General features: G+C 37.4%; 4 protein-coding genes, 3 long non-coding RNA genes, 4 other non-coding genes and 1 pseudogene across 21 annotated transcripts; 8 read left to right on the forward strand and 4 right to left on the reverse strand.

The window, feature by feature from the left end:
- The first annotated feature begins 12,225 nt into the window (after positions 1 to 12,225).
- LOC148801775 (uncharacterized) lies at positions 12,226 to 17,114 on the forward strand. 5 transcript variants are annotated; one of them, XR_733623.3, is made up of 3 exons: positions 12,717 to 13,053; positions 13,141 to 13,281; positions 16,573 to 17,114. It is a non-coding gene; the product is annotated as an uncharacterized LOC148801775 (long non-coding RNA). The 5 variants fall into 5 exon arrangements; XR_016083452.1 differs by having other exon boundaries at positions 12,226 to 13,327; XR_016083451.1 differs by having other exon boundaries at positions 12,226 to 13,281.
- LOC104587581 (signal recognition particle RNA) lies at positions 12,771 to 13,074 on the forward strand. Its single transcript, XR_016084832.1, has one exon.
- Positions 17,115 to 27,384: 10,270 nt separating the features above from the next.
- On the forward strand, positions 27,385 to 27,677 carry LOC148801776 (signal recognition particle RNA). The gene has a single exon (XR_016084833.1).
- On the forward strand, positions 27,593 to 38,697 carry LOC104587582 (E3 ubiquitin-protein ligase). Of its 2 annotated transcripts, XM_088902324.1 has the most exons (6): positions 27,593 to 27,655; positions 27,753 to 27,867; positions 30,776 to 30,930; positions 37,934 to 37,992; positions 38,093 to 38,188; positions 38,277 to 38,697. In XM_088902324.1, the coding sequence occupies exons 2-6, from the start codon at positions 27,761 to 27,763 to the stop codon at positions 38,334 to 38,336; spliced, it is 477 nt and encodes a 158-aa protein (XP_088758450.1). In that variant the 5' UTR covers positions 27,593 to 27,655; positions 27,753 to 27,760; the 3' UTR covers positions 38,337 to 38,697. The 2 variants fall into 2 exon arrangements, with proteins under 2 accessions (XP_088758450.1, XP_010243550.1); XM_010245248.3 differs by having other exon boundaries at positions 27,641 to 27,867.
- Positions 38,698 to 46,557: 7,860 nt separating this feature from the next.
- Positions 46,558 to 46,753, forward strand: LOC148801777 (U2 spliceosomal RNA). Its single transcript, XR_016084839.1, has one exon. It is a non-coding gene; the product is annotated as a U2 spliceosomal RNA (small nuclear RNA).
- Positions 46,754 to 47,365: 612 nt separating this feature from the next.
- On the forward strand, positions 47,366 to 47,525 carry LOC148801778 (U1 spliceosomal RNA). The gene has a single exon (XR_016084783.1). It is a non-coding gene; the product is annotated as a U1 spliceosomal RNA (small nuclear RNA).
- A 667-nt stretch (positions 47,526 to 48,192) lies between these two features.
- On the forward strand, positions 48,193 to 48,369 carry LOC148801779 (U2 spliceosomal RNA; annotated as a pseudogene).
- A 102-nt stretch (positions 48,370 to 48,471) lies between these two features.
- On the reverse strand, positions 48,472 to 164,279 carry LOC104587580 (protein ALWAYS EARLY 3-like). Of its 6 annotated transcripts, XM_088900288.1 has the most exons (21): positions 164,065 to 164,279; positions 162,322 to 162,451; positions 155,409 to 155,506; positions 147,806 to 147,904; positions 147,420 to 147,482; positions 137,001 to 137,078; positions 135,605 to 135,797; positions 99,159 to 99,421; positions 98,697 to 99,072; positions 81,108 to 81,185; positions 79,120 to 79,355; positions 78,946 to 79,008; positions 76,886 to 77,212; positions 76,608 to 76,786; positions 70,067 to 70,349; positions 62,469 to 62,705; positions 61,871 to 62,032; positions 60,348 to 60,491; positions 60,022 to 60,237; positions 53,674 to 53,955; positions 48,472 to 48,709 (listed from the first exon to the last, which is right to left on the reverse strand). In XM_088900288.1, exons 4-21 carry the CDS (start codon positions 147,884 to 147,886, stop codon positions 48,545 to 48,547), a joined length of 3,426 nt encoding a protein of 1,141 aa, XP_088756414.1. In that variant the 5' UTR covers positions 147,887 to 147,904; positions 155,409 to 155,506; positions 162,322 to 162,451; positions 164,065 to 164,279; the 3' UTR covers positions 48,472 to 48,544. The 6 variants fall into 6 exon arrangements, with proteins under 6 accessions (XP_088756414.1, XP_010243547.1, XP_010243545.1 ...); XM_010245245.3 differs by lacking the exon at positions 155,409 to 155,506 and having other exon boundaries at positions 78,946 to 79,002; positions 164,065 to 164,276; XM_010245243.3 differs by lacking the exon at positions 155,409 to 155,506 and having other exon boundaries at positions 164,065 to 164,276.
- An 11,337-nt stretch (positions 164,280 to 175,616) lies between these two features.
- On the reverse strand, positions 175,617 to 176,493 carry LOC148801780 (uncharacterized). Its single transcript, XR_016083385.1, has 2 exons — positions 175,997 to 176,493; positions 175,617 to 175,898 (listed from the first exon to the last, which is right to left on the reverse strand). It is a non-coding gene; the product is annotated as an uncharacterized LOC148801780 (long non-coding RNA).
- A 6,736-nt stretch (positions 176,494 to 183,229) lies between these two features.
- On the reverse strand, positions 183,230 to 197,379 carry LOC104587579 (catalytics). Its single transcript, XM_010245240.3, has 15 exons — positions 197,033 to 197,379; positions 196,857 to 196,929; positions 196,706 to 196,727; positions 196,504 to 196,582; positions 196,346 to 196,378; positions 195,308 to 195,456; positions 194,961 to 195,117; positions 194,070 to 194,310; positions 186,815 to 187,056; positions 186,034 to 186,297; positions 185,806 to 185,916; positions 184,581 to 184,805; positions 184,309 to 184,512; positions 184,034 to 184,210; positions 183,230 to 183,695 (listed from the first exon to the last, which is right to left on the reverse strand). Exons 1-15 carry the CDS (start codon positions 197,306 to 197,308, stop codon positions 183,513 to 183,515), a joined length of 2,436 nt encoding a protein of 811 aa, XP_010243542.2. The 5' UTR covers positions 197,309 to 197,379; the 3' UTR covers positions 183,230 to 183,512.
- A 1,106-nt stretch (positions 197,380 to 198,485) lies between these two features.
- Positions 198,486 to 203,956, forward strand: LOC104587617 (uncharacterized). Its single transcript, XR_016083721.1, has 2 exons — positions 198,486 to 200,812; positions 200,911 to 203,956. It is a non-coding gene; the product is annotated as an uncharacterized LOC104587617 (long non-coding RNA).
- A 12,669-nt stretch (positions 203,957 to 216,625) lies between these two features.
- Positions 216,626 to 239,996, reverse strand: APG3 (Peptide chain release factor 1). The gene is made up of 15 exons (XM_010245238.2): positions 239,756 to 239,996; positions 239,559 to 239,615; positions 238,487 to 238,567; positions 238,289 to 238,346; positions 238,075 to 238,178; positions 235,304 to 235,355; positions 234,638 to 234,687; positions 224,777 to 224,842; positions 224,533 to 224,697; positions 223,822 to 223,894; positions 222,021 to 222,153; positions 220,963 to 221,020; positions 217,912 to 217,959; positions 217,347 to 217,430; positions 216,626 to 216,944 (listed from the first exon to the last, which is right to left on the reverse strand). Exons 1-15 carry the CDS (start codon positions 239,903 to 239,905, stop codon positions 216,873 to 216,875), a joined length of 1,251 nt encoding a protein of 416 aa, XP_010243540.1. The 5' UTR covers positions 239,906 to 239,996; the 3' UTR covers positions 216,626 to 216,872.
- Between the last annotated feature and the right edge of the window lie 12,979 nt (positions 239,997 to 252,975).

Here is a 252,975-nt window from a genome sequence, read left to right on the forward strand (position 1 = left end):
CTGATTTTCGATCTATTCCCGTTTGGTTAATGGAAGATCTAGCCGCCAAAAGCCAAAGTGTCAAAAAGATGCGAGAAGCCCATTTTGGGCTGATTTCGGGAAGCTCCAAATGAAGCTTTGCGTCTTTCACATTTTATTCTCATACGGAAAGATGCACGGAAAGACGTGTATTTACCTAACTAGCTTCAAGCTATTCGGATCTTCATACAAAAGCTCAATGCATCTTTTAACTTTCAAAACTACTAGAAAATCTTCCCAAAAAGACTTGTCAAATGGGCCTATTATTATCTTAAAATAGTAATTATTATCTCTCTACGAGTTTTGAATCTTTTGACTTTCACTCTACTATTTTCTTGGGAATGAGGATTAAATGGCTCGGAAGGCCTTAAGAGCCTGTAGGGCCTTTATCTTAAGGGCCATAATTTCAGTTTCAACTCCTGAAAGACCAAGTAGAAAGATGCTTGTTTTTAGTCAAGTAGTTGAACTTGGCATATTTGTTCATAGTTAGCATGTTTTGAGTTCATGTTTATTATTTCCCAAATAGTTGTTCATTTCTCTTATTATACTTTAATTTGTTTCAAATGATTATCACTGTTGTTTTAGAGAAATAGGTTATTTTGCCCAATAGAGTTAAGGGCATAAAAATGGGAGTAAGTTCAGCATCACTCCCAAAACAAGCCAATAGATGCTTATTTCAGTTGAGCTATGAAGCTTAGCATATTTTCATTTTGAGTTGGCATGGTTAATTTAGTATATATTGCTTATTTTCCAACTAATCTATTATATATCCTCTCACCATCTGATTTTCATAATTATTTTATATATACTGATGTATTTTGATGAGTTGGAACAAGAAAAGGGTGTAATATTCTAAGAAAGGCATCTATGAAAGGGGGAGATTAAGTTTCTAAACCCTAGAGCATTCCAATGCTTAAACCAGCAAATCAATTAGAATGGTTTATGAATGTATGTTTTATTTTCCCAATTAATATATTATGTGAATGGTTTCTCATTTGGACTTACCTGTTTCTTTTTCCTTTTCTTTTTTTTTTTTGGCAAAAAGGAATTAATCATTAAAGGGGCGTTCTTTATTTTGGATTTTGAGAGGGGGAAAATTGGTTAATGGGATTTTGATTTCCATAAACCAAGAAATCCATGTTCATTTTTCAAATTTATGTGGAGACCAGTGATAGTTTAGTTTCCTAGGTACCACTTACCTAGGTAAGTAATACCCATCTCCTAGGTGGGTAAATTAACTTTCCCATTTAGGCAGCGTTCCTTTTATGAATTTTGAGAGGGGGGAAGTTGGTCAATGGGATTCAAAATCCCATTGACCAAGAATCCCATGTTTTTTTTTCAGATTTATGTGGGGACCAGGGAAAGTCTATTTTCCTGGGTATCACTTAGGTAAGTGATACCCATCTCCTAGGTGGGTAAATAACTTTCCCACCTTACTTGGGACAAAAATTCCCCTTGTAATAATGGGTTTTTATGGCTAAAATGGTCATTGTCTTGTTTGCATGGGAAATAAAAGAACATGGGTAAATGCACTTACCCGGGTAAGTCTTTCCTGGGAAACACTTGCCTGGGTAAGTGTATTTACTCGGGTAAAAAGTGAACGGGGCCTTAGGGGAAGTTGCCAATACTTGGATGGAACAAAAATGCCCCTTTTAATAATAGAATTTTTATGGGTAAGATGGTCATTGCCTTATTTACATGGGAAATAAAAGAACATAGGTAAATGCACTTACCCGGGTAAGTTTTTCTTGGGAAACACTTACCCAGGTAAATGCATTTACCTAGGTAAGTGACTTATCGAAAAGTGAACGGGGCATAAGAAACATCAAGGATGCATAATTACACCCCTCCTACAAGATGGTAGCAGATTTAACAGAAATGGAGGGGGTTTGCAAAAGAATCAAAAGATTTAGAGTTCTTGAATTTTTAGCCATTACTTGAGCTATACTAACATCTGCTCTATGTACATAAACTAACTTAATATTAACAAAAAAAAAGCCAAATTCTTGATATGTTTAACCAATGGCCACATTCGCCAATTGATGTTTCCTGGGATTCCCTTCAACATTGATAAAACTTGCATTGCATCTGAAAAGAGGATGGCATTTTGATGCCCAAAAGATAGAAGCTTTCTTAGACCCCTGTTGATTGCCCAGGCTTCAGATTCAGCATTCAGCTACTGTTGCGGCCTTGCAAAGCTCTCCTTCTGCAGTTATATTGGAAGCTGGATGCGAAGAAAGTAAAAGGCCCATAGGCTGCATTTGGAAACAATGCAAATAGAGTGTAAATCCCGGTTCATGGTAAATTTGCACTCTGTTTCACTTTTGTCTGCGTTTGGCAACATTACATTTATGCATTAACAAATGACAGACCAATGCATATTTACATTGATAATAAGTTGTAAAAGTACATCAGTAAAAAAAGAAGTAAATTTGCATTCAAGTGGGCTTTGATAAAAAAGAAAACATATGCTTTATTGAAATTCATGTTTGTATACATTACAGATCTGTGGAGCATACCAGTTGTGGATCCAGACCAGCTCTTCTTAAGAGCACTTTGTTTCTGATGTCCGTAAGCTTCTTAGGATATCCAATATTCTACACATAATATTTTCTTTTTAAATGGTTGGGGCAATTTTTGTTTTGGTTAGTCCACCATTGGAGTGGGTCTGGGGAATATGTCTCAAGTGCAGAATTGCAGAAGGTATAAAGAATCTCTTTCTCCCTTCTTGATTGCCAAATGTTCATCTTTGTTTCGATTGCCCTATGAAGAAGTTTCCAAATCAGAAGCTGGCATCTTAGGCTGTGTTTTGTTTGAAGAAAAAAGTAGGGAAAGGTGGAAATCTATACAACACAGTTGGTACTCATCTATAATCTTCGGCTATGATTGTTTCCAACTATTAAGCCATACTCTTGAAATTACCTTCTCATAATCTGTCATTTAATAAAACTAATAATTGTTTGATTATTTTGTATTAGTTTTATATTTGTTTTATATTAATTTTAAATTGATATTAGGTTTTCATTTATCTTATTCCTTTTATTAATTAAATTCTTTTTTAATATACTAAAAAATATTTTTATCAATAACAATAATTAAAAATGGAATATAAATAGATTATAATTTTAAATGGAAGTAGATTATTTAGTGCAATCATATATCATTGAATATCTCAATTTTAATATAATTAATCTTTACTAATATATATATATATATATAATATAATATTATAGTTAAATTAAAATATATATATATATAGAAAAAGTTTGTCTTTTATGCAATTTAATGGAGTAATGGTGATGAGGGAGAATTAGTGGCATGAGTTTTTGAATGAGAGAGTTAATGGCATAATTAATAAGGAGATATTATTAAAGGAGTTAATGGAAAAGAGAAGAGAGAGAGAGAGAGTTAATGGTGTATTAATGCATTAAAGTCTTAAAGGTGATTGATCACTTAAGTTGTTTTGTTTAATTTTAAAATTAGAAAATTAAAAAAAAAAAGAAAAAAATAGATACTTTTAAAAAGAAACGAGAAAAAAGACAAATGACTTTACAAATAAACCACAAAACAAGTACAATTTTAAAATATAGATATCATATAGATGACATGTTTTTTCCCAATTAAAACTTTCCTCAATTTGGGCAATGAGTCAATGACACCATATCCCACATCGTTAACACGATAGACATCTAGCTTCCTTATTAGTCTTAGGAATACAAGATAGTTCGCTGAGCTCGGTAGCGTGAGCTTCTAACCCGAGCGGGGGCATCAAGATGGTCGGACATTAACTCCATCCAACGGGTAGGCTTTATAGAGGCTTGACCCGGTTCGCCCGGTTCCAAGTAAGGAGTTGGGCCACGCGACTCGGGCGAAGGCTCGGGTTTTATTGTTCCTAGAGAGGAGGGCACCGCGTCAGGCTGGTTTCACAGAGCCAGCGATAACGAATCGGTGCCTTGCTGTCCCACTGATATGCCTTAGGATCCGAGTTCAATCGGACGGCCACCTTTTTTCTTTTTCTTCCGTTCTATATTTTTAGGGGTGGAAGAAGGTCTTACAGACGAGGATCGACGGGCGCTGAGGGGAAGAAAATTTGCGCCTTGTCATTACCACCACCCTCCCTCACGAACTCAGCCCAGGTTCGTTTTTTTTTTATTAGGGTTTTCTGTGCTCTTATAATTTCGTCCATTAGGGTTTCTGCGGAGGAACATAAAACTGTACGTATTACATGTGAAATTGTTGTCCGATCTCGTTCTTCGTTTCCGTATGGTCTTCACTGCTACGCGGAACTACATTATATTCTGTGCCAAAGCCCCTTCTAGGCTGATACAATTTTTGACTGTACTAAGATTGTTATTACTTGTCAAATAGATAAACAAAGGTATTAATGGAAATAAAAATTGACTATAATTTGTTATTTAATTGGAAGAAAGGGTGAAGCAAATAACCCAGATGATGATTGTTGTGAAACACTAACTTTGACACTTGTTCCAATTTATTTTTATTGGAAGTAATAACTTCAAAGAAACTCAAAGGAGGATTAGGACTGCCCGAGCTAACAACGCCTGTAATCTGATCTCCAACAACATAAATATCCATACTCTTTCTTTGACAAGTGAATATTTTATTAGAATCATAATTGATAAAAACAGTACAAGGAACCATTACAAAAAGCAAGCATATTTCAATTGAGTCCGATGCAATTGATTCCTATTTACCGTTTGCTTTAATCTGCCATTACATTAGCCTCTCCACCCACCCATTATATTCTTACTTATTTGGTTCATGTTTCTTGTTAAAATGTTATTCTTGCACTTCAAAATGGAAAGAATTCTGATCAATGGAAACCCATCCATGAATTTTGATAAATAACACTTGATTCATTATCAAGTTTATGATTCTAGTTGATTGGTCATATGTTTTTTGGATATCTTATCTTTTTCATACCATCCTCAAACCCAATATTCTTTCATTCTTGGGTATAGTCAAAGTTAAAAATTTTGTATCGGTTGTATCGTATTATATCGGTGGCTTTATAATACCCCTTTTTAAAGGCGTTTTGGGAACTATTCTTTTTTTTAATAAAAAATATGATTAAAAATGTCTAAAAACCAAATTTAAAAAGAACTTAAAAAAATATAAAAATGCATTAATTTAAGTACCAATACATTGAGGCATATCGATATTTTGAACCTTGGGTATAGTCATGTGTAGGAAGCATATTTTTTGTTAAAGTGGGTGATCTTCCACTGAATTAACCACTCAAAAAGAGTCTCACGCTCAAAGTAGTACCCATGGTTCATGTTTGCTCCCTCAGTGTCCTACTCTTTACTTTTGCTGATATAAAGCACCTTATTTTCCCCATATTTTTCTTTATTTTAGTAGACATGGTTCCCTATTATGGGACAGAAAAAAAAATGTCTTACAGTTGTACATTTCAAAAAAGTCAACTTGTAAAAGTTGTTTGATTCCTTCCATCAAATCCAATAGAGATTCAAGTACACAATGCCTACTTAAGATCAATGTTTTAAAACGCATAGGTGTTCCACTACCTAGAGCCGTGAGGTGTAGTTCAGAACACAAGAGGCATAAGCCTCCCGAACACAAAGAGGCGTAAGTCTCCTTAAGAGGAGGGGGGTTAGGAGGAAGAAGGAAGGGGAGGAGGACGAAGAGGAAGGGGGAGATCTCATTTTTTCTTTATTTTTAATAAGAATCTTTTATATTAAAAAGAATAAAGATGCATAACATTAGTTGAAAGAGAAGCAAACCACTTTCTTTCCTCTTGTCTTTTCTTTCCTTTCCTTTCCTTTTTTTTCTTTCTTTTTCTTTCCCATCCCTTTGTTTTTCTTTTCTTTCCTTTCCTTTCTTTCTTTTTTTTTATTTCTTTTTCTTTCTCATCCCTTTGTTTTTCTTTCCTTTCCTTTTTTTTTCTTTTTTTTTTCTTTTTTTTTTGTCCTTTTATATAAGATGTGCATGAGGCATACACTTTTAGCACGCCTCATGAAAAAAGCGCATGAGGCATACACCTCAGAGGTGTCAACGCCTCAGGGCATTTTGGAAGCACCTCGCATGGAGGTGCACCTCCAGGCATACACCTCCCACGCCTTTTAAAGCATTGCTTAAGATACAAACAAGAGAGAACCTTGTGTTAAACATTTATAACATTTTACAAGGATCATTGTTTAATCTTGTAGAGTTTTAGTGGAAAGAATCAATTATTATCCAATCCTAAAGACAATGTACAAATATAAATCAAATCAAATTGAAGTTAAGGGTTGAGATTGTGCTATTTTGTTGTTAGACATGGACTATAAAACTATTTTGTCTACAGGTCAAATGATCCAATTGCCCAGTTTGATTGCAACATACCACTTGAATCTCTCAAATAAAAAAAATGTGAAAAATAAAAATTAGAAAAAAAGCAAATGGTTCTAGACTGAAGCTACTAAAAATGGCTTAAAACAACATAAGCTTTAAACAATAAACATTCTAGGATGTAGTACCTTTTTTTTTTTGGTGTAGAGGTTGTAAACTTGTAATACCTAGTTATCTACTAGAACATTTATTTTAGAGTAACTTGTACAAAGTCAACATTTCTAAGGGGGTGTTCTTTTTTTGGATTTTGAGAGGGAGGAAAGTTGGTCAATGGGATTTTGATTCCCATTGACCAAGATACTCATATTCATTTTTCATATTTATGTGGGGACCAGTAAAATTTATTTCCCGAAGTATCACTTACCCGGGTAAGTGATACCCATCTCATAGGTAGGTAAATTAATTTTCCTATCTTGGGGAAAGTTGCCAATACTTGGATGGAACAAAAATGCCCCTTCTAATAATGGAACTTTTATGGCTAACATGGTCATTGCCTTATTTACATGGGAAATAAAAGAACATGGGTAAATGTACTTATCTGGATAATTCTTTCTTGGGAAACACTTACCCGGGTAAATGCATTTACCCAGATAAAAAACTTACCGAAAAGCAAACGGGACATAAGAACTATGCAAGTGTGCATCACAAAAACTACTTTGGCTGCTGGTCTGGTTTTCTTGCAGGTTGTTAGTTTCAAAAAATACAAAATTTGAAACTTTAAACTGGTGCATCTTTAACCAACATAGCTATTGCTTGATGTCTTCATTACTGCTTTGAAAATTTAAATTCACACCTTCTCTTACTAGTTTTGATCTACTTATGCTTTTTGTTTTAGGTTGGCTCATCTTGGTGACCCCTTTCTCTCGGAAATACCTTCACTGACATCTCAACCTGAAGCCCCCATTGAATTCATAGTTCAACACCTCAATACCATGGCCAACTACATGATTCAAATGTTTTTTGTACATTCCCAATGTACAGGCTCTCGTTGGGCTGGTGTTATTTGTCTTCTCTCGTATTTTAATACATTACAATACTTGTTAAAAAAAACGTGATTCAAATGTAGTAGATGATTGCTAGCTTAAATGAGAAGAAATCTGTTGAAGATAAAGATGTTCTCTCCCAGATGATGGATGCTCGCATGCAAAAGATGCATGAGAGAGAGAGAGAACTTCGAATGGCTTACACCATCAACGGTTGCAATCAAGAATTGCATATCTCAACATTCTGCATCATAAGCTAGTTCGTCTCTTGGTCAATCTTGTAGATCTGGTTATTGATTATGTGGATCATGCGGGAAAGAAACTAGAAATTGAAAGGGAAGAAATTGAATTGTTTCAAAAGAAGATAGGGTTCAACTTGGGCCTAGTCTAAGCCCACATTGACCCAGTCTGAAATTTTACACGGGCTGGGTTTGGATTTTTGGTCCTCGGGCTCAAGAAGTTGAGCTTTTTATTTTTCGGGTTGGGCCCAGGCCTAGCCCCTTAAGTAGTCAAACCTGGCTCGAGCCCGACCCAACTATACATATATATATATATATATATATGCATACATATTTACCTATATACATACATAGTTGCAATTTCCAAATAACCTAAATAATCCATTTTCCTAAAATTTCTCCTAAATTACCTCCCCCATTATCCCCCACTTTCTCTAAAATTATCTTTAATTCCTATTTATCTCCAAAATTATCTCTAATTTAGTAGATTCTCTCCTAAATCATCCATAATTCCTATTTATCCTCTCCCCTACTTTTTATCTATATCTATCTAAAGAAAGTTTGGATTAAAAAATTTAAGAATTATTTAAATACTCTAACAAAATTATATAATAACTTTAAAATATTTATTAAAAACACAAAAAATAATTTTATATTTTTACAAAATTTATCACAAAATTATTTACTAACAATTTAAATTATGTTTTTTTGAATTATAAATTTAAATGTTTTTCAAATATTTAATAATATGTAATAGCTTTAAATAAATAAAATTCAAATAACAAAAAAATTAAATATTTTATAGATTATTTAAATATTTAAATAACTAAATATTTATCATAACTAGATTTTAAATAGTTAAAATAACAAAATTATGTAATAAATTTAAAAAATTTCTTCAAAGTAGAAAAATAGTTCTAACATAATATTGAAATTTATAATAATTTAATATATTACATAATTAATAATGAAATTATGTAATAATAGTATAAAATATGATTTTATGGATAATTAAATTCAATAAATAATTAATATTTTTAAATTTAAATATTTTACATACTATTAAGTATTTGAATAACTAAATATTTTAAATGCAAAAATATTTAACATAACTAGATTTTAAATAGTTAAAATAAAGAAATTATGTAATAAATTTAAAAAAAAATATGAAAAGTAGAAAAATAACATAATATTGAAATTAATAATAATTTAATATTTTTACATAATATTGTAAATAATTAATTTCACTTATATCAAGTAATAATTCGAGAAAATAACTTTCAAAAAAATTAATATTTATTAATAATAATTTTAAATTCTTAATATGTATTTATTATATAATTATATATACTAAAATTAATATTTATTGTATTTCAGTAATTATTTATTGTTTTTGTGATAAATTTATTTTCAAAGATTATGTATAAATTTATTTTATTTTGTTATTTAACATAAAAGTTTCAATAATTATTGGAGACTAAATTACTATTATTGAAATTTTTAATTTTAATTTATTGTACTTATTGTATTTATTGTATTTTTGTTATAAGTCATTGATTAATATTTATTAGAGATTAAACTATTATTTGAGATTATACTATTTATTGAATAAGTTAATATATTTTTTAGTACTTATTGTATTTTTGTAATTTTTGTATTTTTCATTATCAATATATTTTCAATAATTGTGTATTTTCACTATAAATTTTCAATAATTATTGGAGATTAAAGTATTGTTATTTATCAAATATGAGACTATTAATTTAGTTGAAATTATGAGTGTTCTTGAGTTGGTTCGGTTTGGTCATATGCTATTTGGCTAACCAAATTGACTTGGTCAAGTTAGGAAGTTAGTTAATTGAAACCGACTAACATTTTGTAAAAATCGACCCACTCAAATTGTATCAGTTTGGATTAATTTTGTAGTTTGGTTAGTCAGTTCAAAAGATTTAAAATTAAAGATTAAATTTAATTTTAAAAATTATAGTGCAATTATTAAAAAATAAATTTAAAATTAGATTTATGATATAAAACATTTTAGACTAAGAAATATGGGAAATTCCCCACTTTTCCATATTAAAAATTATATTTAAAATATAAATATTAATATATATCCATGGTTAAGTCATTTGATTTTGGTCAGTTTACAAATGGCCAAAGTGAAACTGATCCAACTTGGTTGAATTGGGAAATTTTTAAACCAAAGCCAACCTAAAATACTAGAAAACCGACCAACTTGGGTCGACTTAATCAGGTTGGTTGGTTTCATCAGTTTGATAAATAAACCTAACTAAAATTAATTATTGTTATTTTTGTTTTATGAAAAAATTATTAAAAGTAATATATAAAATATGAATAATTGTTAATTATTTAAAAAGTTGAAAATATAAAACAATTGTATACTCTTATGTGTTTCTATTAGGGTCATTTACTAGAACACACCTTTAGGGATGGAAATTTTGCCCATCCCCGACGGGGACCTGACTTCCCTGACCCGATGGGGCCGGGGGATGGGATTGTTTTGGCGGGGCGGGGCGGGGTGGGGATGGGGATTAATAGGAATCCCCGGTTGGGGTCGGGGATGGGGGTCCCTGCCCCGACCCCGATTATATATATATATCAAAACATATTTAAAACATTATTTATAATTTAAAATTTTTATTTATTTAAAAAAATAATATTATCTGAAAACATTTTGGGGATTTGGATCCCCACGGGGAACCCATCCCCATCAGGGATCAGGGATGGGGATTAATTTTAGAATCAGGGTCGGGGACGGGGAATATGATCCCCACCCCATTGCCATTCCTACACACCTTATAGTTTTACAATTTTACTTAGACCTACCTTATAGTTTTCATTTTACTAAAACATCTCATATATTTTACAACTTATTTACTTAATTAACATTTCATTAAGGAGTGTTTGTTTTGCCATTAGGTCCATAATTTTTTTATTTCAAAAATACCCTTAACACATTTTTTGTATAGAAAACAAAATTGACCAAATATAGCCAATAGAGTGGTTGCACACATCTTATTTTCTTTTGATTAAATTTATTTAAATGAACATTAGGGTCAATAGTATCATTTTTCACTATCATCCCGTGTTATATATATATATATATATATATATATATATATATATATATTAAAACAAGGAAGTCTAGAAATTTTCTCCTTTTTTTGAATTCAAAGGTTAATTTTTTTAAAGCTTTACCTAATTCACCCCTCTTAATAGAAAATGACTAGGCCTGAGCCCAAGCTTGGCCTAACCATGGGGCCTAAATCTTGAGCCCGAGCCCAACCCTATATAAAACTCAAAGCCCAAGCCTAAGCCCAAAGCCTGATTTTGATAGGTATTTTATAATATATTAATTATATATTAGTACTAATATATTATGTATATTATAATGTATAGAATATTTTTTTGTTATTAATTTTATTATCATGTAATATATATTATATATAATTAATATAATATACTTTTCTTATATATAATATTACTGGGCCAGGTTTGGGTTCAAACTAGGCTTATTTGGGAAAGCTCGACGTTGAGTCAATGGGCTTAAAACTTTGTCTAAGCTCGATTTAGAATGGGCCAGGCCAGGTTCGCCCATCTCATCAAGCTACCTAGCCCATGAACAGGTATAGTCCCAACAATGTTAAGGTGAGGGGTAAAATTACAAGATTGACAATGTTGACTTTCTTTTTTTCACCTATTCATCATCTTCTTCTATGTTTAGACTTTGGATGCAAATCAACAATGACAAAGTAAGATAACCTCGATCTATTCATAGGGGTAGTCTCACTTTGGAAGGCTTACTTTGTCGCTGCTGGTTTGCATCTTGAAGCCCAAAGGTAGAAAAAGATGAAAATGAAAAAAAGAGAGTTCGAACATGAGCATTTTTGTAATTTTACCTGTTATCATAATGTTAGTTTAACGGAATTGGACTTAAATGTATATTTCTGAAAGTTTAAGTACTAAAGTGGCATAGTTGAAAGTTCAGGCTCTAAGGTGGGATTACCCCAATCTCACCTTAGAGCCTGAACTTATGAAAAAAAGGTCAGACTACCCTTGAACTTATAAAAAAAAGTGAGATTACCCTGAAGTACAGAGTAACTATTTGCAACATACCTATTTTTTTGCAACAACAAAAATCCAATTTTGTAATAGATCCCTGGCTATGTTTGGTTTGAAGGAAAATGTAGGGGAAGGTAAGGAAACCTTTACAAACCTTGTATTGGTTATCCCGTCTTTCCCTACCTTTTCCTTCAAACCAAACATAGCCTTAAAAAAAATAATAATAAACACAGCTAAGAAGAAACATCGTAGACCAACTCTATCACCATTTATTGGATATTCTAAACTTCTAGTGTTGTTTGAAGAAGCAATGAATAAATGGAGTTTTTGCACACACTCTATGAAGCTAAACCCAAAAGCACATTGGTTAAGTGCTAGGTTTGATGAAAAGCTTTCCATTTGGGAAGAGTGTAAATACAAATATATATATTCAACACAAACAAGGTTTAGAATTACAAAATCATTCAACAATATATAAGGTAACACATTTATATTTACAGAGCCAAAAGTGCCAAAACGCTTACATTGAATTGAGAAGACAATTTTCTAGTAAAACTTGGGGCCGTTTGGCAAGTCTTTTTGGGAAGATCTTCCGATAGCTCTAACAGTCAAAAGACGCATTAGACTTTTGCATGAAAATTTGAGCAGCCTAGAACTAGTTTGGCAGATGCATGTCTTTCTGTGTCTTTCCATGTGAGAATAAGATGCGAAAGACGTGAAAAGCTTTATTTCGAGCTTCCCAAAATTAGTCTAAAATAGGCTTCTTGTGTCTTTTTAACTCTCTGGCTTTTGGCAACTAGATCTTTCTTGAACCATACGGGAATAGACCAACAATCGGTTTGTCCGACTTGTAAACAGCCGAAAAAACCACATGAAAAGACGCACCAAACGGGGTAATAGCTCTTGCCTTCTTTGAAGTGGCTCAATTAGTGCTAAAGCCCTCCAAACGGGCCTTAGACATGCTTTTTTCCCAAAGTATAGCTTTGCTCGATTTGGGCAATGACATCCATATCCCACATCGGAAAGACGAAAGAGATCTATCTTTCTTATTAATCCTAGGAATGCAAAACTGATCGCTGAGCTCGGTAGTGTGAGCTTGTAACCCAAGCGGGGGCATCAAGGCGGTCGGACATTGTTTCGGTTCTTAACAGGTAGGGTCTGTTAAGGTTTGATCTGCATCGTCCGGTCCAAGTAGGGAGTTGGGCCACGCGACTCGGGCGTAGGCTCGGGTTTCATGGTCCTTGGAGTTGGGCACCGCGTCAGGCTGGTTTCACAGAGCAGCGACAACCTCCCGCTCCCGTCGGTGGAAGGATAACGAATCGGTGCCTCGCTGTCCCACTGAAGCCTTAGGATCCGAGGTCAATCGGACGGTCACCTTTTCCTTCTTCCGTGCTAATTTTTTAGGGTTTTTTTTTTTTTTTCTCAGGTTTACAAGTCTTGATCAGGTCGAATTCGCGTTTTTCGGTTCAGAAAGGGAAATGGTAAAAGGGTTGGAAGGTCTTACAGACGAGGATCTACGGGCGCTGAGGGGAAGCAAATTTTACGCCTTTTCCATTACCACCGCCTCCCTCAAGAACTCAGCCCAGGTTCGTAATTTCGTCGACTAGGGTTTCTGCGGAGGAAAATGAAACTGTACGTATTACTGATACTGAATCTATGTGAAATTGTCGTCCGATCTCGTTCTTCGTTTCCGTATGGTCTTCACTGCTACGCAGAACTCCGTTTGGAACAGTCGTAAAATATTATATTCTGTGTCAAAGCCCCATTTAAGCTGATACAATTTTGACTCTACTAAGATTGTTATTACTTATCAAATAGATAAACGAAGGTATAAATGGAAAGAAAAAATTGACTATTATTTGTTAGTTAATGGGGCAAATAGTGAAGCAAATAACGTAGATGCCGATAGTTATGAAACACTAATCTTAGTTCCCACAGTTCCTGCATCGGTGAAACTATGGACTATCTTCAATGCCTCACTCTGAGAGTCTGAGGGGGATATATTGGTTACAAAAATATGGAGATTATGGACAGTCGAGAGGTTTTTACTTAGACACTTAACTCTGTTTTTACATATTTAACACAATATTCATTCTTAATAACCAAATTAACTCAAGGGAGGATCAGGACTGCCCGAGCTAACAATGCCTTTAATTTGATCCCCAACAACTTAAGTATTCTGGGCACTTTTTTGTTTTTTTGATAAGTGAATAATTTATTAAAGTCAATATAAAAAACAGAGCAAGCATCCCTTGGAGAGGCATGAGGTGCAGCTGCGGCCTTTCCGAAAAATAGAATTAAAACAATACAGCAAGCACATTACAATTGAGCCCAGTACCATTGATCCCTATTTACCTTCTCCCCCATCTGTATTCTTAGGTTCATACTTGTTAAAAAGTTCAAGTATTCTGGGGACTTAAAATATTCTTTCATCCTTGGGTATAGTCATGTGTAGGACTGTAGACTGCTTCAAAGTATTTTGACAGTTTAGCATATTTCTTCTTAAAGTTGGATGATCTTCCACTGAGGAAGGGAAAATAATAGCCTTGTTCTCAGGTCCAGTTGGAGTAGGTGACTCCCTTAGAGCTGAGATCTCGAAGACTTTAGAAGGTGTTCAAAGAGCTAAGGAGTTAAATATATAAGGAAGCTGATTATAGAACGAGACTCCAAACTGGTGGTGCGCTGGTTGAAAGATGACAAGAATGGACTGTGGGCTTTACAGCAATGAAAAGAAAAACTTTAAGTGGCTGACAAAGGACACAGAAGTGAAAGTCACTTGGGTTAAGAGAAGTGCCAACTCTTTTGCTGATGGCTTAGCTAAACAAGGGGTGAACAGGGGGAGTTCAAATCAGCCCCCCACAAGATTGCCCCTACAACGTCCCACAGCACATCCCCGCCATGTATTGGGAACATCTTTCAATGATGACATCACCATTTCTGGTATCATCACCAGGAGATGTTCGTAATACATGGCGAGAATGTGCTGCAGAACGTTGTGGGGGCTGATTTGATCTCGAACAGGGGTGCTTTGTTTTGGTCTCTATTGTAAATTCTTTTCTGGTTTGTTTGTATCCTGTTAGGAGAGATAAGAGAGTTTGTCTCTTCCCCTTGTATCCTTTATCTTTATTGATGGAAATCTTCTGCTATGATAAAAACTTATGCTCAAACTAGTACCCATGGTTCATGTTTGCTTCCTCAAAATTATCCTACCCTTCACTTTTTCTGATCTGAAACACCTTATTCTCCCCACATTTTTCTTTGTTTCAGTAGACATGGTTCCCTGTTTTGGGACTGAAAGAAAGGAGTCTTTTACATTTGTACATTTCAAAAAGGTCACTTGTAAAAGTTGTTTGATTTCTTCCACCCAATCCCACAGAGATTCAAATACATAGTGGCTGCTTAGGATACAAACAGGAGATAACCCTGTCTAATAATCAGACTTTATAATCCAGACCATATTTCAAGGATCTTTTCTGTTTTGAGCAGACACAGGATAGGAAGATCGTATTATCTAAAATGTCATAAGGTGAAAATGATTTCGAACCTCAGACCAGCCTCTTATCCTTCCTAACTTGGATGAGCAGACATTTTCATTTTTCAACATTTGTAACATTTTTTTTTTAATCTTTAACACAACAACGTCTTTACTAATTTGTACAAGAACATGTAAATACATGCCGGACAACTAGTGCAGACACCTCACAATGCAGTTTAGGCTAGATCAGCTACCTAATCCATTAGAACCCCTTTCCTTGGGCTATATGTATCATTCAGCTTCCCAATGAGTGACCGACCCCCAAATACAATTGCTCCCTATTAACATCCTGTTGCTTTCGAATATCTGCCATACCATTTGCTGATCTTTGTATCCAAATGAAAGTGGTTCTCAGTTCCCTTGCTAGTTGTCTCACTTCTCTCAAGACATGTCTATACTTCCATGGCCCTGGACTGTTATACTTGAGCTACTTGATGATAACCCGTGTCAACATTTGTAACAGAGTGGAAAGAATCTTGTAACAGTGCAAGGACCATCGTTTAATCTTGTATAGGTTTAGTGGAAAGAATCAATTATATCTAATCCAAAAGACAGAGTGGAAATATTGATCAAATCAAATTGTAGTTAAGGATTGAGATTGTACTGTTTTTGTTGTTAGACATGGAGCGGATATAAAACTCTTTTGGCCAGTATGTCACAGGTCGAATGGTCCAGCTGTGCAGGTTGACTGCAACACCCCACTTGAACCCTCAAATAAAAGATGTGAGAAATAAAAATTAGAAAAAAAGCAAATGGTTCCAGATTGAAGCTTCTAAAAATGGCTTAAAACAGCATATGCATTAAATAATAAACACTCTAGGTTGTAATCAAGGTTCTAAATATCGATATGCCTGATAGCCGGTAGGGGTGTATTGGGCGGTATTGGTACTGTCTTTTTACTTTTTTTTTATTTATTTTTCTCAAAACCAGTTCAAGGGGGGCGTTTTGAGGCTCCTCCATCCCCTGAACCGGTCAGAACCCCGATACACCCTCTGTAGGGGCAATATCGGGGTGCTCCCAATACAATATGTATCGGCCAATACGTGCCAATACTTTGAACCTTGGTTGTAATACCTAATTACCTACTAAAACATTTATTTGGAGTAAGTTTTACAAAGTCAACATTTTTAAGAACTGTGCAAGTGTGCATCACAAAAATTATTTTGGCTATTGTCCTGGTTTTCTAGCAGGTTGTTAGTTTCAAAGAATACAAAATTTAAAACTTTAAACCGGTGAATCTTTAACCAGCATAGCTATTGTTTGATGTCTTCATTACTACTTTGAAAATTTAAGTTCATACCCTCTCCTACAAGTTTTGATCTAATTGTACCATTTGTTTTAGGTTGTCTCATCCTAGTGAATCCTTTCTCTCAGAAATTCCCTCACCAACATCTCAACCTGAAACCCCCATAGAATCCACAGTCCAATGCCTCAAATACCATTGGCCAACAACATGATTCAAATGCAGTAGATGATTGCTAGCTTAAATGAGAAGATATCTGTTAAAGATGAAGATGTTCTCTCCCGGATGAAGGAAATGGAAATTTGCATGCAAAAGATGCGTGAGAGATCCTTAAATGCCTCACGCCATCAGATGGTTGTGATCAAGAATTGAAGATCTCAACACTATGCATTAGAAGTTGTTTCCTCTTTCAGTAAACCTTGCAGATTTGGTGATTGATTGCATGGATCATGCGGGAAAGGAACTGGAAATTGAAAGGGAAGAAATCCAATCATTTCAGAAGAGTTGCCTGAAGGTGTTCAGATGGTTTTCTTTTATTCAAGGATTGTATTTTTAAAACTGGAAAGCTGTGAACTATTTGCTTGACTATTCTAATTAATCGGCACTGTTAGCTCAAAATAGTAATCATTATTTCCCTATAAGTTTTGATTCTTCACTCTACTATTTTCTTGGGAAACGAGGATTAAATGGCTCAGAAGGAGCCTAAAGGGCACTTATCTCAAGGGGCATAATCTCAGCTTTAGTTCCCCAAAGAACAACCAAAAAGATGCTTGTTCAGCCAATAATTTTTACTTGCGTATTTGTTCACAGTTGGCATGTTATGAATTTGTGTTTATTATTTCCTATTTGTTGTGATAGTTGTTTATTTCTCTCATTATGCTTTAATTGTTTCGAATGATTATTACTGGTGTTAGATAGAAATAGGAAATTTTGCCCAAAAGGGTATTTTGATGAGATGGAACAAGTGAAGGATGTTATATTCAGAGAGGCATCCATGAAAGTGGGAGTTTAGGTTTCTAAACTTCTGGAGCATTCTAATGCTCAAACCAGTTGGCACATCCTCTTACAAAATCAATTGGAGTGGTTTATGAATGTAGGTTTTTTTTTTTTTTTTGATAAATGAATGATTTATGAATGAATATTTCTTTTTTCCAATTAAGGTATTATGTGAATGGTTTTTCATTTGAACTTAACTGGGGTTGTCAATGGATTGGGTCTACCCAACAGAACCAAATCGACTTAACCAATTATATCGGTTTTGGAGTCATGTATTGTCCTGTCTGGCCGGTTTTGGTTTCAGGTTCCATGTCTCGATTATTATTTGGTCAGGATTGGTTTTGGTTGTCCCGAACCGATATAATAGTATAATGTCTTTGGTTTTACATGTATTAATACTAAGGTGCCGTTTGATTGCATTATTCAGACGTCTGAAGTCTGAAATAGTTGTTTTTTAGATGCCACAACCGTTTGGGTGTGCCTCTTAATATTAGATCTGAAATGCATTTTCAGATCTTAAAATGAAAGTAGTTGGACAAGTGCTTAACGTGCTCAGAGGCTATTCAGATGCGGGTAAATGACATATTATCCTCATAAAAAATTAAAAATGACAATAATTTGTCCTTCAAATAAAACCCAAAAAATTAGGTCATTCACCCTCATTTTCGAACTGAGAAAAAGCTCATCACCATCCTGTCTGCGAGCAATCTCCACCGCCATTTCTCTGTGAACCTTCTCTTCGAACCGAATCTGCTCTCTGAGAGGTATGTTTCTTGCTTCGAATTGAAGAACCTTCTCTTTGATCTTTCTCTTCAAACTGAATATGAAGCTCCCTCAAAAACCCTCACAATCTTCAGTTTTTTTTTTTTTTCTTTTTTATTGCCATGTTTGTTGGATAAACGGGAATGATTTATGCTATTCAACCATTCGGGTTCATTTTCTTTGTGGTATATGGATAAACAGGAATGATTTTCGTCTGATTTGCTTTACCCAGATTCTTTGTAAGATCTATCATTAATAAAATGTATGTTGGGGAGAAGAACTGACCCAAATTCGTTTTCTTTGGAGTTTTTTTTTTCTTTTAATTTTGTAGTTTTCTTCAATTTATTGGATATGGGGAACAACCCATCTTTAGATTCCTTGAAGTATGTTGGCATAAGACAATTGGGCATCTTCAAAATCATCTCGTTGAAACTAGTTTAATACCGGAATTGCATATTTTTTTAGGGAAAGAACTCCCTTTTTTGTGGTCAGAGCTTGTATTATCGGGTTACTTTACTCATTGTACAGGGAGGGAATAGGGCCTTTTCAAAGAACTTATTAATTGTGTTATACCACCACTTTTGGCCCATTCCATTAAAGTAGTATTGCTTTTTACTTTGTCTTGTTGAGTGTCCCAAGCTCTCCGGGGATGAGTAAATGAATAGTGTTAGTTTGGGGAACCAGTTGTTGGCATATCAGAATCAAAGATAACGTGTATGTTATTTATTAATGATACGATTTTTGGTAAATTTTGGAGTAAATATAAGATTTGCCAGAAGAATTGAATGAACCTATCAACTAATGTAGATGATGACAATCACTTTATTATGTGTAAACCTATGTTTTGTAGTAAATGTTCTGTAATTTTTAAATTTTTTATTATCTTTTATTTGTATTTGTTGTTGAATAATTTTTTCAATTAATTATAATAATATATTTTTATATTGTTATAGGTTATTATGTATTTAATTATTTTTATTTGATTATTTTAACTTTTATTATATTTTAATTTCTATTTGTTGTTGAAAATATTTTTAATCAATATTATTAAATTTTAATCATTTTATTATTTTTATAGTGAGTAATTATTTTTTATTATTTTAATCACATTATTTATTATTTATTAATTATTTTTCGAAATTATTATGCATTTAATTATTTTTTACTTGCGTTAGTTCAATATTATTATAACTATTAAATTTTAATCATTTTATTATTTTTAATAGTGAGTAAATATTTTTTTATTAATTTAATTATGTTATTTATTAATTATTAATTATTTTTCGTAGTTATTATGTATTTAATTATTTTTATTCGTGTTTGTTCAATATTATTATAACTATTAATTGCACTATTAAATTTTAATCATTTTCTTATTTTTTAACAGTGAGTAATTATTTTTTATTATTTTAATCACGTTATTTATTAATTATTAATTATTTTTCGTAATTATTATGTATTCAATTATTTTTTATTTGCATTAATTCAATATTATTATAACTATTAATTGCACTATTAAATTTTAATTATAGTATTGTTTTTTAATAGTGAGTAATTATTTTTTATTAATTTAATTATGTTATTTATTAATTATTTTTTATAGTTATTATATATTTTATTAATTTTTTTGTATGATTTTTAATATTATTTTGAATTTAATAAATTATTTTATATGAAATAGTACAAATTGAGCTCAAATTTACCAAATAGTTTATTCTAGGGGTAAAATAGTAAAAACAAGACATTTCAGATGTTAAAAGTTTGGTCCAACAGAAACAAGGCAAAGTATTCAGAGCCTCTGAAAAGTAGAAAAGTATTAATGCCTCTTTTCAGATTTTAAACAATTTTAATATCTTTTTAACTTTTTAGACTTCAGATTTATCAAACGCCACCCGAGAAATTACCAAAATAGTAATTTTGGAACATGTTAAGTTAAAAACATCTTACAAAACCCTACCCATTTGTCCTTTTTCTTTCTAGCCTTTCAAGTTTTTTGTTTCTCTATTCACACTATCATTTTTATTGGAAGTGGTGGAGGCACATTCGTCTTCTTTGGTAGTGACAATGGCTCTGGAAAACAACAGAAGTTGCCTTCTTTGGTAGTGGTAATCAATGTTCAATGAACCAGACCGGGCATAGAACTAGAGAAGGGAGAGGTTCATGGGTCAATGGTTCAACCAAAGTCAAACTCTGATGACATGGCATATACATATATATTACAAGCCATATAAATACTATATATAATATATTTTACAATTTTTAATATACTTAAATATGGTGTATCGATAACAAGTTACTTAATTTTAAAACAAAAAACCATGGTTTAAGTATCTTAATTTACATATTTTTTAAATATATGTGAAACAAAGAAATATGTATAATAAATAGTCATTAATTAACATAGGTTAAGAGGTAAACTAATGGTAATTAAGTAATATATGAAAATAAGAAATCATGGGTTCAAATCTTGTTAAAAACATTTTAAATTTTCAATTGGTTAAAGACTTGTGCGGTTTCATGAAACTGAGACCAATTCACTGATTTTTTGGTTAAACCGATCAGTTAACCAGTTTTCATAAGTTTTTTTAACAAAAGCGGTTATTATGGTAAGACCAAACTAGCCAAGGTCCAGGGTTAAGGTTTAATCGGTCCAACTGGCTAGTTTGGTTCGATTTTCTAAAAACTGGTGGTAACAACACCCACTCAGTCTTGCCTCTTTTTAGAAATAGCAACAGCACAACAGTAGTGACACTAACACCTATTCTATCTTCTTCTCTCTTCCCTTTCTAACACCCATTCTATCTTCTTCTCTCTTCCCTGTCATCACTTTGTCTTTTTCTTTTGCAACTTTCTTGACTATTTTCCAAAGCTATTTTTTCTCCAAATGGCAAAAGACAATGACCTAAAAGTTTTTGCATTCACGGATGTTCTGTTCAAACATATTTGATAATTCTCCTCTTAATGGCATTGTTCTAACCTTCTAGTTTTTATTATCGGTTCTTATCAGGTTAGACCCAATTGTTTCGATTAATAGCCAATCCGGTTTGGGGTTTGGAATTATAGGCCCTATAGGGTCTAGTTAATTTGAGATGGTTCTACCCTGTCTCGAACCAAACTTGACCCATTGATAGCCTAAAACTTAAATGCTTATATTTGTATTATTTGATGAGAATATTTTACTTATAGTTGGTATGGGTTCAACAATTTCACAAATGTTGATAAGTTGTTATCTATGTTTTCTCTCTTATACTCTGAAATAGTTATATATATATATATATATATATATATATATATATATATATATATATATATATATATATATATTATGAGAGAATAACACATGCTTATAGTTGGCACTAATTTATTACAATCTTCAACTACGATTGTTTCAAATTGTTAAGCCATACTCTTCAGACTCCCTTCTCGTTATCTGCTCTTTATTCTTATTATTCCCTTTGCTCTCTTTCTTTTTTTGATGACAAAAGGTGGAGAAATTATGGATTGAATGAAAAATAATTATTACAAGGAATATGGGAAAATATGCCAATGAAGTATATGCATCTTCCCAAATAGAAAGGACAGGGGGAGATAAAATAGACATGATTCAAGGGGAGTTTTGATCCAAATGTAGATTCAAAACAAGGGAATTGAATGAGAAAATGGAATATTCCCAATATTCCCTAAATGGAGAATATATTTAGGGGGAGCTAAAGGTTTTTATGTGCCAAAATTGTAATATGCTATATAATTGAAAACCATTTAGGTATTTGAGCTTTAATTGTCATGACCATTTCTATCCTAATTGTGCACTTATCAGTTATTATCAAATCATTAAAGCCATATCCATTTATCTTGTTGATTGAACAAATAATTCTTGTGTATCATTGAGTTGTAATGCTTATGTAGCATGATCCGAGAGAGTGATACTCTCTAGTTGCGCTTAATTGATTTTATTATCTTTCACCAATGGTTTGTTATCATAAAAAATGGGGAGGTTGTGTAACCTTATGTGCTTCGATGATAACAAACTCATTGAGAGTATTAATAATGTAACTAAGTGAGCAACAAATCTTTAATAAGCTTCTTGGGTCAAAAGAGTATTAAAGCTATAATGTTGTCAAAAATGAAGCGGAAGCTCTATTGAGATGGCTGCATATGCTTTAAAGATTTTAGTACCATTATCATCTTTTCAAGGTGAAGAAACACCAAGCAATTCAAGCATCAAGGCTATTGAAGGACTTAGTGGCTTTGGAGCTTCTCAAAGAATACCTGATACAACATCTCACCAAGGAGAAGACTACATCAAGTAATGCTTAAATTGTATTTATTTGTTAAGGACCTTGATGTAATCAATTGTATGATGGATTTTATAGATACTCAACAAGACTAAATTTAGTACAATCAACCTTAGAAACTACAAATTTTAATGGGTTTGGTTCCTAGGCTTTCTTGACCTTAAACAAGAGACAAAAATCAGGAAAATACTTGTTGAAAGCTAATGGAACAATTTCCAAACCTTTTGATTAAAATCTCCAAGGTTTTTAAGTATTGGGATGTCTATCAAGCAAGTTTATTCTAACTGTAAGACATAGTCAACTACCCTAAGTAGCATAGCCGATTAACTATAACAACCGATGCATGAAATGCCAAGATTGTGATGAATAGTCAATTACCCTAAAAAGTATAGTTGACGAACTGTAACAACTGAAGCATACATGCCCTATATGAGAAGATTATTCGACTTCCTAAAAAATCATAGTTGACTTAACTCAAATAGATTGTGCTTAGGTATTACTAGTCGATTAATATAAAGGAATCACATAACTAGGAGATAAAAAAAGATTTCTCCCTTAATCAAGTGGTCAACTAACAAAATTAATAGTTAACTATTCTAAAGAAAAATTGTATCATTTGAAAGTTGTAACAGCTATTAACATCTTTGAAAAGTCTTTTAACATGTTGGGAGAAATTTGAATCATTACTAAAGAAGGAAAGATGCTTCCAATGACTAAAAAGTGATCATTTGCTTTCAAGTTCTCTATAATTAAGTAGAATAGTTTAAGTTGGTTCAAAGCGCAAAAGAAAAGGCAAGATATTTGAATCAAGGATTGTGAAAAACAACATGTACATTCTTTGTATATATTGTATATAATTGTTATTTTTTTTTTTTTTGAGAGAGCAAGTTGAACTAGTGTCATTTTGTTCAAAAGATCCTAGAGGTTTAACAGTGTTAGTGGTGAGTAAAGTTAAGAAACCATTTGTGCCTGTATTGTTTCATATCTACCTACAGAGAGGCTTATCTCAAGGTTCAAAGTATTGGAAATACAAAATTATTAATAAAGCAATTTTAAGAGACATATCGAGATATGCTTTAAATATACATGGATACAAACGAAAAATCAAGATATGCATGGATACACTAGTAAACTCAAGTAAATCTAAAAATATATATATTAATAACAATAGATATAAGTTTTATATAATTATTAATGAGTTATTTAAACATGAAAAATTATACTTCAAGGATTTATATAGATTGTGAGATATCAAGACAATGGACACAATTGGTAACCATTGAAGAATGCTGGAAAAACTAAAATTTACATTTATATATCATAACTTTCCTAAATCAATATGATTTGTACTAGTATTTTTTAGAATATAAATTTTAATAATCAATTTTAGCATTTATTGCAAAAATATCTCTTAAGAATAAAAGAATTACTTAAGAACTAAAATGTTTATGTTTATGACAAGTAACTATAGCATGGCTTAATGATGCATTTGTGGTTGTTACATGTTAATAACAAGGGTTCAAATCCTTCTATTAACTAGTAATTAAGCATGTGCGTTGCACATGAGAATTTTTTCTTCATATTAATTACTTGAATTTTAGATACATCATAGTTAAGATAGAAATTGAAAATTAACAAAAGTAACAATATGATTAAAACTAAACTTAAATGTTTGTTGTAAATGTGCACGTGCATTGTATGTGGGAATTTTAAATTATAATAACACTTATTGTTATTATTATTATTATTATTAACTTTTTGTATTCTATTTCTATCATAAATAAAAATATTTTTTATTTTAACAATTATGCTTATTTAATATGATGAGTATAGAACATTATAAATGTTCCCAAATGTTTTTGACAAAATTCTACACTTTTTCAATTTTTGTGTTTTATCTTTTTTTAAATATTTATTATTCAATTATGACATCATGATTTTTTTTTGAAAAGTTGGCCATTGACCCACCATCTAAATAAGAAAAAAAAGCTTTGCTTTCAAATTAATTTTAAGTAATATATTTCATCTACATTATATAAATAATTTCTAGTACTTATCATACTTAATTTTTGTTTGACATAATTAATATATAATTTTTTTATATATTTTTTTGATTACTTGTACCTTTTTATTTTTTAAAGATTTACTATTTACCTATCATATAATTGACTAATCCATTTGATTCAAACCACTAACCCACCACCAAAAAAGAAAAATAGTTTGATTTCTATGTTGACATTAAATTTTGTATTACATTTCCATCAATGATAAAAATATTTTTTATGTATAATACTTATTTTTTGTTCAATATAATGAATGTATAATATTAGATATGTACCCATACTTTATTTTTTTTTATAAATATGTAACATTAGATTTGTGTCCAAATGTTTCTTTATTTTTTTTGTGATTCTTTGCATTTTTTATTTTTAGAAATTTTATTATTTGACTATGGCATCATTTTCATTTCTAGGTTGATTTTAAATTTGGCGTTCCATTTTCAACAGTGTTATTTGAAGAAATAATGAATAAATAGTATTTTTGCATACACTCCAAGAAGCTAAACTCAAAAGGCACATTGGCAAAGTGAACGAGTGAAGCTATATTTGATGAAAAACTTAAAAGGTTCCATTTGAGAAAAGTGCAAATACAATTATGTTCAACACAAATACAAGGTTAAAAATTCAAAATCGACCATATACAAGGTAATATATTATACTTACACTCTTCTCAAACAAATCAAGTGCAAAAACACTTACATTGAATTAAGAAGCCAAACTATATCTATATATTAAAATAAAATGTGCCAAGCTGGCAAATTCTTGTTCTATGGTTTATTCTCAAAGCCACTTAGCTTTTTTCTAGTTTCTTTTCAAAAGCACCTATCTTTTTCTAGTTTTTTGAACTTTTTAATTTTAAAATTGAACAAAATAACTCAACTGACTAATCGCCTTTAAGACTTTTAACACTCCTCATTAAAACACCATTAACTCTCTCTCTCTCTCTCTATATATATATATCCATTTAAATTTAACTATAATTATATATATTAGATATATTTGCATTAAATTGTAATTATAATCCATTTATATTACATTTGAAAATAATAAATATTAATTAACCATAATAAAAAAATTTTAAGTTACTTAAATAAAATAAAAATAATTATTAATTATTGTTTTTGATAAAAATATTTTTATTAATATAATAAAAACAATTTAATTAATAAAAGAAGATAAACTAAAAATGGATATCAATTTAAAATTCATATAAAACCAATACAAATTATCTAACAATTATTGGTTTTATAATTAAAATTTATTAATTTAAAACCAACTTAAGTTCCACTAAAAAATAAAAATTTATATATATCCATTTAAATTTATCTATAATTATATATATTAGATATATTTGCATTAAACTATAATTATCAGTAGAGATTAATTAAAATCCATTAATATTCCATTTGAAAATAATAAATATTAATTGACCATAATAAAAATAATTTTTTAAGTTACTTAAAGAAAAATAAAAATAATTATTAATTATTGTTTTGATAAAAATATTTTTATTAATATAATAAAAACAATTTAATTAATATAATAAAAACAATTTAATTAATAAAAGAAGATAAACTAAAAATGGGTATCAATTTAAAATTCATATAAAACCAATACAAATTATCTAACAATTATTGGTTTTATAATTAAATTTTATTAATTTAAACCAACTTAAGTTCCACTAAAAAATAAAAATTTATATAGTTAATTAAATTTCATAAGGAATTTAAATTTAATAAAAAATAATATACTTAAATAAATTCAATTTTTACTAATTCCAAAAATTAATAAAAAATATTAGTTTTAAACATAGCTTAATTATTTTAAAGTCAATTTAAATTCCATTTAAATTATAAAAACCTCCTTGGGTTTTCTAACAATCCTACTAAACTCCCTAGTATTTTGACCCTTACAAAAATCTCCCCTATTATTTTGAAAAAAGGTGCAAATACCTTCCTTTAGTCAACATTCCAAATAAAAACTTTTGATGTAATGCATTAATTTTAATTTACTTTAGCCTTTTCACATTTGTCTAAGAAGGGTAAAGAATTATTCTTTGAAAGTTGTCTAGCAAAATAAATTAGTGGAGAGTAAAGTAGAAACTTTAAATTTTGTATGATAATGCATTAACAATGATAAGGGTATTTTGGTAACTTCAATATCTTTGTTACTAAAGAGCCAAGGGAAAGGAAGTATTTGCATTTTTCTTCTCAAAGCTACAGAAGATTGTCGGGGGGCCTTTGTTAGGGTCAAAACACAAAGGTGGTTTATTGAATTGTTATAAGAGATTTTTTTTTTATAATTTTACTTAACAATAATACAAAAATAATAATAAACCAATAAAAATTACTCAACAAATTTTTTTAAAAAAACTAATAAGAATTAGCATTATGATACGAAAAACAAAACAAACTTATCTAGAGAATAGGAAATTGGCCACTCTCACTAAAGTGCAACTTAGATTGTGATCAAATAAACTAGACATAACCCCACAAAATAGTATTTGAATTGAATTTAAATGGACACTATTTAATTGAAAATGTCATAGAACTCAATATTTAATTCTGTTTATAAATAAAGTCCGTGCATCGCATGAGTCCTGACTAATTTTCTAGTAAAACTAATTTTAGTAGCTGTGGCTCAATTAAGGCTGAAGCCCTTCTACCGGGCCTTATTATAACGACATGTTTTTTCTCAAGTAAAAGTTCGCTCGATTTGGAAAATGACACCCATATCCCACATCGGAAAGACCAAAGAGATATAGCTTTCTTGTTAATCCTAGGGATGCAATACTGACCACTGAGCTCGGTAGCGTGAGCTTATAACCCAAGCAGGGGCAAGGAGGCGGTCGAACATTGATTCGGTTCTAACGGGTAGGGTTTGTTGAGGCTTGATCTGGTTCGCCCAGTCTAAGTAGGGAGTTGGACCACGCGACTCGGGCGAAGTCTCGGGTTTCAAGGTCCTTAGAGTGGAGGGCCCCGCGTCAGGCTGGTTTCGCAGAGCAACGACAACCCTCTTCTCGTCGGTGGAAGGATAACGAATCGGTGCCTCGCTGTCCCACTGAACAGAGTTCAATCAGACGGCCACCTTTTTCTTTTTCTTTTTTTTTAGGTTTTTTTTCTTTTTCATGTCTTGATCAGGGTCTAATTGGCGTCTTTCGGTTCAGAAAGGAAAATGGGAAAAGGGTTGGAAGGTCTTACAGACGAGGATCGACGGGCGTTGAGGGGAAGCAAATTTGCGCCTTTGCCATTACCACCGCCTCCCTCACGAATTCAACCCAGGTTCGTTTTTTTTTTTTATTAGGGTTTTCTGTGCTCTTATAATTTGGTCGATTAGGGTTTCTGCTGAGGAACATAAAACAGTACGTATTACTAAGACTGAATCTATGTAAAATTGTCGTCCGATCTCGCTCTTCGTATCCGTATGGTCTTCACTGCTACTCAGAACTCCGTTTGGAACAGTCGTAAATATTATATTCTGTGCCAAAGCCCCATTTAAGCTGATACAATTTTGACTCTACTAAGATTGTTATTACTTATCAAATAGATAAACGAAGGTATAAATGGAAAGAAAAATTGACTATTATTTGTTAGTTAATACGGGCAAAGGGTGAAGCAAATAACGTAGATGACTATTGTTGTGAAACACTAATCTTAGTTCCCACACTGCCTGCATCGGTGAAACTATGGACTGCTTCAATGCCTCACTCTGAGGGGGATGTATTGGTTCCACAAATACGGAGAGTCGAGAGGGTTTTACTTAGACACTTGGTCCATTTTTACATATTTAACACAATATTTCATTCTTAATATTCAAATTAACTCAAAGGAGGATCAGGACTGCCGGAGTTTACAGTGCCTTTAATTTGATCCCCAACAACTTAAACATTCTGGGCACTTTTTATTGGTAAGTGAATAATTTCTTAAAGTCAATTTAAAAAAAAAACAGTACAAGCATCCTTTGCAGAGGCATGAGGTGCGGCTGCTGCCTTTTCCTAAATATAGAATTAAAACATTACAGCAAGCACATTACAATTGAGCCCAGTGCCATCGGTCCCTATTTACCCTTTTCTTTGCTAAACAATCAGTCATTACATTAGCCTCTCTCTCCCCATCTGTATTCTTAGGTTCGTACTTGTTAAAAAGTTCAAATATTCTGGGGAATTAAAATATTCTTTCATCCTTGGGTAGTCATGTGTGGGACTGTAGACTGCTTCAGAATATTTTGACAGCTAGCATATTTATTGTTAAAGTTGGATGATCTTCCACTGTGGAAGGGAAAATAATAGCCTTGTTCTCAGGTCCAGTTGGAGTAGGTGACTCACTTAGAGATGAGATCTTGAAGGCTTTGGAAGGTGTACAAAGAGCTAAGGAGTTAAATATAAGGAAGCTGATTATAAAACGAAACTCCAAACTGGTGGTGGACTGGTTGAAAGAAGACAAGAATGGACTGTGGACTTACAGCAATGAAAAGAAAAACTTTAAGTGGTTGACAAAGGACATGGAAGTGAAAGTGACTTGGGTTAAGAGAAGTGCCAACTCTTTTGCTGATGGCTTAGCTAAACAAGAGGTGAATAGGGGTGCTTTCTTTTGGTCTCTATTGTAAATCCTTTTCTGGTTTGTTTGTATTCCTGTTAGAAGAGATAAGAGAGCTTGTCTCTTCCCCTTGTATCCTTTATTTTTATTAATGAAAATCTTCTGTTATGATAAAAAAAAGTCTTATGCTAAAACTAGTTCCCATGGTTCATGTTAGCTTCCTCAAAATTATCCTACCCTTCACTTTTTCTGATCTGAAGCACCTTATTCTCCCCACGTTTTTCTTTGTTTCAGTAGACATGGTTCCCTGTTGTGGGACTGAAAGAAAGAAGTGTTTTGCATTTGTACATTTCAAAAAGGTCAACTTGTAAAAGTTGTTTGATTTCTTCGACCCGATCCCACAGAGATTCAAATACATAGTGGCTGCTTAAGATACACACAGGAGATAACCCTGTCTAATAATCAGACTTTATAATCCAGACCATATTTCAAGGATCTTTTCTGTTTTGAGCAGACACATAGGATAGCAAGATTGTATTATCTAAAAGGTCATAAGGTGCAAATGATTTTGAACCTCAAACCAGCCTCTTATCCTTCCTAACTTGGATGAGCAGGCATTTTTCATTCTTCAACATTTGTAACATTTTTCTTTAATCTTTAATCTTATTATAAAAAAAAAAACATTTTTCTTTAATCTTAACACAGCAACATCTTTATTAATTTGTAAAAGAAGAGGTAATATATGCCGGACAACTTATGCAACACCTCACAGTTCAGTTTACGCTAGCTCAGCTACCTAATCCATTAGAACCCCTTTCCTTGGACTATGTGTATCATTCAGCTTCTCAATGAGTAGCCCCCTAATACAATTGATCCCTATTAACATCCTGTTGCCTTAGGGTATCTGCCATACCATTTGCTGATCTTTGTATCCAAATGAAAATGGTTCTCAGTTTCCTTGCTAGTTGTTTCACTTCTCTCAAGACGTGTCTATACCTCCATGGCCCTGGACTGCTATACTTGAGCTACTTGATGATAACCTGTGTCAACATTTGTAACATTTTGCAAGGACTATTGTTTAATCTTGTATAGTTTACTGGAAAGAATCAATTATATCCAATCCAAAAGACAGTGGAAATATTGATCAAATCAAATTGTAGTTAAGGATTGAGATTGTACTGTTTTTGTTGTTAGACATGGAGCGGATATAAAACTCTTTTGGCCATTATGTCATAGGTCGAATGGTCCAGCTGTCCGGGTTGACTGCAACATACCACTTGAATCCCTCAAATAAAAGATGTGAAAAATAAAATTTAGAAAAAAAGCAAATGGTTCCAGATTGAAGCTTCTAAAAACAGCTTAAAACAACATATGCATTAAACAATAAACATTCTAGGTTGTAATGCCTACTGAAACATTTATCTGGGATAAGTTTTACAAAGTCAACCTTTCTAAGAACTGTGCACCACAAAAACTGATTTAGCTGCTGGTCTGGTTTTTTAGCAGGTTGTTAGTTTCAGAGAATACAAAATTTGAAACTTTAAACTGGTGCATCTTTAAGCAGCATGGCTATTATTTGATGTCTTCATTACTGCTTTGAAACAATTCACTCTCTCTCCTACTAGTTTTGATCTTATTGTGCTTTTCGTTTTAGGTTGGCTCATCCTGGTGGACCGCTGAAAACGAACAAAGCTGCTGCTTTGGCAAAGTTTCTTGAAAGAAAACTCCAGGAGCCTGGTGGATTGGCTTCTATAAATCCCGATCTTCTTGAGTTGGCTGTTAAAAATGCTAAAGACACAATAAATGCTAGTAATAATCTCGTGCTTTATCTATTTCACAGTTGACTTTTCATTTCTTTGGTATTAAAAATTTTTACAAGGACTTTTGTATTGAGGTTACATGTCAACTTTTTGGGACCTGGCTGATTCGTTCTTCCGCATGATTTTTTTTCTCTTCCCTATAATTTAGTGCTTAGTCAGAGGTTTAGAGTTGGTCATTAGTTTTATATAAGATATCCATGATCTTTCCCTTGTCTTTGTTAACTTTATTTTTTTATTTATATTAACCTATATGTATGTATTTGTTATTATTACTGTTCTTCATGTTCAAAGATCATAAACAAGGCCAATGTCATATAGTTGGCCAAGGCTTTGTTGAATTGATAATCCCAAACATATTGGTGACTCTTAACTTTAGTCTATTTCTCATTCAACTAACCTTAGGTGGAGATTTTCTTAAGCAGAAGAATAACTTGCAAATGAACAAGGCATGAAAATAAAGTAATTGGGATTTCTATTTTCATCAATGAAATTTCTTTTTATTGATAAAAAAAAGTAATTGGGAACAGGGTGGGATATATGAATAGACACTAGGAATACCAGAGCAAGGATATTTGACCAAATGAGTAATATGACCTTAAAGAAATTTAACTGGGTTTTTATCTATTTGGTGCAAGATGTGGAACAGAAAGCCTATAAACTCATATTCAACGTGAGCTCTTATAGGGAATTATTTTTCTTCTGATTTGTAACTAGAAAAGTTTATTACAATAGAGAGCAATTGCTGATGGGTTAGCTAAATCATGAGAGTGGAAGAGTGGGGTAGGGTTTCAGTTTTGGGAGGACATTTGGATTGGTAACTCTACCCTTAAGGGCCTTTTTCCTTCCTTGTGCCCTGTCTTTGTTTAAAAATGAACCCATCCAAAGTTTTGTTTCTTCTTCATTTATCAAAAAAAAAATAGTTTTGTTTCTTCTTCTTCTTCTTCTTTTTTTTTTTTTTTGATCAATAAGAGGTCTTTCATTAAAACAATAAGATTTAAGTATAGAAAAGGGAGGATATAAGCTCTCCTAAGTCTTAACCAGAAAACAAAGTTACATTGAGCCCAAAACAAAGAACCCATATATTTGTTTTTGATAGGAAATGGAACAAAGAACCCATATTCACTCCTTGTTTAGCTAACCCATCATCAGCAAAGGAGTTGGCACTTCTTTTTACCCAATTTAGTTTTACTTCAGTATCCTTTTCCAGCCACTTAAGTTTCCTCTTTTCATTACTGTAGTTACAGAAACTAGTTATTTCTTCTTTCCATCAGCCCACCACCAACTTGGGATCTCTTTCTATTACCAGTTTTATAATGTTCAACTCCTTAGCTCTTTGTACTCCTTCCAAGGCCCCCATAATATTAGGCCAAAGTTTTGCTTCTTTCTCTGAGTCAACAAGTATTAGTTGGAATCTTGGGTTGAGAAGAGACTTGCGAGATCATGAGTTTGATCAGGTCGCCTTGCTTTTAAAAACTCTTGATAATTCGTTTTTGGATCCTTCAAAACCAGACTGTTGGGTTAGGACTCACACTAAAGTCTAAAGGTTTGTTTTCCTGTTCTTTATTTTTTTGATAAATCCTGTTCTTCTTTATTTTCTCACATGCTCTGTCCCGACCTCTCAGCCTTTTCCATTTAAAGAAATTTGGTCCAAATCCATCCCTCTCAAGGTTGGAGCCCTTTGCTGGGAAGTTTTTCTAGAGAAATTAAATACTTTGGACAATCTACAAAAAAGAAGACCTTCTTTCTACATTTCCCCGAACTGGTGTTCCCCCTGTAACACTCATGGGGAAAGTTGTTAATCTCTTATTTATCTCATGTCCCTTTGTTGTAGGCCTTTGGGAAAGGATGTTTATTCTGTTTGGTTTTATGGCTTTTACCTCGTAGGTGTGTAGCCTATTTGACCTAGCAACCTTTAGATTGCCTTCAAGGAGGGGTAAGGCTCTGTGTGTGAGGGCTGCATTGGTTTGGACAGTTTGGGAGGAGAGGAATGCTGGAATTTTCAATGACAAGAGGGGAGGATGTTGTATGGAAGTGCCTAATAAATATAGCTATATATTGGGCTAGAGCTTTGGATATCTTCCCAAACTGTTCTTTTGACAACATTAGGTGGAATTCGGAGCTGGTAGCTAAAGTTCTAACGCTAAGGAAAGGCCTAATGTAGTTTGGATGCCTCCTGGAGAAGGATTCATAAAACTAAACTTCGATGGCAACAGCTTAGGCAATCCAGGGTCTTCAGGAATTGGGGGAGTGTTCAAGAATGCCAAGAGCCGCGTTCTTGCTTTGTTCTCAGGTCTGGATGGAGCAGGGGATTCAGTTCATGCTGATTTTCAGGCAGTTCTGCAAGGAGCACAGTTAGCTAGAGAACTGAATTATGACAAGCTACTAATTGAAGGGGACTCTAAACTGATAGTTAGCTGGGAGATTGGCAAATTGAATGGCTGACTTGTTAGCTAAGCAAGGGGTGTATAGAAACCTGTCATGGTGGGCTAAATTGTAATTCAACCTTTGTAACTGAGGCTGCACTGTTATGGACACACCACCCGGCAGCGCACTGCGGCGCAGTCATAGGCAGCAGCACGCACAGCGGGCCGTCCAGCAGCACGCACCACCCAGCAGCGCCGCATAGCAGCCCGGCAGCGCACCGCACGCACCGCCCAGCAGCGCCGCATAGCAGCCCGGCAGCGCACCGCACGCACCGCCTGGCAGCGCGCAGCACGCACCGCACGGCGGCGCGCACAGCAGCATGCACCGCACGGCGGCGCGCACAGCAGCACTGCGAGACGCGGGCACCGCCCGGCAGCAGCACTGCGAGACGCGCGCACCGCCCGGCAGCAGTAGTAGGGCGGGGCCCACATGACAGCTCATCAGGGTGGGCCCACACTTATCTTGCCACATCAGCTCTGGCTGCCAACTCGCCGCCAGCTACACCATTCCTCATCCCTTATCCTTGTCCCTTATCTTATCTTATCCCTTATCCTTATCTTATTTTATCTTCTTAAGTAAGAGTTGTGTTACCATTAGGAGTAGGTAATTAGGAGTTTTAGTTTAAGTTGGATTACCCTAGCCTAGCCGAATCCAACAAGGAATTTCCCCTGTAATCTCCTATTTAAGGAGCCACGAATTGAAATAAAGCATTCAGTTTTCCAGTCAAGAAAAGAGTGAGGAGAGTTCGGGTGGTCTCTTGGACAAATCACCCATTAGGAGAGTTCGGGTGATCTCTTGGACAAATCACCCACGCGATTGCCACAATAGGGTTTGTACGCAAGGGCAAGGGCAAGGGAAGATAGGAGTCTCTTCCGGTGGACCGACCCGTGACGAGATCCTACGCGCGGGCCCATAACATTTTGGGTATCAGAGCCTATCGTCATGGGGGAACAAGAGCTGTTGTCTTCCAAGGTCCACGAACTGGAACACAAACTTGCAGAGACCAGCATGGAGGTACGTGAGGTCAAGGATGATGTCTGGGAGCTTCGACGCTTGCTGGAGACATTCTTAGCCAATAGGGAAAGAAACTCAAAAGGAATCGCCACCAGCAACAGCCGCAGACCGGACTGGGCAGAAACGCCTGGCGAACATCAGACGGCCACCCTGACTGCCGCTGTTATCCCCAAATACAATCGGCTAGAATTTCCGTCCTACAACGGCGCTGGATACCCACTGGGATGGTTGCACCGCTGCGAACAGTTCTTCCGCAACCAGCGCACCGATGACAGGGACAAGGTCAGCCTGGTCGCGTTCCACTTGACCGAAGAAGTGCAGCTCTGGTTCTACCGAGTGGAGCAGGAGGAACCAGGTCTTAGTTGGGATCAGTTCAAGTCATACTGCCTTCTTCGGTTCGGACCCCCATTAACAAGCAACCCCTTGGGGGAACTCATTAACCTCAAGCAGACCGGGACCGTAGCAAAGTATCAGCGGCAGTTCCAGACCCTTCTCGCCAGGGCCTCTTCAGTACGCCTAGACCAGCAGGTGGATATGTTCACAGCTGGTCTAACCAAACCCCTGAGAGTTGATGTAGAGATGCAGAGCCCGCCTAACTTGGTCACGACAATGAATTTAGCCCGAGCCTTTGAGTGCAAACTGTAGATTAGCCGAGGGCCGTTCAGCATGGGATGCCCAGCAGCAGCTTGGACAAACCCGAAGCCTACTAGAGGAGGGTCTTCGCTGGCAGCCAACAGGGAACCACTCGGAATGGCTCCATATCCAACAGCCAGCCCCAAACGGAAGCCACAGACGAGTACCAATTCCAGATCAGCATCCAGTGTGGGGAGTGGCAGCGGTACACCCCCTATTAAGCACTTGTCCAGGGCTGAGATGGCAGAACGCAGGGCGAGGGGACAATGTTTTAATTGCGATGAACTCTACTTAGCAGGGCACAGGTGCAAGAGACTTTTCTGCCTCTTGGTGAAACAAGAGGAAGATGAGGATGAACCCCCTCCATGGGAACCCGATCCAGGAGGGCAAAGCCATCCAGGATTCCTTTGAGGGTGTTTTCGATACCCAATTCGAGCTTGAGGACAAGCTCGTAGTCCGGGAGGGGTGTGATGTTATGGACACACCACCCGGCAGCGCAGTCATAGGCAGCAGCACGCACAGCGAGCCGCCCAGCAGCGCGCCGCACGCACCGCCCAGCAGCACGCAGCACGCAGCACGCAACGCACGACAATAGCACTAGGTAGCAGCACGCACCGCACGGCAGAAGCACTACGAGACGCGCGCACCTCCCAGCAACAGCAGTAGGGCGGGGCTCACATGACAACTCATCAGGGTGGGCCCACACTTATCTTGCCACATCAGCTCTGCCCGCCAACTCGCCACCAGCTACACCATTCCTCATCCCTTATCCTTATCCCTTATCTTATCTTATCCCTTATCCTTATCTTATTTTATCTTCTTAAGTAAGAGTTGTGTTACCATTAAGAGTAGGTAATTAGGAGTTTTAGTTTAAGTTGGATTACCCTAGCCTAGCCGAATCCAACAAGGAATTTCCCCTGTAATCTCCTATTTAAGGAGCCACGAATTGAAATAAAGCATTCAGTTTTCCAGTCAAGAAAAGAGTGAGGAGAGTTCGGGTGGTCTCTTGGACAAATCACCCATTAGGAGAGTTCGGGTGATCTCTTGGACAAATCACCCACGCGATTGCCACAATAGGGTCTGTACACAAGGGCAAGGGCAAGGGAAGACAGGAGTCTCTTCCGGTGGACCGACCCGTGACGAGATCCTATGCACGGGCCCATAACATGCACCTCATGCCTCTGTTTGGGAAGCCTTCACTGTATAACTCTTATTTTGTTTCTAATAATTCAATTTCCATTTATCAAAAAAAAAAAGAGTTAGGTGGGATGGGGCATGGGTTGAGATTTTTGCTATTTTGGATGGCAGCAAATCATTGTGACATTAGCATTTTGTAAAAACAGTAATGTTTCATGCACACTTCCTGTATACCCTTGTACACTTCCTATTGTACATCTTACTTTGTCATTATATAATACATCATAACTGATTTTTAATTTTTAAAGGAAAACAAATATGTAAGTGTAGACTTTTGAGGTGACAATTGCCAATATACAGGTGGTGCTTGGCAGCATTTAGGCAATTAGACAACTTATTAGGGAGAATCAGAATTATGAACCTATGCTTCCATAGGTGTGCCAAGACTGTGCTTGCAAGCTATGATGGATGCATCCATACCCTTATAATATAGCACTGAAGTGCAATTATGAAAGTTTATATATTGAAATCCTTGGCCAGCCTTCAAAGAGATTCATCTCAGCCATGTGGATTGAAGATACTTTCTTCTTGTTTCAATTTCGTAGTTACATAGGGACTTTCCTACTGCACCAAAGAGGGCCAGGCAATCTGTTGGTAGAAATTGGATTTGATGAGCAATTGGGTTGAACATATTGGCTATAAAAATAATTCTTTGCAGAAAACGAAGGCTACCTTTAGGTTGATGTTTAATTCCAGTGATTGTAAGGTAGTTCTTTTGAGATGCAAGTCATTTAATTCCAGTGATTGTAAGGTAGTTCTTCCCATTTGGTCGCATTATGCTTTTATTCTTTCTTTTCATTGGAGCTGGCAACATTATGTCCTTGACAGAGCTTAGACATCGTTTCTTCTATTTCTTCCTTGCATCCCTTAATAATTCATTTCCTATTATTAATGAAAAAAGTTGAGATATACCTCTATTGACTGTCATGCGCTGAAATGTGTTATTGCATTTACACAAGCTTAAGAGTTTACTCCCCTCACCTCTTTTCCTCTCGTAGATGATCTTTTAGTTTATCTTTTTCCCTTATTCCTGTGTAGTCACTCCTAACAGGATAAGGTATCAATTTTGGGATGTCAATTCCTTCTTCTATCTACTTTATCTTTTGGCATTATATTCTCCCTTTTTTCTTACACTACTTCCTTCTTTTTCCTCCTAAATTGAAGAGCCTGATGAGAGAATGACTGATGGTTGTGGAAATGCTCATTACACTGTTATCTGATAGGTTTACTTATTGGTTTTTCTGTTGATTCTTGTTGACGTCCGAGACTCCAAGGGGGTGTTCTTTTTTTGGATTTGGAGAGGGGGGAAAGTTGGTCAATGGGATTTTGGTTCCCATTGATCAAGAATCCCATGTTCTTTTTTCAGTTTTATGTGGGGACTAGGGGAAATTTATTTTTCTGGGTATCACTTACCCAGGAAAGTGATACCTATCTCCTAGGTGGGTAAATAACTTTTCCACATAGGGGGGAAAGTTGCTAACACTTGAATGGGACAAAAAATGCCCCTTTTAATAATGGATTTCTATGGCTAAAATGGTCATTGCCTTATTTACCTGAGAAATAAAAGAACATAAGTAAATGCACTTACCTGGGTAAGTGTTTCTCAGGAAAAACTTGCCCAAGTAATTGCATTTACTCAGAAATTGCCAATGTATAAAACATGGTATGGCGTCACTAAGGTGTCAATCGTTGGAAGTTATATCATCTGATTATTTTCATTTCAGGTGGGACTTCAAATTCAGGAAGAACAATTAGGCATGTTACTTCCTTCGCTGAATCTGAGGTAACATTGAAAATTCATCTGGATATTACCAATTTTTTTTTCCTTTCATTTCTTCATTCTTTTGATCTTTTGTTATTTTTTTTTCATTAAATGCTTGTAGGATTTTGATCAAGATAAAGACATAAAACGAGGTAAGGAAGAAGGAACTAAGCTAAAGAAACATAAAAGAAAGAGAAAGAAAAACAAGAAGCAGAAGGTAATCTTTGTGGTTGTTCTCTGCTTTATTATTTACTTTATTTTATTTATGTATATAACTTTATCTAATTCAGTCTCTTGTAATGTAGATGGTAGAAAGCCATGAAATAACTAAACCAGGAAAGCGCAAAAAGAAGTCAAAAACATAATTTTGACTTTTGAGGCCAAAAAACTTTCCTAATTTATAACCTGGGACTTGTACTGGTCACCAAAAAGCGGAAATGGAACTTTATATTTTTTGGTGGTTGGGGGGGAGGAATGGAGTTCTGCAGGAATGCTTTTGCGGTGGGGGAGAAGTTCTGCAGGAAACCATACCAGCCATTCTTTTGGTTGAATACTGAAAGACATACCTGTTGTTCAGCTCATTATCCACTCGAAACCTGAGAGGAGTGTCTCACAACTGTCAATAGATCAATTGATGTGATTTTTTTTTCTTCACAATCAAATTCTAGTTGAACAACATGTTCTGGCAGTAATGAAATCATTTCCAGTGGATGAGAGTTTTATCGATCGCCGTTGAAAAGGCGAAACCTCATATGTAATTATTTTCTTATATATAATCCAAAAATAAGTGGATAAAGAACAATTTTCTGGAACCATTAATCAAGGTTCAAACGTATCGTGCCGGTGGCTTCTCGATACGCCCCTACAGGGGGTGTATCGGGGTTCTGACCGGTTCAGGGGTTGAGCCTTTACACCTCTTAATGTGATTTAATGTTGGATGACATGTTAGGGCCTATTACCCATTGCTTCTGCAAAATCATTAACAATTGTTCTTCTGAATCAACCATTACAAGATGGATGTTGCTTTGCTGCCCTGTTTTCCTGAGCAAATATTTCCAGACGTTTAACCCCTAAAAATAACCATCATGCAAAGGTTAAATATCAATATTTTGTAACTTGAATGGTGCTCAGGTGGAATAGCCTTGTTTCACTGCCATTCCACCAGGGGGATAGCTGGTAACAATGAGTACTGGTCATGAACAGGGAGAAAACCTTGCTGTTCTCACCGATACCAAAAAACTAGGGCTCCAAACGGTATCTGTTTGTTTAAATTCGAAATCAATCTAATCATGGGTGATCCAAATTCGATCCATTTATCATTGAATCAAATAAGGATCTACCCTTATCGGATCTGACCAATTTGATGAAAATGCATGATATTGTATTTTTATTAGTCATAGATTCAAGTTTCGTAAGTCATTTTTAGTGTTATATATATATATATATAACTCCCCACACATTGCCCCCCACAGCACATCCCTGTCGTGTATTGGGAACATCTCTTGATGATAGCATCATCATTTTTTATATTATCATCGGGAGATGTTCCCAATACACGACGGGGATGTACTGTGGGATGTTGTGAGGGGCAATCTTGTGGGGGGCTGATTTGATCTCTCTCTCTCTCTCTATACAATATCAAAGTCATTTTTAGTTCAATTTATTAATAATGTATAATATCCTGATCATTAGTCTAATTTATTAATGCTATTCAATGACTGGTTACAATATAAATTCAATTCAAATTCAAATATATTTTTGATAAATAATTCAAATTCAAATATTAATAAATCAAATTTGGATCTTGGTATATCCAATTTGATCTCGATTTGTTTGCAGTCCAACAAAAAACCCTTGATTTAAACATATAGACTCCTATTGGTCTAAAACTTGGTAGTAAAGTTTTTAATTGCGAAATGACTTTGGAATCTATCATTCTTTTGAGGGGGGGAAAATCTATTGAAACCATTTTTTTAAACTGAGGATCTGGACACTGATTTTTGCAAATAGGGAAAAGTTGTGTCTTTCTGCAATTTTTCGTTCAATCCTAAGTTCCAATAGATTTACAAGTTCAGTGTTTGAAATGCACAGATGTGCATGCTGATCTATTGTCTAAACTACTAGTGGGGACCGTGTGATGCACAAAATTTTTTAAGCAAAAGCTAAACAATAGAAACACATAAGAGTATACAATTGTTTTATATTTTTAACGTTTAAATAATCAATAATTATTTATATTTAGGGTTTGATTATGATATGGAAAAGATATGATATATGGAATTTTTTTACCAATCAACTGGTATCATAAACGGGGTAGTGAATCAAGTGTTATTTATCAAAATTCATCGGTGGATTTTGATTGGTCAAAACTCTTCCTATACCATATCTTTCATGAATCGTAGATTTTTCCTTATATTTTATATACTACTTTTAATGATTTTTTTACAATACAAAAATAACAAAAATTAATTTCAGCTAAGGTTGTTCATCAAACTGATGAAGCCGACCAACCCCCAAGTTGGTCAGATTTCTAATATTTCAGGTTAGTTTTGGTTCTACAATTTCCCAACTCGACCAGGTTGGATCGGTTTCACTTTGACCATTTGTAAATCGACCAAAATCAAAACAACCTAGCAATAGATATATTTTAACATTTTATATTTTTAATATAATTTTTAATAGGGAAAAGTGGGAAAATTCCCATATTTCTTTTGAACTGACGGACCAAACTGAAAATTGACCCAAATCGATACAACCCGAATTGGCAAGTTTTCACTAATGGTTAGTGGGTTTCAAGCGACCAACTCCCCAACCTGACCAAGTCGATTCGGTTGGCCAAATCGCCTAGAGCCAAACCGAACCAACCCATGGACATTCCTAATTTCAACTAAATTAATAGTCTAATCTCTAATAAATAACAATAGTTTAATCTTTCATTAATATTGAAAATTTATACAAAAAATGCATAATTATTGAAAATATATTGATAATGAAGATACAATAAATGACTAATAAAAATACAATAATTACAAAGATGCATACTAAAAAATATATTGAATTAGTTAATAAATAGTGTAATCTCAAATAATAGTTTAATCTTTAATAATATTAATCAATAACTTATAAAAAATACAATAAATTAAATTAAAAAAGTTAAATAACAACATTTTAATCTCCAATAATTATTAAAAATTTTCTATTAAATAAAAGAACAAAAATAGATTTATACATAATTATTAAAAATATATTTATCACAAAAAATCAATAATTAATGAAAATACAATAAATATTAATTTTAGTATATATAAATATATAATACATATAGAATAGGGTTTTAAAATTATTATTAATAAATATTAATTTTTTGAAAGTTATTTTCTAGAATTATTAATTGATATAAGTGAAATTAGTTACTTACAATATTATTAAGTTATTTAAAAATATCAATATGTAAATTTTAAGATATTAATCATTTATTGAATTTAATAATCTGTAAAATTATATTGTATACTATTATTACATAATTTCATTATTTTAAGTATTTAAAATCTAGTTATGTTGAATATTTAAATAATATATAAAATTTTCCGTTATTTGAATTTTATTTATTTTAAAGTTATTACATAATATTAAGTATTGTTTTATATAATCATTTGACTATTTTGAATATTTTATTATTTAAAATATTTAGTTATTAAAATATTTAAATAATCTTTTTATTTTTTAATGTTAAATTTTTATTATTTAAATAACATTTAAGTTGAATAAACCAGAAAACCATAATTTATATTGTTAGTACATAATTTCGTGATGAATTTTATAAAAATATAAAATTATTAGTAATATGAATATTATTAAATCTATTATATTTTTTATGTTTTTAATAAATATTTTAAAGTTGTTATATAGTTTCGTTAGAATATTTAAATAATTTTTTATTTTTTAATTCAAACTTTAGATAGGTATAGATAAAAAGTGGGGGAGAGGACAAATAGGAATTAGAGATAATTTAGGAGAAAGTGGGGGATAGTGGGGGAGGTAATTTAGGAGTTCTGTTTTTCTTTTTTGGGGAAAAGGGTAAGGTATATATTGTTAAAAGAAAAAACAAAAATAAATGTACAAGAAACAAACAAATGCAACACAACGAGCAGATCCCATAGGAAACCACTTACAACCGGAGCACAACACTCTAGGGCCAAACAACATCACAAGAGACCTAACAAAGGTTCAAAATATCGATACGCCCGATACACCAATAGGGGCATAGGCGTATTGGGCAAATCAATACATTTTTTTTTATTTTTTTATTTTTTTTCAAAACCGGTTCAAGGGGGTTTGGTTTAGAGCTCATCTACCCTTTGAACCGGTCAAACCCCCAATACACCCATTGTAGGGGCGTATCGGAGGGGTCGATACTTTGAACCTTGGACCTAACCACCTAAGGCCTAGAAACTAACAAACCCAAAAACAGGCCCGCACGTTAATGGGGTGAACTGTTTCTTCCTCTGCCTCTTCTACCCCTTCCCCTGGTGTTGCGGGTGCCTCGAAGCGTAGGGGTAGCAACCGGTGAATCGTAACAATCCCTCAACAGCTTGGATTTTCTGTTCCCAAGCGGTAGCACCGAAGGTGTAAGAGAGACGTCTGACAAGGAGCTTTCTGTTTCCGTATCTGAGTCCAGTTCTGAGCAACTGTTTTCCAGAGAGCAGCAACGAGATTTCACTTCATTGGCAAGTTGAGAACTAAAGCAGTCTCGTAATTGGGGCTCTTGCTCCGTTGTGTAAAAAAACCCAAAAAGCTTCCCAAAATCCATCAACTGCTCAACCTGAGTTGCAACGACAGTCCCATGAGCATAACAACCCTCTTTCTCTTGTGAGACAAACTTGACAGAACTGGGTGAGGGGTCTTGGCCGGCAGGGAAATCTCCAGCTTCACACGGAGATATCTTTAATACTCTCCCGACAAGGGCTTCTTCAATGGGTCTACCAAGCCCAGCCCAGCCCATTATCTTGCATGATGGGCGGGCTCATAGAATTCATTTGTACGCCTAATGTATTAAGATATAACTAGGTGCCGTGGTGAGCTTGGTTCTATTTCAGTTTGCTTGAAAAACCGATCGATTGGTTTTATTTCAGTCACGCTGGGCTCCGGCGATGAAAGATGTCGTGGTGAGCTTGGCTATGTTCTGGCCTCCGAGCACTGGGGCCGAGGTATCGCTACTCAAGCTGTCAAGATGGTTGTCTCCTCTGTGTTCCATGATTTCCCAGATTTAGAGAGACTCGAAGCTCTAATTGACTCAGAGAATTTGAGGTCACAGAGGGTCCTAGAGAAAGTCGGATTCACCAGGGAGGGTATTTTGAGAAAGTATCTGATTGTAAAGGGGAGCACTCGAGATGTAGTGGTGTATAGTCTTCTCTCTACTGATCTCAAAAGCTGTTCACTTGTTTGATTCACTGAAAGTTGTAAATTGAAATTTGGGGTTTTCACTTTTTCTATTTCTAAGTGTATATTTAGGGATGGCAATTTTTCCCATTTCTCCGATTCCCATGGGGATCCACCCCGAATGGGGTGGGGATGGGGATAATTTTCCCCTGTAGGGATGGGGATGGGGAAATTTTCATCCCCGTTAATGGGGATGGGGCGAGGATAGGGAGAGAACTCCCCGCTGCGTGGGATCCCCACTAATATATATACATATATATATACACATACATCTATATATATTAAAATTTCTAAAAATATGATTAAATATGTTTGAATCTTTTCTAATAGGATTGCAAATTTTAATTATTTTATTTTTATTCTTTTAAATAAAATGAAAAACAAAAACAAAATGATTAACATTATAAAAAATCACGGAGAATGAGAATCCCCGTGGGGATGGGGATGGGGATAACCTCGTCCCCATTAGCGGGAATGGGAACGGGGATGGAGATGAGGATTTTCACGGTGACAGGGATGGGGAGAGGCTGCCCGTCCCCACCCCGCCCCGTTACCATTCCTATGTATATCATAAATCAGAATTTTGTTTGTTTTTTAGGTGATGGTTATTTCATTTTATATGACAGTTGGGCTTCTATAGTTTGTATTATTTTCAGGCAAAAAATACAAGAGCCAGTGTTTTTAAAACCAACACATAAATAGAAACCACTTTTTCATCTAAGTAGCTGGTCTGTGGTTCATTTATTTGGGTTAAAATATCAACAATTAAATAATAATTATTTAAATAAAATATACAAAAAATGGATATATATAATATTATACATTTATCATATTAAATAAAAATAAATGTGATAAATAATAATTATTTTTATTAATTAAAAAAATAAAAATATATATGATTAAATTCTGACCGCTGACCCACTAACCATGTCAAATTGTTTAGCAGTTAAACAATTCGGGTTGTCGGGCCATTGACTAAATCAACGGATTTTGTAACCAAACATTTTTAATCTAGTGAAATGGACATGAAACTAATGGGCCGGCTCAACCACAAAATTGAAAACACTTAAAACAGCCTAAGTGTGATTTTAGATAATTAATTTTGGTACAAATTTATGTAGACCATTATAAAGTGGATACTTAATTGGTTTCATGCTAATAAAAAAAATGTTGAATTTGATTGTATAATATTCCTTTGGGGAGACATTCAATAAAATTTAATTATATAATGTCAATTTATATCTTTATCATTTACTTACACACACACGTGCACAACATGTGTCCTTACACCAATTGTTAAAAAATGAAAAAACATAATTGACAATGCAACATCAATGACTAATAAGACTTTAGAGTCGCATTAACATTGAAACATCTAGCCACCCTGTTGCTTAGACAATTCCATATCCTCAAACTTTTCATTTGTAATCAAGGTTCAAAATATCAATACACCCGATATGCATAGAGGCATATCAGAGTGTATTGGTAGTTGTTTTTTTTTTTTTTAAATCTGGTTTAGATGGGTCGGTTTAAGGTCTATCCACTCCCTGAATCAGTCAAGACCCCGGAACACCCCCTGTAGGGGCATATCGGGAAGCTCCGATATGATATATATCAATATTTTGAACCTTGTTTGTTACTACAACAAATACACACTATAATAGGGTTATATTGGTCATTTACAAACTATAGTTCAGTATTCATTTCTTGCAACAGAGATATTAGAAGCAAAAGTATAGGGTGGGAAGAAGAAAAGAAAACAAAAATGATTGCTCTCAGATTGAAACTCATTCTCCTATTTGTCAACTTGAGATTTTACCATTACACCAAACAATAGAAACACAGGGGATAGAGTAACTCAAGATTGCTACTTGAGAAAGGGAAAATATGAGCCCATTTTGAGCTGTCATAACAGTTACTATGGGCCTGTTTGGGAGGGCGGAAGCATTGATTGGGAAGTCACTATAAGAAGCTTTAGCGGAAAAAACATTTTTTCCTTTTCGCATAGTCATTTTGAGCTCTCTAAGGTTTCCACCAAACACGGCTTATGGGCTTAGCATTTAGAAATTAAAGCCCATAGCACAAGTTTAATCTATTAAAGTTTTACCAAAAAATATAAATATATTAAAGATCACTCTTGTCTAATAATTAAAAAAATACATTAATAGTTTTACACATTAAGAGTTTGTTTGGTTCACAGTTGGAATTGGAATCGAAAGCGAAATCCTTTCGAATCAGAATTAGAATGATATATTCCTAATAGTCTGTTTGGTTCAGACAGAAATGAGAATGAGATTTCATTCCCAAGAGAGGAGCATGAAATGGCCATTCCCTCAAATCGGAATAGCTCATTCCGATTCCGATTCCAAACCACCCTATTCTTGCAAGCCAAACGGGGCCTAAATATATGTTATAGCTATATGCATATAATAATAATTGTTAGATAGTCCCACCATGGTTTAAATAAGAAATGAGAGATAACCTGGACCGGTCAATGGATGGCTTGTTCCCCAAAAACCGGATTTTCCCCGAAAACCGTTGATTTTGGCCAGAGAACTATTGAACCGGGCAATTAACCATTCAAACCATTTTAATCATTTTTTATTTTTTTATTTTCTTGTCAGAACGGGTCGAGCATTCGGTCAAATGGTCGGACCGTTCGACTCGATAACCGGACCCCTGACCGGTTTGATCACCGGGTCGGTTTAAAAAACCATGCTCATACTTGATCTTAAGGCTTGGACTTTGGTAGAAAACAAGTGGGCAAAATCATAATTAGCTGAACTCAATAGTTGTGTTGTCGAGTTTACTTTAATTATTTTTTTTTTGAAGGCTTAGTTGAGTTTTGCTGACTGAGGTGCTTTTAACAAAATTCAATATTTGTTTTTGATAATTTAATCACGGGACACTTAACTATTTGATTGAGGTATCATGTGTACAATTTTGACTTTAAGAGTTTGTGTACAAGCTGGTTCTTAGCCCAATGGAATTGATTATCTGTAGGACCGTGATGGATTTCAAAGATCCAAACAGGGAACAGTGACGAGTGACGACAGGCTATTGGATATATAATCCCACATCGGATGGTGAAAAGAATCGAGGAGGTAGCGCGGACTATAAATAGTGATGGAAGACACTAAACAAATCATACCTTTCTCGGCCTTTTGGCTAAGATCAAGTGTAGTATCTGTTCTTATCAGTTTAATATCTGATACGTGGGCCATCGGTCCACATGATATTAAATTAATCTTTTTAGGGGGAGAACCCACTACGGTAGCTTGCTACTGGGGATCTCGCGCGTCGCCCATGCGTTGCACTACTGTACGGGCCTGGCGCACCCCACCAAATCAATGTAGAAGATTTGTTTCTATGTTCTGTTCTTTATATGGTTTTCTTTTCTATTTGGATATGTGAAGTTATTCCACTGACGGAACGTACGAATGGTAGTTTCGACTCTCTAGTCTAAAGAAACTGTCTAGTGAATCAATTGATTCGGTAACCCATTCAAATCTCAGTCGTTCCTGACTTCCTGGGGAGAATGGTAATGGAGTTATCCTGGGAGCGGGCTGTGTTAAGCTTCAAGCTTTCCGATACATGAATCGACGAAACAGACTGTTGAACTCAAGCCGAGCTTGTTCTGAGGTTGGGGAGGAATGGTTTTCCTGTCTGTTGTCTGTGTCAAATTCTGTATGTTAGTTCTTAATCTATTAATTTATTTTCACCCAAAAACAAAAGCTAGAAGAGAAACTCGGGTAAAAAGCATGACGCGGGGGATTAAATAACCAGCTGAGAGGCTCTAAATCTAATAGAACTTTGCCATCTGCAGACTGCAAAAGCGGCCTTTACATGCTTAAACAGTCTAATTGGAGTTAGTATAATGTCCCACATCGGCTAAGGAAGTTAATAGCGGAGGAAGCGAAGCATTATAAATAGAGTGGAAGATTGGGAATGAAACATACTTACCTGGACGGGGTGAATGGGTGATCAAGAAGGCCCATAGCCTAGGTTGGTGACCTCCATTGCACACAGGATGGGTGCCCGCCTAACATCTCCCCAAGTGGGAGAGTGTACGTCATAATTTGTGGCAGCGGGGGTACGCGTTCGCGCGGCCCCTACCCAGTTCGTTTATTCAAAATCTTCATTTTCTCTATCTATTATTGTTAGTTAATAGACATTCTCTCTTTTTTACATGCAAAATAGGAAACTGAATAAGACGAGTAGCCTGGTCTCTCAGAGGTTTCTCCATCCTGCTACACTTCTTGATGAGAATAGTCTTCGCATATTTATGTCCTGTAATTGTAAAGCCATGATAACCGTTCTGCTTTTGTCGCTCCAGAAGCCCTGCGGCATTGATGTCCTGCTGCATGTATGATGTTACTCAATTCATTGAAGATAGCTGCTGCATTTCCAGTGCCCGGATCATAGGATCCGTCTACAAGAACTGTGTTTGTGCACTTAGTTGAAAATTTACTTTGAAACAGCTATCAATGATCATGGCTTTACAATTAATCAGGCCTCAGGGCATGTTGTTTCGGTCCTGGAAAGATCTGGCGAGGTCTTTTCAACAGGCAAGAGAGAGTGCCGACTGCCTACCCAGAAAAAAAACGCAAGAGGAAAGAGGGTGGTCGATCAGGCCTCAGGGAGGTTTATTCACAAATGAGTTTAGTGTTGATTGATCAGGCTCAGGCCATGTTGTCTTGGCTTTAGTCCCACATTGGCTAGTGAAAAGAGTCGAAGAGGTAGCATGGACTATAAAAAGTGATCGAAGATCCAGATCAAGCCATACCTTTCTCGGCCTTTTGGCTAAGATCAAGTGTAGTATCTGTTCTTATCAGTTTAACATCTGATTGTTTCATGGTTTGGGGTGTTTAATTTATAATAGTTTTTTAGGGAGTCTTATTGAATTTCAGAAAATTGAAGGTTGAGAGATTAAGGCATCTGGCATATCTTCTAACTTTCTAAGAAGGTATCTGACATGACTTCCCAAATACCCCAAGAAAGGATTGTTGGATTGATCCCTACAATTGGAGCTTTTTTTGGGAGGTAGGCAAAAGAAAAGAATTTAGACGACAAAATTTTTTCACTTAGCATGATTGTAATATACACAGTAGACACTACTGTACGGTGGTTGAGTCTATGTTGGTACAAGTGCCAATATCTGGTTTCTTACAATTGACATGCACTTCCGAATTTCTCCATAAATGGGAAGATTCTGAGAACAACATGGCTGCAAGCTTTTAACAGCATAATCTATTATCTGGGCCACTTCAGCTGGTGGATACTGCCGCTCTGTGCATGCCTGCATATTTTGAGGAAATAATACTAAGCATCAGAAGGAATAAAAAAATCCAAGTGTCCAGAATATTAGCCAGAAAAAAATTTCCAGAATATAGATTATTTTCACCAATTAAAAGTGAGAATTATCAAAATAAGACAGTCAATGTACCAGGGTTGATAAAAAAACACAAAGCATAAAGGAAATTTCAAACAGGATTCATGTAGCCAACCCCATATAGTTGGGTTAAGGCTTAGAGGAGGATGATGATGGATGATTCTTAAAGTAGGTTATTAGGTCTAAATGGTTGATGGTCTTAACGTGGAGAAACTAGGGTTTGAAAACAATATTTTGAAATAGAGAAATTCAGGGTATAGTGTGATTCTCAAATGATAATTGGGTGGATGCAGTCAGGTTGTTTGGGAGCGTGACCACATAGACAATTAGTTTAACAAGGGTGCTTGTTTTAAATGGGCAAGAAGATCAGCTAATGGTTTAGCGGAACAAGGGACTGCAAGGGAGAGTTTGTACTTGGCAGTAGGGGTGTCCACGGTTCGGTTTACCAAACCATGGACATATTTTGCAAACCGAACCGGTGGTACCGGTTTTTCCATTTCTCCAAACCGAAACCGAACCGGTACCACCGTTCGGTTTTTTATATTTATAATATATATTATATAAATATATGTATAATATTATATTATAAATAATAAATGATATATAATATATTATAAATATTTTAAAAATATATAATATATTTCTTAATAGATTATTATAAATATAATATAAGTATATATTTATATATATATATATATAATGAATATATATTTATATATAATATATAGAAAATGTGACATTAAAAAAATATATAAAATATACATATAAATATATATACCGGTCGGTTCAGTTAACCGCCAGTTTTTTGTAGGTAAACCGAAACCAAACCGATCGGTTCGGTTAACCGCATTTTGCGGTTTGGTTCGGTTTTTCGGTTTTTCATGGACACCCCTACTGGGCAGTGCTGTAATGTATTTTGTTTGTTGTTCAACTCCTACTAGGGATTGACTTCTGTACTTTAAATGCTCCTTAATGAAATTATCGTTTCCAATAAAAAAAATTAGGGTATAGGATTTACACAATGACAGATCTAACATTGATTTTGGCAATATGAAAATCAGTGTAGAAAAATCCAAGAATTAAATTGGTTGTGAACTACCAATAATTCTGAAAGTATAAATTAGTAGATGGGTAAAAAAACTGAAATACTTAGACCTAGAAAGTATGAATCCCAAATATGAAGACATACAAAATAGAATTAGTTACAAATAGTTTATCTCCAGTCTAGCAAAGAATCATAAACAAGGTTTTGATGTTAGTACCAATAAAAGATCTTGAAAGCCAAGTCAGAAACACACAAAGGAAGGAACCAGCTTCAAAATAAATTTGTTAACTTCAGTACATTTGCCCCTAGCACAAAGTTTAGCCCTACATTAGACAAATGAGATGCTTGGCCAACCATATTCCCAGCCATAACTATTTCCTTTAAATATAGAAACCAACTAGGACTGGACTTCAATCTAACTTTACATAACCAAACTTAATGTAAAACTAACTATATCAGAGGAAACATTTGAACAAATCTGAAACTAGGACATTATAAAAAGTTCAATAACTCAAATGACTAGAAGTAAACGCTGGACTGATAAAGAACATTTTTTTTTCTTTTTCTGCATGACAGACTTGAGAAATAACAACTATGATTACTGTGTAGAGAAGATGGAGGATAGTTGTGTAATTTTATCTTTCTTTCTTGTATTTTAATAGGCGTGTACATTAGTGTACATCTTTAATTCTTTTGTAAGGACAAACTTGTCCATTCATATTTCTTTAATATAAATACTATCCTTTTGGGTTGGTTCGATCAGATTGATCAACCCTAACAGATCTGGACTATTGGCTTTCCTCTTGTCTCTTCACTTTCTCACGAACTATCACGGTATCAGAGCAGGCTGTTCTCTGATCCATTATTTTTTTTTCAATCTGTTTGAGAACTATCCTCATCGTCGATTGGTTCTGGACTGTTCCGATCAAGGTTCAAAGTATCGATATGATATGCCCCGTATCGGGCGTATCGTATCGTATCTTTTGGTCTCGATACACCTATTTACAGGTGTTTCGGGACCCCCATTAATTTCAATAAAAAAAGACTTAAAACATTTCCAAAAATCAAGTTTTGAAAAAAAAACATTAAGCGGTTGTTTGTCTGTACCGATACGCCCCTGCCGATACACAGGGGCATATCGATACTTTGAACATTGGTTCTGATCATTCCAGGAACCATTTTTCTGTGTTCTGCGCATCCAGCAAGAGAGATTTTATTGGATCTCTCTTTGAAGACATCCGTTTGCAGTGAAAATTGAAAGGAAGTGTCTTGGTCTTCTTCTTCATCCTCTGAAAGTTTCATCAATATCAGAGAAGTATTGAGAGAGATCTATACATCTCTTCTGGGTGGCAGCAACAAGTCTTTCCTCTTTTGGACTGTGTTCTCAGATTTCAACTATTGCTGAATCTTGGACACTCTTTTTCGACTATAAGAGGTTTCTTCTCTTAGTTTTTTACTCTCTTGGATTGGTTTTCTACTTATATTGCTTGCTTCGATTGGGTCTGGGAAAGAACGAAATTATTTCTGTTAAGTTCGATGGAAGCAACTATGCTCTCTGGAAGTTTCACTTTTAGTATTTTGTTGAAGGGAAAGGCATGTGGGGTTATATTGATGGTTCCACATCCATACCCGATGCTGATGATATCAAAGGGCTGAAACAGTGGAAATTTGAGAATGAACAGGTTGTTTCATGGATTCTTGGTTCTGTTACTATGGATGTTAGTATCCCAATGAGGGGACTCAAATCTTCCCATGACATGTTCGAATACCTTGAAAAGGTGTATCAGCAATCGAATATGTCTAGGCAATATCATATTGAAGTTGATATTTTCTCTTATGTTCAAGGGGAGAAGCGGATTTAGGAATACTATGCTGGGTTTGTGAACCTTTGGACTGAATATGAATTGGCTCATTTTGTGGATCTCTCTACGGACTATTGTGTGAAAACTATGAAGAACCATCTCAGTAAGAGAAAGACTGCATTTTTTTATGCATCTCAGATCTGATTATGAAACTCTACACTCTGCTATATTGGCTCACTTTGGGGATCTCTCTACGGACTGTTGTGTGAAAACTATGAAGAACCATCTTAGTAAGAGAAAGACTGCATTTTTTTATGCATCTCAGATCTGATTATGAAACTCTACACTCTAGTATATTCAGCAAAGTGCTTCAGATTACTCTCTTTTCACTCTCAAGTGAGCACAAGGGTTGACTCTTCTCTTGGTATATGTTGATGATATACTTATCACTGGAGATGATGTGGATGGCATTAACAATTTGAAGCTCCTTCTCAGCAACTCCTTCAAAATGAATGATTTTGGGCCTGTCACATATTTTCTTGGGCTTGAAATTCAGCGATGTTCTCAAGGTTATTTTGTTAACAAACAGAAATATATCTCTGATTTGGTGGCACTTGTTCGCTTGACTGATTCTAAACAAGTGGATACACCTCTGGAGCTTAACCATAAGCTAAGAAAGGATGAAGGTGAGCTTCTCCCTGATGCTACTTTATATCGGAAGCTTGTAGGTAGTCTTATCTACCTAACTATGACTAGACTAGACATTTCCTATGTGATCCAGCTTGTGAGTCAGTTTGTATATGCTCCACGCCAGCCCCACTTCTCTATGGTTCTCCGAATCATCTGTTATGTTAAGGGCACTCTATCTCATGGCTTGTTTTTCTCATCTTCATCCTCCACCCAGCTTCGAGCTTATGCAAATGCAGATTGGGCAGGTTGTCCTAACACTCGTCGTTCCACTACTGGCTAGTGTATATTTCTTGGTGATTCTTCGGTTTCTTGGAAATGCAAGAAACAACAAACCGTTTCCAAGTCATCTACAAAAGCAAAGTATAGAGCAATGTCCTCAGTATGCAGTGAAATAGTTTGGCTCAAAACTCTACTTCATGACTTGGACATTGATCACTCATCTGTCATCCCCTTGTTTGCTGACAACATGAATGCGATCAAAATTGCATCCAACCCGGTATTTCATGAGCCCACTAAAAATATTGAAGTGGATTGCCACTTCATTCGTGATCTTCTTCTTGCGGATCACATCTCTCTCCCACATGTCTCCTTGGGCCTACAACTTGCAGACCTCTTCACCAAAGCTATGACCAAAGCCCGACATAATTTTCTTATAGACAAACTGATGCTTATCCCCCAACATTAGTTTGAGGGGAAGTGTAGAGAAGATGGAGGGTAGTTATGTAATTTTATCTTTCTTTCTTGTATTTTAGTAGGTGTGTACATTAGTGTACATCTTCTTTAATTCTTTTGTAAAGACAAACTTGTCCATTCATATTTCTTTAATATAAAAACTATCTTTTTGGGTTGGTTCGATCAGATTGATCAACCCTAACAGATTTGGACTATTGGCTTTCCTCTTGTCTCTTCACTTTCTCATGAACTAACATACTGCACCATATAGAGAGGCATCTGCTCGCTCCTATGACCTATATATCATTGATTTAGCTGTTTGGCCTGTGGGCCCCCATAAGTAAAGGATCCAGGAGCAGGCATATTGAAGATAATTAACTTATCAAAGAAAACGTGTACTCAAAATCAAAATAAGACACCACATCAGAGGTTCTGCTATCACAAAGAATGGGAAATTTCTATAATCAGGTTTTCGGATAAACAACAAGCATATTTCAACAATCCCAAGGGGAAAACAATAACAATAGTATATAAGCCACTGAAAAAATAACGGAACAATCAGAGCAACTTGGAAACCTGTCATATCATGTCATCTTACTAGACATTTGTTCAGTTTTCTATTTAGAAATTAGAGCAAAGAACTATGACAACATTCAATTTACCTGAATCATGAGCAATGTAGAAACACAAGATGAGATCAACTCCAAAGGTATTTGTGCTTCACTTGGGTCAGTAGTGTTTGACTTCTGACCAGATACAGGAACTCTTGTTGTTGGCTCTAATGTGCTGGAATTTGACTGATCCTCACAAGCCAAACTCCCATTTACAGGATCTCTAACAGTTGATGCAACAGAATCAGTTCCAAAATACCGATTACTTGCAGCATCTAAAGCCTCTCCAATCCTTGCAAAAGCATCTTCCCCTTCCTTCAATGAGGACATAACCTGAATTTTTTTAAAAATGTAATTAGATTACCTATGAAGTATTTGAGAAAAGTACTGCAGGTGGCCACCATAACAAATGATTTTACTGAAATAACCCATTAACCTAACACCATCTAGCAAATATATTAACATCTTGGACAAGTCACAGCTCAAAAACTGTCCAGTCAGATGATCTTAACAGGGCATCTGCTCTTTTCTTTATGAGTGGACAACAGAAATACATGGCACAATTCATGAAAATGTCCAATGATCAGATGGTTGTGACCACCTGGTAATGAAAATTTCAAACAAAAAGGTAGCCCATCAATTGCACAAGGCGAATCAATGTGCAAAGGGTAAAATGAAGCATAGAAGTGCATGAATCCATATGTTAAGATGTGTCGAATAGGGGTAGTTTAGTCTTCTTCTGTTTATTAAGTAACTTGCTTATGTGGCTGTGTTATTAGAGTTACTCTGCCCCACACTTAAGTAAGGGCATTTCTGTCTTTGTAAACATGATTAGAAGCTAATATAGATTAAGGGGGTCGACTGAATGGGTTAACCATCAGATTTTCGACTGACCCCTCTTCTTCTCTTCCTCTTCTTCTTCTTCTTCTTCTTCTTCTTCTTCTTCTTCTCCTCTTCCTGTTCGGACTACTGTAGCAGCAGTCGAAATATGGTATCAGAGCAAGGTTCCTGATCTAAGTCAGTTGGTAAAGCACCTCAGTGTTGTTCGTGATTCTTCACTTTCGTTTCTGGTCAGTCGATGGAGAGGACTGGTTCGCCCTAGGTCAGAAACATTACAGCTTGTCTCTCTGCTGCGCATAACTCTCTTCAACAAGGAAAGTAACTTCAGCAGTGAATGGTTGATTGATATTCTCAAAGGAAGGTCGGTTCTCTCTTCTTCTAGTGTTACTTATATTTCTGGGTAGAAACCCTACAAGAAGCTGTTAGTATTGAGTAGAACCTAGAGAACTAGGTTCATTGTTGCCCTAGGTAGGGCTGTGTGTGCAGTAGCCGAATGGTGTAGGGCTGCTGTGAGTTGTTGAGTGGCTGTGTGTGCAGTAGCCGAATGGTGTAGGGCTGCTGTAAGTTGTTGAATAGCTGTGTGTGCAGTAGCCGAATGGTGTTAGGGCTGCTGTAAGTGGCTGAGTGGTGTAAGGTAGAATGCAGTGAACTTGCCGAACTCCTTGTGGTTGTGTAATGCCCTCTTAAGTGTGTTGAACAAGTCTGAACTGGGTGCAGCAGATTTGGCTGTGTTGTGGTGCTTGAGTGGTTGTAAGAGGGCCTCTACTTGTGATTAATGAATGGTAAACTGATTCTTATGTGGGACGTAAGTGTGTGAAGTCAGCAGTAGTGTGAATAAGAACAAGTGTGTGCTTCCACTGTGGTGTTTAGAGACTGCAATAGGTGCTGAAATATCAAACTGTGAACAACATCAATCAGCTTGTAGCTGAGAAGTAAAGTTAGAGACAACTGTGAAAGAGTACAATGGCAGCAATAGGAGATGGCTACAATGATCAGAAACCTAGTGTAGTAATTTCCTCTGACTACCTAGGGGTACAAATGACCTCAATTAAGCTAAATGGAGAGAACTATGTTCCATGGGCTAAATCAGTGGAAGTTTTTCTCAAGGCAAAGAAGAAAGTAAAGCATGTAAGAGATGAGAAGCCACCGATTGACTCTCCAGGGTTTGATGATTGGGAACAAGAAGATGCTCAAATCATGCCTTGGCTGTGGAATAGTATGGAACCCAAAATCAGTGCCAACTTCATGTTCCTTGATACGGCTAAGGATATATGGGAGCATGCTAAGAAGCTATATTCTGGACAAGACAACACAACAAGAGTATATCAGCTGTATCAGGAGTACTTTGATCTACAACAAGGAACCAAAACACTAGAAGAGTACTATGCTTGCATGAAGAATATAAGGAATGAACTCAATGTCTATCATCCCCTTACTTCAGATATTCAAGTTCAGCAACAGCAAAAGGAGCAACTTGATGTTACAAGATTTTTAGTGGGGCTGAAGTCAGAATATGAACCAATTAGAGCTCAAATATTGGGGGGCTCTAGTCTTCCATCACTTAAGGAAGTATTCTCAAGACTTCGTAGAATTTCTTTGGGCCAGACAGAGAACCCCACACAGTATGATAGATCAGCACTTGTGACAGCTAGAGGTGGTGGACATAGTACAAGAGGGGGAGGTCATTCCAGAGGGGGCCGTGGCAATTCCATGATTGGTCGGGGTGGCCGTGATTCAGGGGGAGGCCGTGGTAGAGGAAAAAATAATTCTACAAGGAAATGTACTCATTGTGGTAGGGATGGACACACAGTGAATTTCTGTTATGACCTACATGGCCCTCCCTCTAAATGGGCTAATCATGCTGTAGCAGGCGAGGTTGCTATTAGTGACAGTAAACTGGCAGACCGAACACCTCCCACATCTACATCTACTTCTGGGAGGGAGATGGTGAGTGTTCCGCGTGATGAGTATGAACGGTTCCTTCAAACTACTTCACAGCATACCACTGCCACATATGCCCAATCAGGTATTGCTTGCATGTCATCTAAAACTCCTTCCTGGATTATTGACTCTGGAGCCTCAGATCATATGACCGGGACTCCAGGTGTGTTCTCTTCTCTTTCTGAAACCTCCACATCACAAACTGTTACACTTGCCAATGGGTCCTCATCTCCCATTTGTGGTGTTGGTAATGTTGACTTGGTTTCTGTCCCCTTATCATCTGTTTTATATGTACCTAAGTTTCCATTCAATCTTATGTCTATTAGTAAAATAACCAAAGCTCTTAACTGTTCTGTTACCTTCTTTCCTTCCACTTGTGTTTTTTAGGATCTCAAGACGGGGAAGAAGATTGGTGGGGGGCATGAAGCTGGTGGATTGTATTACCTTGACGGCGGTGGATCTTCAATTGCACTTCAGACCTCCCTTACTCCTCTACAATGGCATTGTCGACTGGGACATCCATCTCTCAAGGTTCTCAAGATGTTGGTTCCATCATTGAGTCAGTTGTCAGTTTTACAATGTGAGTCATGTCAGTTTGGTAAACACCGTCGTGTGTCCTTTAGTCCGAGAGTTGAGAGTCGCATGTTGAGTCCTTTTTCTTTGGTTCATTCAGATGTTTGGGGTCCAATCAAAATTGAGTCTTACAATGGGTACAAGTATTTTGTCTCCTTTATTGATGATTGTTCAAGAATGACATGGATTTACTTAATGAAAGAAAGAAGTGAATTATTTTCCATTTTTCAAAAATTTCATGCTGAAATACGTACACAATTTGGTGTTCCAATCAAAGTTCTCCGTTCAGATAATGGTCGTGAATATTTTCTTACTGCATTTCAACAGTATTTAGAACAGCATGGCATTATTCATTAGACATCATGTGCTTTCACCCCTCAACAAAATGGGGTGGCTGAACGGAAGAATCGTCATCTTCTTGAAATTGCTCGGTCTATGCTTCACCACATGAATGTTCCTAAACGGTTTTGGAGTGATGCTGTACTCACTGCATGTTTTCTCATTAATCGGATACCCTCTTTTATTCTTCATGGTCGGTCACCCTTCTCCATCTTGTTTCCCACTTTATCTCCGTTTCCATTAACTCCTCGTGTCTTTGGTTGTGTGTGCTTTGTTCATAATCTGAGTCCTGGAATAGACAAGCTAGATGCACGCTTAATTAAATGTTCCTTTCTTCTCCCGTCCTGAAGCACCCTTGTCCTCACCCTTACCTCCTCTTCCTCTTCCTGTCAGTGATTCAGTTCCAGAGGCTGTTGTTGGAGTAGACTCATCTCCTCATCCAGTGCAGGTCACCACTGAACGACCACCGATCCGACAAGTGTATACATGTCGAACGACACCGGCCCCTCCTCCTACTTCTACCTCGTCTGCGGATCCTCTCATGGCTCCTATTGCTGAACCTTCAGATCTTGACCTACCCATTGCCTTACGGAAAGGTAAACGTAGTTCTACACTCCATCCAATTTCCAATTTTGTTTCATTATCTCGTCTTTCTACCTCACATCGCCAGTTTGTTTCACTTTTGTCTTCTATTTCCATACCTAACAATGTTCAAGAAGCTCTTAGTTCACCTGGATGGCGGCGGGCAATGGAGGAGGAACTTTTTGCTCTTCAACATACTCAAACGTGGGAACTCACTATTCTCCCACTTGGGAAGCATGCTGTGGGCTGTAAATGGGTGTATACTGTGAAATACTTGCCAGATGGTAGTGTGGAGCGTCTGAAGGCCAGACTTGTTGCTAAAGGTTACTCACAGTCGTATGGTGTGGACTATATGGAGACATTCTCTCCGGTGGCTAAAATTGGTTCCGTTCGTGTTCTAATTTCTTTGGCAGTTATGTTTGATTGGCCTCTCCTTCAACTTGACATAAAGAATGCCTTCCTTCATGGTGATCTAGAGGAGGAGGTATATATGGAGCAACCACCTGGGTTTGTTGCTCAGGGGGAGGGTGGTAAGGTGTGCAAGCTGAAGAAAGCAATTTATGGGTTGAAGCAATCTCCACGTGCTTGGTTTGGGAAGTTCAGTGAAGTGGTGAAGAGTTTTGGAATGAAGCAATGCCAGGTTGATCACTCCGTGTTCAGCTATGACTCAGAAGCTGGGAAGATTTTATTAGTGGTCTATGTGGATGATATTGTCATCACTGGTAGTGATAAATTGGGGATTGGCAAACTAAAGGCATTTCTGCAAAATCATTTTCAAACAAAGGACCTTGGAACATTAAAGTATTTCTTGGGAATTGAGGTTGCCAGGTCAAAACAAGGTGTGAATCTGTGTCAAAGGAAATATGTCCTTGATCTATTGGAAGAAACAGGACTGTTAGGTGCAAAACCGGCTGAGACCCCTATGGAACCAAATGTTAAGTTGAGCAGTGATACAGGAGAAGTATTTGAAGATCCTGGAAGGTATAGACGACTAGTGGGAAAGCTGAACTATCTGACTATCACGAGACCCGACATCTCCTTTGCAGTCAGTGTGGTGAGCCAATTCATGCAGAACCCTCGTATACCTCACTGGGATGCAGTCCTTAGAATTGTGAGGTATCTGAAAGGAGCTCCAGGCCGTGGGCTATTGTATAAACCAGGAGGAAAACTTGAAGTAGTTGGGTATACAGATGCAGACTGGGCAGGCTCAGTGAGTGACAGAAGATCTACTACAGGCTATTGCACATTTCTGGGAGGAAACCTTGTGACATGGAAGAGTAAAAAGCAGACGGTTGTAGCCAGAAGCAGTGCTGAAGCCGAATATAGGGCCATGGCTCACACTACCTGTGAATTAGTGTGGCTGAGGAATCTTCTACAAGAAATTGGGTTTCACATGGATAAACCTATGAAATTGTACTGTGACAACCAAGCTGCACTCCATATCTCTTCCAATCCTGTCTTTCATGAGAGAACAAAGCACATAGAGGTTGATTGCCACTTTGTGAGAGAGAAGGTTCTTGCCGGAGAGATAAATACAGAACATGTGAGCTCCAATGACCAGTGGGCAGACTTGTTTACAAAAGCTCTAAGCTCAGGGAAAGTGAACTATCTATGTAACAAGCTGGGATTATATGACATATATTCTCCAGCTTGAGGGGGAGTGTTAAGATGTGTCGAATAGGGGTAGTTTAGTCTTCTTCTGTTTATTAAGTAACTTGCTTATGTGGCTGTGTTATTAGAGTTACTCTGCCCCACACTTAAGTAAGGGCATTTCTGTCTTTGTAAACATGATTAGAAGCTAATATAGATTAAGGGGGTCGACTGAATGGGTTAACCATCAGATTTTCGACTGACCCCTCTTCTTCTCTTCCTCTTCTTCTTCTTCTTCTTCTTCTCCTCTTCCTGTTCGGACTACTGTAGCAGCAGTCGAAATGAAGCTCAATATTTAAATTCAAGATGCACAGCTCCATATTTCATCAGTTGGATGATCAAAACCTACGAAAACCAGATGTACAAAATGAAGTTCAAGTTCTATAGTTAATCTTCATAATTCTAGGAATCAAAGAGAGCTTGGGATGGGAAACTATCTGCTTTAGATTTTTAAGTTTGAAGGAATTTTCCTACCTGCATAGCTGCATGCACCATTGCCTCTGCTTTCAACCTTGAACTCTCAATAATTTTGGCTACATGAGATCCAGATTCTTGAACAAAAAAAGCAGTGTGTTCAAAGGAGCTTGATCCAGAAGGGCCACTTGAATTGGGTATTATCTTATTCCATGCTGGTGGAGAATTTCCTTGGTGGGTATTCCGTTGCCTCAAATAAAGCAGAGCAGAAGAAACCTGCATTTGGAATAGTAAGATCAAGGTTGCAAAGTGTAATTTAGGTGGAAGAAAAAGAGTATGAACTGAAGTAAGATGCAAGGTTGACCAAGTTCATAAAAGCCACATGCCTGATCATTGGCTTCCTGTAGCTGTACAAGAACTGTGGCATATTGCTTCTTGAAAGGCTCAGAATCTTTGAGAGAGTTCTCTCCATCTTTCTGGTTTTCCAATACTTCATCATTCATGTGTGTCAGCTCCAACAACAGTGCTTCCTACCAATTATAAGAAAGTTTTTTAGTGAACTTCCAGACTATTGATCTGATGAGAAAAACAGTCAGTGAAGTACGAAAAGTTTGAAAACACAAACTACTGGACCACAACAAAAGACGAAACTGAAGGATGAAATGAAACACAGGCATAAAATGACATCAAGATCCTGGACAGCCATTTTGCCTCATTAACTCCAGAATTTGCAGCTTTTTCTTATCTGGTGGTGTGGTGTGGAGTGGGTGGGGGATTTGTTGTGGATACAAAAGAATCATATCAAGGAAAGCCTAACCTTGCACCCACTAATGTAGGAGCTCTTTCATGTAAGTGGAGGAATGAATCAGATGCAGCCCATGTTATTTGGGTGGCAATTTATGGGTTTTTTCTATTGCTACTGGTGCCATAGTTGGGGTTACATGCAATCTTGTCTCTTGATATAGCCTTCACCTGTGACCAGAGCTGCTTATTCATTTCACTTGTTTTGTTTGGGCAGTTTCTTGGATAAAGATCTCTTGTTTTTGTAGTTTTTGTTGCATGAAGCCACAGAATTAAGATATCCCCTCCTATACTTCTAATGCATTTCATTTTAAGCTTATTTTATCTATGTTGCCTATGAAAGAGAAAAGTAAAATTCATAGCCTGTTTTCATGGCATTAAGATAACTTAGAAAAGCACAAGATCTATGGAATACAAGAGTGAGAATATGAGGAGAGTTCTCCAGTGGTTTCATTCCATCTATGCAAGGTCTCTTCTAGGACCATAGTTAAAGAGTTTTCCCCTCTCAAACCTTTACAGTTTCTAATAGGGTTTCTAATTTTGATAAATATCAAATTCAATAGATGCTTATTGATATTGGTTGATTATTTTAGGAAAAATGAGATGATGGCTTTTCATTTTATCATCTGGTAACAGCTAAGTAGGTGTCAAGAACAGCTAACACTTTAGCCGATTCACTTGCACAATATTCTTTTTTTTCTGAATTAATAAAGTTCCACTGTTGAATGTTGACTATCAAAAAAAAAGCATATATATGGATATGAAGAAGGGTGCTTATCTATTTCTAATGCAGAACCTAGATTTCGCATATTCACAAATCCAATGTGGAAAAAAAGCATTATGAACACCAAAACAGACAATGACTTGATTAACTGAGTAATTATTCATGTCATAACAGTGTAAAAAAGTTAAAATTTACTACTTTGACAGAGCAAGCAAGTTATGGACATAACATGTATGACCAGGGTCACTTCAAATAATGATATTTCTGGAGGACTTGATAAACAAATAAACTTCCACATGATCATTTCAATGAAGGAAATTTTAGTAACAGAAACAACTAAAAAATTATTACTTATGCATATATAGTGAAATCAAGTGGAATAACCTTTTTATCAAGAGCACGAGTTAGCTCAGAAAGAGCCCGTATATCAGCCTCCTTTGCTTGTATTTGTGCCAGAGTACATGGTTGTGTGTATGTGGCTTGTTGTGAATTGACAATTTCACTGGTTGCTGCTTTAGCTAGCAAAATGGAATTGATTGTGTCCCCCTGAACAAAATAGTGTTTAAATGGTTTTTAACAAGTACAACTCTAAGTTCTAATTATTCTTATTCTAAAACTTCATTCTGAGCTTGCAAATGAAGGAAACGAGATGAACCATACTTATGTGTCAAAAAATAATATTGGAATGGATATTTGACATAATCATCATGGTTTCTAAATAAACTTTGTGTTTTTTATCGACTATATTCAACAGTTGCATACATTCATCCAGTCCAAATTTGGAAAAGCTAAAAATGAGGCAATGTTCACAAATCAACACCAGTTATTTATTCAAGATCTTTACCAAAGAAAAAAGTTATTTATTTGACATATATTTACTCTAAAGGGTTCAAAAAAGTGGATTGCTTTAACATTTTTTATTTTGTAATTGTTGCTGGTATGCCTTTAGATAATGACATGTGAAATGCAGAGAACTACAAACCTTTTCCTGTGTTAACAATGTGTTCAGGGGACAAGTTGAAGAAATCTGAGAAGATCCATCTGCCATCTCTAGATTCTCACTTGGAGTAAACTTCATGCAACCTCCACTTTTCCAATCTTTGGGTAGATTCACCTTGGGCTCGTTAATATTCTCACAGAGTTTATCAACTCCTGCATTCTGTCTTTGGAGAACTTTGGGCATGTTTTCCATTGGGTTTAAAGGCATGCAGTCAATATCCTGGGTTGGAAGTTCATGTCATTGATCTCAAACGAAAACATATTTATCAGAAAACTGTACCTCAATCTATTAACTTGGAGGGAGGGGGGATACACTCATTCAACTCATAAATTTAAACCTACCATTCTCTTCAAGCAGAAGCAAAGAGATTAACAAACAAAATGTAGGAAAGACTTGTCAGTAACTTCTATTCATAACACAATAAGTTCTTTTTCCCACTTAAAATAACATATAATAAGTTATTTCACAAAATTGTTGTTATCATAACCAAGGAATATTGGAAAACAAAGATTGTTGCAGTGACCTGTAAGATTCACATAAGCAAAAAAGTATTTGCGGGGAAAAAAAAACAACAAAGCTCCTACGCAGGTTAGTGGCCTTTTCAACGCTTCTTTCTTCAGCTGGTCTAAGCAGTGGGGTAGAATATTGTGGAGGTGTGCAAGGGCTGCATACCTAGAGGATCTATGGGACTGCATCAAAACAAGGGCTATACATTGGGTCAAAACCTTAAAGCTATTCCCCCCTTTCTCCTTCGATGATATATGGAGGAATTGGAAGAGGTAGCAATCTCCTCAGACAATTCCAGAATGGGTTCCACTGGAGGAAGGTTTCCAAAAACTTAACTTTAATGTAATGTTTTAAAAGCGCAAGGGGCGCAAGGTGAAATGTGAGGCGCACTTTTTTGAAGCAAGGCACAAAAATACAAAAAAAAAATAATAATAATTAAAAAATATTAAATAGAATATTAATAAAAATATAAACTTCAAATTTAAAATAAATGTTTTAAAAAACCTATTATCTAGAATTAAAATGCATAAACATAACATGTAAAGCATATTCAAATGAAAATTAAAAAATAAAATCAAACATAAAAACAATTTTCTTGACAGTGTAGCCGGCCAGAGATAAGTGGAAGAGGAGAGAAGAGAAGAGGAGAGAAGAAGAGAAGAGAAGAGAGGAGAGAAGAGAGAAGGTTTGCAATGTAACAGTACTGGCGGCGCCAGTGTTTATTTTACTATATATAGGGCGACAGAAATAACAAGGGAAAAGACCCTTGTGCCCCTGAGTACAATAACAGACATAACAGAAATAAAAAACACTTTAATTTGCCAAACAGGCCCTAACATCTGCAACTAAGTTATTTTAACATTATTCCAACACTCCCCCTCAAGTTGGAGCATAGATGTCAATCATGCCCAACTTGTCACACAAATCTTTGTGCCGCACATGATGAAGACCTTTGGTGAAGATATATGCAAGTTGCTCTTCCGAGCTGACATATGGTGTGCACACTTCTCCACTTTCAAGTTTCTCTCTGATAAAATGCTTGTCCACTTCAATGTGTTTCGTCCTATCATGCAGAACTGGATTAGCAACAATATTGATGGTAGCTTTATTGTCACAGTAGAGTGACGTAGGATTGCTTACTGCAAAACCCAGTTCACCTAACAGATTTCTTATCCACATGATTTCCGCAACCCCATGAGCCATCGCTCTATACTCTGCTTCAGCATTGGATCTAGCCACCACACTTTGTTTTTTGCTTCTCCATGTGACAAGGTTTCCTCCTACAAAGGCACAATAACCACTGGTAGACTTTCGGTCATTGACTGCTCCTGCCCAATTTGCATCAGTATATACTTCCACTTTTAAGTGATTGTGTTTCTGGAACAACAAACCAGCTCCAGGAAACTTCTTGAGATATCTCAAGATCCTCTCTGCAGCCTCAAAGTGAGTTGTCCTCGGGCTGTGCATGAATTGACTAAGGACACCCACTGCATAGGCAATATTAGGCCTGGTCATGGACAAATACATAAGTCTCCCCACGAGTCTCTAGAACATCTTTACATCTTTCAAAAACTCTCCCTGACTGTCTCCCAGATGGTGATTAGGTTCAATAGGTGAATCAGATGGTTTTACCCCCAACTTGCCTATATCTTCTAGTAGATCTAGTACATACTTCCGTTGGGAAATAAAGATGCCCTTGTGAGAGCGGGCAACTTCAATTCCAATAAAGTATCGTAAGGGGCCTAGATCCTTCACCTCAAATTTAGTGGCTAAGAATTTTTTTAGCCTCTGGATTTCAGCCTCCCAATCTCCTGTGATCACTATGTCATCCACATATACAATAAGAGCTGCAATTTTATCTTCACCTTTTTTTACAAACAGGGTATGATCTGACTGGCATTGTTTGAATCCCATCTGTTGGACTGCTAAATGGAACTTACTAAACCAAGCCCGAGGTGATTGTTTCAACCCATATAGGGACTTTTTTAACCTGCACACCTTTTGTTCACTGCCTTTGGCACAGAACCCTGGGGGTTGGGTCATGTACACCTCCTCTTCCAAGTCACCATTCAAGAAGGCATTCTTGATGTCCAATTGGTGAAGATCCCAGTCAAGATTTGCTGCCAAGGAAAGGAGAATCCGGATGGAGATCATCTTCGTTACTGGAGCAAAAGTCTTTGCATAGTCCACTCCATATACCTGCGAGAAGCCTCTTGCTACCAGTCTAGCCTTGTACCTTTCAACAGTTCCATCAGCTTTGTGTTTCACTGTGAACACCCACTTGCACCCCACTGGTTCCTTCCCCTCAGGAAGATTTACCAACTCCCACGTACCATTTTTGTGTAAGGCATCAATTTCTTCCTGCATTGCATCTGTCCATTCAGGTTTTGACAAAGCTTCTGCCACGGTCTTAGGGATGGGAACACTATCCACAGAAGAGAGAAAGGCACAGTACGAAGGTGAAACATGCTCATAGGACACAAAGTTAGAGATAGGATGATTAGTGGTACAAGATCTAACACCCTTTCTCTTAGCAATAGGAATATTAAGATCATTGGGGACAGGTGAATCAACATTTAAAGGAGCAATGGGAGCAAGTGTACCTGGCTGATGAGACGGATCTACTTCGGGTGAATCCGATGATGTTGGTTGCATAGTGTCCGGCTCCACGGCTCTTGAACTCTGCTGGCTCTTATGGCGACAATGAAAAACCCAGAACGGAGGAGGATCGGGTAAAGGAGGTAGTTGAATCTGAGTCGTCGCCTGTTTCTCCTCAACCCTACTCTCCCCCTGAGGAGAAACCGAGAAGAACGGTTGACTCTCAAAGAATGAGACATCAATGGAAACATAGTACTTGCGGGCAATGGGATCATAGCAACGATACCCCTTTTGAGATGAAGGGTAACCAAGAAAAACACAAGGAATAGCCCGAGGGTCAAGTTTACCACGAGTAAGTGACAGGTTGTGGACAAAACAACGACACCCAAAAACACGCGTCGGAATGGTGGACAACGGGGCTGTAGGGAACAAGAGCTGATGTGGGGCCTTATACTCTAGTAGCCGAGAGGGCATGCGATTGATGATATATGTCGCACACAATACTGCATCCATCCAGAACTGTTTTGGCACATTCATATGAATCAGCAATCCACGAGCAACTTCGAGAAGGTGACGGTTTTTTCGTTCAGCCACACCATTTTGTTGGGGTGTCCTGGCACAAGAGCTTCGCTGAAGTGACCCACTCGAAGCAAAGAACTTCGTGAGATCACTATGGAAATATTCCTTTGCATTGTCCGACTGGAAAATATGAATTTCCGTTTGGAACTGAGTGAACACCATGCGTTGAAAATCTTTCACAATTTGTGGCACTTCATCTCGAGATCGCATAGGGTAAACCCAAGTGTATCGAGAATAATCATCAATCAAAGTAACAAAATACTTATAGCCAGCCGCAGTAGGTAGAGTAACAGGGCCCCAAACATCAGAATAAACAATATGAAATGGAAATTCAGATCTTTTATTTCTTAAAGGTAAAGAACTTCTACAATGCTTACTCAACTGACAAGTTTGACACTGTAACTGACTCAATGACAAGGACTCAAACAACTTTGGGAACATAACTTTTAATGACTCAAAAGAAAGATGACCTAAACGACTATGCCATAAATAGGCCTGACTCTCACTCGACGAACTTGTGGACTCAGTCGCCACTAGACCAGCATTATTCTCCAACACGTAGAGACCATCCACCATGCTTCCTCTACCAATCGTCTTCCCCGAGGTCAAATCCTGAAACACACATGAAGATGGAAAAAAGGTGACTGAGCAGTTCAAAGAGTGAGTAATACTACTAATGGACAGCAAATTAATAGGTAATTTCGGAACATGCAGGACATTAGGAAGAGTAAGGCCAAGTGGGAGAGATATGGTGCCTCGGCCAGCTATGGTAGAAAAAGAACCATCAGCCAGTCTTACCTTATCTCTCCCAGAAAGAAGGTTATATGTCTGGAACAAATCTGACTTACCGGTCATGTGATTTGAGGCTCCGAAGTCAATAATCCAAGGTGAATCAATAGTATGAGATGACACATGGAAGGCTGTGGCATTACCTGATGTAGACGCAAATGAGGTAGAAGGAGTAGGCCCAGAATCCACCTGGCGGAGAGTCCTACCGTACAATTCCGAATGTTCACGGAAGGAGTTGATAATATCTTCCTTAGGGTCAGAACCGGGATGTCTCTCTTGAGTTACGGAAGGACTAGTCTCTGTCGATGCCATATTAGTTGAGTTATACCTTTCTTGATTCTGCTGGCCTGGTTTCTTGCCCTGATCTGGTGCTGACTTCTTACCCAAATCCTGTGCCCATTTAGGTTTTCCATGGAGATCCCAACATGTATCTTTAGTGAGTGCACCAAAGCTTGCTTTTATCTTCTGATTCTTTCTGAGTGTCACCCCTTTTAAAGCCACCTCCGACATTTGTATCTGAATTTCCCTGGACCGCTAGGGCAACTGACTCCCCTTCTACACCATTCATCACACTTCTTCTGCTTTCTTCTGACTGCACCAAAGCATACACCTCCTGGACTTGGTAAGTCTTTACTACCCAAGATCTGTACTCTGATGGACTCATATGACGGATTCAACCCTAGGAGGAAGGCAAACACGCGTTGCTGTGATACAAGTGACTTATAGGCCTTTGCATCTTCATCACACTTCCAATTCACATTCTGATAGTGATCAAGTTCTTTCCATATTGATGTCAAATCAGAATAGTACATCGAGAGACTCCTCTCCCCCTGCTTGCAAGTAGAAGATTCAGCTTGTAGTTGATATATCTTAGCATAGTGTCTTTGTTCTGAATAAGTGGACTTCGCTTGTTCCCATATCTCACAAGCAGTTTCAGCCCACATAAAAGTTTTCCTTACTTGTGGCAGCATTGAAACCAAGAGCCAAGACATCACCATACTGTTCTCTTGGTTCCACCTATCATGCTCAGCACTTCCATACTTCGGTTCCTTTACTCTCCCATTGATGTATCCTATTCGCCCCCTAGCAGTGATGTAGAGTTTTATCCCCCTAGACCACTCAAGGTAATTCAGACCATCAAAGGGAATGACAGCCATGGGAAAGCTCATATCCATTCCCCCACTCACTCCATTGTGGCTCCCTGAAATCTCTGAAGTAGCAGAATTCTCAGTCGACATGGTCAAGCAGTTAATCAGTCCCACACACCGGACTTAGGACCCCTCCTTACTCCACAAAACAATGCTCCACTCAGTTCACACCCACACACTCGGGTTTACCAACCAGATTGAGCACAAACAGTACCAAATTCCAGACAAAACTGAGGTAATATTCGGCGGATTTCAGACCTGTATAGTTTTAAAAGTCCCCACCTACCAGAATTCCAGAATGTCTAACAGCCACTAATCAGCAGGAGAGATCCTTCTTACTTATAGTCAACTCAAACCATTGAGAAGACAGGTCAGCATTGACCTACAGTTGTCTTAACACACACGATCCAAGAAAACTAGGGTTACACAGGTTCGATAGCATTCAGCCGCCCCAGATTGGTAGGGTTTTCACTCGGCACATGACCAAGGAGAGTAAAGAAGAGAAAAAATAGGGAGAACTGTACCAGCATCAGATTTCCTTTCTGCTAGTCTGTTCGATCTGTTCTTTGGGTTGATCGATCTTCTCTTGACCGTAGGGTTGATCGATCTGCTCTCTTTTAATCAGCATTCCCGCTCTGATACCATCTTGACAGTGTAGCCGGCCAGAGATAAGTGGAAGAGGAGAGAAGAGAATAGGAGAGAAGAAGAGAAGAGAAGAGAGGAGAGAAGAGAGAAGGTTTGCAATGTAACAGTACTGGCGGCGCCAGTGTTTATTTTACTATATATAGGGCGACAGAAATAACAAGGGAAAAGACCCTTGTGCCCCTGAGTACAATAACAGACATAACAGAAATAAAAAACGAAATAAAAAACACTTTAATTTGCCAAACAGGCCCTAACATCTGCAACTAAGTTATTTTAACATTATTCCAACAATTTTCAAGCATGTAAAACCCACAATCTCTTTATTTCCTCAATTGCATTACTTCAAATAACTGAAGTGATGTAAAACATCTTGCATTCCTAATTCTACGAGCCATGTTTGTACCAAGCCCCTCAGGGCAAGCCCAAACAAGTCCATGTTAGGGTCTTAAATTCTTAATCCCTACACAAAAATAAATGATTTTATAATTTTAACTACCTTTTAAGAAAATATTTTATTAGGATGAATGAATGAACAACATTAGCAAATAGGGGGGTGGTTCTTGGAGGGGCTTGGCCACCCCAGGCCCAACTACTAGGTTCAAAAAGTAACAAAAAGCACAAAAAATAAAAAAGGCACACACCTGGTCTGAGCGCAAGGTGCACCAGGCACACGCCTAGGCGCACCAGGCGCGTGCCTTTTGAAAGTGCTGTGCCTAGGGCCTAATGCACCTCGCCTGAGCACCTAGGCACGCCTTTTAAATCACTGCTTTGATGGTAGCAGTCGTGGCAATCCAGGGACATCAGGTATAGGGGGTGTCATAAGGGATGAAGACGGGAATACAATTGCCTTGTTTTCAGCCAGTTGGTCTAAGGAGCTCCATTTTTGCTGAGTTCCAAGCAGTTCTGCTGGGTGTGCAACTTGCAAAACAGTTAAATGTGGACAGATTGATAGTTGAGGGTGATTCCAAGCTGGTAGTTGGGTGACTGATCCAGACTTTGTTATTTGGACCTACAAGGAAGCTGCGAAGAAGTTCAAATGGTTAACCTTTAATATGCTTGTAAGAATTCAGTGGCAAAGAAGGTCAGCTAATGGGTTAGCAGATTCCTTAGCTAAGCAAGTGTTTTTAGGGAATCTATCTTTTGGGCTGAATTGTAAGTTGATTTGTACATGAGGCTGCATCTTGCATCTCCTTTTGGGATGCCTGTCTGTACACTTTTTGGTTAATTCTTAATAAAATTTTCGCTTCCTATAAAAAAAAAAGACGAGTTGGGTTAAGTTTTATCTTTTCCTTGGGATAAAAGAAGAAACATTACCATAACAAACTCAACCCCTAGTTCAGGCCGATCAAATTGAACTCTGCATCTATTGCGGTCAACTGTCAGTACACTACCATCATGAATCTCACATGTCTTGGGATGAGATGAAATGACACGCTGTCCAACTGATAAAGGCCGTGCTAGATCTGTAGGCAAGCCTTCCCTAGTACCAGCACGGAGTTCTGCATAATGTTTCCAAACAGATTCACGATATTGTTCTAGTTTCTCCTTTTCTTCCCTTAAAAATTGTTCAGATAACCTCCGAGGTTTTCCAAGGGAACTGCATGACCAAATAAGAGAAATCTTAAGTAATAATCTTGCCAACATTTCTTGATGAGCTTGAAAGAACAATAAAAAGAACAAAAAAAGCTTCATATAGATAAAAAAGTATTTTTTATGAAAAACATTTATTTTTATTGATTAAAAAACAAGAAGTATATACTTAACCGCATATAAAAGTTTCAAGGTATTTTTGTGGAAAGTTCCATCACAAATGCTATACCCACTGATCATTAGATAAACCAAAGGATGTCCAAATAGATATATATCTTCTATGGATAAAAGATTGCAAGGACCATATTGCTTCATGCAATGATAAAGTATCAGGCTGAAAGGTTTCATAACTTTAGTGCCTAGGTCACCTGAATCAATCCAAGTTAGTAACCTCAGACCAATCAAGCTTATAAAGGCATAGGAAAAGTCCCTTGTCTGCACTTAAAAGTACTTCCCTCCATAATGACCATCCAGATTCTAATCGCCAATGAATGTTTTGAAGACTTGAAGAAATCTGGTAAGAAAGATTGGATGAACAAATTGGACTTGGAAAAGGCCTATGACAAGGTACTTGATCATTTTTGGAGGAAGTGTTGACTAGGTTTCGGTGAAAGATTGAGAATGCAGATTATGGGTTGTTTGAAGTTTTGTCACTATTCAATGTTGATGAATGGGTAGTGAAGGATTTCTTCCCATCCAAGAGAAGGTTAACACAGGGAGACCGCTTTTCTCCCCTTCTATGCACAGTTATTATGGATGTGTTTAATTGACTAATCATGAAGGAAGAAAGTATTGGGTTGACAAGAGGGTGGAGGGTGGAGGAGGGGCACAAGTGCAACAACAATCTGACCAACTATTTATAGATGACATAATTCCTTCTTTGTGAATTGTGACTACAGTAGGGAGGAATAAGCAAGGCACTTACAACTCTTTCTAAACTCTCAACTTGACTCTGACATGGTACCAAAGCAGGTCATGACCTGATCCACACATAACATCTCAGTTACCACTGGTTCAAGAACTCTCTAACAGTATTTGAGAAGTTCTTGAGTGTCCTTTAATCTTCTTCCTAGATCGGCTACAGATCTGAACTTTACAGATCTTTTTCTTGGACTGCTGCGCCATCAGATTCACCTTTCTTCTTAGATCTCCTTGTAGAGACATCGGATCAGCCTGAAATCTTAGATCTAGTGTTGCCCAAAGCAGATCTACTGACTCCCTTTGGTTTGGTTTGGATCGGTTTGATTTTGAGGGGTTTTAATCCACTCTTCAGTTCGGCAGAACTTTACAGTTGCCTTTTTTGGACATCAGCTGAAAGTGTGTGTTTTGATCAACTCTTCCTTTGGTTCAAATCTTATTGTTTTCTGGAAGTGTGTGTTGTTGCCTTTTTTTCTTCCAATGGCATCAGAAAGGATGGAGGTTCTTCCTATTAAGTTCAATGGTACGAACTACGCATTATGGAAGTTTAACTTTCAATTCCATGTCGATGCTAAGGGTCTTTGGGGATATCTGGATGGATTTGTATCTAAACCTGATGACTCACATTAAGGGACTTAATCAGTGGAACATTGACAACGCAAAAATTGCGTCGTGGATTCTAGGTTCAGTCGAAACTGATATTGCTATATGAGAGGGTATAGGACAGCCTATGAGATGTACCGGTATCTCGAGAAAGTTTATCAGCAATCGAACACCTCTAGACAGCATCAGATAGAGGTTGACATCTTCTCATACTATCAGGGAGACAGAAAGGTCCAGGAATATTATGCCGGATTCATCAACATTTGGACAAAATGTGAGTTAGTTCACATGAGAAAGATCCTTCAGACTTACATGAAGGAACACTTTGACAGGAGGAAAATTATGCATTTCCTAATGCATCTAAGGCCTGAGTTTGAAATTGTCAAGTCTAATATCCTAAGCCGAGGAACACTTCCTGACTTAGATACTATCCTTGGAGAGATTTTGAGAGTGGAAACCAGATTGACTACACAGATTGCACTGGATGAAAGGAAAGATTCCAACATTGATGTTGTCTTCCTGGAAACTAAATCAAAAGGGAAGAAGGATTTCTCTAAGGTACAATATTATGAATGTAAGGAGTATGGGCACGTTGTCTCCCATTGTAAGAAGAGCACATGCACATATTGCAAGTGGGTCAGCCACATTATTATTGAATGTCCTACCTGGCCTCAAAAAGGTAGTTGATCAAATGAGAAGAAAGGAAACTACAAGGCCTATCAGACTGTTGTAGATGGTTCAAATGCCTCCTCCTCTATTATTTCTATAGCTGGCCAAAACGACACCTCCGGCAGCAAGTCTGAAGAACGGATTCGACAGCCCATGTCCTCGGTCATCTCTTCAACCTTCTCTGCTATTGGTTTGTCTGGTAAGTCACCGGCCTATTGCCCTTCACCGAACCACCTCTGGTATATTGACTCAGGAGCCTCTAACCATATGACAGGGGCCACTCTCGGTCAGTATCCCAAACCCCATCTTCCTAATAGACATTATCACTGCAAACGGTGAAAAGCTGGACACACTTGGCTGTGATGATTTATATTTATCTACCTCTAAGTCATCTTTGTTTCACTTATCCAAAACTTTATTTGTACCTAAGCTTACCACCAATTTGATTTCTGTTGGCCAACTTGTAGAGGAAGGTAACAATGTCTCATTCACTTCTGATGGTTATTTGATATAGGACTGGCAAACTGGGGAGGTGAAGGGGAACGGGCGTAGACTGGGAAGACTATTTGCTTTGGAATTTGAGGAGAATAAGACTGCTCCTGCTTCTACTTCGTGTTTGCTTTCTACTACTTCTAGCTCTGAATCTTTTAACTGTAATAATGATTGGCATTTGTGGCATAAACGCCTTGGCCATCCATTTTCTAAGAAACTTGATCAGTTACTTGCTTCTGGTAGTTTACCTGTTTCTACTGTTTCCTTTAAGAATGTGAATAAAGATTGCATCACTTGTGGTTTATGTAAGAGTCATATTTTACCTTTTCCTTTTCATTCTGAGCATGTAACAGTTCCTTTTTATTTAATACATAGTGATGCTTGGTCGTCTCCAGTTGTCTCATGGCTGGGATATAAGTACTTTGTAACCTTTATTGATGACTATACTCGTTTCACTTGGGCTTATTTTCTTCGAAAGAAATCTGAAGTGTACACTGTATTTAAACACTTTCACACCTATGTTACTACCCAATTTGATGTTCGAATTTGTGTGCTACAATCGAATTCAGGGAGAGAGTATATTGATGGGGATTTCCAAAATTATTTAAAACAACATGGAATTCAACCCCAAAAATCTTGTCTAGGCACCCCACAACAAAACGGGTTGGCAAAAGAATAAGCATATCTTGAGTGTAGCCAGAACACTTCTACAGGATTCCCATGTACCCTCTTGGTTTTGGGTGGAGGTGGCCAGCAGTACTGTGTATCTCATAAATCGTCTACGCCATCTGTTTTGAATAACTCTTCTCCTTTTCAATCTCTCTTTCACAAACCCTCAGACCTATCCATGCTCAAGGTTTTTGGTTGTGCTTGTTTTGTCCACCTTCCACCTCATGAATGTACAAAGTTAACTACACAAGCAACTTTGTGTGCTTTTATGGGGTACAGTTCTGAATATAAAGGGTTCCTTTGCTATGATCCTTCGGTTTGTCGTCTTAGAATCTCTCGTAATGTAGTTTTTCTTGAAAGTGTCCTTTTTTAAACATAATTCAAAAATCCCAGCTCCTATTTCCTTGTTGCACAGTTTTGATTCTATAGGCACCTCAGATATTCCATTATCACATACGCAACAACTTCAGACCTACTCCAAAAAGCAACGACCTCCTTCAGTCTCAATGCCCCCCTTTTCTCCACCACCAGTTGCTGATCCAGTCACTCCAACTGCCTCAGTAAGTGTACTTGGCCTTCCTCCTGAACCCACTACTCCCACTTTACGCTGTTCCTCTAGAATTTCTCGCCCACCTAACTGTTATGGTTTTTCACCAAACCATAGCTCCTTTTCCGCTGTTTTATCTACCATAGACATTCCCAGATCTTACCAGCAGGCTATAGCAAAACCATGGATTCTGAGATTCAAGCCCTTCTTGAGAATGACACCTGGGACCTGGTCAAAACTCCACCTGAGACATCTCTCATAGGAAGTCGATGGGTCTACTCTGTGAAACTAAAATCTGATGGAAGCCTAGACAAATACAAAACTAGGCGGGTTACATAAGGCTACAAACAGGAAAATGGGATAAACTATGAGGAGACCTTTGCTCTTGTAGCTAAAATGACCACTATACGACTTCCGATGGCTGTATCTGCAGCCAAACAGTGGACAATCCATCAGATGGATGTCAAGAATGTTTTTCTCCATGGGGAGTTGAAAGAGACAGTCTATATGAAGCCCCCTCCGAATATTGTATAGATCCACAACTTGTTTGTTGTTTGGAGAAGTCACTTTATGGCTCGAAGCAAGCTCCTAGAGCCTGGTTTGAGAAGTTCAGATCTGTCATCACTGATGTTGGCTTTATCTAGAGTTCTTCTAATTATTCTTTATTCATCTTAAGGCCAAAGCAGGGAGTAACGATATTAGTCCTCTATGTCGATGATATACTCATTACAAGGGATGATACAAAAGGAATTGCTAGGCTACAATAATTATTTAGTGAGTCCTTTAAGGTGAAGGACTTGGGGCCTTTGACATATTTCTTGGGACTTGAAGTGAGCAGAAACTCCCAGGGCTACTTTGTTAACCAACAAAAGTATGTGGTTGATCTTGTTAAACTGGCAAATCTTAGTGACTCTAAGATTGTGGACACCCCCACTAGAACTGAATTTGAAACTCAACAAAGATGATGGTTCTCTTCTTGAAGATCCTACCCTTTATTGTCAACTAGTGGGCAGTTTAATCTTTCTCACCATGACTCGGCCAGATATATCTTATGCAGTTCAGATAGTAAACCAGCCCGTGTCTTCCCCAAGACAATCACATTTATCTACAGTTCATCGGATCATTAGATATGTGGGAGAAACCCTATCACACGGGATATTCTTATCTTACTCATCCCCTATTAATCTTATGGCTTATGCAGATGCTGATCGGGCTGGATGCCCTGACACCTGACGATCCACTACTGGCTGGTGTGTATTCTTAGGCAACTCTCTTATCTCATGGAAGTGCAAGAAACAAGCTATTGTGTCCAAATCTTCCACTGAAACTGAATACAGGGTTATGTCTTCCGTATGTAGTGAGATGATATGGCTTCAGGCTCTTTTATTTGAAATACTTAATGAGCCATCATCGTTTGTTCCTCTCTATGTAAACAATGTCAGTGCGATTAAAATTACTTTCAACCTCGTCTTCCATGAGCGCACCAAACACAGAAGTTGATTGCCACTTCATCCATGATCTCCTTCTTGAGAGTACCATATCGCTTCCTCATGTCTCCTCCGGGCTCCAACTAGCAAACCTGTTGACTAAAGCGATGACTCGGGCTCGACATCTATTTCTCATGGACAAACTGATGCTTATTCCTAGGCATCAGTTTGAGGGGGAGTGTAGAGATTATGAGATCTAGCCGCAGGGCTATTTTTGTACTTTCACTCTTCTTTGTACTCTCTTTCTTTTGTACACTAAGGGCAGATTTGTCCTTTTACCTTTTTATTATAAATATATCTTTTAGGGAGTCAACTGGTCACACCCACAAAATCTCGTCTCTTTCTTTCTCTCTTTCTAAACTCTCGACTTGACTCTGACACACTAAACAAGGATCCACTAAAACAAGGGCTCCACTCTTCTTCCATCACGGATTTGTATGTCTTCTATGTATTTGGATTATGGTGTTTTATAGATTTTGAATTATCAATTTGTTTTTATGAAATATGGTTATGGATTATCACACCATGCTACTATTAAGGTTTATGTGCTTTTTATTTGTATATTTAATCCAGATTGCATAATTTCATATTCTGGTTATTATTTACTTTTTAAAGTTGAGCTTTGTGTCACTTGGGCATTCACCCCAGGCATCTAGAAGCCCTTGCACTATTGTTGCACCTCTTGATTTGGAAGCATGGCCTATTTTGTAGGTCACCCTACCACATCCCACATCAAGATGGGCAACTATTTTCTAACATACACCAATGGACACAAAAGATTGCATATACTTTTTGCTGAGAAACTTCCATATATAATGCATGTTATCTTTATACTTTAATCACATCATAACTGATAGAAGAAAAAATAAACAGTAAATACCTCCTTATGACACCCCACTCAACACGAGTTAGCCTTGGAATGTGGCCTAAGCCAACATGATTCAAGTATTCAACAAACTCCCGTTTAGCAAACCATGGGTAATCGATTGCACTATAGAACCACTCAAAAGCACACCACCTACGCAGCATTGGAGATGACAGACAATGAGAAAGTGTTTCCTGCAATTGAAGGAAAAGGAAAAAATAAAAGTAAAAAAACTGGCAGTTAGGACTTCAAAAATAAGTTTTAACAAACAATTAGTGTGGAATATTTTTTACCTTCAGATCAAGTGCCTTGTCATGGAGTGAGGAAGCGTATCTATTCAATTGGTCATTTCCAGAACTCTCAGAAGATCTCAACTCCTTTGGGATCAATGCCTTTGGTATACATATCTTACGCCTACTCCTGAGCTTGGTGGGTAAACTAACTTGGTTTACAGGAGCAACCTCTATAGTTGATACAGCTGAATCATTCCCTCCTTGCTGATTGGTACTTGAAGAAGAACGTTCTAAAGTTTTAACTGATTTCCTTTGTTTTGGCAACATATTAACTTGATTAGTACGTTTACCTTTTGTCATGGGTTTCTTCTCTTCTTCAGCTGAGACCTATAAATCAGGGGCATCCAGAGTGGCATGGGTTAGATACTTGAAAAAGCTAAAAGAAATAGGATTATGGAGTACAATTCCTGTATCTATATCTTGGTGCATTTGGAATTAGAGAAATCAGACAGTATTCCAGAATCAAAGCTGCTCAATTGAAGATTTTGCCAAGAAATTTTTGGGAATTATTCATTCTTGAATAGCTGCAACAGATCATTTCATCAATACATCTCACTGCATCCTGCTACTATGTTTTTGTAATGTCTGGTAGGATTGATGCAGCATAATATACTTTTGTATAGTGGCTCACTGTACATGGTGATACTTGTGTATGCTTTCACAAGCTGAATGAATATAATACTTTACCTTTTGCTCAAAAAAAAAGGATAAAAGGTAACACCAAATTAAAAAGAAGAAACATAGAACTCAGAAGAGAAATGAGAAGATGCACTAATATTTGATGCTACAGAAGAATAATCTGATGACAAAATATTATCTTAAAAGCTCAAGACTACATTAAGCATGTAATCTCATATTAATTGATGCCCCCCTTGTCTAGAATAAAAAGATAGATCATATAGTATATAGGGGGTAATCACCAAGGGATTGAGATCCTGAAATATGTATGGTGGTCACTGCCTTGATGCAGAAACAGGTGAGAGGGAACTAGATAACAGGGTGACTAACGAACAACAGAACTCTTAGGTGACAGAGGTTCAAAGAACGGGAGCAGACATGTTTGTCAAGGGGCTCTGAAAGAAGAACTAGGGTTCCTTCAGGCTATGGAGCTTTTATTATTGTAGTACGTACATCAATGGGGGACATCAAGAACTCCAGAAGACCACAAGTTTGAGGCCAAACAAGGTTTTGGTGGTGGCTGAAACAAGGTGTGAAGTTACAGCTTTAATAATTTGTAGTCAAGAGACTCAAGTGGAGATTACAGAATCTGGAAGAGCAGAAACTTTTAATGTAACTCCCTTGGCTTTCATGACTACAGAGGACAATGGAATGCTAGAGAAATATGTAGGTATAAAGTGGAGCTACCAAGCAACTAACCAGTAAGGAAGTCCACGGAATAGAAACATAGATGAACACCATTTGCTTCTGAATCAAACGAGTAGTCTCTAACAAAGCCAAAAACTACAGCATTAATAAATCATTCAAAGCTCAACCAAGTTGAAAAAATTATTCACGATTTATGGATAACACCAGATGGAGTCCATGATAGTTAAGTCCTCAACCATATCGAATTGAACAAATGAGTCATATGAGAAGATTCAGTGATTGTTCTAGTAGGAATGTTCTATGTACTGTAAAGTTATATAGAAATAGGAGTTCTAAACATTCAAAATGAAATCACCCTGGATCCCAGGGACATGGTAACTTCCCTAACTTTCACTAATAGAAATCTTCATCATGTTCCCAATCGAAAGAAAATTGTGCTTCCCCAATAAGCCTGGCCTAGGGTGAGGTGCATCTCCAAGAAAACTCATCACCCAGCTTTCAAAATGGACCTGGCTGCCCAGGTTCCTAGAATAGCATCTATAACAATACCAACTATTACATAGTCTGAACTGAAGACAAGAAAATCAAAGTTGTATAGACAACAATATATAAGTTCCTTGAACATGTAAAGGACTACATTCCTTCCCCACAATCACACCAGAAATATCTGTAATCTGACAAAATCATATAATAATAACACCAAAAAGGTAAAGATTAGAAAAGGATTTCCATACCTCAGTTTTATGAGCTTCACTGAGATAAGGATCATTGTGAGTTTCAGATTTTGCAACCTGCAACTAGTGAACAAATTGGGTGGTCATTAGCATCACCCAGCTAACTAGATGATAAACTTCAGAATATGTGCAACTGCATGAGGAAAGGAATTTTCCAACAAGAATATGTCTTACTTTTGATGCCAATAACTTTCTTTGTCTACTTTTCATCTTAGGGGTAGATTGCTGCTTTGCTTCGGAAAGTGTACTAACATCAACAGCTGAATCTCTTCCCAGTTTGGCACCTTTTAGACCGGCATCTTCAACACAAGCCATTGACTGATGAGCTTTCTCCTCAGCTGTTGAAATTTTAGGTCTGGAATCACCAATGTCAGAAGTTCTCTTTTCTTCCTTAAATTGCACAGATGACTCTGGAATCACCAACAAAGCAACAAACTAAATTATTATCTCTGAAATTTCATAACAGAAAAAATTCCTTGTACTCTGATGCATAATTTCCTTCTGAATAGGAGGGAGAAATAATGTTAGTTCAAAGCTGGGTGGATCACTATACCCTTGAAAATTTTATTATTTAATCATATTTAAAGAAAATTCATCATCTTCACCTCCGGACTAGTTTATTTTGGATACCACCAATTGAGGGGTACATAAAATTGAACGTTAATGGCAGTAGTAGAGGAAATCCAGGCCCCTCAGGTGTAGGAGGATTGTTTAGAAATGAGTTAGGCCAGGTGGTGACACTCTTCCCACGACCAATTAGTTCTTGGGGATTCATTGGCGGCTGAAGCAATGGCAGTTGTAGAAGGGGTGGTTAAATCATAGGAGTTAGATGTGCACAAGCTGATGTTTTTTTTCTTTCTGTCATCATCAGTTGGTGGTTAAGTGGCTACAAAACAAAGGAAATGATTTATGGATGTACAAAAATGAGCTAAAGCAGATTAAATGGATAACAAGGGATATGGATATTAGAATTCAATAGGTTCAAAAGACAGCTAACAGAATGGCTGATGCTTTGGCAAAACAAGGGGTTGGGAGAAATCAAACATTTTGGGCTAGATTGCAAATTTTCGGTATTGGAGATAAGCTGTTTTATCTCCAATTGTACTTGTAGTTGTGCACTCTTATCTCTTCACTAATTAATGAAAGTTACAGTTATTGATAAAAAAATTATTATTTAATTATTTTATCAACTAAAAGACAAAGCAGTAAGTGTTTCAGTTCAGCAAATTCAGCCATTATCAAACGGCCTCTTAACCATCAAAAAATTCTAATTTGAATTTTTGGGGCATTTTTCTTCCTTCCAATATTTCTACCCAGCCCTGTTCTTCAATATTTGGACTGTAATACGGCCCAATTGATGTATAGCAGTGTTCGGAAGGGTTTGAAAATGTTTTTTGGCAATAAGGTGATGCTTTGTTAGTCAAAGTGCATGGTATATCTCTTATTGTTCCTATTTCCAAATTGCATTCCCAAAACCCTGTAGGATTTGATTGTGAGGAAATTGGCAGTGTGGAATATTGGGATTTAATTTGACCAAGAAGTTGGCAGATAACCAAGATTCCAAGAAGGTTGCAAGGGCTGGTATGATATCTATCAGCTGTCCAGACATTCAAATAACAAATGTAAAATCAGATGGGACAAATTTCTTAGAATGGGTGCAATCTGCCAAGCTCCATGTTGGTGGTAGGAGAAATTGGGTTACCTTACTGGTAAAGAAAAGGAACTCAACCTTGAAGATCTTGCACATGGAAAGACGGAACAGGAAAATTTAATGGTTATGTCATGGCTGGTGAGTTCCGTGCATCTTAACATTGTCAAAACTATGTGTGTCAACTGAGAAGAGAGAATAATGATCTTCAGCAGCGGCAGGGGGTGCATTTGCTTCTATGTACTTTTCAGCCTTGCAGTCATTGTGGAAGGAAACAGATCTGGAGGTAGAAGAATGACATTGTCCAAAGGATGCCAAAAGATAATAAGAAGTTAGAGGAATCTTTGAATTTAGTGAGACCATCACATTTGGGCACACCACATTTTTGATGCCCTAGTGAAATGGTTAATAAACCAATGTTTGTAATGATCATAGAAGTCAAAACATGAGGTGCTATTGTGGAAAATGGGATATGTCCAAATCCCTCCCTTTAACAATAGAAAAAACTGCTTACCAGATTCCATTGTAGATGATGGCATCATCAAAGATAAATCTGCCAGAGTTTGCAGTGCATCCAAGGCTGAGTTTTCATCTAACAAAAATATGATAAATAATAAGAGAACTAAGAATGGAATTTATAACAAACATTCAAAAGACAAGAGTGAACAAAATGAAGGTTAAAAGTGAGGTTAGTTTTTCTGTTCAACAAAATGATGCTCAAGAACTCTTCAATATGAAACAGAAATACAGATAAGCTTTCAGATAAAAATATTGCATCTTGTCAAAGAATAAAAAATTGATCAAGCATGCATTTTTTCAGTATAAAGAAAGAATGACAATTTATTAAAAGAGGGAAAATCTAGTCGAATAAAAGGGAGGAGTTTAAGCACAAGATGCAATAAGAACTATCAATATTGCATTTCATAATAAGAATATTGCAACCATAAAATTAATCACTTCTAAGAATGCCCTTGCTTCAATATTTGTCCATCTATAGTTGGGCTAATCTGTCACTAAAGAGAACAAGGCTCTAAAACTTCAAAATCACTACCAATTTGAGAATCACTAAAATGAACGAAAGACCCTCCAAGCTCCTCTCCTTCTTCCTTCTTAGAAGCAGAACAATCATATTGGTAGAAACAGTAAGACTATGACACCAAGGAGAGAAGTCTTAAAATACCTTAGGTTTGGCATACTATGGATTCCCCAACCAAATCTACCTACTCAAGCCACCAATTCCTTGAGTAATAGGTAGGCTAATGTAAAGAATATGCTCAGCATATCTAGTATATCAAACAAATCCAAGAGTAAAAAAGAAAACAACAGTAAGCCATATCAAGCAAGATTAGAAGTAGAAAAGCAAAAGAATGGAGAAAATCCTATCACTGTTAAATGAACAAAACAAGAGAAGCAAGAGCCATAAAAAAACTAAGAAATAAGATGTCTACTCAAGAGTCTGCCTTCAATTGCATCTGGAACTTTATGTGATAGGCGAATACAACTTAGATTAAAAGGAAAATTCTATAAATAGTTGTAAGGCCAGCTATGCTGTATGGAACAAAGTGTTGGGCAATCAAGAAACATGTCTAAAAAATGAGTGTGGCAGAAATGTGTATGCTGAGATGGATGAGTGGAAAACTAGAAAGGACAGGACTGGAAATGAAGTCGTTCAAAGCAATAGACTAAGATGGTTTGGTCACATGCATGGAATACCATCAACAACACCAGTAAGAAGTGATTTGTTCCAAATCCAAGGGGCTAGATAGGGGTAGACCAAAAAGGACATGGTAGATGTAGTATGAAATGATTTAAGCACCAATTATTTAACATTTGGATATAGCATTAAAAGAATAGATTGAAGAAATACAAATCATGTAGCAAAGCCATATGGTTGGGATAAGGCTTGAATGATGATGAATTTCTTCACATAATCGCATTTGAATTAAAAAAAATGCAATTTTATCAGCTTCTCAGTTTCCTAGCCCTTGCCTTCAATGTTTTGCAATAAATTTTTTTGGGCAGTTTTTTGCGCCTCCCTTGGATTAAGCACATCTCAACATATCTCTCCTTGTTCTCTTTCAAATTTATTCATTTTCTCCTTTGAATTTTTTTGATCAGTAACAGAAAAAGATTTTATTAATTAAGAAGAATAGAACAAGTACAAGTCATGGGTAGCCTTGGCTACCCCGCTATGTAATTTCAACCTTCACAAACCAAGAAACTTTGGTTTCTTTATCTTTACAACTGAGCCTAAAAACACTGTTCCCTATTAACCCCTTGCTTTGCTAACTAATCTGCTAGACTATTGACCATTCTTGGAATCCACTGAATTGACAAAAGCATGTCCCTTGAGAGTCTTCTAAACTTTTTGATCTCATTTCTGAAGTACCAGGGAGTTTTTTCATTCTCCTTCAACCAGCTTATGACTACTTTGGAATCTCCTTCAACTACCAGCTTCCTTACCCCCATTTCCACTGCTTTTTGCACCCCAAACATAATTGCACTCAATTCCGCTGTTGTGGAATCTCCTGTTCCAATAGGGCCTGAATACAATCCCACAATTCTCCCATGTTCATTTCTAATCACCCTTCCTATTCCAGAAGAACCCAAATTACCAAAGCTACTGCCATCAAAGTTTAGCTTAAGGAAACCTAACTCAGGAGGACAAGGATCCCAATCCCTTAATATTCTCTTTCTAGCTATAGGAACCTCAAACATAGCTAGAAGATGCAGAATTCAGAAGAACAGAAAAAGTCAACAGCAGATAGCAGTGTCAAAGGTGTTTGCTAGGATAAAAGGAGCTCCATTTGGCATTGGGCCCAAGAAGATAGTAAGAAAACACAAAAATGTAGTCAGAAGACAACAAGAAGATTGCAATAAAAAATCAAACCAGAAGACTGATTGAGTCGGTCTTCTTGTTGGGTAGCGGTTGTGGGTGCTTGGGGTCTTGTAAGGGCATCAGTATTGTTTGTTTTGATGATCGGGGTTGTATTCGGTCAATGTTTTGTATCGTTTATGTGTATTTTTGCAAGGGGTTTGGTTTTTGAGGGGCTGGCCATGTTGGGATGGTTTGGGCTTACTGGGTTTTGTTTTATCTTTGTTGGGTGTTCCTTGGATTGTTCTTTTCCCTCAGGTGATTGCTTATCACCTTTCCTTGTATCTTCATCAAAAATATTCTCTTTTTGGAGGAAGATGAGGCTGCAACTGTTCCCTAATTCCTGATTACATCACCGAAGGTAAAGTCAGAGAACACACTCAAAGATTTTATCCAGTCTGCCACTTTTACCATAATCCCTTCTATCAAAGCTTCCTTGCTTCTTTTCTTCTCCTCAAAGATTCACAGATATCTTTCCTCCCATAGTGCCCATACCACTGCTACCCTCGTGCATCTCCATTGTATTCTCCCCCTTCTTTTTCGCCACCTGAAAGTAGAAGCATCAAACAACCAGTCCAGCCAGTCAAGGGTGTTCCACCTACAACCAAAGAGTTAAAAAACCAATCCCAAATACAGCAAGCAAAGGGAAAAGAAATGGGCAAATGATAAGCAGTTTCATTGATAGACTCACACAAATAGCACCAATTTGGGGAAAGGCATCAACCGGGTCTCTTCCTCTACAGCAAATCACATATATTAATTGCACCATGGAAAACCCAACAAAAAGCACCTGCTTTTGGAGGAATAGGCCAACAACAAAATTCTTTAATCGGGAAAGACACGGCAGATGTTCTGTGAGAGCCCATGAATGCCAACCACAACCTTGTGCCACATTCTTTTTTTTCTTTTTTTTCAATCTTCCTAATCCCAATCTGCCAAGATCCTTCCTTCTACCCACTACTTCCCACTTGATCAAATGACCTTTCCTTTCCTCGCCTGGTTCCCACAAAAAAATCTCTCATTATTTTCTCTAACTTTTTAATTATGGCTTAAGGCTTGCAAAGCACTGAGAGGTAATAAACTGGGAAGTTTGCTAAAATCAACTTAATAAGAGTTATCCTACCCCTAGAGAGATATAATTTCTCTTCCACATTGCCAACTTCTTTTCAAACCTCTCCATTAAATAATTCAATGGCTAATCGCTTGACAAGCACCCTAACTCTCCCGCCCACACGTCTAACATTCTTAGATTCCTAGCCCCTACCTCATCCTCATTCTCACAAAAGATGATGCCATCCACAAATTGCATGTGGGATATCACCAATCTATCTCTTCCTATTCGCCACCCCTTTATTAATCTCATCTCATTAGCTTTCAAAATCAATCTGCTAAACACTTCCATTATGACAATGAAAAGAAAGGAGGAGAGGGGTCCCCTTGTCTCAAACCTCTTAATGCACAAAAAAAAAGTCCTTTACCACCCCACTTACCAAGACTAGAAAATGGCAAGTTTGCAAAAACCCTCTAATCCATTTGCACCATCTTGCACCAAAACCACAACTCCTCAAGGCTTCAACTAAAAAATTGCAATCCATAAAATCGTGGGCTTTCTCCAAATCTAGCTTACAAACAACAGCCTTCCTCCCGAATTTCTTAAACTCCTCCACACATTCATCGGTAATAAGCAATTGGTCCAAGACTTGTCTCTCTTCAATGAAAGCCCCTGAAATTGAGAGATAATTGACAAGAGAGCCTTTTTTAACCAAAGGGAAAGGACCTTGGCTAGAATTTTGTACTAATTCATTACCAAGCTGATTGGTCTAAAAATCGTTGGGATGGCGAGCCCAGATTTCTTAGGGATCAAAACAATGAAAGTAGCACCAACATCCCTACTAATAATCCCTCTATGAAAAAATTCCTCAAAGACTTTCGTTAAGTCCCCTTTAATCTACTCCCAACAATCTCAGTAGAAATCCATGGTAAAACCATCAGGTCCAAGTACCTTAAAACAATCCATAGAAAAAATTGCATCATTGCATCCTTTACCTCTTCCAAATCAAATTTTTTCTCCAAATCTCTACTCAAAGTACATCTAGGGATGGCCACTCCAAACCCTCCAACTTCAATCTCTCTAAAACTAGCCTTCTATAAATTGATTTAAAATGATCCACAAAGGCCTTTGCAATATCTTTCTATTGTTGTACCATCCTCCAGTTTCAACATATATATGAAATTTTCCCTCCTCTCATTTGCAACCATATGGAAGAAATGTTCATTCTTATCTCCTTCATTGATCTATCTCACCCTTGATTTCTGCTTCCAATTTATGTCATGTTTCAACAAGGTGGCTTCCAACTATTTTTTCAAATTTAATCTCTCCTCCTTTTCTCATTCTACCATTTGTCCCTACTCTTCCTTTCTATCAATCTCTTCAATTCGACTAATCAAGCTTGATTTTCTCTCTTCAACTCTCCCAAAATTATTAATATTCCATTCCTTAATTATTTTCTTTCAGATTTTGAAGCTTCCTATGAAATTTAATCCCTTCACCCTTCCTTAATTATTTTCTTTCAGATTTTGAAGATTCCTATGAAATTTAATCCCTTCACCCTCAGCTTGGAGATTGTCCTGTTCCCACCAGTCCCTAACCTTCTATACAAATCCAGGGCAGTAAGCCACATATTTTCAAAACTAAAGGGCCTCAATCCTCCATTAAAATATTAACAAAGGCTATAGGCCAATGATCTGAAGTGAGTCTAGGCAGAGTTCTACCTATCAAGTTATCCCAATGCACCTCCCAACCTTGGGAAACAAGAAATCTATCCAATTTTGAACAAACAAGGTTCTCCTAACTATTGGACCAAGTGAATCTAAGTTGTCCAGTCACAATTTCCTTAAGCACAAAGGTTTCTACAAAACTATTAAACCTTCTCCTACTGGTGGTTACCCTCTATCTTGGATTGTTAGACTCTTCAGTACGTATAATCACGTTAAAATCACTTCCCACACACCAAGGACCTTGCCAAAAACCTCTAATGTCTACCCATTCTTCCACATTTCATCCCTTTCCCTATATGAATTAGGCCCATAAATATTCATCATAACCCAAACAAAATTGTCATTCACACTTCACAATTTTACAAATACAAAGAGTCTACCTATCGATTCCTCTAAGCATTCCACCAAATCCTCACTCCAAAGGGTAACTATCCCCCTGGAAGCACCCCAAAGGAGCCTGAGCCCACCCAATGCCCCTACCTCCCTAGATACCCCTCACCCATTTTCTGTCAAATTCCTATCTTTTGATTCTTGTAGCAACAACACCTCTGACTTTCCTCTCCTGATTACTTCCATAATAATCCTTCTTTTGTTTGTGTTTTCCAGCCCTCTAAAATTCCAACTCAAAACCTTCATTTCAACACAACTACTAGAGCCCTTCTTCTGATCCTTTCAACCTACTACCTTTCCTCCTCCCACTTCTCTCCCCTGACTCCACACTCTTGCCCCAATCAACTTTGAATTTTTCCACTTTTTCCACCAGCATCAATTTCCTTCTTCTGAACCTTTTCTAAAGCTAGAATAGTGATTTTCAGCCCTATCCTCTCTACTCATTGCTTCAAAGGATTTATCCTTATCAGATCCACACTCTTTGGCCCAAACCACTCCTTGAGTTCTACCTTCTACCTCTTTCTTCCCAATAATCTCTCCCTCTTTTCCCCTTTTTCCCAGCCCGCTCATACACTCCATCATCTTCGCTTCTAACGCTTCTCCATTCTTTTCTTGTAGGTGAACTCCACAATACCTTTCCAGCCTCTTTGATTTTGACTTTCTAAGACAGCCAAAGAAAGGGGGAAGAATTATATAGAAGCCACTAGAGCAGTTGTGATTTGAACAATTTGGGAAGAAGGGAATAATAGAATTTTCCAGGTGAAGGTGAAAACCAGGGAGGCAATCATAGGGAATATAATTGTGAAGGTAGCACATTAGGTGAAAAAATTGGCACTTTTCAAAGATTACTCAGTGGACAACATTATTAGAGGACGGATAGTGGTGGAGGCTTCCACTACATGAAGGCACATAAGACATGAGAAATGAACTCCAAAATGTAATAAAATCAAACTGAATTTTGATGGTAACCCTAGTAGCAACCCCAGACCATCCAAAGTGGGTGAAGTTTCCAAAAACCATGAAGGCAGAATTATGGCTTTATACTTGGGGCCACTTCATTATGGAGATTCTCTGAGGCCAAAAATATTAGCATAAAGAATTAAAGACAAGGGTTGAGGATTACAAAATAGTTAGGCAAACAGAATTTGAGGTGGAAGGTGATTCTACACTAGTAGGAGGCTAGGTGAGAATGGATAGTTTCGGAGTTTGGAACCACAGAATAGCTATGCGAAAGGTGTGGCACCTAGCAAAAAAATGAGGGAGATTCAAATGGGCTAGAAGAATAGAAAATGCTAGGCTGATGCACTCACCAAGCAAGGAACAAACAGGGCTGAGCTGTTTTGGGCTTCTTCATAAATTAATAATATCATTGCAGGGTGGTAATGCATTATGTATAGTTAAACTACATTCATATGCTATTGAATAAAATTTACAGTTTCCAACAGAAAAAGGCATCACAAGGTCCTTAGGTAGCCTCAACTACAACCCCTAAGTATTATGTACAAAAGCTATAAGCTAGATCCCTATTAGTTACTCCCCAAAACAATTGATCCATATTCGCCCCTTGTTTGGCTAGAGTACCTGATATATTATTTGCTTCACATCTCCTTTTTCTTACAAGTAATATGCATTTTATTAATCGAAAAAGGTATCCAGCACAAGGAACCCTAGGAGAGGCGTGAGATGCAACCTCTCCCATCATAAAATTAACATTACCAGCTTACAACTGAACCCGATACAATAGATCTCTGTTCACCTGTTGCTTAGCCAAAGTATCCACAAAAGCATTAGCAGTCCTCCTCACCCAATGTATACTCAGTGTCAGTGCCACATTTCTTGCTAACCACAGATTCCAGATCTTTCAACCACCCCACTACCAGCACAGAATCACCTTCAATCATCAAGTTTTCTACATTCAGCTAGTTTGCAATATGAACTCCTAGCATAACTATAAACAATCCAGCTCTAGTAGAGTCCCCCATTCCCACTGGTCCTGAGAAAAGTGCAAGGGCATGTCCTTCCTTATCCCTAATAATCCCCTCCCAACTCCTAAAAGGCCTGTGATGCCTGGCTACTCCCATCAAAACTCCGTTTTACAAACCCTTATGGAGGGGGGACTGGTTTACACCAGACTTCAGTAGAATGGAAAACCTGTGGGGAACCTGACTAGCAAAAGAGACTAAAAAAGGATGCACAAGAAGACACCCTTAGGGTGTGGGATCCAAATTCTTCTATCCTGTTCATTAAGAGTGAGCTCTTAATTCCTGTGCTAGAAAGGAGACAAGAGAACTCTTGAACTCACAAAGAGCAAAAGATCCCACAAGAAAAAGTGATGATTCACTGACTATTTTATCACTAAGCTTAGTTATTTGTCATAAAGCTGTGAGACTGCAATGAGCATTGCAAAGGATAATATATTTGAAATTGTCAGTGCTAAGTTATACTTGAGCAGAGTTGAGAGGATGATATGGGTGGTAGGAGGGAATCAATAATGGCTTCCTCTTCTATTAGATACTATTAGAGTCCACTCCCTGTATCATGCAAAGTATCAAGATGTTGTAGCTAATCAGAAGCTTTTAATGGATACCCTGGAGAACCTTCATGCTACTATGGGAACCAAGTCCATGATCCTATTATAGGAGGAAAGGAGCTAGACTTGCATCAGCTCTTTGTAGTGACCTCAAGAGGTGGGATTGGGCAGTTCATTAGAGAGAGATGGAAATATATAACTGTAGAGATAAAGAGAGTTAGCCGAGGAGGCTATTTTTTGTATTTTTACCTCCTGCTGTATTTTATTTTATCTTGTACACTAAGGACAATTTGGTCCTTTACAGTTTAATATAAATATCTTTCTTAGGGTGTTGATCTCTCCATTGGACACACCCACAAATCTGTTGCTGTCTCTCCTTTTTCCTGGGTTTACAGACTTAGATCAGACTCCGACATGGTATCAAAGCAAGTCACGATCTGATCTACTGAGTTTACTTCTCTGTTCTTTGAATCTTTTGGCATCTAGGGGTCTTCCTAACAATACTTGGGAACCCTTTAGTGCCCTAGAATATTCTCTCCCAAGGCTGTTACAATCAGATCTTGTCTGAAATCTAGAAGTCTGCACCACCAGATTTACTTCTTTTCTTTGACCTGCACTTGGAGACATCAGATCTGCTTGAAACTCAAGATCTACTGTCGCCCAGAGGAGTTCTTGTGATCCTGTTCAGCCTGGTTGAAATCGATTTGGTTTAAGAAGGGTTTTATTCTTCTCTTGGTTCAGCATACTGTGACGGTTTCCTTTTCTGGACATCTGAGTGAAAGGTACCTTCCCACATCATCTCTTCTTCGATTTCTGATATCAGTCTTGGAAATCAGCAATTTTTTATGCTAATGGCTTCGGAAAGAATGGATGTCCTTCCTGTTAAATTTAATGGATCAAACTATGCATTGTGGAAGTTTAACTTCCAGTTTCATATTAGATGTCATTCAAACCAATAAAATTAGCAGAATATTTCAGATTAAAGCAAAAGAAAGTAAGGAAGAAGAAGAAGACAGCAAGAAGAAGAAGGAAGATTGGAGAAGAAAGCAGGAATAGATGACTCGACTGGAGGAGACTCTATAGAAGATTCAATGGGAATTGGAAGAGGAACAGATGGTGACAATGCAAACAACTCCTCTGAATGCTCCCCCTAAAGAGAAGTACCAAAGAAAGGAACATACTCTGCAAATGTGACATCTCTAGAAACAAAGCGAGTGCCATGAACCGGATCAAAACAGCAGTACCCCTTCTGTGTGGAAGCATATCCCAAAAAGAGACACTTGTATGCACTCAAACTTATGTCTTTGATGACTGTGAACATGAACATAGCAAGTGCACCCAAACACCCTGAGAGGAAGAGAGAAGAGATCCTCATTTGGGAAAAGCAAGCTAAAGGGAGTTTTAAACCCCAGAACCCAAGAAGGCACTCGGTTTATCAAGTATGTAGCTATAAGGACAGCATCACCCCAAAACTTAACAGGAACATGGGAAGCAAAAAGGAGGAAAGACTCTTGAATGAAAGCCACTCCATTTTGTTGGGGAGTGTAGGAACAGGAACTCTGATGAATAACTCTGAAGGTATCAAAATAGGAGGAAAGACTCTTCTCAAAATATTCCTTTGCATTATCAAATTGGAATATTTTGATCCGAGTGTTAAACTAGGTAAGTATAAGTTCATGAAAATTTTGTACAATATTTGGTACTTCATCTCGGGATTTCATAAGGTAAATCCAGGTGTAACGAGAGAAATATCAATGAAAATAATGAAATATTTGTAACCCCCCATAGCAAGTAAATGATATGGCCCCCACACATCAGAGTGCACAATATGGATAGGAGAAGCAGATCTTTTATTACTCACTAAAAAAGATTGTCTACAATGTTTTGCAAGTTCACATGACTCACAATGAAGAATCGATAGGGATATTCCCTTAAACACTTCTGGAAACAAATGACTCAAAGCTGAAAAAGACAAATGACCAAATCTGAAATGACATATCATGACTCTATTAACTGACTCTGATAAAACAAACTCCAAAGCTACTCCACTAGCTACTCCAGGACTTTGATCAAAGACATCCAACAAGTATATCCCATTCGCCTCATGGCTACTCCCAATCGTCCTCTGAGACTTCAGGTCCTAAAAAACACAATAAGTAGGAAAGAAGGTTATGTTGCAGTTCATTGATTTTGTTAAACTACTAACAGATAAAAGGTTAGTGCTAAGTTTGGGAACATGAAGGACAGAGGATAATACAAGTGAGTCAGAGGCTTTAATATTCCCCTTGCCAGAGATGGGAGCAAGAGACCCATCGGCAAGATAAATCTTCTCTCTACCCGAGAGGAGCTGGTATGAACAAAAAAGGTTTGGTATGCTAGTCATATTGGTCTGATGCACCAGAATCTATGATCCAAGGAATTCTATGATTACCTAAGGCTGTAGCATGATTTGCAGAAGCACGAATACCTAAATGGGCAAAAGCAGATGTAGAGGGGATGCCTGAGGAGGAAGATGCAACAATAGACTCCAAGTGGTTTATCAACTTCCCATATTTCTCAAATTTTGCCTTCACTGCTGCCAGCTGTTCAACAACAGATTTTTCTTCACATTCAGATATTGTAGCAACATTTGCATTCTTGGGCTTTCCAGACTGACCACCCTTAAAGTTGTTGTTCCGAAACCTCTCAAGAAGAAGATCTGGATGAAGCTTCCAACAAGAATCCTTAGTATGTTTCGGCTTCTTGTAGTATTCACATATCATCTCCTTCTTTTCATTTAGCCCCTTTGGTTTTAATCCAGCATGTGCAAAATGTTATGGAGGAGGTGGGATTTGTACTTGTACCTGTCGCCTACTCTCTTCACTGCTCACCATAGAGTATGCCTGAGCAAGTGACACTTCATCCTTGGCCAGGATATTCTACCTTGTAATATCAAATTCAGGATTGAGTCCTATAAGGAACTCAAACACCCTGTTCCTTTCCAAAAATTTCCTGAAAGTTTCTGCATCTTTGGTGCTTTCCCATACAAATGCTTCCATAACATCTATCTCCTGCCATAGTGACTTCAACATCGAATAGTAGACAGCCGCACTCTTCTCCCCCTGATTTTAATTTTTCACATTATTCTTCAGTTTGTAGGCCCTTGCAACATTTAATTTCTGAGAGTATGTCTCTGTCACACTATCCCAAATCTCCTTGGCTGAAGTCATCCACAGATAGTGTTGACTTATGTGGGATCAGTCTCATCCGACATCACCTTACTACCCGTTAGAAACCCTAGTTTACCTCGACTACAAAATGGAATCAATGGGACCAACCCCCGACACTGGGATTTGCTTCGCCTCACTTCCAGATTGCTCCATCAATCAAACGAAAATCAAAAGTCAATGTTTTCAACCTTTATAGACCCAACTAAGGTCAATCAAGCACTCAAGAGACCCAAAACTAGGGTTTCAACGTACCTGGCCTTCGGTGAGAAAGAAAGAAGAGGTAACCGCTCAAACCAAAGCTATCTAAACCACTTCCATCTACAGCCGCCCACTTTTGGAGATAAAAAGGAACCCTCCAAGCCTTGAGTGCCACACCCAAACAGACTCTCCAACCCATAACTGGAAATTCTCTAGTCGGCTAGGGTCATCCTTTTAGTTGTAATAATGACTAGAACTTGTGTCATAGACGCCTTAGTCATCCTTTTTTCTAAGAAACTTGATTATCTGTTTGCTTCTGGTAGTTTACTGAGTTCTACTGCTTCCTTTAAGAATGTTGATAAATCTTGCATTACTTGTTGTTTGAGCAGAAGTCATATTTTACCCTTTCCTTCTCATGTTAAGCATGCAACAGTTCCTTTTTATTTAATACACAGTGATGTTTGATCGTCTCCAATTACTTCTAGACTAGGATTCAAATATTTTGTTACTTACATTGATGACTGCACTCGTTTCACTTGGATTTATTTTCTCCGCAAGAAATCTGAAGATTATCATACATTCAAACTATTTCAAGCTTATGTTGATATCCAATTTAAAAGAAAAATATGTCCTATGATCTGATTCAGGGGGAGAGTACTCTGATGGGGATTTTCAGGCTTATTTGAAACAACAGGGAATCCAATCCCAAAAATCCTGTCCAGGTACTCCTCAACAAAATGGAGTAGCAAAAAGAAAGAATAGATGCATCTTGAGTGTAGTTCGGACCCTTTTACAAGATTCTCATGTTCCTTCTTGGTTTTGGGTGGAAGCAGCCAGCACTGTTGTGTATCTAATAAATCTTCTTCCATCATCTGTTCCAAATAACACTTCTCCCTTCCAGTCCCTTTTTCACAAACCTCCAAACCTATTCTTGCTCAAAGTTTTTGGTTGTGTTTGCTTCGTTTATCTTCCACCCCATGAACGCACCAAGTTGATTGCACAAGCAACTTTATGTGCCTTTGTGGGGTACAGTCTTGACCACAAGGGATTCCTTTGTTATGATCCCGAAGCCCGTCGTATTAGGATTTCTCGCTATGTCATCTTTCTTGAGCACATATCTTTCTTTGAGCATATTGTTAAATTTCCTACTCCTCTAGTTTCTTTGTTGCACAACTTTGATTCGACAGATCTTCCAAATGCTTCGCCATCACCCGTGCAACAACTTCAAACCTACTTCAGAAGACAAGTCTACATCAGCTCCTATGTCCCTTTCGTCTTCTCCAACATCAGTTGTTGATCCAGTTACACCATCCATTCCTGTAAGTTCTCCTAATCCACCACTTGAACCCACTGCACCCACTTTGCGTCGTTCTTCTAGAATTTCCCGCCCTCCTGACCGCTATGGTTATTCCCCAAACCATAGTTCCTTTTCTATTGATTTATCCACCAAAGATATTCCCAAGACTTATCCACAGGCTATAGCAATTCCACATTGGAAAGATGCCATGGACTCTAAGATCCAAGCCCTTCTTGAGAATGACACCCAGGATTTGGTTAAAGCTCCTTCTGAAGCCTCTCTCGTTGGGAACCGCTAGGTTTACTACTAAGTTGAAGTCATATGGAAGTCTAGATAGGTATAAGGCTAGACTTGTTGCTCAAGGCTATAAACAGGAATATGGGAGAGACTACGAGGAAACCTTTGCTCCTGTGCCAAGATGACTACGACCAGACTTCTTTTAGCCATCTCTGCAGTTAAAAACTGGACAATTCATCAGATGGATGTGAAGAATGCATTCCTACATGGTGAATTGAAGAAAATTATTTACATGAAACCACCCCCTGGATATGGTACAGATCCTCAGCTTGTTTGTCGTCTCAAGAAGTCTTTGTATGGCCTGAAACAAGCATCCAGGGCCTGGTTTGAGAGATTCAGATCTGTGATAACTAATGCTGGATTTATCCAAAGTTATTCTGATCATTCAATTTTCACCTTACATCGGAATCAGGGTGTGACTCTTCTTCTCCTATATGTTGATGATATAATCACTATAGTGTATGATGTGGGCCCTTTAACTTACTTCTTGGGACTTGAGGTCAGTCATAATTCCCATGGCTATTTTGTTAGTCAGCATAAGTATGCAATGGATCTTGTCAAAATGACTAATCTCAGTGACTCCAAGACTGTTGATATTCCTTGGAGGTTAATTTGAAACTAAGCAACGATGATGGCTCTCCTCTTGAAGATCCTACTCTTTACCGACAGTTGGTAGGCAGCTTAATATATCTCACGATGACTCGGGCAGATATTATCATATGCAGTCCAGATAGTAAGCCAGTTTGTGTCATCTCCGCAACAACTCCACATGTCTGTAGTCCATCAAATTATTAGGTATCTGAGGGGAACCTTATCACATGGCTTACACTTCTCCTCCTCTTCATCCACCAGCCTTACTGCCTATGCCGATGCTGATTGGGCCGGTTGTCCAAACACTCAACGATCCACTACAGACTAGTGTGTCTTTATTGGTAACTCTCTCATTTCCTAGAAGTGTAAGAAACAATCTAGTTTCAAAATCTTCCACTAAAGCTGAATATAAAGCCACGTCCTTAGTATGTAGTGAAATTATATGGCTCAGAGCTCTTCTACATGACACACTACAGGAGTCACCACCATCAATTACCCTCTTTGCAAACAATGTCAGTGCAATCAAAATTGCTTCCGATCCTGTTTTTCATGAGCGCACAAAGCATAATGAAGTTGATTGCCACTTCATTCACGATCTTCTTCAAGCTAGTACTATTTCTCTTCCCCACATGCCCTCTGGGCTCCAACTTGTTGATCTCCTGACAAAGGCTATGACGCGGGCACAACACTTATTCCTTATGGACAAACTGGTGTTGATTCCTAAGCATCAATTTGAGGGGGAGTGTAGAGATAAGAGAATTATCCGAGGAGGCTATTTTTGTATTTTTACCTCCTACTCAGTGTTTTAAAAGTCGTGCCTCAGGCGCGCCTAGGCGCAGAGGAAAGGCACATTCCAGGCCATGCGCCTCGCCCAAACAAAGGCACATGCACCTCAGGAAAGCGCTCACCTTGGCGCCTAGGTGTGTGCCTTAGGCCAAGCACCAGGCGGCCCAGGCGAGCGCCTTATCAACGTTTTTGAAATTTTGGACTGAGTGTATATTTTTATTTAACAGATAATTGTTAGCATCTATAAAAAGTGTTTTCCTTTTATTTTTTTACACCTATTGCATATCATATAGTAAAGAGGGAGACCGGAGACGAACAGTTTTCTTAGAAAGGCTGGAAGAGGAAGGAAGACAGCAATTGCATGTTCGAACTCCAGGAGGAACAGTTTACACCGAGGAACTGTTTTTCTTCTTCTTCCGGTTCGTTTCTGTTTTTATTTTCCTCTGGTTTGCACCGAAAACAGGGGCACCGCCCCTTCGTCTTCTTCACCGTTTATTTTTTTTTTCCTTTTGTGCTCTCTAGTTTGCGCCAAAAACAGGGGCTCCGCCCCTTCTTCACTATGTTTGCACCAAAAAACAGGGGCTCCGCCCCTTCTTCTTTTTCACTATGTTTGCACCAAAAGACAGGGCTCCGCCCCTTCTTTTTCACTGTGTTTGTACCAAAAAACAGGGATCCGCCCCTTCTTCTTCTTCACTATGTTTACACCAAAAAACAGGGGCTCCGCCCCTTCTTCTTCTTCACTATGTTTGCACCAAAAAACAGGGGCTCCGCCCCTTCTTCTTCTTCACTGTGTTTGTACCAAAAAACAGGGGCTCTGCCCCCTTCTTCTTTTTCACTGTGTTTGCACCAAAAACAGGGGCTCTGCCCCTCCTCCTCCTCCTCCTCCTCCTCCTCCTCTTCCTTCTTCCTTATTGTTCATTGTTTTTTTTTTCCATCACTGTTTTAAACCAAAAACAGGGGCTCCGCCCCCTTCATATTCACTGTGTTTGCACCAAAAACAGGGGCTACGCCCCTTCATCTTCTTCACTGTGTTTGCAGTTTTGCACGAAAAACAGGGCATATTTTTGCAATCATTATGAACAGCAAATATGTCCTAATCTTTTGGAACTAAAATACTAAAATTCTGAATTTTTTTATCAGTAACATTGATTTTTCTAAAAAAGAATAAACAGCAAACAACCTTTTCATAGAACTTTTTATCAGTATTATTCATCAAAAGCAGCAAAGTTAGAGTAATTGATTTCCTATTTCACAAAGCACTGTGGGCTTCACAAGAACATGATTCTTCTTTTAAATAACTTGTTCAGGTGAACAAACATTGAAGTCAGTTAATGGCATTGTTGACTCTTCCAGGTCTTTTTTGTTTGGTTTGGGGAGGGGATGGGGAGGACTATGTACATCTGCAATAACTTGATTTTGCATTTTGCATTAAATAAAAAAAAAAATTAACACAATACTATGTACATCTGCAATAAATTGGGAATATGGGATACAAGAACAAAAAATAAGTATTGTTTTTGTATTTTTTCTGATTTTTTTTTAATTTTTATGTATTTTTTCAATTTTTTTACATTTCCTGAAAATTTTGTGCGCCTTTTTGTAAAAGGTGCGCGCTTCGCCTTGCGCCTCAGGCCCAAATTGGCCCCTGCGCCTTTTTTGCACCTTGCGCTTTTAAAACACTGCTCCTACTATATTTTATTTTATCTTGTACACTATTTCTTCTCTTGTACACTAAGGACAATTTGGTCCTTTTACAGTTTAATATAAATATCTTTCTTAGGGTGTCAATCTCTCCATTAGACACACCCACAAATCTGTTGCTAACAATATCTTTCCTGGGTTTATAGACTTAGATCAACTCTGACAATAACTGTTGTTTTCAGCTTTCCGCCTACAGCCTGGGGTGGATTCGAGCCAAGTAGAATATCTGGCTATTTGAGCTCCCCTCGCCTAAAACTATGAGGCTTGAGCTCGAATTTGACTCGACTCAAAAGCTTCTAAGTTTGAGCTCAGCTCGGCTCAAGCTCGACTATGAGCCAAACTCCCTATAAAAATAAAAAATATACATATAAAATAGTAATTATTATAAAAACAAGTTATTATTATATACAATATTTTTATTATATATATATATATTATTTTTATATGTATAATATTTTTCCATTTATTATATTTTATATGTATAATAAATATATGTGTGTGTAAAAGCTCAATTAGGCTCGCGAGCCTCACGAACCAAGCTTTATCAAGTTCGAGCTCATCTCGATTAGCAAACGAGCCTATATATTGGGTTCGAGTTCAGCTTGAAACTCAATTTAGACCGAGCCGAATCGAGCTTTTCACGAGCCGAGCTCGAATAGCTCGTGAAAATCTCGATTCGTGTCCACCCCTACCTACAGCTATAAATGTTCTTTTGTCCTAGCAAGTACCATGTTTCCTTCATCACTATCAGCAGACCTACTTATTTCAAGCCAAGGGCTGGATTCCTCCTGCTGCTGCTGTGCAGAGTTCATCTCCCTTACCAGTTCCAGCTCAAAGGTTGGTTGAACTGGTAGTGCCATCATCAAAATCAAAGACAAAAGAATCACACAAGCAGAGGAAAAGTACTTGGGAATTATTGCCTGCAACAGGTCCACCAAACTCCATGGGTTGTCCCATAGCTGGGGTGATAGATGGGAAATTCAAGCATTACTATCTTGTTATTGTTACAACTGGCACGCAGAAGTTAAAAGGTGTTCTATACTACTGACCACCCAGATGGCCAAATGCCTCAATACTCCAAATTTTTTGGGAACAATACTGGCAAAGTGGCAAGGAAACTACAGATCCATACCATCAGCATAGGCAGAAAAAATCTGAGTTGAGAAAGTAAGATCCTGCCCACCCTAAGCCTAACCGAAGTGGTTACAATTTCTTCTTTGCTGAGCAGCACGCCAGATTCAAACCACTCCACCCAAGGAAGAGAAATCAGGGGAAAAATAGTCAATGACAAACCAATCAATCAAGATGTTAAAGATAGAAGAATGATGTGATATTATTTGTTAGTACTAAACAGGAACAAAATGAAATAAAAAATGAAAAGAAGACATTTTCAACATATAGAAGCATTATATAATATTAGTTGCATAAAGAATGCAGAAATACTAATATACCACCAAAAAAAAGTTGTCTGCTTCTTTTCCTTGGACCCTGAGGAGAGAATCTCCCAATTTTAGCATCTGTAACTTCATTTTCGACTTTTCCTTTGGCAGTACTCAAGGTAAGCCCTTCTTCAGTGCCACTACATGCTTCCCTAACATCATCAAAATGGTTGGTCTCAACTTCTTCAAATTTCGGTTTCTTTCCATGAAACCTCTTCCTCTTCCGTTGAATTTCTACTGTACCAACACCTTCTGTGTCCATCAAATAACCTGAATCTTTGGCAAAGTCTCTGTTTTCAGCTTCCCTGCTTCCTAAACTACCTTCCAAACCATCTTCATCCATTGCAGCACCAGTGAGCTTGGCACTAGTCATCTCTGAATCAGCATGCTAAGATTGATGAACAAGTTACATATAAGTTTGTTATATCTTTTAGATACTAACACAAAAAAGCAACTTAAGATAGAAGTGATTACCATCCTTTCACCATTATGAACAGATGAAGGACCCGTTGATTCTGCTGTCCTGTTTGGTGTATGAGAAACATGAGGAGATCCCCCTTTTTGTGAAGCCTCTGCCAATGCTAATGCTACCTCATGGGCAACTTCATCATCATAAGCATCTACATCTAGCTTCATACCTGGTTTATTTGATGATAAATACCTTTCCCTGTCCTTACCAAATGAATATAAAACAGGGAAGCGAGGTGTTCTTTTTCCAACAGCATGAGGTCGGCTACCTACCAAAAACAAAGAGCACAACTCATAAACGGCAAGCTTCAAATTCCCTATATTTCCACTATTGTTGCTTTAAAAATAACAAGAATGCTTTATGAAATATGTTACACTTTGTCATCATTTCTAGTTGACAGGAGGGAAGGAACCAAATATGTGACAAATCATGCCAAGGTTTGCCATTTAGTAACAAAATAATGAGAATCTTCTGTCTCTGTGTCGATGGTTTGGGGTTCTAGACTACAAAAAGATTAATATTTTTGTAGGATAGAGCTCCCCAATATTAGGCATTTATGGGCATGTATTGTGCATCGAATCTATTATGAGGATCTATTAATGCTTTGTATAGCTAGAAATTTATTTATTTATGTTATTTAAGACCCTATATTGAGTTTATTTTAATCATATGTTGGATAAAGAACAATTGTGTGTGGATTATTTGACTTTCAAGTCAAACTTGATTACATAATATAACTTATCTATACTACTATAAAGTGGATATTTTCCTTGGTTTTGGTGCAGGTCGTAAAAGTTAAATTTGAGTGCATAATGTCAATTTATATCAATACATTTACTTGCACGCATGCATAGCACATGCCCTTACACTAGTATTGTATAAATGGTAATTCCTATTGGCTTAGGTATAGATTTTTTTTTTTTTTTACCAATAACTGAAAGGATTTCATTAAGAAAAATTAATCAAATGGGGAGGGGAGAAAAACTCTCTTAGCTCCCACCCCCAAAAAATGGAAAAACATTACAGCATAGCCCAGAATAAATCATTTCTTTTTTTTTGATAAATAAAGTAAAGAATAAATCATTTCTTCCCACCCCTTTCTTAGCCCAAAATGAAATAACCAATCCCAAATACATTTAGCAAATTGACAAGATATTAAGAAGTGGTAAACTAATCCCAAATACTCTATTATGGTCCCATTTGGAAAGAGATTTGTTGACAGCAGAAATTTCAGCCCTTCTACAAGGACTAAAGTTAGCAAGGCAGATGAATCTGAAACAGATAGAGGTTGAAGGTGACTCCATGCTGCTGGTGGGTTGGATGGTAAACAAAAGTGATGGCCTGTACCCTGTGGGCATTCAGACAGGTAATAAGGGAAATAAGGAAGCTAGCAGGTGAGGTTGAGGCTACCCTCAACTTCCAATGGGTTAACAGGACAGCAAATGCATTGAAAGACACCTTAGCAAAGCAAGGGCTGACTAGGGAGCAACTATTTTGAGCCAACTTGTATTCATAACCCTTATGTGGGATAGGCTTGGACTGTAAGCTTGTAATATTACTAAATTTTCTTAATTAATACAATTTTCCGTTTATCTATTAAAAAATGTTTATTGTCTTAGGAAATAATGAAGTAACAAAGTGAAAGTTAAATTTCATACATACACAAACTAGTGTTGCATGGGCAGACATGGGAGTTGAAATCCGACACGTATCCAAGAGCCTGATTCAGTGATATGAGAGAACATGGACTCATGGAGACATGGAAAAGAATGTAGTGTCATACAACCAGTTCGTACAAGAGAAGAAAACACAGTTCTAGGGTTTAAAACTTAATCCATCGACTCCACCCTAAGAACCAGCAATTATATATATGAAATATTAGATATTTACAAAGAAGTCCTTATAGGACTAAATAGGAAAATAAAGATTTACATAAAAGCCCTCATAGGAAATAAACAAGGAAAATACAGTACAGCAGGGACTACAAAGTATGATACATCAATGGGACTCTTCACATCCCCCTCAAACTGATGCAAAGGCATTAGCATTTGCTCACAAGGAATAAATGTTTGGATCTAGTCATGGCCTCGGTGAAGATATCAGCAACCTGCACATCGGAGGCAACACAAGGGAGAGAGATAGAGCCAGCAAGAAACAAGTCTCTGATAAAGTGGCAATCCGAACTTCTTCATTTAAGATCCAAGTGCGCACTCAGACCCTTGCCTGGAAACCAGCTTTAAACATTGGATAAGGGGGGTCTCAGGAGGAGGCAGGTAAAATTAAAGGCCGGATGGAGTTCGTGCAGGCAGGTCAGTGGAGGAGATCCTTGAAGATAGAAGCAAAAAATCTCTTGTTCGAAGAGATGAGAATCAAGGGGAAGGTAAGCCTGAAGGTAAGGGAAGCGAAAAAGGGTACAATATTGCTGGAAGGATTAGAAGTGATCGAGTGGCTAAGAGAGTTCATAGCTGGAGCCTGTTCAAAAGGTAAGCAGATAAACTGGCAGGATTTTAGTACACTAGAAGGGAGAAGATATGTTGTTGAATGTAAGAGGAATAGAAAGGGGTTCTTCATAGCTTTGGCTGAATTTTTTGGTAAGGGACAAAGGCAACTGGTGTGTCTACCAGCAGGAAAACAGAACCAAGGTTGGGGGGAAGTTGACTGGTTGCTCAAAGAGTTCTTAGCTCAAAGAGTAGCAAATGAGAAAAAAGCCTCCATAAGGGAGGAGAAGGCATATCTCAGCAACAACAGGGTAGAACAAGGGCCAGTGGTCATGGCAAAAACAAAAGGCCATTGCAGAATGGTGGGAGGTCTAGAGAGAGAGAAGTGGGATAGTAAGTTTGTGATACAAGCCAAGGAAAAGGTTAATGATTGGAGGAGGGTAGCTGACTTACTGGCAACCAAGTTGAAGTTGAAGAGTGTTTTCATAGTAACCCCCTTCGATAACTGTAAAGCCATCCTAGATCCAATAGAGAATGATTTGGAAATATCAGCTATCAATGTTCAGGCTGAGTTCGGATCATTCACAGTCTTCAAATGGAATCCAACATCCAACTCCAAGGATTTTTTTGTCGAAGATGGTGTGGTGGTGCGTGTAATAGGCTTGCCATTCCATCTAATGGAAACAAGAAATAGCAGAGTCTATAGCTGTGTTGTGTGGAGGAATCTTGAAAGGTGCTTTCTGGGGCGATCTCTATTCAGTAGCAATCCTGCTAAGTGGTGTGAAGCCAGAAGAAATTCCGCGAAAGGTAGAGGTACGAACAGAGGGGAGCTTTGTCTCTGTGTGGTTAGCTTCCTCCATTGAAGCAGGGCTGTGGAAGGAGGCTCGTATGGTAGGAGGGGAGAAGGAGGAAGAAGAAGCACTACGTGGACTTGTGAGATTGGGTAATTCAAATGGGAAGGAATGTTTCACTAAGAAGGGCCAACAAATTCTGGGAAGCCAAAAAGCTTTGGGGCAGTTGGAAGGTCAAACCTGGAGAAAGCAAGAAAAGGTTATGACAAATGGCAGATCCTTTGCGCAGGTGGTGTTAGGGGAAACAGACAAAAATTTTCTAGTGTCGAAAGGGAGAGGACTGAACCAGCAACCTCAGACAGAGAAGGTTGCTGGTTCGACCATTAAAACAGGGGGGCGTGACTCTTTAAGTGGTCACGTGGGACGAAAAGAAGGGCCCAATTGAGTGGATCCCTTTTATGGTGGGCCGGAGAAGGCATCTCAAGTAAAGGCCTTAAAGTTGGGCTCCTATAGTCTTGAGCACAAGGCCCATTACAAGACAGATGGGCCGAGGGACACGTTAAGTAAGCATGTGACTGGGAGGAGGGATGAGCTGATAGACGAGATAAAGCGTCTATCTTCTTCAACCCCAAACCCCTCCTCTCGATCGAACAGATCAGGCGCAAAAAAATCTCAAGACTCGCAGTCTCGAGGCTCTCTACAATGGGTCCCATCCAACCTGGCGAACCGTCTCTCACCAGATAGGCGCAACCCGAGATACCTGAAGCCTAGTGATGAGAACAGAACAGGGCTTGAAGATTGGTTGAGTGAACAAAACAGCAATAACGATTCTGATAGAGACGAAACGCTAAGTCTGGGAAGTCTGTCTCCGAAAAGCAACAATGATTTTCTTGAAACAGAAAGTTTGCATACAGAGCTGTTGTTTTTAGAGGAAGAGACTGAAGAAGCAGGTGGCGGGAAGACTAGAAATGGTGAAGAAAATGGTTCTAAAGCTGTGAAAACTCCTCCCCCCTTCGTCGAGGGAGCTGACCCTAAGTCTAATGAATTACAATATGTTGGTGGAGAGGGACAAGCATCATCCGTGAGGATGGATGTGGGTATTCCAATCGTCATGAAGTGATTCTTTCACCATGTCTACTTCACAACCTTGTCCAAAAAGGGGAAAGGCTTTAAAACCATTTGCCGCCTGTCAGCAAGTCATTTCCAGTGTTTCTAGTCCTACCCCCATTCTATCAGGTATGGGTGTCAATTTTGTTTTAGGTACTGACTTGTTTGCTATGCCTGTAATAGATATCCCAGCTTCCCATCCAGGAGGTTCTGATGCAAGAGAGAGGGTGATAGTGGAAGGAGGAGAGAGGGTGTTGGAAGGAAGTAGTAAGGGGGAGGCGGATAGAATTTGGGAGTTGATCTGTACAATGATGGAGGAACAAAAGAAAAAGGAAGGACTCGTAGAAAGATGTTGTAGCTAAAATAAGTGTGAGCAGGGTAAAATTCTTTCTCAAACATTGGCTTGGAAAGGATGGAGGAAAGAAAAAGGATGACTGTTGTATTGGGAAGGGGGGGAAAAGAGGAACAAATAAGAAAAAAAAAATCTGAAGTGGAAAGGCTAATTTCAGACATTGAGGGGGATTTAGAATTCAGTGGTAGAGGGGATAGGAGAAAGGGCCTAAAATGAGGAGAATATGGCCACTTATTGGGTTCCTTTGCTATTTTGTCTCAATGAAAATTATTAGCTGGAATGTAAGAGGGTTAGGGGGTGCAAGGAAGAGAAGGGCGATCAAAGACCTACTCCGAAGGGAAAAACCTGATATTGTGTTGTTACAAGAATCCAAACGGATGGAAATAGATGGGAGATGGGTGAGGAGTTTTTGGAGGTCTAGAGGTTTAGTTGGAGCTCGTCTCCTTCTTGGGGAGCCTCGGGGGGAATTGTAACACTGTGGAGGGAGGATGTGGTGGAAGTAGTGGAAGAATTGATAGGCAGATTCTCAGTTTCCATTAAGTGCAAGAATGTAGAAAATGGGTGTGTATGGGTCTTAACCAATGTTTATGGCCAGAATTCCTATAAAGAGAGGAATGAGATGTGGGAGGAACTATATGCAATCAAGGGGCTATGGAATGGTCCTTGGTGCCTGGGCGGGGATTTTAACGTCATTAGATTCTCTGAAGAAACCAGTAATCCCCAACAGGTAATCTCAACAAGCATGAGGAAATTTAATGGTTTTATTGAAGATTGTGAACTGAAGGAAATACCTCTACTGCAAGCCAATTACACTTGGTCCAACCTTCAGGAAACCCCTTTGTGCTCGAAGTTGGATAGATTCTTATTTAACCTTGCCTGGGAGAATAGTTTGGAAAACTTGGTTGCTAGGGCGTTACCCAGGGTCACCTCCGATCACTGTCCTATCCAAATAGGAACCGAGTCTTTTCCTATAGGACCCAAACCTTTTAGATTCGAAAATATGTGGCTTACCCATCTAGATTTTGTGAAAAAAGTGAAGGAGTGGTGGGGTGAGAAGGAGAGGGGGGTAAGATGGAAGGGGATCAAGTTCCATAAGAAATTAAAAAGGTTGAGAGCCAAAATAAAAAAGTGGAATAGAGATCAGTTTGGTAGAATTGAGGAGCAAAAATTGGGCCTAATCTCTCGAATAGAGAATTTGGATGTAAAGGAATCTCAAAATGGGCTGACCGAGGAGGACAGAGTGTTAAGGAGACAATTAAAAAAAGATTTGGAAGAAGTGTTATTGAGGGAAGAAATCAGTTGGAGAAAAATCTAGACACAAGTGGATTAAGGAAGGCGATGGGAACACTAGATTCTTCCATGATTTGGCAAATGGGAGACGAAAAAAGAATTTTGTGACCAAGCTAGAGATAGGAGAGGAGGTGATTACCAACCAGGATGACATAGCCAGAAAATTTATGGACCACTTCAAATCGATTTATAGAAGGCCTTTGAGTGAGAGAACAGTCATGGAAAGGGTGGATTGGTCAAGAATTGATGGAGTGGCAAGGGGGCTGGAAAGGGATTTCGAGGAAGAAGAGATTAAGAAAGCTGTCTTTCTAATGGATAGATCCAAGGCTCCGGGTCCAGATGGCTTTACAATGGGTTTTTATCAAGACTGTTGGGAGGTGTTGAAAGAGGATCTAGCTGAAGTCTTTAAGGAATTTGTAGACAATCACACTATAAGCCTTGGAATTAAAGCCACCTTTTTGGCCCTGATACCTAAGAAGAATGATGCCAACCACCCAAAAGATTATAGGCCTATTAGTCTGGTGACAAGCATCTATAAAATTCTGGCTAAAGTGCTCTCATTGAGGATCAAAACAGTCCTCCCTCCCATCATTAGTGAAACCCAGGGGGCTTTCATTCAAGGGCGACAAATAACAGATCAGATCTTAAATGCGAATGAGTGTGTGGAGGAAATGAAAAGGTCTAGTAAGAAAGGATTAATTTGTAAATTGGATCTTGAAAAGGCCTATGATTTGGTAGACTGGGAGTTTCTATTAGAGGTTATGCGAAATGGTGGATTTGGGGACAAGTGGTGTAGTTGGATCTTTGGGTGTATCAGTACTTGTCACTACTCTATTCTGGTAAATGGTACGGTGAGGGACTTTTTTCCAGCTTGCAGGGGTGTCAGGCAAGGGGATCCACTTTCACCCTTCCTTTTTACCTTAGTAGTTGATGTGATTAGTAGGATCATTACTAAGGCTGACAACGAAGATGCCATTAGGGGTTGGAGAATAGGGAGACACCAAGTCCCCGTCACCCACCTTCAGTTTGCAGACGACCTAATGATTTTTTGTGAAGGAGGTCTTAGTGAAAAGGTAGCAAACCTAAAGGAGCTAATAAAAGGATTTGAAAGTGTCTCTAATTTGAGAATAAATCTGGAAAAGAGCTGCATAGCAGGTATAAATTTTGAGGTAGGGGAGGTTGAGGCTATTGCGAAGTGTCTTGAGTGTTCCACCTCTACTTGGCCCATGTCATATTTAGGGCTTCCTTTAGGGGCAAATCCTAGGGAGAGTAGATTTTGGACCCCCAGTGTTAGAAAAGTTTGAGAAGAGATTAATCTCATGGAAGAGGAACTATATCTCTTTAGGAGAGAGAATTACCCTAATAAGAGCTACCTTGGCTAACTTACCTACCTATTATTTGTCTGTCTTTAGGATACCAGTTAGGGAAGCTAGGAAACTGGAGAAGTTGATGAGAGACTTCTTATGGGAGCCGGGACAAGAAAAAAAGGATCACTTGGTTAATTGGGAAATTGTGTGCAGAAGTAAAGAAGAGGGGGGTTTGGGAATTGGGAGGGTAACTAGAAAGAATCAAGCTCTGTTAGGGAAATGGTTGTGGAGATGGCCTTTGGAAAGAGAGGGATTGTGGCATGAGGTGGTGGGAAGCATTCATGGGAGGCCAGAGAATGGATGGGATGCTAGTGTATCGAGGCAAGCTAACCTAGCAGCACCTTGGAAGGCTATTCACAACACCCTTCCTCAATTCCTCAATTTTATCAGGTATGAAGTTTGTTCTGGCAACTCTATCCTTTTTTGGGAGGAAATTTGGGTAGGAGACTCACCGTTAAAGGATTTGTTCCCTTCGCTTTTTTCTATTTCTTTGTACAAAAAAGAGGTGGTCTCATAATTTGTCTCACCTTTGGGAACACCCTTAGATCCTACTTGGGATTTTGGATTTCGTAGAGGACTTAGGGATGCTGAAATTGAGTCTCTTTCTATTTTGCTTGGTTGTCTTAATCAGGTTTGTTTGGATTCCTCCAAGCCAGATAAGAGGGTTTGGACTCCTAGACCCAATGGAACCTTCACTTGTGCTTCTTTCTTCAAGTCCATCTCTCAACTTTCTACTCACCAACCCTTTCCCTCAAAAGAAATTTGGTGTAGGCCAGTTCCCCCAAAAATTATGGCTTTTTGTTGGGAAGTTTTCCATGGGTAAGTAAACACTTTAGACAACCTACAAAAGAGAAGACTTTTTCTCTGTAATTCTCCTAATTGGTGTATCCTCTGTAGAGCTCACGGTGAGGATTGTTACCATCTATTAGTATCTTGTCCCTTTTCTGTAGACCATTGGGCTTGGCTACTTTCGTTGTTTGGGGGTAGTTGGAGTCTACCAGCATAAGTTCACATGCTCTTCAACCATTCTACCTTTTATTGGCCTACAAAAATAGGGAGAATTATGTGGAAATGTGCTCGTGCTGCCTTGACTTGGACTCTTTGGGAAGAAAGGAATCTCAAAATTTTTCAAGATAAGGAAAGGAACAGCCAAGATTTGAAAGACTGTGTGTTAAACAGGGCAATACATTGGTTGAAGACCTTGGAAATCTTTCATCAATTATCCTTTAATGACATTTGGAGAAATTGGTCAACAGTAGCAAGGTGTTCATCTCTAAAGGACAAATCAATTACAAGCTGGTCTCCTCCACCCGAAGGCTCAATAAAGTTGAACTTTGATGGAAGCAGCACGGGTAATCCAAGATTATCTAGAGTGGGGGTGCTTTGAGAAATGAGAAGGGAGAGATTTTGTTTCTCTACTCAGGTCCCTTGGGAATTGGGAATTCCATCAGGGCAGAACTTTTAGCTGTTGTACAAGGGGTCCAATTTGCAAACCAGCTGGGGGTACAACACCTAATAATCGAGGGGGATTCCAAAGTGGTGGTGGGTTGGTTGAAAAATTCTGAAGAGGCTATGTGGCGATACAAGAATGAAATGAAGAAATTTAGTTGGTTGACAAGGAATATGTTGGTCACTGTACAGTGGGTGGGGAGGTCAGCAAATACCTTGTCAGATGTGTTAACTAAGCAAGGGGTAAATAGGGAAGAATTATTTTAGGCTCAATTGTGATTCTTGTTTTTCTTTCCTAGTTTACTTGTAAATTTCAAGGAGGGGCTACAGCTCGCACCTCTCGTTGGGATGATGTATGAACTCACTCTAATTTGCTTCTGAATCAATAAACTTATTATTATTCATCAAAAAAAGATAAAGTGGCAATCCACCTCAATGTACTTCGTCCTTTCATGAAAGACAAGGTTAGAAGCAATCTTTATAGCACTAGTGTTGTCTGCATACAGAGGAATACGAGTAGAGGAGTGACCAGGTTCCCCAATAGAGATTGAAGCCAAACAATTTCACTGCATACAAATGACGTTGCCCTGTACTCTACTTTCGCAGATGATTTAGAGACAGTTTGTAATTTCATGCATTTCCATGAGATAAGAGAATCACCCATGAAGACACATCACCCAATAGTGGAACAGCGTGTGTCAGGGTAGCCTGCCCAATCTGCATCATCATAGGCCCTCAAATGGATGGGGGAGGGCGAAGAGAATGGTCCCTGTGATAAAGTGCCTCGTACATAGCAAATATTCTGATATACAGTAGTCAAATGGGGTTGACGGGGAGCAGAGACAAACTGACTTACAACCTGAACCGCATGTGAGATGTCAAGATGAGTCATAATGAGATAGATGAGAGCATCAATAAGTAAGGAACTTTTTGACATGGACAATTTAACATTTAGCTCCAAGGGAGTATCAACCTGTTTATCATCAATAAGGCCAACCAACTTAACAAAATTAGAGGCATACTTGTGTTGGCAACGGAAATATCCCTAGTGAATGGTGACTTCTTTGAACTTCAAGTCCAAGAGATAGGTAAGGGGACCCAAATCCTTCATGTGAAGGAACTGTAAAGGAGAGACTTGAGGTCTGAAATTCCCTCTATATCCATGTTGTTCAGTAAACAATATGTCATCCACATACAAGAGAAGAATAGTAATACCCTAGGATCTCTTCCGAACAAAGAGAGAGTAATCAAAAGCACTCTAGTTATACCCAGCTTTCACAACAATGTCAACCATGCTAGAGGAGCTTGCTTCAGCCCATAGAGAGATTTCTTCAACCAGAAAACGAGGGAAGGATCACTACAGTACCCCAGAGGGGGTTTCATACATACTTTTTCTTTGAGATGCCCATGTAGAAAAGCATTTTTCACATCCAATTGAGAAATAGTCCAAGAGTGTGTTGTAGAGAGGGCTAACAAAATACAAACTGTAGTAATCTTGGCCACAAGAGCAAATGTCTCCTCATAGTCAATGTCATACTCCCGTGTATAGCCCTGAGCCACAAGTCGAACTTTGTATCACCTAGAGAGCCATCAGATTTCAGCTTAATGGATTAGACCCACTTGCTCCCAATAATAGAGCCATCAGAAGGAGCTAGGACCAGGTCCCAGGTGTCATTCTCCTAAAAAGCTTGAATCCTTGCATCCATGGCATCTCTCTAGTGAGAACTACTAATGGCCTACACATAAGAACGGGGAATATCCATAGAAGACAAAACAGTAGAAAAGGAACTATGGTTTGAAAAAAAACCATAGCGATCAAGTGGTCTAGAGATACGAGAAGAACGACACAAAGGAATAGAAGGAGCAACAAAGGGATCTAAAACAGGAGTGTCAATTACGGAGTTGTTTGGGACAGATGAACAGGCTGGACCAGGAGGAAGGGGGGTCGTAGGCACAAGCACTGGACCACGAACTTGCTTGCAAGAGAAGACGAGAAGATCCTTCACAACAGTTGAAGACAAATGTGCTCAAGAAACAGAAGGTGCAAATAACTTGGCTACTCCTGAAAAAAAAAAAAAGATGTGCTCAAGAGAGATCACATTCCGAGAAATACGAATACGACATGCAAAGGGACCATAACAAAGATATCCCTTGTGGTTAGGGCTGTAACCGACAAAGGCACATATAACAGATTGAGCTAAAAGCTTAGAACGTTCACGAGAGGGAAGATGAAAAAAGCATAGGCATCCAAAACATGAAGATGGGAAAGATCTGGAGGGCAACTAAACACTTTCTAATGAGGTGGCATGTTAGAAACAACAGATGAAAGAATGCTATTAATTAGATGCACAACAGTACTAGTAGCCTCCACCCAAAATGAGGGGCACATGTGACTCTTGCAGAAGAGTCCTCACAACACTGAGGTTGTGTTCGATAGCACCGAATACACCACCGAACGCGGAAAGACTGAAAATTTGACCTCATCTTTGTATCCATTTCTTTAAATCCTTCTTCCCTTTCCTCTTTTTTAATTTTATTTTTTTGTTGGGGGATAATAATTGTACATGGCTTATCTGTTTTATGTGGGTTCCTGAATGTAGCCAGCACTATCGTGTTATACAAAAGAGATGCAACATGACAATAAAATAGCAATACATCCAAAGCCTATGTTACAAAAATTGAGAAAAAAAATGACTACTGGGTACCTAAACAGAAAATCTACTGCATTAAATCATAAATTTCTGATTCCTTAAGATTTGCACCAACTCTTTTCAATCTAGCCTTGAATTCTTTGAATGTGATATAGCCACTATTATCTTTGTCTATCATTTTGAAAGTTTCCCTAAGGCCAACAATTTCAAGAGAACACCTTCCCCGTGCTTTTGTTACTTTCTCTGGTTTCAAAAATCCCAATAATCATTTCTGTAATGACCAAAACACAGCTGCAGGTATTGCTCCCATGCTATTTCCCATGTTTACTCAAATCTCTCAAATGCCAACCCTACAAAATTAACAGGTCACACCCTAAAGGCTGTAGGCTGTACAATGTAAAAGAGACACAATAGAATTGTGCCAATCATCCCATTTATCATGTTCCTTTAGAGGGTTAAAGTCTTAGAGTGTATGGAATTTGGGCACTAGTGCATTAGCAACATCTTACCAAATTGTACACGAATTCTAGTATGTTGCTTCTGTTTTCACAATTCTTTTTTACCAAAAAAAAATACAGCTTTGATGGAATAACAAATGTCACTTGTTGGGTCTATAAACTAAAAATTGGTTATCCAATATTTCTTTTCTTCTCTGTGTATCAGTGCAGGGCAAATACCTTAATGCTGAAATTTTTTGTGTAAAGGCTCCATTGCATTTTTTGTAATGGAAATCATTTGGAGGCTTGGCAGATTAGGGATCTTAGCAAGGATGGGAGGCCAATGTGTAAATGATTCCTGCTGCAGTTATGTAGGCCATTTTGGGGAAAATAGAATGAATGTATAATTGAAAACAAAGCCATGGAGGAGGTCATGATTGCTAAGGTCATATTAATATTCCTGTCTTAGGAAGCCGAGCATTAACCAAAGGAAGATCATACAACTCTTTTCATTATGATTTTCCATTATTTTAGTAATATAAGCATGAATGACTTCAACATTTTTTTTTGTAAATCCCCAATGTACATTCCCTTGTTGTACATCGCCGGAGGCGAAGCCCTAGAAACTTCAGATATGAGGTATAAGGTGTAAATCTTTCTCAAAGTTTCAGATGAGTGTAAAGCTCTATTCAGTCTTAAGGATTAAAATTGTCTTTCTCCCTTTCAGCCACTTGAAAGTGTGATATTCCAAATTCTGCATTGTTAGAAGCTCTTGGTGTGTTTATGTGAATCAAATTCTATATTAGAAGTTTTCGGTGTATGCATGGTAAATTGATGGCTACCAAGGTTCAAACCCTTGTAAAATCATTGAACAATTATATTTTATGTTAACTTGTTTCAAGTATTACCCGTGCAAAATCATTGAACATTTGTGTTTTATGTCAAGTTTTAATTGAAATCCATGATAGTTGACCTTGATGCTATGGCTTATGGATGCATTTTGAATTTCCAGTTGCATGAATGTATTGGATCAGGAGCAAATATGATATTCTCCATTTATTTATTTCTTGTGGTTATTATAATGCTTGGATGGAACCAAAGGAACCAGGTAAAGCATCTTGGAAATACCCAAAACTAGTGAATTTTTTTCTCGATGAACCAAATGTTATCTTTTCATGTTGATTTTTCACCTAGGCATTTCTTATCCAACTATGTGTAGGGTATCCAAACGAATGGTAATCTCCAAGTAGTTATGAAATGTGTAGTTCATTGAAATTTTACAAGTAATATTTGCTATAGATATATGTTAATTCCAATAATTGGGCTAGTGCATTTTTATTCTTACTTTTTAATAATAACTAGCTTTTTTTAATATTTTAAAAACATTATTGAAAATATTTTAAATATTTTCACTTATCCATATTATTATTATTATCATTTGTTTTTTTTACATTTTTGTTATATTTAAATTGATTTTTTATTATCTTAATTTTTATATTATTTTAATATTTGAAAATCTATTTATCATTGTTTATTTTAAATTTACATTATTTCTTAATAATATTTAATAGTCCTTTATATTTTTAAAATTTTTATTCTCTTTTATTATTGTCTTTTCTTAGAGTTTTATTATAATTTTAATAAATTTTTCACTAATTTATATTTTTCTTGAATTTTTATTTTATATTATTATTATTATTATTTTTTATTATTATTATTTTACTATTATATCAATAAATTTTTACTATTTTCTCTTTTTATATTATTTTATCATTTATTGATATCTTTTACATAATTTTACTATTTATATTATTTTTGTCATTAAATGATCTATTTTATATATTTATTTTTATTACCAGTATTGTTTTATTTTTTACATTTTAATGTATTTATAATAGTTTTACTATTTTATCATTTTTACATTATTTTTTTTATTGATACTATTTATTAATTTTTATCATATTTTATATTTTGTATCATTTTTGTGATATTTTTATAATATCCTATTACTTTAATCGCTTTCATTTACTTTTATTTACATAATGACTTTGAGGGGTAAATTTGTAAAATGTAAACTTCTCAGATGTCACAACATTCAGATTACCGAACAACCCCACTATATTCAAATGTTTGCAAAAGCAAAAAAGCAAAATTTCCTCTAAATGCTTTCAGAGCTTTTTCAAAGGTTTTTTTGCTTTCCAGACTTCAGATTTACCGAATGCCACCTGAGAAGATGGTCATTCTTCCTTTTGCCACACCATTTTGCTGAGGCGTGTCGGGACAGCTCCGTTGAACTTGTATGCCATGATGTTTCAAATAAACCAGAAATTCTCCATCATTGTATTCTCCCCCCGAGTCGAAACGTAAGATCCGTACACTTGATTGAAACCGAGCTCGAACCATAGCATGAAACAACCAAAACATACAAAAGACTTCTAACTAGTTTTTGAGAAAGTATATCCAAGTGTACCCGATACAATCATCAATGAACAATACAAAATATTTGTATCCCAAACGTGAAACAACAGATACAGTCCATACATCACAACGTATAATTTCAAAAGGTGAAGTATCATGTTCATCTCTATGAGTAAATGGAAAAATACGCTATTACTCAAACAACAAATAACACGAGATGTATCAAAAGTTTTCCTAGAGGGAATTTTAGTTCTAATGAAGTCAGAATCAAACAAAAGTTTAAGTTTTTCAGAGTTTGTGTGGCCTAAACGTTTATGCCATATATCCCAAACATTGTTTCTTTGACCCAAAACAGAACTCAATGAAGAAGAGCTCAAATAAGCAGAGGATGATGCTGATTGAGATTTCTCAAACTCTTGTGCAAACAAGCAGCCCAGCCAATGGCCCTTCCTTTTCACCTTCCCAGTGCACCAGTCCTAAATCAAACAACCATTAGAGGAAAAAGTTAGAATGTTACCTTCCAACTGAAATAGGGTTAGCAATAAATTTAGGAATAAAGAAGGTCTTGGTAAGGGAAAATTAGTTTGAGGGTGAGAGTTTGAGACACAAATCATCACTCCCAATGATAGCAGAAAAGGCAAATGAGATAGCAGAGGATACCAACTGTCGTATTTCTTCCTCATTCATGGAAGCAGAAGATTCACCTTTGACAGTAGAGATTTCTTTCACTTCGAGGGACAAACTGGGCAGTCTAGGATGATATGACCATGTTTGCAGCATGTGCATACATTCTTCTTCTTGCTATGTGAAGCTATATGTCCAAACCCCTAATATTCATAACATTGGATCTTGGAAAGATACTTTCCACCAGATTTCTTACTTCCTTGCGCAATGAAAGTAGTTTCAGCCCCTGAATCAAGTTGCCTCCCCTCTATGGTTGCAGCAGTCATGAGTCTAGTTTCATCCCTCAATAACTCTCCCATCACAGAATCTAGATCTGCAAGGGTACCTCTACTCAAGATGTTAGACCTGATTATTTCATATTCAGGTCTCAGTCTCATAAAGAACTGGATCACCTTTCTATTCCCAAAATGCTTTTGTAGATACTTAACACACTCTAGGGATCAGAGGGATCAATGTTAACCAGTTCATATTCTGTCCATAAGTCAATGAAGCCTGCATAGTACTCTTGTATCTTTCTATCCCCCTGGCAATAAGCAAAGATCCAAACTTAATCTGATATGTCTTGACATATTGGACTAATGATAAACCTTCTTCAAATAGGAATATGTCTCATAGGTTGTTCGCAATCTTCTCATGGGAACAGAAATGAAAGGTACAATGTAGCTTAGAATCCAAGAGACTAATTTCCCATTGTCAAGTTTCCATTGTTGAAAAGCTTTTGCTTTAGCTTCATCTGGCCTGGTAAATGTACCATCCAGATAGCCTTCTAGACCCTTTCCCTCAACAAAGAAATCAAAATGGAACTTCCACATACTATAGTTAGTTCCATCAAACTTCACAGGTATGGCATAACCTTATCAGCCACTTAGCTTAATAATTTCTAGTCCAGAACGATAACAGGAATGAGTTTGAGTCCAAGTAGAAGCATCGAGAAGCAATTCTTGTGAAGAAACTCCTTGATGTACCATTTTATTGTAGTCCTTATTGTATTGTTTCTCTTATTTATTATTATTATATTCACTTCAGCCCTGCAAGGGCCTCTCTATAAATTCTCTAAATTGTGTTGCCCTACAAGGGCCTCTCTGTAATTTCTTTAATTTCACTTTCTATGTAAAGGACCCTTGGGGTAGGCTCGAATCATCCATTCTTCATCCCCAAAATTCTGTATTCTGCTCTGGGTCAGTTGACATGGTTTCAAAGCAGGCTGCACAAGGGAATAAGAAATCTGGTGGAAAAGACCCCTCTAAAACTCAATGCTATGAGTGTAAAGGATATGGACATATAGCCTCTCATTGCAAAAAGAAGAATGTCTGCACATATTGCAAACAACATGGACATAGCATTCCAAATTGCCCAATTCGTCACACCCAAGGGGCCCATGAAGAAGAATCAGCCATGAGCTTATCAGGCGTCTAAGGGACGACAAGTGTCTGATACCCCTATTGCCAAGGGAGAATCCTCTGCTTCCATGAATAAGGAAGAGATACAACAACTAGAATCCTCTACCATCTCATCTGCCTTTTCTGCTATCGGCCTATCTGGTGAATTCTCCAGTTATTGCTCTTCTCCCTCTCACGTTTGGACAATTGATTCTGGTGCTACAAATCATATGACTGGGTCTATCCTGAACCTTCAAGCAAACTATCTGAAACCAACCATAGACATATTGTCCCTGCTAATAGCGAGAAACTTGACATCATTGGGAGTAATGACTTGTGTATCAAACTTTCCCCCTCAAATTCCTTGTCCCTTGCTAAAACCTTCCTTGTTCCTAAACTTACTGCCGACCTTATTTCAGTTGGTCAATTAGTAGATGAATGTCATATTCTAACCTTTTCTTCTGATGGTTGTTTGATTCAGGACCAGTGCATTGGGAAGGGGCGTAGGATGGGCCGCTTGTTTGCATTGGAGTTTGAGAAATTTCCATCAACATCATCCTCTGCTTTTTTGAGTTTTTCTACATTGAGTCCTATTTTGAATCCAAGAAACTATGTCTGGGATTTGTGGCATAAACGCTTGGGCCACCCAAATTCTTAAAAACTTAAATACTTATTTGACTCCGGTTTTATTAAAACTAAAATTCCTTCTATGAAATCCTTTGATACATCTTGTGTTTCTTGTTGTTTGAGTAAGAGTAATATTTTACCATTCACTCACTGAGCTGAACATGCTACTTCGCATTTTCAAATTATTCATAGTGATATTTGGACTTCTATTGTTTTTCGGATAGGATACAAGTATTTTGTGCTATTCATTGATGATTGTACCAGGTACACTTGGATCTACTTTCTCAAACAAAAATCAAAAATTTTTCCAACCTTTAGGTTGTTTCATAACATGGTTCGAGTTCATTTCCAAGTGAATGTGCAAACCTTACGCTCAGACTTGGGCGGAGAATTAGTGGTGTCCACGGTTCGGTGAACCGAACCATGGCCCCTTTTTGTAAACCGAACCAGTAGTACCGGTTTTTTCATTTTGCCAAACCGAAATCGAGCCGGTACCACCGGTTAACCGGTCTGCCGATTTCGGTTTTTGACCGATACTGTTCTTCGTTTTTTGGTTTTATATATTTATAATATATATTATATAAATATATGTATAATATTATATTATAAATAATAAATGATATATAATATATTATAAATATTTTAAAAATATATAATATATTTGTAAGTAGATCATTATAAATATAATATAAGTATATATTTATAAAATGAATATATAATTATATAAAATACATAGAAAACCAAAATTTAAAGATTGTATATATCAAAATTCATATAAAATAAAAATTTAAAGATTTTTTTCAATTCTTTTTCAATAAACCTTTCATATTCCATGACCCAACCTGGCCCAAGGCTCGGTCCACAGACCAGCCCAGTACGATCGCACGGAATGGGCCCGTGTGGGCTCAAGCCATGGGTCGTGCTGGGCTGACCACCTAAAATATCCCAGGGGAGGGAGGCACAGCCCGCGGACCGGCATGGCATAGCTCGCACTTTGCGCCGACACGGCACCATTTTATAGCTCTACCAACGGGAAAGCCAATCAAGAATGAAAAGCCTTTAGTGGCTCCAACAGTTCAGTTTGAACACTTAAATAACAGTCTTAACAACCAAGAATGAAACCTTGCTCTGACACCATGTCATACAACCAGTTCGTACAAGAGAAGAGAACATAGTTCTGGGGTGTAAAACATAATCTATCAACTCCAACCCAAGAGCCAGCAATTATATATATGAACTATTAGATATTTACAGAGAAGTCCTTACAGGACAAAAGAAGAAAATAAATATTTACATAAAATCCCTCACAGGAAATAAACAAGAAGGAAAATACAATACAACAGGCACTATAGAGTATAATACATCAATGGGACTCTTCACATATAGTATTTAAAAAGTTCATATTTTTCAGTCTAACATTATCTACCTACTGAAAGAGGTCTAAAATGTTGCCTTTGTGTATAAAAAATAGCATTCATCTTGTACATTAGTTGTTCATTTATGTCAAATAAGCTAGGAGATAAAAAGGAAGTGTTACGTAAAAGTTTCCTCAAGAATCCATGGAGTGTTAGATCAACTTGTGTCTGGCACAAAAACATCATCCATTTAGGAGAGACCATGCAACATTGATATAAACACCTAGTGCTAAAAAAAATATGACAAAAAAAACATGCTTTTCCTGATTGATGATGAAACAGTAATAATACAAGGAAGACCTCCTGAAGGTGTTGAAGGTTGCCATTTGGTCAACATGGGAACAAAGGATCAAAGCAATGCTTTAAAACGCGGAGGCGTGACGCGTGGCATTCCACTACCCAGAGACGTGAGGCATATTTCAAAATGTAAGAAGCATAAGCCTCCTAAACACAAGGAGGTGCAAGCCTCCTTTAGAGGAGGGGGATGAGGAGGAAGGAGGAAGGGGGGAGGAAGAAGATGAAAGAGGATCTCATTTTTCTTTATTTTTAATAGAAAATCTTTTATATTAAGAAGAATAAACATCAAAGAAATGCCAAAATCTTCTAAAATAGAAGATTTGACAAAACAATCAATCTTGCACCTAAACAAGTAGTTTGTTGATTTACCATGAAGGAGGATTTTAGTTACTTAACCATTCACAAGTCACAACATTAAGATCAGATTTTTGGATTAAAACATTAAAATCTCATTCAAATGAATCCAAAACTCACCTAATAGCTTAATCAGTTCACTGATTTGTTAGCAAAAGACAAAGTTGAGCTTGTGATCTGTATCAGGAGCCAACCCTTTGAATTCAGACATTGAGAGGAAGATAATGCAGTTAAACTAGTCTTTTGAACCCTACTTAAAGGAGCTCTCTTCGTACGCTCTTGATTCTAACAAATTCTCTTATCTCAATACTGATTCTTTTAAGTAATAGTTACTCTATAAAATAGAAAGTAATGAGATTTCAATGAAAGTTGTAATTCTTAAAGACCAAAATTAAGGAATCAAATACTCAACATTTTGGGAGAATTGGAGAGACGAAGCAAACGGTGACTAACCAAATTGAGGAATTAGATAAGGAGGGGAGGGGCAAATTTGAGGAAAGAGATACGGAAGCAAGACGGGATTTGAGGAAACAATTAGAAGATATTATCTACAAAGAGGAAATCAGCTAGGGAAAAAAATCAAGGCATAAATAGATTAAGTAATAGAAACACTAACTTCTTTCTTCCATGCACTAGCTAATGGTAGAAAAAGGCATATCTAAGATTAGTGGTGGATGGTGTAACAATCACACTTTTAAAGAACATTTTAAATCCATCTATAGAAGACCCTTGAATGATAGTGTGACTAGATTGTCTAAGTGGCCCAAATTATCAAGTGAATTCAAGATTTGGTTTAGAGTTTTAAGCAAGAGGAAATTAGGGAGGTTGTATTCTCTATAGACAAATTAAAAGCACTTGGAACGGAATTCACAATGGCTTTTACAAAGATTGCTAGGACATTTTGAAAGATGATTTCCAGGAAGTTTTCAATGAATTTTGAAAGATGACATTCAGTAAATTTCTATTATGATCTCCATGGCCCACCTTTTACATGGGCTAATTATGCAATAGCCAGTGGGGTTGATGTCAGTGATAACCAACAGACAGATCTAACACCTTCCACATCTACATTTGTTTCTGGAAAGGAGATGATGAGTGTACCGCGAGATGAGTATGAGAGGTTCCTTCAGGCTACTTCACAAAATACTACAACCACCCTTGCACACTCAGGTATAGCTTGTCTGGTATCCAAACCCTCTCCCTGGATTATTAACTCCGAAGCCTCTGATCACATGACCGGGACTCCAGGTGTGTTCTCTTCCCTCTTTGAAACTTCCACATCTCAAACTGTTACCCTTGCCAACAGTTCCTCTTCTCCCATCTGTAGTGTTGGTAATGTTGACACGGCTTCTCTTTCTCTATCATTCGTTCTATATGTACCTAAATTTCCATTCAATCTTATGTCAGTTAGTAAATTAACTAAGACCCTTAATTGCTCTATTACATTTTTCCCTTCATTTTGAGTTTTACAAGATCTCAAGACGGGGAAGAAGATTGGAGAAGGCATGAGGCCGGTGGATTGTATTATCTTGACGATGGTGGATCGTCAGTTGCACTTCAGACTTCTCTAACTAATTTACAATGGCATTGTCGACTAGGACATCCATCTCTCAAGGCACTCAAGATATTGGTTCCGTCTAAGTCATTTGTCTTCTTTATAGTGTGAGCCGTGTCAGTCGTGTCAGTCCAATAGTTGATAATCGTATGTTAAGTCCTTTTGCTTTAGTTCATTCAGATGTTTGGGGTCCGATTAAAATAGTCTTATAATGGTTACAAGTATTTTTGTCACCTTTATTGATGATTGTTCAAGGATGACATGGATTTACTTAATGAAAGAAAGGAGTGAATTATTTTCCATTTTTCAAAAATTTCATGCTGAAATACGTACACAATTTGGTGTTCCAATCAAAGTTCTTCGTTCAGATAATGGTCGTGAATACTTTCTTACTTCCTTTCAACAATATTTAGAACAACATGGCATCATTCATCAAACTTCATGTGCATCCACTCCTCAACAAAATGGGGTGACTGAACGAAAGAACCGTCATCTCCTTGAAACTGCTCGGTCTATTCTTCACCATATGAGTGTTCCTAAACGGTTTTGGAGTGATGTTGTACTTACTGCGTGTTTCCTCATTAATCGGATGCCCTCCTTCATTCTTCATGGTCGGTCTCCCTTCTCTATCTTGTTCCCCACCTTGTCTCCCTTTCCATTAACACCTCGTATCTTTGGCTGTGTGTGCTTTGTTCACAATCTTAGTCCTGAAATAGACAAGTTGGATGCACGCTCCATTAAGTGTGTCTTTCTTGGCTACTCTCGGACTCAAAAAGGGTATAAGTGTTACAATCCCATTACTCGGAAATGCTATGTCTGTCCTAATGTCACCTTTTTTGAGTTTGTCCCCTTCTTCTCGGGACCTGAAGTATCTGTGTCTCCACCTTTGCTTTCTCTTCCTCTTCCAGTTCGTGATCCCGTTCCGGGTGTTCCTGTTGGGATTGACCCTTCACCTCCTCCCGTGTAGATCCCTACTGAACGACCACCGATCCGGCACGTGTATACTCATCAACAGACACCGGCTCCTCCTCCAGCTTCTACCTTGTCTGCGGATCCTGTTGTTGCTCCTGTCCTTGAACCCTTAGGACTTGATCTACCCATTGCTTTACGAAAAGGTAAACGTAGTTGTACCCCCCATCCCATTTCCAATTTTGTTTCAGTATCTTGCTTTTCCGCCTCACATCGCCAGTTTGTTTCACTATTGTCATCTATTTCTATACCTAAGAATGTACAAGAGGCTCTTAGCTCAACAAAATGGGGTGGCTGAACGAAAGAACCGCCATCTCCTTGAAACTGCTCGGTCTATTCTTCACCATATGAGTGTTCCTAAACGGTTTTGGAGTGATGATGTACTTACTACGTGTTTCCTCATTAATCGGATGCCCTCCTTCATTCTTCATGGTTGGTCTCCCTTCTCTATCTTGTTCCCCTCTCCCTTTCCATTAACACCTCGTATCTTTGGCTGTGTGTGCTTTGTTCACAATCTTAGTCCTGGAATAGACAACCTGGATGCACGCTCCATTAAGTGTGTCTTTCTTGGCTACTCTCGGGCTCAAAAAGGGTATAAGTGTTACAATTCCATTACTCGGAAATGCTATGTTTTTCCTAATGTCACCTTTTTTGAGTTTGTCCCCTTCTTCTCGGGACCTGAAGTATTTGTGTCTCCACCTTTGCTTTCTCTTCCTCTTCCAGTTCGTGATCCAGTTCCGGGTGTTCCTGTTGGGATTGACCCTTCACCTCCTCCTGTGTAGATCCCTACTGAACGATCACCGATCCGGCATATGTATACTCATCGACAGACACCGGCACCTCCTCCGACTTCTACCTCGTCTGCGGATCCTGTTGTTGCCCTTGTCCCAGAACCTTTAGAGCTTGATCTTCCCATTGCTTTACGGAAAGGTAAACGTAGTTGTACCCTACATCCCATTTCCAATTTTGTTTTGGTCTCTCACCTTTCCGCTTCACATTGCCAGTTTGTTTCTCTATTGTCCTCTATATCTATACCTAAGGATGTCCAGGAGGCCCTTACTTCACCCGGGTAGCGCCAACCAATGGAGGAGGAACACTCTGCTCTTCAGCATACTCACACGTGGGAGCTCACTACTCTTCCTCCAGGTAAGCATGTTGTGGGTTGTAAATGGGTGTATACTGTTAAATACTTGTGGATGGCAGTGTGGAGCGTTTGAAGGCCCGACTTGTTGCTAAAGGTTATTCTCAGTTGTATGGGATGGACTATACGGAGACCTTCTCTCCAATGGCAAAGATTGGCTCAATCCGCGTCTTAATTTCCTTGGCAGTTGTGTATGATTGGCCATTGTTTCAACTTGACATTAAAAATGTCTTCCTCCATGGTTACCTTATTGAGGAGGTATATATGGAGCAACCACCTGGGTTTGTTGCTCTGGGGGAGTACGGTAAGGTGTGTAGACTGAAAAATAGGGCTGTTCACAAATAAATCCAAACCGACCAACCCGGTCGAACCCAACCCGAGTTGGCCGGTTTTTCTTCACTACCGGTCAGTTTTGGGTTGCAAAAAACAAACCGATAATTCGGTTCGGTTTCGGTTTTCGTATGTGAAAACCGAAGCAAAACCGAGTTATGTGAAAATATATATTCTGAAAAAATATCTATTAAATATAGATATTTTAGTTTTAAATAATAAATATATATCTGAAAAAATATATATCCTGAAATATATCAGATATATATTTCTAGAAATTAGAAAATATATATTTCGATATATTTGTATATATGTTTTAGTTTTAAATATATATTTCCAGAAAATATATTCTAAAATACTATATATAATATTAGCACTTTGACTTCATGTGCATTGTGCAAGCTTGGAGTTGGTTGAAACCCAAACCGACTCAAACTGACCAGGTCAGTTTTACTTAATAGAGGGTCAGTTTCGGTTTGGTCTATAGGTAACCCGACCAGGTCGGGTCAGTTGAAAAAACACTACTAAACTGACCCAACCCGACCCGTGAACAGCCCTACTAAAATAGGCAATTTATGGGTTGAAACAATCTCCTTGTGCTTGGTTTGGGAAGTTTAGTGAAGTGGTGAAGAATTTTGGAATGAAATAAGGTCAAGTTGACCACTCAGTGTTCAGCTATGATTCTGAAGCCAGAAAGATTTTATTAATAGTCTATGTGGAAGATATTGTCATAACTGGCAGTGACAAATTGGGAATTGACAAACTAAAGGCCTTTCTACAAGACCATTTTCAAACAAAAGACCTTGGGGAAGAAGTATTTCTTGGATATAAAGTTGCTAGATCAAAACAATGTGTAAACCTGTGCCAAGGAAAATATGTCCTTAATCTGTTGGATGAAACAGGGCTGCTAGGTGTAAAATCGGCTGAAACTCCCATGGAACCAAATGCTAAGTTGAGCAATGATACAGGAGAAATATTTGATGATCCTGGAAGATACAGACAGTTAGTGGGGAAGCTGAACTATCTGACTATCACAAGACCAAACATCTCCTTTGTTGTCAATGTGGTGAGCCAATTTATGCAAAATCCCCGGATGCCTCACTGGGATGCAGTTCTTAAAATTGTAAGGTACCTGAAGGGAGCTCCAGGCCGTGGGTTATAGTACAAACCAGGAGGAAGACTTGAGGTAGTTGGGTATACAAATGCAGATTGGGCAGGGTCAGTGTCGGATAGAAAATCTACTACAGGTTACTGCACCTTCCTTGGAGGAAATCTAGTGACATGGAAGAGTAAGAAGCAGACCGTTGTGGCAAGGAATAGTGCTGAAGCCGAATACAGAGCCATGGCACACACTACATGTGAATTAGTATGGCTGAAAAATCTCCTACAAGAAATTGGATTCTCAATGGACAAACCTATGAGATTGTACTGTGATAATCAAGCTGCAATTCACATCTCATCTAATCTTGTTTTTCATGAGAGAACAAAGCACATAGAGATTGATTGCCATTTTGTGAGGGATAAACTCCTTACTAGAGAGATAAGCACAGAACATATGGGCTCAGGTGATCAGTAGGCAGATTTATTTACAAAAGGTTTGAGCTCAGGGAGAGTGAACTATACATGTAACAAATTGGGATTATAATGACATATATTCTCCAGCTTGAGGGGGAGTGTTAGAATTGGCCGAATAAGGGTAGATTAGTCTTTTCATTCTGTTTAAGTTATATGCTTATGTGGCAGTCCTAATTACTTCTATAGACATCCTGTCCCATACTTAAGTGGGGGCAGTTTAGTCTTTGTACACTAATTAGAATCCCTAATCCATACTATGGTCGACTAGTAGGGTTTAGCCTACTAAGTTTGACTGGTTCTTCTTCATTCTCTACTAGTTCGAACTGCTGAAGCCACTGCAATAACAAAAGTGATTGCAGATTTTTGTTGAGACAAAGCAGTGGATGAACACATGGCTGCTGTCTTCCTGTTTTTGCCTGCATAGCACACAAACTAATTCTTGGATCTGCATACCTCTTTCTAACAAATGTGTTTTAGTTAAACATCCGTCTAAAGATGCAGCCCAGACTTAAAGCATTAACCTTTGAGGGGGCTACAGAATTCCAAACTTTAGCAGCTAGAAAATATGTTGGACTGAGGTTAGACAAATGTCTAACAAAAGATCTGACAGAATTGGCCATCTGAACACCAACTCCATACCCAACTATCTTCCACAAGCCGATCCAGGGGCTGAAGGGAAATCAGCTCCAGAAGTTCAGTGAAGCTTTCAATCTCCCAATCTTGAAAATTCCTTCTATAGGAAGGGCACCAGATCACAGAGCCTTCATTAATTTCATAACACTCCCCGATAAACGCATCCTGGGGTTCTACAATCTGGAAAAGCTGTGGGAATTGATCGGAGAGAGTGGATTGCCCACACCAAGGATCCTTCCAGAAAAGCAATCTATCCCCTTTACCCAGATTGGTTCTCAATCCTCTGCTAAAGACAGGAAGGATGTCCATGTTTTTTTTCCAAATTGAACAGCCAAGAGAATTGAAAGAAGTGCTAGTGATCCAATCCCCACTATCAGTATTGTAGTTGGCTGCCATTAGAGTCCTCCACCATTCTTTTCTTTCCATTCCAAACCTCCAGATCCATTTCCCAAGAAGTGCAGTGTTAAAGTTCCTTACTTTTCTGATACCCAAACCTCCTTTATCTTTTGGTAAACACACCTGTTCCCGGCTTACCAAGTGAACTGTCTTCTTTTCCTCCCACCCCCTCCACAAAAATTCCCTTTACAGCTTCTCAATTCTCTGGGCTATTTTCCCTGAGATAGGAAAAAGAGAAAGATAAAAAGCTAGGAGATTAGGAGAACTTTTCAGAAGTATAATCCTGCCCCCTAAGGATAAATACTTAGCCTTCCAAGAAGCCAATTTCTTTTCCAAACACTCCAGAACTGGTTCCTAGATCAAAGCAAAAGTACATTTAGCTCCTAAGGGGAGACCCAAGTACTTAGTTGGTAAGTACCCCACTTGACAAGCTAGTCTTTCTGCTAAATCCTCAATATTTTCCACCTTTCCCATCGGAAACAAACTGCTTTTGTTCCAATTTACCTTCAGACCAAATACTACTTCAAACCAACTGAGCACCCCAACCAAAATCTCAATTTGATCCTCCTTTGCTTCTATAAAGCATAAGGTATCATCTGCAAATTGTAAAACTTGCACCCTTTCCCCACCTGGAGTCACCTCAAAACCTTTCCATAGGCCTTCCTCCCCCACTAACTTAATGAAAATAGTGAGAATTTCCACTACATATATGAATAATAGGGGGGAAAGAGAGTATCCCTGCCGAAGTCCCTTTGAGCTTTTGAAGAAACCCATTGATTGTCCATTAACCAGAATAGAAAATTTAGGAAAGGCAACACAGACTTTTATCCAATTCCTCCATTTCTGACCAAAATTCATCCTCTCTAGAACAAAGTCCAAACATCTCCAATTAACATTGTCGTAAGCCTTTCCCAAATCCAACTTACAGATCATACCTAGAGAACCCTCTCTTTGCATAGAATCAAATATTTCATTTTCCACCAAGACACTATCCAACAGTTGAAAAACAGCCCACTTGATGTATGGAACTGTTTGAGATTAGATGCAAATCAGAAAAAACAAACAAGAAAGGAAGAGAAGAGAGAGCTAGCGGCAATGAGTGTTAGAGAGTAGAGGTTTGAACATAACCCCTCTCTAACACTCTAAACATCTTATTAATAAGTTAATCTTTGACAAATTACAAAGAGGCCCTTGAGTGGGCAGGAAAATACAAAAAACAGAACATTACAAAGTATGGGCCCAAAATAAGGCCCACAACAGAGAGAAACATAACATAAGATGAAATGACAGTCTATGGACCATTCGGCCCATCTTCTCTACACTCCCCCTCAAACTGAGCATAGATGTTAATCATGCCCAGCTTGCCAGTGTCATGTTGAAGCCTTGCCTTAGAAATGCCCTTGGTGAGGAAATCTGCCAATTGTCCTTCAAAAGTAATGAATGGAAGAAACATTTCACCGGAGGAGACTCTTTCATGAATAAAGTGTCTATCAACCTCAATATGTTTGGTTCTATCATGTTGTACTGGGTTGTGAGCAATGTTGATGGCAACCTGATTATCACAGTACAACATCATGGGTTTGTCATAATCAATCCCAAGTTCTTCCATTAAGGACCTTAGCCACAACAATTCCGAGACTCCATGTGCCATGGCTCTATATTCTGCTTCTGCGGAGGATCGAGCCACAACTGTTTGTTTCTTACTCCTCCAAGAGACAATATTACCAGCCACCAGATTGCAATACCCTGAAGTAAATCTTCTATCATCAATATTTCCAGCCCAATCAGCATCAGTATAGGCTTCAAGTTTCAGATGACCATGTTTGGCAAATAGAATTCCTTTTCCTGGAGAGTCTTTCAGATAGCACAAAATCTGTTCTACTGCTGCCATATGGGTATCTCTAGGAGCATGCATGAACTGGCTAATGCAACTGACAGCATACGCAATATCTGGCCTACTCATGCACAGGTACAGTAGCTTCCCAAGAAGTCTCTGACAGACCCCTTTGTCTTCCAACAAAGTTCCATCCGAAGCTAAAAGTTTGTGACTCATATCAATAGGAGTTACAGCTGGTCTTGCACCCAATTTTCCAGTTTCAGACAACAAATCAAGGACATATTTCCTTTGGGAAATAAGAATCCCATCCCTGGATCTGGCAACTTCTATGCCAAGGAAGTATCTCAACTCCCCCAGATCCTTAATCTCAAATTCTGTACAGAGGAAAGACTTAAGGGCCAGAATGTCTGAGGCATCATCACCAATCACTATAATGTCATCAACATACACAATGAGATACACTGCTAGACATCCACTTTTCTTCACAAAGAGAGTATGATCTGACTGTATCTGAACATAACCGAATTTAACAAGTACAGCTCTAAATCTCTCAAACCAGGCTCTAGGAGATTGTTTGAGGCCATAAAAAGATTTCTTCAGTTTACATACCTTTCCTTGCATATCTTTCTCATACATTCTTGGAGGAAAACACATGTAGACCTCCTCATGTAAGTCACCATTTAGAAATGCATTCTTTACATCTAACTGATAGAGAGGCCAATCAAAGTGAGCTGCCAGAGATAAAAGAACCCTCACAGATGTCATCTTAGCAACAGAGGCAAAAGTCTCCAGATAGTCAATCCCATATGTCTGTGTGTAGCCTTTTGCAACAAGTCTGGCCTTGTACCTCTCAATAGTCTCATCTGCCCTGTATTTAATGGTAAAAACCCACTTGCACCCAACTAGATCCTTCCCTTCAGGCAAATCCACCACCTCCCAAATACCATTTTCATGTAAAGCATCCATTTCAGTCTGCATGGCATCTCTCCATTCTAGAATCCCAAGAGCTTCTGATACAGACCTAGGAATGGGGTGAGAAGCAACTAAAGAGAGGTAGGCACAATATGAGGGGGAAAGTAGGTCATAAGAAAGGTGTTTGAAAATGCAGTGTGCAGTACACTTCCGCTTTCCTTTCCTAACAGTAATGGGGACATCAAGATCTGGGAAGGATGATTCCAAGGGAGCTGAAGCAGTACCTGTTATCTCATCTGTGATTGAGAGTGTATGAGCCTCATCTGTTGTAAAGGAAACCACTTGCTCATTCCTAGATCTCTGCCTTTGATACATTTTGGGATTATGGGTAGGACGAGGAGGTAAAGAAATAGGAGCACTAGGATAAGAGGAATGAAGTGGCTGATCCTCCTTTGATTCATTTGGTGAGGATACAAATTTGTCAAGAGACTTAATTGGGACAGGAAAGGGAAGAGCAAAAACTTGTGACAGACTCTCCCCCGGCTGACAATGTCCTTCCTAAGAGGAACCATAAAAAGGAAAAAGTTCATCAAAGGTAACATCCATAGAGACATGTCGGGTGCCAGCCTTTGGATCAAAACAACAATAACCCTTTTGTGTGGGGGAGTAACCAAGGAAGATGCATCTGTGGGCTTTTGGTTCAAACTTGTGTCTCTGCACACTTGGAATGTGAACATAACAGGTACAGCCGAACACATGAAGAGGAATTGGGAAGAGATCCTTGTCTGGATGAAGAAGACTGAAGGGGGATTTAAACCCTAAAACCCTTGATGGCATACGGTTTATAAGATAGGTAGCAGCAAGTTCAGCATCACCCCAAAATCTTGTGGGAACATGTGAGGCAAATAAAAGGCTCCTTGCAACTTCAACAATATGTCTATTTTTCCTCTCAACAACTCCATTTTGTTCAGGGGTTCTAATACAAGAGATTTGGTGAATAACCCCCATGTAAGAGAGATACAAGGATAAACTCTTCTCAAAATACTCTTTTGCATTGTCAGATCTGAAAACCTTAATTTTGGTATCAAATTGAGTTAAAACAAACTCATGAAATTGCCTCACAAGTCTCGAGACTTCATCTCGGGATTTCATTAAGTATATCCAAGTGAATCTAGAAAAGTCATCAATAAACAGGATAAAGTATCTGTAACCCCCCATAGAGGATAAGTGGTAAGGCCCCCACACATCAGAGTGTACAATATGAAAAAGAAAAGAATATCTTTTATTGCTCACAGGGTAATTTTTTCTACAATGCTTTGACAACTGACACGACTCACAATTGAGACTGGACACACTGACTCCCTTAAACAGTTTGGGAAGCAAATGACATAAAGCAGAAAAAGGTAAATGACCCAACCGACAATGACTCAACATAATTTGACTGACAGACTCTGAAGAAGTAGAACCAAAAGCAACATTCTTGGGATGATCAAAGCATTGGCCAGGGGTGTCGAGCAAGTATATTCAATTCGCTTCATGGCCACTCCCAATCACCTTCCGAGACTTCAGGTCCTGAAACACACAGTGAGAAGGAAAAAATGTTACACAACAATTCAATGACTTGGTCAAGCTACTTACAGATAACAAGTTGGTATTTAACTTAGGTACATGAAGAGTGGAAGATAAGAGTAAAGAGTCTGTAGGCTTGACAGTTCCCTTGCCAAAAATAGGGGCAAGAGAACCATCAACTAAGGTGATTTTGTCACGACCAAGAAGCAAATCATAAGACACAAACAAAGTGGAAAGGTTGGTCATGTGATCAGAAGCACCTAAGTCAATGATCCAAGGGGTCTTGGGATTACCTGAGGTGGATGCATGATTAGCAGAAGCCCTTATACCTGAGTGAGCAAATGCGGTGGTGGCTGGACTTCCAGAAGGGTTGGATGATGAACTTACACCTTCAAGCTGGCTGATCATCTTTCCAAACTTCTCATATTCAGCTTTCATGGCTGCCAATTGTGCACTGGCAGACTCAACCTCTGTATCTGTACTTGTGGCTGCATGTGCACTTCCTGTCTTTCTACTATCATTCTTCTTCTGGATTCGAATAGGGACAAGACTGGGATGCAATTTCTAGCACTTGTCCTTGGTGTGTTTCGGCTTCTTGCAATATTCACACACCACCTCCTTCTTTCCTGTGCCACTGGGAGCTCCTGTAACCCCTTTTGGTTTAATTCCCATATTTGCAAAATGATCAATGGTACCGACTCCTTGAACCTGCACTTGCCTCCTACTTTCTTCACTATTGACCAAAGCATATGTTTGAGACAATGAAACATCTTCCTTGGACAAGATATTTTGCTTTGCAATGTCATATTCAGAATTCAACCCTGTCAAGAACTCAAAGACCCTATTCCTTTCAACCAATTTCCTGTATGTTTCAGCATCCTTAGGGGTATCCCATGTCACAGCCTCTATCAAATCAATCTCTTGCCATATAGATTTTAGGGCTGAGAAGTATGCTGCAAGTGACTTCTCCCCCTGTCTTAGATTCTTCACATCACTTCTCAGTTTATAAGCTCTGGCAACATTCAACTTCTGGGAGTAAGTTTCTGCAACACTATCCCAGATTTCTTTAGCCAAATTCATCCACAGATAATGTTGACTAATCTGTGGCTGCATTGAGTTCACAAGCCACCCAATCACTGTGTAGTTTTCTTGCACCCATCTCTCATAAGATGGATCATCCTCTGGAGAAGCTTTCTTGCTCCCAGAAATAAAACCCCATTTTCCTTTGCTACAAATATGGATTTTCACTGATTGTTACCAAGCCAAGTAGTTGGTCCCATCAAGCTTAACTGTAGTTACAGCCAGCATAGAATCGGTTGGGGTTCCCAAAATTTGTCCATATTCAACAGCATTCTTGTTTTCAAGGCTTGAGAAATCCATCATGTAAAGGCTTCAATTAGGATTTTCAATAGGTTTCCCAAGGTACTGGGGTCTTGATGAGTTTAGTTTGAGCTGAATAGGCAACAACAACTAGCTCACAGCATCAATTCAATCTTGATAACTGTGACGGTCCAGTTCGGTGGTAGTTCTTTCTTTTACTGTTTCAGCCTTCAAAGGACACCCAGCAAACATCCAATCACAAGGTATTTCAGGTTCCCAACAGTCATTGTCCCAAAGAGAAGAAAAAAGGGCCACAGTCCTTAAGAGACCTTTTGTCGAACACTCAGTGTCAGTACTTAACGGCCTACTGTTAACTAGAAGAAACCACTTCAAAGTGTTCAGTATAGGTCCAAGAAGAGGCTAGGATGAAGATGAGACTAGTACACTTAGTTTTAGATCAATTTCAGCAGCTTGGCAGTCCAATAATCAGCTGAATAGCACTTCCAAAACAACCTAGAAATTTCTGAGTAGAATTAGTCCAGCAACAATGGGCCGAATGGAGGTGGGCTTTAAATGCTTTAACAGTCCTCCCAAACAACAAAAAATAACCCAGCAAAGGATTGAGAAAAGACTTACAGTAAGAGAGTCTCTGGTTTGAACTATAAACCAGGCCGAACACTTGTTCTCTGAGATAACTTCGAAATTCTTTTTCTCTGATTTCAAATCAGGCCAAACAACTTGCTCTCTGATTCTTCCTGGTCACCGAACCCTTCTCCAAGTGTATAGAAACATGGGCACCCTCCAATGACCTCCAAGAACCAGGCGGATGACGGTAAACTTTCAGCCCTAGAACCTCCTCATGTAGTTGGCTGAACTAGAACCACATGAGGGACATGCCAAGCAATGGCCCGCTCTGATACCAAGTTGAAAAACAGCCCACTTGATGTATGGAACTGTTTGAGATTAGATGCAAACCAGAAAAAACAAACAAGAAAGGAAGAGAAGAGAGAGCTGGCGGCAACAAGTGTTAGAGAGTAGAGGTTCGAACATAACCCCTCTCTAACACTCTAAACATCTTATTAATAAGTTAATCTTTGACAAATTACAGAGAAGCCCTTGAGTGGGCAGGAAAATACAAAAAATATAACATTACAGAGTATGGGCCCAGAATAAGGCCCACAACAGAGAGAAACATAACATAACATGAAATGACAGTCTATGGGCCATTCGGCCCATCTTCTCTACACCAACATTTGGAGCCCTGGAACAAACGCAAACTGATTTTGGAATTCAAGAATTTTTTTCAGTTAAGGAAAGAAGCAAAGAGGCCATTGTAGAAACCATTATAATTCAAGTGGTTCATTGGGTGAAGCCTTTGGAGCTATTTGCCGATTTCCCAATAGGTGACATTATGAAAAATTGGAAGGAAGTGGCTTGATCAGACCGTAACAAGATCATTGCAAGCACCCTTTGGTCTCCACCAACCAATGACTACACCAAACTAAACTTTGATGGGAGTAGTGCAGGTCACCCAAGTCCTTCTGGTATTGGAGGTGTTATTAGAAATGGTGAAAGCAGAATTATTGGTTTATTCTCAAGTCCAATCGGTGTAGGTGACTCATTAAGGGCTGAGACTATGGTTGTTATGGAGGGAGTGCAAAAGGCAAAGAATATGAATTTAAGTAAGCAGATTATAGAAGGTGATTCAAAGCTGGTAATAGAATGGCTGCAAATGGAAGAAAATGGTTTCTGGATTTTCAGTTATGAACGGAAGAAATTCAAGTAGCTAACACAAAATATGGATGTGATACTTAGTTTGGTTAAAAGAACTTCTAATGCCTTTGCTGATGTTCTGGCAAAACAAGGGATGGGAAGAAGTCAATTGTATATAAAATAAAAAAAAAAAAAACTTCTAATGCCCTCCTCTTCTTGTATTTTTCTTCCTCTTTAATCATTAATGAAATTTGCTGTTATTGACCCAAAAAAAATAGTTACTTTATAAAATTAAAAGGTATGTAATATAAATATAAAAAGCATAAGAGAGAAAAATAAAACATCCCACAATCTCAGACCCAAAAGAGGCCTAAAAGCATCAGATCTTGATATAGATCAAAAACTAGAGAGAAGGTTAACTTCTCAACATACACAACAGTGTTTTAAAAGGTGTGGGAGGTGTACGCCTAGAAGTGCACCTCCAAGCGAGGTGCCCCCAAAACGCCCTAAGGTGTATGCCAGAGGCACTGACACCTCTAAGGCATACGCCTCAGGTGTAAGAGGTGTAAGAGTTGTATGCCTCATACGTTTTTTCCATGAGGCATGCTAGAGGCATACACCTCATGCAAACCTCATGTAAAAAGACAAAAAAAAGAAAAAAAAAAGAAAGAAAGAAAGAGAAAAAAAAGGAAAGGAATGGAAAAGAAAAGAAAGTGAAGGGGAAGAAAAAGAAAGAAAGAAAAGAAAAAAAAAGAGAGAGAGAGAGAGAGAAAAAGAAAGAAAAGAAAAGGAAGGGAAGGGAAGGGAAGATAAGGGGAAAGAAAGTGGGCATCTTCTTTCAACTAGTGCTATGCATCTTCATTTTTCTTAATATAAAAGATTTTTATTAACAATAAAGAAAAATGAGATTTTCCTTCCTCCTTCCTCCTCATCCCCCCTCCTCTTCAAGGTTCAAAGTATCGGAAACGCCAAGTGTATTGGAAAGGCAATTTTAAGAGGCGTATCGGGATACACCTTGGATACGCATGTGTATGGGAGAAAAACTACGATATGCATAGATACACTTGGAAACACTATATATACTTTAATAAATCATAAAAATACATCAACAACAATAAATATAAGACCTCAATGAGGTGTATATACAGTAAATTAATATATTTTAATGGTTTTATGAAGAAATATATTGTAGCTAATTATAACTTCATTAAAAATCCTATGCTTAACTATAATTTATAAATTATAATTCTTAAGTTTCAATGTTTTATGGGAAGGGAAAAACCCAACTCTCCTATTCAACCATAAAACATGCATTGACACAACTTCTATGTGAAAATATAATTAATGGTTATTTATTATTTAAATAATTATTATTTATTATTCCAAAAATTATAAAAAATAAATAAACATTATATAATATATTCAAAAATAGTTATTAAAGAAGAAATTTCAATTGCTTTGTGGATATGATAGATCATCCATAGAATTATAATATATTCAATCATTGTGACCAAATAATAAAATATAATTAATTATTTAATTATTTTTTAATTCTAAAATATAAAAATAAAAAAAATAATTATTAAAGAAGAAATTTCAATTGGTTTGTGGATATGATAGATCATCCATAGAATTATAATATATTCAATTGCAGTGATCAAATGATAAAATATAATTTTTTATTTTTTATTTTTTAATCTACTGATAACACAAAAAAAATTATGATTTTGAATATATGAAATGCAGATCAACATAAATTTAAACATCCAAGAAAAAAAAGAAATCACAAGAAATTATAAAAAATTGAAAAAATTTAACTATTTTTGCCATATTTTTTAAAATTTTGAAAAATCATTAAAAAAAAATTAACGATTCACACTTGTTTTTTGCAAAATTTTGCAAATCTAGCACTCTAGGAATGAAGTCAAGAGTTTTAGAGTCATTTGGGGGTGAAAGAAAGCTTATTTCGGGGAAAAGAAGCTTGTTTTCCCTCTTTATTTTTTTTTAGTTTTTGGTCGTATCTTTTTCGTCGATACGCCCCGGTACACCCCCGACACAGATTCAATATGCATGAAAAAAGATGAAACAACTGATTTTCATGCGTATCCCGTATCTATTTTTCAAAGATACAACATGATACACCCTGTATCGGGCGTATCGTATCGAAAATTTTAAACCTTGTTCCTCTTAAGGGAGGCTTGTATGCGGGAGGCTTACGCTTCTTACATTCTGAACTACGCCTCATGCCTCTAGGTAATGGAACACCTTGCATCAGACCTCCGCATTTTAAAACATCGATACACAGACATACACAATCTTTTTTTTATTGAATACCTTCATAATTTTATTGATTACAGAGAAAATAATAAGTTATACACAGGCAATGTTTTAAAATGTGGAGGCTTGACGCAAGGCGTTCCACTACCAAGAGGTGTGAGGCGTAGTTCAAAACGCAAGAGGCGTAAGCCTCCAGAACACAAGGAGGCATAAAACTCCTTAAGAGGAGGGGGTAAGGAGGAAGGAGGAAGGGAAAGAGGATGAAGAGGAAGGGGGATCTCATTTTTTCTTTATTTTTAATAAAAATCTTTTATATTAAGAAGAATAAAGATGCATAACATTAGTTGAAAGGGGGGGGGGGGGGGGGGGGGGTTCTTGTCAAAGCGGAGGCAAGCGAGCGAACCACGCTCGCCGGAGCGAGCTGGGGACAAACCACTTTCTTTCCCCTAAACTTTTCTTCCCTTCCCTTTCCTTTTCTTTTATTTCCTTTTCTCTTTTTTTTCTTCACTTTCTTTTTCTTTCCCTTCCCTTTCTTTTCCTTTCCTTTTTTCTCTTTTTTTCTTTCTTGTTCTGTCTTTTTATATAAGATGTGCATGAGGCGCATGAGGCATATGCCTCTAGCACGCCTCATGAAAAAAGTGCATGAGGCGTATGCCTCTTGCACCTGAGGCATATGCCTCAGAGGTGTCAACGCCTCTGGCATACGCCTCAGGGCATTTTGGCAGTGCCTCCAGCGCCTCCAAGTGTACGCCTCCCACGCCTTTTAAAACAGTGTATACAGGCAAACTTAGCATCCTAAGATTTTAAGTTAGGCTGCAACTGCCATCTAACCAATTTCCTTGTTGATTACATTCATTCTACATACAATTGACCCCAAAACAACTGAGCCCCATTCACCCCCTTTTCTAATGCATCAGCCAAACTACTTGCTGATCTTTGAACTCAAGAAAAAGTGCTTCCTAATTCCCTCGGAAAATGTCTAATCTCCATCATAAAGTGTCAAACTGTCAATATTGCCATAGTTCCTGTTATTTTTTTAACCAACCCACAAGTCCATAACCACCCAAGAATCCCCTTCCACACCTGCATATTTCTATAATTAATGACCAATATAAACGTTTGACAAGTAGATATGATCGAGTGCCATAATTTTCCCATGAGATTTTACCACCGGAGCGTTTCTTCTTCAATAATGATAAGCACCCATAACTTGATCCACCAGATTGGCAATTCAATAAATCTGGAAAATATCCATCCAATCCTTTCGCAACATTAGTTTGAACTTTTCCCCGACCACGCTTTTGAGGCTTTCGAGATATTTCTGATGCATCATTGCTTTCTCGTTCACTATCACTCCCTTCCTGTGAATTCACAATGAAATTGTTTTTAGATTCAGGCTAATCTATCCTGACAAGCAAACAGAATGTCCATAATGTATATAAATGATTGGTTTGGCCATAGAGTACAGATTCTATAACCTAATGGATTAACCTATATCAATCCCAGTCAAAAAGTATAGAAATATAACCATTAGTCTCAGTTTTTAGATTGCTAAAGTAACTATTACAAATTTTATTTGTACTCCTGGTAGAAATTGTTATATAAAAGCAGAAATTTTATTTCAAACAAAAAAAAAATCAAATGTTTTTGAAACTTAATATATTTAATTAACAGCACTAGTAAAATTTTTTTATCAATAACAGCACTAGTAAAATAAAAAGTAAAAAAGTTCACTTGGAAAATAAAGATAGACCTGAGTTTTATTCAGGGGAAATTAATTAACTTCTAATTTTGATTTTTCGTCAGCAACAATAACTTTATTAGTTATAACAGTTTGTATGCGACGAATACAGAAACAGGAACATAGACAAACCTCCAATCATGTAGCAGACCTGTTACATCTCTAACAACTTGGGAAAAAAAAGAAAGAAAAGAAAAAATAGATGCAATCAACAACTACCCCTTTACACAAATCCTATCTCAGCAAGAAAGGAGTCAAGTAAAGATCACTACCCAATAGTACATTCCTGACAAATGGCAATCAAGCCAGCCATCTAGTTTGCAGATCTCAGAACAAAAACAAGTGGCAGATACAATCTATAACTCAAGGTCTTCCCTCTCTGATCTAATAGCATGACATTCAAGGACCAATCAACAAGGCAATCAACCAATATATTTCAATTTGAGAGTCTGACTGAAGATGAGTCCCTCAACACCCATGAACAGGCATGAGCCCTTGAACTAGGAACAGCAGCTCAAACCCCCTAAATTCACCCATTCAGCTACAGGCCTAGAGTATGAAAGGGAGATGTCACCAATCACCATTATATCTCTGAGGCTCCACCAATTTCTAAAGGTTCAGGGTTGTGCAATACAATTATGTCAAAGAGCATGGTCTTTCTGTTCTTCATTATTGTACTTGGTGAAAGAACAAACCAATTAGAATCACTAGTAATAGATAATAGAGAGGCAATATTTTTTAGCATTCAACCAACATGCATATAATAAAAACTATAAAGGAAAATAAAAAATAACAAAATGAAAAGGCACCATTTATAACCCACCAAAACATTGTAGTGATCGGTCATCATTGCTATCAGTCCAACCACAGATGCCATTCCTTCTGGAAGGGATAAGTATGCCTGAAAGTGACAGCACATGTTCTAAATAAGTGAAATGTATAACCAAAAGCCAAGGTAAATAAATATCTTATTTTGCTAGTCCATTTGGTTTGACTTAGAAATATGTAGAATAGCACATAAAGAATATAGGCAGCGACTTAGAGACGCCAAAATCCTGGTCTATTTGGTGTAGTTCCTAGAGATGCTTTTCTTATTTGCTTCGCATGCTTGGATTATTGAGTACTTTGAATATGTTTTATATGCTATCTTTGATTTTATTTTTGCATCTTCACTTTGAATATGTTTTATATGTAATGTTTATGTATTTTAATTTGAACTAATAGGCTTTATATAACATTTAGTTAAAATTAAAGTTTGCATTTTTAATATTTTTACATATTCTGATTTTTTTAAATTTCTAAAAATTTTGCGCATTACTTCAAAAAGGCACACACCTTGCTTTGTGCACACGCCTTGGGTGCAAAAAGCCCTTTGTGCATTAATTGTGCCTTGCGCTTTTAAAACACTAATGCATCTGAGATCTTGATGCAAGATCTTTGTGATTCAGCACTATTCTTGCAAATAAACTCAAGTTTAAATGTGTAGCATAGAAACAAATAGCTAACAAAAGAAAGAAGAGAAGAGAAGAGATGGAAATAAGATGAAAACCCTAGGTAATCACACCTAAGGGTGAGGGCAATCACACCCCCAACTTGCCAACCACACCAAATTCTGTAGAGAAGCTTTCTTTGTTCATTAACCAAAAACTGTTTCCCAAATTAGCCTTGCAAGCTTACTAAGAAAGACACTTCCAAATGAGCATCCTAAGGTCAACTAAAGATTCTAGGATCTTCTCAAGTTGATCCACTGCTGACCCATATCCCATGTGGGCCCCATGTTAAGTTGATTTCCATCAGGTCTTATGTGATAGGCAAATTCCACTTAGATTTGAATGAAAAATCCATTACAAAATTATAAGGCAGCTATGATGTATGGATACGAGTATTGGCCAGTCGAGAAACATGTCCAAAAAATGAATGTGGCAGCCATGCATATACCAAGATGGATGAGTGGAAAAACTAGAAAGAACAGGATCAAAAACGAAGTCAATTGAAGGAACCTAGGAATAGCTCCAATAGGTGATAAAATGAGAGAAAGTAGCCTAAGATAGTTTGCTTATATGCATAGAAGGCCACCTACAGCACCCAAAAAAAGAAGCTTTTTTTCGAAGATAAAATAGAAATTTTTATTAAAAAAAAAAAAGAGATACAAGAGGAATGTGTAAGTCCCAAAATGAGGATTGTTACCATCTACTAATATCTTGCTCCTTAGTTGTAGCTTTATGGTGTTGGGAGCTTTAGTTTATTTGGATGTAGGCGGAACCTGCCGTCTAATGTACGTATGTTGTTTAATCCATCTACTCTTGGGTGGCACATGAGAAGAGGTAAAATTATGTGGAAATGTATTAGGGCAGCTATCTTATGGACTGTTTAGGAAGAAAGGAATGCTAGAATCTTCCTAAAGAAGGAAAGAAGTTTTGCTGAAGTGAAGGATTGTATCTTAACAAGAACAATCCATTGGCTAAAGTCCTGAAGACCTTGATCTTGTTTGCTGAATTCTCCTGTGATAATCTTTGGAGAAATTGGTTAGCAATGGCTAATACCTCCACTAGGAAGAATAGAAGTGTGGTAGAGTGGAAACCTCCTCTAGAAGGTGTCATTAAATTGAGCTTCGATGGTAGCAGCCAAGGTAACCCTGGGCCTTCAGGTGTAGGAGGTGTGCTAAGGAATAAGGACAGCAACATTATTTCCTTATTTTCAGGATCAGTGGGAGTGGGAGACTCTACAAGGGCAAAGATACTAGCTGTTGTACAAGGGATCCAGATTGCTAACCAGCTTGAGGTGGAACATCTTCTAATTGAAGGGGATTCTCAGGAGGTAGTAGGGTGGCTATCAAACCCAGACGCTGCCATTTGGGGTTATAGAAAACTCCTCAAAAAAGTGAAGTGGCTAACTAGCAATATGCAAGTTGATGTTAAATGGGTAAGCAGGTCAACAAATACTGTGGCTGATTCCTTGGCCAAACAGGGGTATCCAGGGAAGGTCTTTTTTGGGCTACTTTGTAATTTGCTCTAGTGATTTTGAAAAGCTGTAAATGACTATTCTGGAGAGGTCGCATCTCGTGCCTCCCCTTGGGATGCTTGTATCTCTTATCTTTGGCAATTAATAAAATTCATTCAATTATCAAAAAAAAAAGAGATACAAGAGGGATAAAAGAGACGATGAGAAATAGTTTAGGCTCTCCTGCTCTTCCTTGAATCCTTCCACAAATAGTTTAGGCTTCCTATCTGAGAACCAGACTGACTCGACAATGTCTGTACCGCTCGCCTTTTCTTGAACCCCTGCAACAGCATAACTATTAACGACCTCTTTTTTCTTATCCACCATACTCTTCACTTTATCTTAGCATCCCCTTCAGGTCTCTCAATTAATTTACTCAGATCACCTATTACGACCAGGAAATGTTGAAAAGCTTCCACTATCTGTTTTCAGCCCAAGCTCTGTTTACCTTCAGGGATACAGACCAACCTTCTCTTCCCAGGGTTGAATAACTCGGTCAATTGCACATAATCACCACATCTGTGCTCCAAAATTTCCGTCCAATAAGTGGTATCACCTCCCCTGTAAGAAACTCTCCAGCTTACCGTCCTCTGTGAATGGATGGCTCCTTCGATGAAACCCTTGAACCACAGCATGACTTTCCCTTTAAGGAATACAGTCGCCTTCCAGTGTTCAATGAATTTCAATACAATCCCTCATCTAGTTTTACCTCTTCTAAGACAAAAGTTTTGGCCTCAACTCTGAGTTTCTTTCTCCAGACATTTGCACGAACAAAGTTCCTCTCAGTGTCCATTCCTCCTCAGCCTCTACAGTTCTTTTCACTAGATCTGTTGGGCTATTCCGTCCCTTCTTTCTCAAAGACAAAAAGAACTTCTGCAACTTATTACAGAAGTTCTTGACTTCTTGCCCACAATATTTTAAGAAGAAGCAATCTATTACCAGTTGAAGGGGCTAGAAGGGCTAGGAGCAGACCAAAGAAGACATGGGTCAAAGCAGTAAGAAATGATTTAAGTGATCATAATTTAACAATGGATATGGCATTAAACAGAACAAAACATCAAAACAGGATTCATGAAGCCAATCCCATATAGTTGGGATAAGGATTAGATGATCATCAACTACAGGGATTGATTTTTTAGGTCATATTTTCTTATAAAAAAAAGTGCGTTTTTATTACTCATAGAAATATTGCCTTTTAGTTTTCTTTTCCATTAAGAACTCTAGGGTAAATTTGAATTAGTTGAGTTGAGTTGAGTTCTATTTAAGTTGTCATAGTTCTATTTAAGTTTTGTACTTCGGGTGTTTTCATTTCATTCAGGTGATTGCTCATCACCTTTCCTTGTATCCTTTTTTTCTTGTTTTAATAAAATTTTTATTTATCTTCAAAAAAAATAACTAGGCAACAAGGTGCCCTTGGAAGGTCACCTTAACGAAGCACTTGCATGCTTTATACATGTTAATGTCGACTATGTAGGGGTATTTTTGTCTTTATGCTTATGTTTAAGCTACTGATGTGTAAGGTTATGTTAGATCTTATGTCCCTCACTTAAGTGGGGGCACATGTGTCATTTCCAGATTAATAGTAATATAAAAACAAATCTGGCCGAATGGGAGAGAGAACTTTTCTCTCTTGTTCGAACCAGAACTTTCTATCCTTCTCTTCTCTTCTCTTCTTCTTCTTCTCTCTCTTTCTCTCTTTCTTTTACTTCTACTGTTATCAGTCTAACAGGTTTCAAGGGCAGGCCGAATCCTAATATGGTATCCGAGCCAAACTGAGCAAATCGAAACTGCCCAGAATTCTGTTCTTTGCGCACCCAATCTAGGGTTTTCTTTTGTTTTCTTCGCCATCAGTTGGAGATAAGGGAGGGGCTGAAAAGGAGTGATCGCCCTCTTCCCTTGGAGGTTTCTATGCCTCTAGTTGTGCTGTTCGTGGTTGGTTGCTGTGGTTTGTAAGAAGCCCTCCCCTAATCGATGAAGAGAAGAGGGCTGATTCGTGTGGTGCAGTGGGTGCCTTGTGTGGTCTGATTTTCGGGTGATTAGGTAAGAGGTTTCTATGCAATTTCTTGTTGTGAATCAAATGATAAGTGTGTTTCAGATTGTATGGTGGAAATTCATATTGTAGTGTGTTAGGGTTTATGCAAATTTCAGTGTGATTCGAAGAGGGAGTGATCCTCAAACAGTGTAGTGAGCTTTCAGGTAGTCGTGGGGTAGGGTTGTGGTGTAGAGAGTGCAGTTTTCAGCAATAATAAGTGCTGAAAACAGTGTGGTTCAGTGTCTAGTATGGTTTAGTGTGTAGTGTGCCGAATTCAGCAATGGGAGACAACAGTGACAGTAAGACTAGTGTGATGGTCCCTACTGACTACCTGAATTTTTTTTTTTTTTTATAATTTACTGACTACCTGAATGTTCAGATGACCTCTATTAAACTGAAAGGAGAAAATTATGTACCTTGGGCTAAATCTGTAGAAGTCTTTCTTAAGGCAAAGAAGAAAGTGAAACACATAAGGGAAGAAAGACCTTCCACTGATTCTCATGAGTATGATGACTGGGAACAACAAGATGCACAGATTATCACATGGTTATGGAATAGTATGGAACCCAAGATTAGTGTGAATTTCATGTTTCTTGATACTGCCAAGAAAGTGTGGGACCATGCTAAGAAGTTGTATTCGGGTCAAGACAACACAACTAGAGTATATCAGCTGTATCAAGAATACTTTAATCTGCAACAGGGTAATCAGAGTCTTGAGGAGTACTATGCTAGTATGAGAAACATTCGTAATGAGTTGAATGTTTATCACCCCCTCACTTCTGATGTCAAAGTTCAGCAACAACAGAGAGAACAACAAGATGTGACTCGAGTTTTGGTGGGGCTGAAGTATGAACCAATGCAGGCTTAGATACTATGAGGATCAGCTCTCCCTTCCTTAGAAGAGGTGTTTGCTCGACTTAGGAGGATTTCTATTGGATCTACCGAGAACTCTAGTGTTTCCGACAAATCAACTTTTGCAGTTTCAAGGGGCCGTGGTGTTAGAGGTGGAGCTCGGGAAACTCAATCTGGCCGTAGTGGTAGTAGTGGACCTACATATAACCGTGGTGGTGGTCGTACTGGAGGTCAAGATTCAGGGGGAGCCCGTGGCAGAGGACGTAGTTCGGGTCCGATGAGATGTACACACTGTAGTATGGATGGACATACCATTAATTGTTGCTATGATTTGCATGGTCCACCTTCAACATGGGCCAAACATGCCATGACTAGTGACAGTAGCTTCAGACAGGAGAGTCATTCAACTTATTAGATGCTCCCTACATCCACAGATGTTCCTAGGAAGGAGATGATGAGTGTTCCCCGTGATGAGTATGAGAGGTTTGTCTAGGCCACATCGCAGCAGAACATGGCCACTCTTGCACACTCAGGTATGGCTTGTCTAGCATCCACACCCAATCCCTGGATTATTGACTCTGGAGCCTCCGATCACATGACTGGAACTCCAGGTGTGTTTTCTTCCTTCTCTCATTTCCCAACATCACAATCTGTTACCCTTGCTAATGGTTCCACATCCTCCATTTGTGGTGTTGGTAATGTTAACATGGATCCTTTACCCTTATCCTCAGTTTTGTATGTCCCTAAATTTTCGTTTAACCTTATGTTAGTTAGTAAGTTGACCAAGTCTTTTAATTGCTCTATTACTTTTTACCCTTCTTTGTGTGTTTTTCAGGATCTCAAGACGAGGATGAAGATTGGTGGAGGGCATGAAGTTGGTGGATTGTATTATCTTGACGGTGGTGGAAGTACGTCAACAACTCTCCAGTCATCTCTTTCTCCTCTCCAGTGGCACTGTCGATTTGCTCATCCTTCGCTGAAAGTTTTGAAGTCTTTGTTTCCTTCGTTGAGTCATCTTTCTGTTTTGAATTGTGAGTCGTGTCAATTAGGGAAACATCATCGTGTTCCCTTTAGTCCTAGAGTTGATAACCGTATGTCGAGTCCTTTTTCTTTGGTTCATTCAGATGTTTGGGGTCCTTATAAAGTAATGTCATACAATGGGTATAATTATTTTGTCATTTTTGTTGATGATTATTCAAGGATGAAGTAGCTTTATTTAATGAAAGAAATGAATGAATTGTTTGCCATTTTCCAAAATTTTATGCTGAAATTTGCAACCAATTTGGTGTCCACATTAAAATTTTTTGTTCCAATAATAGTTGTGAATATTACTCTACATCATTTCAAGAATATTTAGACCAACATGAAATCATCCATCAGACTTCATGTACCTACACCCCACAACAAAATGGGGTGGCTGAGAGAAAGAATAGTCATCTTTTGGAAACTGCTCGATCCCTCATGCACCACATGAATGTACCCAAACCTTTTTGGAGTGATGCAGTGCTTACTTCCTGCTTCTTGATTAACCGGATGCCCACGTCCATCCTTGATGGTCATTCTCCATTCACCACTTTGTTTCCTACCTTGTCTCTGTTTCCTCTTTCTCCTCGGGTTTTTTGGTGTGTCTACTTCGTTCATAATCTGGGGCCAAGAAGGGACAAGTTAGATGCACGATCCATTAAGTGCATCTTCCTTGGCTATTCCCGAACTCAGAAAGGGTATAAGTATTATCATCCTAGCTCTCGACGTTCCTTTGTGTGTGTTGATGTTACTTTCTTTGAGTCTACTCCATTTTTCTTGGGGTCCAGTGATGCTTCTTCCTCCTCATCACCTCCTCCCCTTCATTTTCCAGTTGCGGATTTTGTTCCCCTTGTTCCAGCTGTGACCAAGTCCTTGCCTCCGGTGCCACCTATTCTTCAAGTGTATACACATCGCCAACATGTACCAGCTCCTCCTCCAACTCCATCATCAACGACAGATCCGGCAGTTATCCCCACACCAGCCCCAACCACAGTATTTGATCTTGATCTTCCCATTGCCTTGCGGAAAGGTAAACACAGTTGTCCCCACACCAGCCCCAACCACAGTTTCTCTCACTCACCTTTCTGCTTCCCATCGCCAGTTTATCTCCTTGTTATCCTCTGTTGTTGTCCCTAAGGATGTCCAGGAAGCCCTTGCCTCTCCAGGGTGGCGTCGTGCAATGGAAGAAGAACTCTCAACTCTAACTCATAATCATACATGGGACCTCACCACTCTTCCTCCTGGTAAGTAGGTTGTCGGTTGTAAGTGGGTTTATACTATTAAGTACTTACCTGATGGTAGTGTAAAGCGGCTGAAAGCTAGACTGGTTGCCAAAGGGTACTCCTAAACCTATGGTATTGACTACACAGAGGCCTTCTCCCCGGTTGCTAAGATTGGTTCAGTTCATGTTGTGATTTCCCTTGCTGCTATGTATGATTGGCCCCTCTATCAACTTGATATCAAGAACGCTTTCTTGCACGGTGATCTACTCGAGGAGGTCTATATGGAGCAACCACCGGGGTTTGTTGCTCAGGGGGAGGATGGTAAGGTGTGCTGACTAAAGAAAGTCATTTATGGGCTTAAACAGTCTCCTTGAGCATGGTTTGGTAGGTTCAGTGAGGTGGTAAAGAAGTTTGGTATGAAGCAGTGCCAAGTTGACCCTTCAGTCTTCAGTCATGACTCTCGGGCTGGAAAGATCCTATTGGTGGTGTATGTAGATGCTATTGTTATTACCGGGAATGATAAAGTGGGAATCGATAGGTTGAAAACTTTTCTGCAGGAACATTTTCAAACAAAGGACCTTGGTAAACTAAAATATTTCTTGGGGATAGAAGTAGTAAGGTCTAAGCATGGTATTAACTTGTGTCAAAGGAAATATATCCTTGATTTGCTGGAAGAAACAGGTTTGTTAGGCACTAAACCAACTGAAACACCTATGGAAACAAACACTAGGTTGAGTAGTGATATGGGTGAAGAGTTTGAAGATCCTGGCAGATACCGGCAGCTTGTAGGTAAACTGAACTACCTAACCATTACTCGGCTAGACATTTCATTTGCGGTTAGTGTGGTAAGTCAGTTCATGCAGAAACCTTGGGTTCCACATTGGGATGCAGTTCTAAGGATTGTGAGGTATTTAAAAGGGGCTCCAGGTCGTGGTTTGATATACAGAAGTGGTGGAAAACTTGAAATAGAAGGATATACCGATGCTGATTGGGCCGGTTCTATATCTGATAGGAGATCTACTACAGGCTATTGTACTTCTCTTGGGGGTAATCTGGTGACATGGAAAAGTAAAAAGCAAACAGTTGTGGCAAGAAGCAGTGCAGAGGCAGAATATAGAGCTATGGCACATACTACTTGTGAATTAGTGTGGCTAAGGAACCTTCTACAGGAGATGGGATACACTATTGACACTCCAATGAAGCTCTACTGTGACAATCAGGCTGCAGTCCATATTTCCTATAATCCGGTGTTTCATGAGAGAACCAAGCACATAGAAGTTGACTGTCACTTTGTGAGAGAGAAGGTGCTTAGTGGAGTGACAGATACTGCATAGGTTAACACATGAAACCAATGGGCAGGCTTGTTTACTAAAGGGTTGAGTCGGGGAAGAGTGGATTACATATGTAACAAGCTGGGATTATATGATATATACTCACCAGCTTGAGGGGGAGTGTTAATGTTGACTATGTAGGGGTATTTTTGTCTTTATGCTTATGTTTAAGCTGCTGATGTGTAAGGCTATGTTAGATCTTATGTCCCTCACTTAAGTAGGGGCACATGTCATTTCCAGATTAATAGTAATATAAAAACAAATCTGGCCGAATGGGAGAGAGAACTTCTCTCTTGTTCGAACCAGAACTTTCTCTCCTTCTCTTCTCTTCTCTTCTTCTTCTCTCTCTTTCTCTCTTTCTTTTACTTCTACTGTTATCAGTCTAACAGGATTCAAGGGCAGGCCGAATCTTAATAATACAAGACACATAATATTTTAATATTTTACTTTCTGATAATTATAACATTACAATAGATATCATTACACATTTACATCAATTGTTCATTTTGTGTGTCCACAATACGTATTCTTATACTAGTTTCTTGTTATTGTTTTCTTATTTGTTTGGGTTCAATCGACACAGAAGTTAGTGGACATTGTCTTGAACCATTTAAAACATTAAAATCTGAACCAATAAGGAAGAATTTAAAGATTTTATCCAATCAACACACAAGAGCAACTGAGGTACGCCTTTTCTTCTTTTTGCTGGGACAAAAAGGGTATCCACGTCCACCCCTTCTCTTTCATTTTCTATGTTTTTTTTAACTTCCTTTTCTTCCTAGGACAAAAACAAGGGTCAGCCCCTACATTTTCTATGTTTTCATTTCATTTTTCTTTTTCTTCTCATAAATATGTTGGTTCTCTATGTGGTGATATGTTTACACATCTTTTCATATCTTGCAAGGTAGCTGGTTTCTTGTAGAAGTTCAACACCTCACTGTTTGGATTTCCAAATTTTCAGCCAGAAACTGCTGCAGAAATTTTTTTTCTACTTGGCTAAAGTTAAGAGGAAGTAAAAAAGCAAAAACTCTCTGGAGCTGCTTACCGTTTGCTATTTGCTGGAACATTTGGAAGGAAAGAAATACAAGAGCTTTTGAAGACAAATACTGGAATCTGGATAAGATTGTGGCAGCTGTCAGTAATGCGGTTGCAGATTGGATTCTGGTCTCTCCAGACTCCAGCTTTTAACCAAGTTTCTAAAGAGGGTTTGGGTGACAGATTAGGGGATATCTTGGAATATCAACTTGTAACTTGGATGGATTTTAGTTATGGTTTCCTGTCAGCTTTTGTTGTTGATTGTATGAGGGCAACGCCTTATCACCTCTCAGGATGGAATTTTTTCTTCTTTTAATGAAATTTCATTTTTATCTTCAAAACAAATATGAGGTTTATACTTGTTTGATGAGTTATTGATAATTATTAGTTAAGATAACTGCTGGTTGCTATGAAACCTAGGGAACTACCCTAGGGTTCAATTTTTTATAAAAACTCACTACCTAAGTGATACGGTGATACCTAGGTTCAATTTTTTACAAGGCACACTGCTGTCATCTAGCTTCACCTTGGTGCCTTGAAAAATATGAGTTTTGCTAGTGGATTCTACAGGAGAAAGGGAAAAGAAACTGAAATAACTAGCAAAACCATCCTAATTATTTACTGTCTACAAAATGAATTGCATAATAATCACTGCATCTAGAAATTCAAAGAATAACAAAAATTTGAGAAATCAAGAGTTTGTTGGTGAATTCTACATCTTTTAAGCCAGAAAGGACAATGCTTACCCTGTTTATATTGTAAAGGGCTTCTACCATCTCTACAGATCTATTCAGTACTACACCAGCAACCTGCAAATTAAAATGAAAGAGCAATCACTAGAAGATTCCAAGAAACTAGATTATTAAATTAAGACAATTGACTTGATCCTCGCACTGCAGCATAATGGGATTACGAAAAGTTACAAAAACACAAACCACCCTTCTTGCATGGAGAAGGGTTTCTAAACACAAAACACAAACGGGCATACACACAAAGCATATTGATGTACTGAGCCCTAATAGCCCACATTACCAAGTACACAATAAAATAAATAACCAAAATAATAGCTCAGCTGGACAATCAGCCTATCTTTAAATATCACATCAGACCAAATGATGAAAAATGAGCAAACCTTCTTCCAGTCTTTTCCATATTTCCTGTACGCCTCATAGAAACGGATGAGTTCTTCCCTACTCCATTGAGGCCCTAACATGTCAGACAATGTCCTCTTCTGCACAGAAGAAAATGATGGTCAATACTTTGAAAATATTCATAAAGACAAAGCATTTAAGAAATCAGTTCCTGTTATCAATCTGGCATGCATAACATTCTTTACCAATTACCATATGCAAAGACTTCACAAATTTCTTTTTGGAATACTAAAAAGGAGCATAGGAATAAATTAAACTTACATTAACAAAGAGCAAATGATAGTAATAAGAAAGCATTATGAAAAAATCAAAACCACAAAAAGAAACCATATTCTCAAAATAAGTAATATAAACAACATATGAGAGAAGTCATCAAAAACATGTATTTATAGAAGAAATACGCCAAGTATACAGACACACACACACACACGCATCTGATGAGTTATGGATGCCATTCATATAAGTGAAATATGAATTTGTACAACATATGTAAGCAAGTAAAGGTAGTTTTGATTCATGTTAGAGTCGACTATACAGGGGTAGTTTTATCTTTTCAGTATATTATTAGTGTGATGTATTGTCTATTATGTTCAAGTTTAAGTTATATGTCCCATACTTCATTAGGAGAATAAGAGTCTTTATGTACTTAATTAGAAACATATAAATACAATCTGCCCAGCTAGAGAATTGACTTTTTTTCTCTAGATCGAACCAGTTTTCTCCTCCTCTTCTTTCTCTCTTCTCTCTCTTTCTTTTGTCTTTATTCTCTTCTAATCTAGAGCTGCAACCAGTACAGATTTGTTCTGTAACATGGTATCAGAGCCACCATGAACAGTTCAGGTTAACCCAGAATTTCCTGGTTCATCCTTTGCCCTAGATCTCTGCAGAGATCTCATCGATCCCTTGGAGTTTCACAACAAGGCTGAAAAGGAGTTTTCGTTTTTCCTTCTTGGAGGTCTTCATGTCTCCAATTGGTTGTATGGTGCTCGTTTCATGTGGTTTGTAGAAAACCTCTTATCAATGGATCGGAGATGTTGTTTCAGGTGGTGTGGTGATCAGATCAGTGCAGTACTGATTTATCGAGTTCAAACAAGTAGGTTATATGGGTGATACAGTGTGAGATAGGTAGTAATCAGTTGCAGGTCTGGTAGTAAGTGTTTTGGTGCATTCGGGTATCTTCTATGGTGTTGAAACAGCAGGGCTGCAGTGACAGTTAGGGTTAAGGAAAAAAAACATGTGCAGTGTGGTGGTTAGCAAGTGAAGTGGTGTGAAGTACTAGTGAGTGAAGTTTTTTTATGGCAGCAATCGGAGACAACAGTGGACATAAAACTAGTGTTATGATTCCCCCTGATTATCTAAGTGTGCAGAGAGATGTGATTCAGACCAATAAAAAATAGTAAACTATTTCAGATTATAGCAAAAGAGGAAGAGAAGAAGAAGGAAGAACGGAGAAGAAGGAAGAAAGAAGGAGTTCGATAATCTCCTCTTTCTCCACTCTAATCTTTTATTAATCTTACTAAGATTACATAAATTACAAGTCTGCCCTTAAGTGGGCATCCACCTCATCAGCATACTTAGAAAACATAAAAAAGAATTAAAGGCCTATTAAGAACAAATAACAAGAAAGAACTAATCAACAAGATAATAATGGGCTAGGGCCCATTTGGCCCAGTCTCTCTACACAAATGACCTCTATTAAGTTGAATAGTGAGAATTATGTACCTTGGCCTAAATCTATAGAAATCTTTCTTAGGGCTAAGAAGAAGGTGAAGCATGTGAATGAGGAGAAACCCTCAGCTGATTCTCAGGGTTACAATGAGTAGAAATAAGAAGATGCACAGATTATGACATGGTTGTGGAATAGTATGGAACTGAAGATTAGTGTGAATTTTATGTTCTTAGATACAGCCAAGGAGATTTGAGACCATGCAAAGAAGTTGTACTCTATACAAGACAACACTACGAGAGTATATCAGCTTTACCAGAAGTATTTTAATATGCAACAAGGAAATCAAAGTCTTAAGGAGTATTATACTAGTATGAGGAATCTTCGGAATGAATTGAATGTTTATCATCCCCTTACATCTGATGTCAAAGTTCAGCAACAACAGAGAGAACAACTTGATGTAACCAGATTTCTAGTAGGTTTGAAAGCTGAATATGAACCGGTGAGAGCACAGATACTAGGCGGATATGCTCTTCCCTCTCTAGAGGAAGTGTTTGCTCGTCTCCGGAGGATTTCTGTTGGACCCCCAGAGCATCCTATTGTAATTGATAGATTTTCCTTTGCAGCAACTAGAGGTGGAGATCGTGGTGATAGAGGAGGAGCTCGAGGAAGTCAGCCAGGTCATGGTGTAAGTAATGGTACCATGTTCAACCATGGTGGTGGACGTTTTGGAGGTCGGGACTCAAGGGAAGCATGTGGTAGAGGATGGGGTAATGGTGTGAGAAGGTGTACACACTGTGGTATGGAGGGGCATACTATCAATTTTTGTTATGATCTGCCTGGGCCAATCATGCGATGACTAGTGGTGGTGGTTAGAGAGATGAAATTCAGCAAAGTGATCTGACACCTTCTACACCTACAGATGTCTCTAGCAAAGAGATGATTAGTGTTCCACATGATGAGTATGAGCGGTTTCTTCAGGCTACATAACAGCAGAATATAGCTACCCTTGCCCACTTAGGTATGGCTTGTCTGGCATCCAAATCCTCCCATTGGATTATTGATTCTAGAGCTTCAGATCACATGACTGAGACTCCAAGTGTGCTTTCTTCTTTTTCTCGGTCACCTCCTTCACACAGTTACCCTTGCTAATGGCTCCACATCTTCAATCTGTGGTATTGGTAATGTTAACCTAGACTCCTTAGTCCTTACCTTTGTCATCGGTTTTGTATGTTCCCAAATTTCCTTTTAACCTTATGTTTGTTAGTAAATTAACCAAGTCTCTTAATTGTTTCATCACTTTTTACCCTTCCTCTTGTGTTTTTCAGGATCTCAAGGCAGGGAAGAAGATTGGTAGAGGGCATGAAGCCAGTGGATTATATTACCTTGATGGTGGTGGCTCATCAACATTTCTTTATTCGTCTCTTTCTCCTCTTCAGTGGCATTATCGGCTTGGTCATCCATCTCTTAAAGCTCTCAAGTTACTTGTTCCGTCTTTGGGTAGTCTTTCTACTTTGCAATGTGAGTCGTGCCAGTATAGGAAACACCATCGTGTTCCCTATATGTCTAGGAGTGATAATCGTTCGTCCAGTCCTTTTTCTTTGGTCCATTCGGACATTTAGAGTCCAAATAAAATAGTGTCATACAATGGTTACAAATACTTCGTAATTTTTGCTGATGATTCAAGGATGACATGGCTTTATCTTATGAAAGAAGGGAGTGAAGTGTTTTCTATTTTCCAAAAGCTTCATACTAAAATTTGTACTCAATTTGGTGTGCCTATTAAAATCATTTTTCTGATAATAGCCGAGAATATTTTTATACACCTTTTCAACAATATTTGGAGCAACACGGTATTATTCATCAAACCTCATGCCCTTACACTCCTCAACAAAATGGGGTTGCTAAAAGAAAGAACCGCCACCTCTTGGAAACTACTCAGTCCCTTTTACACAATATGAACGTCCCCAAACGTTATTGGAGTGATGTTGTATTTACATCTTGCTTTCTCATTAACCGGATGTCCACGTCTATCCTTAGAGGTCATTCTCCCTTCTCCGTCTTATTTCCTCGTTGTCTCCTTTCCATCTCACTCCTAAGATTTTTGAGTGTGTTTGCTTTGTTCATAATCTTGGGCCCGGAATGGACAAGTTAGATGCACGATCTACTAAGTGTGTCTTTCTTGGCTATTCTAGAACCTAGAAAGGGTATAAGTTTATAATCCTAGCTCTCAACTTTCTTTTATTTGTGTTGATGTTACGTTCTTTGAGTCTGTTCCATTTTTTCGGGGTCGGACATCTCCTCTTTTTCTCCACCTCCACTTCCATTCCGGTTGCGGATACTTGTCTAGTAGAGATTGTGATCAGTCCTACTCTAGATGAGAATTCAACAAGAAAAAAACAGAGAATGGAAGAGGAAGGAGAGAGAAATCGAAGGGAAAAGAATTCAAAGAAGAGTGTGGGTTGACTTGCACATTGCCACCCCACTCAGCTATTTATATTAAAGATTTAAAACATAGCAAACTAACAATATTGCCCCTAATAACATAACTTATCAACAACTAAAGAATAACAAAAATAACTAACTTACTGACACTACTAACATGCCAACAGCTACATAAATGGTATGCTAACAACAACATAAATAAAGATATTATTGCCCTACAACTCTACACTCCCCCTCAAGTTGGGAGTAGATATCAATCATTCCCAACTTGCGTAAGTTTGTCTCCATCTTGGTCTTTGGAACTGCCTTAGTGAAGAGACCAACGAGCTGCATGTCAGAGGCAATATATGGAAGCCACACTTCTTGAGAAGCAACTCTCTCTCTCTCTCTCTCTCTGATAAAGTGTCGATCCACTTCGATATGCTTAGTTCTATCATGTTGAGCCGGGTTATGAGCAATATTGATAGCAGCCTAATTATCAAAATACAGCATTAAGGGCTTATCATAAGCAATGCTTAGTTCTTCAAATAGATATCTCAACCATAAGACTTCAACCACATCATTAGCCATAGATTTGTACTCAGATTCAGCACTGGAACGAGCAACAACATTTTGTTTTTTACTTCTACAAGAGATAAGATTCCCTCCTATAAATGCACAATACCCAGAGGTGGATCTCCTATCATCAACACACCCAACCCAATCAGCATCTGTGTAGACTTCTATTTTCATGTGACCATTATCTTTGAAGATTATGCATTTGCCTAGACATCTCTTTAGATAAGCAAGAATCCTCTCAATTGCAAGAAGGTGAGTGGTTCTAGGGGAATGCATGTATTGCTAACAACACTGACCGCATAAAAATGTCCGGTTGTGTGATGCAAAGATAAAGAAGTTTCCCAACCAAAAAATATCCGGGAGATTGTTTCAGTCCATATAAGGCTTTATTCATCCGGCAGACCTTCTTTCCTGCTTTTGTATTATATAATCCAGGAGGTAACCCCATATACACCTCATCTTGCAAATCATAATTGAGGAAGGCATTTTTTACATCCATCTGAAACAATGGCCATGAGAAATTTGCTACAGTGGATAGTAAAACTTTGATAGTATTCATCTTGGCTTCTAGTGCAAAAGTCTCCAAATAGTCTATGCCATATGTTTGTGTAAACCCCTTTGCAACTAATCTAGCCTTATATCTTTCAACAGAGCCATCAGCATTATGTTTCACTATAAACACCCAACCGGTTTCTTCCCTTTAAGCTAACCAACTATCTCCCATGTATTGTTCCTTAGAAGAGTATTCATCTTCACCTTCATTGCATCCTTCCACTCAGGTACTGACAAGGCTTCTTGCACTGTTTTGGAAATGGTAATAGCAGTAATAAATGCCAAAAAAGACTTATAGGAAGGAGGCAAATGATCATAACAAAGAAACTAAGAAATACAATGGGTTGTAGATGAGGTACAATGGCACTTCCCTTTACGAACTGCAATTGGAAGATCAAGATCATCCAAAGGAGGAAGAGAAGGCCCAACAATGAGAGGCATGGGAGGTATCTCATCTGTAGTGGGGGATAAAGGAACTGTGGTACCTGAATCTGGAGCCACAGAGGGAATTGGAGTTGGCTTGGACTGCTTATGACCAAAATCAACTGCCTCCACCGCCTGTGATACACCCTCAAATCTCGATATCTTTGACAGCCCTCCTTACTACACTCCCCTTCAGTGGTTGTAACGGGTAATGGAATTTCTGATGAATGAGACTCCATCTCACTACTCTCCCCCTAAGAAGAAATTCTATGATAATAGGGTACATCCTCAAAGAATGTGATGTCCATAGAAACAAATTGTTCCCCAGAAACAAGCATAGCAACAATATCCTTTTTGATTTTGTGCATACCCAAGAAATATAAATTTCAAAACTTTATGATCAAATTTAAAGCAATGAGGTCCAAGAATCTAAACAAAGCAGGTGCATCCAATGGTCTTAAGAGGAATGGTAAACAAGTCCTTATCGGGATATAATAGGTTAAATGGAGTTCTCATATCAAGGACCCATGAAGGAACTCGGATGATGAGGTACACAGCAGTGTGGATAGCATCTCTCCAGAAACATATGGGAACATTGGAAGTCAGCATAATGCTTCTAGCCACCTCCAATATATGCCTATTTTTCCTCTCAGCAACCCCATTTTGCTGAGGTGTATGGGGACAAGTGCTCTGATGGATAATCCCATGGTCAAGGAGATACAAAGCCAATACTTATCAAAAAAAGGAGATATGAAGCCAATGATTTTGCAAAGTACTCTTTCGCATTATCGGATCTGAAAGCTTTGATTTTGACCACAAATTGGGTTAAAACCATCTGATGAAAAAATGACCCGAAATCGAAACCGTTCTAGCCACTGGTTTCCGAGTCGGCGATTTGACCGTTCAGTCCGAACGGACGGCCCGTTCTAACAAAATAAATTAAAAAATAAAAAAAATGAATTAAAATTTAAAACAGCCAAAAACCACTGAATGGGTCAAACGGGTCAACGGTTCAACCGATGAGAAGCGAGTGTAGTCATCAAGAAACAACAAAAAATATCTATATCCCCCCATAGCTTGTGATTTAAAAGGCGCGCCTATGCGCACAGGCGAGGCGTATTTTGGGGTATGCGCCTCACCCAGGTCTTAGGCACACCCCTTTCAAAAGGCGCACGCCCGATGCACCGAAGCGTGCGCCTTTTTAAAATTTTGCGCTTTTTGCTTTTTTTTTTTAGTCTAACGACTGGGTCGGGGGCTCCGCCCCCGGACCCCCGACCATTCCCCTCGAGGGGGGTGGTACAAAGGTGACTCATAGAACCAAGAATGCAATATTTTACATCACATTAGCTACTTGAAGCAATGCAATAGAAAAAGAGATTGTGGGTTTTACATGCTTGAAAATGCTTTATATGTTTGCTTTTATTTTTAAATTTTCATTTAAATATGCCTTACATGTTATGTTTATGTATTTTAATTTTAGATAATAGGTTTTTAAAACATTTATTTTAAAATTTAAGTTTATATTTTTTTATTAACATTATGTTTAATATTTTTTATTTTTTGCATTTTTTTAATTTTCTAACTTTTTTTACTTTTTAGCTTTTTTATGTAATTTTGTGCCTTGCTTAAAAAGGAGAATGCCTTGCCTTGCGCCTCAAGCGCAAATTAGCCCTTGCGCTTTTAAAACACTGCCCATAGCAGTGATGTGATATGGTCCCCAGACATCAATATGCAAAATTTCAAAAGGAATACTACTTTTATTGTTCAAAGAATAGGTTGTTCTACAGTGCTTTGCAAGTTCACAACTTTCACATTTTAAACTAGACATTTCAACTGACTCAAACAAACTGGGAAATAAACCCTTCAAAGACCTAAAAGACAAATGGTCTAGCCGATTATGCCAAAGCATAACCTAGCTTACAGACTGAGCAACTAATGACCTTCCCACTTCTCTATCTTCCCCATGTGAATGCCCTCCAAGCAAGTAGATTCCATTTGTCTCGCGGCCAATCCCAATCACCTTCCTTGACTCCAGATCCTGAAAAACACACCAATCAATAAAGAAAGTCACTAAACAATTTTGATTTTTAGTGGTACTACTAATTGAAAGCAAGTTAGTACTAAGTTTAGGAACATACAAAACTGAGGACAAGGAGATGGCATCAGAAAATCTAATGTCTCCCTTGCCAGAAATGGGGACAAAGGAGCCATCAGCAATGGACACTTTGTCTCTGCTAAAGAATAAGCAATAAGTATTAAACAATGAGGATAAGCCAACCATTGGTCAGATGCACCTGAATCTATAACCCAACAAGGTTCATTGTTACCTGGGGTTGAAGCATGATATGCTAAAGCCCTTGTACTTGAATGAGCAAATGCAGAAGTAGTAGCAGATGTAGCCAGTGGCTGAGATGAGGGTGTTGAAGTGCCAACTTCACTTTTCAACTGAGCCAAGGCAGCTCAGACAACAGCTAAGGTGTCCAGGGATGTGGTTCTTGTGCTAGAGGATAAAACACCATCATTAGTAATTGCCACATTGGCATTCCCCCTTTTTGTTTCTGAGCTTTGTTGGAATTAGATGTGGATACAGCTTCCAACATGTGTCCTTGGTATGCTTTGGTTTCTTGCAATGATCACAAACTCCCTCCCTCTTGTCCTCTTTCTTCATATCCCTTTCTTTGTCACTCCCAAACTTCAGTTTTACTACTGCTAGGGCTGATTCCATAGGCTAATACTATAGCATAACCTTTCTCCTACTTTCTTCACTGTGCGCTAAGGAATAGACCTGAAACAAGGTCACACTCTCCCTGGTGAGAAATTGCTGCCTCACAATGTCATATTCTGGATTCATACCAGCTAGGAATTCAAAAACTCTATTAGTTTCAACCTATTTTATGTATGTCTATGCATCCTTCTAACTTTCCTACTCAATTGTCTCTAGGTGATCAATTTCATGCCACAAAGACTTCAAAGTAGAGAAGTAAAATGAGACAGGTTTCTCTCCCTGCTTAAGATTATTGACTTCACATTTCAGTTCATAGGCCCTAGCAACATTAAGTGGGTAAGAATAGGTTTCTCTCATGATGTCCCAAATTTACTTGACAGTTTTGGCCCACAAGTAATTTCGGCTTATATGAGGCTGCATGAAATCGCACAGCCAAGTCATGACCAAACGGTTCTCCTGAACCCATTTGGCATATAATGGATCTTCTTTGGCTGGTTTCTTTACATCCCCCATCACATAGCTTAATTTCCCTCTACCTCCAATAGCCATCGTAGCTGATTGGGCCCACTCCAAGTAATTTGATCCATCAAATTTCACTGTGGTAATTTGAAAGGTATTTTCAGTCATGTTGTCAGCCCCCAAAACACCCTCCCCTTGAGCTTTTAACTCAGTTCCTACCATCTCTACCAAGAATTTATCACAAAGAACTATTTTTATGCTGAAACATAGGTAATTTACACCCTGAAACTGCTAACAGCCAACTTGGAATGCTGAGAAAGGTCTAGCAAACACCCAGAAATTCTGAAACATGCCTAATAATCTTCAAAAAATCATTACCAACCAATCTGGAATGCTAAAAACAGATCAATTGTTACCCAGAAACTAATAACAGTCAGACTATTAGGGTTTAAAACAGAGAACTGATCGTGGGTTTGGGAAAACCCTAAAAAAAGATCAAGAGAAATCAGAAGAAAAAAAAACAGCCACTCCTTCCAGATCACTCTGATCGGTTTCTGATTGGTGCTCAAAAAAGAACTAAAACTTACCCAGAAATAACTGGCCACCACTTCCAATCCTCAGTCTGAACCCTAATCTTGAATTTCTTTCCTTCCCTCTGATTCTTCCTGATCACCGGACTCTTTCCAAGGCTCTATAATCTCTTGAAAAGTTGTTGCACTCTACCAATGATCTCCAAGAACTAGCCAATTGACAAATCTTGCTAAAACTTCCAACCCTAGGAAGTTCTCATGCAATCAGCCTGATTAGACTCACATGATATACCCTAAGTTGGCTTTGATACCAACTTGTCTAGTAGAGACTGTGATCAGTCCTACTCCAGATGAGAATTCAACAAGAAAAAAAAAACAAAGAATAGAAGAGGAAGAAGAGAGAGACAGAGAGAGAGAGAAGAGAGAAATCAAAGGGAAAAGAACTCAGAGAAGAGTCTGGGTTGACTTGCACATTCCCGCCCCACTCAACTATTTATATTAAAGATTTAAAACATAGCAAACTTACAATATTGCCCCTACTAACATAACTTATCAGCAACTAAAGAATAACAGAAATAACTAACTTACTGACACTACTAACATGCTAACAACTACATAAATGGTATGCTAACAGCAACATAAATAAAGATATTATTGCCCTACAACTCTACACGGATCACATCCCTCTTGTTCCAATTCCAGTCCCAGTTGTGTCTCAGTCGTTGTCTCCAATGCAGCTCCCTGTCGAACAACCACCTATCAGACAAGTGTATACGCATCAACAAGCACCGGCTCCTCCTCCAGTCACTTTACCATCGACAGATCCGACAGTTGTTTCTGCACCGGTTTCACCCCCTTTCTCTGACCTTGACCTTCCCATTGCTTTGTGGAAAGGTAAACGTAGTTGTACTCTTCATCTCATTTCCAATTATGTTTCAGTATCCCACCTTTCTGCCTCCCATCAGCAGTTTGTTTCTTTGTTATCTTCTGTTTCTGTTCCTAAGGTGGAAGAAGAACTCCACCTCCCCAAGGTGGCACCAAGCAATGGAAGAAGAACTCTTTGCCTTGGCTCATAATCATACATGGAATCTCACCACTCTTCCTCCTGGAAAACATGTTGTGGGTTATAAGTGGGTGTACACTGTCAATTATCTCCGAAATGATAATGTCAAGCGGTTGAAAGCTCGGTTGGTGGCGAAAGGGTATTCACAGCTATATGGACTACACAGAGACCTTCTCTCCTGTTGCTAAGATTAGTTCAGTCTGTGTTTTGATTTCATTAAATGCTATGTATGATTGGCCTCTATTTCAACTTGACATCAATAATGCCTTTTTACATAGTGACATTCTTGAGGAGGTTTACATGGAACAACCACCAAGATTTGTTGCTCAGGAAGAGGGTAAGGTGTGCAGACTCAAAAAGGCTATTTGTGGACTTAAACAGTCTCCACGTGCACGGTTTGGTAGATTTAGTGAAGTGGTGAAAGAGCTTAGCATGAGACAGTGTCAGGTTGATCATTCAATACTTAACTGTGATTCGTCTGCTGAGAAGATTTTGTTGGTGGTATATGTAGATGACACTGTCATCACAGGTAGTGACAAGTTGGGAATTGACAAGTTGAAGACATTTTTGCAAGATCACTTCCAAACAAAGGACCTTGGAAAGTTAAAATACTTCTTGGGGATAGAGGTAGCAAGGTCTAAGCATGGTATTAATCTGTGCCAACGGAAGTATGTTCTTGATTTGTTGGTTGAGACAGGTTTGTTGGGTGCCAAACCAGCTGAAACACCCATGGAACCGAATGTCAAGTTGAATAGTGATGCAGGTGAGGAGTTTGAGGACCCAAGAAGGTATCGGAGGCCGGTAGGAAAGTTGAATTATCTAACCATTACTCAACTAGATATATCTTTTGCAGTCAGTTCATGCAGAATCCTCGAGTTCCACATTGGGATGCAGTTTTAAGGATTGTCTGGTATTTGAAGGGAGCTCCAAGTCGTGGTTTGTTATATAAGGGTGGAAGAAATCTTGAGATAGAAGGATATACAGATGTTGATTGTGCTGGTTCAATATCTGACGAGAGGTCCACTACAGGGTACTATACCTTTCTTAGAGGCAATTTGGTGGCATGCAAAAGTAAGAAGCAGATTGTAGTAGCAAGGAGTAGTGCACAAGCTGAATATAGAGCCATGACACACACTACATGTGAACTAGTATGGTTGAAGAACCTTCTACAAGAGATGGATATACAATTGATCGACCTGTTCACTAAGGGGTTGAGTCAGGGAAGAGTGGATTACATTTGTGACAAGCTGGGACTATATGATATATACTCACCAGCTTGAGGGGGAGTGTTAGAGTTGACTATACAGGGGTAGTTTTGTCTTTTCATTATATTATTAGTGTGATGTAATGTCTATTATGTTTAAGTTTAAGTTATATGTCCCATACTTCATTAGGGGCATAAGAGTCTTTATGCACTTAATTAGAAACATATAAATACAATCTGGCGGACTAGAGAATTGACTTTTTCTCTAGATCGAACCAGTTTTCTCCTCCTTCTTCTCTCTCTTTCTTTTGCCTTTATTCTCTGATAATCTAGCGCTGAAACCAGTACAGATTTGTTCTGTAACAATTCATAATGGAGAGGAAGCCACAATAAAAAGCAAAAAGGAAGCCAAATAAAATAGGGGCATGGAGAAATGCAAAAATCCATTACCATGAAGAACACACCAACAGACATGAAAAAAAATGCAGCTAAACCATGGAACCCCATGCAACTTTCAAAAATAAGAAAATTGTTGTATATTATTATACAAAGAATCATAGTCAGAAAAGGAAGAAAATCTTACACCCTCATGGCCCGTGAATTATTAACACACACAAACCTTCCCCATAAGTCTTTGAATATAAATCTGCCTCTCCCTCCCTCTCTCTCAGCAGAAATTGATAGCTTACTGACTTTGTATGGAAAGGACTAGTTGATAGCTCACTAATTACTAAAAGGTAGCTCACTGACATTGTACAGGAACTCAGGAAGGACTATAGGAGTTTGGATAATTTGATAGTTATAGTATTGTAAGAGGATTCCATCAAATGGTAGTGTCATCAACCAGGTGGAATATTTTCATATAGACATGGTCCCTTCTGCCCCAAGGAGCAATGAAAATGAATTCCTATAGCTGTTGTGAAACCCAGGACCATCATGCATTGTTGAGAGCATTACAAAGATGCAACGGGAAATCCTATTTTACACTCAAGGCTCATAACCAGAGGAGATTCCTAGAGGTAAGGCACTTTCACTCCTCTAGGAATTCCATTTGCTAAGAACCCAAAGCCAACATGGTTTCAAGCAGAGGAAAATTCGAATGGTGATAGATTGTATGGGAAGCCTTTTAAAAAAAAAAAAAAGTAAAATAAAAGTTTCATTAAAATAAAAAGAATACATAAGAAAGGTGATAAGATATCACCCAAGAGATAACATGACTGCTTACTTAGAACCTCCACCAACTACAAGACTCAAAAATTAAAAAAAAATGGAAGGATAACATCTCTAGACTCGTAAAACTGGACAGCTTCACTACTGATACGACTGCGACACAAGCAACAGCAATCCTAGCAGAACCAGGGCCCTAATCTTCCCCTTCAAACACCTCCTCCTGACCATCATCATCTTCATCCCACCACCCACCTCCGTTTTCCTTTTTCTTTAAAGCTTCTCCTTTCTTCTTCCTCTCAAACTCTTTGAAGGCTTTCCTAGCAAATTCCTCGACACCCCAGCAAAACAGACCCAGGCTTTTACCAATCGCTACATCTTTTTTAGCCGCTTCCTCAATGGAGATACTTCCTGATTTCTCCACCTTCCCCTCAATGATTTTATCACATTCTCTTACAGTGGAATCAGAAATGTTCTCTAATGCTTCCTCCCGCTGTCAAGTCCCCAATTGCTTGTCCAGGTTAGAACCAACCCAGGAATCCTAGCCAGCATCATCTTCGACTGTCCTCTTTGTAAGATTGCTGCCCCTTCTCTTGTATACCTTGTATTTCTTGGTAGGTCCAGTCCCAACCAAACCACATTTCAGCCGGAAAAAAAATGGATGTGAATAGTATGAGAGTATCTTACTCCTGATGTTCCACGGGGTTTTTTGGAATTCACTGATTCAGCCACATCTAAAAATTTCTTAGGCTCCCCCCTCCTACCCAAATCCACGCCTATCTTTCTGATCACCACCTCCTCAAAGTAACAGTGGTCATCTACTGCACTCTCGGGTTGGGGCAGGGCACAATGGTTCTCGCCAACAGTTCCACTTCCTTCAACGCCAATAACCTGATCACCTCCTAAATCGGCATCAGTGGAGCCTCTTCTCTATTGTATTGGTAAAGCACTTTATCTTTTTTTATTTTTGTTATTAATTAATCACAAAATAATCTTTCATCCATTTTTTATCCTTTTGATAAACAGAAAAAGGAACCACCTATTATAACATTTTTGTATATACGAACAAGTACATGCACATTAGCCGACCCCATAAAGTTGGGACAAGTATATACAAGGCTTAGATGATGATCAACAAGTATATATGCATATGCATTGCTGCTGTCTGACAAAAATTATCTAGTGATGAATTCTGAAATCAATGGTATAAATTGTTATTGCCTTGTGGTCCTGATGATTTAGTATGCTTTGTTAGGTAGAATGCACTGTTATTTAGTGAACTTATTGGCATTCTGTAATTCTGATAAATGTTGGATGTTGGTCTAGCTAGGAAAATAACATAGGAATTTTATGGTTTCCATTTTCAACCTCCATTTCCCAGATGGGGGACTTGGCGCCCTGTCACCCAGATTAGCTTTTATGTCTTGATAACTATGCCCCCAAATGAGGCCTAAACCTTGTCCATGAGATTTCCTACTGTTATCTAGTAAACAAATAAATCAAACCTAAGAACAACATTACAAATCCTTACCAATTGCCAAAAAAATAAATAAATAAATGAAAATACCAAGACATCAGTATATGAAGAAGCTAGAATCAAGAAGATGTAGAAAGTAACATATCAATAAAAAAACGCAGAAAATTCACTCTGCAATGACCAATAACTGCACCATATAAACCTCAAATCACATGAAGCTAAACTCACCCGTTGCCTACTTTTGTTCACATTTCCTCCATCCTTATCAGGAGACTCCTCATTAACATTTGAAAACCGCTTATTCACACTTCTGGATTTTCTTGGAGGTGCCATGCTAACAATCTGAAACAGGCCAACTCTACAACACAAAAGTAGCAAATTAGTTTCCTCAAGAAAATCCTAAACTACATAAAGACCTAAAACTCCACAAACACACAGATTTTAATTGTGTGTCCTTGTTCTTTCTTCAAATAGTCACAATCTCATCACTTCCCAAACAAAAAGCAATAACATTAGTAAGGGAAAGAACAATGCCAAAGCAAGTTTCTGTAATGCCATTAGATTTTCTTAATGAATAAAAAAATAGCCCGTAAGTCAAAATAGTCCCATGGCATCAGCCAAACAATGCTCCAGAAATGCCATTTTCACAAAATTTATGTGGGGACAGGTCAAAGGTCGGCTTTTTTTTTGTGAAGAAGCCTAAACTCTAAAGTCTAAACACCCATAAATCTTCCACAATAGAACTTGTTTTGGGGGCCAAATAACCCCGTGTTCTTTCCATTCTTTATGCATGGGATAGATTTAATACAAAGAAGCCTTACCAGGTTTCCAAAATAAGTCTTTCATTATTTTCAAATTAAAATTAAAAATGAAAGTCCAGATGGCTGCTATTTCTTGGGGAAAAACACTCTGGTAAGGATGGGGCATAGTACAACCTGTGGATTCATGAAGTAAACACCCGATAAAGCCAGAAGGTCTATTCAAATAATGATCAATATCTGCCCCACAATTACTCCATGTGCAGTAACAGGTGGGATTATCTAGCAACTCCCCTAAATGATCCAATTATGAGCATAGAAAGATGAATTGTGATGAGCATTGATGATAGAATTGAAGGTAGAGGAGGAATATAATGTTTGTATTAAGACAATGCACTAATGCTTGGTAAAAAAAAAAAATGGGGAATGTACAAAATCAAATCTGAGTTCCTAAAATATCCTCTAAAGTTTACAAAAGCATTTTATATATGGGATATAGTGGTTTTACATAATACAGAATGCAATGATTTTTCTATAACTAAATAAATAACTCTACTGCAAGTTAACTTAAGCCCGGCTTATAGATTATCCCCAAAAAAGGAATTCACAGCCCATCTTTGCCCAGAAACACTTTATGCTACTGCTCTTACAGAAGAAGAACGTATATTTGAAGTAAATAGTATCATAAGTTAACAGTTTGGAGAAGGGGAGGATTAAACAACTTGCAAACCAAGTAGATTCAATCATCCCTATGGCAAGCCAATCTAGCCAGTATTAATAAAGACAAAATTAACCACGAAATATATTGCCCGCCACTAGGAATCAAAATCTTAAATTCAAATTTACATAAACCCTAAAAGTGGAAGTACAGTACAGTGGACTGAATTTAACAGAACGACTCAAAATGGAAAAACGAAACGCCAAATGCACAATGAACTCAAAGAAAAAAAAATAGTTGTCTTTCTAATTACAATACTTCAACGTTAAACACAAAACACAACTCACGCTCCGCTAAAGTTTGGAAAAAAATAATAAAAAATAGGTGTCGTTCTAATTCAAACTCAATGGACTCGAATAATCCTGTGAGAAAGAAAGACGATGAGGAAAGTGGGATATCAATAATGATGTAAATTGAAGAAAATTGCAAGGATAGACTGAAGTAATATCTTCCACTTAAATAAACAACAGAATAAGACGATAAAGTCCCCATTACCTCTAATGACTAATCAATCCATTGGAGCAACATCGGTGCTGATTATCTTACCGATTACAGGCTCTCTGTGCACCTATCGTGTGGAGCAATCACCATGGAGAGAGAGAGAGAGAGAGAGAGAGAGAGAGAGAGAGAGAGATTCGAATTTGGGTTGGGGCATTACCGCCCGCGAAACTTGAATATTAGGCAGAGGAGGCCTTTCTAGTTTCTACGATCAACTGTTTTTCTTTCCTTTCTGCGGGCGCAGTCCTATCAATATGCAAAGAAACAAAATTGTTCCAATCGGACGATGGGTGATGAATGGTAATGGGGACAGCGGATTAGCTGTTTTACTGACTGTGTGAGATCAATCATTTTGTGTGCCATATTTTGCAGATGTGAAACAAAATGGTTGGTGCAACACAGCCAATAAAACAGCTATCGAGTTCGATTCAAATTAGAGACTTGAACTTGAGTTCGAGCTCGGCTATATACCTTTGATTGCAGGTCTCTCAAGCAATCAAGGTTCCGAGCCGAGGTGTCAAACCGAGGTCTTCCTTAGTTGTTGAAGTGTTAAGTTGAGGTTTTCCTAGCATACGAGATGTCGAGCTAAGGTCTTCCTTAGTTGACAAGGTGTCGAGCTGAGGTCTCCCTCAGTTGTTGAGGTGTTGAGCCGAGATCTCCCTTGGTGACCGAGGTGTCGAGCCGAGATCTCCCTCAATGGTCGAGGGTGTCGTTTAATTTGAGCTCGATTCAAATTAGAGACTTGAACTTGAAATCAGAAGTTCGAGCTCGGCTTGGCTCGAATTCAACTACCTTTGATTGCAGGTCTCCTAGCAGCCAAGATGTTGAGCTAAGGTCTCCCTCAATTGGAGAGAGAGTTGGTAGGATGGGGAGAGTGGCATTATTGTAATTTGAAAAATAAATAAAACAAAAGAGAGAGAGTTGCATTCTTGTAATTTCTATAAAAAAGGCAAAAAATATTGTTAGATTCCATTTTCCCCATCCTTAGGCCTTCTTACATACACATTTCAGCTTAATATATTTATATAGATTTTTTGTGCTTAGTAAGAGAAAGAGGAAAAGGGAAAGCATAAGCTTAAAGGGTTGCAACTTGTAAGGCCTAACAACCGCCTAAGCCTTAAAGATGAAAGAAAAAAATTAATTAAATTTTATAAATAATAAAAATAACATGTAATATACCAAATTAGAATGATGAAAGGTACCAATACCCATTAAATATAAGTTTATAAGTAATAGGCTTTAACTTTTAAATATCAAATAAAACAATAATTAATAATCTAACAATTATAAACATTTTATATTTCATGTTTCCAAATGCAATCTTATGAAATTATTCATATTAAGAATGAAACATTTGATTTATATAAAAGAAACAACATTTAGTTGATTTGTTCTATGCAAAACAAAAACAAAAAAATATAAAAAAAAAAAAGAAAAAAACATAAGTCCAATAGGGAAAAATGATAAAAAACAAACTTGAGATGTTATATCAAAATGATAATAAGAAAATCTCACTTGATTTATCGAGGACAAACTAATAACTTGATTTATAGGGCTGACAATGGACCGGTTTTGGATTGGCTATCAAATCAGATTTGAATGGTACGTTATAATTATTGGATTGGGCCAATCCGAAATAAATTGGTCTATATTCTTATTGGTCTAAATCAGACTTCAACCAAATTCCCAATAATCCGGTCATGAGGCCAAAACCCTTGTCTAATTTGAAACCAATCAAAATTGAAGTTGGCATAAAAGCACTTTTACGAAAACACTTTTACAAAAGCACTTTTACAAAAATAATTTTATGAAAGTAAAGTACTTTTACAAAAGCACTTTTTACAAAAGTACTTTATAAAATCACTTTTACAAAAGCAATTTTATGAAAGCACTCTTACAAAAGCATGTTTATAAAAATAATTTTATGAAAAGTACTTCTATGAGAGTAAAGTACTTTTAAGAAAACAATTTTATGAAAGCACTTTTATAAAAGTAATTTTATGAAAAATACTTTTATGAAAGTAAAGTACTTTTACAATAGCACTTCTGTGAAAGCACTTTTATAAAATTACTTTTATGAAAGTACTTTCACAAAAGCATTTTCATGAAAGCATTTTAATGAAAGCACTTTTACAAAAGTAATTTTATGAAAAGTACTTTTGTGAAAGTAAAGTGCTTTTGCAAAAGCACTTTTATGAAAGTATTTTTACAAAAGCATTTTCACGTAAGTACTTTTATGAAAGCGCTTTTATAAAAGTACTTTTACATAAGTACTTTTATTCATTCACTTTGGATTGGATTGGACCCGATCCATTTGCATTTTAATTTGATTGGAGGAGGTGTTGTGGTTTTTTTATATACTAGTAATTATTAAGCATGTGTGAATTTTTTTGTTTTCATATAATTATTTAAATTTTAAATATATCATAGTTAAGATAGAAATTGAAAATTAATAAAAGTAACAATATGATTAAAAATAAACTTAAATAATTGTACCAAATGTGCACTTGTAGAAATTTTGAATTACAATAACAATTATTTATTATTATTGTTGTTGTTGTTGTTATCATTACTACTACTAATGTTGTTGTTGATGATGTTGTTGCTACTGCTACTATTACTAATGTTTGTATTCCATTTTTGTTCTAAATAAAAATAAGATTTATTTCAACAAGTATTTTTATTCAATATGATGAATATATAACATTAGAAATGTTTCGAAATGTCTTTGACAAAATTTTGTACTCTTTTTTATTTTTTGTGTTCTATGTTTTTTTAAATATTTATTATTTAATTATGACATCATTAATTTATTTGAAAAGTTGGATCGACCCACCATTTAGATAACAAAATAGCTTTGCTTTCGGATCAATTCAGTTTTAATATATATATTTCATCAACATTATACAAATAATTTTTACTTATCACACTTAATTTTTGTGTTCTATCTCATCAGTACTTTTAACATATTGTTGACTTGGTTGATTGAACCATTCAAACCATCACTCGGCATTGATTTTGGGCTTGGTTTTGTTGAAACTCCCCCTTCCAGTTAAAAGTCATATAACCCAGGCGGTTCAACTATTGACCCATTCGACCTAGTAAGTAGGTCGTGGGTTACGCACTTAATTATGTGCAAATTTTTGGAAGCCATAACTTTGCATTTTGATGTTTGATTGGGGTTATCTTTTTTTTTAGTAACTTTTCAAGATCTATACGTCCTAAGGGCCTTAAGCACCTTGCCTTGCTATTTTTTGCGGAAAACCCCTATTTTGGCCCCAAATTACAATTTTTAATATTTGTTATAAATAAAAATTTAAAAACTTAATTAAAAAACATAAATAAATTTAACATAATATATATGTTATATGTAAAACATAATTATACTATTTATTGATAAAATATGTATTTTTACATGCACACATATAGTGTTAACATAGAGCGGTTTGACTCGTTTGACCCTGACAGTTAAACCGGTGACCTATGACCCGAAGGCAAAAATGGGTCAGCCTCTGGGTCGGTTTTTAAAACATTGTTTATTATACTTATTATTGTTTAATATGTCAAATATTTGATGTTAAAAACGTTTCCATTTTTTTAATTTTTATATTTTTTTGCATTTATATACTTTTGAATTTTATTATTTAATTGTGGCAACATGGATTGGCTCATTTAACCCAAATGAATTACTTTCTTACCATCACCTAGATGAAAACACTATTTTTTTTTTCCAGGTAGATCTTAAAAGTATAAGTTTTTATGTTATTGATACTATTAATTTATTATGTATGGATTTAATTATAGAATTTAATGATGAGAAGAAACAAAAAAGTCGTCAATATATGATTCAATGAAGGTGAATGCTAATTAATACCTTAAATGTTGGATTTAATATGGGAGAATTGAATGCATTGAATATCTTAAAATTACCTATTTTCAACTCATTTAATATCAATAACCAATTACCCTATTTGCCCTCATTTTTTATCAATAGATTTGAATATAGAGGAGTAAATTTTGTCCTAAAAAATTACAAAAATATTCTTGAGGCTATTGGTACCTTTAAAGTAGTATAGGTTTTCTAGATTTCTCATGTTATTTTGGTGTTTGATCCAATTTGGATTGAACTGAATCAAATCCAGTCCATTTGCATTCTATTTGGACTGGATTGGACTTGGTTTGTATAGATTTGGTCCAGCCCATTTATTAATGGACCAATGTTGGATTGGACCAGATTGGACCAAATCCAGTTCAATTGACAACCCTACTTGATTAGCCCTTTTTTTGCATCAAACTCTCTTAAAATATTAAGAGAAACTAACGGAACTTAATTTGCCCTATTGGTTTTTCATTTTGACTCTTTTTATTTGGCCTAGAATTATTGAAGTGCTTCTTCCATGTATTTTAAAGTTTGGACTATAAAAAATGCATAAAAATATATATCTTTTTTTTTTTTGCATTAAACCATTAAATAATGTTGATACTTGAGGCTTACACCTTTTTATTCCTCATGCTTTGGTGTTTGAGGCTTATATCTCATTTTGACAAAAGGCTTAAGCCTTAAACCAAAGTCATGAGGCTTGAACCTTTTAAAATAATGTTTCAAATACAAGTCAACTATGCAACGTACAGGGCTGATATGGACCAAAAGGTTAAACACATGGCTATGCTAAATGAGTGGGACCTCTAATTTTTTTCGTTGACATTACACATTATGAGGGGGGATTAAGGGATGGGGTTGTGGAGACTTGGGAAAGCAGGGTACAACCCAACCCAGCCTAACTTGCAAATTTTTAAGGCTTGGGCCTCAATACGATACTTCAAAGTCTGCTCCATATATTACAAATATTTTTAAAGTTATCATTTGACTATTTATTACATATGTATATATACATATACATGTATATACATATTTTATTTTATATTACATGATATATACATTATAAACTTATACAAATATATCTTATATTTATATAATTTTATACATATTATATGTATCATACAATACACATTATTAAATATATTATATTTAGTGACATAGGCACTAACCACTAAATCCAACCTGGGCCTAGGCTATAGCCCTTGTGATAGGTGCTAAGTCCGGCCTGGTCCGGTCCATGATCACCCCTACTTACTGGGTGTGTAAATGGATCAAATTCAAATTGGATCAGGCAATATCCAAATTTGAATCTGATTAAAAAAGTCGATATCCGACAGATATTGGAAATTAATATTCGAATTCGATTAAATATTTTAATATTGAATTCGATTCAAATTCGACTAATTAATTATTTTAGGTAATTAATAAATATATAAAATAAATGTTTTATTTATATAGTATATAAATGTATAAATTATTTATATAATTTAGGGATTTTTGGACTGCAATCCCCCTCAGAAATCTAATTTGCAGCCCCCTCCTAGTCTACTAATAGCCCCCCTATAAACCGCATCCTACCCATGAATTTGGCATGAATCCACGGGCAGGATTCAATCCACCCCTAGTCTACTAGTAGCTCCACCTAGTGGTGGACTGAACGGTAAAAACCCCTCTAATTTAATTATTATATATAAATTATATAAACATTTATTTAAAAAATTTATATATTATATATAAGAATTAAATAATTGGTCGAATTCAAATATTTATTGAATTGAATAAGGTCATATCTGAATTCAAATCCGATTAGCTATTTGGTATGAATAGGATATCCGAATTCGACCAGTTAGATATTCGAATGATCCAAATTCGATTTGAATATGTCAAATCTCGATTTCGAAATCGGATTTTTGAATACCATTGACACCCCTACTACTTACCACAATTGTAGTTGTACCGGTTTGCTCCCACCTTCCTAGCCCATTGGCTGAATTAACCCCCCTACTTGGTAGATAGTTGATTAGCTTTGTTATTAAGGCTGTGTTTGGTTGAAGTGCAATTTTACTTGCACTAGTACAAATGTACGGGAGTACAAATGAAAAAAAAAGGCAAAATTTGGTTTTAATTTTGTTTTGGATTTTACTTTGTTCTGCTCTAGGTCTTATTTTACTTCATTTCTACAGCAACAAACAAAGTAAGGTAAAATTTGAAACAAAATTAAATCAAAATTTACACCCAAAACATTTGCACTGCCATAGTTTTAAATTAGTGCAAATTGCAACCATATACAACCTAAGGCTCAGTTTAGAAGGAGTACAAATATGTAGTGTAAAACCTTGTATTTTATATTATTCGGTATGCATTTATACTATATATATTTGTGTTTGTACTCTTTCCAGGGAGGAACACAAACACAAATATATACAGTGCAACAAAACATATATTTTGTATATCTAAACTTTGTTTTGCAATGTACATATTTGTATTTATACTATTTCCAAACTGAGCCTTGGAAAGAGTATAAATACAAATGTATGCAATACAAATATAAACAAAATAATATAAAATACATGGTTTTGCACTCTACAAATTTGTATTTTTAGTATAAAATACATACATACAAGATAATATAGAATATCTTGAAAATACCCTTCTTATATGGAAATTTCAATGATGCCGTCTAGGTATTTCTTATATAATGATAATTTATCATGTAAAAGAGTTTGTCTTGGCTTAGCTTAGGCCACCTTGGGGATGGTTGGTTTTAGACTCAATTTAAGACGAAGAGGGTTGGGTTTGCTTTTTGATTTACAATAAGTGGAATTGCTAATCAAAGTAATACAAATTTTATAAAGTTGAAGGTGTCATAAGAGCTAAGAAGAGCCCAACTATGTCATGAGATGAACTGAAGTATTGAGAAATGATTCAAAGGTCGAGACATGATACTGAACAAAACAGAATAGTGGAATAGATCTCAGGTAGGGGTGTCAATGGATTGCTTTTGGATTGGACCCCGTCCAAACTAAAATTAATTTGGACGGATTGAACTGATCAACAAGACATATTGAATTGGGCCAGTCCAAACTTAATGGTCCAAAGCATTTATTGAATTGGACTGGACCTGGTGAAGGGAAGGGGAGATCCATCATATGGATGGCCAAAAAATGCGGGGTGGCTGGGTGAAGTTTCAAAAATTTCTTTCTCCCTTCCGGGAATCTTATTCATTGATTTTAAAAAATTGCATTTTTTCAAGGTTTGTTCTTGAAACAAACTGGACTAAATCTGAAATCAAGATTAGGGAGAGGAATACCTGATATGGAATCCACGCAAAAAAACTCCTCCCAATGTAAGTGTTCACGCCCAAAAAGGATACCAAATCCTTCATCCACTAAAGATGACATAGTTTAAGGTGAGATAGGATCAGTAGGGAGATTCTTTAGCAAGAACCCCAATTCTTTGGCAAGAACAAAGTAGGGATGTGAGCATAGCTTCAAGATTGATTCTTCCAGCAAGAATCAATATCAATATCCAATATTGATCACTCAAAAAACTGAAGATCAAACAGGGGAGGGTGGCAAGAGCAGAATGAGAGAGAACCGAATGCAGAAAACTGTGAAACTGTGTAACCTTTTTCCAATTTGCCCTCTTCCTTTTATATAATCCTTAAAGAGTTAACCTCCTAATCTGATTAGGAGTTTCTTGATCCAAATCTTTATTTGGATATGGACTCTTTAAGTGATAAGGCATATCCCTTATCTTATCTGTATATCAGAATCAACTTCTCATAATCCAATTAGAAGTTTCCTAATCCAAATCATTATTTGGATATGGACTCTTTAAGTGGATAAGAGTTATTCTCTTATCCTTAACTCTTATCCTTATTTGTTGATCCATACCTAGATTCGCCCCCTTATTTAATTAATCAAATTAAGCCCAATTCGAATTGGCCACATAAGCCACAAGGGTTCAGCCTAGCCTCTGTTACAAGGCTTGGCCGAATTTACTGCTGAATACAATGAACCCCCTAAGTCCATCAGTATGGGTTCTTAATGGGCCTAACTTTACACTAAATGGTCATTGGGTCCAACCATCTTATGAAAGCCCAAGGACTATGGGTAGATGTGAGATTAGCCCATCAGGTAAAAGCCCTAAATGGTCTTACACTTAACCTCTCAACCCATAATGATTAAACATTACCCGACAAGAGAGGACCTCTCCCTTGGCTGCAAGGTACAGTGTCGCATTCTCTACTCACATGGATCACGGGAATTAAAACATTTTGTGAAACCATAATATATATGTATATCTCTATATAAATATATTTTACAAAAAACAAATCTCAACAAATTTGAAATCAATTACCGGCAGTTTAGGCTTTCATCAGAGAGTGTGTAGTCCCCGATCATTTACTTTGTCCGACAAAGGGGCTGATCCTGTCACTATGATCACCCACTCAAGTGAATTCTCGAACTGCCCCAACATACACAGGTTTTAACCCCTCTAAGGATCTCACGGATTGGCATATCAAAGACAGCCCAATTCAACACTTAGTGTAGTACCATAATTGAGTCTAGGGGTCAGGTGTAACTTTCCAGTTTTGCCCATCTGTCTCCAAGGTCCAGGGCATAATTGGAAAATGGTCTAGTTCAGAATTTCAAACAAACTCACTCTACATGTGCTTTAGGTCTCACCTTGATAATTGAGACAAGTCACCCCAACCGACTTGGCAACACATTAGTGTTAGCTTTGGCAGGATAAACCTTCTCAGGTCTATCCAACGGCTGTGATGATTCTAAACTAACACGAGTTTTATTAGTGTCTAGTTTAACGGTTTTACATAGAAACACACCATAATAACATGAATCAACTATGTACTTTATTCATTTACAATAAATGTCAATAAGTACATCTATCTGATTGGAGCTAAGGGCATACACTATTTAACACCTGGTTCATCCGTAATGAATTTATATTGGATTGAGTTGAGCCAATATCTGGTCCATTGATAGAAAATACGAATATAGGTGTCAATGGACCAGGGTTGGGTTATAATTAATCTAAATTAAAACAAATTTGAACATATTGAATGTTCCTGACATTGAATTGGACTGGTTCAAAACTTTCATTTGATTGGATTGGATCTGGTCCATTTGTAATGGACTCACATTGGACTGGATAGGATTGGACCAAATCCAATCCAATTGACACCCGTAATCTCAGGCAATTAACACCATATAGTTGGGACAAGGCTATAACAAGAATGCACAAAAGATCTACTACTAGCATGAGTTCAGATCTCCTGACCACCCTCATCCAGCCGCACGATGAGAATATCGATGACCATAATACAATCAATGTTGCATAAATGTGGCTGGGTGAGCATGGTCGGCAGATCCGAACTCTTACTAGCGCACTCCTATGACATGACATAACGCTGAAAGCTCTTCTCTTCATGTGTTTTTTTCCCTCTTAGGCTCAGTTTGGAAGGAGTACAAATACAAATGTGTAGAGTGCAAAACCTCATATTTTGTATTATTTCGTAAGTATTTGTACTATACATGTTTGTATTTGTACTCCTTCCAAACTAAGCCTATGGCTGCATTTGGAAACGATGCAAATAAGTGTGAATGCAAATATGTAGAGTTTAAAAGGGTTCATATAAATTGCAAAGTTAGGTTAGTTTTGCACTGACAAATTTACCTTCTTACCAAACAAACTTTTAGTTGTAATGGATGCAAACATGACTTTCAATAAAGCATATGCTTTTTTCATCAAAAGCCTACTTGAATGCAAATTTACTTCTTTTTTTATTGATGTACTTTTACATCTTATTATCAATGTAAATATGCATTGGTGTGTCATTTGTCAATGCATAAATGTAATGTTGCCAAACACAGGCAAAAGTGAATCGAAGTGCAAATTTACCTTGAAGCGGGATTTACACTCCATTTGCATCATTTTCAAGCGCAGCCTAAGACTCAATTTAGAAAGAGTATAAATACAAATATGTACAAATACAAATATGGAGAGTGAAAAACCTTATATTTTTGTATGCATTTATACTCTTTCTAGAGCCTAAATTAGTGCCACTGTCTTTTTCTTAAATGAGTACTCTTCTTAATTTAGATGCCAAAAGCATGGCTTCTGAACCGTCATTGACCTGGACAGTCGGACCATTCATCCTAGAAACCATCCAGGTAATCAGTTCCGTTTTACCCAAACCCGATCCTTGGCCAAAAACCATTGAATCTGTTAATGACCCATTGACCCGGGCGGTTGAACTGTTCAACTTGTTCAACGATTTTTGGCCGCTTTTTTATTTTAATGATTTTTTTTTTAATTTTTAATTTTTTTTTGTCAAAATAAGCCATCCATTTAGACTAGATAGCCGAATCGATGCAGACACCGATGGCCAAAACGATTCCAGTCCTGAATCGTTTTTTAAAACATTGGCCAAAAGTCCAGTCATAGAACTCCAAGATTAGTCTTTTGAAATTGAAGTTGTATTAATGGGTAGGTTTGAACTTTGAACGCTATTGAGGATAAGGCTGTCTTTGGTTTGAAAGAAAAGGCAGGACGTACCGTTTATTTCAAACCAAACACAGCCTAAGTAAGTGCTTAATAATATTTGTAAAAAAGGCAGGCAACACTTGGTGAAAACTTAGATACATTTTTTTCATTGGGAATATATAAATGAAATTGATTAAAGGGGTGAGGGAAGGGCATTGACGTCTTTGATGACATCTTTGGTGGACATTGGTGGGTCCACCAAAGAGACCTTTGATCATACATTTTTTTCCATTGTTCTTTGATGAAAACTTAGATACATTTTTTTTTTCCATTGTGAAGCTCCATCTCCAACTGGGAAATCAGATCATGTAAGAGGTAGCCCTGATCCAATGACTACTACTTCACAAATGTAATTTATACCTGCAGCAACTGAATGGGTTTTTAGGTCTTTGAGGTTTTGGATGGTTGATATATGGGCTTTCTCTGTCTTGGGCTTCTTGGCAGTCATGTCATTGGTTCTGTCTGGCCCAAAAGGGTGCTGGGCTTGCCACTAAGCTGTGTTCAATTCTCAGACTTGCCACTCATCATCAAGTTTAGGTTTGGCTTGGTCTCATTATGAGCCTGAAGTGCCAACCGAATATCTTGGGGGCTGGGCTCATTGGATGTTCATCTGGGTTCACATAAATTATGTACACAATAGGCTTTGAAGTTATTGGGCAGATATAGACCCAAATGTTGAAATGTAAAAGCCCATTCTCTACTTAAATATGTATATGTGTGTAAGTAAACTATATGTATCCTTATATGTCCGTAGCGAACCATGGAGATCACATCTCTGCCCTCAGGGGGCCGCCCCACATAAATTGCTTCAACCTCAGAATTTTTATAGGCACTAAAAACGAAAGTAAAGGATAGGTTTTCTTAAACAGATATTCAACCATTCTGCAACAAGTAGTCCTGCAAGAACAGCTTTCGTTCACTGGTTCTCTTGCACAATTTCAGCTCTTTGATATCTCTCATTTTCTTTCTAATAGTTTTATCTCAACATGGTATTACATAAAGCGTTAGCTTATAGTTCAATCTCATGATTGAACACCCAAGATATAAGTCAATGTAAATGGAAGCTATAGAACCACATTCATGGAAATGAAATTTCATATGAACAAAATGCAATGTAACATTAGTAAAACATGATTTGATGACACATAAGGGTTCTGATTCTTGAGCAATCCATATAAAATTACACAATCTCATTGAAACCCATCTAAATTTAATTGATCTAGGACTAACAAGCTATTGCTTCAGGACCGTTCGTCGATGTTAGTAATAAGCACAAGGAAAGGTCCAATTGTTAATTCGTCAAGAACAAAAATGGGCATCTGAAGTGGACCAAATCACGAAAAGAAATTGATAATGAAATCAAAACCCAACTCCGTAGAAGCTGACACAAAACAAGAAGCAACATTCGAATATAGTGCGATCAAACAAGCACAATGGAAAAAAAAACGAAGAAGAATAGATGAGGAAATCAAAGCGAACCTGTGCAATGTTAATGATGAACTGTCGGAACCTTGGGTGCAACCCAGCCTCCTTCTTGAGCTTTATGGCCGGGATTGATTTCCCTTGAATATGCAATAAAGAGAGCAGATCAACGAGAGGGAGATCGGAGAGGGGGTGTGAGAGAGAGAGATAGAGTGTGTGAGTGAGAGGAAGAACTGTGAGAGATTATCGGATGTTTGACGGAGGAGCAGTGGCATCGGCGAGAGAGCTAATGGAATAGATGAAGAACGGAGGAGAGAGATGTGTGAGACAGCCAGAGTAGAGTGAGAGGAGTTTACTTCGATGATAGAACCGATGAGTTTTACATAGATAATTTTGATGTATAATTTACATCGATTATCGGTGTAAAGAGAAAAGAAAGTGAAGTTTTACACCAATTTTCGGTGTAAAATTATGTGTTTACCAAACATATGTAAAATCGAACCGGGGTGTAAAGTTTACCCCGGTTCGATTTTCCACCCCAAACAAATGCGGCTTTAATCTCCATCTCTACAGATATTTTGCCAAATTTTTATTAGAAAAATAAAAAATATAAACAAATAGATATTCTAAACAATTAATTTTAAATAAAGTTACAGAAAAATCATTAATGAATCTATAAAAGGCAGCTGAGTACATGAGGTTAAAATTCATTAATCACGTGAATTCTATCTATCTCTGACTACATGTTAAAATAATAGAATTGCCAAGTAAAAGCACCTTCCTTCTTTTTGGTTTATTTTCAAAAGCATTTATCTTTTTTTTTTAGTTTTTTGAATTTTTTAATTTTAGAATTGAACAAAACAATTCAAGTGGTCACCTTTAATACTTTTAACTCTCCTCGTTAACTCCCCATTAACTCTCTCTATCTCTCTCCCCCTCTTTCCCATTAATTATTTTAAATTTCTCTCCTCATTAATTATGCCATTAAATCTCTCCTTTAATATCTTGTGCCACTAATTCTCTCTCCTCCCATTACTCATTGAATTGCCTAAAATTCTTTAACTATATCTATATCATTTCAATTTAACTATAATTTTCTATACATTAGATATATTTACATTAAATTGTAATTATTGATAAAAATAATTATATTGAAATAGAGTTATTCGATGATACATTATTAGGCTATCCCTGTCCTTGGCCAAGACAAATATTATTATGCTTGGGGTGTGGGCCGGTTGGGCCAAGCAACCCTAAAATTATTAATACACTATGAAAATCTAGCCTAAGATATTTTATTTTTTTGGTTCATTAGGTTACACAATGGGGATATTTCATCTCCCGTAGCTCCTTTAACTTCAATATTAATATTTTTTTATTTAAAAACATTTAAAAACCCAAAAATAATGCATGCATAGGTTGTACTCAATTTGGTTCAGTCTAATTAAAAATCCCACATTACCTTTATAATGCAACTTGGGGCTTGGGTTAGGTTGATAATCAACCAAAATCCAACTCGAAGTCTTAAACATCGAGCTCGAGTTTAGATTAATTTAACTGTGACTAAAAAAGTTAATCTATAAATTAATTTAATTACGACTACAACCTAATTTTATATATTTATTAATATTTAAGTATTTAAAATATTTAATAATATCTAAAAAATTATAATATTCATTCATTGATAAAGTAAAATAAATAAAATAAAACTCTAATGGATAATATAAAAAATAATTATTTTATTAAGTAATTAATTTTTGTTGAAATTATTGATATAATTAATCCAAATTACTAAAATAATTTTGTAACAAATTACTAAAATAAAGGTTAATTATTTTAAACAACATTGTATTCCTCCGTTATAATAGTTATTTGTTTTTGTTTTTTCATTTTTCCTTAACAAATCCTATGCATTTTTCCTTAACAGTTTCTAATGGAAGGTCAAATAAAAGATTGCAAACTAAAACAGGTTTTATACATCATATGGTAGGTTTTAGTGAATAATGAAATCTATACCCACCACGAGACTAAGACCCGCCATGTATGTAATATGTGGACACAGATCATGTTGGAACGTATTGACATAGTTTTTGGTTGAGATTATATATTTGCACCATAGATTGCGCCCCACAAATACCCAACACATCCCAGTCAATACAATGTATTGGGAACATCTCCCAGTAACAAGTACGGGAGATATTCCCAATGCACGTTAAGCGTGCATGTGGGCATAAGCGCAGGTGTAAAGTCTTTTGTTGTGAGCAGATCTGCCCTGAGCTATAGGGGCGTTTAAATAAATGACCTTTTCCCTTGACTTTTGACTTTTGCATAAAAGGTGACCAAGTTTGGTAAATCGACAAATTTCCCTCAATTTAAAAGATGTTTCATTGTTCAATCTCTCTCCAAATAATTCTTTAGTCTTTCTCCACCTCTTAATTTTTTTGGTAAATTTCTTAAATTATCGTTATGATTTAGTTAATTGATTAAATGTATCCTTACTCTTTGAAAATTGACTGATACTCCTTACTATTTCAGACAATTGTCTAAACATTACCAGCGTAGCTAAACATACAAGGAAAATATAAAATGACTGTCTTACCCTTAAACTCAAACCCCTTTCTCTTGTGGGAGTTGTGCCTGTTGTTGATCCTCTGCGAGCAACTGAGCGACTATGTTGGCGGCAATAGAACCGTTGCCGAAGACGCCATTGACTCTAACGGGAACTAATACATTCCCCCAAAAAATGAGTATATGGTTTGCTTCTTGTTCAAATCCTGCACAGAGATGCAACGGTGGTGAAGTTGGACGACACTCTAGCTATTGGTGAAGTTGGATCAGGAGAACCAATCTTCGCTGTAATTACCAAAACCCACCACTCGAAAATCTTCACCAATGGATCTCGGATTCTCAAATGGCAAAAAGGAATGATTTTCATAATTGTCATCATCATCGGATGAAGATGAAGTCGAGACTAGCGTTGTGCCGCTGAAGTGGCATTGTGGTGCTCAGTCCCAACAGCAGTGGCTGTTGTGGTGCTCTCATAGGGGAAAGCACCAACAGCAGTGGCAATGGTGCTCAGTCCCAACCTTCACAAAACTCCGGTGATCTGAAACTCATTTCTTCACCCTCTCCCTCTCGTTCTCTTCTTCGGTGTCACAGGGGAAAGTACCAACAATAGCGGAAAGTGGTGGCGGTGGTAAGTCCCAACCTTCGCAAAACTCTGATGATCTGAAACCTAGATTAGAAATGATCTTCTTGCCCGCCACTCGAAAATCTTCATCAGTCGGACTCTGATTCTCAAATGGCGAAAATGATTGCTCTTCATCATCGTTATCACCATTGGATGAAGATGAAGTCAAGACCGACATTGTGCTGCTGCCATTGGTGTTGGGCTGTTGAACTAAGCTTCGAATCTTGCTTGTAACAGGGTCTTTGGATTGCATGTTAGGGGTGTTGGCAGTGATGCTCAGTCCCAACCTTCACAAAACTCGGGTGATATGAAACCCAGATTAGAAACGATCTTCTTGTATTGTTTAGATTTCAGATGCACATTTATCATCTTGTATTGTTCAGAAACCTAGATTGTCTGGTGAGGGAGGTTCGGTCCAAATTGCTGCTGAAGAAAATGAGGGAGGTGAGGTTGAAGAAGAAGATAAAGAAGAAGGAGAGAGAGAGATGTGAGATCTTCGCCAAGCGTCCATTGCCGAGAGGCTATTTATGGCTGGTGAGGTTGAAGAAGAAGATAAAGAAGAGAGGCCCATCGCTGGGCGGTAGACCTGTTCATGGGCCGGGCCGGGCTTGGGCCGGGCTTTTGCTCTTTATTAACATAAACTTTTCAGGCCCGAGCCCGAGCCCGGCCCTCATAAAAAGCCCAAAGCCCGGGCCCGAGCCCGAAGCCCAACTTGGGAGTCTGAGCGCCAGTGCCCTCTGAGGATTGAGAGAATGGTGCTGTTGAGTTCGCCGATTCCTGGGAGTCTGAGAGTGAGAATAGAAACCCAGAAAGTGAGAAAATAGAAGATGAAAACAATGTCGGCTAGAGAGAGAGAGAGAGAAAGAGAGCTCACCGCGAGAGAGACGATCTAGATCTGGTGGTGCTAGCCGCCGGTGCCTGAGTTCGCAGAATGAAAATGGTGCGCCTGCGTTCTGGTGGCGCCGGTTGGAGAGAGAACTGAGAATGAGAAGAAAGAAGATGAAAACAGTGCCAACTAGAGAGAGAGAGAGAGAGATCACCGCCAAAGAGAGAGATGACTAGTTCTAGTGGAGTCGGCCGTCGGTGACTGAGTTCACAAGTGCAGTTGGGTTCACCGGTTCTGAGAGTTGAGAGGGAGAAATGAGAGCCGCCGCTTCTGAGAGTGAGAGTGAGAAAGGAGAATGAAAAGAAAAATTTTAAATATTTAGGGTTAGGGTTAGGTAGTTTAGGAAAAGTTGGGCCGGGCCGGGCTTTTTTAACAAATCCCGAGCCTGGCCCGTAAAATAGTCGGGCTCGGGCTTTTAGGCCCGAGGTCAAGCCCGCGGGCTAAAACACATGCCCAAGCCCGTCCGGGGGCTGGGCCGGCCCGTCGGGCCACCCGGCCCATGAACAGGTCTACTGGGCGGGGATCTCACATCTCCCATCTCCCATCGTCCATCGCCCATCGCTTAGAGGCCATTTATGGCCGGTGTCAGAGTTGAAACCTAGATTCATCCCAAGTAGAGCGTGCGACAACAACGAACACAACTCCGGTCATATGAAGGCGTTGCCGGTTAGAGGAAGGCGTTGCTGGTGAGAGGAAGGGGATGAGGGAGGGGTAATATTAGGTTTTAAAAGAATTTTAAACATCATTTATATAGGTTGACAGAATATTAACGGATGTTAACGGTAAGGGTAAAGTTAGTCAATTGTCAGAAATAGTAAGGGTAATGTTAGTCAATTTTCAAACAGTAAGGGTACATTTAGTCAATTAGCTAAACCATAAGGGTAGTGTAAGAAATTTACTCTTTTTTTATGCCCTCTCTTATTTGGCCTTTGGTTTTTGGTTTAAGAAATTTTATTAGTAGTGGAGTGCGGAGTTGACACCCAATGACTATTATTGTGTGAAACAGATAGAGGTGTAAAGTGGGTTGTGGACGGCCCGCAGGCCGTTACGGGCCATGCCGACCTCCCCGGTGAAAAATTTGAGGGTCGGCTTGACACGGACCACGACCTTGTCTCGTGTGGTGTTGCGGACCAAAATGGCCTATGGGCCGAGCCTTGGGCCAGGTCAGGTCGTGCATCGGGCCAAAGCTATTTATTTAAAAAAAATTGAAAAAAAAACTTAAAATTTTAATGTTATATGAATTTTGTGTATACAATTACTTATATATACAATTAAATAGTGTAGTAATAAAATTTAAAAAAATATGTATTTTATTAATATTATACACTATACATTATTATATAATTATAATTTATATAATATTATATAAAATATATATAAATAATATATATGGGCCATACCGGCCCACTCGAATGTATCGTGCTATGCTGGCCCATGGACCTAAAACCCCAGGCCCAACATGGCCCGCATGATCGTGCCAGGCTTGACACAGCCCGTGGACTATCATGCCGGACTGCATGCAGCACGGCCCGATTTACACCTCTATAAACGAAGACGAGTAATTTGAAATAGAGTCCTGATAATTAATATCTAATATGCAAAGATGCAGGCCATGTATACAATGGTAGATACATTGATGAAGGCCATCTGTAACTGGAAGCTACTCGAGGATCAATTTGATAAAAGGTATCTCCGCCATCCAATAGACTAAAGGAAACCAAGGTAATTAATACACAAGAATGTCTATAAATATGTGTGTTTCTTTTGACTTTTATTGTAGAACACTTCAAGAATCTAAGAAAATATCAACGACTCAATGGCAAGAATTTCTGAGTATGAAACATATCTTAAGAACAAACTGATATGGTACTGATTGCTTACATCTAAACATATTTCAAGAAGTTGGAGGCCTCCCGAAAGGGCTATTAGTCGGCTGCAACACTGATACGCTTTTAATGAAATAATGGAACCTTTTTTTCCATCTTATAAGCTCCTCAGTTGATTGAAAATTAAATTGACCATTTCACTGAGATTGCATTCTTTTGCTCGTAAATTATTTTCTTTGAAAACATTATTCAAAAAGAAGATAAGCCTTTTTCTGATTTTTCATTCTTGATGCTTGGGTGTTACTGCGATATGTCAAAAATATTTCCACCTTTTTGAGATAAATAGGTGCAGGAATAGTGAAAAGAGAGGAATGGGAAATGCAAAACGTTATTTGAAGTTTAGAGAGAGAGAGAGAAAAGAGTGGAAGAGTGAAAAACGATATATCTTTTAAATCGGGGGCAATCTAGTCCTAACAAAAACTTTTTTCTTCCCACTCACCATTTTTGCAATTAATTTTGAATTTTTTAATTGACCAAACTTGATAAATTTTTATGCAAAAAATCATTTTTTTAATGGGAAAATTCCCGATCAATACTTGTACTTTGACTCGAGTGACAATTTGATCTCCAAACTTTAAAATACAATAATCCAGTACCCAAACTTTCAAAATATAACAATCCAATACCCAAACTTTCAAAATATGATAATCTAATACCTACCGTTAACCAGTCTATTAAATGATATTTGAAAAGTCAAAATTACCCTTCGAATGCCATCTAATTCTCTTTATCGACCATCCAAATGTTGTCAAAAAACTGAACAGTCCCAAATCCTAACTTTCTTCTATTCAAAAAAGTTGGTGACTTTAAAAAATTCTAAAATTTGAGACTGTTCATTTTATTATCAAATATTTGGATGATTGATAAAAAGAATTAAATAGCATTTTATACTTTTCAAATGTCGCTCAATGGCTGATTAACGGACATGTTAACGGCAAGTACTGAATTATCACATTTTGAAAGTTCAATACTAAATTATTGCATTTTAAAATTTGGGGACCAAATTACCACTCGAGCCAAAATACAGGGTACTGACTGATTTTGGCCTTGTTTAACACTCATAAAGAAACCAAAACGGAACACAAGAGAAGAACAACTCAAGAAATACAATCACTTCTCTACATCCCAATTCCCAAACAGCAAAATCTCATTTGTGGCTTGTCCCACGCCCACCACCGAACAGGGCTGCTGTCTTAATTGAATGTCAATCTATAGATACACAAGTACATCAGTACATCATACATCAGGTCACTAAGTCGTCGTCATCGTGATCATCCTAACCCTTATCCCAACTGTATGGGGTTTGGCTAATCAGATCACTGAGGTGATTGGGTGGTATAAATATGTTGGTATTTAGATTAGTCGTCAAAAGTCGACATAGCATTCAAACAACATACATATAGGTATGGTATAACTGTCAAACTGAGCTGTACTATCTACAATATGTATGAGGTATGAAATGTAAATCCTCCTTACCCAGCTTCGTCCCTTCATAAATGACCAGACATAGTCTAGTAGATAGCAACATAAACACTAACTCGGCAGCTCAGTAGGCTGTGCCGCTTGTCCGCATGATAAATCGTTTTGAAAACAACATGCTTCAATATCTATCTACTTGAGCAAGGTCTTGAGAAGTTCGGGATCAGTGATGGGAGAACTGCATGTGAACTTCTGGCAGACAAGAGCAACCACCTTCTCTGGGGAAGTTCTGTTCTTTGCCACGAGGGCAATGTTCTCGTTGTAACCTTCCCAGAACTGCATTTCTTCTTGGTTGCTTGAGTCTATGTGAATAACCTGTCATTGAGTCCATTCAGGAAGAACATTACTGTGACAGAAGCTAATGGGCCCCCTACAATCATATATGGGAAAAGAAAAAGGAGCAATGCAAATTCCCATAGACCTGAGTGCTCTTCTATATCTCTCCCAAAATGTTGCATTGAGATGGCATGTGTCATGTATAATATTAGATATTTCATAATGAAATTAAGAACTAAACTAAAAAAAAATTGATTACTGTGTATGACCTAAGTTCATGACTGAACATAACACAAAGCCCACCCAGAGAATTCCTTAGATCAAAGATTAGCATGATATCATGATCAGGGAACGGGAAACTTGTATCCCATACTCACAATTCTGCTTGGGTCGTATGTTGAATGAACAGATGCAATCATATCATCAAATTCGGTAGATGGCTTACGGCCAACCAGCACAACTTGTTTCATGGAAAGAACAGAAAACATGTCTGCTGCACAGCACATCAAGGGGACAGCTATTGCAGTGTCTTTTAATTTTGATTCAAAAACCGCCTATAAAGCCATGTATCAAAATCACAAACCACATCAGTGAAAATTCAAAACTAGATTTATTTATAGAGAAGTATATTTTGAGTGAAAGGTAGACAAACCAGAAGATGCTGTGCTGTCTGCTTGTATTGGTCGGACTTGCTTGTGGCAGCCATGGAGGCCAATCTTATGAGGTTGATCATTGATGCCGAGTTTCCAGATGGTTCTGCCCCATCATGATCTTCTTTTACACGGAGGAGAACAGAAGGATCTTCACCAGGAGTGTTAAAATAGCCGCCTCCCTCTCTATCGAGAAACAATTCATCCTGGAAAGACAGATCTTAGGAATACACAATCACAGAAGCTATTGCAAGCGCTAATAGTAGGTGGTTACCTGGGTATCCTGTAGCTCAATTGCCCATGATAGCCAGTTGATCCCACCACCAAACTGATACAGATCAAGCAACCCTGAAATTAAGAAGGCATAATCATCTAGAAATCCAGGTGCTCTAGATGGACCATTCCGGAAGCTGTGCTGTAGCCTGTGTGCCTGCTCATCATAAAGGTGCCTCCTGATAAAAGATGCTGCTTTTTCTCCAACTTCAAGGTACTCCTTGGGCTGAAAATAGTAAAAAGAAAATACACAATTGGTACAAAGTAGCATCATTCATTTCCCAAACAGAATGTTGCAGATACCATGGTCAGACCTTACGCCAAGGGCTTCCAGTGAGCCCCTTACAATAGGTGACTGTGACTTAGTTACCAGGGCACTAACTGATACTCTGATAGCTCAATCACAATCCAAAAGATCTCATCAAAGAGATCAAGGTAAGACAAACCAGACACCCATAGCAAAATAACCCAGTAAATGTTGCCACAGCCCACAAATAAATTATGCCCTAAATGGGAACTTTGCTAGATAATATTGCAACCCATGAAGGCACTCCAAAGCTTGGATTTTCTGGTACCATTACAAAATTTTATGTGAAAATTTTATGTATTTCTCGTATTGTTGCTTGGCCAAATATAAACTTCCAAGTTTGAATTAACACTTGGTTCAGTCTATATGATAAATTTACCACTTGAGAATATTATGTTTCCCATTTATATGAGACATAAAAGCCATGTTGATTTTATATGACATATTTACAACAGTATATATAAATTTTTAGACAAGATAATGAAATATTTCCACCTCTCTTGTCAGGAAAAATCTTCAAGAGAAAGTTGTCTTCCACAAGCAGAAGGGTTACATGATGGTCTATTGAGAAATCCACATCAATTCAACCTGAAGTTTCCAGTAACCATCCACTTTAGGGCCTTTCAATTTGACCAAGTATATCTACAGGTTACATTATTATTTCGATGAATCTATATCCAAGTCTCAAGAAATTAATTATTAATAAATTATGTATGTCAACTGTGCAAAGCATGATAACAGGAAAATAAGAGACAAACATTCCTCAAGAAAAAAACATTATATCATTTCTCAAAGAGGAGGCAATTGATTCTTCTTATACATTCATATAGGTGAAGATAACTAAAAATAAAGCACGATAGCAGATGACAAGATCAGATTTATAATATTGAACATGTCCTAAATAAAGATGGAGCCTTACATTGCAACCAAGAACAGGAAAATTGAATTTGGTCATTTCAGCTTCTCCCCTGAGAATTTGGGAAGCTCTTGCAAAGGCTGAAATTGCAAGTCCGTTCCATGAAACAATTACCTAGGCAAGCACCTGATCAGTTATAAGGTGCATAATAAGTAAGCTAAAAGTTGAAAAATATTACAAGGAAGTACGAATAGTGTATTCTTGCTTAGACTGAACATGAGAAAAAGGTACCTTATCATCCAAATGTGGTCGTGGTCGTTTTGATCTGAAATCAAAAAGCTTTCTTTTGCATGCACCTAGTACATCTAAATATTCATCCTTGGACATATTATGCTTTGATGCCATTGCAGAAGTATCATTCCTCTCTATTAGAACATTTTCCCCCTTGAATTCATTGTGAGGATCACTCATCCTTGAAAGGTCACAGTTGCCTGATAGTTTAATATAATAATGATCCATGAAAAGATTTGCATGTTCTCCAACTATATCCTCAACCTTTAGCATAAAGAGAAAATAATAGAGAAAGTACAGTTAATGTAAATAAGGAAGATGAATTCAATGATTACAATTAAATAATCCCATACATCAAGTGAAAAATTCAAAAACAAGCATTATAGTTCACTATTAAATGGGATACGAAATGAGTTCCACACATAACTGTGTGTAGGTTGTCAAATACCATTCCAAGCTAGGGAATAGCAGGTTCCCCATTTGTTAACATGGAAGCTACTCACTTAAGAGATCATACAACATAGGAATAGATGATAAGTAGGTTTTTTCTATACTTAGAGCGAAGATCCAAAACATGTAATCAGATATGCACCATTCTGTAGAATATAATAATTCTGTCTAGAGTCTTGTATAGTCGAAATTAAGATCCAAAGCACGTAAGAAGATCAAAATTATCTAAGCCTCATCCCATCTATACGAGTATTGTTGAAAAGATCGGTCTTGCCTATGCCCATAAATACTACATTAAAATTGAAAGACTCAGAAAAGCTAATTGATAGACCTCTTGACTTGTCCAAATGTAGAAGGCTCCTTCCTTTTTTCTTGGAGCACCCTCAAATTCAGCACTATCTGCATCTTCTGCTGAATATATTTCACCTTCCTCTCCTATCATATCTCTCCTCAAATAGTCAAGGATATCCCGAGCAACAGAAGAATAAAAGGTATCTTTTGTGATTGAAAATGCATCCAAATAAACATTAGCAATCTGGCCCTGATCATACAACATCTTTTCAAAGTGTGGAACTGCAAAACATAGATATTGTGTCAAGTATAAAAATAAAATAAACTAACAAGCTAAGAAATGGACATGAATCAAGTTAAGAGAGGAACTTATTATATGCATCAGAAGGAAGAACAAATCTATTCAAACTCTGTCTTTTCCATTTGTATATATTGAGATCTTTGATGCATGGGAAGTGGGTGTAGTTTTGGTCAATACATAATCCCTTGCTACTCATGTGAAGTTGCAACAGACTTAGCACTTCTCAAGTTACCAAGCCAATAAAGGGGCAGTGAATGGAAAATATGTTAGACAGGATTGGAACAACAAAGCTGAAGACAACAACACACATACAAAAACAAACCTGCACAGGTAACCATGCATGATTGTGTCTCACGTAGTGTTGCATAGACACTCCACCTTCGCAGGGGCACACAAGTCAATTCATGTCTGACACTCCAAAATACTTGTTACTCAGCTATAGTGTAAATCGGGCATTTATCTACTAAAATTGCCCACCACATCTGACTCTCCAAAAAGTATGAATCCTCACTTTACACACCTCTATGCAACAGTCGTCCAACCATTTAAACTGTCCAATAGGGCACTCTAGTATTTGATTTTTCCATTTTACACATAAATTATGATCCATTGCTTGTTGGATCTTTTCCAATTAGCATTGACGTCAGGAAAAAAAATGAAAATGAACTAGTGTGACCACGTGTTTCATGGACTTCCTGGACACGTGTCAGATTCTGACTCCCAGATTGGAGTCCATGAAACACTACTCTATTTTCTGAAGTTGTAGAACGTAGCAGAAACCACAAACTTAATTAGTAAATGGTAGATATAGTGACAAGAAACAATTCAACACCAGACATACTGATGTTTCTTTTTATCAGCAACAACGGTATGAATTTCATTGATGTGAATAGAAGAATCTCTGCTACCCAAGGAAGAGGGTTGCAGAGTACAAGGAAAACAGTAGGTTGCTGTTTTTTTTTTGATAAATAAATAGAACCTTTTATTAATTTGGAAATATTAGCACATACAAGCAGCCCATGGAGAGGCACGAGCTGTGATCTCTCCATTAAAGAAGAAAACAAAAGCAATAAGTTACAGTTGTGCCCAATACAAAAATTCCCTATCTGCCCCTTGCTTGGCTAGACAGTCTGCCATAGCATATGCTGATCTCCCCACCCATTGTATTCTTAGGTCCATGTTTCTTGTCAGCAACTTAAATATTTTATTTTCATTCCTGAAACACCAAACTACTGACTCCGGGTTCTGCAACCAGCTTATTACAATCTTTGAGTCACCTTCAACTATTAACTGTTTCACCCCTAATTGAGCTGCAAACTGAACACCTTGCAGGGCAGCAGATAGTTCTGCTCTAGTAGAGTCTCCCACTCCTAAAGGACCTGAGAAGATAAGAATCACATTCCCGACTTCATTCCTCAATACCCCACATAAGAACAGCAGTTTGCTGTTCACAACTCTCTTCCTGGCCCGGGTGTGTACCCCACCCACGCTGCACCCCTACAGACTGTTAGCAGATCCTGAAACACACCTGAACAAGCAGTAAAGGGTTGTGTTTATCATCCAATTTACCATTACTTGACAGTCTCCCTCAACTTGTATCTGCCTAACCTATACATGTAGCAATCTTTGATCCTTGTAATAGGGCTAATAGCTCTCAGTGTGTTTCCTATACATGTAGCAAACACACCTGTTCACAACTCTCATCCTGGCCCTGGTGTGTACTCCACCAACGCTGCACCCCTACAGACCGATAGCAGATCCTGAAACACACCTGAACAAGCAGTTAAGGATTGTAGCCATGACTATTGCTTCTCTAACCAGAAATCTTATTATCCATAGTGTTTCCCTGATATCATCCAATTTACCATTACTTGACAGTCTCCCTCAACTTGTATCTGCCCAACCTATACATGTAACAAACTTTAATCCTTGTAATAGGGCTTATATCTCTTTTCTCAGTGTGTTTCCATTACCAATAGGCCCTGAGAAGCTATGCAAAATATTTCCACTATCATCTCTAACCACACATTCAATACTTTAAAGTGCTCCATGGCCCTCCAAAATCCACCATTATTTTCTATCTTCTATTTGAAAGTCCCATTACAATCTGCCAACTTCGCATTAACTTGTCCATGGTAATGCCTTAAAAAACATCGCATGATTGTATCCAAAGAATGCTTCTTACCATAATGAGATCTATAAGTTGGTCTACATTTAGTTGTTCTCAAAGACTGTTACATTTATTTTGCAACATAGGACTCCATAATGTTGCAGCTTTTGTGCAATGATACATTAGAATATGCCTTTTTGTATGATAAAGACACAAAAAAGACAAGAGCAGCTCACAAACATTTGGTGGTGATATCCAGGATGCCCCAAAGAAAGAGGGAAAGTGATTCCCTAGCTCAGACTGACATGACAAAAAGATGATAAATACTGATATAGGATCGTCTGTTATGAGTCCAAAGGACCGATAGCTCTGATACCAAATTGATGTAGGAATTATCTAAAGCAAGGATGAGCCTAAGAGGGTTAAAATATAGCTCTGATACCAAATTGATGTAGGAATTGTATAAAGCAAGGATGAGCTTAAGAGGGTTAAAATATGCTTGGGGACAATTTTAGGACTAAAGGAGGAGGTTGATTAGGTTAGGAGGGATATTGGGGCTTGATTGTAACAAGTTGTAAATTTATCCTAAAATTATGAAAAGTTTTAAACAGGGAAATAGGTTGAAGGTTAGATTTTTTCAACAAAATTTTGTAGGTAAAATTTTCCTTTACAGATGAAAGGGGTACCAAATTTAACATGGTTTAGAGTATGCCTTGAACAGAAAGAATAAAATTATGGGATGTGAAAGAAAAACCTTGAAAATTACAGAACCTAGGGTTTTGGGGTGTGATTTGAGATGAGTTTTGGCCAAATAAAAGGTTAGGATCTATGGAAGCATCAATCAAACATTGCTTGGCATGAAAGGATATAAACTGCTAAAATGGGAAAAGTTCAGGTCCCAGCATAAATTGGAAGAAAACATATCTGGATAGATTCCAATCCTTTAGAAGTGTAGAATGAACTTCTTTAATGATTGTGATCTTTTGATGGCAGTAATACTGCTTGTAAAAGTAGAGAGTAGATGAAGATAAAGAAGAAAGAGAAAACATGTAGTCACTTAATAGGGACCTGAACCACTTTAGGGTTTATTGGGAACCAATCAGCATAAACATAATATGCATATAATTAACTTAAATATCATTCCAATATTTTTTTACCAAAAAAAAATAAAGATTGTAATGATAAGGTGGACAGTTGTACTAGAACTGGGAAAAATTGAAATTACAGAATTATCATTATCATAACTCCTAAACAATTTGACCAATGACTGAATTTGTAAATAGCAACCAACTATGACTAGGCAGATCAAATTATTAGGCCAGACCCCACAAACCTGTAAAATGAAAAAGCACACATACTGTCTAAAATTATAAAAAAATACATAAACATTCAGAAATTTTCAATTTTGACTCTTCTGCATCAAATACCCTCCCCACTTTTAAATAGAGGATGCACACATGAAGGGATAAGCACCAAGTACAAGAGAAAGTATTATAGCATAAGTTGGTGACAATATATGTGAAGTAGCAATGTTATTGCCTACCTAACTTACATGATTACCACTTTGAGCTAGCTCAATATTCATTTCAAATATGAAGTTAAATATTAGTTTTTGTTTGTGTAATAGATTATTTGGTTGATCTATTAGAACAATTGGCATTTTCTATGAGTTTAAATTTCACTTGAACTCATTCTATCATATAGTTTTTAATCTTTAAGTTTACATGACAACTTCAGAACATATTATTTTGTTTATAAGCTTAGTTTCTTACTTTTGTTTTATGATTTGGAACAAGATAATACGTTAAAAAGGTGTTCCTATGCTTCTCTTATCATTTTGTAAAATATCATTCTATATTTTTGCATATTTTACAATGTTTTCAACATGACAACAATTTTTACAATGTTTCCATATGATATTTCCGACATCTTTCCTATATTTAGATGACCAACATTTCCACTGACAACAACAATTTAACATTTGTTAGTTTGATCAAGGATTTTAAAGAAATAAGAACAAATGAACCACAAGATTCTAGACCCTAGATTCTTTTATCCACTATGGATAGACAAATGAAAAAGAACTACAAGACAAGATGATGATTATAAGTATTAATAAAACTAAATCAAAAGATATCTACCTTGGTATAGTCCCCCCCTCCCCCAATCAAAAAAAAGAAAAATCATTCAGTTGACCACCCAATAAGTTGGTGGAATTCTATATTTTAAATGCATACATTATGTATGCTAATTTTCTGGAAATTTAAAATAACGCCTATAGCACTCCTAATGAGTTATCTTGTTTGAAATGGCCAAACAGTGAACTGAAGTATCGAGTCCTCCTACTTAGAATGTTACAATGGCAAAAGGTGAAGTTGACCTGCAGAAGATGGAACTATCTGGACACTGGACTTTCAGTACTGTGTTAAAGGATTTTATTTATTACTGGTCAAGTCACAGAATTATGACATCCTTAAGACTACAAATCAAGAATTAGAGTAAATAGGTTTGGCAAAGAGTATATGGAGATTTCCAAGGTCTAAAACCAAAACAGAAGTTTTAATAGTGCTTCTTTCTCATAATAGATTTGGTTTTCATTCAGAAAGATTCCAAAGATATGAGGAGAATAAATCCTAAACAAAAATAGGACAGGATAGTAAAACGTTGATATAATTTATTTTACTCTCTTGTAATGATAAGGATGGCATATCTTTTATGCTTTTTGACAACCTAAAGATTTTGTGCGAAGTCAATGAAGGACCTGAATTTTTCGTTTTTTTTTTTTTTGGAAAATAGAATTGGTTCATTATCTACTGTAGGTATTCCTTCCAGAAAAGAGAAACAAGGACCAGATCCTGGAGTTGGTAGTTGAAATTTAGTTAAACAAAGCCAACCAGCTACTTGGTTATAAAATTTTTAAAATTGCAAAAAGTGAAACCTATACTCCCCACTGTAATACACAAAAGGGGAAAAAAATATTACCCAACCAAGTCAAAGCCTCTTGCAAGCACAAGTTACCAAGGTTTTAAAAGGTTGAAGGCAGAGGCAAGGCAGCTGGGCTTGGAGAGGCCACATGTAAACCTCAAAAAAATTCAAAAAGTAGTCAATGAAGTTTATAAACCACAAATATATGCATTTAATTTTTTTCTTTACCATATATAAGATATATATTTTTGAACTTCATTCTCATATTTTGTTCTTAATAGTTACTCTAAATTTAGTATCTTGTTCACTTTCAAGCAATATAACATTATTGATGATAAATGGCCAATGATGACAAATAGAAGGCTTGTTTCTTAAATTTTCTCAAAAAAAAAAACATTATTGATGATAAACTAAACAAATTTTGTTTCCCAATTAAAAATAATTAATTTCCTTTTATTTACAAATTGGGGCCACAAAATATCTAGTGTGGTCTCTGGTTATATATTTTGTCATTGGAAGATTAGGACAAAGCATTAAATGAATCCTAGAGTAAGGTTACTGTTGCAAAATACCAGCTTTAAACAGTACAATGATATGTAACATTCATTTTAATACAAATTAATTGTGGAAAATTTTCATATACTTTAAAAAAAATGATTCCCAGACGGTTAAAAAGCAATCTGGTTGTTCTGCCTTTTTTTTGTTTAACTACATTTTACATAGGACAACAAATAAATATAGACAATTGATCCTCTAATCATACATTAAGTGTTAAATTATTGGAGCTATTCACCGCAACTACAACATGGTTGCCCCAAACCCAAGAATTTCATATTTAAGCTACAACTTTCAAGGTTTTGTTAGGCATAGCCAGTAGGGCTCATTTTCACAATAAGAGAAGTAATAAATGGCAAGGAAAATGTGGGATGACATCTCAGGTTATTCACCTTGATTTTTTGAATTTTCTTTTCTTTTCCTCTCTCTCTGTAAACGTGTTTTGTTCCAGAGGTATATTAATGGCAATGCTCCCTATGTTCTTCACCATACATGTAAATGGTCTTGCTACTTTGTTAGACTACGGATTGGAGTCTGGAGAAAAGTAACCACATGATGCTTCTATGTATGTCCTGGTCTGCATGGTACACCACTCTATGATCATCCAAAAGAAGGGTCTTGATTTATTGAAAAACCACTCATCAGAAGGGCACTTTATGGAATGGTCCATTATGTGATGGAAATTACACCAACACAAGGTGAAGTATGGATATTAAGAATATTCAAGTCACAAGTTAAAAAAGTGCTCCCTCATTGAGATGACAGTCCCACTCCCCCAAAGAGAATTTCTTTTTAGAGTAGAGAATGGTGCTATAGAAAGCTGGCTAATTGTGGTTTTTTGGCTTTAAATAATTAAATTTTATCCAGAAATTAGAGGATACACACCTGCACCTTTGTTGATGCGAGAGGCACACACAACTGCATGCATCTCTAAGAAATTGAGGCATAGCTTTTCTTGTGAAACATCAGCCATATTTACTTATAGGTGTAATTTGTTCATCTTTGAAGATTTTCCTATTTTATATCAGTATGTATGATGCATTGAGTAGAAATCACTAATTGCAGATTTAGTCGAGTTTCTTGTGAAAGGAAAGATGGGGAAGAAGAAGATTTCAGCAGTAGAGAAAAAAGGAGAAGAAGAAAAGAGTAGGAAGTCAACCAGGACTATAAAATTAACCCTAGCTGCCTATCTCTCATTATATTTATACTTAACTTAAAGGATGAGATATTACAAGGATGCCCTTAGTAGGGCGGCTACTAATATAGTTGAACAGTCACAACTTAAAAAAACATAAACTAATGGGCCTAAAGCCCAACAACTTCCTAACTAAATAAAAAACAACTCGGACCAACTCAACACATTGTTATCTCAGGAAAGATAATTACTAACCCATGCAGACTTACCATGCCAGCACTCATCAACACTGTATCTATGAAAACCACCTCCAATGTGATCATGGATGCCACCTCTGGCCATACACTGCAGACTAAAGAGCACCATTTTCAAACTTCTATTTGCCTCAGATGACTTCCCAGCTTCCTCCAGCTTCTTTGAGTGATAAAACATCAACTGAATCTCTACAGGTCTAGGAAACTTTGGAGAAGAGCCAAACCCACCAAACTCTGGATCATAACTTCCAGCAAGCTAGTAGAGAACAACCATAAACAAATGTAAATATGAAGAGCAAAAATTTACAAAAACACAACCAAAGTAACAGACTTGGATATGTTACTTTCATCATCTTGCTATCAGGAACATAGTATCAAAAATATTCCCAAACCACACATCATCTATGCTTGTGTTCATCTCATGACAATAGGCTGAATATATTTGTAGGCATGTATGCGTGGATGTGCATACATAAATATAGACACCAAAGCAACAATGACCAAATCAGTTCTCTCAATACTCTAGTAGAACATATCCTCATAAAATTCTCAGTGACAACCAAGAGGAAATCCACAGAAAATGGAGGATATAAGAGAGCATGACTAATAACACAAAAAAACCACATGTGAATCAAAGTTTACTGAGCAAGAAACATGAAACCAACAAATCCACGAGTCAAACTGGAGACATATCATAAAATGGATCAGTCAAGACTTTGAAATTTCCTAGTTTTGAAATTGCAATAGGAGACATCAGACTATATAATTTTAGCCCTTTGGCTCTTTCTAATCCTTGTCTTTCAATAACTTGGCCAATTTATGCAGCATCGCAGTTTAAGTAGTCAAATCTTTGAACTGTTACAAGAAAGGAAATACAATAAAGGCTCCCATTTCAATAAACTTCACCTGTTCAGCGCACAAATGTAAAGCATGTTGTGAGAGTCCATCTGTTGGCGTATTAAGAGTGACACTTTTGGACAAGGCTTCTGCCAGTTGTTCTATTGCATAGGCTCCGCCTTTTACAAGCATCTCCCTTTTGGTCTCCCAAGCATCTTTCACTTTCCTGTGTAAACACAGGAATAAGTGAAAAATGAAGAGGTAAGATAGTACATGTAAATTGAATTATCATTACAGGATGATGAGTCAGATCACTAAATGGTTCTTTGCATTTATGAAGTTGCTCTCTTAGCCCTGGATTATTTCTTACCAGCAGCAATAAATAAGATTGGGAACTTCATGTCCCAAATGCTAACCTGATTATGGTTTTAAAACCAGGCCGTCCATACTTGTCCTCTGGTGGGAAGTATGTTCCACCCATTAACGGCTTCAAATCAGGTGAAAGAAAAACGCTCAATGGCCAACCACCACCACCATAAAGCGCTTGCACATACGTCATGTATACCTATGTAAAAGCAGAAATTTAATGAAATCAAACCAATTTTTTCGTTCTGTATCAATTTGTTAGGTTTCTTATTCTTTTTTTCTTGGAGTGGGAATTGGTTGGAATTTCGTAATGGAATAAAAATGGCTAGTAAGACCTATCTAAAAAAAAGTGAAGAAATGGCTAGTGTTGCTGTCGCATGGACTGTCCTAAATGAATGGCATGTCTGTATTGGAGACAAGTCATAATCCAAAACTCCATGGATTCTTTGAAATGCACTTCCACATGACATTCCTTTTTTATCTCCTGGTTTATTTGACATAAATGAACAGCCAATGTACAAGATCAATGCCATTTTTCAATCGAATGTTACTTGGTAACAAAGGAAACTTTTTTTGCATAATGTTAGACTTCAAAAAATATGAACTATTTAATAGTATCGGCTTTTCCATAGACGTGTCCACAAGTCCATGCTTTTCATCTTCTCAAGTTAGACACTTTGGACACACGTCAGATTCCGACTCCTGTATCTGTGTCCATACGGCAGTGGAAATGGCACACCCCATATTCAGCAACTTCATTTCATATGATAAAAAATAGAACAGAAAACTCCCCAAGTTCAACTAATTAAGAGTGAAATTCTAAAACCATCAAATTCCAAGAAAAAACGTACACGTTCCCCCACCCTTAACTTCGTTAGAATAGCATCCTAAACTCCGAATGTTCATCTTAAACCTAATCAATGCTCATGAATGAGAAACTGAATCTCCTGAAACAGGCTTTAAACTGATTCTTGTTACAGAAATTACATCAAGGGCCAAAGATTAAAAGGATAAAAAATTAAAAACAATCTCTCGTATAAAGTAGTCAGGAAATTCTTCAAGGACAAAAAAAAATCTCATTCCCTTACCTTATCAACATCCGGTCGCTCTTCTCGATCCACCTGTTGCAAGGAAATTGTTGGAATAAAAATTCACAGTTGAGAAAAGGAGATAATTCCCGATGAACAGATATTTCTAAAAGGAAAAAGCCTGATTCGAAACATTAGTTTACCGAATTCAAACTAACCTTGATACTAACAAACCAGTCATTTAGCAACTTTGCAACTTCTTCGTCCTCGAAAGATTCCACTTCCATAACATGGCACCTGAGCAGTAGCACCCAACTCCCCATCCCACCACAATCAATGAATCAATCAAGTGCAGAAAGAAGACATTCCGAACAAAGACACAAGTTAGAAGTAAAAGTTCCCGGAGCGAAATTGACTCACCAGTGGCAGGTGCTATATCCAACTAGTCATAAGAAGCGCCAACAAATCCAAAACCAACAGCGTGAGATTGAAATGCGCCAAATACATCTCAAAAATCAGAATCCTAAACAAGAAAAAGGGGGCGACAAATTTAAAAGAAGGAATGTCATACTGGACAAGAAGATTGGCATGTCTTTCCGTCGCGCTTTCTCGAATGCTTCCTCTCCCCATGGATACCAATCAACCTAAAAAAGAACAAAAAGAAAGCAAATTTTTTCTCTTAATTACCTCCAGCGAGCGACAGATCCTTGCTTTTAAAGAGAAGGGCAAAGAACTGATGGTACTGACCGGATTATGAGCGTGTTGGAGAAGGTAAGGGCTATGCTCTTTGGCGAGACGGTTGGTGTGCTTGTGAGCTTGTGATGGCTTCAGGGTTCCTTCAGCCATGGCGAGGAGCCTAAGAGAGTGAATGCGTCGACGGCTTATCAGTGGCGGAGGTGAATAAGGAGATGTGGATGTGGAGGTGAGAATTAATGGATGTGGAGTTGTGATAGAATTGTTGAGAGAGAGCAACGAGCGACGGAAATGGATAGAGGTGGAGTAGAGCAGTAGTCTCTTGAGCATGGAAGCTCTGTTGTTGTTGTTGTTGTGGTTGAAAGGATTTAATAAGTATAGCGGTAAGAAGGAATACGAATGGGGAGAAGAAGAAGGTTTGAGAAGAAGAAGAAGTGACATTTGGGATTCGGGCGGAGAGCGTGGACGAGATGAGTCATCCGCCCTGCTGTGCGGAGGTGGTTGGAGACACCTGCATGCCGGTACGCACGTGGAGCGAAGAAGCTACATGCTGGCGTACGAGTGATGCAGCAGGGAGTCCGATCTCCTACCAACAGATTACGTTCCAACACCCTACCAATATCACCTGACACCACAAATCTCATATTATGATGGGTCCCACTTTTATGGTGGCACAGTCTCGTGGTGTGATATGCGGTGTCAAGTTGTGTTGGTCGGTAGGATGTTGGAACGTGTGATGTTGGCATGAAATCCCAACTCTGCAGTAAGGGGCTAGGGGATAGGGGCTGTAGGGCAAGTTAGGATTTTCTCACACAAAACAGGTTTCAACTTAGAGGTGTAAAGTGGGCTGTGCCCGTGGGCGGGCCCCGTATGCCCGTAGGTCATCACGGGTTGTGTCGCCTTTCCCAGTGAAAATTTTGGGGGTCGGTTTGGCATGGCCCATGGCCCAGGTTTAGGCGGGTCTAGCCTGTGCCGTGTTGTGGGTTTAGGCCGGGCTGGGTTATAGGCTGTGTCATGGGCTTGGGCCATGTCGGGTTGGGCCACAAGGCGGGCTTTGGGCCAAAGCCGAATCGGGCTGCACTGTTTTTTTTTTTTATTTTACTTTTTTTGAAAATTTTGATTTCTTTTCTAAGTAAACTTGTAAAACTAAAATATTTAACTTTCCTTTGAAATTTGAAAATTGGGAATTATTTAAAAAATTAAGAAATGAGAAATCTAAGGCCACGTTTGGCAAGTCTTTCCGCACGGGCTTCGAGCTGTTTAGAAGCCCGGAAGCCCAAATTTCGGGTTTTTCCCGTTTGGTAAATGGTAGATTTGTTCTGAAAAAGACACAAACCATTGAAGACACGAGAAGCCCGAAATTGGGCTTTTTCGAGAAACTTCGATTGAAGCTTTTGCAATTTTCTAGCTTCTTCGAACGTGTGTTTCTCTACACACGCTTGTGAGAAAATAGTGATCTTTCAATAAAAACTCGCAAATGTTTCGAGCCCTAACCCTGAGCTATGATGTATGAAGATTTATTAGCGTTGTGTACACCAATGTGGCCTTTGCATATATGAAAGCTGGGAAGTCAACTGCTGCTTGAGAGATGTTTGATGACATGGCTAAGAGGAAATTGATGATAACACTTAAAATCTACAATTCTTTTACTGCTTCCTATGTCAGTGACAGCAACATCTTAGGCCTATTTTGGGATCACATGGTTGAAATTTTAAAGTTAATCCAATAATTGAAATTTTAAAACAGTTCCTCTTGTGACAACAATCAACAATGCAGTTGCAGATTGAAGTTTTCTGTATCAGCCAATTGGGCTTTAATCCAGATTGAAGTTTTCTATATCAGCCAAGGGGGGCATTGGGTTTTCAGCTTTCTTGAAACAAAGGGGGGCATTGGTTGAGAGGGATTTCCTGGGCTTTAATTAGAACCCAAATCTGGGCTTTAATCCAATTTGAAGTTTTCTGTATCTGCAGAAGGAGACATATGACTAGATTCCCCATCTTGGAGATCTCATGGGCCAGAAATTGTTTATTTAATATGATGACCATGAAATTGTTGGATGGCCCTTTTATTTGAAAATCATAAGTACTCCGCCATCAAGTTGAATATTGTCCAGAAAGACATGAGCTTTATTTATGCTTAACATTCTTTGTTGGTTCTTTGTAAGTAAAATTCATGTATATGGTGTCATGAAAACCATATATATGTAAGTAAAATTCATGCAACAACTGAAGTCCTGAAAACTAGAGCTTAAACAAATTCAATACAAGTAAAACAAATTTGCATAGTTTAAACATGTATATGGTGTCATGCTTTCCCACCTATGTATATATATCATTTTCGCAAGTGATACAATAAATCTCAACTTGTTGGTTCCACCTTCTTAAAACCTTTAATTTTGAATCTTTACGTGCATATTTTCAGTGTTTTTTTATCATTTTAATATGGCTATAAGTGTGTTTGACTTAATAATAATTCCTCAAGGTGTGGCATAAATATCTATCTAGGTACCATCACTAGAGAACTTAGTTTTAAAGTTGCTCTTGAACAAGATAGAGGATAACCCAGTTATCAGTCAAAAACATTTTTAGATATAACTGAAATGCTTTCTTGAAACAGAGGTTTTTAGCTTCAAGAATTGCTTTGTGTGCTTTGCGGCCAAGATTTGGAGGATAGTAATCATCTTTTTCTTCACCGTCCTATCTCGACTAAGATCTGGAATCATTACTTTTCAGCCTGGATCTTGATTGGGTCATGAGGTCTTTAATGTTGGGAGCTGCAAGGTTTGTCAAAGCTAGAAAAAGTCTATGGAGGTCCATTCAGCACTATTTGGGCAGAAAGAAATAAAATTAGAAACAGAACTGATCTAATTCCTATTCTCTTTGGATGTTAAGGACCGTAGCAAACAACTCATAAGAATCCCAAGGCATAGATAGAGGGGACCCCACTTTGGATGTTGGTGTGTATTGGCTCTATTTATCAAAAGGTGGGTCTTAAAATGATGATAGTTTTCTGTAGAGATGCCACAACCCATAAGAATCCCAAGGCATAGATAGAGGGGACCCCACTTCTCTAAAATTTCTCTAAAACTCCTATTTACATATATCATATACTCCTCCACCTATTTACATATATCATATACTTCTCTACTATTAAATTATTCGGTTTCATCATAAGCTTTATGTTGTATATCTGATGTAAAAATACTTCTTTACATATATCTACTATTTTTTTTAATGTTTCTTTATTAGTTGGTGAACTTGGTTGCTTGGGGGTTGTACCAGCAAATTTGCTGAAGCTATCAAACTCTGTTTTCTTTTTTTGTGCAGTTTTATTGTACATCCATTTGCATATTTTTTGGGTTCATCTACCACATGTAACTCCTATAATTGCAATTAATTCCATACTCATATTATTTGCTTTTTCAATACAAATTTAAAATGATTATATCACTTCGATAGTAACTAATGATCTGATTATTATATAGATGGCAAATATATAGTCAATACCACAACATTTGACGATGCACCTATTATTAATGCAAATTGGGCTCTTGCGCAAGAATATATTTTCATAGATTTACTAGTAGTTCAAGTACAGAATAGGGGAATGGTTTCTGGATGTCTAAAATCAATTGGTTGGAAGGAGGTTCGACAAAGCTTTTTTGCACAAGTTGGGTTGAAGTTCAACACTAAATCCTTCAATAACAAAATACAAAATCTAAAAAGTAGGTATAAAGAGTTTAAGAAATTGAGGTTCGGGCAAACGGGATTTGGCTGGGATGAAGAGAAGAAGATGGTTGTAGCCTCCCCAAAGACACGGGAGAATTATTTCCTGGTATTTGCTGAACTTTGAATTTATTTAGAGATCATCATTATTTGGGATTTTATATGTATGGAAATGTATATATTGATTGGTGTCCCTTATCTTTTTAGGCTAACCCCAAGGCAAAAAAGTTTCGTACTATGGGTTGTCCAGAATATAACAACCTTAAAATTATATTTGGGGGTACCACACCAACAGGAAGGTTCTCTGCATCTTTGGCACGTGGCATAGAGTCTCCACCCCGGGAGAAAGGGCATGTTTCTAATGATCCACCTTTTGAAGAAGTTCAACAACCATCACCTGGCATTGCTGATTCAACCAATATTGATGGTGATCAAATTTTTACTACAACCACTAAGCAAAATGCTTGTAGGAAGAGGCCATCTAAATTTTCTGATGCAATTGTTGAACAAAATGTATCGACAGATAAGAGATTTGAGAAGTTGGTGGATTCAATTAATGGAATGAATCAAAAGCCAGAGAACCATTTCTCTATGAGCAATGTTTTATCAGAGTTGAATTCTATCGAATGACTTGATCATAATGACTACATAAAACTTTATGAAGTGTTTGAGAAGCTGGATGCAAGAGAATGGATCATGAACATGCCTACTAATCTTAGGAAGAATTGGGTGTTGTATGTGCTTAACCGTTAGACTCATGAATGTTATGTTCTCATCCATGAACCCTTTTTCTTTTAATGTTTTAGATGAACACTTTTTTTAGACTTGTTATTACTTCTTAAACTACTTCATAAGTGTAGAATTGAACAATAGTTTCAGTAGCTACAATTTATATGGTATTATGGTTTTGTGGATTGCTTAATGAATATTGTTGGATGGTTTAATGGACATGGTAGCACATTTGGTCCTTAATTTATGAAATGCAGGTTTTCAATTAATAAAATACAAAGAGTCTTATATTTATATGTAATTATTGTGTCAGATTCACAATGGTTGATAGTCCGACCAAGAGGGTAGTGTTGCAAGCAATTTTTGTTGCTGCCATAGATGATGAAGAGCAGCGAATGATGACAAATGTCCTTATTGTGAAGGAACTTGAGAAGGAAGATGAAATGTATCTCTCCAAGACACCTTACCGCAATGACATTTTGACCGGGTTAGAGTGGTTGAAAAATGTCATATGCAATGAAGGTAATAGGTGTTTGGAAATGTTTAGAATGACCCCAGAATCATTTGTTAGCCTAGTAGGTGCACTGAGACAACGAGGGTTAGTGAAAGATAGTAGATACATATCAGATGATGAGCATATTGGAATTCTTTTAAAGATTGTAGGACACAACAAATCAAATCGAGATACTGCAGACCACATTCAACACTCTAGGGAAACCATTTCATGACACTTTAATTCCGCATTGAAGGCAATTTGTGAATTTGGCAAGGAAATTGTATGTCCCAGTGATCTAACTGTTATACCACCTGAAATACTCAACAATCCAAAATATTATCCATGGTTTGAGGTATCTCATACTATATGAGAGATATTTTTTTTTAATTCTTTATTTTTCAATAAAAAATTTATCACCAAGCTTGATCATTTTTTCATATGCAGAATTATGTAGGTGCAATAGATGGAACACATGTTCATGCTTATGTTCCATCTAGTGATCAAGTTCCATTTAGGGGAAGAAAATCAACAACCACCCAGAATGTGATGTGTGCATGTTCGTTTGACATGCTCTTCACTTTTGTTGAAGTAGGATGGGAGAGTGCTGCACATGATTCGAGAGTTTTCTTGGAAACAGTTCAGAACCCCGCCAATATGTTCCCGCTACCACTAGAAGGTTAGGAAAACTATCAAATAACTCATTGAATTTTTTTATTCAATATACTAACTAACATTTGTGCTATCATATAGGAAAATATTACATAGTTGACTTGGGTTATACAAATATGCTTGGATTTCTATCTCCATATCGATAAGAGAAATACCATTTGAGAGACTTTCAAGGAAGAGGTGGTTGATCCAAGAATGCCGAAGAATATTTTAATTATGTTCATTCTTCATTAAGGAAGAGGTGGTTGACCACTTCACAAGCATATTAGAATTGTATTTGCTTGTTGTATGCTACATAATTTCATTCGATTTTCGAGAATACAATATGTTTTTTGGAGTTGTTTCCTTCAAGATGGTGTTCTTGTTGAAGGAGAGGGAGGAATGTTTCATGGTACAACATTAACAACTATCAACGTATGATCCCAGGCATCTAGACGACTAGAACAAGTTTGTGATGAAATTATGTTCAAAATGGCTGATCATTACAACTTATGTGTCAATGGCACCCGCCCAAGAAGTATATGTAGGTGGCAATCAAATTAGTTAGGGATTTCAATGAACTATTGAACAATTAATGGTTATGTGTTTTTTTAACTATAAAATTATGGCATTGATATGTTCTCAATTAGTGATCATGTGCTTGTTGGAAATTTCATAAATCATTTGTTAGGTCAAAAATAATTTTATTGTGATGTGATGTTCAATTGTTTTGTTATTTAGTTATGGCAACAAATCAAAGGGGGCCGATGTGTCCATGTGGGCATGGACATATGCAATTGTGGATGGCAAAAACCAAGAAAAATTACGGAAGATGGTTTTATAAATGTCCAACCAGTGAGATATAAGTCCAATACCCAAAAACCCATATTGATCTATATTTGTTTCTGACATGGATTGAAAATTATTAACATTTTTTTTTTCTTCTAGCCACATGAATATGACTTTATATGGGTAGATAACTACACCCTAAGAGAACCCAAAGTTTGCATCATTGAACAACATCATATTACTCATGAACATGCAGATTACAAGAAGGAGCGGGTTGTTGCAATCGGGGCTTGTGCTTGTTGCTATGCCATGATGTGTTTGATCCTTTTTTTTTGCTAATTTTGATTATCATTTTGTTGGTGTAGAAGTAAAATAGATACCACTAGAAGTGAGGTTAGTATACCCTATCATGAACTGTTGTATGGATTTTCCATTTCGGATATGCTTTGTAGTTGCACAATATTAAAGTTGTAATAGTAAAATTAAGGTTATTATGCTATTAACATGTACAACAAATTTGAATATGTAAGTGGGCCCACTAATGGTATATAAATGTGGGCCCACTTTACGTATTATATATATGTTGAAATGTATGTGAGCCCCACCATGAAAATTATTTAAAGGCTTTAAAATGAAGGATATGCATAAGTGGACTTACATGCAGGGCCCACATTACGCATTAAGCATATGTTGAAATGTATGTGGGGCCCATATTGAAAAAATAGTTTTATACTCCATAATGAGGGATATATAGTTGGAATTGCACATGGGACCCACACCATTATCTGTATGTTGAAATGTTTATGGGGTCCACATTACATATTATATATATGTTGAAATTTATGTGGGGCCCATATTGAAAAAATAGTTTTGGACTCCGTAATGAAGGATATGCATATGTGGGGCCCACATTAGAAAAATACATGTGGGGCCCATTTATGGTGATTGCATGTGGGACTCGCAACTATGAAATGCACATTTAGACTTATATGTGGGCCCCATATGTGTTAAATGTTATGATTTGTTGGCCCACATGAGACATTCATATATACATAACACATATTTTCATCACATTACCAAACAGTCTTCTAACTTTTATGGTCTTTCCGGAGATCTATTAAAAATGTTTCAACCAAATAGTCGTTGGTCTTTCAAGATCTATTTGCAAAAGCTCACCAAGTCTTTTAACCATCAGATCTTGCAATAGATCTTCTTAAAAAGATTTGCCAAACAGGCACTAAGTTATCTAATGCATAATGACATAATTGAAAAAAAAAAAAAACTTACCAAATTGAAATAAGAATGATGGAATAACAAATTGGAAGAAAAATAGGAATTTTATTTCATTTAAATTTGAATGGTACAAATTAGTGAATTACAAATACAATGATTGGATCATTTGGATGAATCATGAATGAAATATGAAAATGGAATAAACTAATAAAATATAAAAAATACAATATGGTTACAAATTGAAAATACAAAATTACATTGTTAAAAAATTTTAAAAAATATATCAAATAAATTAAAAAAAATTACAATAATTTGAAAAAATAAAAAATTCTATACAAGTAGTCAAACTCATGAATCATCATTCATGACTTTCATAATTTGCTTCGGGTGAAATATCCGGTGTAGTATCATGCCCTCCCTTGTCTTGTAATCTATTTTCTACGTCTAGCCAATCCTTGAAGCAGATGCACATCTCTATGCTCTCATCGTTCATGTAGTTTCTTTTGTCATCCAGCATCCTAGTACCTGCACTAAAACAAGACTCCGATGGAATTGTATACACCGGAGGGGTTAGTAAATCACGTGCCATGGCGATGAGAACTGGACGAAAAATTTTAGTAAATGAACTTATTGTAGAACTAGGAGATTCCTGCCTTCTACTTATTAAATAAAAAAGTTTTTCTCTTCTACTACTTGGCTCAAGGTCAGAAGTAGAAGAAGATGATGAACAAGTTGTAGGAATTTCCTACAACTTCAGATTCATACAAAATGTATATTTCAAATAATAAATTATTAATTTCTTCTTTTTTATTTCCTATATCAATATTCATATTTTCACAATATGATTTAAGTAAAATATCTAAACCATCTTTCCTAATCTTAGGGTCTAATATTGTAGCTAAACAATAAAGGGGAGAAATGTTCTCCCAATATTTTTTTTTTACTTTATTTTCCATAATTTCAATAAGATATTGAAATTGTGGATTATTTCTATATTTTGCAAAACAATCACTAATTACCATTCATTGATAAGGTAAATTACAGATAGTTGGATAATAAATTCTAGATAATTCATTAATTGCATCATAAAAATGTTTTAAAAAATATCTTATACAGATTGCCATTTCCTAGTCTTCCTCAAATATCATATCATTAGGCATTTTTAAATTATAAAAATCAGAGAGAATTTGTTTATGAGATATACAACTTGCTAACATAGCATAGGTAGAATTCCACCTATGCTTTACATCTAATATAAAATGTTTATATTTTACACACAATTTTGACATAAATATTTAAATTCTTGTTTTCTTGCCCCTTTCTAATTTTTGAAATATGAGTAGAAATAATATTCAAGGCATCTTGAATACATAAATTTAAGATGTGACATGCACATCTAATATGAAATAATTTGCCATTTAAGCATGGTTTTAATTAAGATTTTAAAATATTTATTGAAGAGTCATTATTGCTGGCATTATCAAAATTAATTGTATCCATAAGCATGCAAAGTATTTAAAATACTTGCAGCAATAGAAGGGCCACTATGTGGCCATTCAAGCCTAGTAAAACTTAAAATTCTTTTATTCAAAAGCCAATTTTCATTAATGAAATGACCGATAACACAGATATAACTAATATTAAATTTGGATGTCCATACATCCGAAGTAATTGTAACTTTAGAATTAAGATTTGCTAACAAAGAAATTAAATTTTGTTTATATGAATAAAAAACTTTTAAATCATCAGTTCTTATAGTATTCCTAAAAACATTTTTATATTGTGTGTTTATAGAATTATGCAATCATTTTTCTAACTTTGGATCTTCAACTAATATAAATGGTTGTTCTGCATGTACAATATACTTAGCAAGTTCTTGTCTCATTTTTTCTTGTAAATATTTAAAAGTACCAAAACTAGTCCTCCTCCCAATCTGTGTTTGGGTTGTTTTTCTCCCTTCATCTTCCTCTTGCTCATATGTGAGCAGATGTCTACTCAAATGACCCATACCACCCTTGCTACAACAACTAAAGTCTTTCCTATATTTTTGGCAAATGGTCATTTTCCCCTTCCCCTTAATATCTTCTACTTTGAAAACTTTCCAAACCAGGCTACTCAGCTTAGAAGCCTCTTTTTCCCCCTAGTATCACTACTATCGGGGTGAAAGTTCCACTTCCATCGACATCAATCGCATTAGTGCTAACACTATCATGATGCGATTGAATATCACCAATAGTGAACATGTTGGGAAATCGGTTTTCAGAAGAGTCAGCATTTTTTTTAATTCTAAAAAGATAAAAATTAATCTAATTCGACTTACCCGGATTGCCGGTTCAGAATCCCAACTTGATTTCAACAATTGAAGCCTTTCAACGTTCAAGCCTCCCAAATTGAGATACTTGAGCTAGTTGAGCAAGCCTTCTTCTTGTTGAAAGTCGAAAATTCAATAAAGTTGAGACTTGAGAATTGGAGAATGCAGAATCAGACAATAAACTATTCAGAATTTCTCAGATTGTAGATAATTGAGAATGTATGAATTTGAAAGAGGGAGAAGAGATTAAGAGAATTGTTGAATTGGTGTGATGAGAATGGTGGAGGATAAAGCTATTTATAGAAATTGAACATAATTCAATTGCCCAAAATACCTAAAAAACTATCTGTTATTTAGTTGTTGGGAGGAGTGTTTTGGTCATTGTAAAGCTACTTATAACTTTACCCAAAATGCCCCCTAAACTACTTGTTATATAACTGTTGGGGGGCATTTATGTAATTTTTTCAACCCTTATAAGAAAAATACACAAATACCCCCATAATATGGTTGTTTATAGCTTTTGGGGGGTATTTCTATAAACCCCCCCAAAAAGCTGAAATTAGTCGTTGGGCCCCTTTTGGGGGGGAGGGGGAGAGGGGCAACGGTTATATTCCGGGTGGACCGAACGGGCCCTGCGGGCTGCACAACACAAGCTGTTGTGCCATGCTATTCCGACCCATGGGCCTCGATACCCCGGTCCAACATGGCACGTACCTCCGTGTCATGCTGAGCCGAGCCGATATAAAATCGTGTCGGGCCATGCCAGGCCACCCATGGCCCGACCCAATTTACATCTCTATTCCAACCCCCTACTAACTTGATTTCACGCTGCACATCTTACCATGAGATCGGATTTACCATGAGGTGTATGGTGTCAAATGATGTTGATACGCTATTGGAGTGCATTTTGTTGGCAGGTGACTTGTCCTACCAATAAATTATGTTCCAACAACATACTAACATTATCTAATACCATAAATCTCATATCATGGTAGGTCCCACTAAGTGTGTACATGACATCCGATTTCTATTTCGATATCCAATATAAATGAATCAAATTTGGATAGTTCAATTTTAATGGTTGAATTCGAATTTATAAAACAATACCGATTAATTTATCGAATCAAATATGAATTCACTTGATCCGATTCTATTAATATTCGAATTCGATTATTATATACATATAATATATATTAATAATAAATATAATATAATATGTATTAATTTATATATAACAATGGCCAAATATCGACATTTCTACCAAAAAGACTGCGATGATGTCACCATACTCGATTACCCATCAATTCTCAAGAGCCCTCCCTCTCGAGTTCAAATCAGGTGAGATAGTTTCCCACAATGTTCTACAGTACATATCCACCATGTATTAGAAACATTTTTCAATGATAATATCAGAAATGATGAGGCATCATCCATCATCGGAAAATGTTTCCAATACATGGCAAAGATGTGCTGTAGGATGTTGTGGGAAACTATCTTGTGAGGGGCTGATTTCAACTCCTCCCACTCTTATGTCCTTTCCATCAATACTCGATGCTCTTCTCTCTAATTTTCATTCCTCTCATTTTCCCTCCTCCCTCCCTCCCACTCATCTTTCCTCTTCTCTTTACAATTTTTTCTGGTTTATTTCACCAGACTTGTGTGCTGCGAGCTATCATTCATGTTCATATTTTTAACAAATTTTTCAACTACAACAAGTGAAGAAGAATAAGTGATCCATCCTAACGCCTTTAGCATCAGTATGCCATGAACAAAATCAACATCACAGGGTACTTCATCTTCTTCTCTCAATGCATCTAGCTAGGTTAGGGTTTTGAAGGACAATAATTAGTCGAATTCAAATCGAATCGAATATTTTAATCAATTCGAATTTGATTGACAGTTTTGAATATCCAACGAAATCACCTATTTTGCAATCGAATTCGAATATAGACTGATTTGATTCAAATTGCTCTGTTGACAGACCAAGGTCCCACTTTTATGGTGGCCTCAATCTCATATACGATGTCAAGTTATGATGGTAAGATGTTGGAATGTATTTTGTTGGGATGATATCCAAACTCTGCAATAGGGGGGCTAGGGGTTGTAGGTGATCGAATCAGCTGCCCACCGAGTACGCCCCACACCCATCCCCTCCGTGCACTAGGAACATCTCTCGTGCTTGTCATGGGGAGATACTCCAAATGCACAGATGGGATGGGCTGTGGAGGCATCTGTGGGAGTACTCTTCGTGGGCAGCTGATCCCATCCCACTATAGGGCGAGTTAGGATATCATCCCACTATAGGGCAAGTGATTCTGACTGTTATAGGGTTGCAAGAGCAAGTGTAGCTTGGGCGAGTTGGGTTAGTTTAAGGTCAAACTAGGCCCAAGATTAAGTCTGATCTAGCCCATTCAAACTCAACCCGAATTAAAAGTTGGCACTTGGGTTTGGATTGGACCCGATCGGGCTCAGACTGGTCAATTGGCTCGAATCTGGATTTACTCCCAGCAGAATATGTTCCAACAAGATCTGACACAACACATCTCAATTATCAGGCAAGGTGGGTCAAATTCGGATTAGCTGAACGTGATGGTTGTTTAGCAGGCTGTGGAACCAATGACGAGGTTTCATGCTAATAATAAATTCATGAGCCCCACTGTATAAGGTGCGGGCCCCATGTATTTAAATATTGGTGTAGAACCTTATCATCAGTTCTATAGCCTGCTGAATAGCCATCGTCTTCAGCCAAACCTTGCTCAGGTGGGTCTTGGTCTCAAGTTTGTTGGTAAATTTGGAAGTGTGTTGGGATGGGTTTGCTGGGAGCATATCCCAAGTTTGTTGGTTTGTGGGCTCGGGCTTTAAGCCTATTTAGCACAAATAATTCAATAATAAATAGAAAAAAGTGTACGTTTTGTATATATGCATGTAGGCATATGCATATGTAGACAATTGTGGTCGCAACTCACAATCTAGAGTTCTAGACAATTATGGAAATTGGGAGGATTTCTCATATTAAATACTAGTGCATGGACATGTATGCTAATAAAGGTAAAAATAAAAGTTAACAATATGTTATCAAATTTAACTTTATGTCTTGCATAGAGTTCAAGACAAGTACATGATTTATAATATACAATGTTTTGAAATTTTCTTTTCTAAAGTTGAATTGAGAAGTTAATCTAGTTGTTCATAGAATAACTCGAAATGTTAAACTTTATAGTTAGATGTATTAAACAAGCATTTATACTTAGCTAATTATTTGCAATATTTTATTGTATTTTCACCACTGCCACAAACTCTCCCTTCTATACCATATTTCTTAAACTTTTTTGAATATTGAACTTGGACAAGAAAATGTAGTAGATATTGCTCCATTTACATTAGTTTATCTTTTCTATGGTTATGCTTGTTTGCAACCTAAGGGGTCATCCTTGCAATTGATCTATCATCTAATAGCACAAAAATAAAAGGAAAAAATAAAAAAAAACCCAAATTGCTCTTCATGTGGTGGTGTACTGGTGTCTTTACATTCTAGCAAGTAGAAATAAAATCACATAATACCTCGACCATAATTAGCATTTGATGCATCCGAGGCTAAATTTGAGTCTTTGATGATTAAAAAAGGCTCACATTAGAATTTACAAATACACGCATAGTTTATGTGAAGTGTGAACTACCATAACACACATTTGCGAATCCACAAGAAGTGAAAAAAGAATTAAAAAATGAGTGTGTATCTTCTTAATTATCAAGAATCCAATATAGTTCTTATTAATATTTATAAATAACAAATGTTAATAATAGGGAAAATCTTTACTGCAACTTACCTCACAAATTTTTATTTATCTATTCGCACAACAAATTGTAACTTCTAAAAACCCCACTATGACACTGTAAGGAGAGAACCTAATAAGTAATAATTTATGACAACCAGATGAAGCATGGTTGAACCGTTGAAGCCAAAAATCTTTCAAGTGCACCACCTATTGTAACTTTCTTTAAGTTTGTCCTTCAATAAATTCTATGTTTGAAGCCAAAGATAATTAAATAAATCCAAGACCTTTTCGGTTAAGAAATAATCAGTCTTCCATAGACTGCTTACTTGCATGGTTGCACCTGCACATACACACCAAAGGCCTGATATTTCTTCAAAAGTTCCATGGTTTTATGGTTTTCTTTCTAACTTTCCAGACCAGCAGAGCAGCCAACAAATGAATGAAGGAGACATGTTAAGTTTGGAACCCCTGCAGAGTGCAACACACTGGAGACGGTGGTCGGTGGGTGGTGTTTGGCATCAATGCTGTTTTCTCAGAAAACAGCATCACATAGGCACCACATCAGAAAAAGCAGTGCTTCAGAAAATGGCCTCTTGTTTGGTACTGTTGTGTCAGAAAAAAAACGTTGTTCTAGATCATGCCAATGTTTTAAAACGTGGAGGCATGACATGAGGCATTCCATTACCAAGAGGCATGAGGCGTAGTTCAAAATGCCCCTATCTCAAAAATAATAATACTAATAATAATAATAATAATAAATAAATAAACGAATTGGACTGCATCGAAAAGGGGGCGGGGGGTCTGGTGGGCAAAGCCCCCCAGCTGAAGGGGCAGGGGGAAAATCTCTTTCTTTCCCCTTATCTTTTCTTCCCTTTCCTTTTCTTTCATTTCTCTTTTTTTCTTTTCTTTTTCTTTCCCTTCTCTTTCTTTTTTCTTTTTCTGTCTTTTTATATCAGATGTGCATGAGGCGTACGCCTCTAGCACGCCTCATGAAAAAAGAGCAAGAGGCGTGCACCTCTTGCACATGAGGCGTACACCTCAGAGGTGTCAGCGCCTCTGGAATACGCCTCAAGGCGTTTTGGGAGCACCTGGCCTGGAGGCACGCTTCCAGACATACACCTCCCACGCCTTTTAAAACACTGGACCATGCCTTGGAAATTGAGAAAATGTGGTATGAAGAAACGCCAAATTCAATGTTTTATCAGAAAACAACCCATTGCTGCCAGCGGTGTAATGATGTGGCATTATCTTGGTTGGATAATACAGACCAATGCTGAAAACGGTTCTACAGCACTGGTACCAAACAAAACCAATGCAGTTTTCTCAGAAAACAGCCTATGTGGCAGTACCATTTCCAAACAAAGAGAAAATGGTGCTTACAACTCAAACATAAGCCACTCCCTTCTCCGGATATGATATTCTGACGAGTAGAAACCACTATCTGCTGATTCGGTCAAGCTTCTTGTGAAAGGAAGAGGGGAAAGTTGTAGATTTCAGCAATACGAAGAGAAAGAGGAAGAAAAGGAGAAGAATGTCAACTAGGATTGTGTATCAAAACCCTAGCTGCCAGCCCCTCATTCTATTTATATTTAACTCAAATATGAGATATTACAAAGATGCCCTTAGTAGGGGGGCAACTCAAACTAAATAGTTACAACTCTTTTAAAAATAAGAACTAATGGGCCCAAGGCCCAACAACTTCTTAATTTAAAAAAAAAATAAACTAAACACAAATCGGCCCATTCAACACTCCCCCTCAAGTTGGGAGTAGATGTCACACATTCCCACTTGCGTAGATCATGCTCCAGCTTATTCTTTGCAATGCCTTTTGTGAGAACATCAGCAAGTTGCAGATCAGAAGAAATGTATGGAAGACAAACTTCTCTGATAAAATGTCTATCTACTTCAATGTGCTTAGTTCGGTCATGTTGGACTGGATTATGGGCAATATTAATTGTTGCCTGGTTATCGCAGTATAGCATCATAGGTTCTTCTGCCTGTACACCGATTTCTTCTAACAGAGAACGAATCAAGAGAAGTTCTGAAACTCCATGTGCCATAGCCCTATATTCGGCTTCTGCACTTGATCTTGCCACAACTATTTGTTTTTTACTCTTCCATGAGACTAGGTTACCCCCAACTAGGGTGCACACTCCTGAAGTTGATCTTCTGTCATCAAGGCATCCTACCCAATCCACATCTGTATAAGCCTCTAACTTCAACTGTCCATAATCAGTAAACAATATGCCTCTGCCTGGATGTCCCTTCAAATAAACAAGGATCCTGTCAACTGCCTTCCAATGCTGGTCTTGTGGAGCATGTGTGTATTGACTCACTACACTTACGGCATAGGAGATGTTCGGTCTTGTCATACACAAGTATAGTAGCCGACCCACAAGTCTTTGGTATCTCCCAAAGTCCTTTACTGATTCACCTTCTGATGCACTGATTCTATGGTTCTGATCAATGGAGGTGCTAGCTGCCTTTGTTCCAAGCTTCCCTGTCTCTTGGAGAAGGTCCAAGACATACTTTCTTTAAGAGATAAAAATTCCATGTTTCAATATTGCAACTTCGATGCCTAAGAAGTATTTCAATTCTCCAAGATCCTTAATCTCAAATTCCTTATGCAGGTTCCTCTTCAGACTATCAATCTCACTCAGATCATTCCCAATGACAACAATATCATCCACATAAACAATCAGGATTGACACCAAAGATCCCCTGCGCTTCACAAACAAGGTGTGATCAGATTGAGTTTGAGTGTAGCCAAAAGCAATCAAGGCCTTTCTGAATCTGTCAAACCATGCTCTAGGAGATTGTTTCAAGCCATATAGTGACTTCTTCAGCTTGCATACCTTTCCCTTTTCAGCATTATCATAAAATCCAGCTGCAAGATCCGTATACACCTCTTTTTGTATATCCCCATTTAGGAAAGCATTCTTCACATTCAGTTGAAACAAAGGTCAAGAGTATGAGGCAGCAAGAGAAAGGAGTATCCAAACAGAGGTCATCTTTGCAACTGACGCAAATGTCTCTAGATAATCAATGCCATAGGTCTGTGTGTACCATTCCGCAACAAGTCTTGCCTTGTACCTCTCTATACTTCCATCTGCCTTATATTTTACTGTGTAAACCCATCTGCATTCAACTGTCTCCTTGCCTTCTGGTAGGTCCACAATCTCTCATTTCTGATTCTTAATCAAAGCCTCCATCTCTTCCTGCATATCTGTCTTCCACTTGGGTTTGGAGAGAGTCTCACTAACACCCTTAGGTATAGACACTGAATCAAGAGAAGAGAGAAAAGCATGATAGGAAGGAGAAAGTCCACTGTAGGAAAAGTACTGTGAAATACAATGAGCAGTGCACTTTCTCTTCCCTTTTCTAAGAGCAATAGGGAGATCAAGGTTATCTGTAACAATGTTAGTAGGACCAATGGGAACTGAAATAGTAGTGGGATCAAGAGGAATACCTGAATCCGTATCAGCCGAATCTGGAGTCTCCAAGGGATTGATAGGAAGTGGTGTGAGTTCTGTTGTAGTGGAATCAACCGCCTTATGAAGTCTCTGCCGTGAGTAATGCTGTGATACGAAATGCAAAGGAGGTGGCAAGGTAAGTGATATCGGGTGGTGGTCAAGCACAGGAGTAGACACAGGGACTGGAACTGGGAGAGGGATAGACTACTGACTTACTTCCCCAAAACACTCCCCCTAAGAAGGATTACTTGAGAAGAAGCACGTAGACTCAAAAAATGTAATGTCCATAGTAACATACCGGTTCCCAGAGACTGGATCATAGCAGCAGTACCCTTTCTGATTCTCTGCATATCCAAGGAAGACACATTCCTTTGCCTTGGGATCAAGCTTCAAACGGTAAGGACCAAGGATATGCGCAAAGCAGACACACCCAAACACCCTTAGAGGAATATGAAACATCTCCCCCTGAGGAAAAAGAAGGCTGAACGGAGTGCTGAATCCAAGTATACGAGAAGACACCATGTTAATCAGATATACTACCGTGAGAACTGCATCACCCCAAAAACGAACCGGAATGGTAGCTATGATCATCATGCTTCTTGCAATCTCAACAATGTGTCTATTCTTCCTCTCTGCAACTCCATTCTGTTGTGGGTTGTAGGAGCAACTACTCCGATGGACAACACCATACTCCAACAGATATGAGGCAAGATGTCTCTCAAAATATTCCCTAGCATTGTCAGATCTAAACATCTTTATTCTCGTTCCAAACTGTGTTAGTATCATCTAGTGGAATTGCCTCACCAAGGATGGTACTTCATCGCGGGATTTCATCAGGTAAATTCAGGAATATCGAGAGAAATCATCCACAAATAGGAGAAAATAGCGATAACCACCCATAGAGGGAACATGATAAGGGCCCCACACATCCGAATGAATAACATCAAAAGGAGAACATATTTTATTACTAGGTTTAAAAGAGTGTGTACAATGCTTTCCAAGTTCACAACCTTCACACTTCAAACTTGACAGACTCACAGACTCAAACAGTTTTGGAAACAAATAACTCAAAGAAGAAAAAGACAAATGACCCAGACGATTATGCCAAAGCATAATCTGATCCACAGATTTTGACTCACTGTCCCTACAAACATGATTACTTTGGTGAAGAGGGAGAGCATCAAGGACGTAGATTCCATTCACTTCACGACCACAAGCCCCACTGTCCATCTTTGCAGATTGGGACCATTCCAAGTAGTTTGTACCATCCAACCTAACTGTAGTAATGGTCCCAGCTCCGAAGGGGTCTCCAGCACCTCCTCCCACAGGTCCCATTTCATTCCCGAGCTTATATTCAACTTTGTGTCCCTCCATGCTTCTTCAAAAGGGTATAGAAACAAATAAAAAATGCAGCAAGAATAAACAAAACACCTTCTGGAACCAACGACACTCCTTTGGTGTCTTGGACTTTCTTCCCACGAAAGATTCCTTTTCTGTGAGATGGGAGAAGAGAGAGAAAAGGTAACCGCCCTCTCTAAAGTCTCCAAATCATGTGGAACTTGAATCACCCCTTATAAAAAACTCCAAGGAACCCTAAAAAATAGGGCGCCACTACCTAGGTCAAAATTGAAGAGTCCAACAAAAACAGGACTCTTCCCCTTTCTCCAGTTTTTCCTGATTCTGATGAGAAACCCTAGACCAGCTACAGGGCATACAGATCCATCAAGAAAAATCCAAAAACTGGGCTTACCTGAGAGCTTCGATCAACCTCTTAAATCTCTATGCAGTCGGTCGATCTAGGGCTGCATGAGAGAATCACTTCCAGAACCTTCAACCTGCTCTGATACCAAGTAGAAACCACTATCTACTGATTCGGTTAAGCTTCTTGTGAAAGGAAGAGGGGGAAGTTGTAGATTTTAGCAATAGAAAGAGAAAGAGGAAGAAAAGGAGAAGAAAGTCAACTAGGATCGTGTATCATAACCCTAGCCGCCAGCCCTTCATTCTATTTATATTTAACTTAAATATGAGATATTACAAAGATGCCCTTAGTAGGGCGGCAACTCAAACTAAATAGTTACAACTCTTTTAAAAATAAGAACTAATGGGCCCAAGGCCCAACAACTTCTTAATTTAAAAGAAAATAAACTAAACACAAATCGGCCCATTCAACATGATGAATAAGCCCAACCAATGCCAGAACTTTTGGATTATAATCCCTTCTTTTAAAGAATAGAGCTGATTAATTGATATAGAAGGTAAGTAAATGTAAAAGAATATATTGCAAGTCGTGTTTCCAGTGTTGCCAGTGGAAACTCCATTTTGTTATGGATGCAAAGGTTATCAAAATATACCCGTGGCAATAACATATTGTCAATTTTATTTAACATTCTTGCATGTTAACCTATCAAGAAGATTGGTGATTTAGTTAATCCATGTTGTTACCTCTTAAAGTAAAAAAATCCAAGAATTAAGACACTAGATCTAATCATGGAAATATGCAATCAAAGAACAGGATTTATTATTACAAAGAAATTTTCTTGTTCTTTTTTCTCTGATCAATCATGTAAGATAGAACTCTCTATACAAAAAATATACCTGAAGATAAATAAGGTGTGGCCTCCACCCCATAAAATCCATAATTTGTTGCAAACTCAAACTGTGAACCAGCCACACCCATTGGTCAATAATCCAAAAAAATCCAGAGCAAGCCATGACTAACCAGCAGATGCACCTACAGATTCGGCAAGTTCTTCCAAGAGTTCCTTCTGTTCCATCGCAGCACAAGACTGCAATAAACTTTAATTAGACGAAAGGAAAACCTTAATGTTCCACTAATGTTTCCTCCTTATCATCCAATGCAAAACCATAGCTCACATGCCAAAATAAATTGGATTTTAACAACAAAATTAGCTGGCCTTGAACTCTAAGTAGTTAAATTTGTTAGAGACGAAGTTTCTCAGAAAATGTTTTAAAAATACCCACCCTCACACTTAAGCAGAAAAATTGTGGGATGAAAGGCCCTAGAATTGCACTTTATTCATGAAAAAAGAGATAAAATGGAGCCATTTCATAGTTTCTGATATCCAGGATATACCTTCTATCCTCTACCAGAAAAAAATAATAATTAAGGAGACCCCCCCAAAATGACATGATTGATAACTATTGATTGATGCAACAAGAATGTGTACCTGGACAGCTGTCTCTATATCACCATCAAGAAAGGATGTAAGTTCAAAGTTCATCTTCAACCGATGATCCGTGACTCTATTGTCCTATAAAAGAAAAATAAATTATTAAATAAAAAGGGAAATAAATAGGGTAAAAAAGTAATGTTATCCATAAAAAATTGCCTATATTGCTACAGAAATATAATAAGATGTGTCCATCATATTAGCCACACCCATGACATATATAATTCTATGTACCATATGTAATTAAACCATTCCTTTATAATTAACAAAAACAATGTTTCTCCAATAAAAAAGTTGCCTTTGCCTGGCCGCCAATAAGAAGCCAAATGCACAAGTTCTCAATGTCTCACTATTTTCCATACTATTGAAGCTCTCAAGTAGCAGCCAACATTGCAAAAAGAGCATTGGAGGATACCATGACAACTGGCTACCAAGAATGATCTGACTTGTCCACAAAGATGCTAGTCCCTGGTCATGTTTTTTAAAATGGTTTCTGTGTTTCATCAAGGACCAGGAATTTATACAGTCTGCACAAGGAATATTAACAATTTTTATAGTGTACCTTGTAATTGTATGTCCGGATCTTCTCAGCACGAGCACCAGTACCAACCTGGCATTTCAGAAAATATCACATTATGAATACTTCCATCTGATGCATAAAAATACATGAGCATGTAAAATCCAACAACTATCAGGTACGGAAATGTACAAAAATGGAATGGAGTTTTACATGTAAATTTATTCAACTTCAACCCTCTCCATAAATATTTCTATAAGATTAACTTTCTGAGGAAAGAGCAATATTTTGACTTCCGAGGCACTGCTCTGCATAGGAATGGTTGTACAAAAGCCTCAAAAACTCAAACAGCACCTTTTAGTCCAGTTAAGAGCTAAACTCAATATCAAAAACCTTGGTTCATGACCTACCAAAAAAAAAAAAAGAAAAAGAAATCTTGGCCCATGATCATTTGGTTTTACTTTCTGCTTCCATCTCATTGTACGAGTCTAAGTTCCTTTTTTATTTTAATGACAACAGATCAATGAATGTATGTTTTCTGAGAGAAGAACTACAAGAACATATTTAGGAAAGGGGGGAGCAAACCTAACATAGAAAGAAGAACCCAGAAAGCAGCATGTTCCCTGGCCAGGGACTCCACTAAAGAGTTGGCAGATCTTTTTTTTTTTTTTGATGAATTAAAGAGTTAGCACATCCTTGGATCCAGCTAAATGAGGTGTTCATACTGCATAGATGGTAATAGGTAGAAAAAAGGACCCAAGTCATCACCCCTCATCTATCCAATGACAACTTCAGAGTCTCAGTCAATTTCCACTCTCATATCCCAAGATAGTAGGCTAGTAGCCAATTTCAGCCCTTGCACAAACAATAGCACCTCAGCATGAAAGAAGTCTAAAAAGTTTGCTGTGACCCATACCTGGAATACCTTTTTATTTATTTAAGATTATAAGAACTGGGAGAAATCATTATAGTTTATCTTTTGAGTTTCCGACACTTCAATATTAAGTTATAATTAAGATCAAATCCATGGTTGATGCAACACCCATGTCACTAGAGCATGGGTTGTTAGTGAGATTGATCAAGTTTATATCCAAGTATGTGCAACTTGATCTCTATTAATTCATGCATGGACCAAATAAGCCATGCAGGTTTACTATTTTCCAGATTTGAGTTGAGGTTTAAATTTTATATGGTCAGCCATCATCCTAAATGCAACCTATGTGACCATGTCCTTCACTGGAAAATCTCTATGTTAATTTTTTTTTTTTGAAAAAGGTAAAGTAAATGTTATTAAAAAGAAAAATAGTCATACAAAGAGGGAAGAAAACAGATCCCCCTCATAAAGAGATTAGAGATCCATATACTGACTGACTTTAGCCTCAACAATACATTCTGATCACAAAACTCAGGTAGGACTGACATCCAGGATGCTACCTCAGCCACAATACACTGGATCAACACCTCAGGGCTTTTCTTCTCTCCTCTGAAGATTCTGCCATTCCTCTCATACCAAATCAAGTTGATAACTGCCCCAGGGATAGGTCTCCAAATGAGCTTGCCTCTTTTTGATAAGCCTGGAAGGTGCCAGCCATTTAACAGCTCCTTTACATTGCTCGGCATAACCCAGCATATACTCACAGAAGAAATGAAATGGGACCAGATCTTCCATGAAAGATCGCAATGAATGCATAGGTAGTCCATGAATTCCTCGACCAGACCACAGTTTCCACAACTTAGGTCCTATAAACTGAATCCCCTCTTAGCCAAATTACTTCTTGTTAGGCATTTCCCAAGTGCAGAGGTCCAGACCAGGAAATTAATTTTGGAAGGGGAAGAGGGAATCCATACTTGCATACGAGGGAAGTCTGCAATCCTTCCCCTAATCAGACCATCAGCAAAGGATCTAACCGAGAAAATTCCATCTGCAGCCCAGGCCCATGTCTATTTGTCTCTTTCTTGGGGTTGAAAGGAGAAACTATTTAGGCTACTTAGCAGGTTCACCACCTCAGCCACTTCCCAGTCTCTATGTTAATTTCATTGTTGAGTTTATTTTCTTTATTGAGATCAATCCATGAAAACCCCACAGCAGTGCATACTTTGCTTACCCTAATTCATGAAATCTGGAGTTCAAAGAACCCAACTACAACTCCACAGGCAACCCTGCCCTGTAATTCATCATTTGTTCAATATCCCAACCCTAACATCTTCACAACCTCAATTCTTACTTAAACCCAAAGTTTTATTACTAGCCTAATCTCTTTACCTATTATAAACACCGAGTTCAGACTATAAATTTGGTGCTTTAGCTCAAATCCGTTTTTCTAAAACTATAGGACCCCTTCAGCCTTCATCTAACTAATGGCTCTAAACAATACACAAGAATCATAAACTTTGAGCGGAAAAAAAAAAAAACTCTGCCTCTTACTTACCAATAAAAAAAAACTACCCACTTGCTCAGGCATTTCCTAATGCAATTCAACTCTAAGATCCAAGCACAGTTTCAGGAGGCCGCTTCAACTTCACAGTCAAGTTCTTAGTTACATGCCATCAACCTTGATAACATAAAAGAAGCTCTTCTCTTGATTTGGTTACGAATCCAAAAAGAAAAAAGAAGATAAAACGTAGCTCCAGGTCTGATTAAAAACAGACATGAAATTCAAATTTGCATTGTCATACTGCATCTCTATTTCATATACCTGAGAACATGATCCAATATTTCTTGACAAGGACAGCTTTTACATGTCTCCCCCCACCCCCCCGCCGAAAAAAAAAGAAAAAAAAAAAACATCTAGGTTATCTACTATATCTCTCATCTTCCTGAATATTGTCACTCATTATCTTTATCTCAGTCTTCATTCAAAAGCAATGACAATCAAATTCTGACATAACCCATAACTATGCTTCTGGGCATTATACTAAGTACTAAATGATGCAAGTTACCACCTAAAGAAGCAGACATGGAAACCCAACATAATGAACTTTTATAAAGTATCATGTAGATTTTCATGTTAACACAACTAAAAAACCTCATGTGGTTATCACATCCAACCACAAAATGATGGCTTACAATTTTACACACAAAATAAGACAGCAGACCTGTGATTTTCGCTGATTCCTTATCAACTCTTGCTGCTCCCTCACTTTGATCTCATACCTGTAGCCAATATACAGTGTACCATAGATAAATAACAACATCACAACTTTCTAAAGTATATCAAGATCAACTGAAAGCAAAGGGAGAAAACTGCAATAATTGAAACTAGAAATGGAATATAACAATCATTAAATTGAATCCAAATGATACATATCATACCTCCAGACTGAAGTATAAATAGGAAGTATATAGTTCCATCATTTCCAAAAAAAAAAAAACTTGCTGAATATTTTTCCATATGATGTGCATAATGACATGTGGCAAATTTCAGTAATATTTATGCTGACCTGCACCAAAATTAAATCTTCTCACTGCAATAGGCTGACAGCATAAAGTTAAAAGTAGTAAATATTTTCTTTATGTATCTCCATAATGGAGATCCTTACAATAAAGCCCCACTACCAATGCATTTCTCAATTTTATGGAACCACACAAAACAGGTGATAAGAAAATATGGTTTTTGTCACCCAATGCAGTGAGGAACCACCAGGGAGGAGGCAATGGCACTCTTCCAAGAAAACTTACCTTGCAATTGAATGCTCTAGGATCGGAAGCCTCCACAAAGCACAAGGCAGACAAAATGATAAGACTCTTTCCATTAGAATTCAGAAGAACAAAGAAAGAAAAACAAGATGAGGTATAAATAATGGTGTCCAATCATAGAAATGATCAGAGGATTTTAACCTTGACAAGTCCTCAAGAATTGAAAACCAAAAGAAAATAGAATTTTAATTCTTCCTTCAAATGTTAAGAGCAAGCTATACTGGTGGTCTTTGACACTGCAACAATTCCTCTCTTTCCATATCTTGTACAAGAGAGACCAACTACATGGTTCAGGCTGCGATTAACTTCTCTTTTGTTACTTAGTGCATTTCCTATTTAATAAAATTAATTTTCATTACTTATCATAACGTAGTAATACAGTATACATAACAATATCATGGCTACTAATACTATTTAGATACCATGAAATAATCCAAACAACTTGTATTAAACTCACAATTTTGCTCGAAGCAACTGAAAAGCACGATTCTTGTTCTGAAGCTGTGTCCGTTCTTCAGTGCAAAAGATGCGGATTCCACTTGGTTTGTGGTAGAGATCAATAGCTGTCTCCACCTTGTTGACATTCTGTCCTGTATAGTAATTCAATGCAAGTGATATGACTTAACAAAGTTGTTTTAAGAGGGAATACAAGTCAAATATAAAAACGGTTTAATATGTGAAACCCTATTGGCTAATATTATTTTCAATATGTCCAACAAGAAATGTTAAAGTAACAGAAAAAATTATAACTAGGACCAAATATCATTATGCCAATATATATAAGGCTCCAATGTAGTTGTGCCAACAGGGAGTCCATCATGGACCCAAAATTGGTCTGCACCTAAGCTTTAACGCCATGGCCAAGCCCAAGTACACGGGAAACTTATCAAGTCCAGGCTAGGCTGGGCTTGGCCAAAGATGTCAAGTCCTGGTCAGGCCATTATTTTTGTACAAATGCTAATATTTCTTTTTTTTTCATTTTTTACCTATATGAAACATTACATTGTAGCTGAGTGGGCATAAGTCCTAAAGGATCTGATCAGATAAAGTGTGCCTCACATTAAGCCATGAGATCAGAATATCTTTTTTTTTTTATCAGCAACTCAGGAAAATTTTATTAAGATTAAGGAACAAAAAAAATACAAGAAGTTGTTAGGCCAAAGGCCCTTTACAGCGAAGAAACCCCCCCCCCCCCACACACACACACACAATTAACATTGGGCCCAAAACAACTGCTGTCTATGAGTTCCTTGCTTAGCCAACCCATTTGCAGACCTCCTGACCCATCTAACATGGATTTGCATATCTCTTGATATTATCCTGATTCTTCTTAGATCATTTCTGAATTGCCATAGAACCCCTTCTCCTTTTTTCAACCATCCAACAACAATTTTATCCAACATCTTATTTTCATATCCTTGGCTTTTTGCACCCCAACAATAGCAGCCAAGAATTCAGCTCTCACTGAATCACCTTGATCAATAGAACCTGAATACAAGCCACATATAATCCCATTCTCATCTCTGAACACTCCACCAATACCGGAAGGCCCTGGATTAGCACAGCTACTTCCATCAAAATTCAGCTTCATCCACCCACCACTTGGGGGACTCCAGGTCTCCGAGACCTTTTGTTTCCTAGAGGATGATAGGGCAATCGAGCTCCAGAATCAGCACACTAAGTTCTCTTTTTTTAATCATCACTTGAAGTTCTATGCTTTCACAAATTTGACCCGGGTTCAAGTCTGAGAGCGAACACTTGGTGCAAACAATACCAAAGGTCAGGACCATATCCAGATAGCTGGGAACGGCATTGGGTAAAGACCTTTAATTGGTTATGGCCCAGCTAGTGATTTGCAAGCCCAATGGCCGGCTTGGAACCTCAAGTAAGTTATCAAAACGTATCTGGCCAAATTAGCTTATTTCTATTGTTCCAATTTACAAATGTTTGTTTATATTTAGTACAATGAGTAGCATGTCCCCTATGATTCCTTCATCTCTAGAGTAAAATTGGATTGGTGCCTACCAAATCCATGCATTTGCTAATTGTCCAAAGTTCCAAATATTTGTAAAATCATCAACCTCCCATTCCAAAGGGACCAAGATTAGAGTTTGACACCAACATCCAACCCTTGAAACCAAATGCTTAGAGATTATTAAATAGTAGAGATCAACGTGGATAACATGCTTCTGTATAAAGATTAAAGAACCATTTAAATACACTTGATAAGGACTATTTTAGTTCTCAGTAGCTCCTACCTCCAGCACCACCAGACCTTGCTGTTGTAAGCTCAATATCTTTTGGATCTATTACCACCTCAACCTCATCAGCCTGGACCAAATGTAGCATTTTCTTTAGATAACAAAAGATTCTACTAAATAGAGGAAAATAAGAATGTAGAAACAAACCAAACATGGCAACAAGCACCAAAATTCAATGCAAAAATAACAACATAAAATGCAAAAGTAAAGACAACCCTCAAAGACATGCCCAACCTTGTCTTGTACTATATGCCTTCATGGGTCCCACCATATTTTGGGCAAAGAATGCAAGACAGCAGGAGTTGCATGAATTGATGCTTACTACTATTCCTCTAAATTCTAATAGCAAGAAATCAAAACTACTGCACTTTTGGAATTTATGATCTTCCCTTACCTAGTTTCTTATGTATGTATAATCTTGTCAAGTTTCTTATCAACAAAAAAAAAAACATGGGACATCATGAATTACATAATAGTTCTATGACATGATGGGAACAAAAAGCCAGTAACTTGGACAAGAAAATATAACAACAACAACAACAACAACAATAATAATAATAATAATAATATGTAAGCCTTGTTCCAGCTATATGGGATCGGTTACATGAATCTTGTTTCACCATTCCATTCTGTTCGGTACAAAATATTAAAAATAACAGTGCAAAAAAGAGAACAAAAAAAAGATAAAACAAAAGAGAAATACAGTACCTCTGGCATGATTGCTATAGTGGCAGTAGAAGTGTGCACACGGCCCTGAGCTTCTGTCTGAGGAACACGTTGTACACGGTGAACACCAGATTCATATTTTAGTTTGCTATAGACACGATTTCCTTTAACCTCCATCACATATGTCTTGAAACCACCTTTTTCAGCCTGAAAATGAAGATGTATTCAGATATTGGCATTACTAACTGTAAGCTTTCAGAATTTAGTAGGCTGCTAACATAAATACCTCTGAACTTGAAACTGTGGTGTACTTCCAAGAATTACGTTCACTATACTTCTGATACATGCGGACCTAAATGAAGTAGAAAAGAAAATTGTGATTATAAAAAAAGAATTTCCTTGCTCACTTTTTCATAACCAGCTTCCGACATCACAAAAAATGGTTTTAGTGCCTCTAACAGGAGGTTTAAGTCATGTTGTTCTAGTCTGTATATGCAGAATATTATATATTGCAGTGGTATAGGGTTTTTATAAACAAAATGAATACATCCATTGAGAAGCCTAGTAACTGTGCAAACTGACCCATAAAATGTTGATAAATAATAACAGAAGAATTGTCACAAACAAATTTTCTTAGAAGTAATCAAACTTTTTAATTAATATTTTAGCAGAGTCATTTGAACAGATCCAATTTTTTGATAAAGGGAGCTCACCCCTAAGCATGAGACAAGAACTACATGTTTGAAATGACAAACGCATCATCATGTTTTTGACTTCTATCATAGAAACAATTGTTTCTTTGTCTTTTCACTAGGGATGTGCCCAGTTTATCAAAAACGGAAGGTAGCCAAATAAATGCCAATATATAGAAGTCCAAAAATGTACAGAAGACCCTTTTACAGTATAGGCTGCAAACATCGCAAAGCCTTTTCTTCCCAATGTAGCCAAGTTTGAAAATGACTTGTAACAGCCTCCTTTCAAGTTTTTTTTTTTTTCTCCTGATGGGATTACCAAAATTCCTCACTTATGATTTCACTCAAAAAAGAAAGAGATTACAAGAAATAGCTTGAAAAATAAGGCCCAAAAGAAGAATGGGGGAGCTATAAAAAGGAACGTTCAAGTGATTTACAAACTCCAAAAACAGTAGGGTATCAGCAACTTGTTAACAAAGCAGAGGGTAACAAGGATCAAATTTTCACAATGTATTGGCCTGTATCAGCCGATACATATCGTATTGGTGACCCACCGAGACACTATTATAGGCATTGTTTCACGTTTGACCTGTTTCAGGGGGAAGACAGGCCTTATACCAACCCCCCTGAACAGGTTTGAGAAAAAAAACAAACTTAAAAAAATAAAACACCAATCAATACAGATCGATATGCCCAATCGATATTTAGAACCTTGGATGGTAAAAATTACCCCAACGCTTTAGCAGAAATGCAGAACGTAGACCTGGAAAAAAGTTGACCCAACCCACGAACCTGACCCAACCCAACCCGAAAAAACAGGGTTAGTGATGAGTTGCTGCTCACCTCAGGAGTCTCTTCAACGGAGACCCTTCCTCCTGCGCAGAAATGAAGAGAAAAGAGAAAGAGAAAGAGAGAGAGAGAGAGAGAGAGAGAGAGGAGTGGATTCAATTTGCATTCTTCATTCATTCGACCAACCCATATTTATAATGGTTTTGGGTTACAAAATATCTCAACAAACTTTGAGCTCTAACGAATTCATGCAGAGGGACCAGCTAACGTGTTGCTTTTTGCAGTTGGTGCTGTAACGGCTTGCATGCGTTCTTCCTCAGGTAAGTGCGAGTGAGTGGAGGCCTGGGCCTTGGTTCCCAACAGTTCCCGCTCCCTCAAGATGGGCCTTGTCCTCAAGGTCCAAATCTGGGAATTCATTTTTTAGCTGCCAATACAGTTCCCACTTGGAGTCATGGTGGGAAAGCCCAGTCCAAGTTACTAAGGCTTCTTGCACTATGTTCTTCCCGTGATGGACCCAATGGTAATCCAATATCTTGGCAGGTGTGAGGGTAATGTTTCCATCCTCTGTAAATGTTAGGAGGCTGCTGCTAACTTTGGTTGGATCCCCCAGACTTCTTAAGCAAGGAAATGTGAAAAACTAGGTGGAGACGAGCTGTCTTGGGTAGGTCCAGTCAGTAGGCAACATAGCCTATCTTCTCAATTATCTTGAACGGCCCAAAGTAGCAAGGAGAGAGCTTATGCCAGACCCTTTTTGCTACAGAGGACTGTCGATAGGGCTGTAGCTTGAGGTAGACGTAGTCCCCCACCTGAAAGTCGATGGCCCGATGTTTTTTGTCGTACTGCTTCTTCATGAGTTGTTGGGCCTTGTATGAATTCTCCTTCAGGAGGCTGAGCACCTCATCCCGTCAAACTGGGCTTCAACTTCTGCCACTGCGGTTGAACCCATTTCATACGGAAGGATGTGTGGTGGTTCCCTTCCACACACGGCTTTGAATGGTGTCATGCCTGCTGCCGCCTGGAATGTAGTGTTGTACCAATATTCGGCCCATGGGAGCCACTTCGTCCAATGTTTGGGCTTGGAACCCACAAAACAACGTAGGTAAGTTTCAAAGCATCTATTCAGCACTTCAGTTTGTCCGTCGGACTGAGGGTGATAGCTAGTAGATTGATGAAGCATTGTCCCCTGTAAACGGAAATATTCCTTCCAAAACTGACTAAGGAAGGCTGGATCCCGATCTAAGATGATTGATTTGGGGGTACCATGGAGTTGTGTCACCTCTTTGATGAAGATTTCAGCTACTGAAGTTGTGGTGTAGGGATGAGATAGGGCAACAAAGTAACCATACTTAGAGAGCCTGTTGACTACCACCATAATCACTGCCTTGCCCCCAGAGGATGGAAGACCAGTGATGAAGTCCAGGGATATATCTTCCCAAACCTGTGATGGAATTGGGAGGGGTTGCAGGAGACCAGGAGGGGATTAGGCCGAGTACTTTTGTTGCTGGCATATTGTACACTGTGCTATGTGTTGCTCGACTGCCTTCTTCATGTTGGGCCAATAAATATGTGATGGTACCCTCTTATAGGTCCGAAAAATACCTGAATGTCCGCCCAACACTGAATCATGATAGAGCTCTAGCAAGGTCTTTTGATTAAGGGTGGATTCGAGCCGAGCCGAATAGTGCCAGGCTCGAGCTCGACTCAAGACTATTCTACAAGGCTCGAGCTCGGTTTGAGCCAGAACCTTGAGCTCGAGCTCGACTCGAGTCAAAAGTTCATAAGCTCGAGCTCGGCTATTTTATTATATATTTTTATAAATATTTTATTATAAAAATAAAAATCATATATAATTTTTTTATTTTATATTTAAAATATTAAGAATTATAATATTTTTATTATATGTATTATTTTCTATAATTTTATTATATATATATATACATATTTGAGTCTAATAGGCTTGAGCTCGGCTCGTTTAATAATCGAGCCACTGTATTGGGCTCGAGCTCGGCTGAAACCGAGCCGAGCTGAGCTTTTCACGAGCCAAGCTCGAGCAACTTGTGAAAAGCTCGGCTCGTTGCCACCCCTACTTCTGATGTGCTGAAGTAGGAGAGAAAACAAATCTCCCTTTAAAAAACAAGTCTGCTCCCTTCATGGTGTACCCCGGTGTAGAGGTGGGGTCTTGCAAATAGCTTTGCTGCACCTTTTCAAGGCTGGGGTCATTTCTGGCCTCCTCTCATAAAGCTTCAAATAGAGGGTAATGGGGCTGAGAGTGCACTAACAGCGACAACTCAGCCTTCCGTGACAATGCATCTGCAGCTCGGTTGGTGACTCCAGGCTTGTATTCGATCAAAAAATCATGGCCCATTAACTTCATTACTCATTTTTGTTGATCTGGGGTGAGAGCCTTTTGGTCCAGTGTAAACTTCAAGCTTCTCTGATCGGTTCGGATTATGAACCTTCAACCCAACAAGTATGGCCGCCATTTATGGACTGCCAGTACTATTGTCATAAGCTCCTTTGTATATGTTGACTGGTTTTGGGCTCTAGTGGAAAGGGCCTTGCTGAAATAAGATATGGGCCTTCCATTTTGCATGAGCACCGCTCCAACTCCCACACCTAATGCATCACATTCGACCACGAAGGTCTCTTCGAAATTTGGTAAGGTTAGGACTGGTGGGCTGGTCATGGCCTGCTTTTTTTATCAATAACAATGAAATTTTATTTTAATAAAGATTGAGATAATTAGAATTACAAAGGAGGGAGCTAAAGAATCTTAACTTCCAACTACCCAAGGTACATCCTGACCATGAAGCAATTACAATTACAATTACAATTACAAAACAGCCCAAAATATAGTATTTCTGTTTACCCCTTGTCTAGCTAGACCATCTGCCAATGCATTTGCACTTCTCTTTATCCATGTACAATGGATTTCCATGTCCTTGGTGAGCCACTTGAACTTCCTCTTTTCATTGTTGTATTTCCAGAGCATAGAACTGTCCTCTGTTGGTCATGGCCTGCTTGAGGGAATCAAAAGCCTTCTGGGCTTGCTTCGTCCAAATGAAGCAGTCCTTTTTGAGAAGCCCAGTTAGTGGGGCTGCTAGTGACCCATAGTTGCATATGAACCTCTGATAGTAGCCGGTAAGGCCCAAAAACCCGCGTAGGGATTTGACTGTCTTGGCGTGGGCCAGTCTTGTATACAATTTATTTTTTCTGGGTCAGCCATGACCCGTCCAGCTGCAACCACATGGCCCAAATAATGGACTTCAGTCTGCCCAAAAACACTTTGAAAGTTTGGCAAACAGTTGTTGTTTCAGCAAGCTCAATGTTTGTTCCAAGTATTGGAGGTGTGAATCCCAATCCTTGCTGTATACCAGAATGTCATCAAAGAAGACCAGAATAAAACACCGAAGGTAGGGCCTGAAGACATCATTCAAGATGGCCTGAAAGGTAGAAGGGGCGTTGAACAGCCCAAACGGCATAACTAGGAATTCATAGTGTCCATCATGGGTTCTGAAGGCTGTTTTGTATATATCTTCAGGGTGGACCTGGACTTGGTGGTAGCCGGGTTGGAGGTCCATTTTGGAGAAATACTTGGCTTGCCCCAGCTCATCTAATAACTCATCCACAACCGGGATCGAGAACTTATCCTTGACTGTGATATGGTTCCGGGGCCCGGTGATCCACACAAAAACGCCAGGACCCGTCTTTCTTTTTAACAAGGAGCACTGGGGACGAGAATGGGTTTGTACTAGGCTGTATCCATCCCTTGTGCAGGAGCTCCTTCACGAGCCTCTCAATCTCAGGCTTTTGGAAGTGCGGGTATCTGTAGGGCCGCACGTTGGTAGGGGCTGCCCCTGGAGTTAGGGGTATGTGGTGGTCTTGGAACTGGTTTGGAGGAAGCTGGTTTGGGTCTCTAAAGACTTCTGGGAATTGGCCTATCACCCTTTGTATGTCATCTTGGTCCTTCTCAGATGGTTGGACCGCATTTTCTAGCCTTAGTAAAGGCCCAATAGGCACCGGACCCATCTGCATCAGCATGTTCCTTTCCAAAACCCCCCTTTTATCATGGAGTGTAGACCTTCCATTAGTGGGCCGGGTATCTCCTGACCTTGCAGATGGCAGCGGAGCCCATCGCAATAGAAGAACATGGTCATATGTCCCCAATCACAAAGGACCGGGCCCAATTGGCTCAGCCATTGTACACCCAACACTACATCTGCCCCGCTGAAATCCAATGGATGCAAATCCACGATGAAAGTGTGGTCTTGGATTATCAACTTTTCATTTTTACAAATACTTTCACATTCAATGTGGTTACTATCCGCCACTTTAACAGCAAATGGAGAAGTGTAGAGAACTGTCATACCTAGTTGACGAGCCAATATTTGTGTGACAAAATTCAGTGTGCTTCCACTGTCTATGAGAACGGATACCCGGCGGCCTCTGAGCTTCCCTTCAACCCTCATAGATTTGGGGGATGCCAGCCCTGTCAAAGCTTACACAGAGTTCTCGGGGTTGTTGTATTGAGTACTGTTCGGTTCCCTTTCCTCCTCAGCTAGTTCTTCATCATCTTCCCCTCCAGTCTCCTCCCATTGCAGCAAGAACATCCTCTGGGTTTTGCATTGGTGACCAGGCCCAGATTTCTCATCACAATTGTAGCACAGGCCCTTCTCACGCCGGACCTACATTTCAGCCCAGGAGAGGCGTTTGAAGGGGACTGGGCTCTTAGTTGGCGGTGTGGGTCCTTGGGTGGGCCGAGTGGGCTCCCCAACAATTAGGTTGGGTTCTGTCTTGGGCCTAGGGACAAAACCCATCTTGGCGGGATGGGGTTTTTAACAGGGGCCCCGATGGCCAAGTCGCCACCTTCCCTAGTCGGTTGAGCCGCGCCTCTTGCAACCTTGCTAGACCTACAGCCGCAGACAGAGAAGTGGGCTTAAGGGCCTTCACTTCTACCTTGATGTCGTCTCTCAATCCTCCAACAAAGCAACCGACCAATGCCTTCTCCGACCACCCATATACTCTGGTGGCTAGCCGTTCAAACTCAACTTGGTAGTTTTCGTACCGTTCCCGTCTATTTTACCCTAGAGAACATCTCGTCATAGTCATTGTACCCGGTAGGACCAAATCGTATGCACAACGCCTCTGTGAATTCTTGCCATGATATTTGGGGACAGGAGCATTGGAACCACTGAAACCACAAAACCACCTCCCCTTCTAGATGAAAAGAAGCGATGGTCACGCGCTGGAGTCCAAGGAATCGGATCTCCTCCATAGAACATTGGAAAATCCAGTTTGGTGATTCTTCCTGGAACGTAATTTCCCCTCCTGTTGCTGCCCCAGCTGGATTCTTCATTGTCACTTTCTCGGCTTGCGGCAAGAGAAGCTTTCTCCTTCTGAGATGCGATTACCGACATGGCTTCCTTGATCTCCTTAAGCCCCGTAACCACCTGGTGGAGATCAACTTCGATCTTGTCCACCCTCTTGTCCAGAGTCACTGATCGTGTGTTGGTCATCTTCGATCGTTCAGGTTAGCCGTCCACGCTCTAATACCAATTGATGAGTTGCTGCTCACCTTAGGAGTCTCTTCGAGGGAGACCCTTCCTCCTGCGTAGAAATGAAGAGAAAAGAGAAAGAGAGAGATAGAGAGAGAGAGAGAGAAAAGTGGATTCAATTTGCATGCTTCATTCATTTGGCCAACCCATATTTATAATGGTTTTGGGTTACAAAATATCTCAACAAACTTTGAGCTCTAACGAATTCATGCAGAGGGACCAGCTAATGTGTTGCTTTTTGCAGTTGGGTGCAATAACGGCTTGCGTGCATTCTTCCTCAGGTAAGTGTGAGTGAGTGGAGGCCTGGGCCTCTGGGTTGGGTATGGGCCTTGGTTCCCAACAGTTAGGGTCTCATATTTAGCTACCTAAATGTGAGAATGACCCAACCCGACCCAACCCGGAAAAACTGGGTTGTTGGGTTGGGTCATGGGTCAACCCGTTGACCCGATTGTCAGGTCTGATTGGGACTATTTATGCATTGTTAGAAATTTCCACTCTTTAATTTTTCTATTTAGTCTTTACTCTATTGTTTACTCTTTGAATTGTTAAATGTTCAAGTTTTTTTTATTTTATATTTGGAATTTTAAGGTTAATTCCTTTAATTTTGGCATTTCATGTATTTTTTCTTTATTTTTTAAAATTTCAATTATTTTTTGGGAGGACCCGAATTGACCCATGGGTCAATCCTAACCCAAATATTTAGGGTTAGGGTTAGACAACCCAACCCGAAGTGTCTTGACCCAACCCGAACCCAACCCACCCAACCTAAATGCCAGGTCCGGCAGAACGTGTTAGAAAGTAGTTAACCACAAAAAGTGAAATGTTTAAGCTACTTAGCAGAATTAGGCATGTAACTATTAAAACAAAAAAATCAATGAAACAACTAGCTGTGAGAATTACCACGATAAGCAAAGATGATGCTCAACTTTCTAGTTCCCACCAAATCTTAGGAGGAACACATCAAATGTCCAAAAGACAAATAAGGCTAATATTAGACCAAGATAGGAAGGGAGTTGAAGCAGGAGAAAAGAAGCTAAAGCTGGAATTTTCTAAATATGAATGCAATAGGGGTATTTGGGTCATTTCATATATTTTTGTGGGTTTCAGCCTAGGAGTTTGATTTGTCTAGTTAAAGTTGGTTTATGTTTATAATTGCAGTCATTAATTAAGTAGTTAGGAGATATTGAGTTTTTTAATGATAGTGGCAATTTTCAATGTCCTAACATTTTCCTTTTTCCTATTTCTAGTAGAAATCACCCTTATAGCGTGTATGTATGCATGTGTATAAGTGCAAAATGGAGTACATATGGGATCTTATAGCCTATGCTACATATGGTAAGTGATTCCCATGCCCTAGAATGATTCTAGGCACCCCAATTAGTGATTCTGGGTTTTCCCTTTATATTTTCTCCTTGATTTTGTAAGCACCCATTAAACTATCAACAGTCATAAGTTTTTCATCAAAAGTCAAATTTTCAACATTCTCAAAATACTGGAACAGATCTAGGTAATTTTTCCTTTATTTTTCATTAAAAGCCCAAAATTTTTCCATTCCAACCATGCTTGTCTTTTTGTGCCAAACTATCTTTGATTTTTTCCATATTGAGTATTGTACTTCCATAGATCCTTAAAACCTTTCATCCCAATAGGTCTAATTTCAAAATTCCACCTAGAACCCCGGATCCCATTGATTTTAGGTTTTCTTCATAAAACAGATTTTTTGTTCTTTGTGCAAGACAAACATCAAACCTTCCCAAACTTGATCTCCCTCTACAATTGTCTATTCTACTACCTACAAAATTTCAATGAAATTTTTCTATCATTGATTTATTTTACTTATTTTGAAGTTGTAAGTAAGGTGGTGGTTAGACTAGGGATGATGGTCTCCTTGAAAGACAGAGGAAGACCGGGGGCGAGGAGTCAAACAGAAGGTTAAGGCAAAGAGGGTGAAGAGACGGCTAAGCAGGGAGTCCAGTGATAGGGTTAATCAGTGGCTGGATGAATGAGTTTCATTATGAAAAGGATCTCTATTTATGGGGAAGATCCCAAGATCCTAAAAAGAAGGAACTAAAGGCGTTTGTCTTCTACTAGGAAAGTGAATATTGGATTCATTATCAAATCATTAAGGGCTCTGTTGGGGTTTCGCCACGTGTCCCTATGGGGATCCTCCGATGATTGACTTTCCTTTCACTCGGGGATCCTCATAACTCACGTGTGCTACTACCTCTTGCGTGCCTTACTTAATTGACGTGGTGCTAGTGACGTCACCGTCTAGCAGACGACGTCTTGTTAAACTTACGTGGCTCCTTGCCACGTTCGTCTCCATGACATCACGCGCGTGGGTGGCATGTGGACACGGTTCCTTAGCGGACCAAGGTACTGCAGTGATTGAGGGTTTATCGCAAGGCCCGGTGCATGCGAACCTCATCGCGGGTCCAGCCCAGGTTTGCCTTGGTTCGAGCTGTGAATGGGCTCGTCAAGAGTGTGCGATGAACCGTGGGTTTATCGCGGTCCTACGATGCACGTTGTGGGTTCATCGCAAAGGGAAAGTTAATTGCGGGCTGATTGCAAGCATCCATGTGGTATCAATCCAGTGTTTGTTATGTTCTGAGGGTCTGAAGGAGTACATACCTACAGAAGTTCTTCACCATCTTACAAAACTGCAATTTTTGCATCCAAGGCCCGAGACCTTTCCTAGCCTAAGCACACTCTCCTTTTGGTCTTAACATCACCCCTAAACCCATTCAAATCCTTCTGAATCCATCCTTGATTCATCATCCTACTTCAAGCAGTATCAAATATGTTGGTCCTACAACAATTTGGTACTAAAGCAACCAATCCTACATCAGGAGGAGGGAACCTTATTTTGTGGGGCCTGATCATCATGGCACAACATGGAACCATGGATAGCATATACTTTAAAGTGTTAGTCCCATCTTTGTATTATCAACCTTCCAAAGCATCAGGCACACCCAAATAAGTTCAACAGCAGACCTTATTGCCATTATTGTGTTGTAAGTTTAAAATAAAAATGTCCATCCACACATATCAAAGATTTACATGACATTTCTGAAAACCATGATTAGCAGCACAAAAGTAATATGTACCTACAAGATCACCAGCCCATAGTCCAGCTTCATCACCACCAGTACCTGCCCTCACTGCAAAAGAGGAGTGGAAGTATTTTAGTAGAACATTGTCCAATAAATACCAAATTTAGTCTATTTTCCCCCCTTGCCCCTGATTTGAGTTTAGCAGGTTCCACTTTTCTCCTGAAGTCCCTTCTAGCCTTCAATTTTTAGTAAATTATCCTGTACCTAAAATTTGATTGTACCAGTAGATCATCCTAATCAGAAAAGGTAAAGAAACAAAGAAATTATTTACGTTCTATTGTTTTTAACTAATGTAAAAAACTATTCACTGTATTTATTCAAACAAAGCATATCAATTGGACCTAAGAACAAGGTAACATCTCAAATTTATAGGTGACAACTAATTCGTTGCATAACACAGAACGGAGTAACCAGAAGTATTCAGAGACAAAGAAAGATAACTAATTATCACCTTTCTGACTGCATTCAAAGGAAATTACGAAATATATCTGAGAAATGTGAGAAAAAAAAAACAAGATTGTTTTATTGCATCAGTTACTAAGTAGAAAATTAAAGCTGTGAGATAATAATCTTGTGCAAAAATGGGTATCCCAGGATCAATTTGTAATTGATGACAAAGTAGTAATAAATTTAGCTGATACTATAGCACAAATGTAAAGCATACCTTCAAGCAATATATTTCGTGCATCAAGAGGATCACTAGGAAGCAACAGTACCTATCAGTAAAATTGCAAAATCATGAGCAGGAGATCAGGAAAAAACTAAAAATAGAAACCTCAGCTTCAAATAGACAGTTTGATAGTAGACATTTAGGATGTCCTACAAACTTTTGGATCTGATACTAGACATTTGCAGAGCAACGGAAGGTAAGTTTGGTGACTGATAATGAAGAACAGAGATTCCACCAAAAAATTGATGAAGAATAGAGATGGATAAACAAATAGAAAGCTTGCTAGCCACCAAAGAATCAATAGGAAATTAGAAAGAATAACACCTTTTGTTGTCATAACAGACAGCAAAAAGGTTTAGATCATTGAGCAAGAAATATGTGAGGGAGGGGAGAGAGAGAGAGAGAGAGGGAGAGGGAGGGAGGAAGAGACCTAGCATAAGGGTCTAGATCTCCCTTCATAAACTCTGTTAAACAGGGTATGCCCTTAGCTCCAATCAGATTGATGTACTTATTGACATTTATTGTAAATGAATAAAGTGCATAATTGATTCATGTTATTATGGTGTGTTTCTATGTAATACCCTTAAACTGGACACTTATGAGACTCGTGTTAGTTTAGAATCTTCACAACCGTTGTATAGACCTGGGGAGGTTTTATCCTGCCAAGGCTGACACTGATGTGCTGCCAAGTGGGTTCGGGTGGCTTGTCTCAGCTACTAGGGTGAGACCTGAGGCACGTGCAATGTGGGTTTTCTTGAAATCCTGAACCGGACCAAATTCTAGTATTGCCCTGGACTTTGGAGACAGATGGGAAAAACTGGAATGTTACACCTGACCCCTAGACTCGATTATGGTACTGCACTAGGTGTCGGATTGGGTTGTCTTTGATATGCCAATCAGTGAGAAGCGGGGGTCAAAACTTGGGCATATTGGGACAGTTTGAGAGTTCACCTGAGTGAGTGATCATAGTGATAGGATCAGCCATTTTGTCAGACAAAGTGAATGATCGGGGAATGCACTCTCTCTTATGGAAACCTAAACTGTCGGTAGTTGATTTCAAAGTAGTTGAGATTTGTTTTGCAAAATATATTTATATAGAGATATACGTATATATTATGGTTTCACAAAACATTTGCAAAAATGTTTTAATTCCCAGGATCCATGTGAGCAAAGAGTGCAACACTGTACCTTGCAGCCAAGGGAGAGGTCCTCCCTTGTCGAGCAGTGTTTGATCATTATGGGCTGAGAGATTAAGTGTAAGACCATTTAGGGATAATAAACCTGATGGGCTAATCTCACATCAGCCCATAGTCCTTGGACCTTCATAAGATGGCTGGACCCAAGGACCATTTAGTATAAATGTTGGGCCCATTAAGAACCAATATTGATGGACTCAAGGGTTCACTGTATTCAGCAGTGAACTCGGTCAGGCCTTATAACAGAGGTTGGGCTGAACCCATGTGGCTTATGTGGAGATCAATGATAGGGTCCCACGCCATACAAAGAGAACCAAGTTAGCCGACACTTAAAGGGAAATGAGCATGAAAGCTTAATGGGCCTAAAGCCCAATTCGAGCTGGGCTTAATATGATTAATTAAATAGGGGGCGAATCTAGGTATGGATCAGTAGAAAATGATAGGAGGATAACTCTTATCCACTTAAAGAGTCTAGATCCAAATAGAGATTTGGATTAGAAAACTTCTAATTTGATTAGGAGAAGTTAATCCTGATCTGCAGATAAGATAAGGGATAAGCCTTATCACTTAAAGAGTTCAGATCCAAATAAAGATTTGGATCAAAAAACTCCTAATCAGATTAGGAGGTCGAGTCTTTAAGGGTTATTAAAAGGAGGGCAAACTGAAAAAGGGTTACACAGTTCCACTGTTTTCTGCATTTAGTTCTCTCTCCCTCTGCTCTTGCCACCCTACCCTATTCGATCTCTACCTCTTGGAGTAATCAAGATTGGATTTTGATATTGTTTCTTGGTAGAAGAAACAATATTGAAGTTGTGCTCACAACCCTGTTCAATTCTTGCTGAAGAATTTGAGGTTCTTGTTGAAGAACCCCTTGCTGATTCTTCCTCACCCTAAGCTGTGTCATCTTCAATGGAGGAAGGATTTGGTAACCTCTTTGGGCGTGAACACCTACATTGGAAGAAGCTTTTGCGTGGATTCCGTATCAGGTATACCTCTCCCTAATCTTGGTTCAGATTTGGTCTAGTTTGTTTCAAGAATGATCATTGAAAAATGCAGTTTTTGAAATTTAGCCCAGCCACCCTACATGGTTCGGCCATCCATATGATAGATCTCCCTTCCCTTCAAACTCCAATTTAAACTAGGAAATTGACCAAAAACAACTTCTAATTGCTTTGGAACTAATAAAAACCTATAAAAGTACTGAAATATGGATCCTAACTCCTAAACCAACCTATATAATCATTAGTAATTAAACCAACTCTATATAACCATTACTAATCCTATAAAACTAAAGAAACAAAAGACAACTCCAGTCCAGCATAGATCCAAAAATAGAAACTTCTATAATCCTTTCACAAGTTGTTACTAAAATGACCATAACCACTGAAACAAATTGGATTTACAAGATATTGACCTTCTTGTATAGATAACTTACACCTATAGTGACACCATAATTACTTAACTCAGATAAGTTTTCTGCAAACTTACAGGTCCTTAGAAAGGAAACATTTCAGAGTATAACAGATGAATGCTGTAAGGAATGCACACACACATAGAGGAAGAAAATACCTTCAGTTTCTCCTCGAGCTCCTTAAGTTCGTCAGATAAAGTTTCAATTTCTAAAGCTATCATTTCTGCCATTTCTTCATCAGTACCATCCTCATCTGATAAAGCTGTCAAGGAGAAAGTAATAAAAGAAAATTGATGGTGGTTAGTTGATTGCAAATTTTTTAGAATTCTTAGTAAATGATTTTAAGTGGAAAGTAAAAGGCACTTTGGCAACCTTTTGCTTCTTCTAATTGCTTTTCACAATCCTTGAATTTCCTATAGGTTGACACAACCTACTACATCAAAGAACAAGATAAATAAATCTAACAGAGGAAATGGCAAGAGAAGCTTAACAGATAACAGAAACGAGAAGCAGCAAATTTCCAAAATAGGAAAATAAACCAGGAAATGAATCATATCCAATCTCTATTACTTCACCAAGTTCTGCCATAGATTGTGCAAGCTTTTGGTATTCACTGGGATTTGAGACAACATCAGGATCTGCCAATTTGACCTGCAACAATCAAATTTTGGATTCCTGTCTCATGTAAAAGAAATTGGAGGTGCAAGCGAGAAATCTAACAAACCAGAAAACCATGATTCATGCACCTACTACCCATAAAGCATTGCATATGGATCCTTTACCAAATGAGAAACTTGAATGTGAAATCTGATCATATATAGGTTGTCAATGTATGACATGCACTCAATAGGACAAGCACTTTCCAGTGAACTGAATTTTCAATTACTGGATAGTTTATCACCCAGTAATGCCTTGGATATTGATGCTTCACAAATAATGCCCTAAGTAGATAAGAAAATAACAATTATTGCCCCAAAGAAATTATAGTTATGCTGCTGTTGATCTCTGATACAATTACGTTATTAAACAGAACTGTGACCTCTTAGATTAGGCCAAGCTCCAATCACGGAATATAAGGAGCATCCCCTGAATTATAATACGGATTAAGAAATGGACCAGTAAAAGTCCACATCTAAAATGTCTCTGAATACCTCGACTCTAGTATCGAAATGCAGACATTGTTCTAAGACGTTCGTTTTTATCAATAACAATATTTTATTAAAATAGAAGCTTAATATGGATTACAATCAACAGCTCCATAGAGCTGGACCAACCCTCCATTATCATTCAAAAACACCCAATAAAAATGATCCCTAGAAACCACTTGTTTGGCCAAAGCATCAGCCAAACTATTTGCTAACCTTCTAACCCACTTGAAAGAAGCCCCAACTTTATATGCAAGCTTTCTGATTTCTCTCAGTTTTGTGTTTGCACACCTACCTACCTGACTCTTTAACTAAGGGATAGTGATTACGAATATAATGGCACCAAGGTTGCTAAAAAATAATCGAGTCGAGGAAAACCTTTCCTTTTCTGAAAGGTACATTCTTTTGAAACTTTACGTGAACAGCAAGGGTGCGGTGGATTATAAAAGGAAATTTATGTGCAAACAAGAAACCAAGTCCTCTCAATAAATTCGTACCGACAATTCTTTCCATGTCTTCTCGGCGGAGTCTAGCTTCGTTATCAGATAGGGTTCCTGCAATTTAACCAAAAGAAGAAAAGTATTTGGTAATCCAGAACTGAAAGTCAAGGAAAGTTGATAGTCTCAGTCTGATAAGCTCTCTACTGAATATGTTGCTCAAATTCTATAAATCCGAGACTATAAACATAACTTACCGCCATACAAACGACTCGGAGAGCTCTGAAGTTCGGCGAAGGTTGAGTTACAAACGGTTTTCTCGTCCTGCTGCAAAAACCATGAGAAGTTGAATACTGCTTCGAACATGTTGGGAATCGAGCTGCAAAACTCGTTATTAAACCCTCCATGGTCCAGAGAGGCTGAAAAACAACCGACCTAGAGAGCGGGAGAGATGGAAGGAGGGAGGAGAAGTTAATCCATGGCAGAGAAGCTGATAACGTTAGATGGATATAATAAGGAGCGGGCAAATTTTTTGAGTATGCGTAACGCGCATCCTGCGGTTGTTAGAAGTTGCTTTGTCCGTGTCATGGATGTTGAGAGAATGATGGGCTTTTTTTTGGGCCTCTCTCTCTCTCTTTCTCTCATGGGCAAATACATGTGCTGATCCCATGGACTGGGCGCGATACCTCATGTTCTTGTTAGAATTGAGATTACGCAATTTAAAAAGTAAAAATAAAATAAAAATAGGTATCATTTTGAAAATTTTACAAGATATAATGTGCAGGCGATATTAGTAAATACATCATGGTTGAATTTAAAAAAAAATAAGTGATGTACATGGATAATTCATCAGACTTTCATGGATACAAATATCTTGTATTCAAATATATGTCTTTGTATATGCTATTTGCCTATTGGAAGTATTTTGAGCATGGTTTTTGAACCGCCATTGACCCGAATGATCAGACTGTTCAGCGTGGGAATTGTCCAGGCAATCAATTCCATTTTATCTCAAACTCGGTCCTTGACCAAAAACCGTTAAATCAATCAACAACTCATTGATCTGGGCGGTCGAACCGTTGATCCGTCGACCTATTCAATAGTTTTTGGCCATTTTATTTTATTTTTTTATTTTTCTGTTAAAATGTACCGTCCGTTCAATCCAGATGGCCGAACTGTCGACCTGGAAACCAGTAGCTAAAACGGTTCCATTTCTGGGTCGTTTTTTAAAACCATGATTTTGAGTGACTTTCTTCCTCTTTTTTGTTTCCCAACCCCCTCAAAATTTCCTATTTTCTTTTTTCTTTTTACAATTTTTACAGATACTAAAAACTCAAACATGGGACAATTTAAACTCAAGTACAACCCATGTTGCTTCCTTCTTATAAGGAAATGGAATCTAATCACTTGGATTGATTGGCTAAGTGGTTCAAGATAGAATCACGCACACCAATATAACCTATCACAACTGAACATGCTAATGTTCCATTGGAATAAGATGTGGATTCCCACCCAGCCCGGTGTGCATGATTTTGTCTGCAACCCATCAAACATGGCATCTTTTAATTGCACATGTCTCGTCTAATTTTCTACATTTAATCCATGAAATGCTAGCCCAATAAGCTAGGAAACAAAGAACCTAACATGTTCAATTTAAGTATAGCTCAATATCAATAATGTCTTCAAGCTGTTTTGGTGTAGCCATAAAATCTAAAAATAAAACAGCCAAATTCTACTTGGTTGAGTTATAACTATTTGAATTGATAAGCCTTGATAAGTAAATAAGGTTTGTGCTTTTTAGATTGGTTACTACTACTAGCACTCTTGTGGAGCAAACAAAACTATTTACACAGCTCTTTTGAAGTCATAATCCAATATATCGTCGTGGGTCTTTCAATAAAGGGGTCTTTTGTATGTCAAGAGGTTTTACTCTCTTTATGTCAGTATTGATTTCTTCATGTATCTTGGTACCCATGCTCTTTTACCTCATGTTAAATATGTTGGCTTCAATTGACAAAAGCAAAAGCATTGGAATTTCAAATAAGACATTTCTTTGGTTTATATACTCCACTTTAGATCTACTACTACACTGCCCACAAGACACTATAGCCATACATCGGGAACATCTCCCATGATTGACAATATATAAGTATGGAAAATGTTTCCAATTTGCCTCTATAGTGTTTTGTTACTGGGACCAATAATGGCCTTATCCAAAAGGGGTGAATTGGGTAAAGCTTAAAAACACAAATATCTTGAATTCAAATCTAAACTCCAAGTGAAACTCAAAAACCTTCCCCTCAAACTAAACTGAAGCCATTTTTAACAATCAATATGCAATGGAAGTTTTAAGCATAGTTTTTAAAACCGGCCCGGAGGACGAACCAATCAGGGGTCCGGTTATTGGGTCGAACGGTCTAATCATTCGAACTGTTCGTTTGGCTCGTTCTGACAAAAAAATAAAAATTTTAAAAATATAAAAAACGGTTAAAACCGTTCGAACAGTTAACCGCCCGGTTCAATGGTTCGCTGACCAAAATCAACAATTTTGAAGGAAAATCCAGTGTTTGAGGAAAACGAAACCAATCACTTGACCGATTCCTGGTTTTTCCAGTCCGACTGTCCGATCCAGTCGGTTTTGAAAACCATCATTTTAAGTTAGGTTAGGCTAGTTCAACGGTTAATCAAGATGATGTAGCTCTTTGGTTAACTTAACTATTGAATTGGTAATCTTCACTAATAATAACGAATAAAAAAAGTAATAGGAGTTGGAGGGGTTAGCATGGAATAATTAAGAACAATAATAACAAAGACTTCTAACAAGTTGACAGTAACTGATAAATAAATTAAGCAATTAAGAACTATAGCTTGTTATCTAGTTAGTGGTCCTATAGTTAATGATAGAATAATAACAATGAAAATAACTATAGAAATGCAAAGGAGTAGTTAAAAGTAAATCAACACAAATGTAAATAGAATCTATACCTGATAGTGTGTGTCTAAGCAGTTGGAGAGAGAAGACTATGCACAAACTGTAGCAAAGAAGAGGGTCTACTACACAAATATAACTGAGACTAGCTATTAAGCCTATAATCAACTTGAGATTCAAGTAATTATCAATTGCTACCGAAATCTTGAGGATAGATCTAACCGCTGAAATGTAAATGTTGTTAATCAATAGTAAATGAATAATAAAGATAAACAACGAAAACAGTAGTTTGTTGAAATGTAAAGGATAGATCTAACATTGAAGTGTAACCAATAATGTTAATAGCTCTATAACTACACTAAGAGATCTTGTATCTTACAAATAAAATCAAAGAAAAACAAAATAAAAAGAATCTACAAGATCTCAAGGATTCAAGTTAATGCAGTTATAAGAAAAATGTTAGCAAATAAAGCAAATTGCAAAACTTGAAAGAAAAGAAACAAAATATAAGACACGCAAGATTTTTATAGTGCTTCGGCCAATCCTACCTACGTCCTCTACGTTAGACCACCACTAAGTAGGGGTGTCAACGGTACTTAAAAATTTGAGCTTGAATTTAAGGTTCAACATAATTGAATCAAATTTGGATATGTTGTTCATATTATTTAAGTAATCAAATTGAATTCAGATATGACTTGATTCAATTCGATAAATATCTGAATTTGACCTATTATTTAATTATTATATATAATACATAAAATATTTAAATATTTTATATAATTTATATAATTTATATATACAATATTTAAGTTATATAAAGAAATTTACATATTTTATTTATAATTACTTAAAATAATTAGTTAGTCGAATTTGGACAAATCGAATTCAAATTCGGACATTGATTTTCAATATCTATTAGATATCAAATCAAACTTAGATATCAAATTTTCTAACCCAATTCGAATTCAGATGTTGCTTGATTCAATTCGAGTTTGATCTATTTACAGCTCTACCACTAAGGATTTTCACTAATCAATTGGGCTTCCCGAGTACTAGCCAAGACTTTACAACTAGCAAGATTTTACGGGTGTTTGTAATACTTGATCCAATTAAACTTACACATGTGCCAATAAGACCCAAATCAATAGGTTTTTCGAGTGCCTACAATGCCTTATAGTTGAACTTCATAGAGGTACCAACAAGACCTTAATGGTGTTCAACAAGTTAAACACCTACCTGCTCAAAATATCTTTATTTCTTTAGCAATGGAGTAGGCTCACATGCAAGAGAAGCTTCTCAATAGGTAGATATACACAATACAAGCACAAACTAAACTAAGTTGCCAAAGTTCTCAATAGATGCTCAACTCAGGAGAGAAGAACCTAGTAGATAGGTGAAAATAAGCTCAATGGCTTATCAAAGAAGCTCACCTCCAACAATGATGAAGCTTAGGGATGTCTTCCTCAAAATGGCTCTAACCTAGCTTGCTCTCTTTGAAAAATAATTATTTACAAAATGTAAAATGAATGCACAAGTTGTTTTTCACAAGCTTTGATTCAAAAATTTTATTCTTATTCCCTTGTTTTTTGAATAAAGCTAAACTCCTTTTATTTATAGAGGATTTGAGAGCAAGTGATCATTTTTTATCCATTGGAGGAACTTTAATCTCTTTGTAAATGATTCAAATTTCCCCCAACATGATAGAATGACTTCCAAGAATAGTAGTAGTTGTTTGAAACTTCAAATGGACAAAATTTTCTTCATAGTAGTCGACTGTGTAATTTGTTGGTTGACTACAATATAAAAGAAGGAATCTTTTTTTCTCTCTTGGTCGGTTGGTTTTTCTTTATTAGGTAACTAGTAAGTTGTGAACTCAACCTATCTAAGGTAATTGATAGATCTCCTCAAATTGGTTTTTCTTTGTCAGATACTTGACACATATTTTTGGGTAGTCAACTACTTTTCACAATCAAGGCCAATTTGCCTAAAAGACATCCCAATCACTTAGAAATGTTGAAAAATTATGTCCAAAGGTTTGAAAACACTTCCATTAGCTTTCAACATGTGTTTTCCTAATTCTTATATTTTGTTTAAGATCAATAAAACCTAGGAATCAAATCCAATAAAGCTTATGGTTTCTAAGGAGATTGATTGAGTTCGGTCTTGTTGAACACCTATGAAGTGCAATATACAATTGATTACATCAAGATCTTAAAAAAATAATTAAATAAAACTTGATGTAATCTTCTCCTTGTGAGATGTTGTAGCAAATCATCTTTGAGTAGTTTTAACACCATTCAATTCTTCATTAGCCTTGGTGCTTGATATACTTGGAGCTTCTTTAGTTGGAGCGATGATGATGATGTTATAGATGATCATTGAAGCACTACCAACCACTTCAACAAAATTTCTACTCCATCAATTGTAGCATTCTAGCTTTAATACTTATGTAGCATGAAGAAACTCAATAAAGAATTGTTGCACACTTAGATGCATCTCAATGAGTTCGTTATCATCAAAACACATAAAGTCAACACATAAGAATTTCTACTCCAAGTGCACTCTGCACTCAGCTAAGGCCTGTCCCAAGTATACTAGGTTGGGGATATGAATCCTATTCCATGATTCCACTTTATTCTGTGTTATATTCATTGTTAAATTATGAGATCTCAAATCACTTTAGATAAATTTTCATTATCCCAACTCATGTGCTTTTTTGGCATGACCCTTCTTCTTCTTATGTGCCCTTAAGTTTGAAACAAATAGCTTTTTTCTTATTGTCAATTTGCAATTTTTGGTTCACTGTGCTCACTAAGACAAGTACAACAACAAATGTTACTGGTTATTATTTATTGGTGTCATGATGCATGTGTGTGTAGAATCCCACAATGGAAAGAAATAATAATGCAAAAGAATTGACCCACAACCTAATGACTAAATCTTTTTGGTTAAATATAATGTCCAATTCCTATGTAAAAGTCTCTTCACTGCACAACAATTGAGAACAATCTGATTTCTCTATACTTGCTATTTAACAACCATTCAACTTCAACTCAAGGAGTCCTCAAACAATAACCTCATCAACTCACTCTCAATATTGTGGCTATCTTCACTCCACTCAATAGGTTAATTAGAATCTGTGAGTATTGTCCCCCTTCTAAAGGTTATTCCTCTCATCAATTGCTTATTTCTCCGCGTGACAATTGGCCCCAGCCTTCTCCTTTGGGGGATCAAAATAAATACTAACCCCACCATTCCTGCAGCCTACTTGAGGCAAGAAGATCACAATTGAAACATTTTTAGGGTTTTTTTTTTCCCTTTTCCTCATCAAAAGTGTCCTCTTTCCTCATAACGAAGTAATGGCTTTTCACAAGGAAATTTCCTGGCCATAAAAGCTTTAGTTTCCAAATTAAAATCGACTCATCAATTTATGTATCAAACCTCCTCTAACTAACCCCAAGGAGTGGCTATTGGGGAATAATCCATTCAAGGCAATTCACTGTCCTGTTTTAGGGTGTATTTTCCCCACCATTCATTCTTGGTAGGTCCCTAGGTTTATTCCTTTTTATAATCCCGTGGTGTGGGACCAGTTTTTCTTTAACGTTTTGTCCCCTTGAAAGACAAAATGCCAAAATCTATATATCTCAATATCATCAAATTTTTAAAGCTGTTTTGGCCCCGTAGAAACTATAGAAACACAAAGTTGAGGGAAATTTATTAGAACTTCAATAACTTTTTCCTCAACTTTCTGTTCTCTTTTTGTTTTCTATCAAACCATTATTATTATTCATTTTTATCCCTGTAGAAAGGGATGCAGATTCAAATCCGATCCGAAGATCTGGTCGGATTTAATATGACTCAATTTGAATTCGAATCTTATACGTAAGTTGGATTATCGGATTTAATCTGAATTGACTTATTTTCTTTAAAAATTAATAAATTATTAAAATAAATAAATAAATATACTAATTTAAATAAAGTAAAAATAAAAAAATACAAATATTCTTTAATTATTTTCGTCATATATACATGTTTTTTACTTATAAAAATATATATTTATTTATAAATAAATAAATAATATATATGTGTTATATATATTTATATTTATAAATATATAATACATATCAGATCAGATAGGGGAATCTGAATCCGATTCGACCTGATCCGAAGGGTGACCCGAATTCGACCAAATAGGATCAGATCTCATATCGGATTGGATCAATCCATTTGCACCCCTACCTGTAGGCAACTCTTTTGTTTAATTGTTCTCCGAGTCACCATAAGGAGACGCTTCTAAGCTATTGTGTTAAGCATGGTTTCCAAACATAGTTGACCCAGATGATTGGACCGTTTGGCCAAAAACCATCTAGGTAACCAGTTCTGGTTCACCTGAACTGCCCTTTTGTCAAAAATCACTGATTTGATCAACAGCCTGCTGACTTGGGTGTCTGTGATTGAACCATCGACCTGTTCAACCTGAATAAGAGTTTTTAGCCTTTTTTTTGTTTTAATTATCATTTATTTATTTTTTAATTGCAATAGATTGTACATTCAAACCAGACAGTTGAACCACTGACCAAAAACCGGTGGCCAAAGTGGTTTTGGTTTCAGGTCCATTTTTAAATCATTGGCGTTAAGTATGTTATTGGAGGATGTACATCCAATCAAAGAGTGCCATGTAAGCACTCTCTTGTGTTAAAAGTTCACACGTGTGAGTTAGAGTAACAGACGTTTCAAACATCTTCCCTATTTTTAGTATATTAAAATTTTAAAACAAATAAAAAATACGGCTAAATTTCTTTTTCCTATTTCACTCAAATATAAAACAAGAAACTTAAACAATGGAGAATAAGACTTCCACCTTGACTTTCGATTCTAGGAATTAAACGCTTAAAGGCTGAGACAACTCTCCGACTGAGAAACCAACTGGAATCAACAATCAAATAAGGGAGAATAAGAGTTCCACCTTGACTTCCGATTTCTAGGAATTAAACACATGAACACTGAGACGATTCTCCAACTGATAAACGTGTTCTTCTTCAACACCCCTCTTCAGAGGCTTTCTTTCTCTTTTCTCCTTTGGTTGCATTTTATACAGAGGATCCTTGACTGGTTTCTGTTTTAACTCCAGAAGGATTTCTCCTTGGTTTTCTTTCATGGGAAGGAAGAGCAGGAATAGAAGAGTCAGATCTTTCTCGGAGCTCAACGACCGGTGGTTTTACTTTGAGCAGAAATAGGACAAACAGAGGTAAGTCATCGAGCATCTTTTCTTCGACATATTTGCAAAAATATATTTCAGATTATTTTCTGTAATCTTAACTTCCAATGGTTGATCACGGTTAAGATCGGTTTTACTTGCTGTTTTTATGAACTTATACAAAAAATAGGGAAGACGTTTGAAACATGTAAAATTTTAACACAAGAGAGTGCTTACATGGCACTCTTTGATTGGATATACCAAAAGATTTTCAGAAAGCATTGTGCAGGAAATCCGGACTCGCAGAAAACCCTTTTCCACTGCCTGATATCTAAAAAAGAAATGATGGCACTTTAATCATTAAACTGCGTCTTACTAAATCACACCTTTTATCATTTTTAAGAGATAATGGTTCGGACATTAACACAAACTTGACCCAACCTCTATAAAGCAAGTTATTCTATTTTCAGAATTTATTCAGAGCAATCAAACACCACCGAAGTCATTCAAGTATCTTGAACCCAGTACTTATTGCATGGGAGTGGATCAAGGTGCTAAGTCAGGTTGAGGTCAACCCTAACCTAATCTGAGTTGTTTCACATCTAGCCCAATTGTTTTGGGTTCATTTGAGCTTGTGGTTTCAGGTTCGTCCAATTTCTTTACTTCTTTTAGCACATCAACATTCATTGATTTTGGATTATTATATATTTAAGGACAAAGCTGTGTTGCTTTATGAATGTTTATACATGCTAAACTAAAATTTTTTCACCTTAATTTGAATTTAAAATTGTTGATACATACATTTATTCATACATAATTGAACACAGACATGCATGCATACATACATATTTATATATACAAATATATAAACTATTGGGTTTTGCAGGTTGAATTTGGTTGTCCAAGGCCTTGACCCTAATCCAATTCAGTTGAGTCAGGTTCATGTTCTTAACAACCCAAAATTAAACCTAACCCACCTCAACTTAACTTTATTGGGTCCGGATGACTTTATCCAAGTTGCTTCTAAGGCTGTGTTTGGTTGCGGTATAAATGCAAATATATACTCTACATAAATACCCTCTTTTCGGTTCAAGAATACAAAGTGAATTCAAAATATAATCCATTTCTGTGCTTTTCTTGTTTGTTTGAAATCGGTGCAAAGTATGGGAGCAAACATTAAACGCTCCCAACTACCAAAGAGCACAAATTTGTATCCAAAAAATGGATACAGTAATATGCTCCCCTCAAGATACAAAGATGTCAAAAAAAAAACATTTTTGGCCTCCTAATCATCATTGCATTTTTGTATGACAATTAAATACTCACAAATCCAAATTGAGATATATAAATACCTCGATTCAGTTTGAAAGGAATACAAATACAAATATATAAAATACAAAACCTTGTATTTTGTATTATTTGTATTATACATGTTTGCATTGGTACTCTTTCTAAACTGAGCCAAAAGCTGAATTTGGCTGTACAATACATACGTCTTTCTAATTATAGCTATTAGTGTTATAATAGGTGGCTGATGGTGTAGTGACCTCATGTTAGGATACAACTTATATATATATATATATATCTTTGTGGGGATCAATATTACATCATTTCTTACATTTTTTTTTCTTTTCATTTTGTGAATTTTGTGAACAGTAGTTGGATTTGAGATTTGGGTTAATTAGCATGTCTCATCATGCAACATTCCAACAAGAGGGCAATGCTAATAATAACCCCTTTAAAAATTCTAACCACTAAAGCATTTTCTTTTTTTCTCACATCCACTAAGTTATTTTGTTCTTTCTGCTGACTTTAGTTCACTCCCTCTGAGAAAATGCTATTCAAACTACAACCTTCACATGTTCCAATCATCAATGGCAAAAGCAAAACAGAGTTATGCAAATTAAAAGGAACTGATATTCAATTTAGCTATATACTTTTATTCAAATTATTGTAAGAGTATGTGGAATCAAAGCAAGTATCCACTTTATATATAATATAGATATTTATCCAATTCTTTATATTGGTTTATTTGATATAAATTTATATTCCCATCAAAAAATACAAAGGGTAATTAAGATGGAAAATAGATATTTTATCAAAATGCCCTAAGCAATATAGTATTAGTTTTTGCTTCAAAACCATACATATTATGAAATTGAAAAAAGAGCATATCTTTGATTCTTTGTTTATAAAAATGCATATAATTTTATACTCTCAAACTTTGTTTTTAATTTCAGAAAAAAAAAACTTATTTTTCAACTTAATTAATATACTGTGGTAGAGAAAACTGTCACTTTTAAAAAGAATAAAATGAAATATTTGTGTCCATATAATATACAACAAGGTACAAAAAAAAGGGTGAAATGGACTTGAAAGTCTTAATTGAAAGTAGTGGAAGGGCACTTATTAAGATCAGGACATGAGACCAAAGCAAGTGTCGGCATTATATAATAAAGATGGGAATATAACATGTTAGTTGAGAGGTGGAACAAGCGAGTCACAGAGTCAGGATTTGCTGCTAATAAAAGCATTCTGACATTGATTTTAACATGACAATCCATTCACAATCATGATTATCTCCACATGAATTATAAGGGCGATGTTCCTGCTCTTTTTTAGGGATAAATGGATTATAATCTACTTCAGAAATCTGAAATTGCAGCCCCTTCCTAGTCTATTAGTAGCCTCCTCATAAATCTCATCTTGCTCATGAATTTGGTATCAATCCACGGGTAGGATTCAATTTACCCCTAGAAACCTTAGTTCCACCCCAGGGGTGGAGTGAACTATAAAAACCCTTTTTTATAGGACTATACAATAAGACCACAAGGGGGATCCACAAACCCTCCCTACGACCAACCCTGTTTCAGGTGGGATTCAAATCCAAGTCTCTGCTATAACCAACAGGAAACTTTACCAACCAATCAGTTGGGACCTTGTAAGGGAGATGTTTCTGATGTGTGATTGAATTGCCGTATTAAAAGTGTTTTAGCACACTTAGTGACTTGACCCTACACTAAAAGAGGTAAGTTCATAGGTGTAATTTATCCTCTTGCTATTTTGCCAAATCCTAGGGTAAAATGAAATCAATTACTTAAACGGTTTCCCGGGCCAAACAGTTCGACCGTCTAAATCAACAACGATTAGAAAATCATACTAGAACCATATATCAGGAACATCTCTCATGAGTGACGACATACGAGTATGAGATTGTCAATGTGTGGTTGTAATATCTTGTGGAGTTGTGTCAATTGTTGTTCTCGTTGACGAGAGATCTAAATTTTCTATCTATCAGTTTAGGGGGTGTTGGGTTTGTGGTTGTACTTGTATTTCATTTGTTCATGAATACAACCAACGTCCCATATGCTGTGGTTCATGATTTCGAAATCACCAAAATGACGTTATTTAAAAAAAAAAAAAACACTGCTTTTTATAACTTGTTTCTATTTGATGATTGATAATACAATCAAAAATAAATCGTGAAAGTACATGAACGCATGAATCATACAGTGAATCACAAAATAACCTTTTTTTTTTTTAATCGTGTGGTTCAATAAAAATATTGGTATGCAACCTAGCCAGCTTGAGTCAGGGAATTGATACAATTTCAAAGGACCCAATCCCAAAAAAGCTTGGGTTTGAAAGGGGTGTTCATGGTTCGGTTTGAGTCATTTTCTTTAATTGATTCGGTCTAGTAAATTTACTTATTGATTAAATCGAAATCGATTGGCCTTGAAGTAAAACCAACCCAAACATGAAAGGTTGGTTCGGGTCGGTTTATCAATTTAGTCGATTTATATATATATATATACATAAAACTAAATTAAATATTGTACCATTGTATTATATTTGTATTGGTTTTACTCTTTTATTTTTTATCATAAATAATCTTTTTTTTTTAAGTTCAAACAAAACACAAATAAAATATATTAATATTTAATATATAGGGTAGGGACTAATTAATAATTACTTAAACATACAAGATTGGTTCGGTTTGGATACCAAACCAAGTTGCCGGTTTATTTTCTCACACAAATTGAAACCAACCGCTGGTTTTGAAAAACCGGCCAACTCGGGTTGGATTGGTTTGACATTTAATGCGAACACCCCTAGGTTTAATGCAATATAGCAAAGTAAATTCTTCAAATCAGATACCCGACTCACACCCTACTTAGGAGGAACTAGGAAGAGTTTTGTGAGTTCAGCTATCCACTTTTATGGCTTTGTAAATTACTTATCTTGGCTACATGGATCTATTATAGTAAAAAAAAATTGTCCAAGGATTAGGGGTGTAAACAGATCGAATTCGAATTGAATCAAGCAATATCCGAATTCAAATCCGATATTCGATTGATATTGAAAATTAATATTCGAGTTCGAATCTGATTAAATATTTGAATATTCGATTTGATTCAAATTCGACCAATTAATTATTTTAGATAATTAATAAATATTTTATTTATATAGAGTATATAAATATATAAATTATTTATATAATTTAATTATTTTATGTATAAATTATATATAATAATTAAATAACCGATTGAATTAGGATATTTATCGAATCGAATTGAATCAAGTCATATCCAAATTCGACCAATTAGATATTCGACTTATCCGAATTCGATTCGATTATGTCGAATTTTGAATTTAAAATCGGATTTTCGAATACCATTAACACCCCTACCAAGAATAAAGGTTGGTGTTTACCAATGTTCATGACTTTGTTTACTTAGTGGCTGTTTGGCATCGTTGTCGTTTCCTAGAGGAGCAACACCACCACATCAGCGCCACATCGGAAAAAATGGTGCTCCAGGAAACGAGCATTTGTTTGAAATCATTTTTTTCATAAAAAATGGTGCTCCAAGCCATGCCACGGAAATCGAGAAGCCATGGCTTGGAGCAACGCCAAATTTTGTGTTTCCTAAAGTTGCAGCTCGTTGCTGCCAACAAGGTAGTGATGTGGCATTGGATAATGGGTACTCATGCTAAAAACGTTTCCTAGAACAATGGTACCAAACAAAGAAGTTGTTGTTGCTGCAAGAAACATCCTACTTGGCAGCAACGATTCCAAACAAAAACAAAGGCACCGTTTTCTGAGAAAATGGTTATGCATCTGCCACATCAATGCCGAACATATGCTTAAACCCCATATGTACTTTGACCTCTACAAAAAACCTCTTTCGTGTTTCAATCAAACATGCACCTTTTCCTTGCACGTATTTGCACCAGAAAGGCAAGAGCGAGTATAAATACAAATATGTAGGGTGCAAAGCCTTGTATTTTGTATGTATTTGCATAGTATATATTTGTATTTGTACTCTTTCCAAAGTGATCCTTGCAGGGGG

The sequence above is a fragment of the Nelumbo nucifera genome, chromosome 3 (genome assembly GCF_055504915.1).
Source record: "Nelumbo nucifera cultivar China Antique chromosome 3, China Antique-T2T, whole genome shotgun sequence".
NCBI lineage: Eukaryota > Viridiplantae > Streptophyta > Magnoliopsida > Proteales > Nelumbonaceae > Nelumbo > Nelumbo nucifera.

What these genes read in the sequence shown, in the direction of transcription:
- LOC104587582 (XM_088902324.1), top strand. Translation starts at nt 27,761, where the DNA reads ATGGGAAAAGGGTTGGAAGGTCTTACAGACGAGGATCGACGGGCGTTG. An exon ending in CCCTCACGAATTCAACCCAG is followed by an intron (nt 27,868 to 30,775) that starts GTTCGTTTTTTT and finishes TTTTCGTTTTAG; the next exon opens with GTTGGCTCATCCTGGTGGAC. An exon ending in AGAAAAACAAGAAGCAGAAG is followed by an intron (nt 38,189 to 38,276) that starts GTAATCTTTGTG and finishes CTTGTAATGTAG; the next exon opens with ATGGTAGAAAGCCATGAAAT.
- LOC104587580 (XM_010245243.3), bottom strand. Translation starts at nt 162,426, where the DNA reads ATGGCACCTCCAAGAAAATCCAGAAGTGTGAATAAGCGGTTTTCAAAT. An exon ending in GAAGAAGAAACGCTCCGGTG is followed by an intron (nt 99,422 to 135,604) that starts GTAAAATCTCAT and finishes TGTTTTTGGTAG; the next exon opens with GTAGCCGACCTCATGCTGTT. An exon ending in GAGTGGGGTGTCATAAGGAG is followed by an intron (nt 70,350 to 76,607) that starts GTATTTACTGTT and finishes TTGGTCATGCAG; the next exon opens with TTCCCTTGGAAAACCTCGGA.
- LOC104587579 (XM_010245240.3), bottom strand. Translation starts at nt 197,308, where the DNA reads ATGCTCAAGAGACTACTGCTCTACTCCACCTCTATCCATTTCCGTCGC. An exon ending in ACTGGTTTGTTAGTATCAAG is followed by an intron (nt 196,379 to 196,503) that starts GTTAGTTTGAAT and finishes TCCTTGCAACAG; the next exon opens with GTGGATCGAGAAGAGCGACC. An exon ending in ACATTTGGACAAGTCAAGAG is followed by an intron (nt 186,298 to 186,814) that starts GTCTATCAATTA and finishes TTTATGCTAAAG; the next exon opens with GTTGAGGATATAGTTGGAGA.
- APG3 (XM_010245238.2), bottom strand. Translation starts at nt 239,905, where the DNA reads ATGGAGGGTTTAATAACGAGTTTTGCAGCTCGATTCCCAACATGTTCG. An exon ending in AGCTCGAGGAGAAACTGAAG is followed by an intron (nt 235,356 to 238,074) that starts GTATTTTCTTCC and finishes TTTTACTGATAG; the next exon opens with GTACTGTTGCTTCCTAGTGA. An exon ending in TCCGGACATACAATTACAAG is followed by an intron (nt 217,431 to 217,911) that starts GTACACTATAAA and finishes TTTCTTTTATAG; the next exon opens with GACAATAGAGTCACGGATCA.